General features: G+C 45.2%; 2 protein-coding genes across 2 annotated transcripts; both read right to left on the bottom strand.

Annotated features, from left to right (window-relative positions):
• Positions 1-111099: 111099 nt before the first annotated feature.
• bcl2l10 (BCL2 like 10) lies at positions 111100-116114 on the bottom strand. The gene is made up of 2 exons (XM_080214188.1): positions 115435-116114; positions 111100-113556 (listed from the first exon to the last, which is right to left on the bottom strand). Exons 1-2 carry the CDS (start codon positions 115969-115971, stop codon positions 113434-113436), a joined length of 660 nt encoding a protein of 219 aa, XP_080070314.1. The 5' UTR covers positions 115972-116114; the 3' UTR covers positions 111100-113433.
• A 27166-nt stretch (positions 116115-143280) lies between these two features.
• On the bottom strand, positions 143281-259550 carry gnb5b (guanine nucleotide binding protein (G protein), beta 5b). Its single transcript, XM_080214307.1, has 13 exons — positions 259443-259550; positions 257560-257702; positions 253009-253120; positions 247832-247968; positions 214881-214922; positions 212084-212160; positions 206738-206870; positions 188228-188371; positions 175533-175624; positions 174128-174176; positions 162685-162781; positions 151792-151958; positions 143281-144466 (listed from the first exon to the last, which is right to left on the bottom strand). The coding sequence occupies exons 2-13, from the start codon at positions 257683-257685 to the stop codon at positions 144455-144457; spliced, it is 1188 nt and encodes a 395-aa protein (XP_080070433.1). The 5' UTR covers positions 257686-257702; positions 259443-259550; the 3' UTR covers positions 143281-144454.
• Between the last annotated feature and the right edge of the window lie 7658 nt (positions 259551-267208).

The raw sequence follows: 267208 nt of genomic DNA, 5'->3' as shown, positions 1-267208 counted from the left end.
CCCTGATGACCAAATAGACTGCTCTCCCTTTAGATTTGATTTGATTTATTGTCACATGTATTGATATACAGTGAAAAGTATTGTTTCTTGTGCTATGTAGACAAAGCATACCTTTCATGAAATACATAGGGAAGAAGGAAAGACGAGGGTGCAGTATATAGTGTCCAGTCATGGCTGGGATTTAAGTTTTTTTTATCATTGTCGCTAGTAAGCTTACATTAACACTGCAAAGAAGTTACTGTGAAAATCTCCCAGTCGTCACACTCTGGTGCATGTTTGGTATACGGAGGGAGAGTTTAGCATGGCCAATGCACACTAACCAGCACGTCTTTCGGACTGTGGGAGGAAACTGCAACACCCAGAGGAAACTCATGGGGAGAATGTGCAGACTCCACACAGACAGTGACTGGGAATCAAACCTGGGTCCCTGGCACTATGAGGCATAGAGGAAGTTCAACTTAATGTAAGGTAGGTCCATTACACAGTCTGATGGCAGTGGGGAAGAAGCTGTTCTTGAGTTGGTTGGTACGTGATCTCAGACTTTTCTATCATTTTCCCGATGGAAGAGAGTATGCCCAGGGTCCTAGGGATCCTTCTCTGAGGGGGTGAGCTGACTGGTGAATCATTCAACCTGAGAAGGTGGGATTTTCATGAATAACCTCATTGAGATTGAACCCACGCTGTTGGTGCCAACCTGCATCATGAGCCAGCCGTCCAGCCAAATGAGCTTGTCGAGGATAGTATAGCACAGGAGGAGGCCACTTAGCCCATCGAATCTGCACCAATCCAGTTAGCCCCACTCTCCCACACTTGTCTCATCTTCCTGCATATCTTCTCCTTCAGGTGTTTACTCAAATCTCTTTTGAAGGCTCCTTCTGAAACTGTATCCACCACGCTATCAGACAGTGCATTCCAACTCCTATCGCCTGTCACCCTTGCTTCATTGACCAATCACCTTAAATCTGCCTTGGGTTATCGACCCTTTAACTGGTCAAAGCTCTAAAAACCTTTACAAAATCTCCTCTCTAATCGAAGGAGCTTCAAAGTATCCATGGTAACGGTATATCTTCATTCCTAGAGCCATCCTGTCTGTACCCTCTTCCAAGCCTTAACATCCTTCCTAAAGTGTGATGCCCAGAATTGGACACAATATTCCTGCCAGGGCTAAGTTAGTGTTTGATATTGATCAACCATAACTTCCTGCCTCTGTGCTTCTATTTATAGTACCCAGGATCAGTCAGCTATGCTTTGTTAACCTGTCTTGTCACCTTCAGAGATTTGTACACATCCTCTCCGTTTGTGCACCCAGATAATAAGATTCATCTGTGCAAACACTGTAGTCACAGTGGCCCCTCTTCTTGCACCTCCCCATTCCCCAAACACCTTCCTAAACCCCTTCCAACCTTTCCCAGCCAAATGCTAGCAATCAACATAAAGGCCAATTTACCTATTTACAGGTGAACAGATTTGTACTAATGCACTCCACATGTGTGTGGGTTCAGTTTATTGGCCATGCTAAATTGCCTTTTAGTGTCAGGGGGATTGTTGGGGGGTAATGGGGATAGGGTCTAGGTAGGATTGTTGTCGGTGCAGGCTCGATGCCTCCTTCTGCACTGTAGGGACTCTATGATTCTATTCTAATCTATGAAAAGTGCACATGTGTAACCATCACTCTCACGGACACCCATTCATGTGTAGCTCATATGTACAGCTGGCAAAGTATATAGACGAGGTTTTGCATTTTTGGATTGAGGTTCCAATGTTAGGGTCAACAGGATTTCCTGCCCCACGTCAGGTACAATCACCTGACAGAGATTTTGCTTTTGGTTGGCAAGTTAATGATCTGAGGATGTGAACCACCTGGACCAGGGAGGAGTCCATCGTCCAGATGACCATAGACTACCCTTCACTCTGACAGGGAGAGCTAACTGATGGTGATTTAGCTTGAGGACCACCATACCTCAGGTGAGGGGCAAGGATGAGAATGCGGGGTCTTCCTGAATAACCTCAGCCAGTTTGGGATTGAACCCGTGTTGTTGGTCTCACTCAGCATCATAACTGAGCCATCCAGCCAACTGAGCTAAACCCCATTGACTCTGTCTACACTTCCCACTGCCTTGGAAAAGCAGCCGGCATAATTAAGGACCCCACATACCAACTGACTCAAAAACAACTCCTTCCCTGCTGCCATCAGACTTCTGAATGGACCTACCTTATATCACACCTGAGCTGTGACTGTAACACTACATTCTGCACCCTCCCCTTTCCTTGTCTATGAACGGTATGTTTTGTTTGTGTAGCAAGAAATAATACTTTCCACTATATACTAATACATGTGACAATAATAAATCAAATCAAATCACAGTTCTTATGAACAAGATGAACAAGATATAACTTTCATTGAATTTTTTTTTGGGTTTAGTGAAAATGTTTTACGTTATTTTGTCTGAGTGTGTTTCAGGAGACTACATGCTGACCAGGAGACATAGAGATGGGTAGATTCATGTGAAGCAGTGCTCCATATGAATCAGGCAGATTGCAGGTGCAGTTAGCTCGCTGACTCTAGGGAGAGACAGAAGCAAACAGAAGCAAAATGTCTCCTTTGTTAGTTTGCTTAGTGAATACAGAGGGCCCCGCACGGGACAGTCTCAGTCTCTGGGCTGGCCTGAGTTGTTTGACCTCAGTCTCACTGATTCTGGCATCCATGGACACAGGGAAAGTGTGGACATTGGACGGACTGACCCCGTCTCGTCTGTAATCACCTCAGTCAAACAAACAGAAAGAAAGACTTGTAATTAGAACATAGAACACTACAGCACAAACAGGCCCTTCGGCCCACAAGTTGCGCCGATCATATCCATACCCACCAGGCCTGTCTATAACTCAATCCCATTAAATCCCATATACTCATCCAGAAGTCTCTTAAAAGACCCCAGCAAGTTCGCCTCTACCACCACCGACGGCAGCCGATTCCACTCACTCACCACCCTCTGAGTGAAAAACTTACCCCTGACATCTCCTCTGTACCTACTCCCCAGCACCTTAAACCTGTGTCCTCTCGTAGCAACCATTTCAGCCCTGGGGAAATAGCCTCCGAGAATCCACCCTATCTATTCCTCTCAACAGCTTATAAACCTCTATCAGGTCGCCTCTCAACCTTTGTCTCTCCAGGGAGACGAGACCTAGCTCCCTCAACCTATCTTCATAAGGCATGCCTCCCAATCCAGGCAACATCCTTGTAAATCTCCTCTGTACCCTCTCAATAGCTTCCACATCCTTCCTGTAGTGAGGCGACCAGAACTGCGCACAGTACTCCAAGTGGGGTCTGACAAGGGTCTTATAAAGTTGCAGCGTTACCTCCCGACTCCTAAACTCAATCCCTCGATTAATGAAGGCCAGTACACCATACGCCTTCTTGACCACATCCTCCACCTGCGAGGCCGATTTAAGAGTCCTGTGGACTCGGACCCCAAGATCCCTCTGCTCTTCAACACAGCTAAGACTCCTACCCTTGATGTTGTACTCCTTCATCCCATTGGTCCTGCCAAAATGGACCACTACACATTTATCTGCGTTGAAGTCCATCTGCCACTTCTCCGCCCAGTCTTGCATCCTATCTATGTCCCACTGCAACTTCTGACATCCCTCCAGACTATCCACAACACCACCAACCTTCGTATCGTCGGCGAACTTACTAACCCATCCCTCCACTTCCTCATCCAGGTCATTTATGAAAATGACAAACAGCAAGGGTCCTAGAACAGATCCCTGGGGCACTCCACTGGTGACCGGCCTCCATGCAGAAAAAGACCCATCCACAACCACTCTCTGCCTTCTGCAGGCAAGCCAGTTCTGGATCCACAAGGCAACAGCCCCTTGGATCCCATGCCCTCACTTTTCATGAAATCTTGCATGGGGGACCTTATCAAATGCCTTGCTGAAGTCCATGTAAACCACAACCACCGCTCTTCCTTTGTCAATGTGTTCAGTCACATTTTCAAAGAACTCAACTAGGCTCGTAAGGCTCGACCTGCCCTTAACAAAACCGTGCTGACTATTCCTGATCATTCTAAACTTCTCCAAATGCTCATAAATCTTGTCCCTCATAACTTCGCTAGGTGTTTTCTATAGGCCGCCCAATAGTGACAGGGAAGTTGAGGTGCAGATAGGGAAACAGATCCTAGAGAGATGTAGAAATAACAGAGTTGTCGTGATGGGAGACTTTAATTTCCCAAACATCGACTGGAATATCCCAAGGGTAAGGGGTTTGGATGGGGAGGAGTTTGTTAGGTGTGTTCAGGAGGGTTTCCTGACACAGTACGTGGATAAACCTACGAGAGGAGAGGCTGTACTTGACCTGGTGCTGGCTAATGAACCAGGACAGGTGTTGGATCTCTCGGTAGGAGAGCATCTTGGGGATGGAGATCATAATTCTATCTCCTTCACGATAGCATTGGAAAGAGATAGGATCAGGCAGGCTAGGAAGGTGTTTGTCTGGAGTAAGGGGAAATATGAAGACATCAGGCAGATAATTGGAAGGAGGCGTTCTTGGGGAAAAGTACAGAAGGAAGGTGGCAGATATTCAAGGAATGTTTGACTGGAACTCTACACGATAACGTTCCGATGAGACAAGGAGGTTTTGGTAGGGCGCGGGAACCGTGGTGCACGAAGGTTGTGATGAACCTAGTCAGGAAGAAAGGAAAGGTGTATAAAAGGTTCAGAGAGCTAGGAGATGGTAAGGATCTAGAGGAGTATAAGGCTTGTAGAAAGGAGCTTAAAAAGGAAATTAGGAGAGCCAGAAGGGGTCATGAGAAGGCCTTGGTAAGATTAACGAGAACCCCAAGGATGTTATAATTATATAACACCCTCCACAACCTCTTGTCTCAAAGAACCTAACAGCCAATGAGGATTGCTGAAATGTTTAACACTATTGTAATACAGGAAATCCAGTTGTCAATTTGCACAAAGCAAGTTTCCACAAACAGCAATGTGGGAGAGTCTGTGTCAGCACAGTGGTTAGCATTGCTGTCTCACAGCTCCAGGGACTTACGTTCGATTCCTGGCTTGGGTGATTGCCTGTGAGGAGTTTGCACATTCTCTCCGTGTCTGTGTGGGTTTCCTCCAGGTGCTCCAATTTTCTCCCAAAGTCCACAGATGTGCGGGTTAGGTGTATTGGCCATACTAAATTGCCTCTTAGTGTCCCAGGATACGTAGATTGGAAGGATTAGCGGGGTGATTTGGTGGGGTTACAGGGATAAAACCTAGGTGGGATTGTTATCAGTGCAGACTCAATGGACTGAATGGCCTCCTTCTGCATTGTAAGGTTTCTATGATTCTTTCTATAAGTTAATTCAGGGGATAGATTTTGGCCAAGCTATCAGAGGGAATTTTGTACCTTCTACCTGAGTAGCCCCTAATTAAATATCTTACTTGAAAGACAGTGAGTGCCTCTACCCCTGCTCCAGCAGAATGACAGCTTAGGCTTTGTGGCCAAGCACCGATGTTGGGACTTCCTGACTCAGAGAGAGAATAGTCCATTGAACCATAACTGCATTCAATATCAGAATGCACACAAAAATAATGATCACCTAACAGGCATTAGTGGTGTGGTGATAGTATCACTGGATTAGTAATCCAGAGGCTCCAGTTTTTGTCCTAAGAAAGAGTGGCACGGTGGCTCAGTGATTAGCACTGCTGCCTCACAGCGCCAGGGACCCGGGTTCCAGCCCCGGGTCATTATCTGTGTGGAGTTTGCACGTTCTCCCCACGTCTGCGAAGGTTTCCTCTGAGTGCTCTGGTTTCCTCCCACAGTCTAAAGATGTGCAGGTTAGGTGGATTGGCCATGCTAAATCCCCCCTTAGTGTCAGGGGATGAGCAGGGTTACGGGGATATGGCCTGGTGGGATTGTTGTTGGTGCAAGCTTGATGGGCTGAATGGCCTCATTTTATGATTCTATTCTATGACATGGATTCAAATCCCACCATGCCAGGCGGTGGAATTAATAATCCAGTTAATTTTAAAGAAACCTGTAACTGAAAGCCAGTCTCAGTAATGGCGAACATGAAACTATCTTCAGATTGAAAACCCAATTGGTTCATTAATGTCCTTTAGAGAAGGAAATCTGCCATCCTCACACCACATGACTCTGAACCACAGCAACGTGGTTGACACCTAATTGTCCTCAGAGATGGCCAAGCAATCATTTGGAGAAGGGCAACAAATTCTGGTCTTAACATAAGAACACAAGAACATAAGGAATAAGAGCAGGAGTCGGCCATCTAGCCCCTCGAGCCTGCCCCGCCATTCAATAAGATCATGGCTGATCTGAAGTGGATCAGTTCCACTTTCCCGCTTTCTCCCCATAACCCTTAATCCCCTCGCTTATCAAAAACCTATCAACCCACGTCTTAAATATATTTAGCGAGGCAGCCTCCACCACTTCAACAGGCAGAGAATTCCAGAGATTGCAGCAATGCTCACATTCCTTGAAAGAATAAAGGAAAAAAACACCTAACAGCACGCAGTACCAAATCTCATAACAATACAATGACCACTTGAGTGAACAATGGAGCCCATGTGGGTGAGGAGAGGGTTGGTAAATGAATGAATCAAGTCAAAGGAACCATTCCAGGTCACAACCACTAGGTGGCAAATTGCAGCTCCGTGCATAAGGTCCAAACGCCAATTGTGAAGGGGACAAGATCTGGGTTCACACTCAATGTCAAGAGCAGACAAAACACCACCACATGAGCATTAACAGGATTAAATGCAGCACAGATATCGACAGTAATGTGGGCAGCGGGGATTTGTTGAACTGCAGAAGGAGCCCGCAGTCAATCTAGACATGTGACTCAAACCCGAGGCGAGACCATAAGGCCAATGACTCATTAGAACAGTGCAAAACCTTAAATAGAAAAGCTCATTTTTGCCCTGACAGAATCTGAATCACAGGAAAGGGAAAGTGAAAAACAAGCCCACAAAAATCAGCAGCAATGGAGCAAGATGTAGAAGGAATTCCAGACATTCGATTTTTGGCCATTTCTGGAGTAGATCAATCCCTCATTGTCTAATGCACAAATGCACGCCAGAGTGTGAAAGCAACATTGCATATACCAGCATCACATGCCGATATGAATCGAATTAGCTTTGGCATTTGGTGATTTTCAGTAGAAAAACCAGCTGTGAACTTGCATTCAAGTGCCTCCCTCTCCATCAAAGATACAGTGAGAAAAATTGATATGGAAAAATGGACATGGACAAAGAATGTTGGTGAAAGAGGGTATAAGAGCGCATGCATTCTACAGCTATTTCCACAACTGTACACAAAGGAACCAGGTACAATCTCAATCCCATCTTCTTGAGAGATTACTAAGGAGGGAGACCTGTTGTCAAAGCTTGCCCTCTTTCACTCATCAGGACAAATGCAAGAATGCCAAATTTCAAAGGATCACAATTATTTTCACAGGAGAAAAGGGTGCTGATTGGTTGGCAAGTTGAATTTGATTGGACCATAGAGAAAACAATGGGGAGCTGGTTGAAGCCTTGCACCTTTTTAAATTACCCAGGAGTTCGCAGCTTTCTCCTTGGCAACGCCAAGGTCAATCAAAGTCAACTTGCCAAACAATCGGCACATTTTTCTCCTGCAGTTTAAATTGTTGCAATGATTTGAAATTTAGCATTCTTGAATTTGTCCTGATAAGTGCAAAATGAAAAACTTTAATAACACAGCTCTCTTTTATGTGATTTCTATACTACCAGGTAATTGTTCCTTACAGTTACTTCAACCTACAGTGGCACAGTGGTTTGCACTGCTGCCTCACAACACCAGGGACCTAGGTTCGATTCACAGCTTGGGTCACTGTCTGTGCAGGATCTGCATGTTCTCCCTGTGTCTGCATGGATTTCCTGTGGGTGATCTGGTTTCCTCCCACATTTGGAAAGATGTGCTGGTTATGTGCATGGGACATACTAAATTTTCTCTCAGTGTACCTGAACATGTGCCAGAGTGTGGCAACTAGGGGATTTTCACAGTAACTTCATTGCAGTGTTAATGTAAGCCTCCTTGTGGTACTCCTGTTTCCATAGAAACCAGAAACTAGACAGGCAAGGGGCCAGACAAGGATAGGGAAGAAATCAGGGGATCTCCTTTAGAATCCTGCAGTGCAGAAGGAGGCCATTCGGCCCATCGAGACCACAATCCCACCCAGTCCCTATCCCCATAACCCCATGCATTTACCCTAGCTAGTCCCCCTGACATTAAGGCGCAACTTAGCATGGCCAATCCATCTAACCTGCACATCTTTGGATTGTAGGAGGAAACTGGGGCACCTGGTTATGTTATAACAAACATTTGTTAAAACACAACATTTTGTCCACAACAATCCAGGCAAGGCCCATTTGAAGAATGCTGTTTCTCACAGAAAGTGTATACAGGGTCAACCACATTGGGAGGTGAGGAGGGGAAATAAGACCAGTTGGCAGGGTTGGTACTAGCTCTTGCAGGAACAATTTGGGTACCCTGAGGGAGAATTTAGCATGGCCAATGCACCAACCCAGCACGTCTTTCAGACTGTGGGAGGAAACTGAAGCACCTGGAGGAAACCCACGCAGACATGGGGAGAACTTGCTGACTCTGTACAGACAGCGATTCAAACTGGGAATTAAACCTTGTTCCCTGGCGCTGTGGGGCAGCAGTGCTAACCCACTGTGCCACCGTGGCAGCAAGAAATCAGCAAGTGTTATAAAAATGCAAGTCTTCTTTATTATTGTCTGACACAGCAGTTCCAGGAGTCAATGGGCGGGATTTTACAGCTTGCTCATTCTGAACCGGTAAAATCCTCCCCAAGGTCAGGGGACATTTCTATGGTCTGGCCCCTGGCCTGCTGTGATTCCTGTGGTGGGCAGGGCAGTCAAATTCTGGGCTAAATGTGATTCTTTGCATGTAGGATAAAATGGCCACTTGGGGGAGAATTTTAGAGCTTCTCCGGCTGGTGGGATATCCCCGGACCTACAAACAGCTCATCACACTTTTGCACCCCCCACCCCACCCCACCATGATGGGCGGTCGAATTCTGCCCCGGTTTGGTTTATTTTTGCAGAAACAGTAAGCAGTTCTGAGAAGCGAGGTGGCCTGGAGTTTCCTTATGATTCCCATCCAAAGATGGATGTTTGATCTGTCATGTTCAGAGGATTATGAGTGACGCAATCGCACACTTAATCCAAAACCTTTCCAGAGAATTTGAAACAAAAGTTTCCAATTAGATGATTGGAGTTCCTTTCATGCAGGCAGTTGGAGAGCATTCCGGTGACTGGTGATCGGACATCCAAGTGCTATTGTCTGAAAGCTCTTAGCTTCAAATCAGTTCTTACTGATCCATAGACAGCAGATTGTATAGATCACAGTGGCCCAGTGGTTAGCACTGCTGCTTCACAGTGCCAGGGACCTGAGTTCAATTCCATCCTTGGGTCACTGCCTGTGTGGAGTTTGCACATGCTCCTTGTGACTGCTTGAGGCTTCCTCCAGATGCCCTGGTTTCTTCCTACACTCCAAAGATGTGCAGATTATTTTGTTTTTTATTTGTTTCCTTTTTATTAGTGTCACAAGTAGGCTTACATTAGCCGTGCAATGAAGTTACTGTAAAAATCCCCTAGTTGACACATTTGGGTGTCTGTTTGGTTACACTGAGGGAGAATTTAGCATGGCCAATGCACCTAACCAGCACATCTTTCAGACTGTGGGAGGAAACCAGAGCACCCATGTAGGTGCAGACACAGGGAGAATGTGCAGATTCTGCATGATTAGGTGTTTTTTTTCTTTATTCTTTCAAAGAATGTAAGCATTGCTGCAAGACCAGCATTTGTTACCCTTTCCTAAATGATTGCTTGGTTATCTCCGAGGGTAATTAGGTGTTAACCACATTGCTGTGGCTCTGGAGTCACATGTAAACCAGATGGTGTAAGGATGGCAGATTTCCTTCCCTGAAGGACATTAATGAACCAATTGGGTTTTCAATCTGAAGATAGTTTCATATTCGCCATTACTGAGACTGGCTTTCAGTTACAGGTTTCTTTAAAATTAACTGGATTGTTAATTCCACCACCTGGCATGGTGGGATTTGTCATAGAACAGAGTCATAGAAGGAGGCCATTCAGCCCAGACCAACAACAATCCTACCCAGGCCATAACACCTTAACCTTACGTATTTACCCTAATACTAAGGGGAATTTTAAACATGACCAATCCATCAAACCTGCACACCTTTGGACAGTGGGACGAAACCAGGGCACCTGAAGGAAACCCATGCAGACATGGGGAGAACATGCAGACTCCCCACAGACTGTGACCCAAGCCAGGAATTGAACCTGGGTCCCTAGTACTGTGAGGCAGCAGTGCTAACCATTGTGCCACTGTGCCGATTAGGTGGATTAGTCATGCTAAATTGCTCCTCAGTATTCCAGGCTGTGCAGGTTAGGGGGATTAACCCTGGGAAATACACAGGATAACAGAGATAGGGAGGAGGGGAGAGCCTGGGTGGCATGGACTTTCAGACGGTCAGTGCACTCTTTCTGTACTGTAGAGATTCTACGGTTCTGTACTACAGTTCTATGTTCAAAGCAGATCATTGTGATCTGGAATAGAGTCAATTATCACACACTAGAATTTAATGACGGCACTATAACAGAATATGGAGTGATGAAGGAGACGAATACCAAGCCGCAGCTTCTTTGAAACACTTTGATCCTTTGCATGAAGAAAACTTGAAAGCATTTGGCCACCAGCAGTTGGGAGTATTGACAGGAGGTGGTGTGAACTGCAACTTGTCAAACACAAGACTATTGTCAAATGATAATATTGCGGAGCAGCTGTGACTCAACAAAGAGACAATACAACTTGTGATGGGTGTTGTTGAGAATCAGATGTTTTCCCGGGATTAGTTATATGCTGATCGCAGAAGATGAACTGACTTTAAAGGGGAAGTATACAGCCTGCATGAGCAAATATTTCAGAGCTAGTGAGGCTGGTATGGTCATGCTCACTGGTTCTTTTACTTGAGAAGGTACTTAGAGGACATGAGTTCAAGTCCCCCCACACAATGACCACATGATCATTTGAATTCAGTTGTTTAAAAAATCTGAAAATTAAAAGCTTCTGCATTAGAAAAGTAATAACAGAGTGTCAGGTTGTTGCAAAATGCAAACTGGTTCACTAATGCACTTGGGGGGAGAATCTGACTTATCTAAGCCTCCAGATCCTCACTTGGATAACTCCCAATATCCCTCTGAAGCAGCCACTATTAAGCCACTTAGTTATATGAACAGAGGCACAGTGGTTAGCATTGATGCCTCGCAGCGACAGGGTCCCGGGTTCGATTCCCAGCAGCATGGTGACACAGTGGTTAGCATTGATGCCTCACAGCGACAGGGTCCCGGGTTCGATTCCCAGCAGCACGGTGACACAGTGGTTAGCGTTGATGCCTCACAGCGACAGGGTCCCGGGTTCGATTCCCAGCAGCATGGTGACACAGTGGTTAGCATTGATGCCTCACAGCGACAGGGTCCCGGGTTCGATTCCCAGCAGCACGGTGACACAGTGGTTAGCATTGATGCCTCACAGCGACAGGGTCCCGGGTTCGATTCCCAGCAGCACGGTGACACAGTGGTTAGCGTTGATGCCTCACAGTGACAGGGTCCCGGGTTCGATTCCCAGCTTGTGTCACTGTGCGGAGTCTGCATGGTCTCCCCGTGTTTGTGTGAGTTTCCTTCAGGTGCTCCAGTTTCCTCCAATAGTCTGAAAGACGTGCTGGTTAGGTGCATTAGCCATACCAAATTCCCCCTCAGTGTTACCTGAACGGACGCCTGAGTGTGGCAACTTGGGGATTTTCACAGTAACTTCATTGCAGTGTTAATGCTTCTGACACTAATAAATAAATAATCTTTAAATATAAGATATCCTGCCACCATTTTCTCTGCATAAGTGGCAGATACATAGCTATGGTCCACAAAGTGCCAATGGTTAGGGATGGCTGATATATCCAGTGACATCTACATTCTCAACAAATGCCTTTTAAAAATGTGTGTGCCTGTGTGAAAAGGCAAGTTAAAAATGTTTCACAATGTGACTGCACAAATGTTATGTTAGTCACAATGTGAACTAATGTCACAACAACTCATGTTCCTGTTGCACTGTGAGTACACTGTCACAGTAAAAAGTCTGACAACACCAGGTTTTAGTCCAACCTATTTATTTGATAATATTCTCATCATGAGTACACTGTCAGACAGACATGTGGCACATCCGATAATGTTGTGATTTGTTGAAGATGCCCCATAATTTTATAAAGAAGTATTTTAAAACTTGCAAAATCTTGAGCTTTCTGAATAAAATTGTGACAAAAGTTCCATTCAATACTTCAGAGTAAGGAAATGTATGTTTCTTTCATGCTGAATCACAGGTACAGACATATCCTGCAATCCCCTATTAAACAAATCCTCTGCTCCTGCAGTTACTTATATTTAACATACCTTTATATAGTCTTTAAAAAAATAACATAACCCTCTGCCCCTCAGAGACACATCTACTCTCTTCGGAGCTCTGCAAGGAACAGGGCCCATATCTTGTGAGTTAGGGTGGCCACCTGCCCCCAAGAGCTGCCAGCCCATCGAAGGGAGCAACGGCTACTGCAGGGACTGCACCTGAAGGAACAGGATGAAACAATGGACGTGCGCGCTCACAACTAGGTAAGTAAGGTCTGGGAGAGGGGGGCCAGGCAGGCACCAGAGGGGATGGGAGCAGTCTGTTGGCGAGAGCAGGTAGCAACTCCATGGTACAAAGATTGCCTGAATAGGAGCCCCCCTCAAGCCCATCCCAGAGCACTGATAAATTTCAACCCTAAGGAGTAAGTGGCCCTTTTTGTAAACAGACATGTTTACATTTCCATGTACAGGATAGAATCCCGATAGTGCAGAAGAAGGCCGTCTGCATCGATCACAATCCCACCTTGGCCCTATCCCCATAACCCCATACATTTACCCTAGCCAGCCCACCTGACACTAAGGAGCAATTTCAGCGCGGTCAATCCACCTAACCCGCATATTTTTGGGAGTACCCGGAGGAAATTAGTCTTCCCTCAATCTTCCCCAATAGGTGTAGACAAATAGGGTAGAGGAGGGCACTCATAACGTTAAAATGGCGGCGTGGGCTCACTGGGCCAAAGGGCCTGTTTCCCGTGCTGTGTTGTTCTTTGTTCTTTGAAATCCATGCAGGCACAGGGAGAACGTGCAAATTCCACACTGACAGTGACCCAGGCTGGGAATCAAATCCAGGTCCCTGGAGCTATGAGCCAGCAGCGCTAACCACTGTGCCACTATGCCCATGCCACCTTCACTCACCTGTGGCCTTAGTCCTTTGGCAATCCAAGGTCTCTCTTGGGGTATGTAACCATAGTTGGCACTGCCTACGATGGACAAATTGCTGGTGTCTAATTGGCTAGCAACTATCAGAGAATGGGATTTCCAACCCCACCCCCAGGATCTTGGTCTGTCACCAGCCCCCGAAGTGCCTGTTTGACATTTAATTCAGCAGACCTCCCGAGAGGAGGCAAAGTGGCTTCTAGCCAGGTTTCCAGTTAGCCAGTGAGAACGCCACCTCTGAGGTTAAATGTCCCCACGTGAATGGAGATTGCTATCGCCAGGGGACTGTCCCCAACAGGAGGCTCTGAAGAAACTGAGCAAAAGATTAGAAGTAAACACAGCCTCAAATTGTAATATTCTCTCTCAAATGTCAGTGGATAATTTTGACATCCACTGGATATCAAACTGGGGTTTAATACTTTCTAAAATCCTCCTTTATTTGACATTTCATGTTCAAACAATTCGACCTTTAAAAGAAATGGCCATAGCAACCAAAGTAAAAACAGAAAATACTGGAAATATTCAGCAGGCCGTCAGCTTGTGTGGATTGAGAGAGAAACAGAGTTGACATTTCAGAAAAATGACCTTTCAACAACATTGGAAACTGTTAGAAACGTAACAGTTTAAAACAAAAGGGGGAGGGTGGGGAAAAGAACAAAAGAGAAGGAAGGCAGGAGAGATTAAAAGTCCAAAAATATGTAGATCAGGTAGATTGGCCATGCTAAATCGTCCCTTATTGTCAGGGGGATTAGCAGGGTAAATACATGAGGTTATGGAGATAAGGTCTGGGTGGGATTGCTGTCGGTGCAGCCTTGATGGGCTGAATGGCCTCCATCTGAACTGTAGGATTCTATGATCCTATAAAATGGCAAAATGGATGAAGGTGCAAAGCCAAAATGGTTGGTATTGGGATCATTAAAAGAACAAGATGCAGGTGGGACTTTCCAGCCACAGTCACCCCAAAACAGGAAAATCCCACCCGAGGTCAGTGGACTTTTGCATGGTCCATCCCCTCCACCTGCTACGATTCCCATAGAAAAACTTCCCTGCGATCTGTCTAGACGAGGTGTGAATGGCAGAATGATGAACAGAGAAAGCAAAAAACAGAGAGAAAGGAGTTAAAATCGAAACCTGCAAGGAAGGAATGAAAATGGGCGTAGATGTCATGGTGTGAAAATGTTGAATTCTATATTGAGTCCAGAAAGGTGTAAAGTGCCTAATCGGAAGATGAGGTAATGTTTCTTGTGTTATCATAGAGGTTTACAGCATGGAAACAGGCCCTTCGGCCCAACTTGTCCATGCTGCCCTTTTATTTTAAACCCCAAAGCTAATCCCAATTGCCTGCATTTGGCCCATATCCCTCTATACCCATCGTTACCATGTAACTTTATAAATGCTTTTTAAAAGACAAACTGGTACCCGCCTCTACTACTGCCTCTGGCAGCTTGTTCCAGACACTCACCACCCTCTGGGTGAAAAAATTGCCCCTCTAGACCCTTTTGTATCTCCCCCCTCTCACCTTAAACCTGTATCCTCTAGTTTTAGACTCCACTACATTTGGGAAAAGATATTGACTATCTCGCTGATCTGTGCGCTCATTATTTTATAGACCTCTATAAAATCACCCCTCAGCCTCCTACGCTCCAGAGAAAGAAGTCCCAGTTTATCCAGCCTCTCCTTATAACTCAACCCATCAAGTCCCCATAGCATCCTAGTAAATCTTTTCTAGTTTAATAATATTGTTGATGCTGAAATTCATCACACGGTGCCAAAGACAGAGAGGTCAGAATGAGAATAATGTGACAGATTACCGGGAGCTCCCAGACGCCAACTGAAGGCTAGCCCAACACTCAACTCAGGCAGAAATACTGGTCTGTTGACTGTCACATGATAAGTGTAACCATCCTAGCCACTGCCAAATGTCTCCAGGGACAAATTACTCTGCATTAATGTAGGAATGTAGAGTAACATGCACACCAGTGCTGTGATCCCCAGGAACAATTCAAAAGTAAGTGCATCGTGGGCACTTTTGCATTCAAGCAGCAACTCACTAATCTGGATGTTGCTAAATGACTAAAAACAAGATTTAAAGTGATAGGAAAATTCCACAGTAGTGCAATGACATAATAGCCCAAAAGGGAATAAGTGATGTAATCTCCATCACACATCAGCAAACCAAAAAGCAATGGAACATATTTTAATATTGTATCCTTTGCTGCAGACCAGTAGTTTTCCACTCCTTTGAGAGGGTGGAGGTGTATTATTCACATCAAACCTGCTTTGCAGACACAGCACACTCTCACAATAATCCCAGAGTGGAAGCATAAGCAACAGCCATGGAAACATATCATTAACCAGCATTCAAAATGGAACACAATTGTTAACCCCTCAGCCTCCGTAACTATTGCAGTGTTTTCACTATCTTTATTGTGGAGAAGAGGAAGACCAACAGATGAAGCAGTGGACCCCTTGTTTTTACTGTAAATTATCTTAAACCAGCTGTTAATTCCCACCTCCATCAGTGCTTAGAAGGTCTTTGCTCTGAGGTGGAACAGTGGGCAGTGCAGTGGCACAGTGGTTAGCACAGCTGCCTCACAGCACCAGGGACCAAGGTTCAAGTCCATCCTCGGGTCACTGTCTGTGTGGAATTTGCATGTTCTCCCCATGTCTGCATGTCTTCCCGCAGTCCAAAGATGTGCAGGTTAGGTTGACTGGCCATGCTAAATTGCCACTTAGTGTTAGGGGGGCTAGCTAGGGTAAATAGATGGGGTTAAGAGGATAGAGCCTGGGTGGGATTGTGGTCGGTGCAGACTTGATGGGCCAAATGGCCTCCTTCTGCACTTTCGGGATTCTATGATTCGTTGCTGCTCTGCCCAGATAATCATTGGACTTTAATATTTGCACATCAACTGCCCAATAAACTCACCACAGAAAGCTAACTCTACAACTGATCAATGTAGGTGTCTTTTTAATGATATGATGATTGTTAATGACTGCCCGTCAGTCTCCCAGGAAGAGAACAATTATAAGTGGAGAGTTTCAGAGGGCGGAATTTTATGGCCCCATGAAGATGGAGACGGGAATGGAAAATGCAGCCAGCCCATCAGAAATCCATTGATTTTGACGGGACCGGAAAATCCCACTGGCAGAAAGGGCTGGAAAACTCCTTCTATTCTTTCATTGTGAACTATTAAATAAGATTAAAAACAGCATATTTTAAATTCCCTTTTTCTTTTTGTTTCTCTCTAAATCTAATCTTTCATTTCCCTCCTGATAAAGCAAAATACTGAAAATTGAGATTGGCACAGTAGTTAGCACTGCTGCCTCCCAGCACCAGGGACCTCAGTTTGATTCCCAGTTTGGGTCACTGTCTGTGTGGAGTCTGCACATTCTCCCCATGTCTGCATGGGTTTCCTCCAGGTGCTGTGATTTTCTCCCACAGTGCAAAAAGATGTGTTGGTTAGGCATTGGCCATGCTAACTTCTCCCTCAGTGTACCCGAACAGGCGCCAAAGTATGGTGACTAGGGGATTTTCACAGTAATTTCATTGCAGTGTTAATGTAAGCTGACTCATGACATTAACAAATAAACTTAAACTTAGAAACAGAAAATGTTAGAAATTACCCAGGAAGTCTGGCAGCATCTGTGGAGAGAAAAACGTAAGGTTACGTTTCAGGCAATTCATCTTTTAGCAGCATCTCAGTACCACAGTGAAAGGCTGCTCACCTGGTCTGTGAAAAATCCTTACATCACGTGGACTGCAATGGTTCAAGAAACCACCACATTCTCAATTAAAGATGGACCACAAATGTTAGCCTTGCTAGCGATCTTCACAGTCCAAGAGCTAATTAAAAGATAAACTAGCTGTTTGTATCACCTATTGTCTGTGAGATCTTGCTGTGCAAAGTTGGCTGCTACATTTGCTGACATATCACTGCTGATCTTTCCTAAGACCCTGTACTTGTTAGGACACTCTGTGCTGTGTTGCGTGCATTTATTCCTCTAAAAAAATTGTTCCTCTACTGACATTAATGAATGGTGGAGAACATATTGATTTGCTGATAAGATACCAGCAGCGTGTGAGGCCTCGATGATTGCTTGAAGCCTGGGAAGATTCTGCCCACTGATTGCACCGTGTCAAAGTAACTCATCAGTTGTGAAGCACTTCGGAACACCGAGAATTGAATTAAGACACAAGACAATGCAAGTTTTTCTTTGTTCCTCTCTGGAGAAATCATCCTTTTGTGATTACAAAATTTGCAGATGTATTTGGGAGCGTACAAAATATGAAGATTCATTTGGATACAAAACTGGCTTGATGACAGAAAACAGAGGGTGGTTGTAAAGGGTTGTTTTTCAAACTGGAGGCCTGTGACCAGTGGTGTGCCTCAGGGATCAGTGCTGGGTTCACTGTTAATAGTCATTTTTATTAATGATTTGCATGAGAATTTAGGAGGCATGGTTAGTAAGTTTGCAGATAACACCCAGGTTGCTCGCATTGTGGACAGTGAAGATTGCAACGGGATCTTGATCAATTGGGCCAGTGGGCTGAAGAATGATAGAGTTTAATTTACATTACGAACCAAGGCAGGACTTACTTAGTTAATGGTAGGGTGTCGGGGAGAGTTACAGAACAAAGAGATCTGGGGGTACAGGTTCATAACTCCTTGAAAGTGGAGTCACAGGTGGACAAGGTGGTGAAGAAGACATTCGGCATGCTTGGTTTCATTGGTCAGAACATTGAATATAGGAGTTGGAATGTCTTGTTGAAGCTGTACAAGACATTGGGAAGGCCACACTTGGAATATTGTGTACAGTTCTGGTCACCCTATTATAGAAAAGGTACTACTAAACTAGAAAAAGTGCAGAGAAGAATTGCTAGGATGCCACCAGGACTTGATGTTATCAGGAGAGGCTGGATAGACTGGGACTTTTATCCTTGGAATGTAGGAGGCTTTGCGGTGATTTTACAGAGGTCTATAAAATAATGAGGGTAGATAGTCAACATATTTTCCCAAAGGTACGAGAGTCTAAAATTAGAAGGCATAGGTTTAAGGTGAGAGGGGGAGATACAAAAGGGTCCAGAAGTTTAGACAGTTACATGGGTAAGATTGGTATGGAGGGATATGGGCCAAACTTTGGGACGAGCTTAATGGTGAAATCTGTGCAGTGTGGAGAAGTTGGGCTGAAGGGCCTGTTTCCAAGGTGTAAACCTCTATGGCTCTATGACATTAATGAACCAGATGGGTTTTCCCGACGATCGACAATAGTTTCGTTACAGATTCTTAATTCCAGATTTTGTTTCATTGAATTCAAACTCCACCATCTGCCCTGACAGGATTCGAATCCGGTCCCCAGAACATCCGTTGAGTTTTTGGAATAATGGTCTAGTGATAATAGCACTGGGCCATCACCTCCCCCAACAAGATGCAATTCTTTTTTCAAAAAAATCATCAAAATTATAGTCCATATATTAAGATGAAAAACATTTGGCCTGCACTTCAACAGATTAAAAAGAATATCCTTTGAAGGTTAAAGGGACTTTGCAGTTCATTCCTGGACTTGGAAAAAGTCCAATTCAATTTTTTTTATGTCCCCTACAACTTGACATAATAAAAGCTCTTTGTAAGCAGAAAGGAAATGATCCAACTTATTCTAAGGCAATGCCAATTTATAATGGAATAGACAAACAAGGCAAATTCCAGGTGGAATCTGTTCCATGGGGAACTGGCCGACTTGCAATGAAAGTTGGGAACATGTTACATGAAATGGGCTTAGCTGGGAGGGCAAGCATTTCTCATGCGTCAATGAAGATTCAATGGGACAAAAGACCTCGTCTGCACCGAAAGATTCCATGATTCTATGAATGGGAGCTACGAGCCTGTGATGCACTAATATAATGAAGGGGGTTGAGAATGCATTTCTGTTGCGGTATCCAAAGAGTATTCCCATTTTAAATAATCTAGAAAGAAAGAAATACTTGCACTTATTACACTTTTTATGACTTCTTAGTGTCCTTTATACTCTGTTAAGTCTAAGGCTACAATAGATGTTGCTCCAAAGAAGTCACACCAAAGCCAAGTCACAGGGACAATAGAGTTTATTGAGGAACTATACTTCTCTCACTCCAGCCCTCAAGTGGCTGTAGGGGGCAGTTTCTTGGACTGGTCACCCCACACCCCTGGTCACTAGCCCCTTCCTCTTAAAGGGACTATACACTGCATACATAACACACTCAATGAAGTGTCTCTGAAGTGTAACAACTGTTATAATGAAGTGACTGGGGAAGCTAATTTATGATTAGCAAGATCCCACAGGATGAACTGTGCTACTGAGTAGATCATTTATTTTTCATTGTTGATTGAGTGGTAAATATCAGCAGGGATAATGCCCCTGCTCTTGTTCAAGATAATACCATGACATTACTTACACCCATCTTGTAAGATAGGCAGACCCTTGATTCAACATTGAATCCAAAAGTCAACATTTCCAACAGCGCAGCGTATACTCTCCTGCAGTAATGCAGGGTATGTCAGTTTAGATTTATGCACTCAGGCCTCTAAAATGGGATTTGAACCCACAACATTCTGACTCAGAAAGTGTTAATGAGTTGAGTCAAAGTTTGTTAATATCTTGTCAATTATGCTTGCTAAGATTAAGATGAAGACAAACAGGTGATGGTATTAGTTGTTTTTGAGCACATATAAATAGGGGACACCTGGGACACTGGGTTGAATGGGAACAAAGCTATCAATAAACTCTCCAAATAAAGAAAGATTTGGCACCTTGGTTTTGGCTTCACCAACTGTCTTGGATCCTATTAAGGTAAAAGCTGGAATTTGCAACAAAAACAGAAAATGCTGGAAAAACTCAGCAGGTCTGGCAACATCTGTGGAGAGAAAAACAGAGTCAAGTTTTTGAGTCAAACATAACTCTTCTAAACAAAGTTTGATTACTAAAAGTGCAAATGGATTTATTACAATGAAAATTACTTCCTATAAGTATACAAACTATTTCCTAGTTGTATGTTGCTACAGTAGGAGTTCCTTGTGGGTAGTGTCCCTGGCTCTGAGTCAGAAACTCTGTGTTCAAATCCCACAGTAAGAAATCTCACAACACCAGGTTAAAGTCCAACAGGTTTATTTGGTAGCACAAGCTTCAGCTTGTTGGGCTTTAACCTGATGTTGTGAGACTTCTTACTGTGCTTACTCCACTCCAATGCCTGCATCTCCACTTCAAGTCCTACTCCAGGGCTTGATGGTTAAGGAAGGTGAATCCATAACCTGGCCAAACAGATTAACTATCAGCCTGCAAAATCCTTTCAACAGGTCAATGACTGGCAATGAGAGCAGGAGAGACTGCTGGTTAGACATACTTGATGTGGAGTGGTGTCTCTCAAGCTATAAGCCTCTAGAAGAATCATAGAGTCCCTATAGTGCAGAGGAGGCTGTTTGGGCTGGATGAATTGATTCTGACAGAGTAATTCACCCAGGCCCTATCCCCGTGGTCCAATACATTTACCATCTATCTTCCCTATACATCTTGAGCTATGGGAGGAAACCGGAGCACCTGGAAGAATCCCATGCAGACACAGGGAGAACATGCAAATTCCACACGGACTGTCACCAAAGACTGGAGTTGAACCCAGATCCTTGGCGCTGTGAAGCGACAGTGCTAACAACCGTATCAGCTCTCTGGTGAATGGCTAGTGATCTGTTCCAGGAAATACCTTGCTATGGGGACAGACGAAAGTCCGTCATATGTGCACCATTGTGTGCAGGAAGAGAAACAATAACAATGGGGATACAGTGATCCATTTCTTAGTGTGAAAACAAAATTATATTCAAAACAGCATCACAGTCTCCAAAGGTTAAGCTTGAAGGGAATAAACATGGTTTCATTATTTCGACAACTTACTGCTTCAGGAAGACAAAGTCCAGAAGGGTGAAAGGTCTCTTAAAAACATGTGGGAGAGTGTTTTTATCTGAAACTGATAGCCCCCGAATGACACTGTGTTCAAAAACCACATGATCCAATGGTTTCATCACTGGATCATTAATTACAGAAAGAATTTTCACAAGCTGTTTCTTTGTTTAAAAAAGAATTGTAGCGCACAGTGACGTTTTGCTGCAGTCACATTCTTCAGCTGTTCAGTAATCCTGGTTTTGAGTCTTAGCCGACAGACAAAAGGAATATTCTCCCTAATTAGAGGAATATCTATATATTGTATCAGCATTTATTGCTAATGGGATAGAATATAAAAGTAAGGAAATACTGTTACAACTGTATACAGCATTGATGAAACCGCACCTGGAGTATTACGCACAGTTTTGGTTCCCTTACTTGAGGAAGGATGTAAATTGAGGCGGTTCAGAGAAGGTTCACTAGATTGATTCCAGGAATCAAGGACTTGTCTTATGAAGAGAGATTGAAGAGCTTAGTCCTTTTCTCATTAGAGTTAAGGAGAACAAAAGGAGATGTAATTGAGGTCTATAAGATGCTAAAGGGGATTGACAGGTTAGACGTAGAAAGGGTGTTTCCCCTTGTTGGACATTCTAAAATGAGGAGGTCATAGTTTTAGGTGAAGATGGCGGATTTGAAATGGAAATGAGGAGGAATTATTTCATTCAAAGGGTGGTGAATCTATGGAATTCTCTACCCTAGATTGCAGAGGGCCTTAAACACTAAACAAATTTGAGGAAATAGAGTGGATTTTAATTTTCTTTGAAAATGTAACTGAGCACATTGACGAAGGAAGAGCGGTGGACGTGGTTTACATGGACTTCAGCAAGGTGTTTGATAAGGTCCCCCATGCAAGACTTCTTGAGAAGGTGAGAGGGCATGGGATCCAAGGGGCTTTGGCCTTGTGGATCCAGAACTGGCTTGCCTGCAGAAGGCAGAGAGTGGTTGTGGATGGGTCTTTTTCTGCATGGAGGTCAGTCACCAGTGGAGTGCCCCAGGGATCTGTTCTAGGACCCTTGCTGTTTGTCATTTTCATAAATGACCTGAATGAGGAAGTGGAGGGATGGGTAAGTAAGTTTGCCGACGATATGAAGGTTGGTGGTGTTGTGGATGGTCTGGAGGGATGTCAGAAGTTGCAGCGAGACATAGATAGGATGCAAGACTGGGCGGAGAAGTGGCAGATGGACTTCAACGCAGATAAATGTGTAGTGGTCCATTTTGGCAGGACCAATGGGATGAAGGAGTACAATATCAAGGGTAGGAGTCTTAGCTGTGTTGAAGAGCAGAGGGATCTTGGGGTCCGAGTCCATAGGACTCTTAAATTGGCCTCGCAGGTGGAGGATGTGGTCAAGAAGGCGTATGGTGTACTGGCCTTCATTAATCGAGGGATTGAGTTTAGGAGTCGGGAGGTAACGCTGCAACTTTATACAGACCCTTGTCAGACCCCACTTGGAGTACTGTGCGCAGTTCTGGTCGCCTCAGTACAGGAAGGATGTGGAAGCTATTGAGAGGGTGCAGAGGAGATTTACAAGGATGTTGCCTGGATTGGGAGGCATGCCTTATGAAGATAGGTTGAGGGAGCTGGGACTCTTCTCCCTGGAGAGATGAAGGTTGAGAGGTGACCTGATAGAGGTTTATAAGATGTTGAGAGGAATAGATAGGGTGGATTCTCAGAGGCTATTTCCCAGGGCCGAAATGGTCACTATGAGAGGACACAGGTTTAAGGTGCTGGGGAGCAAATACAGAGGAGATGTTAGGGGTAAAATTTTCACTCAGAGGGTGGTGAGTGAGTGGAATCGGCTGCCATTGGTGGTGGTAGAGGCGAACTCGCTGGGGTCTTTTAAAAGACTTCTGGATGAGTACATGGGATTTAATGGGATTGGGGGTTATAGATAGGTCTATGGCTTGGTAGGTATAGATGTGATCGGTGCAACTTGTGGGCCGAAGGGCCTGTTTGTGCTGTAGTGTTCTATGTTCTGTGTTCTAGTCGTGGGGAGCAGGCAGAAAGGTGGAGATGAGGCCAAAGATGAGGCCATGAGTGGCAGATCAGTCTCGAGGGGCTGAATTGCTCCTGCTCCTAATTCTGATGTAACTTTGAGGATACCTTAAAATTAGTCTCTATATACAGGTGGATTGATGTTTGTCAATGTATAAACCACTCTAAATCACAACGCAGCCCTCCAACCAATAATATCCGGAACTTGGCTCCGAGGTGCTACTATCTGGGAGGGACTGAGAGAGGCTGCCTGCATTCTAATGGTCTACGATGGATTCACTCAGATTGTGGGAGTATCACCAACAGATTTACATTTCTGTTTCCTTCCCCCTGCTCACCTTCAAACACCCTTTTGTTCAGTTTTGCATAAGTTATGTTTAAACAATCAAAATTCAGGAGGAATCCAGACAGTGTGACACAAACTCACACAGTTATTTTTAATGTGTAAATTGAAGGTGATCAATTTGCAAAACAACCTTCTAGGGACTTCCGCACATTGTGGAGGAACTGACAGGGAGCTGCAAAATCAAGTACAAAGGGCCATGGGTTATTCTGTCATCTCATGAAGGCTATCGTTTAACAGTTTAGACATGTTAAAAAAAGTTAGAAATATGCAACTAATTTTATTTATTTTTATTCAATTGTGGGACAGGGGTGTCACTAGTTGTGATGTGGAGATGCCAGCATTGGACTGGGGTAAAACAGAAAGAAATCCCACAACACCAGTTTAAAGTCCTTTAAGACTTTAGTAAGACTTTGAACTGGTGTGGCATTTCTTTCGGTCACTAGCTGGCCATCATTTATTGCCCATCCCAGTGATTAACACTGCTGCCTCACAGTGCCAGGCACCCAGGTTCGATTCCCAGTTTGAGTCACCATCTGTACAGAGTCTGCATGTTCTCCCCATATCTGCATGAGCTTCCTCTGAGTGCTCCAGTTTCCTCTGAATGTCGCACTGGTTAGGCGCATTGGCCATGCTGATTTCTCCCTCTGTGTGCCTGAGCAGGCACCGGAGTGTGGCTACTAGGGGATTTTCACAGTAACATCATTGCAGTAAGCCGACTTGTGATACTAAGAAATAAACTAAACTAAACATCCCTCCCTAGTGGCCCTTGGAGGGCAGTCAACCACATTACTGTGTCTCTGGAGTCACATATAGGCCAGACCACAATAGAGGGCTGATTTCCTTCCCGAAAGGACATTATGAATCGGATGGGTTTTTCCAACATTTAGCAATGGCTTCAAGGTCATCAGTAGATTCTTAATTCTAGGTTTTTTCCCTTATTGAACTCAAATTCCACCATCTGCCGTGATTTGAACCGAGGTCTCCAGAACATTAGCTGAGTTTCTGGATTAATAGCCTAGCAATAATACCACTAGTGATCTAGATATTTAAAAAGCACTTTGATTATTTTTGGTATGATATTCACATATCAAGAATTGTTGAGCTAGTCAAATAGAACATAGAACACTACAGCACAAACAGGCCCTTCAGCCCACAAGTTGCACCGATCATATCCATACCTACCAGGCCATAGAACTATCTGTAACTCTCAATCCCATTAAATCCCATATACTCATCCAAAGTCTTTTAAAAGACCCCAGCGCGTTCGCCTCTACCACCACCGACGACAGCCGATTCCACTCACCACCCTCTGAGTGAAAAACTTACCCCTAACATCTCCTCTGTACCTGCTCCCCAGCACCTTAAACCTGTGTCCTCTCGTAGCGACCATTTCAGCCCTGGGAAATAGGCTTCGTGAATCCACCCTATCTATACCTCTCAACATTTTATAAACCTCTATCAGGTCACCTCTCAACCTTTGTCTCTCCAGGGAGAAGAGTCCCAGCTCCCTCAATCTATCTTCATAAGGCATGCCTCCCAATCCAGGCAACATCCTTGTAAATCTCCTCTGCACCCTCTCAATAGCTTCCACATCCTTCCTGTAGTGAGGCGACCAGAACTGCGCAAAGTATTCCAAGTGGGGTCTGACAAGGGTCTTGTAAAGTTGCAGCATTACCTCCCGACTCCTAAACTCAATCCCTCGATTAATGAAGGCCAGAACACCATACACCTTCCTGACCACATCCTTCACCTGCGAGGCCGACTTAAGAGTCCTGTGGACCCGGACCCCAAGATCCCTCTGCTCCTCAACTTGCTAAGAGTACTACCCTTGATATTGTATTCCTTCATCCCATTGGACCTGCCAAAATGGACCACTACACATTTATCCGCGTTGAAGTCCATCTGCCACTTCTCCGCCCAGTCTTGCATCCTATCTATGTCACGCTGCAACTTCTGACATCCCTCCAGACTATCCACAACACCACCAACCTTCGTATCGTCGGCAAACTTACTTACCCATCCCTCCACTTCCTCATCCAGGTCATTTATGAAAATGACAAACAGCAAGGGTCCTAGAACAGATCCCTGGGGCACTCCACTGGTGACTGACCTCCATGCAGAAAAAGACCCATCTACAACCACTCTCTGCCTTCTGCAGGCAAGCCAGTTCTGGATCCACAAGGCCAAAGCCCCCTGGATCCCATGCCCTCTCACCTTCTCAAGAAGTCTTGCATGGGGGACCTTATCAAACGCCTTGCTGAAGTCCATGTAAACCACGTCCACCGCTCTTCCTTCGTCAATGTGTTCAGTCACATTTTCAAAGAACTCAACTAGGCTCGTAAGGCTCGACCTGCCCTTGACAAAACCAAATCGTAGAATAGAATTCCTTCTGTGCAGAAGGAGCCATTCAGCTCATCGAGCTGCACCGACAACAATCCCTCCCAGTTCCTATCCCTCTATATTTATCTGCTGACACTAATTGACAATTTATCATGGCAAATCAAGCTAACTCTCAATCTTCGAACTGTGGGAAGAAACTGGAGCACCCGGAGGAAACCCACGCAGACACGGGGAGAACGTGCAAACTCCACGCAGACAGTGACCCAAGGCCAGAATTGAACCCAGGTCCCTGACGCTGTGAAGCAGCCATGCTAACCACTGTGCCACTGTGCCACCCATCGAATGGCAACTAAAAATGCTGCTGCCACTTACAAAGTAGATGTTGGGAGCAAAGGGAGAAAAGAAAATTCTAAAAAGGAAATATTAGAAAAAGAATAAAAATAAAGTTTAGCAAAATGCAAGATACAGAAGAGCAAAAAGAAAAGTAAAATGGAAATATTTTGCATTAATTTTTAGTGTGTGCAGTAATCACCAAGCCAGACAATAGTTTCTGTTGTGATTAAATGAAGCTCTCTAAGGCCTCTGCTGAATGTTGTCAGTAGGCAGCCTTCAGTGATGTAAGTTAATGAATGGGGTGCGCCACAGCAGCAGTCTGAGTTCCTTGCAAGGTTCTGTGTAATGATGTCCTTTCAGAGACTTCATTAGTGAACAAAATTTAGTGATCTTCAAGAGCAGCAACTGTTTGTCCTCGCTGTGTCTAGGAGAGGCTGGCCTGATTCCCCACTATGAATTCCGATTGCTGACCCAGGCCAGGTGACCCTTACTCTGCTGCTTTTAAAATCATAGAATCTCTACAGTGCAAAAAGAGGCTATTCGGCCCATTGAGTCTGTACCGACTCTTCAACAGAGCATTCCACCTAGGCCTCATCCCTGTAACCCCACTTATTTGTCATGGCTAATCCCCCTAACATACTCATCTTGGGACATTAAGGGGAAATTTAGCATGGCCAATCCACCTAACTGCACAGCTTTGGACAAAAGGACATCATTGTCCCTTAAAGGGACAATCACCACACGCCACATGTGCCAACTTGCTGCACAAAGATTTTGGCCAGTTTGAAAATGTTTGTGGAGTGCTAAATGTTGGCATGGCAGGTGGGCAGACTGTGGGATCTGTGATGAGGGAGTGTTTTTTAATGGTGGTGTGGTGGTTCCAATTCCTGCTGTCACAGGACGTCTGCTCCTATTCCTTAGAGAATTTCTCTGCAAGACTGATACACATTAACTGTTTTCTCTTTCCACAGAGCTGCCAGATGTGCTAAGTTTATTCAGCATTTTCTGCTTTTATTTCCGATCTCCAGGTTCTGCAGTATTTTGCTTTTATTAGGGATTGGAAAGGATTGAGGCAAGGCCAACCTCCCCAGAAAGGTCATGAATGTAGCCCAATCCATCATGCAAACCAGCCTCCCATCCATTTGACTCTGTCCACACTCCCTGCGGCAAAGCAGCCAGCATAATTAATGACCCCACACACCCTGGGCATTCTCTCCTCCACCTTCTTTTGTCAGGAAAAAGATACAAAAATCATGTACCAACCAATTCAAGGAAGCTTCTTCCCTGCTGCCATCAGACTTTTGAATGGACTTTCCTCACATTGAGTTGATCTTTTTCTACACCATAGCTATGACTGCAATACTACATTCTGCACTCTCTCCTTTCCTTCTCTATGAATGGTATGTTTTGTCTGCCTAGTGCGGTAGAAACAATACTTTTCACTATATGTTAATACATATGACAATAATAAATCAAATCAAATCAAATCAAAGCCCGTTGAACAGTTTCCTCCAGCTGCGTATCTCATCGTTCATGTGCACCCTGAACCATATATCGTGAGGTAACAGTTTGATGACATCAGTAACCCACAGAGGCAGGACTTTTGATTTCATTGTTACAATCATAATAATAATGTCCACAAACAGGTCCTGGAATGTTCTAATCCCATATTTGACCGATATGCTGAAGGCACCATCCAAAACAGACAGAGGAACAAAGTGGTTCTCTGATACAAGGGAGATCAGTGACCAGGCCTGAAACCCAAAGTGGCGTCTAAATTGTGTCCAAATTCTAAGAGTTGACTTGACAAGTGCACTCCTAATTTACTGAGAGGAGGGAAAATTTACTGGGTGTAGCCAAACAGGCCGTCTAAAATGGCGTTTTGTAAAGCACTCTGGGACAACTGGGCAAGAAACTAAACCGACAGGCGGCAGTTTAAAGACAGACAAACAGGCTGCAACCCTGATGAGTGAATACACAGGATATGGGCCATCTCCAGGATGAAAGAGACTTTCTGATCACACTGGGTTGTGTGCCAGACGTAAAGGCACCGTGAATCCTTATTTAGGAGGAAGGTATGTGACCTCTGTGCCTACAACACCTACAGACACGGCCCCCGGGGACACACCCAGAGATCGGTGTGGGAGCACCCGATTGGACTCTTATCGATCAGGGTGATCAAGTCCTGATCGATTGATTGGCAATGGCCAAAAAAAGGGCGTGAAGCCAAATGGGGTATAAAGGATGCTGCACAACCAGGAATCTCTCTCTCTCTCTGATCCCACAAACGAGCTACAACAATGGTGAACATCGCCAGCAAGAGGAGAGCCACCACACCCGAGAAGGAAGAAAGAGAGACTACAGCCAGAATGCCAGACCAGAGCAAAGGACCAAACTACACAGACAACTACCAAGACCAGCACACAGATAAAGGCCAGTATCTGTTTGGGTATTTGTCAGTCACACACAGTTAAGTCAAGGTCTTGTATTGTACTTGAATTCTAGTATTTTCTGTAAGATAACTTATTGTTGGTCAGGTGGGTGATTATTGATTGTGTGGGTTTAAATAAATATTGTTTGTACTAATAAGACGTCTACTCAAAGTTATTTGTCCACCGTATAAGGGTTAAAACAGGCTGATTTTTTTTACAACATGGGGAATATATCAAGGCAGTCAGGGAAGACGGAGCGCAGGAGGAGGATTCTAACTGCAGCCAACCTCCTATTGCCTTTCTCTCTGCACCCGACACACTACTGCCCTCATATTGGTTGCCCAATAATAAAACAGAAAATTGAGCAATCCCATACACACCTCCCCCCTCCCATTTAGGGCTTTGCAAGACTATCCTTCGCATTCTTAGGTTTTTCCTATTCCAGAAAAAGCTTGAAATGAACCAACCAAGTATGTGAAAAAGAGATTTAGGGATGAATACCGGGATGCACAGAAAGAAATATAAAAACGTAGGTAGCGTCTCCACCTTCACTGCATTGATGTGGCCCGCTAACCATAACAGGAGGATGGTCCAATGTTTGAGGTCCTGTTCTGTCCACCCCATGAGTGGAGCAAAGTTAGCTCCAAAGAGCCGACTAGATTTGCTGGTCACTTGCAATCCCAAGTAAGTAAATGGCCTAATAACAATCTTGAAAGGTAGGATGTGGAGGGATGGGCTACGAGCCGCTACATTCAAAGGAAGGAGCTCACACTTATAGAACATAGAACATAGAACACTACAGCATAAACAGGCCCTTCGGCCCACAAGTTGCGCTGATCATATCCATACCTACCAGGCCATAGAACTATCTGTAACTCCCAATCCCATTAAATCCCATATACTCATCCAGAAGTCTTTTAAAAGACCCCAGCGAGTTCGCCTCCACCACCACTGACGGCAGCCGATTCCAATCACTCACCACCCTCTGAGTGAAAAACTTACCCCTAACATCACTTCTGTACTTTCCTCCCCGCACCTTCAATCTGTGTCCTCTCGTAGCGACCATTTCAGCCCTGGGGAAATAGCCTCTGAGAATCCACCCTATCTATTCCTCTCAACATTTTATAAACCTCTATCAGGTCGCCTCTCAACCTTTGTCTCTCCAGGGAGAAGAGTTCCAGCTCCCTCAACCTACCTTCATAAGGCATGCCTCCCAATCCAGGCAACATCCTTGTAAATCTCCTCTGCACCCTCTCAATAGCTTCCACATCCTTCCTGTAGTGAGGCGACCAGAACTGCGCACAGTACTCCAAGTGGGGTCTGACAAGGGTCTTATAAAGTTGCAGCATTACCTCCTGACTCCTAAACTCAATCCCTCGATTAATGAAGGCCAGTACACCATACGCCTTCTTGACCACATCCTCCACCTGCGAGGCCGATTTAAGAGTCCTATGGACCCAGACCCCAAGGTCCTTCTGATCCTCTACACAGCTAAGACTCCTACCCTTGATATTGTATTCCTTCATCCCATTTGTCCTGCCAAAATAGACCACTACACATTTATCTGCGTTGAAGTCCATCTGCCACTTCTCCGCCCAGTTTGCATCCTATCTATGTCCCACTGCAACTTCTGACATCCCTCCAGACTATCCACAACACCACCAACCTTTGTATCGTCAGCGAACTTACTAACCCATCCCTCCACTTCCTCATCCAGGTCATTTATGAAAATGACAAACAGCAAAGGGTCCTAGAACAGATCCCTGGGGCACTCCACTGGTGACCGACCTCCATGCAGAAAAAGACCCATCCACAACCACTCTCTGCCTTCTGCAGGCAAGCCAGTTCTGGATCCACTAAGGCCAAAGCCCCTTGGATCCCATGCCCTCTCACCTTCTCAAGAAGTCTTGCATGGGGGACCTTATCAAACGCCTTGCTGAAGTCCATGTAAGCCACGTCTATCACTCTTCCTTCGTCAATGTGTTCAGTCACATTTTCAAAGAACTCAACTAGGCTCATAAGGCACGACCTGCCCTTGACAAAGCCGTGCTGACTATTCCTGATCATTCTAAACTTCTCCAAATGCTCATAAATCTTGTCCCTCAGAAGCCTCTCCATCAACTTACCAACCACTGAGGTCAGACTCACTGGTTGGTAATTTCCCGGGCTATCCCTGTTCCCTTTCTTGAAAATAGGAACCACATCCGCAATCCTCCAACCCTCCGGAATCTCTCCTGTCTCCATCGACGACACAAAGATCATCACCGGGGCTCTGCAATCACTTCCCTCACCTCCCACAGTAACCTGGGATAATCCCATCCGGTCCTGGTAACTTGTCTATCTTGACAGAATTTAAAAGTTCCAGTTATTCAAGTTAAGCTCGTACCCTGAAACATGACCAAACTCTCTAGTATAAAAAGGACCGAGTTGGACAGATCACTGACATAATGTTAAACAGCTGTCAAATATTCGAGTACATATGTCTATTTTTAACAAACCCAGTCTGACCAGGTGAGGTGATAGAAAGCAGAATGTCCTCCAAGCAAATGGCCAGAATCTTAGAGGTCAGTTTGAAATCCACATTCAGCAATGAGATCAGTCGATAGGAGCTGCAGATTTGTGGGTCCTTACTCTTTTTAAGGATAAGTGAAATTGTCGCTTGCCTCAAAGTCTGCAGGAGAGAGTGGTTCTCTTATGATTCATTGATCATGTGCAGTAGCAGGGGAGCCAACCTATCCATAAATGTTTTGTAGAATTCAATGGGGTACCCATCTGGTACTGGACATTTCCCACTTGACATAATTTTGGCCACCCTAACAATTTCTTCAACATCAATTAGCTTTTCCAGTGTTGCGGCCTCTCCCCTTATCCACCACAGGGAGATTCACTGCCCCAAAGAACTCCTGAAAGTCCACCTCATTGGTTCGGAGCTATAGAGGGTTGAGTAAAAGTCCCTAAACAGTTCACTTATTCGTTGTGGCCCAATTGAGACCTCATTTGGAGTCTGCATTTGTAGTATTAGACTTTTGGTTGAGAATTGGTGCATCTGATGAGCTAGTAGCTTTCTTGCCTTGTCCCCATGCTTATAGTGTGTATACTTAGATTTGAACAGTATCTTTCTGCTTGATGTGAGTTCTCAAATTCCTCCTGGAGTAGTAAATGTTCCTTATGTATCCCTGAGGACAGGCCCGGAGCGTATGCAGCATCAACTTAGGCAATACCTCCCACCTCTCTGCTTTGCCTCGTGGGCTGAATAAAATAGGATCTGGCCCTTTAAATAAGCCTTCAATTTCTCCCATATGGCAGCTGCTAAGGCTCCCGGAGCATCATTAAACTCAAAGAAACCATCGATCTGGGTTAACATATATCTAACAAATTCATCATCAGAGAGGAGACAAGTGTTAAATTGCCAAGGCGTACGGGGACCCACCCTCCTCCCCGTTACCAAGTCCATTGTAAAGGGAGAATGGTCAGAGATTACAGAGGTGTTGCAGGAGCATAAGCTCACAGCCAGGAGCAACTTATTACTGATGCACAATAGAAAACATTCTTTCTGGTTGTATCACAGCTTGGTACGGTTTCTGCTCTGCCCAAGACTGCAAGGCACTATGAAAGGTTGTGAATGTAGCCCAATCCATCACGTAAACCAGCCTCCCACCCATTGACTCTGTCTACACTTCCCGCTGCCTCGGCAAAGCAGCCAGAATAATTAAGGACCCCACGCACCCCGGACATTCTCTCTTCCACCTTCTTCTGTCGGGAAAAAGACACAAAAGTCTGAGTCACGTACCGACCGACTCAAGAACAGCTTCTTCGCTGTTCTTCCCTCATTGTTCGTCGGAGCAAGCTGAGAGGAGGATTGATTTGTGGTGGGAGTGTGAAGGTAAGCGATTGATTATTTTTTAGTTTTTCACGGGGTTTGTCTTTTTTACAAGTTACTTTAACAGTAAATCGGAAGTGGGCCAAGGGGTGACCTGGTAAGGGTTTTTTAGCACTCGAGGTTTGAAAAGCCGGCAGCACTATACAGCGGGCAGCGTCAGTAGTGGGCAGCGGAGTGAGCAGGTAGCAGAATGAGAGCTAAAGGGCTTTGGCTCAATGGGCTTAGGCAGAAACAGGCGAGGCAGGGTAGGGTTAGTTTTTAGTTTATAAAAGCTTAAACTAAGTAAATAAGGATGGAGGGTCATGTGATGTGCTGTTTCTGCATGATGTGGGAGCTGGTGGACCCCAATGTGATTCCCAGTGAGCATGTCTGCAGTAAGTGTTGGTTACTCGAGGAACTCCAGCTCAAGGTTGAGGAGCTGGATTCTGAGCTTCAGACACTGAGACCTATCAGGGAGGGGGGAAGTTACCTGGACACTGTGTTTTGGGAGACAGTCACACCCCTTAGACTAATTCAGCCGGTGGTCAGGGACAAGAGGGTGTGGCTGTGAGTGAGGCGGGAAGTGGGATCCAGGAGGTAGAGTTCCAGGACCTCAGTCCATGAACCTGTCCAACAGGTTTGACATTCTTGCTCCCAGTGTTGGCAGGAATGGCGACTGCACGGAGGACAAGCAAACTGACCACAGCACTGTGGTACAGGGAGCCGTTTAAGTGGAGGGAGAAAAAATAAATGTAGTGGTAATTGGGGATAGTGTAGTCAGGGGCATTGACACTGTTCTCTGTGACTAGGATGGAGAATCCTGAAAATTGTATTGTCTGCCTGGTGCTCGGGTCCAGGATATCTCATCTGGGCTGCAGAGGAATTTGGAGCGGGAGGTTAAGAATCCAGTTGTTGTGGTCCATGTAGGTACCAATGACATAGGCAGAACAGGAACAGAGGTTCTGCTAAGGGAATATGAAAAGCTAGGAGCTAAATTAAAAAGCAGAACCAACAAGGTAATAATCTCTGGATTACTGCCTGAGCCATGAGTGAATTGGCACAGGGTCAATAAGATTAAGGGGGTAAATGTGTGGCTCAAAGATTGGTGTGGGAGGAATGGGTTTGAATTTATGGGGCATTGGTACCAGTATTGGGGAAGATGGGACCTGTTCCAATGGGATGGTCTTTGTCTGAATCGTGCTGGGACCAGAGTCCTGGCGAATCATATAACTAGGGCTGCAGATAGGGCTTTAAACTAAATAGTTGGGGAGGAGGGTTCAGGGGTATGGGGAATTACAAAATCAAAGGTAAAGAAGAGGGTACGAGTGCAGGTTAACAATGAGTACTTTCAACTAGTTAAAGGAGCCGAGGGCTCAGGAGAGGTTAGTAACGTTTCCAGACCATGCAATAGGACAGAGAGTATAGAAGGTGGCAGAAATCTAACCTCAACCAGAGTAAAAAAGGTGACAAGCACGAGAAGGGAGGTGGTCAATGCAGTGCAGGGAGATGGTGTGGGGAAGAATAACCAGTCTGTGACAGGAAGGGACAGAGTGTGCAATCAAAAGAATGCACTAACAAATCAGGTCCAGATAAGAAAGGCTAACATAAAGACACTTTACCTGAATTCATGTAGCATTCGAAACAAAGTGAATGAGTTGACGGCACAAATCAGTACAAATGGGTAAGATCTAGTGGCCATTACAGAAACGTGGTTGCAGGGTGACCGGGACTGGGAACTGAATATCCAGGGGTATCAGACAATGCAGAAGGATAGACAGGAAGGAAAAGGAGGTGGGGTAGCTTAGTTAATTAGGGATAATATCAGGGCAGTAATGAGAGACGATATAGGCTCTAAAGAGCAAAATGTGGAATCAATGTGGGTGGAGATAAGGAATAGGAAGGAGAAAAAGTCACAGGTGGGTGTAGTCTATAGACCCCCAAATAATAACTTTGAGGTGGGGCAGGCTATTACCTAACTTAAGTTAGGGTAACAAATAACAGGTGCGTGTAAAAACAGAACAGCAATAATCAAGGGGGATTTGAACCTCCATATTGATTGGTCAACTCAAGTTGGACGCAGTGAACTTGAGGAAGAGTACTGAGAATGCTGTCGAGATAGTTTCCTTGAACAGTATGTTACAGAACCTACAAGGCAGCTAGCTATCTTAGATCTGGGGGATAAAAACTGATAGTAAAATTTTTACTACTTATTTTTAAGAAGGGGGATTTAATAATGGGAAATGAGGAAATGGCTGAGGCCTTAAACAAGCTTTTTGTGTTGGTCTTCACAGTAGAGGACACAAATAGCTTACCAAAAATTGACGGTCGTGGGACTGTAGGGGGTGAGGACCTTAAAACAGTCACTATTACTAAAGAGGGCGTGCTGGGTAGGCTAATGGGACTAAAGGTAGACAAGTCCCTGGGCCCGGATGGAATACATCCCAGGGTACTAAAAGAAATGGCAGAAGTAATAGCAGATGCATTAGTGATAATTTATCAAAATTCACTGGATTCTGGGGAGGTGCCAACTGATTGGAAAACAGCTAATGTAACACCACTGTTTAAAAAAGGAGGTAGATAAAAGGAGAGTAACTACAGGCCGGTTAGCTTAATATCCATATTTGGGAAAATGCTGGAATCTATCATTAAGGAAGAAATAGCAGGACACCTGGAAAAGAATGGTTCAATCCAGCAGACTCAACATGGATTCATGAAGGGAAAGTCATGTTTGACTAACTTACTGGATTTTTATGAAGATGTAACGAGTGCGGTTGACAGAGGGGAACCGGTGGATGTGGTGTTTTTAGATTTCCAGAAGGCGTTCGATAAGGTGCCTCACAAAAGGTTGCTGTGGAAGATACATGGAGTCGGGTGTAAAGTGTTAGCATGGATTGAGGATTGGCTATCGAACAGGAAGCAGAGAGTCGGAATAAACAAGTGTTTTTCCGGTTGGCAGTTGGTTACAGGGATCAGTGCTGGGACCTCAACTATTTACCATATACATAGACGATCTGGAGAATGGGACCGAGTGCAGGGTAACAAAGTTTGCGGATGACACAAAGGTGAGTGGGAAAGCGAATTGCGTGGAGGACGCAGAGAGTCTGCAGAGAGATTTGGATAGGCTGAGTAAGTGGGCAAAGACCTGGCAGATGGAGTGTAACGTTGGCAAGTGTGAGACTATCCACTTTGGAAGTAATAATAGTAAAATGGACTATTATTTGAATGGTGAAAAATTACAACATGCTACTGTGCAGAGGGACCTGGGGGTCCTTGTGCATGAATCACAAAAACTCAGTCTGCAGGTGCAGCAGGTGATCAAGAAGGTAAATGGAATGTTGGCCTTTATCGCGAGGGGGATGGAGTATAACAGCAGGGAGGTCTTGCTGCAGTTGTACAAGGTACTGATGAGGCCGCAGCTAGAGCACTGTGTACAATTTTGGTCCCCTTATTTAAGAAAGGGCCTTGGAGGGAGTACAGAGAAGGTTCACCAGGTTGATTCTGGAGTTGAGGGGGTTAGCTTATGAGGAGAGATTGAGTAGACTGGGCCTGTACTCACTGGAGTTTAGAAGGCTGAGGGGAGATCTTCTAGAGACATAAATGAAGGGGATGGACAGGGTAGAAGCAGAGAGATTATTTCCACTTAGAATGGAAACAAGAACTAGAGGGCACAGTCTCAAAATACAGGGGAGTCAATTTAGAACAGAGTTGAGGAGGAACTTCTTTTCCCAGAGGGTAGTGAATCTTTGGAATTCTCTGCCCATTGAAGCAGTGGAAGCTACCTCGTTAAATGTGTTTAAGTCACGGGTATATAGATTTCTGATCGATAAGGGAATTAAGGGTTATGGGGAGAAGGCGGGAAAGTGGAACTGAACCACTATAAGAACATAAGAACATAAGAACATAAGAAATAGGAGCAGGAGTAGGCCATCTAGCCCTTCGAGCCTGCCCCGCCATTCAATAAGATCATGGCTGATCTGTCGTGGCTCAGTTCCACTTTCCCGCCCTCTCCCCATAACCCTTAATCCCCTCTCTTATCAAAAACCCATCAACCCACGCCTTAAAAATATTTAGCGAGGCAGCCTCCACCACTTCAACAGGCAGAGAATTCCAGAGATTCACCACCCTTTGAGTGAAGAAGTTCCTCCTCAACTCCGTTCTAAACCGCCCCCCCTTTATCTTGAGGCTGTGCCCTCTAGTCCTACTGTCCTTCCTGAGCAGAAAGAGACTCTCCACCTCTATCCTATCCATCCCATTCATCATCTTATACGTCTCAATGAGATCTCCCCTCATTTTTCTAAACTCTAACGAGTACAAGCCTAGTTTATTCAGCCTCTCCTCATAGCTCAACCCCCTGAACTCCGGAATCAGCCTAGTAAACCTCCTCTGCATTCCCTCCAAGGCCAAAATATCCTTGCGTAAGTGCGGCGACCAAAACTGCACACAGTACTCCAGCTGCGGCCTCACCAATGCCCTATACAGCTGCAGCAAGACCTCCCTACTTTTATATTCAATCCCCCTCGCTATGAAGGCCAGCATCCCATTTGCCTTCCTGACCACCTGCTGCACCTGCAGGCTGGGTTTTTGCGACTCATGCACAAGGACCCCGAGGTCCCTCTGCACCGTTGCTTGCTGCAGTTTTTCGCCACGTAAGTAATAGTCCTTCCTACCATTATTCCTACCAAAGTGGACCACCTCACACTTGCCAACATTAAATTCCATTTGCCATTTCCTGGCCCATTCGCCCAGCCTATCTAGATCCTTCTGCAGACTCTCCACACCCTCCGTGCAATTTGCCGTTCCACCAATCTTGGTGTCATCAGCAAATTTCGACACCCTACACTCGGTTCCCTCCTCCAGATCATCTATATAAATGGTAAATAGCTGAGGCCCCAGCACCGACCCCTGGGGCACTCCACTAGTCACCATCTGCCAATCCGAATAGCACCCATTCACCCCCACTCTCTGCCTCCTATTTGACAACCAATCCTCTATCCACGCTAACACCCTACCCCCAACTCCATGCCCCCTTACCTTCTGCAATAACCTCTTGTGAGGTACCTTGTCAAACGCCTTCTGAAAATCAAGAATGCCGCCCCCCCTTTATCTTGAGGCTGTGCCCCCTAGTCCTACTGTCCTTTCTGAGCAGGAAGAGTCTCTCCACCTCTATCCTATCCATCCCATTCATCATCTTATACGTCTCAATGAGATCTCCCCTCATTCTTCTAAACTCTAACGAGTACAAGCCTAGTTTATTCAGCCTCTCCTCATCGCTCAACCCCCTCAACTCCGGTATCAGCCTAGTAAACCTTCTCTGCACTCCCTCCAAGGCCAAAATATCCTTGCGTAAGTACGGTGACTAAAATAGCTGATCTAATAGATCATGGCTGACCTATTAGATCAGCCATGATCTTATTGAATGGTGAGGCAGACGAGAGGGGCTCGATGGCCTACTCCTGCTCCTATTTCTTACGTTCTTATGTTTTATCGCTGTCAAACTTTTGAATGGACTTAATTTGCACTCAGTTGATATTTCTCTGCACCCTAACAATGATTGTAACACTACATTCTCCACTCTCTTGTTTCCTTCTCTATGAACGGTACGCTTTATCAGTATAGCACGCAAGAAACAATACTTTTCACTATGTTAATACATGGGATCATAATAGATCAAATCAAAAACAAAATATTATTGACCAATAAGTAATCTATATGTGAATATGTTTGGTGGACAGGTGCAAGAAGACATTTCCCTACTAGTGGGGTTAAGCAACCTTCATGAGTCTGACACCATGTAGGAGCGGCCCCGGGGGGAGGAGCGGCCCCGGGGGGAGGAGGAGCGGCCCCGGGGGGAGGAGGAGCGGCCCCGGGGGGAGGAGCGGTCCCGGGGGGAGGAGCGGCCCCGGGGGGAGGAGCGGCCCCCGGGGGGAGGTTCGGTCCCGGGGGGAGGAGCGGTCCCGGGGGGAGGAGCGGCCCCGGGGGGAGGAGCGGCCCCGGGGGAGGAGCGGTCCCGGGGGGAGGAGCGGTCCCGGGGGGAGGAGCGGTCCCGGGGGGAGGAGCGGTCCCGGGGGGAGGAGGAGCGGCCCCGGGGGGAGGAGCGGCCCCGGGGGGAGGAGCGGCCCCCGGGGGGAGGTTCGGTCCCGGGGGGAGGAGCGGTCCCGGGGGGAGGAGCGGCCCTGGGGGGAGGTTCGGTCCCGGGGGGAGGAGCGGTCCCGGGGGGAGGAGCGGCCCCGGGGGGAGGAGCGGCCCCCGGGGGGAGGTTCGGTCCCGGGGGGAGGAGCGGTCCCGGGGGGAGGAGCGGTCCCGGGGGGAGGTTCGGTCCCGGGGGGAGGAGCGGCCCCGGGGGGAGGAGCGGTCCCGGGGGGAGGAGCGGTCCCGGGGGGAGGAGCGGTCCCGGGGGGAGGAGCGGCCCCGGGGGGAGGAGGAGCGGCCCCGGGGGGAGGAGCGGTCCCGGGGGGAGGAGCGGTCCCGGGGGGAGGAGCGGCCCCGGGGGGAGGAGGAGCGGCCCCGGGGGGAGGAGGAGCGGCCCCGGGGGGAGGAGGAGCGGCCCCGGGGGGAGGAGGAGCGGCCCCGGGGGGAGGAGCGGCCCCGGGGGGAGGAGCGGCCCCGGGGGGAGGAGGAGCGGCCCCGGGGGGAGGAGCGGCCCCGGGGGGAGGAGCGGCCCCGGGGGGAGGAGCGGTCCCGGGGGGAGGAGCGGCCCCGGGGGGAGGAGCGGTCCCGGGGGGAGGAGCGGCCCCGGGGGGAGGAGCGGTCCCGGGGGGAGGAGCGGTCCCGGGGGGAGGAGCGGCCCTGGGGGGAGGTTCGGTCCCGGGGGGAGGAGCGGCCCCGGGGGGAGGAGCGGCCCCCGGGGGGAGGTTCGGTCCCGGGGGGAGGAGCGGTCCCGGGGGGAGGAGCGGCCCCGGGGGGAGGAGCGGCCCCGGGGGGAGGAGCGGTCCCGGGGGGAGGTTCGGTCCCGGGGGGAGGTTCGGTCCCGGGGGGAGGAGCGGCCCCGGGGGGAGGTTCGGTCCCGGGGGGAGGAGGAGCGGTCCCGGGGGGAGGAGGAGCGGCCCCGGGGGGAGGAGCGGTCCCGGGGGGAGGAGCGGTCCCGGGGGGAGGAGCGGCCCCGGGGGGAGGAGCGGTCCCGGGGGGAGGTTCGGTCCCGGGGGGAGGTGCGGTCCCGGGGGGAGGAGCGGCCCCGGGGGGAGGTTCGGCCCCGGGGGGAGGTTCGGTCCCGGGGGGAGGTTCGGTCCCGGGGGGAGGTTCGGCCCCAGGGGGAGGTTCGGTCCCGGGGGGAGGAGCGGTCCCGGGGGGAGGTTCGGTCCCGGGGGGAGGAGCGGTCCCGGGGGGAGGAGCGGCCCCGGGGGGAGGAGCGGCCCCGGGGGGAGGTTCGGTCCCGGGGGGAGGAGCGGCCCCGGGGGGAGGAGCGGCCCCGGGGGGAGGTTCGGTCCCGGGGGGAGGAGCGGTCCCGGGGGGAGGAGCGGCCCCGGGGGGAGGTTCGGTCCCGGGGGGAGGAGCGGTCCCGGGGGGAGGTTCGGTCCCGGGGGGAGGAGCGGTCCCGGGGGGAGGAGCGGCCCCGGGGGGAGGAGCGGCCCCGGGGGGAGGAGCGGCCCCGGGGGGAGGAGCGGCCCCGGGGGGAGGAGCGGCCCCGGGGGGAGGTTCGGTCCCGGGGGGAGGAGCGGTCCCGGGGGGAGGAGCGGCCCCGGGGGGAGGTTCGGTCCCGGGGGGAGGAGCGGTCCCGGGGGGAGGAGCGGTCCCGGGGGGAGGAGCGGCCCTGGGGGGAGGAGCGGCCCCGGGGGGAGGTTCGGTCCCGGGGGGAGGAGTGGCCCTGGGGGGAGGAGTGGTCCTGGGGGGAGGAGGTTCGGTCCCGGGGGGAGGAGCGGTCCCGGGGGGAGGAGCGGCCCCCGGGGGGAGGAGCGGCCCCCAGGGGGAGGTTCGGTCCCGGGGGGAGGTTCGGTCCCGGGGGGAGGTTCGGTCCCGGGGGGAGGAGGTTCGGTCCCGGGGGGAGGAGCGGCCCCGGGGGGAGGAGCGGTCCCGGGGGGAGGAGTGGTCCCGGGGGGAGGAGGTTCGGTCCCGGGGGGAGGAGCGGTCCCGGGGGGAGGAGCGGCCCCCGGGGGGAGGAGCGGCCCCCAGGGGGAGGTTCGGTCCCGGGGGGAGGTTCGGTCCCGGGGGGAGGAGGTTCGGTCCCGGGGGGAGGAGCGGCCCCGGGGGGAGGAGCGGTCCCGGGGGGAGGAGTGGTCCCGGGGGGAGGAGGTTCGGTCCTGGGGGGAGGAGCGGCCCCGGGGGGAGGAGCGGTCCCGGGGGGAGGAGCGGCCCTGGGGGGAGGTTCGGTCCCGGGGGGAGGTTTGGTCCCGGGGGGAGGAGCGGCCCCGGGGGGAGGAGCGGTCCCGGGGGGAGGAGTGGTCCCGGGGGGAGGAGTGGTCCCGGGGGGAGGAGTGGCCCTGGGGGGAGGAGTGGTCCTGGGGGGAGGAGGTTCGGTCCCGGGGGGAGGAGCGGTCCCGGGGGGAGGAGCGGCCCCCGGGGGGAGGAGCGGCCCCCAGGGGGAGGTTCGGTCCCGGGGGGAGGTTCGGTCCCGGGGGGAGGTTCGGTCCCGGGGGGAGGAGGTTCGGTCCTGGGGGGAGGAGCGGCCCTGGGGGAGGTTCGGTCCCGGGGGGAGGAGCGGCCCCGGGGGGAGGAGCGGTCCCGGGGGGAGGAGTGGTCCCGGGGGGAGGAGTGGTCCCGGGGGGAGGAGTGGTCCCGGGGGGAGGAGTGGTCCTGGGGGGAGGAGTGGTCCCGGGGGGAGGAGTGGCCCTGGGGGGAGGAGTGGTCCCGGGGGGAGGAGTGGTCCCGGGGGGAGGAGTGGCCCTGGGGGGAGGAGTGGCCCTGGGGGGAGGTTCAGTCCCAGGGGGAGGAGTGGTCCTGGGGGGAGGAGTGGCCCTGGGGGGAGGAGTGGCCCTGGGGGGAGGAGCGGTCCCGGGGGGAGGAGTGGCCCTGGGGGGAGGAGTGGTCCCGGGGGGAGGAGTGGTCCCGGGGGGAGGAGTGGCCCTGGGGGGAGGAGTGGCCCTGGGGGGAGGTTCAGTCCCAGGGGGAGGAGTGGTCCTGGGGGGAGGAGTGGTCCTGGGGGGAGGAGTGGTCCCGGGGGGGGGGGAATGCTCCAAAATAGGATTCAACCAACAGTTGAAATCTCCACCCTGTATCAAGTCCCAGTTTGGTGCGTAGACATTGGCTAACACCAGGGGCATCCCACATAATTTACCTGTGACAATGACGTATTGGCCATTGGAGTCAGAAAGGACATTGGCTACTCCCAATGGTAAGGACTTGTGGAGGAGAATTGCCTTCCCCTGCAGCTTGGTGTGAAAAGTTGAGCTCCCCCCGCGCCCCCCACCTCCCCCCCCCCCAATCCTCTATGGAGCTAAAAATAGTCCACTGCTCTGAGTTGAGTCTCTTAGGGGAATGCAATTGGGTGTCCAATTGTCAATGTTGTTGAAAAATCTTACCGTGATGAATCGGATGATTTCATTCCCTGAAATTCCAGCTGGTGAACTTGATCAATGCGAGGTCAGAGTGAAGGGGCCACTTAGCCAACATCCCACATTCCTAACAGTAACCTGGTATCCCTCCTCCCCAACTGCTGACATCGGCAGACGCTGCACCCCAGGGTCCTGTCCCCCATCCTCTCCACTGGCTGCGGGGAACCAACAATGAGAAAGGGAGGGTGGCTAGAAAGAGGCAAAACCACACTCACAGAGACAAAATACCCAGCAAAGACACAAAGTACCCACACAGACCAAACCCACAAACACAGCATTCTTCCCTCCCCCCACCCCAAATTGCCTGCCTGTGCCTCCAACACCTCCTTATTGTGACGTCCTTCACAGCATTCTGCATAGGACACGATCTCCACCTCCATTCCCATTGCAGTCACAGGTGTTATAACCTAAAAATGTCTGTAGAAATACCTAACACTTAACCCAATAGTCGCAAAACCCATTACCCTTTCCTGGGCAACAACTTGATCTAGTATAGCACGCAAGTTCATAAAAAACAAATGTCAGTTTATATCCACTGTGCGGTCACCCGATTCAAAAGTCTGCTTCACAAATTTCATTGCTGCCACTGGATCCGTGACCTTGCGCTCAGTTCCATTGTTGAGAGTAATTCTCAAGCAGGCTGGGAAGCAAAGCCCAAACCTGACCCCAGGACAGTCACGCAGAAGCTGTTTGACATCAGTGAAGGCCGCCCTTAGCACCATGGTAAAATCCAGAAATATCAACAGCTTATTTCCCCTCAGAGTGGTGACTGCGCTGCTTGCTGCGGGATTCTGTCTCGTGCTGAGGTGTAATGCACTCATGCAATAATGGGCCGAGGAGCTTCTCCTGGTCTGGTCTTTGCCTGTAACACACTGTGTGCACAATCCAGAAGCAGCTCATCCTCAAGTTCCAGCACATTCTTCAATAGTCAGGCAGCAAAATCTGTGATATTTGAACCCTCAGTTCCCTCCGGAAGGCCTATCGGGTGGATGTTATTTCATCTTTAGCTTCCTTCCATCTCATCACACTTACCCCTGAGGGACTAACCTCCAATTTCAAATGAGTAATTTGGCTCTTCACCTCGGAGATAATGTTTCCACTAAATGCTCTCGGGCTCCTTCAAACGGTTCTCATGGGCAATGGTGACACTTGAAGAGGTTTAACAGACAATCCGAGCTCCTTTCTCAGCTTGTCTATCTTGCTCTGCAACCCAGTGGCTCCAACTTACTGTCCAATCTTTGCATGGCCTCCACCTGCTGCACCTGCAGGCCTCCCAGTCTACAGGTGCAGCAGGTGGTCAGGAAGGCGAATGGGATGCTGGCCTTCATAGCGAGGGGGATTGAATATAAAAGTAGGGAGGTCTTGCTGCAGCTGTATAGGGCATTGGTGAGGCCGCAGCTGGAGTACTGTGTGCAGTTTTGGGTGCCGCACTTACGCAAGGATATTTTGGCCTTGGAGGGAGTGCAGAGGAGGTTTACTAGGCTGATTCCGGAGTTGAGGGGATTGAGCTATGAGGAGAGGCTGAATAAACTAGGCTTGTACTCGTTAGAGTTTAGAAGGATGAGGGGAGATCTCATTGAGACGTATAAGATGATGAATGGGTTGGATAGGATAGAGGTGGAGAGACTCTTCCCGCTCAGAAAGGACAGTAGGACTAGGGGGCACAGCCTCAAGATAAAGGGGGGGCGGTTTAGAACGGAGTTGAGGAGGAACTTCTTCACTCAAAGGGTGGTGAATCTCTGGAATTCTCTGCCCGTTGAAGTGGTGGAGGCTGCCTCACTAAATATTTTTAAGACGCGGGTTGATAGGTTTTCGATAGGCAAGGGGATTAAGGGTTATGGGGAGAAGGCGCGAAAGCGGGGAAGTGGAACTGATCCACTTCAGATCAGCCATGATCTTATTGAATGGAGGAGCAGGCTCGAGTGGCGAGATGGCCTACTCCTGCTCCTATTTTTTATGTTCTTATGTTCTTAATAGTTCTCCTGTCCTTTCACTCAGCGTGCTCTGTTCAGGGATCTCTCCAGGAGAAGGTGGTGGGGAACCCCCGCTCCACCACCTCCCTTCTACCTCTGTGGTCCTAATTTTTGATTCTGGTTTGTCTCCTGCCGTTTTGCCAGTGCCAGCGCCTGTTGGGCTCACCCATTTCCTCCAGTCTAGAGGCTATTTCTCGGTCCATGTACCAAACTGTCCTGTTGTTCGATCTAACAGAGTTCTTCCTCTTACCTCACACTTAATTGGGTGAACAGAAGCAGCAAAGGGTCCCCAGCCAAGCTGCAAGTTGCAACTCTTCTCCTTCACTTTAATTCACTCTTGGTTGGGTGAAAAAAGGAACAGCAGAGTGTTCCCAGGTTGATCTGACAGTTGCAGAATTCTTCCCTGGGCTGCCCCTTATCCCAAACCAATTCACATTTGACTGAATGAAAAACTACAAGATGGTTCCAGGCTGAACTGCAAGTCCCAACATGATCCTCATAGAGCTCCAGCTGTAAAACCAGCAATCCAAAACATAGAACATAGAACATAGAACACTACAGCACAAACAGGCCCTTCGGCCCACGAGTTGTGCCAATCACATCAACACCTACCAACCTACAGACCTATCTATAACCCTCAATCTCATTAAACCCCATATACTCATCCAGAAGTCTTTTAAAAGACCCCAGCGAGTTCGCCTCCACCACCACTGACGGCAGCCGATTCCATTCACTCACCACCCTCTGAGTGAAAAACTTACCCCTAACATCACTTCTGAACCTCCCTCCCCGCACCTTAAATCTGTGTCCTCTCGTAGCGACCATTTCAAACCGGGGAAATAGCCTCTGAGAGTCCACCCTATCTATTCCTCTCAACATTTTGTAAACTTCTATCAGGTCGCCTCTCAACCTTCGTCTCTCCAGGGAAAAGAGTCCCAGCTCCCTCAACCTAACTTCATAAGGCATGCCTCCCAGTCCAGGCAACATCCTTGTAAATCTCCTCTGTACCCTCTCAATAGCTTCTACATCTTTCCTATAGTGAGGCGACCAGAACTGCGCACAATACTCTAAATGAGGCCTGACAAGGGTCTTATAAAGTTGCAGCATTACCTCCCGACTCCTAAACTCAATCCCTCGATTAATGAAGGCCAGTACACCATACACCTTCTTGACCACATCCTCCACCTGCGAGGCCGATTTAAGAGTCCTGTGGACCCGGACCCCAAGATCCTTCTGCTCTTCAACACTACTCAGACTTCTGCCCTTGATAGTGTACTCGTTCATCCTGTTGGTTCTGCCAAAATGGACGACTACACATTTATCTGCGTTGAAGTCCATCTGCCACTTCTCCGCCCAGTCCTGCATCCTATCTATGTCCTGCTGCAACTTTTGCCATCCTTCCAGACCATCCACAACACGACCAACCTTCGTGTCATCAGCGAACTTACTTACCCATCCCTCCACTTCCTCATCCAGGTCATTTATGAAAATGACAAACAACAAGGGTCCCAGAACAGATCCTTGAGGCACTCCGCTGGTGACTGACCTCCATTCAGAAAAAGCCCCATCCACAACCACTCTTTGCCTTCTGCAGGCAAGCCAGTTCTGGATCCACAAGGCCAAAGGCCCTTGGATCCCATGGCCTCTCACCTTCTCAAGAAGTCTTGCATGGGGGACCTTATCAAACGCCTTGCTGAAGTCCATGTACACTACGTCCACGGCACTTCCTTCGTCAATGTGTTCAGTCACATTATCGAAGAACTCAACTAGGCTCGTAAGGCACGACCAGCCCTTGACAAATCCATGCTGACTATTCCTGATCATGTCAAACCTCTCCAAATGTTCGTAAATCTTGTCCCTCAGAAGCCTCTCCATCAGCTTACCAACCACTGAGGTTAGACTCACCGGTCGGTAATTTCCCGGGCTATCTCTGTTCCCTTTCTTGAAAATAGGAACTACATCCGCAATCCTCCAATCCTCCGGAACCTCTCCTGTCTCCATTGACGACGCAAAGATCATCGCCAGGGGCTCTGCAATCTCTTCCCTCGCCTCCCACAGTATCCTGGGGTACATCCCATCTGGTCCCGGCGACTTATCTACCTTGATGGAATTCAAAAGTTCCAACACATCCTCCTCCTTAATATTCACGTACTCAATCCTTTCCGTCTGCTGGAAATCCATAACAAAATCTCCCAGATCGGCTTCCACTGTGAATACTGAGGCGAAGTACTCGTTAAGCACCTCTGCCATTTCTTCTGGTTCCACACAAACCTTTCCCCCCTCACCTTTTATAGGTCCTATCCCTTCTCTTCTTATCCTTTTACCTTTCACATATTTATAGAAGGCCTTGGGATTCTCCTTAATCTTACCCGCCAAGGTCTTCTCATGACCCCTTCTGGCTCTCCTAATTTCCCTTTCAAGCTCCTTTCTACAGTCCTTATACTCCTCAAGATCTTTAGCCTCTCCTAATTCCCTGAACCTCTTGTACACCTTCCTTTTCCTCTTGACTAGGTTCAACACAGCCTTTGTGCACCACGGTTCCCTCGACCTACCAAAACCCCCTTGTCTCATCGGAACGTTGTCATTCAGAGCTCCAGACACACATTCCTTGAATATCTGCCACCTTCCTTCGGTACTTTTCCCTAAGAACGCCTCCTTCCAGTTTATTTGTCCAAGTAACTTCCTGACTTCTTCGTATCTCCCCTTACCCCAGACAATCACCTTCCTAGCCTGCCTGATCCTATCTCGTTCCAACGCAATTGTGAAGGAGATAGAATTATGGTCACCATTCTCAAGATGCTCCCCTACCGAGAGATCCATCATCTGCCCTGGTTCATTTGCCAGTACCAGGTCAAGTACAGTCTCTCCCCTCGTAGGCTTATCCACATACTGTGTCAGGAAACCTTCCTGAACACACCTAACAAACTCCTCCCCATCCAAACCCCTTACCCTAGGGATATTCCAGTCGATGTTTGGGAAATTGAAGTCTCCCATCACGACAACTCTGTTGTTAAAACATCTCTCCAGAATCTGTTTTCCTATTTGCACTTCAACTTCCCTGTCACTATTGGGCGGCCTATAGAATACACCCAGCAAAGTTTTCGACCCTTTGCTGTTTGTAACTTCCACCCACAGAGACTCTGTAGATAGTCCCTCCATGGCATCCTCCTTCTCTGCAGCCATGACACTGTCCCTGATCAACAGTGCCACTCCACCACCCCTTCTGCCATCCTCCCTGTCCTTCCTGAAGCATCTGAATCCTGGCACCTGAAGTACCCAGTCCTGTCCCTGAGACATCCAAGTCTCCATAATGGCCACCACATCACATTCCCAAGCAGCAATCCACGCCCTAAGCTCATCTACCTTATTCACTACACCCCTTGCGTTAAATATATACACTTCAGCCCCTCAGTCTGGGCATTTCCCTTCTCCACCCCCTGTCTAACCTCCCCCTCATACTGCCTGCAGTCCTCCCCTACCTGGGAGCTAACCTCCTCCGTCCCAGTTTCCCCATCACAATTCCCTCCCCCCATCCTTTCTAGTTTAAAGTCCCCCCCGGTAGCCTTAGCCAGTCTTCCCGCCAAGATATTAGTCCCCCTGGGATTTAAGTGCCACCCGTCCTTACTATACAGGTCCCACCTACCCCTAAAGAGGTCCCAGTGATCTAGGAACCGAAATCCCTGCCCTCTGCACCAGTCCCTCAGCCACGCATTCACCCTCCACCTCATTTCATTTCTCCCCTCGTTCTCCCGTGGCACAGGCAGCAATCCTGAGATTACTACCTTCGCTTTTCTCTTCCTCAGCTGCCTACCCAGTTCCCTATAGTCCCTTTTCACGATTGCCTCCCTCTTCTTGCCTACGTCAGTAGTACCTATATGCAGTACAACCTCTGGTTCCTCACCCTCCCCTTTCAGGATGTCTGGGACCCGCCCAGAGACATCCCGGATCCCAGCCCCAGGGAGACAAACCACCATCCGCGACTCCCTTCTACGTCCACAAAAACGCCTGTCCGCCCCCCTCACTGTGGAGTCCCCTATTAACACCACCTTTCTGCTTCCCCTTTTGATTTTTTGGCTCACTGGCTCAGCTCCAGAGACCTGGCCACTGTTTCCTCCCTCAGATGAGCTGTCCCCCCCAGCAGTACTCAGGCCAGAGTACTTATTTTGAAGGGGGACATCCACCGGTGTGCTCTCCATCACCCGTGTTTTCCCCTTCCTAGTAGTTACCCAAGTGCCCTCATCCCGTTGCCCTGGTGTGCCCTGGTGTAGAAATAGCAGCTTGCAATTTGCAGCAGGACCTCAGTGCCTCGTGCTTCCCACTTTAATTCATCCTTTCTTGGGTGAAAAAAGTACAGAGTTTGCAGACTGAGCTGCAATCCGCAGCCCTTTCCCCAATAAGCGCACACAATAAATCCCAACTGGCAAGAAGGAAACTAAAAAAACCTCTTTCCAGCTAGATTATCAAAGTTCTCTCTTTGCAACTGCATCCTGGGTACTTTTAAAGCTTGCTTGATGTGCATTAACCTCTCTCCAGATCTCAACAAACAGCTGGATTTCAAGAAGGGTCCTGGCACTGTGGATCGGTAAGAAGTCTCACAACACCTGGTTAAAGTCCAACAGGTTTATTTGGTAGCACCTGTTGGACTTTAACCTGGTGTTGTGAGACTTCTTATTGTCCCTACCTCAGTCCAATGCTGGCATCTCCACATCATCGTCTGTCGATCATGCTTCCTCTCATACCTTTGACACAGAGCTATTTTCATTGAGGGTGGTTAGGACCCTTCACTTGCTTCACCCTTCTTGATACCAGGCTTGTCCAGCTCTCAATATTTTCTTCCGCTCTGACTCTATCCACTTTGAAATTGTGGGTGGAACTTTTCTGCCCTGCTTACCACAAGAATCACTACGGGCGAGACAGGACCATACAAAGATCCGTTGACTTTGGCAGGATTTGCCAGTCTTGGGTGGTGAATGCAGCTGGAAAATCCTGTCCTGTGTTTCAGGCAGCGTTTCAGATCTTATGGCTAAGCATTACAAATACCAGTCATAGCATATTTTAGTGTTTGATATTAGTGCCCATCATCAGACTGCATGAACTGAATATGTAGAGAACTTGCAAACTCAGAGACAAGAGATAGAATCTAATAGCAGCGCAAGGTTTCATCCCAAGATGTTGTGATGGGAAAATCTGCATTTTTGCAATCTCAGGTTACCATCATGTAAATATTCAGAAGCAAGGCAGAATAGTTGCTATCAACACTGTCAACATAGCAGCGCAGCATTGAATAATTACTTACAAACGTTACCATAGTAAACACTGCAGTAAAATTGCCGCTTTGAATCTCGTCAAAAGTTATCTTTGATCATGGGTGTCTGAGCAACTGCAAACTCTTCAACAACAAGAATTGGTAAATTAGCCTTTGGCAGCTTGCAAAGTTTTGTTTTTATTCATTCAAAGGGATGTGGGCATCACAGGCCAGGCCAGGATTTATTGCCCATTCCTGGGCAATACCATTCCTGGAACCAGTGGATGTGGTGTTTTTAGATTTCCAAAAGGCGTTTGATAAGGTGCCTCACAAAAGGTTGCTTCAGAAGGTTAGGGTGCACGGAGTTGGGGGTAAGGTGTTAGCGTGGATAGAGGATTGGCTGTCTAATAGGAGGCAGAGAGTTGGTATCAATGGGTGCTATTCTGGTTGGCGGTTGGTGACTAGTGGAGTGCCGCAGGGATCGGTGCTGGGGCCTCAACTATTTACCATTTATATAGATGATCTGGAGGAGGGGGCTGAGTGGAGGGTGATGAAATTTGCTGATGACATGAAGATGAGTGGAAAAGCAAATTGTGCGGAGGGTGTGGAAAGTCTGCAGAGGGATCTAGATAGGCTGAGCGAGTGGGCAAGGACCTGGCAGATGGAGTACAATGTTAGCAAGTGTGAGGTTATCCACTTTGGCAGAAATAATAATAGGAGGGATTATTATTTAAAAGGCGAAAAGCTGCAGCATGCTACGGTGCAGAGGGACCTGGGGGTCCTTGTGCATGAGTCACAAAAACCCAGTCTGCAGGTGCAGCAGGTGATCAAGGAGGCGAATGGGATGTTGGCCTTTATAGCGAGGGGGATAGAATATAAAAGCAGGGAGGTCTTGCTGCAACTGCACAGGGCACTGGTGAGGCCGCAGCTGGAGTACTGTGTGCAGTTTTGGTCGCCGCACTTGCATAAGGATATTTTGGCCTTGGAGGGAGTGCAGAGGAGGTTCACTAGGCTGATACCGGAGGTGAGGGGGTTGGACTATGAAGAGAGACTAAATAGACTGGGTCTGTACTCGTTAGAGTTTAGAAGGACGAGGGGGGATCTTATAGAGACGTATAAGATAATGAAGGGGATGGATAGGGTAGAGGTAGAGAGATTCTTCATGCTTAGAAAGGATAGCAGGACTAGAGGGCACAGCCTCAAGATAAGAGGGGGTGCAGTTTAGATCAGAGTTGAGGAGGAACTTCTTCACTCAAAGGGTGGTGAGTCTCTGGAATTCTCTGCCCGTTGAAGTGGTGGAGGCTACCTCGCTGAATATATTTAAGACGTGGATAGATAGGTTTTTGATAGGGGAATTAAGGGTTATGGGGAGAAAGCAGGAAAGTGGAACTGATCCACTTCAGATCAGCCATGATCTTATTGAATGGAGGAGCAGGCTCGAAGGGCTAGATGGCCTATTCAAAGAATAAAGAACAAAGAACAAAACCAGCCCAGGAAACAGGCCCTTCGGCCCAACGAGCCCACGCCGCCATTTTAACATTACCAGTTCCCCCCTCCACCCATGACCCTTATCTATGCTTATGGCATTCCACATTGAGGGAAACTAATTTAGGGACAATTTATTACCTCCAATCAGCCTAATAGCACATCTTTGGGGTGTGGGAGGAAACCGGAGCACCCGGAGAAAACCCACGCAAGCACGGGGAGAATGCGCAAACTCCCACAGACACCGGCCCAAATCCATGTGTCTGCACAGCAAACAGTGATAGTCACTGAGCTGTCGTCTTGCCCAGTATCTGGTCCAGTTTAAATGCACATTAATGACATGAAGCACCAGGCTATTCTCAAAACATCCAAGAGCAGCCCTAGTTCGCCCCATCGCGTGTATGCCCCTCGTTGGACAACAAGGCAGACCGACTTAAAACCTGTGAATTAAAAGAGAAAAACATTAGTATGATTCCACATCCTTATACATGACCAGGGACGCCCCAATGCTAATGAACCTTATTTAAAACAATCTCCTATATCCTCCCATCTCCAACCCACTCATGTGCCTGTCTAAGTTACTCTTAAACAACTCCAGCGTGTTTGCCTCCACCACCTTACTTGGCAGAGCATTCCATACCCCCACTACCCTCTTTGTGAAAAACCTCCCTCTAATATCCATGTTATACCTCTCCCCCCTCACCTTAAGCCCGTGGCCCCTCGTACTGTGTATCTCTAACATAGGAAATAGCTTACTTCTGTTTACTCTATCTATACCCTTCATAATCTTATATACCTCTATTAGATCTCCCCTCAGTCTCTGTCTTTCAAGGGAAAACAGCTCCAATTTGCTCAATCTTTCCTCATAACCCAGTCCTCCCATACCAGGCAACATCCTGGCAAACCTCCTCTGCACTCTCTCCAGAGTCTCCACATCCTTCCGGTAGTAAGGCGACCAGAACTGGACGCAGTACTCTAAATGCGGCCTAACCAACGTTCTGTACAACTGCAACATTAGACTCCAGCTCTTATACTCTATACCCCTTCCTATAAAGGCTAACATACCATAGGCTTTCTTCACAACCTTCTCCACTTGCACTGCCACCTTCAAAGACTTGTGCACTTGCACCCCCAGGTCTCGCTGCGTTTCTATTCTCTTTATAGGTTTACCCTTTATCACATAACTCCCCCCTACATTATTCCTGCCAAAATGCATCACCTCACATTTATCCGGATTAAACTCCATTTGCCATATATCTGCCCAATATACCAGCCTATCAATATCCCGTTGTATTGCCAGACACTGCTCCTCACTGCCCGCCAATCCAGCCATCTTAGTGTCATCAGCAAATTTGCTGATCACACCACTTACTCCCTCTTCCAAGTCATTTATATACACTACAAAAAGAAGAGGTCCCAGTACTGAGCCCTGCGGCACACCACTAGTGACAGACCTCCAGCTAGAAAAGGACCCTTCCACTACTACTCTCTGTCTCCTCTTTGCAAGCCAGTTCTCTACCCATCTAGATACCTGGCCTTGTATCCCACGAACCTTAATCTTTTCTACCAACCTACCATGAGGGACTTTGTCAAATGCCTTACTGAAATCCATATAGACGACATCATCGGCTCGTCCTCCGTCGACCATTTTCGTCACCTCCTCAAAAAATTCTACCAGATTCATAAGGCAAGACTTCCCCTTTACAAAGCCATGCTACGTATCCTTAATCAGATCGCAACGCTCTAAGTGCGCATACATCCTATCCCTAAGAATCCTCTCCATCAACTTGCCTACCACTGACGTTAAACTCACCAGCCTATAGTTACCCGGGTTATCCCTCCTACCCTTTTTAAACAACGGTACCACGTTCGCTATCCTCCAGTCCTCTGGGACCTCACCTGTGTCCAAAGAAGAGACAAAGATTTGCGTCAGAGGCCCAGCAATTTCATCTCGCCTCCCTAAGCAGCCTGGGATAAATGCCATCGGGCCCTGGAGATTTATCAGTTTTAATGCCACCTAAAAACCCTAACACTTCTTCCCTTGTAATGCATAGTTCCTTCAACTGGTCTAAAGCTCCCTCAAAGACTGTACCAGACATCAAGCCCCTCTCCTTCGTGAATACCGACGCAAAGTATTCATTCAGGATCTCCCCCATTCCCTCGGAATCTAAGCACAATTCCCGTCCTCTGTCCCTGAGGGGACCGATTTTTCCCCTAGCCACCCTTTTATTCCTAACATAGGAGTAAAACACCTTTGGATTTTCCTTAACCCTACCTGCCAAAGCCATTTCATGCCCCCTTTTTGCTCTCCTAACTCCCCTTTTGAGATCCCTCCTTCTCTCTCTGTATTCCTCCACCGCTCTCTCCGTTCCCAGCTGCTTAGACCTAACATACACCTCTCGTTTCTTCCTGACCAAGTCCTCAATATCTCTAGTAATCCATAGTTCCCCAATCCTACCTTTCCCATCCTTTCTCCTAACCGGCACATGCCTTTCCTGCACCCTTTGCAGTTTTCCCTTGAAAGACTCCCACATGCCGAACGTGGTCTTGCCTTCCAACAGCCTATCCCAGTCTGTATCCCTAAACTCCTGCCTAATCTGGCTGTATCTAGCCTTCCCCCAATTTAGTACCCTCCCCTTAGGACAGCTCTCATTCTTTTCCATTCGTATCCTAAAGTAGACGGAGTTGTGGTCACTATTAGCCACATGTTCACCTACCGCAACCTCAACCACCTGACCCGGCTCATTACCCAGAACTAAATCCAGTATAGCCCCCTCTCTAGTCGGGCTATCTACATACTGCTCCAAGGACCCTTCCAATACACATCTTACGAATTCCTCCCCGTCTGAACCCCCAGCTCTTGGCACCTTCCAATCCACCCCAGGGAGATTAAAATCTCCCACTACAACAACCCTGTTCTTCCTTCACTTATCCAAAATGTCTCTACGTATACTCCTGCTCCTATTTCCTATGTTCTTATGTTCTAATTGCCCTTGAACTGAATGGCTTTCTCGGCCATTTTAGACAGACATTTAAAAGTCAACCCCATTGCTGTGCATCTAGTGTCATGTATAGACCAGACTGGGGTAAGTGTGGCAGGTCTTATAGAGGTGGAGAAGATCATGAGGAACACGGATAGGGTGCATGCACTCTGTCTTTTTCCCAGGGTTGGGGAATTGAGAACGAGGGCATAGGTTTAAGTTAAGGGAGGAAAGAATTAATGGGAACCTGGGGAGCAAATTTTTTTTTACACAGAGTGGGTTACGTATGTGGAATGAGCTGCTGGAGGAAGTGGTTGAGGCAGGGTTCTGAGGAATGTGGAGGAACAGAGAGATCTTGGGGTTCATATCCACAGATCTCTGAAGGTTGCCACTCAAGTGGATAGAGCCATGAAGAAGGCTTATAGTGTGTTAACGTTTATTAACAGGGGTTTGAGTTTAAGAGCCGTGGGGTTATGCTGCAACTATACAGGACGTTGGTGAGGCCACATTTGGAATATTGTGTTCAGTTCTGGTCACCTCACTATAAGAAGGATATGGAAGCATTGGAGAGAGTGCAGAGGAGATTTACCAGGATGCTGCCTGGTTTGGAGGGTAGGTCTTATGAGGAAAGGTTGAGGGAGCTGGGGCTTTTCTCTTTAAAGTGGAGGAGGATGAGAAGCGACTTACTAGAGGTTTATAAGATGATGAGGGGGATTGATAGAGTGGACGTTCAGAGACTATTTCCTCAGGTGGATGCAGCTGTTACTAGGGGGCATAACTATAACGTTCATAGTGGGAGATATAGGAGGGATGTTCGAGGTATCCCTGCTGTGATAGTGGAGTCGGACACTTTAGGAACTTTCAAGCGGTTATTGGATAGGCACATGGGGCACACCAGAATGATAGGGAGTGGGATAGCTTGATCTTGGTTTCGGGCAAAACTGGGCCCAACATTGAGGGCCGAAGGGCCTGTGCTGTGCTGTTCTATGGCCAAGAATGCATTGGAATGGTCAAATCTGGAGATTACACTCCATCAACTTTAACCACAGTTACCTTAATCTGAAAAATTCATTCACAATTGCTCCAATGTACAACTTCCTTTTCTCACACCGGCCAGCCACGTGATCTCTCTGAGGGAGAATGTCAAATAGAACTTCAATTTTCGCTTTGCTGCTCACATTTCAACATACAATCAATTAAATCATTGTGGAACATAATAGTTCCAGTGCACTTGGGAATCACAGAAAGGCCATGTGTAGGAGGTAAATGTCACATTTAATATCGGAAGTTGAACTATGGTAACATATATGGTTCTGTTTACATTATATTAAGATCAGGCTGTTCTTACAGTATTGGCATTTTATGAATTGCTTCCAATATGTTACCAAGGCTGTGTGTTGTGAACATAGGATTTAGGAGCAAAAGTAGACAAATTCAGCCCTTAGAACTATCTCTCCCTGGTCTCAAATCCACCTCCCCATCCGTTCCCTATATCTCTCTTTCACTTTTTTAAAATTAGAAATATGTCTATCTCCATCTTGAAACCATTCAACGATTCAGACTCCACCACGGTATGGGACAGTGAGTTCCACAATTCCAACACCCTCTGCGAGAAGTAGTTCCTCCTCATCACAGTTTAAATGATCTCTTGCTTGAGATTGACCCATTAGAGGAAACATTTGGTCTACATTCATTTTATCAATCCCTTTTAAAATTTCATATACTTCGATCAGATCCCCACTCAGCCTTCTAAACTCCAGTGATTACAAGCCCCAAACTGTTTAATCTCTCCTCATACATCAACTGCTTCCTCCCTGGAATCAATCTGGTGAACCTCCTCTGAACTGCCTCCAATGCCACCATATCCTTTCTCAAATATGGAGACCAAAACTGGACACAGTACTCCAGATATGATCTTACCAACACCCTGTACAATTGCAACAATACTTCTCTACTTTCATACTCCAGTCCTTTTGCATCTCATTTGCCTTTTTTATTACCTGGTGCACCTGCGTACAGTGGACAGCATTACATAGAATCATAGAATTCCTACAGTACAGAAAAAGGCCATTCGGCCCATCGAGTCTGCACCGACCACAATCCCACCCAGACCCTACCCCCATGTCCCTATATATTTACCTGCTAATCCCTCTAACTCCACATCTCAGGACACTAAGGGCAATTTTTAGCATGGCCAATCGACCTAACCTGCACATCTTTGGACTGTGGAAGGAAACTGGTGCATCTGAAGAAAACCCACGCAGGTACGAGGAGAATGTGCAAACTCCATACAGACAGTTACCCGAGCCGGGAATCGAATCCAGGTCTCTGGAACTGTGAAGCACCAGTGCTAACCACTGTGCCACCGTGCCACCCCATGACCAGGGTATATTATTAGCCATGACTTGGTGGAGAGGGTAGATGGGCCTTCTGGGCAGCATCACCCATTCTCCCCCTCACTATGGAGTTTAGGTGCCCCTGCTACCCTTGCCATGCCAATTGGCCTCTCTATGTCGAGAACATTGATGCCACTATTGACAATGTAATCAAACCAGTTTCCAGATAAACTGGCATTTTTCTGAACTGCAAAATTATAAAATAGTCTTCACTGAGCATACTGCTGTCTACAAGCCCGGCTATTAAAATCTTTAATTAGAAGAATCTATTAAATGTCGCATTCAGAATACACCAGCAAATACAACCTCATGCATAAAGTGTGACTTTTGTTTGCAATTTGATTGGTTAATGCATATCGGATGTTGTAGGTGACAGGAATGACAGGATGGTCAGTCACTTCAACAACTGGTTTCTCGGGTGGTGATTGGCTGACAACCGGATGGACTGGAAGAACTGTTAAAGGTTTAATGCAAAAAGCTACTAAAGATTTCAGCATTTAGCTCAGGTTGTTTGCCCAGTAGAATGCTCTGACTACAAAGAACATATCCTCCATAATTTAGTTACCAGTTTCACATCCTTCAATGTTTTTGGGCAAACACACATTACTGGAGTGAATTCATTCACTGTCCTGTTTATGGATTTTCCCACTTCTAATGATAGGGCAAACAATATTCAGACTAATTAGGTCCATTTCAGTGTCTTATTAGCAATGACATTTTGCAAATGAAAATAATATATCATTTAGTGCCTCTGGAATGATGACATCCTATTTCACATATTGAGGGCAGCAGTGGCACAGTGGTATTGTCACTTGACTAGTAATCCAGAGACCCAGGGTAATGCTCTGGGGACCCGGGTTCAAATCTCACCATGGTAGATGGGAGCATTTAAACTCAACAAAAAATTAAATGAAAAATGCAGGTGGGAGAATTTAAGCTCAACAAAGAAATGAAATGAAAAATCTAATGGTGAGCATGAATCAATTAAAAACCCCCATAGGGAAGAAAACTTGCCGTCCTTACCTGGTCTGACCTACATGTGATTCTGGACCCACAGCAATGTGGTTGACACCTAAATAGCCTCTGAAATGGCAAAGCAGTTGGTGGCATGGTGGCATTTTTATCATTGCTGCCTCAAAGTGCCAGGGACCTGGGTTCGATTCTGGCCTTGGGTCATTGTTTGTGCGGAGTCTGCAAATTCTCCCTGACATGCATGCGTTTCCTCCGGGCGTTCCAGTTTCCTCCCACAGTCCAAAGATATGCAAGTTAGGTGGATTGCCAAATTGCCCCTTAGTGTCTCAAGATGTGTACGTTATGGGGAATTAACAGGGTAAATACATGGGGTTCCATGGATAGGGCCTGGGTGGGATGCTCTGTTGGAGAGTCTGGCAGACTCAATGGGTCGAATGGCCTCCTTCTGCACTGTAGGGATTCTATGCAAGTCAATAAAAAGGAATGAAACTGGACCAACACCTCAGGGGCTGCAGTGATTGAAGAAGACAGCTCACCACCGCCTCCCAAGGGCAATAAATGCTGGTGTGACTAATAATGTCCACATCCTGTAAAATGAATTTTAAAAAACATGCTGACTACACCTGAACGCCACCAAAAGAAAACATAGGATAACTGCAAACATGGAACAGGTGATGCAAAACCCTTTATGTCATCTAACCTCGGTGCACCTCGTGTCCAACGAGGGGCATACACGCGATGGGTCGTACTGGGGCTGCTCTTGGTTGTTCGAGATTGGCCTAGTGCTTCATGTTGTTAGTGTGTGCCTAAACTGGACCAGATACTGGGCAAGACGACAGCTCAGTGACTATCACTGATGGCTGTGCAGATACATGGATTTGGGCCGGTGTCTGTGGGAGTTTGCGCATTCTCCCCGTGCTTGCGTGGGTTTTCTCCGGGTGCTCTGGTTTCCTCCCACACCTCAAAGATGTGCTGTTAGGCTGATTGGCAGGAATAAATTGTCCCTAAATCAGTTTCCCTCAATCTGGATGGCCATAAAACATTAGACAGGGGTCGTGGGGGGAGAGGTGGACTGGTGGTGAGATGGCAGCGCGGGCTCGTTGGGCCGAAGGGCCTGTTTCCCGGGCTGATTTTGTTCTTTGTAACCTGAGCAGACTATCTAGGCGGACACTCTTGGGCAGTATTGAGGGACTGCTGCATTGTCAGAGATGCTGCCTTTTAGATGAGATGTCAATCTATTCTGTCAGGTCAAAGTAAATGATCCTTTGACATTACTGTGAGATCGAGAGGCTGAATTATCTCCAGTGTCCTGTGCAGAATTTATCCAAAGGCCATCTTGCAAAAACAGGTTGTCTTGTCATCTGCACTATGGGATCTTGCTCTGTATTGACAGATGGGCTGCCACAATTCAAAGCACATTGGGATGCCCTGAGTTTGTGAAAATTGTCACATTAATGCATATCTTTCTTTAACCAATCATTATCCTGACCAAAAAATAAAACAGCACCGCTGAATTTCCTGACATTGCTGTCTTTTAATAAATCATCACGACAGTGGAATTTTGTGCAGCTTACCAGAGATACGGAACTCCGGGATCTGATGTAAAATAAAATTAATTTGGAAACATTATCTAATATATGATGTGCATGAATTCCAATGAATGGATTTATGGCCCAACCATCATTGTAACTTGGCAAAAACCTTGGCACACTACATTAAAGCAAGGAAGCATACATTAGTGGTCTCTTTGAAGTCAACAAGTACTAACAAGCCTGTAGCAGTTAGCCTGTTATCATTGTTCTTCCAGGCCTTCTGGGCTGATTAGATAAGTCACTGTGACAGTTTCAATACTGCTACAATTGTTTGGCAATAGTTAATCATATTCATTGTTCTGATCCCACCAACTTTTATTCTTGGTCTTATATATGGACTTTATTTTGCAACTATTTAGGTCCTATCCATAAATCCATTCTTGGCCAGAGTCCATTTCTCTTCTGCATTGATACCATAGTGATTGCCAAAGTCGCTTCCAGTTGCTACAAGGCCTGCATTGTCTGCTGAGTAGCTCAGTCCCAGTAACAGACCTGCCCTCAGTTTTCTGCTTCTTGCTAGCAATGTTTCATTCCATATTGAGCTAACTATTGTCGGTTTCTGCTGGTTCCCATTCTGCTCTAGATTCTCGTCACCTGCTGCAGAATGACATTTGAACCTTGCCTGCCAGTCATTATCATTTACATTTCTCTGCTGGTACGCTAGATCCTCGTCAGGCTGATTGATCACTGAGACAAAGTTTTACAGCACAGAAAGAGGCCCTTCAGCCCATTGTGTCTGCACCAGCCATCAAACACCTATCTATTCTAATCCCATTTCCCAGCACTTTGTCCATAGCCTTGAAGGCATTTCAAATGCTCATCTAAATGCTTTTTAAAGGTTGAGGGTCCCCATTCCTACCATCCTTTCAGGCAGTGAGGTGCAGATCCCCAGCATCCCCTGGGTAAAAATGTTTTTCCTCAAATCCTTCGAAATCTCTTGCCCCTTAACTAAATCTTTGCCCCCTGGTTATTCATCCTTCTACCAAAGAGAAAAGCATCTTCCCGTCTCTATGTCCCTCATAATGTTGTACACCTCGATCAGCCCTCCCCCCATCTAGGAACACAACCCCATTCTAACCAGCCTCTGCATAGCTGAAATGCTTCAGCCCAGGGAACTACCTGGTGAATCGCCTCTGCTTCCTTTCCAGTGCAATCACATCCTTCCTATAGTGTGGTGGCTAGAACTCCAGTAGGAATCACCATGGCCATGGACTATGAAGAGAGACTAAGTAGACTGGGTCTGTACTCATTGGAGTTTTGAAGGACGAGGGGGGATCTTATAGAGACGTATAAGATAATGAAAGGGATAGATAGGGTAGAGGTAGAGAGATTCTTCCTGCTCAGAAAGGACAGCAGGACTAGAGGGCACAGCCTCAAGATAAGGGGTGGGGGGAGCAGTTTAGAACAGAGTTGAGGAGGAACTTCTTCACTCAAAGGGTGGTGAATCTCTGGAATTCTCTGCCCATTGAAGTGGTGGAGGCTACCTCGCTAAACATATTTAAGACACGGGTAGATAGGTTTTTGGTAGGCAAGGGAATTAAGGGTTATGGGGAGAAAGCGGGAAAGTGGAACTGAGCCATTTCAGATCAGCCATGATCTTATTGAATGGCGGGGCAGGCTCGAAGGGCTAGATGGCCTACTCCTGCTCCTACTTCTTATGTTCTTATGTTCCCACCCTCGGTACCTCCAGATCAACCTGCACTAGCTCAGGGTTGATTCTACAAACATTCCCACCTTTCCAATTTCCACTGAGAAAGCTCTAAATGGTGCGTCTATTGATACTCTACCCCTCAAATAGCTCCCAGACTTACTCACTCGCTATTCCTATCTCTGAACCTAAACTACACATTTATCTATGCCTCAAGTAGACTACACCTTATGTACATGTCATTGTCATTCTATGATGAGTTCTCTGACTCAAACTTCTGACATTCTCTTATTGTCTCCTCCCTATTACAAACAGAACACACAGAATCTTTACAGTGCAGGATGAGGCTATTCAGCCTATCAAGTCTGCACTTGGTCTCTGAAAGGGCATTCTACCTGGTCCCATTCCCTGTCTTATCTCCATAACCAAGCACATTAATTCTTCCCAGAAAGCAATCCAATTACCTTTTGAATAACTCAATCGAAACTGCCTCTACCAGCCTGCCAGGTAGCTCATTCCAGACCCCAACCATCCTCTGGGTCAACATTTCCTCGAATCCAATTTATTCTTTTTATTTTGTATCTGTGCCTTCAGTTCTTGATGTATTCACCCCATTCTATGCAATGCCTAAGTAACCTGAATCCCTCTTCCCATTTGTGTTCCATCTGTTGCTGTGACTTCAGCCCATTCCATCTATCCCCCTTTCTCTTCTCTTTACATTCCTGGGCGTTCTTTCTCATCCACAACTTCATTTTCATTGCTAATACCTCACTTTATTTCTCCCGTCTCAGATACTCTCTGCCCCCAAATCCCTACCCCAACTCTTCAATATTCCTCCACCACCATTTTCTGCCAGTGTCCCAAGCTTGACTCCTCCTCAATAATGTCAACGTTTCCCTTGTGTCTCCTCGACCTTGCCATCTCACATGGCCCGTCCATTCACAAGGACATCTCTGATTGCTTCCTTACAGTCCCTCACCACTCAAACCCATCTTCTTCCTTCCAACCCAACCTCCTAACACCTCACCCTCCCTGAAAAATCTCTGCCCAAATTCACCCAAACGGACGATTGGACTCCCAGCTGTCTTACCTCTGACACATTTTTCCCCATAATTCTTTTGCAGCTTCCAAATTGTAAATTCACATCTTCACCTCTATCTTTGTTGCCCTTCTGCCTGGTAAAACCCTCCTCTCTCTCACAACTTGGTCATTTCCCTGGGAAAGCCCCCTCACCCCCAACCCTTAAGTCCAAGGGAAACAGGCATTAGTGACACATTCCATTCATCATCACATCCAACTGGACAACTTTTAGACTCTGCTGTCCTCTGCTCAAAATTCTCATTAATACAGGATCATTGTAGAATACAAAGGTACATCCTGGCTATTTTTGTTCATCACCAACTATCTCCTCACATCATTTCTATTCAAAAAATCCATCATTAACTGGTCTATTCTTGCAAACCCTGAACCACCTCCAGCCTCTGTTTTTTCACCTCTGGCCATATTGTTGCAGTCGCCCATAACCCCAAGTCTGGACCTCTCCAATCAGATTCCTGCCCCTGCCTCAGCACAGTCTAAGCCAAAGTGATGTGACTGTGACTATGATGAATTACTCCATCATCCTTTGTAATCTGTCTGCTGCCTTTGACATGTTTGCTCACACCGAGCTTCATCAACGCCTCTTCCCTGTGGTTTGACTCAACCTGGTTCCACCCTTATCTATCCAACCAAGCCTGAGAATCTCCTACATTGGTTTCTCCTCCCTTCCCAAAGGATTCATTCCTGACTTCCTTCTATTTCTCACCCAGATGACACAGGCTGCCCTTGAACTACATCATCGATGGCACCCAGTTCGACCTTAGCCTTGTCTCATTCAACAACATCTGGGAATCTATGCATGAAGTAGATCGAGTGGTCAGGCAAGAATATGACGAAGCAGCTAAAAATAAAGTGGTCACATGGCAGGAGTTATCCCCAGGATCTCAAGCAAAACACATGAGTGTTGTGTAGACTGTTGAGCTCAAGAATAAACTACCTTTGTTGGATGTCCTTGATACCAGTGGGTTAAGGAACCCACAATATTCTCGAAATAATTTAACAGTCATGTTAGTTATGAGTTTGAGACAGGGCCTTGTTATTAAAGGCAAAGTAATTAAATCCCAATCAAATGAGGACAGAAAAGATTTACTGGGAAGCTACGGTACTTGATGGTTTGAGTTATAAGGCGAGGCTGGATAGAATGGGACGTTTTTCTTTGGAGTGTAGGAGGTTTAGGAGTGACCTTTTAGAGGTGTATAAAAAAAATGAGGGGCATAGATCAGCTAGATAGTCATTTCTTTTCCCAAATGTAGGGGAGTCTAAAACTAGAGGGCATAGGTTTAAGGTGAGAGGGGAGAGATACAAAAGTGTCCAGAGGGGCAACTTTTTCACACAGAGGGTGGAGTGTCTGGAATGAGCTGCCAGAGATAAGAGTGGAGGCGGGGACTATTTTGTCTTTTAAAAAGCAGTCAGACAGTTACTTGGGTACGATAGAGGCATTAGGTCCAAATGCAGGCAACTGGGACTAGCTTAGTGGTTAAATAGCAGAGGTGCTTAATGAATACTTTACCTCAGTATTCACAGTGGAAAAAGATCTGGGTGGTTGTACTGTAGGCTCGTGGTGGACTGAAAAGATTGAGCGTGTGGACATTAAGAAAGAGGATGTGTTGGAAATTTTGAATAGCATCAAGACAGGTAAGTCGCCAGGACCGGATGGGATGTACCCCAGGTTACTGTGGGAGGTGAGGGAAGAGATTGCAGACCCTCTGGTGATGATCTTTGTGTCATCGATGGAGACGGGAGAGAACATAAGAACATAAGAACATAAGAAATAGGAGCAGGAGTAGGCCATCTAGCCCTTCGAGCCTGCCCTGCCATTCAATAAGATCATGGCTGATCTGTTGTGGCTCAGTTCCACTTTCCCGCCCTCTCCCCATAACCCTTAATCCCCTCTCTTATCAAAAACCCATCAACCCGCGTCTTAAAAATATTTAGCGAGGCAGCCTCCACCACTTCAACGGGCAGAGAATTCCAGAGATTCACCACCCTTTGAGTGAAGAAGTTCCTCCTCAACTCCGTTCTAAACCGCCCCCCTTTTATCCTGAGGCTGTGTCCCCTAGTCCTACTGTCTTTTTTGAGCGGGAAGAGTCTCTCCACCTCTATCCTATCCATCCCATTCATCATCTTATACGTCTCAATGAGATCTCCCCTCATTCTTCTAAACTCCAACGAGTACAAGCCTAGTTTATTCAGCCTCTCCTCATAGCTCAACCCCCTCAACTCCGGTATCAGCCTAGTAAACCTCCTCTGCACTCCCTCCAAGGCCAAAATATCTTTGCGCAGGTGCGGCGCCCAAAACTGCACACAGTACTCCAGCTGCGGCCTCACCAATGCCCTATACAGCTGCAGCAAGACCTCCCTACTTTTATATTCAATCCCCCTCGCTATGAAGGCCAGCATCCCATTCGCCTTCCTGACCACCTGCTGCACCTGCGAGCTGGGTTTTTGCGACTCATGCACAAGGACCCCGAGGTCCCTCTGCACCGTCGCCTGCTGCAGTTTTTCGCCACGTAAGTAATAGTCCTTCCTACCATTCTTCCTACCAAAGTGGGGTTTCGGAGGATCGGAGGATCGCGGATGTGGTTCCTATTTTCAAGAAAGGGAACAGGGATAGCCCGGGAAATTACCGACTGGTGAGTCTCACCTCAACGGTTGGTAAGTTAATGGAGGAGATCCTGAGGGACAAGATTTATGAACATTTAGAGAAGTTTGGAATGATCAGAAAAAGTCAGCACGGCTTTGTCACAGGCAGATTGTGCCTTACGAGCCTGGTTGAGTTATTTGAAAATGTGACGAAACACATTGACGAAGGAAGAGCAGTGGATGTGGTTTACATGGACTTCAGCAAGGCGTTCGATAAGGTCCCCCATGCAAGACTTCTTGAGAAAGTGAGAGGGCATGGGATCCAAGGGGCTTTGGCCTTGTGGATCCAGAACGGGCTTGCCCACAGAAAGCAAAGAGTGGTTGTAGATGGGTCTTTTTCTGCATGGAGGTCAGTCACCAGTGGAGTGCCCCAGGGATCTGTTCTGGGGCCTTTGCTGTTTGTCATTTTCATAAATGACCTGGATGAGGAAGTGGAGGGATGGGTTGGTAAGTTTGCTGATGACACAAAGGTTGTTGGTGGTGTGGATAGTCTGGAGGGATGTCAGAAGTTGCAGCGAGACATAGATAGGATGCAAGACTGGGCGGAGAAGTGGCAGATGGACTTCAACCCGGATAAATGTGTAGTGGTCCATTTTGGCAGGACCAATGGGATGAAGGAATACAATATCAAGGGTAAGACTCTTAGCAGTGTAGAAGATCAGAAGGACCTTGGGGTCCGGGTCCATAGGACTCTTAAGTCGGGCTCGCAGGTAGAGGATGTGGTTAAGAAGGCGTATGGTGTACTGGCCTTCATTAATCGAGGGATTGAGTTTAGGAGTCAGGAGGTAATGCTGCAACTTTATAAGACCCTTGTCAGACCCCACTTGGAGTACTGTGCGCAGTTCTGGTCGCCTCACTACAGGAAGGATGTGGAAGCTATTGAGAGGGTGCAGAGGAGATTTACAAGGATGTTGCCTGGATTGGGAGGCATGCCTTATGAAGATAGGTTGAGGGAGCTGGGACTCTTCTCCCTGGAGAGATGAAAGTTGAGAGGCGACCTGATAGAGGTTTATAAGATGTTGAGAGGAATAGATAGGGTGGATTCTCAGAGGCTATTTCCCAGGGCTGAAATGGTCGCTACGAGAGGACACAGGTTTAAGGTGCTGGGGAGTAGGTACAGATGAGATGTCAGGGGTAAGTTTTTCACTCAGAGGGTGGTGAGTGAGTGGAATCGGCTGCCGTCGGTGGTGGCGGAGGCAAATTCGATAGGGTCTTTTAAGAGACTTCTGGATAAGAACATAGGACTTAATAGGATTGGGGGTTATAGGTAAGTCTAGTAGATAGGGATACGATCGGTGCAACTTGTGGGCTGAAGGGCCTGTTTATGCTGTAGTTTTTCTATGTCCTATATTCTAAATATAAGGGGCGGCGTGGACAAGTTGGGCCAAAGGGCCTGTTTCCATGGTGTAAATATCTCTGACTCTATGACATGTCTAGTTAATTGTCTAATGGGGTTTATATTTGCTGATAGTACATATCCAAACATAGTAAACACAATCTCTCAATACCCTGCTGATTGTAGGACACTGGTGTCTGCAAATTGGCTGCTGCATTTGCAACAGTGGCCACATTTTATTAAAAAAAATTATTTCCTTGGCTGTAAAGAGCTCTGGGAATGCTGAGGTCATGAAAGGTGCTTTATTTCCCACCAGCTGTCCGCAGGAACTCCTTACAGTGGAGAGCAACAGCCCAACAATATTGTGCATTTGTTCCAATTATCACTGAGGGTGCTCTTAGGAAGAACAATGTACCATTCAAATAAATTCTCTTTTATAGAGACACTCATTTGAGAAGAATCGTCCCTTTGTACTTTGTAACATCCGAGATACATCATGGCTCTCATACCCGCCCCCCCATCAACTTTTCACCTTATAAATGCTGATGAACCCAAGTCCAATTCAATAGATGTAAACTGGTAGTGCTGCAATTTTTTTACTGTGAAGTCCCCCTGGTCCCCACACTTTGCACCTGTTCAGGTACACTGAGGGAGAATTTAGCATGGTCAATACACCTTTCAGACTGTGGGAGGAAACCGGAATACCCGGAATAAACGAGGGGTCACGAGCTAAGGGTGAGGGGGGGAGAAATATAATTTCGATACTAGAGGGAGGTTTTTCACACAGAGGGTTGTGGGGGTATGGAATGCGCTACCAAGTAAGGTGGTGGAGGCAGGCACTTTGGACTTGTTTAATGTTTACTTAGATAGGCACACGAGTGAAACAGGGATGGAGGGTTATAGGAGACTGTTTTAAAAAGGGTCAGAGCCTCGGGATGATACTGGAAATGTAATAGTATATGTTAATGTTTTGTCTCTTTAATCCACAGGTGTCGGTCCACCTTGTCGTCAAACAAGGGGCATGCACACGGTGGGTCGTGCGTGGGCTGCTCTTGGATGTTTCGAGAGTGGCCTAGTACTTCGTGTCGCTTTGTGTGCTTAATCCTGGACCAGCAGACGGGCACCACAACAGCTCAGTGACTATCACTGTTTGCTGTGCAGATACATGGATTTGGGCCTGTGTCTGTGGGAGTTTGCGCATTCTCCCTGTGGTTGCGTGGGTTTCCTCCGGGTGCTCCGGTTTCCTCCCACACCCCAAAGATGTGCTCTTAGGCTGACTGGTGCACCAAGTTGACCCTACACTATTCTCCCCTGAATCTGGTTACATTAGGGGTACCATTCACATACGCACAGGGCAGGGTAGGTGTAGGAAAATGCTTTGTTAAGATGGCAGCGTGGGCTCGTTGGGCCGAAGGGCCTGTTTCCCGTGCTGGGTTGTTCTTTGTTCTTTGTTCTGCATAGACAGTGACCCAAGCTGGGAAATGAACCTGGGCCCCTCATCGCTGTGAGGCAGCAGCAGTAACCACTGTGCCACCTTTGCCAACTGTGCCCTCCACCAAGGTAAAAGATAACTACGCATTCTTTATGACAAAATTCAGAAGGACGAGTCGCTCAATGAGCAAGTTCATATAAACGAAACATGTTTGTCACTTGTACAGGTGAGATCAGAACTCATAATACAAATGCAAGAGTTTAAAGCTGAGAAACAGGTCTGTTACCTGTGGTCAGGATATATCCCTCTATGTTTAGTCATGCAACTGTGCAAGTAACAGCGAAAGTGTTTGTTCAGTCTGTGTTGTAATTTTTTTAAGTTAATAATAACGTGCCCTGAACTCCTGCTGTGAACTTGTATGTTTGGAAAGCTTTCTTCACTCACATACAATGGTGCCTCTGTGCTTTGCTGACCAAACTCCCTTTACCTTGTCAGGATCCAACATCAAAACTGCTTTGATACAGCAAGAGAAAAATACAAAAGGCGCATTATTCATTTTCCAAAAGCAAATTAAGAGAAAAAAGTAGATAAATTTGCGTTTCATCAGACTCGCGATCACACTGGCAAATGTACGACCAAGCTGAGGTTTCTATTTTAAAGAGAAGTCCATTGTGGACAGCACAGGTGTTACCACTTTGAAGTCCAATTTGATTCTGCCAGCTGTTTCTAATAACGTTTTTGTTTAAAAAAGAAAAGAAAGATGCAATTTGAATGTTACAATAAAAACCAATGGGATATTTAGTGTTCCAGGGCAGCATGGTTTCAGAATAAGCAATCTATCATTTAAGATGGAGGTGAGGAGAAATTTCTTCACTCAGAAGATCATTAGTCTTTGGCATTCCCTCCCCCAGGAGTAGAAGCTCAATTATTGAGTAGATTGAAGGCTGAGTAAGACAGATGTTTTGATCTGCAAAGGAGTCAGGTTATTTATGGAGAGCAATCGGGAAACACAGAAGCTAGAAGCAGGAGTAAGTCACAAGGCCCTTCGAGCCTGCGCCACCATTCATTTTGATCATTGAGTTCAATATCCTGATCCCACATTTTCCCCATATCCTTTAGTCCCAAAAGCTATATCTAATTTCTTCAGGAAATCACACAACATTTCAGCCTCAACTATTTTCTGTGGTAGTGAATTCCATAGGTTCACCACACTTTGGGTGAAGAAATTTCTCCTCACCTCAGTTCTAACAGGTTTTTCCCTTATCCTCAAACTTTGCTGCCAATTCTGGCCACCCCCACCATTGAGAACATTCTTTCTGAATCTACCCTATCTAATCCTGTTAGAATTTTATAAGTTTCTATGAGATTCCCCCCCCCACTCTTCTAAACTGCAGTGAATATAATCTAATCAACTTAATCTCTCCTCATATGATAGACGTGCCACCCCAGGAATCAGCCTGGTAAACCCTCACCCTCGATAGCAAGAACATCCTTCCTCCGATAATGACACCAAAACTGCTCACAATAATCTAGGTGCGGCCTCACCAATGCCCTTTACAATTGCAGCAAAACAATCTTATTCCATTACTCGAGTCGAGTTGAGGCCACGATCAAGTCAGCCATGGTTTTATTGAAACGTGGAGCAGGTTCAAGGGGCTGAACGGTCTACCTCTGTGTTTCCCGGTTTAGAGTACGTGCAAGACAAAAATAAATTGGAAGACTATTTGCTGCTAAAAATAGATGTTTATTCCAAGGAACAAAAATACACTCAGGGCTTAATAATTGGATTTTATAAATTAAGAACGTTCTTGTTGGATTAATTACTCATACAGCTTTTAAGGGGACTGTCCACATTTATTAAAGTCATGCATGATTAGAAACTGAACTGCCTTCTGCACTACTGACTCTGGGTTCTTTGAAAAGTTCAAGAAATCACTTATTGCCACACTAGGGTAGATACACAGATTGTTATTCAGCAAGAAATTGCAGCTCTTTGATCTTTTTACTGTTGTTAGAACTTGCAAAAGCAATAATCATGCAATTTTGGACAGATTTGAGCTGATGCAAGAAATGTCATCTGAGACCTTGTGATAATGAGTCAGTCTGTTGCAAAAGACCATGCCCCAAGACTGTCACAGAGATTTACAGCATGGAAACAGACCCTTTAGCCCAACTTGTCCATGCTGTCTCTTTTATTAACCCCAAAGCTAGTCCCAATTGCCCACGTTTGGCTCATATCCCTCTATACCCATCTTCTAAATGCTTTTTAAAGGACAGAATTATACCCGCTTCTACTATTCCCTTGGGCAGCTTGTTCCAGACACTGTGTGTGAAATAATTACCCCTTTTGTATCTCTCCCCTCTCACCTTAAACCTATCCCTCTAGTTTTAGACTCCCTGACCTTTGGTAAAAGATACTGACTATCTAGTTGATCTATGCCCCTCATTATTTTGTAGACCTCTATAAGATCAACTGGAAGGGAGGGTATTAATCAGTGAAGCAGGGTCTTCTTAAAGGGAGTTAATTACACATTCGTGGACTCCTCTGGAAAGGAACAATGTAGGTATTTTGCATTGGAAAGACTGAGGGCTGCAGTCATGGTTAGATGTTGTATTGGGAGTTAATTACCTGTACCTAGGAGGCAGGCAGGTGGAGTACACAGGACCTACATTTCCAGTGAGCGGTTCTCTCGCTCAGTAGATGCCTCAGTGTCGGCCCAATAACTGACCGAGCTTTGTGCCTGAAACAGCGTCTGAAGGAACAGAGAATTAAGAACAGAAAATGCTGGAAATGCTCAGCAGTTTTGACAGCATCTATGAAGGGGGAAAACAGAGTCGAGGGGAGGCAATGGCCTAGTGGTATAATCACTAGACTATTAATCTCAGCTAATGTTCTGGGGACCTGGGTTCAAATCCTGCTCAGGGCAGATGGTCAAATTTGAATTCAATTAATAAAAATATCTGGAATTAAGAATCTGCTGCTGACCATGAAACTATTGCTGTTTGTCGGAAAAACCCATCTGGTTCACTAATGTCCTTTAGGGAAGGAGATCTGCTGTCCTTACCTGGTCTGGTCTGGATGTGACTCCAGAGCCACCACAATGTGATTAACTCTGAACTGCCTTAGGCAACTAGGGATGGACAATAAATGCTGGCCAGCCAGTGACGCCCCTGCCCCAGGAGTGAATGAAAAAAGGTTGCTGACACTATCTCAGAGTTGCTTTTTGCTCCACAGATGCTGCCTAATCTGCTGAGTATTTCCAACATTCTTAGCTTTTATTTCAGATTTCCAGCATCCTCCCAGCCTTCTGTTTTTATAGCTACTGTGGTAGGTTCAGGACACCCTGATTTGGGTCTATTGAACCTAAAACAAACCGGGGGCGATCTTTCCAAAAACAATCTAAGTTCCAAATGAACATGAAAACAGGAGAGAATCACACCTTTTTTTGGACATGTTAAAATTGGAATCTCTGTTAAAAAAAAGCCAAATCTGTTTGCCGTCAGAGTATAGAATCCATGCAGTATAGAACGAGGCCATTTGGCCAATCGACCACAATCCCACCCAGGCCCTATTCCCATAACCCCACACAATTACCCTGCCAATCCCTCTGACGCTAGGGTCAATTTAGCATGGCCAATCATCCTAACCCGCACATCTTTGAGCTGTGGGAGGAAACCGGAGCACCCGGAGGGAACCCATGTAGACACTGAGAGAAAGTGCAAACTCTGCACAGACTGTGACCCGAGCCAGGAATCGAACTTGGGTCCTTGCTGCTGTGAGGCAGCAGTGCTAACAACTGTGCCAGAATCAAAACATTAGCTTTGCTCTCTCTCCACAGATGCTGCTAGACCTGCTGAGATTTTCCAGCATTTTCTATTTTTGTTTCAGATTTCAGCATCAGCAGTATTTTGCTTTTATTTAACCTCCAGCAGTTGCACTGACAAGGAAGAAAACATCTATTGCGTTTCGATGGTTACTGTTTTTGGGGAGGCGGTCAGTAATATTATGAACTAATTTCTGCAAAATTCATCACAGATTTTGCAGTATATTAGTGAGGGAATTTCACCGCAGTAAACTCATTATATATCTGCAACATCTTTGTGAAAGCATGTGGGTAACTAATACAATTCTCTGCAGGCCTCCAAACCCTGTGGTTATGGTCAAGCAGCTGTCAACACTCTGTGGGGAACTGTGAATTTCCCAGAATGAACCAATTACTGGCTGGAGGATAAGCTCGCTGTCCAGCCGAGGATGGGGCTCTTGAAGCTGGAGGGGGAACAGGATGTTTCTCCAGCCCTGAAGAAGCAGCAGCCCTTCCTTTCAGATAGACCAGAAGATAACACATTGACGAAGGAAGTGCCGTGGACGTGGTTTACATGGACTTCAGCAAGGCGTTTGATAAGGTCCCCCATGCAAGACTTCTTGCAAAGGTGAGAAGGCATGGGATCCAAGGGCCTTTGGCCTTGTGGATCCAGAACTGGCTTGCCTGCAGAAGGCAGAGAGTGGTTGTGGATGGGTCTTTTTCTGAATGGAGGTCAGTCACCAGCGGAGTGCCTCAAGGATCTGTTCTGGGACCCTTGCTGTTTGTCATTTTCATAAATGACCTGGATGAGGAAGTGGAGGGATGGGTCAGTAAATTCGCTGATGACACGAAGGTCGGTGGTGTTGTGGATAGTCTGGAAGGATGTCAAAAGTTGCAGCAGGACATAAATAGGATGCAGGACTGGGCGGAGAAGTGGCAGATGGACTTCAACGCGGATAAATGCGTAGTCGTCCATTTTGGCAGAACCAACGGGATGAACGAGTACACTATCAAGGGCAGGAGTCTTAGTAGTGTTGAAGAGCAGAAGGATCTTGGGGTCCGGGTCCACAGGACTCTTAAATCGGCCTCGCACGTGGAGGATGTGGTCAAGAAGGCGTATGGTGTACTGGCCTTCATTAATCGAGGGATTGAGTTTAGGAGTCGGGAGGTAATGCTGCAACTTTATAAGACCCTTGTCAGGCCTCATTTGGAGTACTGCGCGCAGTTCTGGTCGCCTCACTATAGGAAAGACGTAGAAGCTATTGAAAGGGTACAGAGGAGATTTACAAGGATGTTGCCTGGACTGGGAGGCATGCCTTATGAAGTTAGGTTGAGGGAGCTGGGACTCTTTTCCCTGGAGAGACGAAGGTTGAGAGGCGAAATGATAGAAGTTTACAGAATGTTGAGAGGAATAGATAGGGTGTACTCTCAGAGGCTATTTCCCCGGGTTGAAATGGTCGCTACGAGAGGACACAGATTTAAGGTGCAAGGAGGGAAGTACAGAAGTGATGTTAGGGGTAAGTTTTTCACTCAGAGGGTGGTGAGTGAATGGAATCGGCTGCCGTCAGTGGTGGTGGAGGCGAACTCGCTGGGGTCTTTTAAAAGACTTCTGGATGAGTATATGGGATTTAATGGGATTGGGGGTTATAGATAGGTCTATAGATTGGTAGGTGTTGATGTGATTGGCGCAACTCGTGGGCCGAAGGGCCTGTTTGTGCTGTAGTGTTCTATGTTCTATGTTCTATGTTCTATAAAGTAGCAGAATGAGGCCATTTGGCCTATTGAGTCTGCTCCTCTATTGGATCATGGCTGATACGTTACTCAACCCTATTCCCCTGCTTTTTCCCCATAATTTTTGATCCCCTTACCAAACAAGAACCTATCTATCCCTGTCTTAGATACATTCTGTGACTTGGCTTCCACAGCCTTCTGTGGCAATGAATTCCACAGATTCAGGTAGGTAAGAGGGAGGACGTCTCAAATAGAGGTGCCCTGTCTGCAGTTGTTGTCATTTTAAACCAATAAATGATCTTAGCTGAGGGGCCACTTGGTGGGGAGAAGAAATCCAAATGAAAAGAAGCCGGCGGGGGGCCTCTAAGCCTGCCTGGTATGCTGATCATGCCCCCAACCCCTCGGTCTACTTTTCAGAGGCTGCCTCCACACAACACCATTGTTCCTGGATGCCTCTAGGGATCCGGAGGCCACCTGGAAAATTGCAGTCAGCCTCTGACGTTAAACAGTCTTAATGGATGTTTAACTTGTTGAATTAGTCACCCACTGAACTTACCTGTGGGAAACTGCCCCTTGCCCGGGGCAGATGGAGTCCTGGGTCTGGCACACTAGCAGAATTTACAAACTTGCCCACCTCTGTGTCTACTCCATCTGAGCCAAAAAACCCAGCCCAAGGTCTCCAAGTTTGCTGAGGCAGAACGGTACACTCCATTTGTTCGATTATTCCACTTGCTCTCCAGCTGCAGCTGTTTACGATGGTGTAAATTGTTGCAAATATAAGCTGATAACAGTGGGATCCGAAACCTGATAGAACAAACCCACAGCCTATCTCGATGATCAATGAGATTTAAGCATCAAGAAAACAGCAGAATGATGGCAGAGAAGGAAATGTGGTGAATTAGATAAGAAGAATAAAATTAATTTTAAAGATCTCCAACAACAATTTATTACCTGCAGCAACACTTTTCAGTTTCAATTTTTCCCTTTCTGGGCCTGAGAGGTTGAGTGACAGGATCATAGGCACTTCCCACTGAGGGCAGTACAGTAGCTAGCAGTGATACCTCAGAGTGCCAGGAACCCGGTTCAATTCCAGCCTTGCATGACTGTCTGTGAAGTTTGCACTTTCTCCCAATATCAATGTGGGGTTTCCTTCAGGTGCTCCAGTTTCCTCCACATTCCAAAGATGCGCAGGTTAGGAGGATTGACTATCCTAAATTGCCCCTCAGTGTTCCAAGATAAGTAGATTAGATGAATTGGTGAATGTGTGGGGCTACAAGGATAAGGCGGGGGCGGTGGGGGGGTGGGGTGGGGGGAGGGGGGTGGGGCAGGGTGGGGAGGGCGGTGGGGGGTGGGGGGAGGGGGGTGGGGCAGGGTGGGGCAGGGTGGGGGGAGGGGGTCGGGGGGTGGGTGAGGGGGGTGGGTGGGGTGGGGGGAGGGTGTGGGGGGGTGGGTGAGGGGGGAGGGTGTGGGGGGGGTGTGGTGGGGTGGGGGTGGGTGGGGGGAGGGTGGGCGGTTGGGGGTGGGTGGGGGGCTGGGGGTGGGTGGGCAGGTTGGGGGGGGTGGGGAGGTTGGGGGGGTGGGGGGGGTGGAAGTGCTTGGGCAAGGTACTGTATCAGGGACATGCAGAGTAACATAAATGATTCAAACATGTGGTGGTTTGCAGCTATGATTTATACAATAAAAACAGTGAGTGCCATTAAACTCAATGCTATTGTGTAAACAAATCCTGGCCAGGTAGTATTTAATGAGTTCAGATAAGCAATGTAACCTTGGTATAAAATATTAAATACTTGACCATGTTTCACTGATGTGTCACTTTTTAAAAGGCTGGTTTAATGGTTTACTGGACTTTAAAAAAAATTGTGCAAAACTAAACACTTACGTAGATATTGCAAGATTGTACTTGCCCTGACATTACCTAATGCAGGATAAGGTATGAAATCAGCATTGGGCAAATGAAAACACAAGATGTTGTTTCATCCAGTCATATGTTGCAGATTGTCGTCCTGATGGAACAGATACAAAGCCAGCATCATTATTTACAGACACAACTCAAGTAGAACATCAAATGACATGTTAAGAGCAACATCTCGTTTCTGCAGGGCATTGAGCCCAACGTCAGACATGATGGTATTGAATAGCAGAGTAGGCTTGACAGACCGAGTGGTCTATTCCTCCTTCTTTTTCTTGTGTTCTTGAGAATTGTGTGGGGGGGAAATGGGACGGGGAATCTGAACAAAGTCTGCATTAAATTGCAGAATTGCAGTTGGGGATGAACTTCCCATTCTTGGATTGCTCTGATGATGATGATGTCATTCACCCTTTGAATGATGAGTCTTAACTAAGGAGTCATAGAATCCTATGATGCAGAAGGAGAACATTCTGCCAATCAAGTCTGCACCGAACACAATCCCACCCAAGCACTATCCCCATAACCCCATGCATTTACCCTAGCTATTCACCCCTGATACTAAGGGGTAATTTTGTTTGGCGAATCCACCTAACCGGCACATCTTTGGACTGTGGGAGGAAACCGGAGCACCTGAAGGAAACACATGCAAACATGGAGAGAATGTGCAAACTCCACGCAGACAATGACCCAGGGCCGGAATTGAACCCGGATCCCTGTGGGAGGAAACCGGAGCACGGGGAGACAGTTGCGCTAGCCACCATGCCCTCAAAACTAACGAGCCTCAACTAATGAATCTTTTACAATTTCAGCCTGTTCCAGATACTCATGGTCAATATAAAAGTTCCTCTCCCTAGGGAAGCCCTTTCTCCTTTTAAACTGAAACAGGGCTTTTTGTATGAAATTGGCTAACGGGTGAACAATCAATCCTCTTTTGGTAACAGTTCCCAAAGTGGTTCACAGGGACATAGAAACAACCATTGGATCTCCCTGTTCAATGTAGTGATGATGGTGACTATGGGGAGGCTGCTCTGGTCAGACAGCATCTAAGCCCACTGCATCCATGTAACCAAACTGCAAAGGGGTTAATGGTGAGTCCAGTGCGAGCTCTTTAACCTGAGGAAGAACCAGAGTGTCTGTGGGCTGATATATGAAGGCAGAGATCAGTAAGCAGGGTGCGGGTAAAACAGAGTCATACTGCTGAGCCAGGAAAGAGAGTGGGCACCAGTAACTAGGCCACTGAAGGGAGTGGGGTTGATTTGGGGGGGAGGTGGTGGGGAACTAGGGAGATGGTGGCGACAGAAGGGGGCTTGATGAATGTGTGTTTTGTTACGGGGGCGGGCAGAAAAGCTGATTGTTGTGTGTGTTGGGGAGTTGGTGAAAGAGTGGCTGGTTAATTTGAGTGTGAGTGGGTGGGCGGGGGAGGCTGATTCGGTGACTGTGGGGGAAGGGTAGAGACTGCATGACCATAGTGTGGGCGGGGGAGGGGGAGGGGGTTCACTGAACCTTCTGTCACTGCTTGACTGAAACCTAAATGAGTACATATAATAACCTTACCATCAAAATTGTTTCACGAAACACTGACAACACAGACTTTCATATTTATATATCGTGGGTCCGAATTTCTGTAGAGTGGGAATCAGAGTCAGTCGCCCCTCCACTCCTATACTCTGACCTGGAATTCCAGCAGCTCCTTTCTCACTCAACCTTCTGTCTCACAAATGAATAAAAAGAAAACAATATCCGGAAGCTCAGAGGTTATAGATATTATCTGTTGATCTACAACTTAGAAACTTAATAATTAGACACTGAATGTTACTAAGCTACTTTATTGCTGTTCTGATCTTGCTGGGTCTGGAGTTCCATTGGGTAAGTGCTAGGAATGCACTGTACGAAGGTAATAGTGTGGTATCACAAGCTGATCTCTCTGACTGAGGGCAAAGCCTACACTGACAGGGCACAAGACTTGGGCAGAAAAGTAAAATTACCTGAAGAAAGAACATGAGCTAAATTAGAATATTTTGCAAAACACAGTGTCCCTTTCCAAACAATAAAACTTGTAGAAATTTTAGAACTTGCCTGCAATGCTTTGAACAAAGTGGGCCTCATGTCTTCAATTCAAAAGTTTGCAGCCAAGAAATTAACTAATCATTTGCAAGCCTTTGGCTGTTGAGTCCCACATCAAGAAAGAAAGTAAGGAACATAAAGCAAGAAAAAGAATGACGTCATCAGTCAACTATGGCCATTTGGTTCTGGTGTTTGAGGCATCTCATGGGAACAGTGAGCAGTCCCATTTGTGGAGGGATCTGGATCTGCTATGGCAGTAATTGCAAAGTCTTAGAGACTGGGTTGGCAGCAAAGGAAGGTGGCGGGGGGAGTGTGGGAGGAGAGGTATTGGATAGTCGCATGGGGCAGGTTTCTGGAAGTAAGGGTATGTGTGGCCTTGCAAAGAGGGAATCAAATCAACAAAGGGCACGGAGGAGTCATCTATAGTGAAGGAAATGGAACAAGGGGGAGGGAGGAAAAGACAGGAATATCTACATGAACAATGATGTAGTCAAGGGTATTGGGGGAGGGGGCTGCGGAGAGCTTGTTGGTAACAGGAGGGATTGGAATTAGGAGGTGATTATTGTAGAGGATGGGAGGTGCTTGGTGAGTGGTGGGTGGGAACGGAATGTATTTGTTGCACCACCTTTGTCTTCACCGGCTAATTATGCAGTTGGGAAAACAAGCTTGAAAAATATATATGTAATATGAACAATATATAATACATATTTAAGCATGTGAAAGGAGTTCAGGATTACCCTTCTGGGCCAAGCAAAGGGGAAGCCTATTAACTATTTTCTCAAGCTTCAAGTTTCAAGTGGCCATTGAACAAGCATTGCTCCTTGACGAATGGTGTGTATTCATGTGAGAATCCGTGACGTCCTTGGGATTACATTTCAGTTAGTGTGATTGGTCATCTGTTCATGATAGAGTGTGAAAAGAGATGAACGATCAAAAAGTCAAGGGTCACAGCTAGAGAACAGAAGCAAATACATACTCCAAACCCCAGTATTCCCAGCTTCAATGCTCACACAATCCCTAAAGTCATGTCATAAAGGCTTTGGTATTTATATTGAAAATCCCGCCTCATGGAGTCAAGCCGCCAATTGCCTAGTGAAGGCTTCTTGCATAAGGCTTTATCTACCCTGATCCAGGCTCTCTTCGTTATGTCTGAATGGGAGGATCAGCCACCTGTGGGTCCCCCAGGGTGTACTTCACCTGCAAGGGGCGATCTGCGGATGTCACGTCTGGACAGAGGCCGTTCACACCTGACTAAGGATCATTCTCAACCTGAAACATTAACTCTTTCTCACTCCACAGGTACTGCCTGACCTGCTGAGTATTATCAGCATTTTGTGTTTTTATTTAATGCTTCGTGGAGTAAAATGAACAGTAATGAGATGGATACGAAATTGGATGATGAAAAAGGAAACAGAGACGTCAATGCTTATCTTTTGATGTCAGTGGATTTTATTTGGGCTGATAAATCTGTCTGGTACATTGTGACGCAATATCTTTCACCAGAAGAGGCATTGCTTAAACAATTGCTTAAGGGGAGAAAGCTGGTCTCTGATGGAAGGTCATTGACCTCAGTCACAAAATAGTTACAAAAGAAGGCCATTGGCCCATCAAGTCTGCACTAACTCTCCAAATGAGTATGATGACTTAGTGCTAGTCTCTTGTCTTTTCCCTGCACTTCTGCAGTGCAGAGGAGTTCCCCAGGAGTTAGTATTGGCACCCTTGCTGTCCCTGATGTATATTAATGATCTATATCTTGGTGTGGAGGGCATAATTTCAAAGTCTGCAGATGATATGAAACATGGTGACATTATAGTCTGTGAGGGGGCAAGCGTAGAACTTCAAAAGGACATAGTCAAGTTGGTGGAGTGGGTAGATAGGTGGCAAATGAAGTTTGAAGCAGAGAAGGGAGAGGTGTTGCATTTTGGTAGGAAGAAAACTGAGAGAATATAAAGTAAGGCATAAAATTCATAAGGGAGTGCAAGAGCAGAGGGACCTGGGTGTATATGAACATCGGTCATTTAAGGTAGCAGGGCAGGTGGATAGAACATTTAATAAAGCGCATTGTGTTCTGGGATTTATTAATCGAGACAAGGAGTACAAGAGCAAGGAGATTATGCTGAACTTATACAAGACACTAGCTAGGCCTCAGCTGGAATACTGTGTACAATTCTGTGTGCCACGCTATAGGAAGGATGTGAACACACTGGAGAGAGTACAGAAGAGGTTGTCAAGAATGGTTCCAGGGATGAGAAACTTCAGTTATGAGGATGATTGGGATTGTTGTCCTTGGAACGGAAGGCGGCTAAGAGGAGATTTGATAAAGGTGTTCAAAATCATGAGGGGCTGGAAAGAGTCAATGGAGAGAAACTGTTCCTACTCAAATGGGTCAAGAACAGAGGGCACAAATTTAAAATGATTTGTAAAAGAAGCAAAGGTGATATGAGAAAAAACTTTTTTACAAAGTGAGTGGTTGGGGTCTGGAATGCACTGCCTGGAAGTGTGGTGGAGGGAGGTTCAATTGAGACATTCAAGAGGGTTTAGATGATTATTTGAGCTGAAACAATGTGCAGGGACACAGTAGAATGGCACTAAGTCATAATGCTCATTGGAAGAGCCAGTGCAGACACAATGGGCCGAATGGCCTCCTCGTGTGTTGTAACAATTTTGTAGTTCAGAAGCCAGTTTTCTCCCCTTCAATCCAGTCAGTATAAAAAGATAACGACATTGTTTAAGCATTGGTTCAAGTGAAAGACATTGCGTTACAAAGTACCGGAGAGGTTTGTCAGAAATCAGACAAGCAATCTGTACAACAGCTGAGCCAAACATCAGGAGTTTTACTTGCTGGGCTCCTGAAACAATTGGAAAGGCCACAATAGGAAAAGCAGAGGTGATTAATCACTTGTTGTTCCAGTCAGTTTGAACACCAATATTTCTTCCAATGTTGATGAGAGAAATTAGACAATTAGAAATTACTCAAATATACATATTGCTGGTGGGGGAGGGGTGGATTTACTCAGCACTAACCTGGCATGCAGAGCTACAGAACCATGGGCTCTCTCCAAGGAAGCTCTTGAATGTCTCAATTGAACCTCCCTTCACCACACTTCCAGGCAGTGCATTCCAGACCCCAACCACTCACTTTGTAAAAAAGTTTTTTTTCGTTTCACCTTTGCTTCTTTTACAAATCATAGCTGCAGGTTCAGGTGCAAAAGATTTATTGAAGGATATTCAATTCAGAGATTATTTATATCTCAAACAAAACAATTCCCTGATCAGTTGCAGCAACTACCAGTTTATTAAAACAATGTGAATTGGTAGCTGAGATGACTTCTTCTATTCCTCAAAAGGAAAATTGAATATAATAAAGTATTTTTGCTGAGTGTGATTCACCTACTTTTGTTTAAAAAACAAGTAAATAGTTTCATCGTTAGAATGAAGAGTGTCAGAATTTTAAGATTTCTTTGGTTGAAATGTTCATGTTTCATCATTATATGAAAAATATAGTTTAAGTCATAATTGAGGCAGGTTACTCAGGTAATGCATGTCTTCTTGCTTCTGAACATTTGTAACAAGACACTCCTTCACATGAACTAATGTTCCATCCATGAGTGAACGATGTTTTCAAACGTGCTGTCATAAGCAGTGCTGGCATGATAAATGATCACAGTTGTGAAGTTTTCTTTTGAACTTAATTTTTATCAGGATAATTGTCAAACTTATGTTAGACTTTTTAATTTGTATTAACATATCACCCAGTGGCACAGTGGTTAGCACTACTGCCTCAAAGTACTGGGACCCGGGATTTGGGTGATTGTGTGGAAGTTGTAGGTTGTCCCTGTGTCTGCATTGATTTCTTCCGAGTGCTCTGGTTTCCTCCAACACCCTAAAGATTTGCAGGTTAGGTTAATTGACCAAGGTAAATATCCCCTTTGGTGTCCAAAGATGTGTAGGTTAGGTGGATTGCCCCTTTGTTCCAAAGATGTGTAAATTAGGGGCATTTGCGGGGTAAATACGTGGGGTTACAGGGATCAGATCTGGATGGGATGATCTGTCGGAGAGTTGGCACAGACTCAATGGGCCAAATGGCTGCTTCTTCACTATAAGGGATTCTATAAAGCAAACATCACACAGACACAATGACATAGGTAGATAGAGGTATCATAGCCATGGAAATCTCTGCAGATTTCTGTATGATGTGGAGATGCCGGTGTAGGACCAGGGTAAACACAGTAAGAGCTCACACAACACCAGGTTAAAGTCCAACAGGTTTATTTGGTAACAAACACCACTAGCTTTCAGAGGGCTGCTCCTTTGTCACGTGAGTGTTGACAGATATAGCTGGTAGGATTGAGCTATTTGTCTAATTTAACCCTATTCTGAATCCATCAAAATGCACAAAGCAACTGGAGGATGGAGACACCTTTGAAGATCACAGATTAGATCTCTCAGTTAATATAGTTCAAGCCGACCAAAAACTTTTAGGCCTTGAATACAATAAAACTCTTTTCGCCAAGTGCGATTCATTCACAGGCTCATTTTGAAAATCGGTTGTGCAATCTGCTTTGATCACACAAAGGATGCCACGTACATGTGTCTTCAGTAATTTTGGCCCAGGTGGGTGTGCCAGTGACATCATTTAACACCAACCACAGCTGACAAAAGGGGACAATGCAGACAAAGCCCTCTGAATACACAAGGGCTCCATACCAGGACACCACAAACTTGATCCAACCTGCCCCAAGCTAATCACATTCAACATCAAACATCAAACAGGGACAAATGATTGTTGATCACCTGAATCAAAGAATGTCTGGAAAAGAATCATATGGTATGGTTACTACAGACGGTCGGTGTATGCAAAGCGCACCAAGTTGGTGCATTGGTAGCCATGCTGCTATTTAGTCTGTTCTAGTTCACCAGTCAAAATATAACAAGCAACATTTCAATCATCTCAGACAACCAAAAAGTCTAAACAACTCCCACAGATTACACCATAAGCACATACCTAAATTCTAGTGTTAGATAGCAATAGCATGTGATAGATTGAAGTTTACGAGCCAGGTTATATGCATAATGGCGTCTTGGGACACAAGGCAAAGGTAGCTAAATGGAGTTTGAACTACTGATCAGCCATGATCCAATTAAATTGCAGAGCAAGCTTGGGGGAGGTGGGTCTGTTACCAGTCTGTTTTGAGATTCGTACATGAAGCTTCACTACCATTAATGAATTAAATTAATGCTTTTTAAAATAGATTAACTTATCCACCATGACATTGCCACTGAAGATTTAAAACACATATTTATTTTATAAATTGCCACAGATCTACATAATGAAAAATCCCACTTATGGTGCAATTTAAATATCCAATTCTTTTTAAATATATTTCAAGCATGAAAAAAATATCCAGCATCTTTTTTTCTGTTCTCCCATTATTGCAGTTGACTACTAATGTTCAAATCTCAGCAAACAGGAAGAGTTATTTACCATCAGGAACCAACAACTGCTGATAGCAAATTACGTTTGCAACACATAAAAACTTTAACATACAAACAATATTTTAGCCATTCAAAATTATCCAATATTCCCAAGGAAGTCTGATGGCAGCAATGTTCCCAGGTGCACCATAGAAAGCATTCTTTCTGGTTGTATCACAGCTTGGTCTGGGCTCCTGCTCTGCCCAAGACTTCAAGGAACTACAAAAGGTTGTGAATATAGCCCAATCCATCACGCAAAACATGCCTCCCATCCATTGACTCTGTCTACACTTCCCGCTGCCTTAGCAAAGCAGTCAGCATGATTAAGGACCCCACGCACCCCCGGCATTCTGTCCTCCACCTTCTTTGTTTGGGAAAAAAGTTACAAAAGTATGAGGTCACATACCAAACGAATCAAGAACAGCTTCTTCCCTGCTGCTGTCAGACTTTTGAATGGACTTACCTTGCGTTAGTTGATCTTTTCTACACCCTAGCTATGACTGTATCACTACATTTTGCATTCTCTTGTTTCCTTTTCTATGAATGGTATGTTTTGACTGTATAGCACGCAAGAAACAATATTTTTCACTATATGTTAATACATGTGAAATAATAAATCAAATCAAATGAAAAAAGTTCAGTCCCACAGCATCTCTAGCTGTCTTATTGAATAAGGGGGACTGGTGTTTCTGGCAAGGGGAATGTTTGTGAGGTGTGTTAGTGTGGGGCTAAAGGATTTGTCGTTCACTTTGATTCAGGCCTCACTGTTCAACCTGACTATTACTGGAGACCTGACTATAATGTAACTTTCAACATCCAATCCAACATGGATCGCAAAACTCACTATGTGGATTTCATTATGCCTCTACTTTCTCAGGAGGATAAGGAAATTTCGCATGACCGCTATAGCTCTCACCAATTTTTACAGATGCACCATAGAAAGCATCCTTTCCAGTTGTATCACAGTTTGGCATGGCTCCTGCTCTGACCAAGACCATAAAAAAACTACAAAGGATCATGAGCGAAGCCCAATCCATCACACAAACCAGCCTCCCATACGTTGACTCTGTCTATACTCCCTGTTGCCTCGGAAAAGCAGCCAGCGTAATCAAGGATTCCTCTCTCGCCGGAGATGCTCTCTTCCATCTTTAGCCATCAGGAAAAAGGTATAAAAGTCAGAGATCAGGTACCAACCGACTCAAGAACAGCTTCTTCCCTGCTGCCATCAGACTTTTGAATGGACCTTCCTTATGTTAAGTTAACCCTTCTTTACACAGTAGCTACGACTGTAGCACTATATTCTGCACCCTCTCCTTTTCTTCACCACATGTACTCTTTGAACACAATGCTTTGTCTGTATAGCGCATAAGAAACACTACTTTTCACTGTGACAATAATACTTCAAATCAAATGTGAAGGAAGTAGGATTTTAAAGAAAAATAAATGGTCAAGGAGGAGGGAAATACAAATACATTAAATCTTCAAGGGAAAAGAAATCAACCACAATTCCCAAATTAATGTAAATAAGTGAATGAATGGGCTCTTGAGATGAAAGAATGCTTATTTGTACCTTATACAAATCCTGCAAAGTGACAGACAACCGGCAATTCGAAATATTAGTAAATTCCCCCCATGTCACCGACATACAATGAATGTTTTATTTTATACACATATTTAGAGCTAGAAATTTCAGAAATTCACTCTTAGCGGTTACATAGTAGCCAGAGCCTGCAATAACACCATGATAGTTGACATAGCAAAATTGTAAATGTTAACATGCAAATGTAACAAAAAGGTTTAATCAACTAAACAGGAGTTAATTTTTGAGGATATATGATATGCGTCCTACTGCTTTTGAATTTAAAATGCTGAGGTTTCCAGAATCCAGATTACTGATCACATTTATAATGCCATTTGGTCATTACTGTTGCAATAAGTTGCTCCTGGACAGCTTGGTGGCACAGTGGTTAGCACTGCTAACTCACAGTGCCAGGGACCCGAGTTCGATTCCTGGCTTGGATCATTGTCTGTGCGGTGTCTACACATTCTCCCAGGTGGTGGGTTTTCATTGTGTGCTCTGGTTTCCTCCCATAGTCAGAAAGACATGGTGGTTGGGTGCATTGACCCTGCTAAAGTCTTCCTCAGTGTACCCGAACAGACGCTGGAGTGTGGGACTACAGTTGATGTAAGCCTACTTGTGGCATTAATAAATTAATAAAGTTAGGTTACTGTGAAAACTCCCTAGTCGCTGCCACACTCCAGCGCCTGTTCAGGTACACTGAGAATTTAGCATGGCTGATGCTCCTTACACCCAATCCCTGCCCTAATATCTTGCTATGTGGCTCAGTGTCAAATTTTGTTTCCCAATACCACAGTGAAGGACCTTGGGATGTTTTACTATGTTACTGCAGTATTTAAATTTAACTCAAGAGTTCCTGTTGTCATGGTTATAAGAGACCAGTAAGTTTTTAAAAAAAACTGTCCCATAATCAGAGCATTCCTATTATAATGAAAAGTGGCTAAAGATTCATCAAGGAGTAAACAGAACCCTCCTCAAATCCCTTACTCTATTTAACTTCCTCCAACAGTAAAGGCCCATAATCGGGTACAAGGGCATTTGCCATGTAATTAACTGTAACAATGAGATTGCTAATCTGTGACAAATAGGTACCATGATCAAAATTAGTCAAAGATATCACTCTGAAGCATCACAAAGAATACAAAGTTAATATCAGCACTGTTGGCCAATAATATTGCTCAAAAGAAACAGACAGTAATTATCTGATTGTCTAATTTGATCACAGGCATCATTGTATTTGGCTAAACAGCCAACTCACTGAGGTTTATTAGATTAGCACTTAACGTAATTTTGTCTTCATTTAACAGCAGTGTTTTTGATCCAATTTGGATCAAGTCCAAATCGTTTTAGTAAGCAAGATCTTACCTTGCTTAACTGGAGTCAAGAAAATATTCCAACTTTGCTCCTGTTTTTCCAGAAATGTTACCATAAACCTCCTGCCACTAGAATGGATGCTGGAGCCAGAGTACTGTATGAGGGAATGGAAAGCAGTGTCCTTGCATGGGGTGGGCGGGAGTGGGGGGTGGTGGGGTGCAGGGGTCAGGAGAAGGAGTTAACAATATCACAAACCGCAGGCAGAGCAAGAGGAGACTTGTGTGGAGTGTAAACACCGAAACACTTTTAGTCAGATGGCTGAGCGTTCATAGCCCCACAAGGGACATGAACACCAACTCACAGCCAAAACTCCAGTGCAGTACTGAGAAACATTGCTTCTGTTGGAGCCGGAATCATACAACACTTGCAGCACACATAGCTCTGCGATTCTTCTCTCTTCAGCTGCTTGTCCAATCCCTTTCTGAAAGCAACAATTGCTGCTATTGTCATCCTTTCAGGCAGTGCAGTCCAGATCATAACCACTTACTTCATGGCAATTTCCTTCCTTAAATTATGTTCAGCTCTATTGCCACTTTTCTCTGGTTCTCGACTCTTCTGCCAATAAGGACAGTTTCTCCCCATCTACTGTCATGATTTTGAATACCTCTTATCAAATCTCCTCTTCTCGAAGGAGAACAATGCTAACTTCTTTTGAAATGCTAAATGGAGGGTCTATCTGCCCTTTCAGATGGCTTTCAAAGATTTCATTTCACAGAGGAGCTGGGAGGTTGTCCTGGTAGTTTCAAAATCTACACTTTTAGTGTGACTATCATGTTGTAGTTTGAATTACAGACCAAGACACCACGCACCCTGGATATACTCTCTTCCATCTTCTTCTGTCAGGTAAAAGATACAAAATTCTGAGGTCATGTACCAACCGACTCAAAAACAGCTTCTTCCCTGCTGCCATCAGACTTTTGAACGGACCTACCTCACACTAAGCTGATCTTTCTCTGCAACCTAGCTATGACAGTAACACGATATTCTTCACCCTTTCCTTTCCTTCTCAGTAAACAGTATGCTTTATCTGCAGAGCATGCAACAAACAATACTTTACACTGCATATTAATATATGTGACAATAATAAATCAAATCAAAATGTGGCCCTGGCGTTAGAACAGACTGTTTAAAAAAAAACCCACACAGAAACCTGATTCAAATACATTTCTTAAAGGCACAGTATTGTCACAACAAATTACAGACTAACTGGTTATTGGCCACCAATTGACAAAGATAGGCTTTTAATATGTCTATGATGACATTTCTGGAAAAACAGAAATGATGTTGGAACATTTTCTTGACTCTGGTTAATTGAGGTGAGATTTTGCTTACTAAAGTGATTTAGACATGATCCAAACATACTGTTGTTAAACAAAGACAAAATTACATTAAGTGCTAATCTTCATAGGAGCAGCACCGTGTCACAATGGTTAGCACCGCTGCCTCACAGTGCCAGGGATCTGGGCTCAATTCCTGGCTTGGGTCACAGTCTGTGTGGAGTTTGCACATTCTCCCTGTGTCTGCCTGGGTTTCTTCCGAGTGCTCCGGTTTTCTCCCACAGTCCAAAGATGTGTGGGTTAGATTGATTAGCCATGCTAAATTGACCCTAGTGTCAGGGGATTAGCAGGGTAAATATGTGGGTGACGAGAATAGGGCCTGGGAGGGATTGTGGTTGATGTAGAACATAGAACATAGAACACTACAGCACAAACAGGCCCTTCGGCCCACAAGTTGCGCCGATCACTTCTATACCTACTAAGCCATAGATCTATCTATAACCCCCAATCCCATTAGATCCCATATACTCATCCAGAAGTCTTTTAAAAGACCCCAGCGAGTTCGCCTCCACCACCACCGACGGCAGCCGATTCCATTCACTCACCACCCTCTGAGTGAAAAACTTACCCCTAACATCTCCTCTGTACTTGCTTCCCTACACCTTAAACCTGTGTCCTCTCGTAGCGACCATTTCAGCCCTGGGAAATAGCCTCCGAGAATCCACCCTATCTATTCCTTTTAACATTTTATAAACCTCTATCAGGTCACCTCTCAACTTTCATCTCTCCAGGGAGAAGAGTCCCAGCTCCCTCAACCTATCTTCATAAGGCATGCCTCCCAATCCAGGCAACATCCTTGTAAATCTCCTCTGCACCCTCTCAATAGCTTCCACATCCTTCCTGTACTGAGGCGACCAGAACTGCGCACAGTACTCCAAGTAATGTAGACTCAATGGGCCGAATGGCTGCCTTCTGCACTGTAGGGATTTTATGGATTCCAAGAAATCTTCAAGATTTGAAAAAAATGTCTCAAAAAGCTGTGTTGAGAGGTGTTTGTTTCACATGTTTTCAGAAGCCTCACTTCACATCCTTGTCTGAAAAGGGTGGTGAGAAGTCTGTTCAATTGTTACAGTTAAGCTGTCTCCCCTTACTGCTAATCACTGTTCATTCAGTTTGCTTTTAACCTTTCAGGCATGTTACCTTTTTAATAGTTATTAAACTTTCTGAATTCACCATTTAAAAAGTGTTCTTTTTTGCCATGTAGTTAAGTCTGTGGAACCTTTGTGATTTTCAACTGGGGAATAATTACAAACGAGTGAACCCCACAAATCTTAGTTGAAATAAATCTTAGTTGTAACATTAGTTGCCTCAGATTTCTGCTCAAATATTTCTACTTTGGTCAAGATTACAAAGCAAGTTATCTGGTTGTTATTTGATGGATTTGTTGTCACATTTCCTACAACAATTACTACACTTCAGCAAAATATTAATGAAGCACTTTGGGATGTCCTGAAGCTGTGGTAGATTGCTACATAATTGCATGGCACAGTGGCAGAGTGGTTAGCATTGTTACCTCACAGTGCCAGGGACCAGGGTTAAATTCCAGCCTCGGGTGACTGTGTGGAGTTTGCACGTTCTCCCCATGTCTGCATGGGTTCCCTTCGGGTGCTCTGGTTTTCTCCCACGCTCTGAAAGATGTGCTTGTTGGGTGCATTGACCTGAACAGGCACCAGATGGTGGCGACTAGGGGAATTTCATGGTAACTTCATTGCAGTGTTAATGTAAGTCTTACTTGTGACTAATAAAACATTACTTCGATTGGCCATGCTAAATTGGCCGTTAGTCTCAGGGGAATTAGCATGGTAAATATACAGGGTTATGGGGATAGGGCCTGGGTGGGATTGTTTCTGGTGTAGGCTTGATGCACTGTTGAGATTCTCTGAGCTTTCTTTCTTCTATAATATCATTACTTTCCATATTTACTTTCTTATTAATGGTCCAGAGGAAACTGTGGATTCTGTTCTGGGAACAACACCTGATGAGTGGCTGATTTTATGTGGTCTTGGCAACGAGATGAGATTGGAGAAAAGAGATTCGTTTTTCATGTTTTTGGAGCCCTCACTTCATATTCTGGTCTAAGAAGGGAAGTGATATGTCTGTTCAATTGTCACAGTTAAGCTCTCTCTTCCTAAACGTTCACCAGGATGTTACCTGGTCTTGAGAGTATTGGCTGTCAGGAGAGAACAAAGAACAAAGAACAAAAACAGCCCAGGAATCAGGCCCTTTGGCCCAACAAGCCCGTGCCGCCATTTTAACACTACCAGGCCCCCCTCCACCCATGACCCCCATCTATTGTTTTATGGCCATCCACATTGAGGGAAATTATTTTAAGAACATAAGAACATAAGAAATAGGAGCAGGAGTAGGCCATCTAGCCCTTCGAGCCTGCCCCGCCATTCAATAAGATCATGGCTGATCTGTCGTGGCTCAGTTCCACATTCCCGCCCTCTCCCCATAACCCTCAATCCCCTCGCCTATCAAAAACCTATCTACCCGCGTCTTAAATATATTTAGCGAGGCAGCCTCCACCTGTAATTTAGGGACAGTTTATTACTGCCAATCAGCCTAATAGCACATCTTTGGGGTGTGGGAGGAAACCGGAGCACCCGGAGAAAACCCACGCAAGCACGGGGAGAATGCGCAAACTCCCACAGACACCGACCCAAATCCATGTATCTGCACAGCAAACAGTGATAGTCACTGAGCTGTCGTCTTGCCCAGTATCTTGTCCAGTTTAGGCACACACTAACCACATGAAGCACTAGGCCAATCTCGAACAACCAAGAGCAGCCCCAGTACGACCCATCGCGTGTATGACCCTTGTTGGACACAAGGCGGACCGACTTAAAACCTGTGAATGAAAAGAGAAAAAACATTATTATCATACCATATCCATTTACCTTACCAGGGACGTCCCAATGCTAATGAACCTTATTTAAAACAATCTCTTATATCCACCCATCTCCAACCCACTCATGTGCCTGTCTAAGTTACTCTTAAACAACTCCAGCATGCCTGCCTCCACCACCTTACTTGGCAGAGCATTCCATACCCCCACTACCCTCTTTGTGAAAAACCTCCCTCTAATATCCATGTTATACCTCTCCCCCCTCACCTTAAGCCCGTGGCCCCTCGTACTGTGTATCTCTAACATAGGAAATAGCTTACCTCTGTTTACTCTATCTATACCCTTCATAATCTTATATACCTCTATTAGATCTCCCCTCAGTCTCCGTCTTTCAAGGGAAAACAGCCCCAATTTCTTCAATCTTTCCTCATACCCCAGTCTTCCACAACAGGCAACATCCTGGTAAACCTCCTCTGCACTCTCTCCAGAGTCTCCACGTCCTTCCAGTAGTAAGGTGACCAGAACTGGACGCAGTACTCTAAATGTGGCCTAACCAACGTTCTGTACAACTGCAACATTAGACTCCAGCTCTTGTATTCTATACCCCTTCCTATAAAGGCTAACATACCATAGGCTTTCTTCACAACCTTCTCCACTTGCACTGCCACCTTCAAAGACTTGTGCACTTGCACCCCCAGGTCTCGCTGCGATTCTATACTCCTTATGGGCTTACCCTTTATCATATAACTCCTCCCTACATTATTCCTGCCAAAATGCATCACCTCACATTTATCCGGATTAAACTCCATTTGCCATATATCTGCCCAATCAACCAGCCTATCAATATCCCGCTGTATTGCCAGACACTGCTCCTCACTGCCCACCAATCCAGCCATCTTGGTGTCATTGAATAAACTAGAATTGCTTTCGCTGGAAAGAAAGAGGCTGAGGGGAGACCTGATAGAGGTCTACAAAATGATAAGAGGCACAGACAGGGTGGATAGTCAGAGGCTTTTTTCCAGGGTGGAAGTGCCAAACACAAGAGGGTACAGATACAAGGTAGGGGATTGGGGGGGGTGGGGGGGGGGGGGTGGAGAAGAAGGGGGGGTGGTTTAAACAAGTTGAGGGAGGGTTGTTTAAGGGAGATGTGCAGGGTTGTTTTCACGTAGAGAGTCATGGGTGTCTGGAATGTGCTGCCAGAGGAGGTGGTGGAAGCAGGCACATTAGCAACACTTAAGAGACATCTGGATGGGTACATGAACAGGAAGGGAATAGAGGGATATGGACCGAGTAAGGGCGGAAGGTTTTTTTTAAGTTAGTTAGGGCATCATGATCAGCAAAGGCTTAGAGGGCCGGAGAGTCTGCTCCTGTGCTGAACTTTCCTTTGTTCTTTGCTTGTAAACAAAACCTTCATCTTAAAAAAAACGACAAATGCTATCATTCTGAACAAAAATATGAGAGAGAATGTGTGGAGATACACAGCAGACCCACCAGTTAGGGAGAAAGGGGGAGGATAAATGATGGTGTTGGGATAGACGGCTGATGAAAGGCTTTGGCTTTCCAAAATGTCAAAACAAGGAAGGTCAAATATTTACTTTTAACAATTGATTCAGTGCACAACCAGGATCAAACAAAATCTGCCCGTGACACAAAAAACCTACAAGCCACCTGGTTACTAGGTGAGTCCGCCAGCCTTGTGTTGCCAAAAACATCATTTAAAAATGATTGTGCTAAAAGGCTATAGGCAAAAATGAGATGAAAGTATACTTATCCATTTACACTTGAAAACATGCCCATATAAACCACGTGGACTTATCGCCCTCAAAACCAAAACCAACCTTGGAGCAGCACCCATACAGTTATTTAACTTCATTCCTGATGGTGGCCAGCAAATCTTAAACAGTCTGCCAGCCTGCAGATGGAAAACACCAGGCACTTTGAAAACCTCGCCCTATAAGAAAAGGAACTTTGAAATCCAACATTCCTGATTAATTGCAATCATTAGCATAATGGCTGTGGAATTTGCTGGCGGGGAGGGGAGGAAGAGAAAGAATTTTAAAGTAAACATAGTCAACTTCAACGTATGCAAGGTTATTCAAACCCGTGATTCACACATGATGTAGAATTGCTGGGATAGGCACAGGAAGTAGTCTCACAACACAGAACACAGAACACTACAGCACAAACAGGCCCTTCGGCCCACGAGTTGCGCCGATCACCAGGTTAAAGTCCAACAGTTTGCTCAGAAAGTTCGTGCTACCAAATAAACCTACTGGACTTTAACCTGGTGTTGTGAGAGTATTTACCATGATTCACACAGGCTGCAAGATCCGAATCAGAATGCGGCACTCTTGCATACTGTGAAATTCAGAAAACTGCACAGAGACAGATATTGAGAAAGAACTTTTTTTAAAAAAGAACAGTTTTCTAAATTAATAATGCGTTTGAAAAAAATGAAGTGAACTAGATTTTCAAAATTTGTTGAATGTTCAATTATCTGTGTCAATGTGCATGATATTTTGCTCAAGTCTATTTCTTCAGGCATGTTTCTGTTAGGTTGATTGAAGAACCTGGAGTTCCCTGTGCAGTCTGCTTCTTTTAAGTAAGATCAAGGTGAGGCAATGGCCCAGTAGTATTATTGCTAGAGTAATCCAGAAACTCAGCTCATGTTCTGGGGATCCAGATTCAATTCCCACTACAGCAGATGGTGAAATTTGAATTCAATAAAAAAGTGTCTGGAATTAAGAATCTATCGATGACCATGAAGCCATTGTCGATTGTCAGAAAATACCATCTGGTTCACTAATGTCCTATAAGGAAGGAAATCCACTGTCCTTACCTGCTCTGGCTGACTCCAGAATCACAGCAAGGTGGTTGACTCTCAACTGCCTTCCAAGGGCAACTAGGAATGGGCAATAAATCCTGACCAGCCAGCGAAGCCCATGTTCCACAAACGAATAAAAACAAGGAGCAGAATTAGGCAATTTAGCCCATTGAATGATTACATTCAAACTATCTCCTGAATCAAATTCTTTTAATATTAATTTCCCACTTTGTTGCATTATTAACTACATGAGAGAATAACACAATCTTTCGGACAGAAAACAACTTTGAATTAACGTGGAGAGAATACTTATTATATAGAATATATAGCATACAAACAGGCCATTCAGCCCAACCAGAACATGCTGACATTTAAGCTCCATTTGGGCTTCTTCTCTCACTTATTTATCTAACTCTATCCACATACCTCTTTATTCTGTTCTTCTAACACGTTCAGTCCCGTCCACAAGCAGGACCCAGATCTTCCTTTCATTTGCTATTTCAACGCACCATCCTGCTCTCCTGTCCCTATGTCCATCCTTAACCCTTTGCAATTTCCAGTGAAGACCAACACAAATTGGGGGAACAGCACCCAATCTTCCAATTAAGCACTTTATAGCCTTCCAGACTTAAGATTGAGTTCAGCCACTTAGAAACATAGAAACCCTACAGTGTAGAAGGAGGCCATTCAGTCCATCGAGTCTGCACCAACCACAATCCCACCCAGGCCTTATTCCCATAACCCCACATATTTACCCCACTAATCCCGCTAACCTACTCATAATTTAGCATGGCCAATTCACCTAATCCACACATCTTTGGACTATGGGAGGAAACTGGAGCACCCAGAGGAAACCCACGTAGTCACGGGGAGTATGTGCAAACTCCACACAGACAGTGATCCAAGCTGGAATCAAACTCAGGTCCTTAGAACTATGAGGGAGCAGTGCTAACCACTGTGCCACTGTGCTGTCTTCAGAGCATGAACTCCCTCCTCTACCTTCACCCCATTTCCATTTATTTTTCTTAATTTCTTCTATTGATTTTTATCTTTTCAAAAATTTTGCTTTCCATCCTTTTTCCTCCCACCATGACCCCCCTTAACCTTGCCCACTAGGACTGTCTGTTATTTTTCCCAGGTTATCCTTTAGCACTCTGCTTACCTTTGTTTTGCCATTTACACATTCTGCTTTTTTAATGGCTGCTGTTAGCACCCTTCTTAGCCAGGATTTACATTCCCTTTTTAACCATAGAATCCCTACAATGCAGAAGGAGGCCATTTGGTCCATTGAGCCTACACTGACCACAATCCCATCCAAGCTTTGTCCCTGTAACCCCATATATTTATCCTTTCTACCCTGACACTAAGAGGCATTTTAGCATGGACAATCCACCTAAGCTGCACATCTTTGCAGATCAACATAAATCTCATCCTATTTTCTATTGTCTTCAACTCTAACGAAGGGTCATCCAGACTTGAAATAGTGGCTCTATTCTCTCTCCACAGATGCTGTCAGACCTGTTGAGATTTTTCAGCGTTTTCTGCTATTGTTTTAGCTACCCACAATTTGTCTGAAAATTATTTTATGCAGTTCTCAATAAAGTAAATATAAATTCGATGGGCATATTCTAAGGGAACATCAATTTAACCATAAAAGATACTTGCCTTTTTCTTGAGATAGCATTGTAGTTATTCCCTGGAAGTTAATCATTAAAGAATGAATTAAGATATTAAGGGAAACAGATAGGGCAATAATTGGGCGACAGATGGTACAGTGGTTAGCACTGTAGCCTCATACAGCACCAGGGACCCGGGTTCAATTCCAGCCTAGGGGACTGCCTGCATGGAGTTTGCACATCCCTCCAGTGTCTGTGTGGGGTTTCCTCCAGGTGCTCCGGTTTCCTCCCACAGTTCAAAGATGCAGGTTAGCTGGATTGACCATGCTAACTTGTACCTTAGTGTCAGGGATTTGCAGGGTAAATATGTGGAGGTACAGGATAGGGTCCGGATGGGATTTTGTTGTTGCAAGCTCAATGGGCTGAATGGTCTCCTTTTGCACTGTAAGGATTCTATGGTAGAGAGAAACTATTTCTGCTGGTAGATCTCAGAGAAGAGTGGTCTAAAAATTTGAGCCACGCCTTTTGTGAGTGAAATTAGGGAACATTTCTACAGACAAAGGGTTGTGGATGTTTTAGAAACTTTCGTCTGCAAATAATAAATGGTACAAGATCAACTGCAAATCTTAAATCTGCGACTGAAAAGGTTGTTTTTACTCAAAAGTATTTAAGTGGCGTTATGGACAAAGATCCATGGGGAATTATGTGGATCTGCCATGATCTGATTTGTGGAATGTGTTGGAGTGGCAAAAGTGGCCTCCTCCTGATTCTATGTTCCTGGCGTTGAGATTTCCATACTGGACTAGAAATTGAATGGAATTCAGTCAATCTGATCATCTGTGACTTGGAACAAGAGGACAAAGAATGACTCTTAAGGTTGCTGGGTTATCTCATGTACAAATGTACACACACATGCACACAACGTGTCATAGCCACATTTGGTCTCACTATCTAGTCTTCCAGAAACCTTTCTGCATATTAGTCACAGGGCTCACTGACCCATCTAAGCACAGTAACATTACTTCTATTACCATTGAAAGCATTAAAGGGAGTCATCTCATAAGTGGTGTTGACAGACACAAGATTATGATTTCACATCTCTTAGCTTCAGATCAAAATAAATTGAAACCAAATTTCAAAATTAGTCGTAGCTGCAAACTTGGAAGTACAACTTTCATGCAATAGTTTCACATCTACCCAGGCATCAATTATGACTGCTGAACATTTGTGTAAAGATATGCAAAGTGTAGTGTGCAGAGCACAGCAGTACCACAGGATGTTAATCAGCTGTTTTGGTGAAATTGGTGTTAATTCTGAGAAATCAGCTGTAGTGGGGAAACCGTGGAAGTAGCACGTCTAAACATGCTTCACCACAGCTTCAGCTACAGCATTCACAAGTAGGCACCAAGCAACTATTCCAGGGCTCCAGGATATGCTTGCACAGAATCTTGCAACAACGCCACAGCACAACAACTGCAAACACTTTTAAAAGGCTTCAAACAGTCACAGTCTCAATCTGAGACTGTGAAATAGAATCATAGCATCCTTACATTGTAGAAGGAGTCCCATTAAATCTACTCCGACAACAATCCTACCCATGCCCTATCCCCATAACCCTCGTGTATTTACCTGCTAATCCTCCTGACACTAAGGGGCAATTTAGCATGGCCAATCAACCTAACTTGCACATCTTTGGTTTAGTTTGAGTTTCTTCAGTGTCTCTTGTCTCTACATTGCTAAGATAATCCTCCACATTCAAATTATTTTCAAACTGGAGCACAATTCTAAATTCAGACTATATTTTCCAGGTTCAACGTTTCTTCAAATGAAGGAGTTGGACTGAGACTGGTTCAAGCATCTTCTCGATGATGTGACTAGTTCACAAATGATTAATTTAATGTCACCAACTGTGCAGACATATACGGAACTGTTTAAAGAGCACTGTTTTCAAGACAAGAAAATACACTAACTAAAGATAAAAACAAAATACTGCGAATGCTGCAATCTGAAACAAAAACAGAAAATGCTGGAAAATCTCAGCAGGTCCGATAACATCTGTGGGGAGAGAATGGAGCCAATGTTTCGAATCCAGATAATACAGCTCTGACGAAGGATCATCTAGACTTAAAACATTGGCTCTACTCTCTTCCCACAGATGCTGACAGATTCATTGAGATTTTCCAGCATTTTGTGTTCTTGGCACTGACTAAAGATGGACACCACAGTAACCTGAGTCTCCAGTTAACCAGTCCCATAGAATCATAGATTCATACAGTGCTGAAGGAGACCATTCGGCCCATTGACCGACTTCGACCACATTCCCACCCAGGCCGTATCTCCTTAACCTCATGCATTTATTCTAGCTAGACCCCCTGCACTAAGGGGCAATTTGGCATGGCCAATCCACCTAACGCACATGCCTTTGGGAGAAAACTGGAGCACTGGAGGAAACCCATGCAGATATGGGGAAAATGTGCAAACTCCGCAGAGACAGTGACCCAGGTCGGGAATCGAACCCACCAAAACCTCTTGGAAACATGCAATGAGTTAAGTAAAACAGGCTAGGTTGCAGTCACTAGGGAAGATTGCAAGTGACACAGGAAGTGTCAAAAAAGTTTTCAGCAGAACCAACAAACTGAAAATCTGCGCTCTCTCCCTATTTTGAAACAAGTTTATTAACAGGTTTTAGAAGTCAACTATCAGAAACCCACCAGTGAACTGAGATCTCATAATAATTACAACGTCTTACACATCTGACCACAAATCCAGCAGATCCAATTCAGCCTCAACATTTAACAATCTACAAAAACAAAGGACAAGCAAAGGATACCTAACCATATATTCTTCTAACCTTTTTAATTGTACGTTACCTTTCCTCATCACGGTGTGTGTGTGTGTGTGTGTGTGTAGTATGGATATGTGCAAGCGTGTGTGTGGAGCCAAATGATTGCATGAGAGTAGAATGCTTGACATTGCGTTTTTATGAGCTTTCCCTGGCTTGGTGGTTAATAAGTTTGCTCCTGCTTTAACTCAAGAAAACATTGTTTGATTCATTCCCCACTGTCCTCTGAATAAATAATTTATTACATTCTGATTTGAACACTCCCTCAGTGTACCGAACAGACGCCGAAGTGTGGCGACTAGGGGATTTTCACGGTTGTGATCTGGAGCGATCCTGCCTGAGAGGATGTTGGTACCAAATTCAGTCGTAACTCAAAAGGAATTTGGATAAATACTTGATGTGAAAAAAAACTTGCAAGATTATGGGAAATAACACGTGGAATGGGAGTAATTAAGAATTCTTCCACAGGCATGATGGGTCCAATGGCCTCCTGTACTGTATAATTTGATCTCTCAATTTCCCAGTTCTATCACTTCTAATGAAAAATGAATGGTAGAGAGGTGGGGGGGTGAGGCTGATGGGATTTTCAGGTCATTGGCAGATAAGACACTATCCACGCTCCCCCACCACCCCCACGCTCCCCCACCACCCCCCCACCCCCTCACCCAGCCAAACACTACATATTTCCTGGTAGTGGGGGATGGGTGAATTCGAAGGGATGTCCCATTGACAGTGGTGGGACCAGAAGGGAGAAATGCCATGGAGGACCTGAAAATCCCACAGACAATCTCCCAGCACCAACATTTTGGAGCAGTGCCAAAGTTTGATCTCTTGAGGCATTTGACAAGGCAAAGTTATTGATATAGATTGTCAAGTCCTGTGGCTAGCAGTTGCACATTATAAAATGATTCCTAACCATAAGGCAATGTCATTAAAACGTAATTTGTATTGCCTCGATTTATGGTACACTTTTAAAACCAGTGATTCACAATAAATTGTTGACCAGCTCTCAGGTTATTAGTTGTTTCATTTGGTGTCTCAGTTATATTTGGTCTTTGGCAAACTTTGAATGCAGCATTTATTACCTCTTGCCCAAGAGACACATCAGATGCCAAATAAAATGCTTTTTCTTCACTTGTTGTCAAAATTGTTCTAGAATAATTATATTTTTAATGTTGACTGATACAGATTCTGCTTATCTGAACTCGTCCTCCATCCCATGGCAATGTTCAAAGGCGAGTGTCAGCGAAAAGAAATGCACGCAGCTGCGATTTACAAAGCTTACTTTTATGTTTTGATGATCAGCAGAAATATATTCCGATGGTAAAGAAGGAATGTAGGAGAAGGGATAACCAGCCGTGGTTATCGAAGGAAATAAAGGAGAGTATTAAATTAAAAGCTGATGCGTTCAGATTGGCTAAAAGTAGTGGGTGATTAGAAGATTGGGAAAGGTTTAAAAATCAACAAAGAATGACTAAAAAGTTGATAAAGAAAGGAAGGATAGACTATGAAGCTAAACTAGTACTAAATATAAAAAAGGACAGTAAGAGGTTTTACAAATATATAAAAAAGAGGAGGCTGGCTAGAGTGAATGTTGGACCCTTAGAGGATGAGAGGGGGGATTTAGTGGTGGGAGATGAGGAAATGGCTGAGGCTTTAAATAAGTTTTATTGCCTCAGTCTTCACGGAGGAGGACGCGAATAGTTTGCCGGATATTAAAGATAGAAGGATGGTAGGAGTTGAGGGCCTGAATGCAATTACTGTCACTAGAGAGGTGGTGCTTGATATGCTAATGGGACTGATGGTGGACAAGTCCCCAGGACCGGATGGAATGTATCCCAGGGTTCTGAAGGAAATGGCAGAGGTGATAGTAGATGCCTTAGTGATTATTTACCAATCTTCGCTGGATTCCGGGGAAATACTGGAAGATTGGAAAACGGCTAATGTTACGCCGCTGTTTAAAAAAGGAAGCAGACAAAAGGCAGGGAATTATAGGCCGGTTAGTTTAACGTCTGTAGTTGGAAAAATGCTAGAATCCATCATCAAAGAAGAAATAGCGAGGCACCTAGAAAAGAACGGTTTGATAGAGCAGACGCAGCACGGATTCATCAAGGGTAAGTCGTGTTTGACGAATTTATTGGAATTCTATGAGGATGTGACTAGTGCGGTAGACAGAGGGGAACCGGTGGATGTGGTGTTTCTAGATTTTCAAAAGGTGTTTGATAAGGTGCCACACAAAAGATTGCTTCAGAAGGTTAGGGTGCACGGAGTTGGGGGTAAGGTGTTAGCGTGGATAGAGGATTGGCTGTCTAATAGGAAGCAGAGAGTTGGTATCAATGGGTGCTATTCTGATTGGCGGTTGGTGACTAGTGGAGTGCCGCAGGGATCGGTGCTGGGGCCTCAACTATTCACCATTTATGTAAATGATCTGGAGGAGGGGGCTGAGTGTAGGGTGACGAAATTTGCTGATGACATGAAGATGAGTGGAAAAGCAAATTGTGCAGATGGTGTGGAAAGTCTGCAGAGGGATCTGGATAGGCTGAGCGAGTGGGCGAGGACCTGGCAGATGGAGTATAATGATTCCAAGTGTGAGGTTATCCACTTTGGCAGAAATAATAGTAGGAGGGACTACTATTTAAAGGGCGAAAAGCTGCAGCATGCTACGGTGCAGAGGGACCTGGGGGTCCTTGTGCATGAGTCGCAAAAACCCAGTCTACAGGTGCAGCAGGTGATCAAGAAGGCGAATGGGATGCTGGCCTTTATAGCGAGGGGGATAGAATATAAAAGTAGGGAGGTCTTGCTGCAACTGTACAGGGCACTGGTGAGGCCGCAGCTGGAGTACTGTGTGCAGCTTTGGTCACTGCACTTGCTCAAGGATATTTTGGCCTGGGGGGGAGTGCAGAGGAGGTTCACTAGGCTGATACCGGAGATGAGGGGGTTGGACTATGAAGAGAGACTAAATAGACTGGGTTTGTACTCGCTGGAGTTTAGAAGGATGAGGGGGGATCTTATAGAGACGTATAAGATAATGATAGGGTAGAGGTAGAGAGATTCTTCCCGCTTAGAAAGGATAGCAGGACTAGAGGGCACAGCCTCAAGATAAGGGGAGGCGGTTTAGAACGGAGTTGAGGAGGAACTTCTTCACTCAAAGGGTGGTGAATCTCTGGAATTCTCTGCCCGTTGAAGTGGTGGAGGCTACCTCGCTGAATATATTTAAGTCACGGGTAGATAGGTTTCTGATAGACAAGGGAATTAAGGGTTATGGGGAGAAAGCGGGAAAGTGGAACTGATCCACTTCAGATCAGCCATGATCTTATTGAATGGCGGCGCAGGCTCGAAGGGCTAGCTGGCCGACTCCTGCTCCTATTTCTTATGTTCTTATGTTTGTCTATTGCTATTTACCATGTGGTAGCAAATGTTCCACATTCCAATCACTTTGGCTAAAGAGATTTCTCCTTTATTTTCTTATTGGTGACTTATTGTATACTTATGAATCCCAAGTTTTTGACTCTCCATCTTCTCTGTTTGCTCTGTCAACCCTCCTTATCACTTTAAAAAACATTTATCAGGTTATCCCCTCAACATTTTTTCTGGCAATAAGCGGCCAGGCACGTTCGGTCTTTCCTCGTATTTAAAACCTCTCATCCCTGGTATTATCCTTGGGGAATATTATTATTAGGGAAGGAAATCTGCTCTCCTTGCCTGGTTTGGCCTACACATGATTCCAGAGCCACAGCAATGTGGTTAACTCTCAACTGCCCTTGGGCAACTAGGGATGGACAATAAATGCTGGCCCAGCCAGCAATGCCTGTGTCTCAAGAATGAATTAAACAAGCCTCTATCATTGAATGCCTATTCGATGGTATTACATCAGAACTTTCAAAAGTTGATTGGGGGGAGTCTGTTGGCAGGCAAATGGTCGGCTGGTAAGTGGGAGGCTTTCAAAAGTGTGTTAACCAAGGTTCAGGGTAAGCATATTCCTTTGTTTGGTGGTTTTAAAAAAAAAGGTGGCATGGAAATTTGGGCTGAAGGGCATGTTTCCATGCTGTAAATCTCTGAATCTATGTCTTCATCTGATCCACTTTCGAAATCTTCACCTCCAAACTTGACTGTGATGAGGTTCCCTTGGCTAACCTCCCATTTCCCACTCCACAATTAATAGAATGTTATCATTTATGGTGAGGGGAATATGCTTCAGTGAGACCCCCAACTACAGCACTGTGTATAGTATTGGTCTCCTTATTTGAGGAAAGGTGTAAATACATTAGAAGCAGTTCAGAGAATGTTTATTAGACTGATGACAGAAATGGGCAATTGTTTTAGGTTGGATAGGTTAGATTTGTATCCACCAGATTTTAGATTAGAAAGGCAACTTGATTGAAACCTTTAAGATCCAGAGAGATATTGACAGGGTGGATATGGAGAGGATGTTTCCTCTTGCCAGAGAGTCTAAAACTTGGAGTCACTGTTTAAAAATAAGGGGTCAATCATTTAAGACAGATAAGGACAATTTTTTTCTCTTAAGGTTTAAGTCTCTGGAATTCTTCTTCCAAAGGCAATGGAAGCAGAGTCTTTGAATATTTTTAAGGCTGAGAAAGGTTGATTCTTCACTGACAAAAGTAAAAGGTTATTGGGGGTAGGCAGGAGCGTGGGGTTGCAGTTACAATTAGCCTTTTCCATCCCTATCTTTATAACCTCCTTTAGCCCTACATTCCACCTCTTTCCCTCAATAATCCACTCTCTTCTTCGTTCCCCCCCAACTTTGCCTTCCCATTGGTAGCTAGGTCTTCATCCATAAGGCCTTATGCCCTAGAATCCTCTCCATAACTCCTCCATCTCCTTGTATGCTTTAAGACATACCCACTTTGCCTAAATTATTGGTCACTCCTCCTAATGTTTTCTTCTTGGCATTGGTATTGGTTTTCTTCTTGTGAATGCACCCCTGCTGGGGAGCAGCTTGCAATGATTTCTTTTACATTAAATACACTTGTCTGGGTGGTTTCGATGAACTAGCTGGGATAATGGGCAAATTTCCATTGGAGCTGAGAAAGCTCAGGGGAGATTTCATTAAGGTTTTGAAAATGGTGAGGAGTTTTGATTCTAGTGTTGGGGGATTTTTTTCTGGTTGGGGAATTAGTGATAAAGTACCATTAATTTAAAACGATTAAAAAGTTAGGAAAGAGGTCAGAAGTAATTACTTTATAAGAGTTGTTGATAGTGGATTGCTTTATTGTAACATACACCATTATACATTTTAGAAAAGGAATGGATAAAATTCTAAAGCAACATTTGATAGGGCTCTATGGGAGGGGAGGTGAATAGTGAGAGTCGTTTTGGACCAAGTAATGAGCTGGCAGGGAAAAGATGAGCTGAATAGTCTCTTTATATTCTGAAAACCTCTACGGTTCTATTAAAAGCAAGATCCCAGGTGGTAGTGAAAAGTCAATAACAAAATATACCAGAAGACAGACTTGGATTGATTTAATGTTTGTGTTTTTTTGAGTGTCACAAGTAGGCTTAAATTAACATCCTCTCAGACAGGAGCACTCCAGATCACAACTTTGTGTAACATTTTGATTTCTCATGAAGCTTCTGGTTCTTTTGCCCATGATCTTAAATGTGTTCTCTGGTGACCAACTCTTGGGTTACTGGAAATAGCTATTGGTGGACAACACTTTACATTTGCCTCCAGACTGAAAAAAAATACAACCTCTTACTACCACTCTCTTATCCAGAAACAAGAACAGAGGATACTGGAAAAAAGCAGCATCTATTAACAAGGAGAGTTAACTTTTTAAGTTCTTTGACTCTTTGTCAGAACTGTGGTAGGGGATGGGGATATGGCTAAGGTCTTGAATAACTTTTTTGTTTCTGTCTTCACGGAGGAGGACGTGAATAATTTGCCGGGTGTTAGCGATGGAAAGGTGGTAGGACTGGAGGGTCTTAATGACATTACTGTTACTAGAGAGGCGGTGCTCGACAGACTGGAGGGGCTGATTGTGGACAAGTCCCCAGGACCGGATGGAATGCATCCGAGGGTTCTGAAAGAAATGGCGGAGGTGATAGTGGATGCCTTGGTGGTTATTTTCCAGGCGTCGCTGGATTCCGGGGAAGTGCCGGAAGATTGGAAAACGGCTAATGTTACGCCGTTGTTTAAGAAGGGTGCCAGGCAAAAGGTGGGGAATTATAGGCCGGTTAGTTTAACGTCTGTGGTAGGTAAAATTAAGGAGGAAATTGCGAGGCATCTTGAAGGGAATTGCTTGATAGGGCAGACGCAGCATGGTTTCATTAAAGGGAAGTCGTGTCTGACAAATTTACTGGAGTTCTATGAGGATGTGTCTAGGGCAGTGGATAGAGGAGAGCCGGTGGATGTGGTCTTTCTAGATTTTCAGAAGGCGTTTGACAAAGTACCTCACAAGAGGTTATTGCAGAAGGTCGAGGGACATGGAGTTGGGGGTAGGGTGTTAGCGTGGATAGAGGATTGGTTGTCAAATAGGAGGCAGAGAGTGGGGGTCAACGGGTGCTATTCAGATTGGCGGATGGTGACTAGTGGAGTGCCCCAGGGGTCGGTGCTGGGGCCTCAGCTTTTTACCATTTATATAGATGATCTGGAGGAGGGAACCGAGTGTATTGTGTCGAAATTTGCTGATGACACCAAGATTGGTGGAAAGGCAAATTGCAGGGAGGGTGTGGAGAGTCTGCAGAAGGATCTAGATAGGCTGGGCGAATGGGCCAGTAAATGGCAAATGGAATTTAATGTTGGCAAGTGCGAGGTGGTCCACTTTGGTAGGAATAATGGTAGGAAGGATTATTACTTACGTGGCGAAAAACTGCAGCAGGCGACGGTGCAGAGGGACCTCGGGGTCCTTGTGCATGAGTCGCAAAAACCCAGCTCGCAGGTGCAGCAGGTGGTCAGAAAGGCGAATGGGATGCTGGCCTTCATAGCGAGGGGGATTGAATATAAAAGTAGGGAGGTCTTGCTGCAGCTGTATAGGGCATTGGTGAGGCCGCAGCTGGAGTACTGTGTGCAGTTTTGGGCGCCGCACCTGCGCAAAGATATTTTGGCCTTGGAGGTAGTGCAGAGGAGGTTTACCAGGCTGATACCGGACTTGAGGGGGTTGAGCTATGAGGAGAGGCTGAATAAACTAGGCTTGTACTCGTTAGAGTTTAGAAGAATGAGGGGAGATCTCATTGAGACGTATAAGATGATGAATGGGATGGATAGGATAGAGGTGGAGAGACTCTTCCCGCTCAAAAAAGACAGTAGGACTAGGGGGCACAGCCTCAAGATAAAGGGGGGGCGGTTTAGAACAGAGTTGAGGAGGAACTTCTTCACTCAAAGGGTGGTGAATCTCTGAAATTCTCTGCCCGTTGAAGTGGTGGAGGCTGCCTCGCTAAATATTTTTAAGACGCGGGTTGATGGGTTTTTGATAAGAGAGGGGATTAAGGGTTATGGGGAGAGGGCGGGAAAGTGGAACTGAGCAGCGACAGATCAGCCATGATCTTATTGAATGGCGGGGCAGGCTCGAAGGGCTAGATGGCCTACTCCTGCTCCGATTTCTTATGTTCTTATGAAGGGAGGAAGAATGTGAGAGAGCGGTGAGAGACTGCAACAAAAGATAGCAACTTTAAGAACAAAAAGACAGATGGCCCAGGTTCGATTCCTAGCTTGGGTTGTTGTCTGTATGGAGTTTGCAGATTCTTCCTGTGTCTGCGTGGGTTTCCTCCAGTTTCCTCCCACAGTCTGAAAGACATGCTGGTCAGGTGCATCAACCCAAACGGGTGGTGGACTGTGGCAACTAGAAGGTTTTTACAGTAACTTCATTGCAGCTTTAATGTAAGCCTTACTTGTGCCTAAAATAAACTTTACAATTTAAAGCTACCAAACTCAACACTGAGTCCCAAGGCTACAACATACCCAAATCGGAAGAGGTGCTGCTCCTCTCACTTTCGCCAGGCTTCACTGGAACATCACAGCGGGTCAAGGACGGGCATGTGGGCATGAGAGCAAGGTGTGTTGAATGAGTTTTGACGTTGTTCAATTTAGGATTTTGTTGAAGAACACAGGCCCCAGGTTAACAATACTAATGCAATGCTTTTCAGGTGTCAGCAGAAATGAGAGAAATCCACAGTCATTTTTGGAGTACACTTGGGATTTCCCCAATTAGCCACAACAAACATATGTGGGTCACATCTCATCTGCTCTGCGTTAATCAGTTCAAGGGAGTTTCCCCCTCACCCCCAGTTTTTATCTATAAATAGGTTTCAAGATCAGTAACTTTAAACTCAAGATTCTGTTGGTGCCAGCCACAAAGATACTCCTCTCCCATGTTTATTTGGTGGAGAGTAAATTTACATCTAACTAGATAGATGGACAAAACAGGCAATGAACCACTCAAAATGCTACTAGTATTAAAATAAATTTACTCAGAACAAACTTCCACCCTATCTCTCCAGAAGGTATGAATCTACATTACAGCTTGGCTCCAGAGCTAGCAGCTGGCCTCTTGTTGCTTAAGTGGCTTTTCTTGCATCTGTGCACTGAAAGAATAATGTGTCAAAAATCAGATAACTTCAGAGCACTTTCAAAACTGAATCTTCAAGTCTGCAACTCCCACTAGGGTGCAAAATGCAGGGAGTCAGTTCGTGCTTTAAGTAAAAGGGAACAACAAGTGGTGATTTTTACTGAAAATGAAATTACGCTGCCACTTGTAGAGTGTAGACATCTTTGCCTTGTGAACCTGCAACACAGAATTACCTGCATGCTAATTACCAACAGCAAGAAGTCTCAACACCAGGTTAAAGTCCAACAGGTTTATCTGATAGCAAAAGCCACTAGCTTTCGGAGCAGTGCTCCTTCGTCAGGTAAGTGGGAGTTCTGTTCACAAACAAGGCATATAAAGACACAAACTCAACTTGAGAAACAACAGTTGGATTTTTAATCACGGGTTAAATTCACACACAAGAGCCGAATAGCAGAGGAGAATATCTGCCTTCAGTATTAAGCAGCATTTGACAGAGTATGATACTAAGGGGATCGAGCCAATTGACAGTCAAATGGGAGTCAGTGAGAAAGCTTAATAGCTGGAGTTTTATCTGACAAAAAAGGAAGCCAGATGAGGTGTCATCGTTCAATCACCACAGCATCAGAACATGCTGAAAGCATCTTCAGCTGCTTTAAACACCTTCCATTTATAGGAAGATCAGGAATAATGATTCCACAGTGCTCTGCTCCATTCACAAGCGTTTATTGCACATCAATTGGGAGCTCTTTATATTCTATTGGTGAACATTAACTAGCGGTATTATTTTGAGTGGAGCAAGCTGAATGGATGGTTGTTGGTTGAGAATGCATAACATACTGGATTTCTGTCTATACTTGTATATGATTTAAAACTAAGCTCCAGTGGTTTTTCTTTCACCACCTGGTTTAAGTTTCTGTTAATAAATGGAATGTCAACATTTGCACTGCATTTGAGATTGATAATAACCATTTCCAACAGATGAAGAGGCCCTGGCATTGCTACCTGACATTCAATGGTCAAGTCTCAACTATCATTAGAATCACTGTTCAGAAATTTAACTGGATCAATGATATCAGTAATGTGGCAGACGTTGGGTACTGTATGAATGGCCCATCTCCTAACCTTACAAAACCTCTCTATCATCACACCAGCACTGCAGTGGAATACTGATCATTCACCTGGATCAGTGCAGTTCCAACCTTCCTTCAAAAAAAAACTAAACACCAAGAGACAGAGCATTTAGAATCACAGAATCCCTACAGTGCAGGAGGTTGCATTCGGCCCATTGAGTCAGCACCGACTACAATGCCACTCCAGGCCTCATTCCCATAACCTGACATATTTACCCTGCTAAAATCCCCCTGACACTAGGGCCAATTTGGCATGGTCAATCAACCTAACATGCATATCTTTGGACTGTGGAAGGAAATCAGAGCAGACACAGGGAGAATGTGTAAACTCCACATAGACAGCGACTCGAGGCTGGAATTGAACCCAGGTTCCTGGCACTGTGAGGCAGCAGTGCTAACCACTCTGCCAGCATGTCATTCTCTTGATATGACGTGGAGATGCCAGCATTGGACTGGGGTAAACTCAGGTGCCAGGTGACAAAGGGGCAAAGCCCTGAAAGCTAGTAGTGTTTGCTACCAAATAAACCTGTTGGGACTTTAACCTGGTGTTGTGAGGCTTCTTACTGTATTCTATTGATATACATAGTGCACTATGTACAATTTGACCCATCAGGTTTGCACCGATTCTCCAAAAGAGCATCCCCATCCAGGCCCACGCTCTACCCCTGTACCCCATGCACTTACTATGGCTAATCCACCCAACCTACACATCTTGGGTCACTAAAGGGCAATTTGGCATGGCCAATCCACCCAACTGGCACGGCCAATCCACCCAACTGGCACAGCTTTAGACTGTGGGAGGAAACTGGAGCACCTGGAGGAAACCACCACAGACAACGTACACAGACCACACAGTCATCCAAAGGCCAGAACTGAACCCGGATCTGTGGTGTGAGAGGTAGCAGTGCTAACCACTGTGCCACCAGTTTACTCAGAGGGTAGTAAGGGCGTGAATGCCCTGCCTGCAGCAGTTGTGGACTCGCCAACTTTAAAGGGCATTCAGATGGTCAGCAGATAGGCATATGGATAACATTGGAATAGTTTAGGTTAGAGGGTCAGTAGATTGGTTCCACAGGTCAATGCAACAGAGGTCTGAAGGACCTGTACTGCACTGTAATGTTACATTCTACCACGTATCACAGCAATGTGATAGGATTTTACTGCCCTGTGACCCTGTCATAGAAGACAGAGCAGTAATACTGTGGAAACACCATAATCTCAACATCCCCCATTATATTAGTGGGTCACTATTTTATACTTCCCCAAGTCAAACATGGAAGAGTCATCATCATAAGATTATAGCAGCACTGTAGGCCCACTACCATATTCAGAGCTGCTAGAGATGCGTGCTATGTGGCTCAGTTGATAGCACTCTTGTCAGATTAAAGGTTCAAGTTCCACTCCAGGATGAGTGCACAAATCCAGGCTAACACCAGTATAATTGTGCTCCAAGATCATTGCAAGTGCTGTCCTTGATCAAGACTATAAGATGATGAATGGGATGGATAGGATAGAGGTGGAGAGACTCTTCCCGCTCAAAAAAGACAGCAGGACTAGGGGGCACAGCCTCAAGATAAAAGGGGGGCGGTTTAGAACGGAGTTGAGGAGGAACTTCTTCACTCAAAGGGTGGTGAATCTCTGGAATTCTCTGCCCGTTGAAGTGGTGGAGGCTGCCTCGCTAAATATTTTTAAGACGCGGGTTGATGGGTTTTTGATAAGAGAGGGGATTAAGGGTTATGGGGAGAGGGCGGGAAAGTGGAACTGAGCAGCGACAGATCAGCCATGATCTTATTGAATGGCGGGGCAGGCTCGAAGGGCTAGATGGCCTACTCCTGCTCCTATTTCTTATGTTCTTAAGACTTTGAATTGAGGTCAAGTCTACCCTCTCAGATGGATATGAAATATCCCATGGCACCATTTTGAAGCAATGGGGAAGTATCCTTAATGTCCAGGCCAATATTTAACCCTCAATTAAAAAAAAAATTGGTCATTGCACATTTGTTTATAGGAGCCTGTTATGTGCAAATTGGCTGCTGTTATTTCCTACATAAAAGTGACTACATTTTGAAAGTACTTCATTGACCATAAAGCATTTAGTCATGAAAGGTGCTATACGAATGCAATCTTTATTTCATAAAATGTGGCTTTACTCCCATCTGAAGAACCAGTTAAAAATATACATCATCTCCCTCCCTCCTCCACCACCCCCCACCCACCAAAGTCAGCTGTGCCAAAAATAAAACATTTTTTGCTCATTCTTATACATTTTCTGGTTACGTGACACCGGTAGTGCTCACTGATGCCACAGGTAGTAGAAAATATACATCCCAGATACCAAGGCCTTGTTTTGATGAACATGTATGTGCCCATTGATTGGATAGAGGCTGATCAGTGGATCAAAATCCATTCTGCTTGGAGTTCAGCAGTTTGTTTTTGTGATGCTGATGAGGGATCTCTGGGGTTAATCCCCTTACTCTGAAGCATGCCTTGGGGTATTTTATATAATGAGTGCATACATGGCCTCAGTTTAATGGCTCATCTGAATGATGGAACTCAAATAGCATAGCACAATATTGCACTGGAGGGTCTGTCTAGATTGTAGTAATCAGGTCTGATAAGTTAGAGGCAGTAGAAAGGTACAAGAGGTGGGGTGATGCCAAGTTCACAATGCACATCTTACCCCAGAAGGAACATAATGTTATTACATTTGTATTTTAAAGAAATATATACAAAGTAGATAACAATTGCTTTCTGCTGTTGACAATAAAAGCTGCAAAACACAGTGAGGAATAATATTGCATGTGTACATCTTTCTTTAAAAGGAAAGTTAATATCTTGGGCAGGGTTCATTATTGGGAGTCTATGACAATGGTTTAGATGCCAATGTTGTTTTTGCTGTGATGTTTCCTTCCAGTGTTTACTGGAATTTGTGGATTAAAGGAATGTGTTTGATCAAAATTCTCCTGCACTTCAAACCATAATTGCCCAAAAATCATGCATGTCCTTAAGAGTTGGTTTGGTTATAGATCTTGAAACATTCTTGTATGACTATGAGATCTGAATGAGCTCTATGCGCAAGCTTCCTCTTCATTTTTTTTATACGCTGACACTGAAAATTCCCCTTGCTGCTCAGTTCCCCATGTACAACAATTAAGGGGAGTAAGGAGGAGAAAGAAAAACAAAATAGCATAAGGGAAGCCTCTTCCATATGTTTTAATATATATGCAACTATGCAGCTGAGAAAATTTTTTCCTGGTTAGGAATATAGCTTCAAGTCTTGTCTTCTGGGAGGTGACCAGTTGCCATTTAGTATTTCTGATTGTCTGGCAGTGATTGGAATTTGAATGCTACCACATTGCCTTAATCAAATGTGGCAAAGAATCCCTCTCATTTATTTGCGATCAACTGAAACAGGCTTTTTAACCAGTTTCTTTTAGGGACATACATTTGGTTTACGTTCCTATAATGGCAAACAAAATACCACTTAAAAACCCCACTGGTTATATTCAAAATTTGATTGAAACTGTTGCATGGAGATAAAGTCTAAAGTATGCATTCCATTCCAAATGAATTGGAGGGTACACTGTTAATGGGTGCTATAAACAAAGCATGACCAGACTAGACAGGGCAGTTAAGAGGGGGCAAGAAGCACATGGGACAATGGACCTTGGTTCATTTTTAACTTGTCCTCTCGCTTTTCATTAAAATCTCTCTCCCTGTCTTTCTTGCACCCTGAGTTTTTGCTTTTTGTGCAGATGCATGGACTTGTCTTCAGCTCCAAGTCCCATTGACCAATTGCAACAACTGTTTAGTTATTTTTTTAGTAGCACAACCTAGTTCAGCTATTGTTGCATTCCACACAGGAAGTCAGCTGGACTGGGGTATCATGCTGAGAGGCAAACAGATGTGGATGCAATCCATTATTTTTATATTTCCATTAGATTGCTGTGTCCACATTCATAATAAACTTCTCAGCAATAAAATTTTCCACTTCCAAATAAACCCAAGAGATTTTACACAGAATATGCAAGCTCGTCTTCAACTGTCACAATTTACATTTATGACTGGAAAGATTCAGTACATGGATGGAAGTGGACATGGAGCTTTACCCTAAAGGATAGAATGCTATTCAAGCAGACTGTGAGATGTGTTATTGATGTGGAAGTCAGCAATGGTAAAACCAGGCTTAGTGTCCAATTTTTGCTCTATGTGGGTACAGGCAATCATTACCAAATATTCCTACTTTGACCTTTTAAGTGTCTCTGGAAGCAAGGTCCTTATCTTTCTTTGGATTAGGTATTCCTTCAGTCATTGTTTGAACCACAGCTGCAATGAGGTCTACAACCAAGTAGTCCTAGCAGCAATTAAGCCTTAAAAAGGTTCATGGGGCAGTTATTGCATTTATCCAAATTTCTGGGATGATACTGTGCCTGTTAAAGAAAGAAAGATGAAACATATTTCTTAGAGGTAGTATTTTGTTGCAAGAAGTTGATTTGTCTGAAAGAACATATAGCTGCATGCTGAGAGTGGAGGGTAATGACTCACTTTAGCTAATGGTGTGTTTGTCTAAAGAAAGTTAATGTTCTTGGATTCAGAGTTGATTTTGATTCAGTTCATTGACAGGGAGTGAGGCATATGCTAATGGAAGGAGCTAAGCTTGCAGGAAAGATACCTGGTTTCTCTTTCAGTTTGCTGCTTGGTTCTGAAAGAAGCAAGATGTGCCTGTCTGTCTCTCTCCCCTCTTCCTCCAAGGTTCAAAGACAGTAAGAAAGCACCATCACTGGTATGGTGGAAATTTGAAATAAAAAAGTGAAAAGGCTCAAAAAAAAGGGCAAGGGGGGGGGGGGGGGGGGGAAGAAGAGCATGTGCAAGGTCAATTCAAACTCACTGAATCCAATGCTTTCCTGAGTTTTATGACATTAACCTAGAGGAATGGCACACAAATGGGCTATTAAACCATATGGGCTATTTTAGTACAAGACTACTGCCATTACTCCCACATTATCCAAGGATTCCTGCAAGCAGGTTTGCATGGTTTCATGCATTCAACACATTCAATTCTGCCAAGATTTCAGTAATCACAAAATGCAGCCTTTAATGCAACCATACACTTGATCAGTGGGTTTCAGCAATGAACAGGAAAAGTGTTGAACTGGAGTGGCAAAATACAGATTGGCATTCATGCCTCCTATAATTCATGCCCAAAAACTACAAAAGCAAATATACTGCAGCAGCGTGGGGAGGAGAGCAAAAAAGACATACAAGGGGAAAGGTTAGGGGCCAGAAAAAATACCACTCATTAAGTATGAGGGAGACCAAAGCCATTGATTTACATTACACATCCCCACTCCAAACGTCATTCCTAGTTACCAATCCCATCCTTCTCTTGGAAAACTATCAAGTAAGTCTGTTCATAACCTTGGTATTACATTTGTTCAAGATAAGCTGTAAACCTCATTCCAGCCATTACAACAGTTTATTTCCAGATCCATTAAAGCACCTAACTTTGTCCATCTCAGCTCAGCAGCTGCAACGTTTTCCATGCCTTTGTTACTTGTGACCATTTAGCATTCAACCCTCTGTGCACTCTTATGTTATTCGTACCTCTACAGTCCATGTTCTGGTCACACAAGTCCTGTCCCCTCTTCACCTTGCACGCATCTTCATTTTCCAATCACTCCATGGCCTCACCCCTCATCTGGGCTCTTGAGCATCAGTGAATTTCATCACTTCACTCTTGGTGGCCCCTGCCTTGACCCCATTCACTCCTTATATTTTTCCATGGCTTTCCTCCTCTTACAAGGCTTTAATCATCAGAACCAGTAGCTTCAGCTAGTACCCACAGAATCATACAAAACCAAGGAAAAATGTGTTCTAATATAAACTTTGGAATATACAAATAAAACCAAGTAATCAAACATTAGCACATTGGGCCTCAGAATTTCAGTTTCATTGGTGTCATTTCAACATTACAGCTTGCTCAGTCACAACCAACTATTCAGCAGACGAGCACACCATATTTGGGGAACTTCCCCATTAAGACTTTCAAGCTGAAAGATATTTTGACAAGGCACGTTATTAATATTTAACAATACAAAATTTGTTCTCAACTATAGAATATTCAAACATTATACCCTAAAGTATTTAACAGCTCAAAATAAAAGCTACATATAGCTGGAGGTGAAAAATAGCAAAAACAATGTTATATACAGGAAGCTGAAGAAGTAATGCTTCCTCCTTTACCACTATTCTTTCAAAGAGGGCACGACAGATTTTTGTTGATTGCCATTAAGCCAAAAAACGATTTCAACATCCCATGTCTGAGAATATCCCAAAGAATACAATAAACGAATATCAATATATTAATAGTTTCATGCACAAGATAAATGCTCACCCCACCATAGGTAAAAATGAGCTCTTCAAAAAGCTGCTCAAGTCCACAGCATTGTAAATGCTTTTCTATACTTAAAATTAAATACTATTATAGGATTTAACATATGATGGGGCATTTAAATTGTAACCTTGCCAATGGCATCACGTTTAGGTTATTTTCTTTCTTGACCACAATTGAGCTGTGTTCAAAATTCTGACCTGCATGTACGATGTATTTTTAGAATACACCTTTGATACAGTACAGAATTAGTAACACTTGTTCTTACAAATAAAGTCAAATTACTATTTGCAATATTTTGGCTTTTTCAATGTTTACACTGTACATAAATATGGAAATGCTATATTTGTGACATGGTTTATAAAATTACAATGATTATGTCTGAAAGGCCAACATTAATGAGGTCAGAGTCGCCATACTGAACAAATTAGTTATGAACATTATTTAGCAACCATAAGGCCAAACCAAGGTAATAGATTCAATTAGTCAGGGCACACAAAAACCTTTCAAACTATAAGACTCAGGCACATGGTGTGTATATATTTACAATCACACATCTGTATGCATGAGTTTCTTGCACTGAAACAGGAAAACATCCAATGGATGGTGGATATACTTTGCCCAAATCTGGATTACTAAACAAGTTAGTGCAATTCTTTGTGACTCTCAGATTTGGGTGTAGAAAAGATTCTAATGTCCACAGCTCACCCACAACCAAAACCATAACAAGGGCTTTTATGCCCATTCTTCACACAACACCTATTAAAAACATTAAATGATACTTCATATTGTGTTGTAGGCAGTATATTAAAAGAAATTTAAAAGTGTACAAAATGTAACACTAGCAGAACTGCAGACAAAAGTTTTGAGAATCTCCATATTTCTTCCTGTTCTGTCCCACAGGATGGTGACCTTTAAAAATACCTTGGAAATGGAGATATAAAAATGAAAAAAGTGGTGCATGAGAAAGGTCTCTCTTCTCGGATGTTAACTGTTCCAATTGGTATGATGCATCAGTCTATCGGACAGCAAGAAGGCAAGCTAACCCAGCTATGCCAAACCCAGCAACTGTTATCAGCATATTGCGTATTGTTGACTCTTGCCAATGGTCATCACTGCCAAAGAATCTGAGAAATCCCTCCTGTTAAAACAAAGGAAGAACAGGTTTACCACATTTATTTAGCAAGGTAGCTTTATACATTCATTGCCAATGGAAAATTGGAATCAATCTCAAGAACATATTTTATAGAGGCAGAGATTTAAGAACAACAGAAGAGTAACTATTATAGGATTTAACATATGATGGGACTTGTTCTCAGTGAAATATAAAGACAAAAACTACATGACAAAAAGAACAAATGACCTTGTCTTTCAGAACTGTGCTAATTATGCATTTTAAACTTGTAGTTTCCCCCTTCTGCAGATACCCAGAAAAACAGTGATGCTACAGCTTTTTCAAAGACTTACAATGCTCAGGTGGATTTTTAAAAAGAACCATTGTCCACGGTGCAATCAAGCTAATTAAACTATAATACCTTCAAACATTCACTATTATCTCCACTCTATATATTGGATACACATTTCAATAAGGTACCTCACCAAAACAGAATGTATTAATCATCAGAATCAATTAAGGGTGAATTATAAGTGGGAACATTTTCAAGAGTACTTGTTTGGAAAATGTTTGAGCTCTATTTAGCTTTTCAGATTGTCGCAAAAAGGTGCGCAAATTTCATAAAATTAGAAGAGACGTGCGCTCTCACAGGTTTTAAAGGCCAAGCATAGCACAGTTCCATTCAGAAAACAGGGACGACGACAAGCAGCTGTGTTTGCTACAAGATCCACATTCAATATCATGCATTGTGTATGCATAAGCCCAGCTGGTGTATTTATGTATCGCCTGCCAGATGTCTATGTAAATTTGCCTGGCCCATACTACTTGAAGCAGTTTTCTTCATCAACATGCTTATGTAGTTCACTTAACGCACAGAAGCAATTTTTATGTAAAGAGCTGAATTCTCAAATTGTCAACCAGATTAAAGTCCAGCATGTGACAACAGTTTAAAAAATTGCCTCAAATCTACTCATCATTTTAGGATCTTTATCCTCTCATGTACTGGATCAGTATCAACTTGGCATTTTCAGTACAAATCCCTAAATCTAGATCATTTTTCTATAACATTCCTGTTTTATGCTGTAGTAGCACATATTGAAAGATGTATGGGATAAGTAAAGTTAGAGCAAAAGCCAAGGAATAGCCTAGTGACATTTTAAAAAGAAGGGATTTGGAATATGCAGCGCACCTTTCTTGGGTAAAATAATTTCAAAATGAAAACCATAACTGTAGGATAGGAATGGGCAGAAATGCAATACCAACTGCTTTAGTTCAGGCTAAATTTGTCCAGCACAATTTGTCCATCCTCAGACCCTCAAAAGGCTGGGTGAAAACCCGAATGGTTTAAAATGTTGAACTAATAGGGGGTGGAGCAGGTTCATAAAGGAAAGGAGAACGAGATGCAGTTACCCCAATCTTTTGTCTGGTTTGCCTTGTGAAAAGCTAGAGGATTATGTTATTCCCAGGACATCAGCATCTGCCACCTTACTGTCAACAACAAGGGACGAGGGAGCACATATGTGATCAACCTTTTAGTTCGCCTTCAATGTGAGAGGCATCTCAGCCATTGTTCAAGTCAGCCGCCACTTGCCACGACGCAGATCAGAAACCTAAGTGTTAATGTAAACCTATACTGGTGACACTAATAAATAAACTTTAAGCAAGTCCTCAAAAATTACATCTATAAAAACCCCTTCAAGCTCCCAATTCCCAACATTTAACTGGTCTGCAGGGTGGGGCTCTCAATATCACATCCCTATTTCACTAGATTGTGTGGCCAATGTCCCCAGCTCTTGGCAGCAATAGGAGAGAAGGGGGAGAATCCATTCTATAAAGAGACACATGTAGTTTCGTAGCCAAGGCCAGGCCCTGGGGAGCCGCCCGGGCCCCCGGCACTCAACTCACCCAGCCCCCGTTCTGTTCAATCCACTCCCGCCGCTCCTTGCCCAGGTAGTTGGCCACACTCTCCGCCAGCGAGTCCACAGGGTTGGGGCCGGCCTCCGGGCTCATGACGATGCCCGAGTCCCTCAGGTGGCGGCCCAGCACCCCGGCGAAAGCGAAGATGCTCACCACCCGGCCCCAGTTCATCTTCTCGTCGGCCGACATCTCCTCCACCACCCGGCGCAGGAAGTCGGCCGCGGCCGCCGCCGTGGCGATGTTGGTCTCCTCCCGGGCCGGGCCCGACGAGACCACTGCTGCTGCTGCTTCTCCTTCGGGCCCGGCCGCCGCCTTCCGCGGCCTGGCCGCCATCTGGAGGCCGTTGTCGAAGCGGCTCTTCATGTTGCTGAAGGCGGCCTGGTGCTCCTCCACCATCTGGTCGGCCACCTTGCGGAGGGTGAAGGCCGTCCTGCTGGGCGGCCGGGGCTCCCGTGCCGGGCTCAGGCAGTGCTGCAGGTAGTCGCGGGCCAACAGCAGCGCTTCCTCCCTCACGCCCGGCCGCATCCTCCACCCACTCAAGCTGCGGCCGCGCTCCAGCCGCGACTGCCCGCCGCCTCGCTCCGCCGTTGCCAGGGGTGATGCTGCCGGCCTCCGCTCGCTCACTCGATCGTGCCCCGCCCCCGCAGTGCCAGGTTGCCCCAGTAACGCTCGCGCGCTCTCCTGCCCCTCGCCCCCGTTGCCCGGTAACGCGCTCACTTCCTGTCGCGCGGACACAGACTGCAGCACCACCACTCACAGGCCGCCCTTTAAACCGCGCCACACCCCCTTGTGACGTAGACTTTATAGGGCCAGCCGGCCCCACCCCCTTTGCCGACCGTCACCATTGCCCATCTCCGCATCATGACCCTCCCCCACCGCAGCTGCCCCTCCCCCTCCACCTGTGCCAGCCTCTGCCAACGGTTCCCCTCCCCTCATACCATCCCCTGTTCAGCAGCCCCCTCCCCTCTTCCCCCCCACTAACTGCCCTCTTCTCCCGACTGCCGCTTCCTCCTTCAGCAACTGCCCCCTCCCATCCATCAACTGCCACCCTCCCTTCTGTGCCCAATATGATGTGAAGGTACCGGCGTTGGACTGGGGTGAACACTATAAGAAGTCTCACAACACCAGGTTAAAGTCCAACAGATTTATTTGGTAGCAAAATCCACTAGCTTTCAGAGGACTGCCCCTTTATCAGGTGAGTGGGAGTTCTATTCACAACAGGGCATATAAAGACACTAACTCAATTTACAAATTAATGATTGGCATGCGGGTCTTTATGTATTGTCTCCAGACAGGACGGTAAGTGAGATTTTGCAAGTCCGGGTAAGTCGTGGGGATTACAGATAGTGCGACATGAACCCAAAATCCCGGTTGAGACCGTCCTCGTGTGCGGAACTTGGCTATCGGTCTCTGCTCAGCGACTCTGCGTTGTCGTGTGTCGTGAAGGCCACCTTGGAGAACGCTTACCTGAAGATCAGAGGTCGAATGCCCGCGACCGCTGAAGCATCCCCTACAGGAAGAGAACACTGTTGTCTGGTGATTATTGAGTGGTGTTCATTCATCCGTAGTCATAGTGTCTGCATGTGACGTTATCCACTTTGGAAGAAATAATAGTAGGATAGAATATTACTTAAATGGTGAAAAGTTGCAGCATGCTACAGTCAGAGGGACCTGGGGGTCCTTGTGCATGAATCACAGAAACCCGGTCTGCAGGTGCAGCAGGTGATCAAGAAGGCGAATGCAATGTTGGCCTTTATCGCGAGGGGGATAAGATATAAAAGCAGGGAGGTCTTGCTGCAACTGTACAGGGCACTGGTGAGGCCGCAGCTGGAGTACTGTGTGCAGTTTTGGTCCCCTTATTTGCGAAAGGATATATTGGCCTTGGAGAGAGTACAGAGAAGGTTCACCAGGTTGACACTGGAGACGAGGGGGTTAGTTTATGAGGAGAGATTAAATAGACTGGGCCTGTGCTCATTGGAGTTTAGAAGGCTGAGGGGGAATCTTACAGAAACTTACAAGATAATGAAAGGGCGAGATAGGGTAGAGGTAGAGAGATTCTTTCCACTTAGAAAGGAAACCAGAACCAGAGGGCACAGCCTCAAAATAAGGGGTGGAGGCAGTTTAGAACAGAGTTGAAGAGGAACTTCTTCACTCAGAGAGTGGTGAATCTCTGGAATTCTCTGCCCATTGAAGAGGTGGAGGCTACCTCATTGAATATGTTTAAGTCATGGGTAGGTAGATTTCTGATAGATAAGGGAATTAGGGGTTATGGGGAGCAGGTGGGTAAGTGGAACTGATCCACTTCATATCAGCCGACATCTTCACGCATAGGTTTGAACAAGACCTCTTCACTGCACAGGACCTTCAACCGATGCTATACACTAGATACATCGATGACGACGTGTCATTGGGTGTGCATGGGGTATCAGGGAGGGATAGTACCTTTGGTGGGGGAACATGTCGCGTCCTTTCAGGGTGGTTTATCCATCTTTTGTCCCCACCTGGCACTCAGCTCTCACCTCTGGCTCCCCGTAGCTGTTTGCATATGACAGTGGCTACACCCCGGGCAACGGCTTCGCCAGCTAAAGCAGGTGAGGGTAGCCGACGGGTCTCAACCCTCGGTGAGCTAGGGAGTTGAATATCCCAGCATGTGAAGACAGAGTCCGGCGGATTGAGCGGACGAGACCAATGGAAGGTCCAACGGTCAAGAAGGCGGTCTCTGCAAGCGTCGTGGAACGCGAAGAGCAGGACAAGACACAGAAGACATCCTGGTCATCCACTGTGCCTAGTCCCACTTCCAGCCGTCTTGACCCTTATCTTATCACTGGATCTAGATGGGAATTGGGAAGAGAGAGTGAGGATGACGCTGCACAACTCTGCCTCACTTTAATCCAAATCAAGTGCTAGTTTCAACACTATCGTCATCATCGTCAGTGTCCTGTTCAACCTTTGAAGCTCTGTGGTGATGGGCGAGCGACGAAGCAGCAGGTGTGGATGCACTGGGAGCTGTAGTCATGGACCTGCATGCAGGCGGCTCAGGTCTCGTGGTCATTTTCCGCTGACCGAAGCAGCAGTGGAACTCGTCGTCTACCTGGGCGACTGAGCAGTCCTCTTCACGAACACACTGCTCACCGCTGTAGAATGAGGAAGGGGCTAGAAGAGGTGCCCCAAACATTGCCTGCTTCACTACACCCTGGCCAGTTTACCGCAGCTGGCGGGGATCCCATCTTGCGGTTGAATACACAAAATAAAACACAAGGTGACACCACTCACCATTGGCACTTGGAACATGCGCACGCTTTTGGACAACCCTACAGACAGACCAGAGAGAAGAACAGCCTTAGTTGCCAGAGAACTTGCAAGATACAACACTGACATTGCAGCCCTGAGCGAACCCCATCTTGCCAACGTAGGTCAATTGACTGAAACTGGAGGTGGATAAACTTTTTCCTGGAGCGGTTGCAGCAGCGATGAGCGTCGTGATGCTGGAGTTGGATTGGCCATCAGGAGTCACCTTGTTTGGAAACTTGATAGTCTACCCAAGGGTGTGAATGACTGGCTTATGACATTACAGCTTCCGCTACAGAACAGAAGTCAAGCCACCCTGATCAGTGCCACAATGAACAACCTGGACGAGATGAAAGACAAGTTATACGAAGAACTAGACACCCTACTGTCAGCAGTGAGCAGTACCGACAAGCTGATCTTGGCGATTTCAATGCAAGAGTAGGGTGTGACTCTGCAATCTGGCAGGGAGTCATTGGGAGGCATGGAGTGGGCAAGTGTAACAGTAACAGCCTACTCTTAATGAAGACCTGTGCAGCACACGACCTCGTCATCACCAACACAACCTTCCGTCTGCCTACCCGTAACAAGACCTCCTGGATGCACCCCCGCTCTAAGCATTGGCATCTTATCGACTATGTCATTGTCAGGAGAAAAGACAGGCAGGATGTCAGAGAGACCAAGGCCATGTGTAGTGCTGACTGCTGGACCGATCACAGGCTCATTGTCTCCAAAATGAGGCTCCGCTTCAGACCCAAGAGGTGACCACGAGGAAGCGAGGTTATGAAAAGAATCAATGCTGCCAAGCTAAAGAACGCCAGCATAGCTTCAACACTGGCTGAAGACTTAGAAATCAAGCTTGCTGACCTACACCTCTCGCAGGCAGCGCCGAGGTCGACTGGGAACGCTTCAGGGATGCTATCCATACATCTGTGCTGAAGACGCTGGGGCCCTCCACCCGCAAGCAGCATGATTGGTTTGATGAGAATGATGAGGAGATACTTGTTGAAAAGAACTGTCTTTATCTGGCCTGTCAGAACGACCCATCTTCAGCTGCCAAGAAAAATGCTTTTACCAGTGCTCGCAGGACAGTCCAGAATAAACTGTGTAAAATGCAGGATGCCTGGCTGAGCGCCAAGGCAGATGAAATACAGGGACACGCTGACAGAAATGACTTAAAATAGTTCTATGAAGCCCTCAACACTCTCCATGGACCTCAATCTCTCGGGAGTTCCCCCCTCCTGAGTACAGATGGTACAACTCTCATTACAGAGAGGGCTCAGATCCTGCAGAGATGGGCTGAACACTTTGAAGCCGTCCTCAACCGACCGTCATCTATTAACGATGAGGCAATAGACAGGACTCCCCAGGTTGATATCAACAGCGCCATGGATGATGTACCGGTAGTAGCAGAAGTCACGAAAGCTGTCAGCCAGCTATCCAGTGGCAAAGCCCCAGGGGCAGATGCCGTACCCGCAGAGTACCGCGGCACCGTAGACCTTCAGTTTTGTTGCTGGGCTGACTCCTCGACGTTCCCATATGGTGGAGCGCTTTATAGATTATATAAAGCTGCTGGCCCTGCACTTATCGAGAAGCTCACTGAGTTGTTCCAGTCCTTTTGGGAGCAAGGATCCATTCCTCAGGAACTTAAAAGATGCTTCCATCTACAAGAGGAAGGGCAATCGGCAAGTATGCGACAACCACCGAGGAATCTCGCTGCTCTCCGTCACAGGAAAAACCCTTGCAAGAGTCCTGCTAAATCGTCTGGTTGCTCATCTGGAGCTGAGTCTGCTTCCAAAGTCAGTGTGGCTTCCGCAAAGATCGTGGGACTACTGACATGATTTTTGCTGCGCGCCAAGTTCAGGAGAAGTGTCAGGAGCAGAATCGCAAGCTCTACACAACCTTTGTTGACTTTGCAAAGGCCTTCGATACTGTAAGCTGACAAGGCCTGTGGCGGATCATAACAAAGTTCGGCTGCCCTCCCAAATTCATTCAGATGGTACCCAGTTCCATGGTGGCCAGAGTACTGGATGGTGGAGAATCCTCTGAGGCATTCCCGGTCACCAGTGGCGTCAAACAGGGCTGTGTGCTTGCACCCACACTGTTCAGCATGATGTTTATTGCCATGCTGAATGATGCTTTCCAGGACAAGTGTTGCTGGAATCAGCCTCAAGTACAGAGTGGATGGGAAACTCTTCAACCTGAAGGGCTTCAAGCTATTACCAAAGTGAAAGAGATTGTTCTGAGAGATTTCCTCTTTGCTGATGACTGCGCCCTGTATGCTGCTTCAGAGCATACAAGAAATACAATCATACAGAGATGCAAGTCAGTATGGACAAATTTTCCACGGCTTGTGACAACTTTGGACTCACCATCAACATTAAAAAGACCAAAGTCGTGCACCAGCCCGCTTCTCATGCACCGTACACAGAACCCATAATCACAATCAAAGGGCAGAAACTACAGGCAGTGGACCAGTTCACTTATCTTGGCAGCATCCTCTACCAAGCAGTGACTATTGACACTGAAGTTAACTGCAGAATAGCAAAGGCGAGCTCTGCTTTCGGTAGACTGCGATCCACTGTATGGGAACGTCAAGGAATCAGCCTAGTAACAAAACTGAAGGTCTATAGTGCCATGGTCCTCACTATCCTCCTACATTCCTGTGAAACGTGAACTGTGTATCGAAGGTGTGCGAGACAGCTCAATCATTTCCACATGACTTGTCGTTGCAGAATATTACGCATCTGTTGGCAAGACAAAGTACCAGATACTGAAGTTCTCTCTAGAGCAAATCTACCGTCAGTCCACGCACTGCTGATGAGAGCGCAGACCCGGTGGGCAGGTCATGTCATCTGTATGTCAGATGAGCGCATACTGAAGCAGCTCCTTTTTGGGGAACTCTCTGCTGGAAGACGCTCACATGGAGGGCAGAAGAAATATTTCAGAGACACACTCAAGGCCTCCCTGAAGTCGCTTGACATTGATACGACCACCTGGGAAACACTGGCACAAAACCACCCTAGCTCGCACTGCCTCATCCACAAAGGCTGTCAAGCTCACGAAGCAAGGTGTATTGTTGAAGCTCAACTTAAGCGTGAGTTGCACAAGTCCAGAGCAACCAGCGCAACAACTACAGTGTCTACACAAGTCTGTCCAATATATGCCAGGACATTCCATGCCCGAATTGGCCTGATCAGTCATCTTCGGACACACCATAACCAGCCTCAAAATGACTAATGGTGTTGAGGTCCTCATTGATGACAATGGACGATCAACAACATCATTTTCTTCCTTTGGACCCATGGTGAACAATCACTGAAACAACTATATGATGACATCAACAAGTTCCATCCCATCATCAGACTCACCCTGGACCACTCTCTGGAATATGTTGCATTCTTGGACACATGCATCTCCATTAAGGACAGTCACCTCAGCATTTCACTGTACTGCAAGCCTACAGATAACTGCACGATGCTCCACTTCTCCAGCTTCCACCCGAAACACATTAAACAAGCCCTCCGTATACACAGGATCTGCTCAGATGAGGAGCATCGCAACAGACACCTCCAGACTCTGAAAGATGCCCTCATGAGAATAGGATATACCGCTCGACTCATCGATCAACAGTTCCCATGTGCCACAGCGAAAAAACGCACCAATCTCCTCAGAAGACAAACACGGGACACGGTGGACAGAGTACCCTTCATTATCTAGTACTTCCCCAGAGCGGAGAAGCTACAACATCTTCTCTGGAGCCTTCAACATGCCATTGATGAAGACGAACATTTTGCCAAGGCCATCCCCACACCCCCACTTCTTGCCTTCAGACAACTGCACAACCTCAAACAGACCCATTGTCCGCAGCAAACTTCCCAGCCTTCAGGAGAACAGGACCACAACACCACTCAACCCTGCCACAGCAACCTCTGCAAGACGTGCCTGATCATCGACACGGATGCCATCATTTCATGTGAGAACACCTTCCACCAGGTACACTGTACATACTCTTGCAACTCGGCCAACGTCGTCTACCTGATACGCTGCAGGAAAGGATGTCCCGAAGCATGGTACATTGGGGAGACCATGCAGATGCTACGACAACGGATGAATGAACACTGCTTGATAATCACCAGGCAAGAGTGTTCTCTTCCTGTTGGGGAACACTTCAGCGGTCACGGGCATTTGGCCTCTGATCTTCGATAAATGTTCTCCAAGGCGGCCTTCATGACATACGACAGCAGAGTTGCTGAGCAGAGACTCATAGCCAAGTTCCACACACATGAGGATGGCCTCAACTGGGATCTTGGGTACATGTCACACGATGTGTAACCCCCACAACTTGCCTGGACTTGCAAAATCTCACTAACTGTCCTGTCTGGAGACAATACACATCTTTTTAACCTGTGCTTAACGCTGTCTCCGTTCACATTGTCTATACCTTTAAGACTTGATTACCTGTATAGACTCGCATTCCAATCATTAGTTTGTAAATTGAGTTAGTGTCTTTATGTGCCCTGTTTGTGAGTGGAACTCCCACTTACCTGATGAAGGGTCAGCACTCCGAAAGCTAGTGGATTTTGCTACCAAATAAACCTGTTGAACTTTAACCTGGTGTTGTGAGACTTCTTACACTGTCCCCATCCCCATACTACCTCCTGTGCAGCAACCTCCCCTTCCCCCAACTGCCCTCCCCTCCTCCTCCCACAGTGCAGCAACTGCTCGCCCCTTCCCCCTCCACCAACTGCCCCCTCCCCTCTGCCAACTGCCCCACCTCTTCACTGCCCTCTGTGCAGCAGCCCCTTTTGCTCCTCCCCCTCCACCAACTGCCCTCCCCTCTCCCTCCCACAGTGTAGCAACTGCTTCCTGTCCACCAACTGCCTCCTCTCCCCTCCACTGTCCCTCCCCAACATCCCCCCCCCCCAAGAGCAGCAGCCACCTCCTCCCCCACCCTTCATGAGAAAGGCACCACAGAATGCCCTGCGTGACTGATGGGCTAGTTGCAGTCAGTGGGCAGTTATCTGCTCCTCTTTCCTGCTCCTACATCTGCTTGCCAGGTATCCACTGGCACCATCAAGGCCTTCCATGATAACTGTTTTATTGTAGGTGTGATACCATGGCACAGTAGTTTGCACTGCTGCATCACAGCGTCAGGGATCTGGGTCAATTTGGCTAGTATTATAACTAGACCCTTATTCTATTTCAACTGTAGCACTGTTGCCTCACAGTGCCAGGGACCCAGGTTTGATTCCAGCCTCGAGTGACTGTGGAGTTTGCACTGTCTCCCCATCTCCACATGGGTTTCCTCTGGGTACTCCTGTTTCCTCCCACAGTCCAAAGATGCGCAGGTTAGGTGGATGGGTTTTGAGAAATTGCCCTTCGTGTCCCAAGATATAGAGCTTAGGGGCATTAAGGGAGAAAATATAGGGGGTTATGAAGTAAGCCTGGATAAGAGTCAATGTAGACTGGATGGGCCGAATTGCCTCCGTCTGCACTGGAGGGATTCTGTGATTCTATGACCCCTTTAATCATATTTTGTTTTGATGTTTTAAGTCCTGTTTGAGATTCTCATTATTCTGAAGCTGTATTCCTTCCAGGAGCTGCCTTTTAATTCATCCCTCAATCTATTGATTTAATTTATTTGGTTACTCTCAAAAGAAGCATTAACTGGTGGGAAGTGAACACTGATGGCCGCATTATTCCTCCTCCTCCTCTTTCAGAGGAAGAAGTCTCACAACACCAGGTTAAAGTCCAACAGGTTTATTTGGTAGCAAAAAACACTAGCTTTTGAAGCACTGCTCCTTCATCACCTCTTTCAGAGGCCCAGAGCTTCTTGTCTAGGGAAAGGGATGTTATCACTTTGCCACAAAATCTTCTCAGTAATATTATTACTTGCATCAAAATAGATTAGAGCGAAAGAAAGAGCGTTAGAAATAACCTTAAGAGCTGATAAGACAGCAGGCAGGAGTGTTCCCTTCCTGTCAGGGAACACTTGATGTGGAGATGCTGGCATTGGACTAGGTTTAAGCACAGTAAGAAGTCTCACAACACCAAGTTAAAGTCCAACAGGTTTATTTGGCAGCACAAGTTTAAGGGGAACACATCAGCAGTCAAGGGCATTCAGCCTCTGATCTTTGGGTAAGGGTTCTCCAAGGCAACCTTTAGGATACACGACAATGCAGAGTCGCTGAGCAGAAACTTATAGCCAAGTTCCACACACACGAGGACAGTGTCAACCAGCATCTTGGGTTCATGTCACACTATCTGTAATCCCCACGACTTGCCTGGGCTTGCAAAATCTCACTAACTGTCCTGGCTTGAGACAATTCACATCTCTTTAACCTGTGCTTAACCCTCTCTCCCCTCGCATTGTCTGCACCTGTAAAGACTTGATTACCTGTTAAGACTCACATTCTAACCGTTATCTTGTAATTGAGTTTGAGTCTATATATATTTGAGTCTGTATAGAATCATAGAACTCTACAGTGTAGAAAGAGGCCCTTCGGCCCATTGAGTCTGCACCGACCACAATCCCACCCAAGCCCTACCCCCATATCCCTACATATTATTACCCACTAACCCCTCTAATCAAAGCATCTTAGGACACTAAGGGCAATTTTAGCATGGCCAATCCACCTAACTGGCACATCTTTGGACTGTGGGAGGAAATCGACGCAGACACGAGGAGAATGTACAAACTCCACACAGACAGTGACCTGAGGCGGGAATCGAACCCAGGTCCCTGAAGCTGTGAAGCAGCAGTGCTAACTGCTGTGCCACCGTGCCAGATGGTACGGCATCTGTCTGTGAACCTAACACCCACTCACCTGATGAAGGAGTGGCGCTCTGAAATCTCATGCTCATGTTGGACTTTAATCTGGTGTTGTGAGACTACTTACTGAGACATACTAAGACATAGGTACAGTAATAGACAATGCAGTCCCTCAAATCTGCAGTTCAATAAATCATTGATGATCTTGTTCCTTTTTATTTTTCTAAAGATGTGAGCTTCAATGTCGAAGGCAGCATTTATTGCCCATCTCTAGTTGCCCTTGAGCAGGTGGTGCATTGCCCATAACTGAGAGACCATGTCAGAGAGCAGTTGAGAGATATGGTCAATTTAGGTCTGGAATCATGTGTAGGACAGACCAGGGAAGGAAGGCAGATTTCTTTCCCTGAACCTGATTAGTGAAGCAGTTGGGTTTTTATGTGCCTTAACTGCATTTTCCTGCCCTGTCCCCCATGACATTTGTTAACTGAGCACTCCATGTCTCTCTGCAGCAGTCAACTGAGTGAATGAATTCTTCACCTCAGTCCTAAATAGTACACTCCATATCCTGAGCCTGTGACTCCAGCTCTAGGCTCTCCAGAAAGGGGAAACAGGCCCTCAGCATTTACCCTGTCAAACCTTCGAACCACTTTTTGCTGGATTTGAAGTTAAAAACAGAATGTGCTAGAAATACTCAGCATGTCAGGCTACATCTGTAGAAAGAGAAACAGTTAACATTTCAGATCAATTACCTTGCTAATTTTGTAGGTTTCCTTATTTTGTGGTTTATTTCTCTGTAACTTGTGCCTCTCTAAAAGGGCCCGGTGTGGTTAGACCAGCATTTATTGCCCATCCTTAAGAAGGTGGTGGCGGGCTATCTTCTTGTACTGCTGCAGTCCATATGGTGTAGATAAACTCTGACCGTTAGAGAGGGGGTTCCAGGATTTTGACCCAGCCACAGTGAAGACATGGCAATGAAGTTCCAAGTCAGGATGGTGAGTGGCTTGGAGAGGAACTTGCAAGTGTTGATGTTCCCATACATCTTGTCTTTCTAGATGGTAAAGGTCTTAGGTTTGGAAGATGTTGTCGACACATTCATTCATTTGATGGGGCTGCAGCAACCCAATAAGAACATAAGAACATAAGAAATAGGAGCAGGAGTCGGCCATCTAGCCCTTCGAGCCTGCCCCGCCATTCAATAAGATCATGGCTGATATGAAGTGGATCAGTTCCACTTTCTGTCTTTCTCCCCATAACCCTTAATTCCCTTGTCTATCAGAAATCTATCTACCCATGACTTAAATATATTCAACGAGGTAGCCTCCACCACTTCAATGGGCAGAGAATTCCAGAGATTCACCACCCTTTGAGTGAAGAAGTTCCCCCTCAACTCCGTTCTAAACTGCCTCCCCCTTATTTTGAGGCTGTGCCCTCGAGTTCTGTTTTCCTTTCTAAGTAGGAAGAATCTCTCTACCTCTACCCGATCTAGCCCTTTTATTATCTTGTAAGTCTCTATAAGATCCCCCCTCAGCCTTCTAAACTCTAACGGGTACAGGCCCAGTCTATTCAATCTCTCTTCATACGCTAACCCCGTCATCTCCAATATCAGCCTGGTGAACCTTCTCTGTACGCCCTCCAAGGCCAATATATTCTTTCGCAAATAAAGGGATCAAAACTGCACACAGTACTCTAGTTGCGGCCTCACCAGTGCCTTGTACAGTTGCTGCAAGACCTCCCTGCCCTCGCGATAAAGGCCAACATTCCATTCGCCTCTTGATCACCTGCTGCACCTGCAGACTGAGTTTTTGCGATTTGTGCACAAGGACCCCCAGGTCCCTCTGCACTGTAGCTTGCTGCAGCTTTTCACCCTTTAAATAATAATCCCTCCTACTATTGTTTCTACCAAAGTGGATAACCTCACATTTGCTAACATTATACTCCATCTGCCAGGTCCTCGCCCACTCACTCAGCCTATCCAGATCCCTCTGCAGACTTTCTGCGCCCTCCACGCAATTCACTTTTCCACTCATCTTCGTGTCATCAGCAAATTTTGTTACCCTATGCTCAGCCCCCTCCTCCAGATCAGCTATGTAAACGGTAAGCAGTTGAGGCCCCAGCACCGATCCCTGCAGCACTCCACTAGTCACCAACCGCCAACCAGAAAAGCACCCAATGATTCCAACTCTCTGCTTCCTGTTAGATAACCAATCCTCAATCCACGCTAACACTTTACCCCCAACTCCGTGTACCCTAACCTTCTGCAGCAACATTTTGTGAGGCACCTTATTGAACGCCTTCTGGAAATTGCTTCCCCTTGGTTTTATTAAGACAAGGTAAACACATTCACTAACCAATACAGGTTTGCGCTGAGATTCTGTGGCTTTCCAATGGCACTTTTCTTGGTGGGGAGAGGTAGTGTGCCATTGACCAGTAGTGGGATCTTTTGGTCCCGCCACTGTCATTGGGATTTCCCATTGATTCCACCCTACACACTGGGAAACACAAGGCGGGGTGTGCCTTTGGTGGGACTAGAAAATCCCAGTGGAAGGTCATGCCCATGATCTCAGTGGTTGCTTCTTTTCCAATTTTGACTGTGCGTGAGTGACTATGAAGAAGGAGCACAGGGCATTTGTCAGCATTCTTGCGGCCTTCCGGGATCATTAGGGACCACAAGGATTGGAGGACCCAGTGGATAATGTAAGTCATACTATTATTTAAGTTCATTGGTTTTGTTTGTTGTAGCTTACTTTCTTTATTAACTCTTCCTCTCTAAAATGAGGCATTTTTGTTTGGTTATTTGTTACAGTTTAATTAAAGTTTATTTATTAATCACAAATACATTACAATTACCTTACATAAAATTGCATTGAAGTTACTGTGAAAGTTCCTTAGTCACCACACTCTGGCCCCTGTTTGGGTATAATGAGGGAAAATTTAGCATTGCCAACACACCTAACCAGGACATCTTTGGACTGTGGGAGGAAACTGGAGCACCCTGAGGAAACCTACGCAGACATGGGGAGAACATGCAGACTCCTCACAGACAGTGAACCTAACCGGGAATCAAACACGGATCCTTGTGAGGCATTAGTGCTAAACACTGTGCCACCATGAAGAAAAGGTATGCGCACATGTCACTTATCCTCCTCCCGATGCATCTGTTTATGTAGCATTTTAACTGTATAATAATAATTAGAACAAAGAAAATTACAGCACAAGAACAATTGGAACATAATAAGTATCAAACAACATTTGGGGCTTTTTCTCTAGAAAGGAGAAGGCTGACCATATAGAGGTTTTTAAGATCATGAAAACGTTTTGAAAAGTAAACATAGAGAAGGTGTGGTTGTGAACAAAACTTGTCATCACAAATGTAAGATTGTCACTCTAATAACTAACTCAGGAGTAGCCTCTTCACTGGAGAGTGGTTAGAATGTAGATCATACTACTACAAGATGCAGTTGAGGTGAATAACATATATTAGGGGAAATTAGATAAGCACATGAGGGAGAAAGGAATAGAAGGTATGTAGGGTTGGATGAAGAGGGATCTGAGGCAGTTCAAGTGGAACGTAAATGCTAATGTGGAGCTGCGGAGCAGAAAGATTTATTTCAGTGGTAGAAATCCAGTATAAAAGCAATGTGACCCACTACATGCTGAGTATGTCAGCTATGGCTGAACATAACCTTCTTACCTGTAAAGTTATTGGTCCAAGCCCACTCTAAAGTCTTTATCACATTGTATATACAGATTTTTGTGCAGCACTAAGGCTGTGCTGCATTGTCAGAGTGATGTCATTCAGACATTAAACAGAAGAGCCTATCTGTCATTTCAAGGGGATGTGAAAGATCCCATCATACTCTTTTGCAGAAGACCAGGGGAGTACTCTCAGTGCCTTAGTGAATATCTACTTGTCAACCAACATCTAATATATTATAGATTCCCAGTTTAGGTCACTGGCTGTGTGGAGTTTGCACGTTCTCCTCGTGTCTGCGTGGGTTTCCTCCGGGTGCTGTGGTTTCCTCCCACAGTCCGAAGATGTGTGGGTCAGGTTGATTGGCTATGCTAAATTACCCCTTAGTATCAGGGGGATTAGTAAGGCAAATACATTGGTTTGCATGGATAGGGCCTGGGTGGGATTGTCTTTGGTAGAGACAGGGCCGAATGGCTTCCTGCACTGTAGAAATTCTACGATAATTTATTTAATTGCCGTTTGTGGGATCTTGCTGTGTACAATTTGGCTGCTGTGTTTCTTAAGTTTTCATAGTGACTGCAGTTCAGAAGTAATTAAATGACTGGAAAGCATTTTGGGATGTCCAAAGGTCATGAAAGTCACAATGAAAATGCAAATTTTCCCTCCAGTACTATCTTCTGACCAGCAATAGATGTGCATTTTAGTCTCATATGCTCCTAGATTTGTTACCATGGAGCATTTGTTACCATGGAGCCATTGTACATCACAATATTGCAACCCTGCCATGCACATAAGCAGACAGGCTAGCTGCCTCTTTATGATACTCATCCCCATATATGTGCATAAATTGGCTACAATAACATACAAAGCACACCAGACGATCGATATGCACATATATTTTTTGAGAAAACAAAGTGAAAGGCCAAGTACCAAAGCACAGAGCACCAACAGGGTTAAAAAAATAAATGATTGAATCAGGGAGCAGTGGATGGCTGGTATCAGATTTAGGTCTTTGAAGCAGCACTGAAGCCAAGAGTTTCTACACTTCTGAAGCCCGGAAAAGAATGAGTTAAGGCAGGGGTTTGCATGCTGATTTCAGCACAGCGAGGAAAAGAACAACATGTAGGGAACATATTCAGAGATTGTAAGAGCCGAGCAAAAACTGTTCTGAGATGCACTGATTGGGAGGTATCGCTAACACATATAGACTGTCTTGATGTACAAATCAATGAATGTATTGTTGAAATAGAAAAATGCAAGAAATATTGGTAGGCAAGGGAATTAAGGGTTATGGGGAGAGGGTGGGAAAGTGGAACTGAGCCATTTCAGATCAACCATGATCTTATTGAATGGCGGGGCAGGCTCGAAGGGCTAGATGGCCTACTCCTGCTCCTATTTCTTATGTTCTTATGTTCTTATTACAATGGCAAGGTTTTTAAAGTTTATTAGTCACAAGTAGGCTTACATTAACACTGCAATGAAGTTACCATGAAATTCCCCCAGTCACCACACTCTGGCGCCGGTTTGGGACAATGCACCAAACCAGCGTGGCTTTCAGATTGTGGGAGAAAACTGGAGCACCTGGAGGAAAATTCTCCCATGCACATTCTCCCACGCAAACACAAGGAGAATGTGCAAATTCCACAAAGACAGTGACCCAAGTCAGGAATCAAACCCAGGCCCCCAGCGCTGTTAGGCAGCAGTGCTAACCACTGTGCCAGCCAAAGTGAGAAAGGAATCATTTATTAAATAAGTCCTGCTCAGGCTTTTGTCCAGAAGTGTGACAGCTGTTGGATGAACCTCACCATGAGCATGTAGACATTAAGAAAGAGGATGTGTTGGAGCTTTTGAAAAGCATCAAGTTAGATAAGTTGCCGGGACTGGTTGGGATGTACCCCAGGTTACTGTGGGAGGTGAGGGAAGAGATTGCCGAGCCTCTGGCGATGACCTTTGCATTGTCAATGGAGATGGGAGAGATTCTGGAGGATTGGAGGATTGCGGATGTGGTTCCTTTATTCAAGAAAGAGAGAAGAGGTAGCCCAGGAAATTATAGACTAGTGAGTCTAACCTCAGTGGTTGGTAAGTTGATGGAGATCCTGAGAGGCAGGATTTATGAACATTTGGTGAGGCATAGTATGATCAGAAATAGTCAGCATGGCTTTGTCAAAGGCAGATCATGCCTTATGAGACTGATTGAATTTTTTTGAGAATATGTCTAAACACATTGAAGAAGGAAAAGCAGTAGATGTGGTTTATATGGACTTCAGCAAGGCGTTTGATAAGGTGCCCCATTCAAGGCTTATTGAGAAAGTGAGGGGGCATGGGATCCAAGGGGACATTGGTTTGTGGATTCAGAACTGCCTTGCCTGCAGAAGATAAAGAGTGATTGTAGATGGGACTTTTTTTGCATACAGGTCGGTCACCAGTGGAGTGCCCCAGGGATTTGTGCTGGGACCCTTACTCTTTATGATTTTTATAAATAACCAGGATGAGGAAGTGGAGGTACGGGTTGGTAAATTTGCTGATGACACAAAGGTTGGAGGTGTTGTGGATAGTGTGGAGGGATGTCAGAAATTGCAGTGAGACATAGATAGGATGCAAGTCTGGATGGAGAAGTGGCAGATGGGCTTCAACCCAGTCAAGTGTGTGGTGGTTCATTTTGGCAGGTCAAATGGGATGACGGAATATAATATTAAGGGTAAGACTCTTAGTAGTGTGGAAGATCAGAAAGATCTTGGGATCTGGGTTCATAGGATTCTCAAAGCAGCTTCGCATGTAGAGGCTATGGTTAAGAAGGCGTATGGTGTACTGGCACTCATCAATCAAGGAATTGAGTTTAGGAGTCGGGAGATAATGCTGCAGCTGTATAAGACCCTGGTCAGACCCCACTTGGAGTACTGTGCTCAGTTCAGGTCACCTCATTACAGAAAGGAAGTGGAAGCCATAGGAAGGGTGCAGAGGAGATTTACAAGGATGTTGCCTGGATTGGGTGGCATGCCTTATGATGATAGGTTGAGTGAGGCTAAGTGAGTGGGCAAGGATCTGGCAGATGGAGTATAACGTTGGCAAGTGTGAGGCTATCCACTTTGGAAGGAATAATAGTAAAATGGACTATTATTTAAATGGTGAAAAATTACATGCTACTGTGCAGAGGGACCTGGGAGTCCTTGTGAATGAATCACAAAAACTCAGTCTGCAGGTGCAGCAGGTGATCAAGAAGGTAAATGGAATGTTGGCCTTTATCGCGAGGGGGATGGAGTATAACAGCAGGGAGGTCATGCTGCAATTGTACAAGGTACTGGTGAGGCTGCACCTAGAGTACTGTGTACAATTTTTGTCCCCTTATTTAAGAAAGGATGTATTAGCTTTGGAGGGAGTACAGAGAAGGTTCACCAGGTTGATTCCGGAGATGAGGGGGTTAGCTTATGAGGAGAAATTGAGTAGACTGGGCCTGTACTCACTGGAGTTTAGAAGGCTGAGGGGAGATCTTATAGAGACATATAAGATAATGAAGGGGCTTGACAGGGAAGAAGCAGAGAGATTATTTCCAGTTAGAATGGAAACAAGCACTAGAGGGCTCAGCCTCAATTTAGAACAGAGTTGAGGAGGAACTTCTCCCAGAGGGTAGTGAATCTTTGGAATTCTCTGCCCATTGAAGCAGTGGAGGCTACCTCGTTAAATGTGTTTAAGTCAAGATAGATAGATTTTTGACCAATAAGGGAATTAAGAGTTATGGGGAGCAGGCGGGTAAGTGGAACTGAACCACTATCAGATCAGCCATGATCTTACTGAATGGCGGGGCAGACTCGAGGGGTTAGATGGCCTACTCCTGCTCTTATGTCTTATGTTCTTTGCTGCACTCTCTCCAAAGCCTCCACGTCCTGCTGGTAGTGTGGCAACCAGAACTGCATGCAATGTTACAAATGTGGCCTAACCAACGTTCTATATAAGTGCAACATCATATGCCAACTGTTATACTCTATGCCCTGTCCAATAAAGGCAAGCATGCTATATGCCTTCTTCACCACCTTTTCCATCTGTGTTGCCACCTTTAAGGATCTGTGGACTTGCACACCCAGATCCCTCTGTGTGTCTATACTCCTGTTGTTCTGCCATTTATTGTATAGCTCCCCACTGCATTAGATCTACCAAAATGCATCACATCACATTTATCTGGATTAAATTCCATCTGCCATTTCTAGGCACAATTTTCCAGCTTATCTATACCCTGCTGTATTCTCTGATAATGTTCATCACTATCCGCAACTCCAGCAATCTTTGTGTCGTCCGCAAACTTGCTAATCAGACTAGCTACATCTTCTTCTAAATCATTTATATATATCACAAACAGCAGAGGTCCCTAGTATAGAGCCCTGTGGAACATCACTAGTCACAGATCTCCAATCAGAAAAAGACCCGTCCACTGCTATCCTCTGTCTTCTCGGATTTTCTTCTACCTTGGGGTCCGCAATGTTCTTCCTAGATGTTGACATTCGAAAGAATGGAATTTTCACTTCCACTTGTTTCACAATTTCAGTCAAATATTTTTTGTTTTCCAATCCTTTTGCAAACATATGAATCTTTTCATTCAGGTCAGCAACTACACTGGTGAGTTCAGTTGTTTTCAGTTGTTTCAGAGTTATCTGCTTTCAAAGTCTGGATTTGCTTTTCCATACTGTGCATCTCATCTTTCATGTTCTTCAGGTTAGATCAAAGTTCAGGAATTTCATTGTTCTTTTCATTACGTTCCCGCAGTTCACCAAACTTATCTACTGTACATGAGAGTTGGTTCACTACAATGATGGGGACACAGAACCAGGAGTAGAGCAATTAGCTCCTCAAGCCTGTTTCACTATTCATAGTTGATCTCTGTTGGAATAGAATTTGATCAATGATGTTGGCTGAGCTAACAACATAATTAAAGAGTGAACTCATTTTGATGTACATTGATAGTAATGAAGTGTACTTTCTTATTTTGTGTACATGTTATACACACACACATACAATGAACAGTTTTTCCTTAGCAGAGCCTAATTCCTGTGTTATCCTTTAAGCTCACATTCTGCATTTTTACTTCTTCTAATTGTATCTGAAACTCTTAAAGGTCCCTTGTGAGAACTTCTTCTTTCTCGTGCAATTGTTCAACTTTTTCTTTATATTCTTAAGTTCTTGATTTTTATTTCAGCCATTTCATTTTGCAACAGCCCAATAGCTGGCAGCACATTTGAGACATTCAGTGCTTTAGTGCCTGGAGCTTCAGCATCGGATTCACATTTTCTGGTCTTATTTCTGTTCTTTCTTTCTCTAACTGCAGCAGAGCTTTGTCCCTGTCTTTCACTTTTGTTTCTCTGTTGGTCGGTTTGGTCTCTGGCAAAGTCTTAACTTGTTTCAGTTCTGTAATGATGTTACTCATGACTTTATTATCCACTTGCAGCTGGTGAAGATCTATGGCTTTTCATTTATTTTCCATTCAGCTGGCCTTCAACTCTTTGGTCTCTTTCTGGTTTGCTCCTGGAATATTGAACACGTGCTGATTTTTCTCTGTCAACTGATTTTTCAGTTAATTCAAAATGATGTTAAATTTCATTTTCCTTCTCTATGTAATTTTCCAGAGAAACAAACTTAGACTTGAGGGATCCTTGTAGAGTGTGATGGTTTTCCTTTCCTTTGTGAAGTTCAATTGCTTTGTCTTGAGCTTTCTTGTAATTCAACAGAGTCTCCCTAAGTCCCTTCACCGTTCTTGCATTCAGTTCAGTCATCATTTTTTTCAGGCTGCTGAAGGGTTACATATTCCTTTTTGCATTCAACCTTAAAGCACTGATTGCTTACTATTTTAAGATTTTTTTAAACTGTATTTTGCTCACCCTTTTTGTGATGTGACTAGATCACTGGCCTGTTGTGTCCAATCAGGTCTTGCTTTTCATCTGCACAGTGGATTCTTTTGCCTTTCAGCCTTTTTTTCCATTTTAAAAATATTTTGCTCAGCAATTTTGTGATCCAGGTAGTTCTCTTGACTCTGCATTCAATGTGGTCTGGCTTTAGATCTTCACATGCCCTGGTGGAATCCTTCAACGGAGCTTTGTTTCAGGTGATCTCCAATTTAGATGCACTTCATTCAGATCAGACTTCAGATTCAGGATTCCTTCTCCAGCTTCTCTGGGACTTTGGGGTCCATCCGTCACTGCCACCCATGTTATAAGGATTATTTGGTGTTTCAGTAAAATGTCTGGAGATTTGTACGGTTAAAATTAAATCATATTTACTGGGAACTCATAACTATATCTGTATCCAAGGAACTGGCATGCATGGGTGCTGTCTCCATGCTGCCTCCTTCTAGACTCTACTCTCGTCTACCATCATATGACTGTCCACATCATTTTGTGGATGGTACTGTTCGCCCATCCAATGTTAACCCTTGCTCTGCCAAACACCCTTATGCAAGTAACATTTGCACCACACAAATGCCAGGCAATGGCTATCTCCAACAAGAGAGAATCTAACTGCATTTGACATTCAGTGGCACTACCATCGCTGAATCCTACAATATCAACATTTTGGGAGTTACCATTGATCAAGAACTGAACTGGACCAGCCACATAAGTACTGTGGCTACAAGAGCAGGTCAGAGGCTAGGAATTCTGCATCAAGTAACTCAAGAAGCTCAACATTATCCAGGACAAGATAGTCGGCTTGATTGGAACAAACATTCACTCCCTCCACCATTGATGGACAGCAGCATCAGTGCATCATCCACACGACACATGGCAGCAGCAACTTAAAAATACTTCTTCGACAGCACCTTCCAAACCTGCAAATTCATCATCTAGAACAGGGTTCCCAAACTTTTCCAGCCATGGAATCCTTTTTCCTAAGAGTATTGAAGGAGCCTTTAGAAACATTCTTATTGTGATGAAAATTTCAACTACAAAAAATGATTATTTTCATCCTGTCGGTACAAACATGGAAAAAACTAACTTATAGAGGACGTTTCAATCTCTTATGTTTATATAAGTAAAAAGTTTTCTTATCAAAAAAGTATTTGAGTCTTGCCATTTATCATTTTTAATGAGAGGAGGAAGGTTGGAAAACTGATTCTCATATCAGACACACGCACCTCTCTCTCTCACACACACATGCATATGCACACACACCTCCCGAACAGACTTATTCACATCTCTTTCCCACCCATACTCACTTCTTTCTCTCACATATGCATCTGGAGTGCACCTGCTTCAATGCAAGGAGACGAACTTAAGGCCTTAATGCTTTCACGGAATTTGGATGTGGTTGCGGTGATGGAGACTTGGTTAAAAAAAGGACAGGACTGACAGCTGAATATTCTGAGGTATAAGTGTTTTAGGCAAGACAGAGGAGGGGCTAAAAGAGGTGGGGGAATAGCAATACTGGTTAGGGATCATATTACAGGAATATAGAGGGTGGACAATTTAGAGGGGTCATGTAACAAGTCACTGTGGGTGGAGCTCAGAAATAGGAAGGGCGCAGTCACTCTGCTGGGGTTATACTACAGGCCTCCCAACAGCCCATGGGAAGTTGAGGAACGGATATGTAAGGAGATTCTGGATAGGTGCAGAAAAAATAGGGTTGTTGTAGTGGGAGACTTTAATTTCCCTTTTATAGACTGGAAAATGCTTAGGGCTGGGGGTCTGGATGGGGAGGAATTTGTAAAATGCGTACAGGAAGGTTCTTTGGAACAATATGCCTCATGGCAGGTTGGCCCAACTAGAGAGGGGGCTATACTGGACCTAGTACTGGGGAATGAGCCTGGTCAGGTCGTCAAAATTTCAGTAGGGGAACATGAGGCAAATAGTGACCACAATTCTGTTAACTTTAAGATAGTAATGGAAAAGGATGAGTGTTGTCCTACGGGTAGGGTGCTGAATTGGGGGAAGGCTAACTGCAGCTGGATTAGGCAGGAATTGGTGGCCGTTGATTGGGAGAGGCTGTTCGAGGGTAAATCCACATCTGGCATGTGGGAGTCTTTTAAGGAGCAGTTGATGGGGCTGCAGGACAGGCATGTGGCTATAAAAAGGAAGGATAGGAAAGGTAGGATTCGAGAGCCGTGGATACCAGGGAAATTGAGGGTCTGATCAAAAAGAAGAGACATACGTTAGGTCCAGGCAGCTAAAAACAGATGGAGCACTGGAGGAATACAGAGAGAGTAGAAAAGAACTCAAACAGAGAGTTAGGAGGGCAAAAAGGGGTCATAAAATGTTCTTGGCAGACAGAATTAAGGAGAATCCTAAGGCATTTTATACATACGTTAGGAACAAGAGGGTTGTCAGGGAAAAAATTGGACCTTTCAGGGACAAAGGAGGGGAATTATGCTTACAGCCCAAGGAGGTAGAGGAGATCCTAAATGAATACTTTGCATCAGTATTCACAAAGGAGAGGGACGTGTTGACTGGGAGTGTCTCAGAGGGAAGTGTTGACCTGTTAGAGAAAATCTCCATTACAAGGGAGAAAGTGTTAGGTTTTTTTAGGGAACATTAAAACTGACAAATCCCCAGGGCCTGATGGCATCTATCCTAGACTGCTCAGGGAGACAAGAGATGAAATTGCTGGGCCTCTGACAGAGATCTTTGTCTCTTCATTGGACACAGGTGAGGTCCCAGAGGATTGGAGGATAGCGATTGCGGTACCGTTATTTAAGAAGGGTAGCAAGGATAACCTGGGTAACTATAGGCCGGTGAACTTGACGTCCGTAGTAGGGAAATTGTTGGAGAAGATTCTTAGAGACAGGATGGATGCACATTTAGAATGGAATAATCTCATTAGTGAGAGACAGCATGGTTTTGTAAGAGGGAGGTCACGCCTCACAAATTTGGTTGAGTTTTTTGAGGAGGTGAGAAAAACGATTGACGAGGGAAGGGCTGTGGATGTCATCTATATGGCATTTAGTAAAGCGTTTGACAAGGTCCCTCATGGCAGTCTGGTGCAAAAGGTTAAATCCCACTGGATAAAAGGTGAGCTAGCGAGGTGGGTGGAGAACTGGCTTGGCCATAGAAGACGGACGGTAGCAGTGGAGGGGCCTTTTTCCAGTTGGAGGTCTGTGACTAGTGGTGTTCCACAGAGCTCTGTACTGTGACCTCTGCTATTTGTGATATATATAAATGATTTGGAAGAGGATGTAACTGGTGTGATCAGTAAGTTTGCGGATGACACAAAGATCGCTGGAGTTGCGGATAGTGATAAACATTGTCAGAGAATTCAGCAGGATATAGATAGGCTGGAAAATTGGGAGGAGAAATGGCAGATGGAATTTAATCCAGATAAATGCAAAGTGATGCATTTTGATAGATCTAATGTAGGGGAGAGCTATTCCATAAATGGCAGAACCATCAGGAGTATAGACACACAGAGGGACCTGGATGTGCAAGTCCACAGATCCTTAAAGGTGGCAGCACAGGTGGAGAGGGTGGTGAAGAAGGCATATGGCATGCTTGCCTTTTTTGGACGGGGCATAGAGTATAAAAGTTGGCATGTGATGTTGCAGCTATACAGAAGGTTAGTTAGGCCACATTTGGAATACTGCGTCCAGTTCTGGTTGCCACACTACCAGAAGGATGTGGAGGCTTTGGAGAGAGTACAGAAAAGGTTTACCAGGATGTTGCCTGGTTTGGAGGGTCTTAGCTATGAGGAGAGATTGGGTAAACTGGAGTTGTTCTCCCTGGAAAGACAGAGAATGAGGGGAGACCTAATAGAGGTGTATAAAATTATGAAGGGCATAGATAGGGTGAACAGTGGGAAGCTTTTTCCTAGGTCGGAGGTGACGAATATGAGGCGGTCACAGGTTCAAGGTGAGGAGGGCAAGGTTTAACTCAGATATCAGAGGGACATATTTTACACAGAGGGTGGTGGGGGCCTGGAATGCACTGCCAAGCAAGGTGGTGGAGGCGGACACGCTGGGATAATTTAAGACTTATCTGGATAGTCACATGAGCAGGGAACGGAGGGATACGAACGAATGGTCTAGTTGGACCAATGAGCGGCTCATGCTTGGAGGGCTGAAGGACCCGTTTCCTGTGCTGTTTTGTTCTTTATATATTCACCTCTCTCTCTCATATACGTATTCATAGAAATATAGAAACTAGAAGCTACCCCGCACCGTGCAACTCAGAAACCCATCCCCTGACCACCCAGCACCATGCAACCCAGAAACCAGTCACCCTCATCTCTCTCACACACGCACACTCACCCCTCTCTTATACACACTGTCATCACTCTCTCCACACATCCATCCCCTCTCTTCTCACACTCACCTCTGTCAACACATGCCTTTGTTACACACTCACTCATCTCTCTCCACACATGCACTCATCTCTTTCTCACACTCACCTCTCTGACACGCACACACACCCCTCTCTCCACATGCTCATACATCACTCACACACAGAGTCCATTCTGAGGCCTGCTCTGAGTTCTGCTTCAAGGTTCACTCTGATGCCTGCTCTCCCCATCACTCTGCGATCCACACTCACCCTGATATGGAGATTTGAATTTTGTGCTGTTCCCAGTTTATCCAATCAGAAGCTGGCTTGTCCAGAAACCAAGTTCTGGTTGGACAAGCATTTGAACCCTGCTGCATTTTTCACATTATACAAATGAGTCTGGCCAGCCATGAACCCCCCCACGAGGCTCTCCTGAACCCCCACGAGGCTCTCCTGAACCCCCACGAGGCTCTCCTGAACCCCCACGAGGCTCTCCTGAACCCCCCACGAGGCTCTCCTGAACCCCCACGAGGCTCTCCTGAACCCCCCACGAGGCTCTCCTGAACCCCCCAGGAGGCTCTCCTGAACCCCCCACGAGGCTCTCCTGAACCCCCCACGAGGCTCTCCTGAACCCCCCACGAGGCTCTCCTGAACCCCCCACGAGGCTCTCCTGAACCCCCAGGAGGCTCTCCTGAACCCCCCAGGAGGCTCTCCTGAACCCCCCCACGAGGCTCTCCTGAAACCCCCCACGAGGCTCTCCTGAACCCCCAGGAGGCTCTCCTGAACCCCCCACGAGGCTCTCCTGAACCCCCCACGAGGCTCTCCTGAACCCCCAGGAGGCTCTCCTGAACCCCCCAGGAGGCTCTCCTGAACCCCCCACGAGGCTCTCCTGAACCCCCCACGAGGCTCTCCTGAACCCCCAGGAGGCTCTCCTGAACCCCCCCACGAGGCTCTCCTGAACCCCCCCAGGAGGCTCTCCTGAACCCCCCAGGAGGCTCTCCTGAACCCCCCAGGAGGCTCTCCTGAACCCCCCAGGAGGCTCTCCTGAACCCCCCCACGAGGCTCTTGAGGAATCCCAGGTAGGTACCCTTGGCAGCAATAGGGATCTTGCAGAATCCGGTGTGGGAACCCCCCGATCTAGAAGAACAAGAGCAACAGATAGAAGGAAACACCACAACCTTCAAATTGCCTCTAAGCCTCACACCATCGTGACTTGGAACTATATCACTTATCCTTCACTGTCACTGCGTCACAAACTTAGAACTCCCTTCCTAACAACACCAGGAGTGTTGGTCCATACACCTTATGGACTGTAGCGGTTCAAAGCAGCAACTCCCTGAAGGATGGCAATAAGCATGGGCAAAAAATGCTGGCCCCGTTAGCAAAGCCCACATCCCATGAACATATAAAATTAAAATATAAAACTAAATCACAAAGTTTCAAAGTAAATAATATCACCCTAAATCCAATCCAGTGTGTGGTTCCCACTTGCCACAGAAAATGTCAAACTGACTGACAGATACTGAGTGCTCCTTGAAAAATGTATCTTTTAAACAGAATTCTAAGTTTAAAAATATCTCTGAAATCAAAGATTTTTCCCATTTCATTTACATAATAAGTGCAGAGAAAGAAAACAACTATCATTCAGCTTCAAATATTTCTAATTGGCTGGTCCATTTTTTAAAATTCATTCGTGCAATGTGGGTATCACTGGCTGGCCAGCATTTATTGCCTATCCCTGGCTGCCTTTCAGAAGGTGGTGTTGAGCCGCCTTCTTGTGAGTCTAATCCTACCCCCAACTCCATGTCCCCTGACCTTCTGCAATAACATCTTGTAAGGTACCGTGTCAAATGCCTTCTGAAAATCAAGAAAGACCACATCCACCGGCTCTCCTCTATCCACCGCCCTAGACACATCCTCATAGAACTCCAGTAAATTCGTCAGACACGACTTCCCTTTAACGAAACCGTGCTGCGTCTGCTCTATCAAGCAATTCCCCTCAAGATGCCTCGCTATTTCCTCCTTGATGACGGATTCTAACATTTTATCTACAACAGACGTTAAACTAACCGGCCTATAATTCCCTGCCTTTTGTTAGCGTGGATAGAGGATTGGTTGTCAAATAGGAGGCAGAGAGTGGGGGTCAATGGGTGCTATTCGGATTGGCGGATGGTGACTAGTGGAGTGCCCCAGGGGTCGGTGCTGGGGCCTCAGCTATTTACCATTTATATAGATGATCTGGAGGAGGGAACCGAGTGTATTGTGTCGAAATTTGCTGATGACACCAAGATTGGTCGAAAGGCAAATTGTGCGGAGGGTGTAGAGAGTCTGCAGAAGGATCTAGATAGGCTGGGCGAATGGGCCAGGAACTGGCAAATGGAATTTAATGTTGGCAAGTGCGAGGTGGTCCACTTTGGTAGGAATAATGGTAGGAAGGATTATTACTTATGTGGAGAAAAACTGCAGCAGGCGACGGTGCAGAGGGACCTCGGGGTCCTTGTGCATGAGTCGCACAAACCCAGCCTGCAGGTGCAGCAGGTGGTCAGGAAGGCGAATGGGATGCTGGCCTTCATAGCGAGGGGGATTGAATATAAAAGTAGGGAGGTCTTGCTGAGGCTGTATAGGGCATTGGTGAGGCTGCAGCTGGAGTACTGTGTGCAGTTTTGGGCGCCGTACTTACGCAAGGATATTTTGGCCTTGGAGGGAGTGCAGAGGAGGTTTACTAGGCTGATGCCGGAGTTGAGGGGGTTGAGCTATGAGGAGAGGCTGAATAAACTAGGCTTGTACTCGTTAGAGTTTAGAAGAATGAGGGGAGATCTCATTGAGACGTATAAGATGATGAATGGGATGGATAGGATAGAGGTGGAGAGACTCTTCCCGCTCAGAAAGGACAGTAGGACTAGGGGGCACAGCCTCAAAATAAAGGTGGGGGGCGGTTTAGAACGGAGTTGAGGAAGAACTTCTTCACTCAAAGGGTGGTGAATCTCTGGAATTCTCTGCCCGTTGATGTGGTGGAGGCTGCCTCGCTAAATATTTTTAAGACGCGGGTTGATGGGTTTTTGATAAGCGAGGGGATTAAGGGTTATGGGGAGAAGGCGGGAATGTGGAACTGAGCCACGACAGATCAGCCATGATCTTATTGACTGGCGGGGCAGGCTCGAAGGGCCAGATGGCCTACTCCTGCTCCTATTTCTTATGTTCTTATACAACTGAGTGGCTTGCTAGATCATTTCAGATGACAGTACGAAGTCAACCACATTGTCCTGGCGAGGACAGCAAATTCCCTTCCCTAAAGGACATTCGTGAACCAGATGGGTTTTTGTGATAATTGACAATGGTTTCATGGTCGTTAGTAGATTCTCAATTCCAGATATTTTTTACTGAATTTGAATTCCACCATCTGCGGGATTCGAACTCGGGTCTCCAGAACCTTGGCTGAGTTTGAGGATTAATAGTCCAGCAATAATGCCTCTAAGCCATTGCCTCCCCTTAATTTTTGTATCATAGTTCATATTACAGTAGCTATCAGCTGCAGGAGCCCACCAGGATAACTGGCCTCTGCTAATATAACTCTTTTTTTGTTTGAGGTCGAATCTTCTTCTGAGCAATATCCTGGGCCTCGGCTCAGTACTGCGTGTGCTCTGGTAAGGCACTAAGATGGAAAAATTCCTGTGTCTACTCTTTTGAAATAAACAAATTAAAGGACCGACGTGGAATTTCTGGGAGTTTTGATAAAGTCATCACTCTTTTTATTTTAAATGGGTTAAAAATCACACACTGCATCAGTGTCCGTGATCCTTATCTTTAATAGCCAATTGGGACTTGAGCTGTAAAAGTCAAAACTTCAGTCATGGTTTAAAATATTATATGTGCCATTTATTAATTTTTGGTACATTTCAAAAGATTTACACAAGTGTTCACCAAAAGAACTGTTGAATTATACACAAAACAAGTACAGAAAACAAAACCAAAATTGTACAGCTGACCCTACAGAAAACAGGTGCTTTAACAAAGACTCTACATCGAGTCAGAAAGCCTTACTTTTTTGCCAAGATCTCAGTAATGTTGTAATATAATATTGCACTTCTTACCAAGTGAATTCAAATCTTCAAAAGTTCACAGTGCATTTAAATCTACTGCATTGGATTACATTAATCAAATTTTATAATTTACCACTTTAAACAACAATTTTTGATTAGATTTTTCTCCCACTGCAATATGTGAAGTTCTCAAACAGTCATTGTCTATAGACCTACTCCAGGTTTGTCATCTACTATTGAACATTATCTTACAATTCTGTGTATCAAAAACAAAAGTATGTTGACAAATTGGGCGTGCTGAGCTTTAACCAAAGGAGAACATTGCCACCCAGAAGTTGTGTACCATTTGAGCCCAATTCAAATTGCAGAATATAAAGATTGACTAGCTTAAATCAATTCTCTACGCTTTTCATTACTAGCTTATTTACTGTCACACCATAGATTTTCAATTGTGATAATTTTTCAAACATAGAACGTCTATGCTGCTTTGTAATAATCTTTCAGTCTCTCCCTTTTGTGACTGCCATTCACAGAAGAAAGCATTACGAACAAACACAATTACTAATTCTGGATTGGAGGTTTTGTTTAAACATTTTTTTCTCAAACAGAACGGGGAATCAAATGCTTTGAAACATGAAAGTTTTAATGTCAATGTGCATAAAAAATATACAAATGGGAATGTTATTAGAAAGTGGGGGAACCATATTACTGATTGCATTTGGACACAGCAGCATCTATTTCTAAACATTTTGTTTTGCAATAAGTTCGACTGAATTATGATACCAAAATTATAATTGCCTAATCTCCTTTTAGGATTCGTAAATAATTATATAGTCACTACAGACTTGGTTATATGTCACAATCCCAAATTATTTGCACATTTCCTAAAACAGACACAAGATTAGGAGTTGAGCCATCACACTGCAAATGCCAGGAAATCCCAAGATGGAATCTTCGATCAGAATTGGACGATCAAGTTCAAGAAACTTTAAGCCCAAATCTGCAAAACAGAGTAATAAAGGCACATTCAGTTTTATTAATTAATTCTGCTAATGATCTCAGGAGTACCGGTGAAGATATTTTGGATCACTCGTGCATTTTTGGGATTTTTCACGGCGGAGGTTTCCTTCATGAGCTTATTCCACAGTAAATAGCCTCACAACAGCAGGTTAAAGTCCAACAGGTTTATTTGAAAACACGAGCTGTTGGAGGGTTGCCCACTCGCCTGATGAAGGGGCAATGCTCAGAAAGCTTGTGATTCCAAATAAACCTGTTGGACTTTAACCTGGTGTTGTGAGATTTCTTACTGTGCCCACCCCAGTCCAACACCGGCAACTCCACATCAGAACTTATTCCAGCAAAACCAGAGACCCTGGTTATACAAAATGGGTTTATAATTTCACCAGTCCAGCATGGGATGGGAGCAGAAATCATGCGGCTTGGGATATATAGTGTGTGGGATGTTGCACTACCACTTCTTCACCTTCCCCCAGCAGTAATGGAAGCACCGTCCCCCCCGCATTTGTTGTTGGCGGAATCTCCTGGCCCTGCCGTTGTCAACAGTTTTTCCCATAGTTCGCACCCTGCACCACCAGGGAACTTGTGGTAAAGCGTCTTGTCAGCAGGACTGGAAGATCTTGCTGGTGACAACGGCTGGAAAATTTTGGCCAGTAATTCTGTATTACTGGCCAAACCACAGAGAATAATGTATGCTTGGAAACAATTACAAGGTGGCAGTTTAACTAAATGCTCCTGTGTATTACTAACTATGGGTAGTTGAGCTTACAATCTGTTCTAAGGTTTTGAAAAAAAACGTAATAATAGTTATGTGGTAATTGAGTCATCAGTAAAAACAACAATTATTAGTTGGCTCCAAGTCATCAAATTGTGATCATAGACATACTACATTTTCATGATTGAAAATAAATTAAGTTAATTTGCAGTAAATTATAGCAAAATGTTATTACCAATAGCATATGACAAGCAAAAATACCAGTAAGCTTTGTGCCTCAATGTCTGTAATATTGAAAAAGCATTATACCATTGCAACTCTCTAATGTTCTTGGTTCCTGCAAATCACATTGTGCTACAGACCAATCAGGCTGATCCATGCTAACCAGGTGATGTCACCAACTAATCATCACATCAAAGCAATGACCAGCCCTCGGCTCGTCTCCTTCATCTCAGTGGCCGCAAGATTGAAATCATGCATGTTCACTAACTATGACCCTGGAATAAGATTGAATACATTTAATACATGCCAAAATCCTAAATCTTTCTATAGGTATGTCAGGAATAAAAGAATGACTAGGGTAAGATTAGGGCCAGTCAAGGACAGTAGTGGGAAGTTGTGCGTGGATTCTGAAGAGATAGGAGAGGTGCTAAATGAATATTTTTCATCAGTATTCACATAGAAAAAGGACAATGTTGTTGAGAAGAATACTGAGATACAGGCTATTAGACTAGACGGGATTGAGGTTCATAAGGAGGAGGTGTTAGCAATTCTGGAAAGTACGAAAATAGATAAGTCCCCTGAGCCGGATGGGATTTATCCTAGGATTCTCTGGGAGGCTAGGGAGGAGATTGCAGAGCCTTTGGCTTTGATCTTTTATGTTGTCATTGTCTACAGAAATAGTGCCAGAAGACTGGAGGATAGCAAATGTTGTCCCCTTGTTCAAGAAGGGGAATAGAGACAACCCTAGTAATTATAGAAGTTTTGGAAAGGATTATAAGAGATAGAATTTATCATCATCTAGAAAGGAATAATTTGATTAGGGATAGTCAACATGGTTTTTTGAAGAGTAGGTTGTGCCTCACAAACCTTGTTGAGTTCTTTGAGAAGGTGACCAAAGAGGTGGATGAGGATAAAGCAGTTTAAGTGGTGTATGTGGATTTCAGTAAAGCGTTTGATAAGGTTCACCACGGTAAGCTATTGGAGAAGATACGGAGGCATGGATTGAGGGTGATTTAGTGGCTTAGAACATAAGAACATAAGAAATAGGAGCAGGAGTAGGCCATCTATCCCTTCGAGCCTGCTCCGCCATTCAATAAGATCATTGCTGATTTGAAGTGGATCAGTTCCACTTTCCCGCTTTCTCCCCATAACCCTTAATTCCCTTGTCTGTCAAAAACCTGTCTACCTGTGACTTAAATATATTTAGCGAGGTAGCCTTCAACGGGCAGAGAATTCCAGAGATTCACCACCCTTTGAGTGAAGAAGTTCCTCCTCAACTCCGATCTCAACTGCACCCCCCTTATCTTGAGGCTGTGCCCTCTAGACCTGCTATCCTTTCTAAGCGGGAAGAATCTCTCTACCTCTACCCTATCCATCCCCTTCATTATCTTATACGTCTCTATAAGATCCCCCCTCATCCTTCTAAACTCCAACGAGTACAGACCCAGTCTATTTAGTCTCTCTTCATAGTCCAACCCCCTCATCTCAGGTATCAGCCTAGTGAACCTCCTCTGCACTCCCTCCAAGGCCAAAATATCCTTGTGCTAGTGCGGCGACCAAAACTGCACACAGTACTCCAGCTGCGGCCTCATGAGTACCCTGTACAGTTGCAGCAAGACCCCCCTGCTTTTACATTCTATCCCCCTCGCTATAAAGGCCAGCATCCCACTCGCCTTCTTGATCACCTGCTGCACCTGCAGACTGGGTTTTTGCGACTCATGCACAAGGACCCCCAGGTCCCTCTGCACCGTAGCATGCTGCAGCTTTTCGCCCTTTAAATAGTGATCCCTCCTACTATTATTTCTGCCAAAGTGGATAACCTCACACTTGGAATCATTATACTCCATCTGCCAGGTCCTCGCCCACTCGCTCAGCCTATCCAGATCCCTCTGCAGACCTTCCACACCCTCCGCACAATTTACTTTTCCACTCATCTTCATATCATCAGCAAATTTCGTCACCCTACACTCAGCCCCCTCCTCCAGATCATCTATATAAATGGTAAATAGTTGAGGCCTCAGCACCAATCCCTGTGGCACTCCACTAGTCACCAACCGCCAACCAGAATAGCACCCATTGATACCAACTTTCTGCTTCCTATTAGACAGCCAATCCTCTATCCACGCTAACACCTTACCCCCAACTCCATGCCCCCGAACCTTCCGTAGCAACCTTTTGTGAGGCATCTTATCAAACGCCTTTTGAAAATCTAGAAACACCACATCCACTGGTTCCCCTCTGTCTATCACACTAGTCACATCCTCATAGAAATCCAATAAATTCATCAAACACGACTTCGCCTTAACGAATCCATGCTGTGTCTGCTCTATGAAACCATTCCGTTCCAGGTGCCTCACTATTTCTTCTTTGATGACAGATTCAAGCATTTTTCCAACTACAAACATTAAACTAACCGGCCTATAATTCCCTGTCTTTTGTCTGCTACCTTTCTTAAACAGCGGCGTAACATTAGTCATTTTCCAATCTTCCGGCACTTCCCCAGAATCCAGCGAATTTTGGTAAATAATCACTAAGGCATCCACTATCACCTCTGCCATTTCCTTCAGAACCCTGGGAAGCATTCCATCCGGTCCTGGGGACTTGTCCGCCTTCAGTCCCATTAGTCTATCAAGCACTACCTCTCTAGTGACAGTAATCGCATTCAGGCCCTCAACTCCTACCATCCTTCTATCTTTAATATCTGGCAAACTATTTGTGTCCTCCTCCGTGAAGACCGAGGCAAAAAACTTATTTAAAGCCTCAGCCATTTCCTCATCTCCCACCGCTAAATCCCCCCTCTCATCCTCTAAGGGTCCAACATTCACTCTAGCCAGCCTCCTCTTTTTTATATATTTGTAAAAACTCTTACTGTCCTTTTTTATGTTTAGTGCTAGTTTAGCTTCATAGTCAATCCTTCCTTTCTTTATCAACCTCTTAGTCATTCTTGGCTGATTTTTAAACCTTTCCCAATCTTCTAATTGCCCACTACTTTTAGCCACTCTGAACGCATCAGCTTTTAATTTAATATTCTCCTTTATTTCCTTCGATAACCATGCCTGGTTATCCCTTCTCCTACATTCCTTCTTTACCATCGGAATATATTTCTGCTGAATACCGAAAAAGATCTCCTTAAAAATCCTCCACTGTTCCTCAGCCGTCCTACCGACCAATCTGTTTGGATCAGGAATTGGCTAGCTGATAGAAGACAGAAGGTGGTGGTTGATAGGAAATGTTCATCCTGAAGTTCAGTTACTAGTGGTGTACCGCAAGGACCTGTTTTGAGGCCACTGCTGTTTGTCATTTTTATAAATGACCTGGATGAGAGCGTAGAAGGATGGGTTAGTAAATTTGCAGATGACACTAAAATCGGTGGAGTTGTGGACAGTGTGGAAGGATGTTGCAAGTTACAGAGGGACATCGATAAGCTGCAGAGCTGGGCTGAGAGGTGGCGAATGGAGTTTAATGCGGAAAAGTGTGAGGTGATTCACTTTGGAAGGAGTAACAGGAATACAGAGTACTGGGCTATTGGTAAGATACTTGGTAGCGTGAATGAACAGAGAGATCTCGGTGTCCATGTGCATAGATCCCTGAAAGTTGGTACACATGTTGATAGGGTTGTTAAGAAGGCGTACGGTGTGTTAGCTTTTATTGGTAGAGGGATTGAATTTTGGAGCCATGAGGTCATGTTGCAGCTGCACAAAACTCTGGTGTGGCCGCACTTAGAGTATTGCGTACAGTTCTGGTCGCCACATTATTGGAATGAATTGGAAGCACTGTAAAGGGTGTGGAGGAGGTTTACCAGGATGTTGCCTGGTATGGTGGGAAGGTCTTGTGAGGAAAGGCTGAGGGACTTGAGGCTGTTTTCATTAGAGAGAAGAAGGTTAAGAGGTGACTTAATAGAGACATGTAAGATGATGAGAGGATTAGGTAGGGGTGGACAGTGAGAGCTTTTTCCTCGGATGGCAATGGCTAGCATGAGGGGACATAGCTTTAAATTGATGGGTGATAGATTTGGACAGATGTCAGAGGTAGGTTCTTTATTCAGAGTGTAGCAAGGACCTGGAATGCCCTGCCTGCAGCAGTAATGGACTCGCCAACCTTAAAGACAATTAAATGGTCATTGGATAAACATATGGATAATATTGGAATAGTGTAGGTTAGATGGGCCTGTACTGTGCTGTAATGTTTTATGCTTTATATTTAAATATTTCATAACAAGAAATAAAAAATGCTTAATCATTGACATATTAACAGAACGGTCATCAACTTCAACAAAAGAAATATTTGAACTTGATTGGACGCAGGGGGAGCGCACGGCTCTCACAGTCAATCAGCATGCACTTCACTTCACAGGGGGAGTTTTCCCATTCTGCCCGCCATGGGAATTGTAGTGGGTTGTGGGGGGTGGGGGGGTGGAGGTGAAGGTGGATCATGCAAAGGTCCATTGATCTCAGGTAGATTTTCTGATTTTGAGGCGAGTGTGGCCAGAAAATCCCGCCCCACGTGTATCACTTCAGTTAGACCAACAGGAAATATAGCTACGTGGATGAAAACCAGTGGAATTTGGCAATGCTGCGCAAGGGCAACAGCCAATAAAATGTCTCGTGGGCCGCACTCAGGACATTGATGGATGGCATGTAACCCCAACCTGAACCCCCACCTCAGACACGGGTTACATTAGGGTTTACCATGAATGCATTAGAAATTCTTTTGGCGTCATGATAGTTTTTTTTAATATCATTGATCCCTTATTAATATTCCACTTCTATCTTTCTACCCACTCTGCCCATCCTCTGCTCCCTTTCAAGAGCCTGCAACAGTTCCCCGCCCTTGCGTCTCTGCTCCGGGTCTGGCCATGGCTGGCGCTCCGTACTTTTCCTGGCTGAGCACAACCGTTCTCAACTCACTCCAGAAACTCAAGTGCTGATTTTTTCCTCATTTAATATTGGTGGATATACACTAAAGTAATAAACATTTCCTGTGATAGAGCTTGCATTTTGACATTTTCACCAGTGCAACAATGTCCTTCTAATGTGTAGAATCGAATGATTAGTTTTTGGGCAATTAATAGTCAGTACCCTTAGTCGGATATTTTTATGTTCATTTTAGCATCACAGTGAGCAAACCAAACAAACCTTTGGTTAAAAATAAAGTAGTCAGGCCTTGAAGTTGGAATTATCCAAGGCCTTCTTAGTTATTTGAGAGTTACATTTTTAGAAGCTACAAATCAACAAAACCATCCTCCCCAACTGCCTCTAATGAGCAGCAACCTACCTTCCCAACTCAATTGTACGAGGGAAGAAAGCTATGAAGTCTATGGGCAATTTTATTCTATTATATAGCAATCTCCAACAAAAGATTGAACACTATCCACATTCTGCTAGGCAGAATCAGCTTTGTTGATGTAATGGTGGAGATTTGATAACATTGGAATAAGTGCGCTTGGAAAATCACATCTTTCAAATGTCAAGAACACAACCTTGAAGCAATTGCACATGCACAGCATACTCCTGAGATTATCTGAAAATTTATCAACCTGACTCCTGACCTCATGTCAGTGTTGAGAAAAGAAGTGTACAAGTCAGCAATCATAGAATCCTACAGTGCAGGAGGAGGCCATTCGGTCCATCAAGTCTGCACTGACCACAATCGCCCCCAGGCCCTATTGCTAATAACCCAATGTATTTACCCTAGCTAGTCCTCCTGACGCTAAGGGACAATTTAGCATGGCCAATCCACTTAGCCTGCACATCTTTGGACTATGGGAGGAAACCGGAGCACTCGGAGGAAACCCATGCAGACATGGGGAGAATGTGCAGACTCCACCAAGACAGTGACCAAGCCGGGAATCGAACCCAGGTTTCTGGTGCTGGGAGACAGCAGTGTTAACCACTGTGCCACTGTGCTGCACCTGTGCAGATCACAATTAAGGCCTGCATGTGTGGGTTAGTTGAACTCTCAACCACCCCATTACCCAGATAGAAATGGCTGACTCAATGATAAATACTGGCATCAGCAGCCACTTTGACTTGCTGCTGTGACAATGTCACTGGTACCAATCTCCCAACTATCTCTTGTGCCCCTTAAACAGTTCCTCATTATATACTATGGGCAGTTCTTGGAGGGGGTGTTTTAATTTAAGTGGGGCACTTGTGGAAGGGGAAGATGACTTTGTGCTGGGTGTCTCCCTCGAGTGCAAAGTAGCAAAATGTTTCTTGCATTAGTCTTGATGTTTGGTGAGAAAATGTGCACACTGTGAAATATGTATGAGTCTGAGTAGGTCACTTAGCCCCTCAAGTCTATTCTGCCGCTCAATAATAAATAGTGTACATAATCCACATTATGCAGTGAACAATAAAAAAAACACCAACCCTCAGAGTATGATCCCATGATCCTGAGCAGAAAGCAGTGCCATCCGGGGAAACTCGCAAAGTGCTGACTCGATTCTCATGTCCAAACAGAATTGACACTCGTGTTCCCTTCAATACATCCCACACGTTGATGGTGTAGTCGTTATAACCAGCAAATAAGAGGCGACCTAGAGAATAGTCCAAGCAGATGGTTTTAGTAATCATTTTAACCTTTATAATAGTGACTCAACCCCTAGTCTTTCCAAGATTCTGGGCTGTGGGTATCCTGACTGCAATACCATACTGGCAGAATGACAAGTGTCTTCTGTCTGATGGGGCATTCTATACTGAAACACCTTAACCCACTGGTGATACATTGGGAATAGCAGGTTTAAAGGTAGATTATTCATTCACCGTGCCTGGAAAATCACCATTCCCCAGATGTAGATGTAAGAGGTCTAAGACTTCACACTTTATTTAAATAGATATCCTCATTTCTAAAATTTTAAAAACTGGACAAAGACCTTTTAAAATGGTTGAGTCTATGACAGTCTGTGACCCTTGAATAAAAGGAAATATCTAGCAGTATCAAAGAAACTTGCACTCATTATCTCTGAACAGCCACACATTATGACAGCACAGACCAAATTCAAAAAGAGCTTTGCAAAGGCCATCTGCATTTCATAAGAACATAAGAAATAGGAGCAGGAGTAGGCCATCTCACCCCTCGAGTCTGCCCCGCCATTCAATAAGATCATGGCTGATCTGAAGTGGATCAGTTCCACTTTCCTGCTTTCTCCCCATAACCCTTAATCCCCTTGCCTACCAAAAACCGACTGACCAGTGACTTAAATATATTCAACGAGGTAGCCTCCACCACTTTAATGGGCAGAATTCCAGAGACTCACCACCCTTTGAGTGAAGAAGTTCCCCCTCAACTCCAATCTAAACTGCCCCCCCCCCCCCTTATTTTGAGGCTGTGCCCTCTAGTTCTGTTTTCCTTTCTAAGCGGGAAGAATCTCTCTACCTCTATCCTATCTAGCCCCTTCATTATCTTATACGTCTCTATAAGATCCCCCCTCATCTTTCTAAACTCTAATGAGTACAGACCCAGTCTATTCAATCTCTCTTCATAAGCTAACCCCCTCATCTCCAATATCAGCCTGGTGAACCTTCTCTATACGCCCTCTAAGGCCAATATATCCTTTCGCAAATAAGGGGACCAAAATTGCACACAGTACTCCAGTTGCAGCCTCACCAGTGCCCTGTACAGTTGCAGCAAGACCTCCCTACTTTTACATTCAATCCCCCTCACTATAAAGGCCAACATTCCATTCACCTTCTTGATCACCTGCTGTACCTGCAGACTGGGTTTTTGCGATTTGTGCACAAGGACCCCCAGGTCCCTCTGCACCGTAGCATGCTGCAGCTTTTCGCCCTTTAAATAATATTCCCTCCTACTATTATTTCTGCCAAAGTGGATAACCTCACATTTGCTAACGTTATTCTCCATCTGCCAGGTCTTCGCCCACTCACAGCCTATCCAGATCCCTCTGCAGACTTTTCGCACCCTCCACGCAGTTCGCTTTTCCACTCATCTTTGTGTCATCAGCAAATTTTGTTACCCTACACTCAGCCCCCTCCTCCAGATTGTCTGTGTAAATGGTAAATAGTTGAGGCCCCAGCACCAATCCCTGGGGCATGCCACTAGTCACCAACCGCCAACCAGAAAAGCACCCATTGATTCCAACTCTCATAACCCAGGACTCAAGAACAGCTTCTTCCCTGCTGTCGTCAGACTTTTGAATGGGCTTATCTTGCACTGCATTTTCCCAGGGCTATGATCGCTATGAGAGGAAATAGGTTTAAGGTGCTGGGGACTAGGTACAGAGGAGATGGCAGGGGTAAGTTTTTCACTCAGAGGGTGGTGGGTGAGTGGAATCCGCTGCTGTTGGTGGTGGTGGAGGCAAATTCATTAGGGTCTTTTAGGAGATTTCTGGATGAGCACATGAGACTTAATAGGATTGAGGGTTATAGGTAAACCTAGTAGGTAGTGAAATGATCGGCGCAACTTGCGGGCTGAAGGACCTGTTTGTGCTGTAGTTTTTCTATGTTCTATTAAGTTGATCTTTCTCTACACCCTAACTATGACTAACACTACATTCTGCAGTCTCTCATTTCCTTCTCTGTGAATGGTATCTTTTGTCTATATAGCGTGCCAATAACAACACTTTTCACTGTATGTTAATACATGTAACAATAATAAATCAAATCAAATCAAAAAACATAACCTTTGTCCATTAGGACAAAGGGCCCTGAAACTTTTCTTTCAAGTCTTAATGGTTCAGACATTTAAGCACCTCCGGAACCAGAGAAGGGTCTCATATCTCTTGTCAAGGACAATGTGGAGGGGTGGGAGTCATGTCACATGGATCTCTAGCTCGTATAACATGGTAACACTGTCTGCTACAAAATCTCTCTCTGCTATTTATCATCCTACAAGCAGCCTCACTGGAAAGCAGCTTTGCCCAGTTTGAATATCTGGCCAAATCTAAACTGCTTTTGCTGGAACTTCTGCACCACCGCTGATACAAGACTGATTCATCTTTGCCTGTTTGTCTCATTGTGTGATGTCAATGCCATCAGAAAAATGAATTATACAGCATCAGTTTTCAGCCTGTAGACCTCCATGAAGGAATCTCTCGTTGGACTTTGATTCTGAACTCTCGAACCTATGTAAAACAATATTTCCTTTCTCTGCTGTTCTATCCTGTAAATCTTCCTACTCTCTATCCCACTTCTACTGTATGAGTACAAAGGATGCAACAGTGCAACCCCTGCCCTGCACTTGAGTGTTTCCAAATAAACTAACCCTTTGAGTTCATCCCATCCTGAGTTTGCTATCGGGTTATTAATAGAAATTGGATCACAACAAAAGTGAAGGGTTGCAGAATACACCACCGCTTATAAAGGGGAAAGTAAATGCTGTTTACAGATAGATGGTGAGAGGAGAGATTGGTGCTGTTTAAATTAATCTCCGCTCCTGTTCCCCCACAGAAAAGACAAACAAATTTTGTTAGGTCAGGTGTATAAACCTTACAGCACTTCCCAGGCCTTCCTTGAGAATGGTCTCAAGCCCATTGCTCCAATTGGTGCAAGCCCATATTTAATAGCGTGTATGGGGTAGGAGGTACTTTCCAAGCCTCCTGCCCCCTCAGCCTTCTCAGCCTGTGCCTCTGTGGAGAGATGCCTGTAAAACCTGGTGGAAGGCTCATGCCGCCACCCACAATATGGGGTATTCCAAAAATGAGTGGTGCACGTGTTTTTTTTAATGTTGAAGCCCTCCTCCCCAAACAATGATGTATAAATTTGGGGCTTTATTATTACTACCGCATTCAGGTTTCCTCTCACCTCCGCCCATAATAGACCTTTAAGGGATAGCTGTATGGCATCTCTTTAAGGGAAATGTGTCACATGATCCAGCCTCAGTTTTACTTCGGCCTGGAGCAGAACACATATAGCTCTAATGTCTTCAAGTTTCCTATTCATGTATATACATTCACATGTGCCTAGAATTAATGGAAGAACACACAATGTGTTTGCACAATCCTTCATGTGTGATTGGTACCTTTATATCATTATTAATACGCACAATGTCACACTATCCAACCCCCCACCCCCCATCCTCCAATCTTGTCATAAGTCAGATGGGTGTGCAGCAGAGAGCAGAGAACGTGCAACTTGCTTGGGGCAGGAGTGTGATGTGTCCCCATTCTTCAAAAGTCTCAGTGCCTCCTCATGTGTAACCAATGAATGCTTAGCAACAATCCATTAAAAAGAGTGGCTAAAAAGAGAGATACTGTTCAAGGCTTCCAAGTCAACACAGCAATCCTCTTCTTAGTACTTAGAGGCACAGGAGCAGAGTTACTGGACAAGTAATCCAGTCTCCTGCTGACATGAGTTCAAATCTCACCACAGTAGCTGGCAAATTCAAATGTAATACTTGGCACATCATAACATTCAGGGCTATCAGCCAAGTTCTGGCAGGTGGGATTGGGTGGGAGTTCAGATGTTTCAAATGTGTCATTGTGGACTCGATGGGTCTGTTCTGCGCTGTATAGTTGTACGATTCTATGATTCTGTGATTCAATTCACTAAAGAAATCTGGAATAAGAAACAGTAATGAAGACCATGAAACTACATGATTGTCATAAAAACCCATCTGATTCACCAGTGTCCTTTCGGGAAGGAAACCTGCCATTCTTAGCCAGTCTGGCCTATATGTGCCTCTAGAGTCACAGCAATGTGGTGAAGTATCCTATGAAATATAATCAAGAAGACAGCCTAACATTACCTTCTCAAGGGCAATTAGGAAAGGGTAATCAATGCCAGCCTTATCGGCAGTGCCCACATCCCACACACACATAAAAAATGGATGGATTGAACATCTCTTCTACATTTTCTCTGGGATTCTGCTGAACTGTTCATCTCTCTGAATAAATGATATTTCCTTTTCACTGCTGTCATCAACATGTTTTTATTCTGAGCCACGGTTAAACTGAACAAAAATATTTTGCTTGGAAACTCCCCATAATGTGAAAATTCCTGACAGCAACCAACAATATTTTTCTATTGGATTGGTCTTTGAACATATTCTGAGAGGCCTTTTGACAGCAAGTTTTTGTTTATAGCTGTATTGGGGGACAGGGGCATAGTGCCTCATACATTTCTTTGACAGTTTCAAAGCTCTTCTACATAGCTGGATTCCTGAACATCACAATAGTTGAACACAAGAGATCTGCTTGCATTGTAAATTTCACAGTGCCTTTATTGCAGTATTAATGTAAGACTACCTGTGACACTAATAAATAAACATTAAACTTTACAATCACAAACTTTTTCATAGAATCCCTAAAGTGCAGAAGGAGGCCATTTAGCCCATTGAGCACACACTGACAACAATTCCATCCCGTCCCTATCCCCACAACCCCATGGCATTTACCCTGCCAATCCCCCTGATATTAATGGGCAATTAAGCATGGCCAATCGACCTAACCTACACATCTTTGGACTGTGGGAGGAAACTGGAGCACCTGGAAGAAACCTGTGCAGCACAGGGAGAATGTGCAAACTCCACACAGTCACCCGAGGCTGGAATTGAACCTGGGTCCCTGGGCCTGAGGCAACAATGCTAACCACTGCACCACCACACCGCCCAGTTACTGGTTATTGTCGGTGACTTATAATTTCCTCAAAAGTGAGTTGTGCCATTGTTGCACCTTTACAAAAATATGCACTTGCTAATGCCCCAGGGTTTCCTGGGTTAGTCCATGCTCCTCTCATTGCGGCAGTTACTGGCGCTAGCCCCACACAAATTGGCTGACCTACAGGGCAAGTGTTGTGCAACCTTGAAAACGACAGGTCAGCCATCATGCTTTAGCAGCAGACTACAAGAGGATTAGTGCTTGGTTCTTTCAATGCACTCTCTAATAACCTCACTGCTTGTCACAGCAATAGTCTTATTATGCCTGTAGCGATTAATAAGCACCATCTGTGCCCAGATGGCTCTAGGACAAGGCCTCATCCAGGTGAACACAAAATATTATTGATGCTATCCCCTTCTGAACGAGAGTGATGACAAGGTGCTGGGTGTGGATACCATCAAAGATCTGTATTAAAGTTAATTATGCCTTCTGGAGGGAGGTGGCACTGTCTCTGGGCGTGAACTCCCTTAGTCCCAAGACTTCAGGCCAAGCTTCGAAACAAGTTCAACAATCTCAGTAGGGTTGGTAATGTAACACAGAAGCTAGTTTCTCCTTTACTTCCTTGTCCACTTCAGGCACCAGCACAAAACTCTTCTTAAGGCAACACTAGGCAAATGGATCACTTTGATTAGTGGTGGCTCTTGCACCACAGACAGATAGCTCCCACCAATAACTGGCATTCACAGCACGAAAGAATCATCCTCTCCTTCACATGCTGGCGTTATACTGGGGTGGGCACAGTAAGAAGTTTCACAACACCAGGTTAAAGTCCAACAGATCATTTGGAATCACACCAAACTTTTGGAGCGCTGCTCCTCCATTCACCTGATGAAGGAACAGTGCTCCGAAAGCTCATGATTCCAAGTAACATGTTGGACTTTAACCTGGTGTTGTGAAACTCCTTACTGTCCTCAATTTGAGGAGTAATGTTGACACACCCTTTATTTTCAATCTTCTTTCCCGCAGGTCCACCACAGTATCAGGGTGGGGACAGTATGCTGATGATGATAATGAGGAAAAGGACAGCAGTTGGTAGATCTTCCTCCTGCCTGCTGCTGCTTTTTCCTGCCCCTATCTTCCCCTGTCCCAATCCTCTCCAATTTATCATTCATTGACTTCTTCATTCCCAAGCCCGACCTCAGATTCTTCTACCCAGCAGAAATGAGACTGTCACGATGAGGGTGTGGCAGTGGGTGTTTCATTGAGGTTGAGAAAGACCCAAGGTATAGGCAAAGATACGTCACTGGCCCAGTGTAGGCAGTAAGAGCTGCCAATGACTCTGAAGTCATTGGACCCAAAACCCTTGGGTTTGAGGAAGATTATAAAGAACAAAGAACAAAACCAGCCCGGGAAACAGGCCCTTCGGCCCAACGAGCCCACGCCCGCTATTTTAACATTACCAGTTCCCCCCTCCACCCATGACCCTTATCTATGCTTATGGCATTCCACATTGAGGGAAACTAATTTAGGGACAATTTATTACCTCCAATCAGCCTAATAGCACATCTTTGGGGTGTAGGAGGAAACCGGAGCACCCGGAGAAAACCCACGCAAGCACGGGGAGAATGCGCAAACTCCCACAGACACCGGCCCAAATCCATGTGTCTGCACAGCAAACAGTGATAGTCACTGAGCTGTCATGTTGCCCAGTATCTGGTCCAGTTTAAGCACACTAACGACATGAAGCACTAGGCTATTCTCGAAACAACCAAGAGCAGCCCTCGTACGACCCATCGCGTGTATGCCCCTCGTTGGACAACAAGGCGGACCGACTTAAAACCTGTGAATTAAAAGAGAAAAACATTAGTATCATTCCACATCCTTATACCTTACCAGGGACATCCCAAGGCTACTGAACCTTATTTAAAACAATCTCCTATATCCTTCCATCTCGAACCCACTCATGTGCCTGTCTAAGTAACTCTTAAACAACTCCAGCGTGCCTGCCTCCACCACCTTGCTTGGCAGAGCATTCCATACCCCCACTACCCTCTGTGTGACAAACCTCCCTCTAACATACAAATTACAGCTCGCCCCCCCTCATCCTAAGCCCGTGGCCCCTCATAATGTACGTTTCCAACCTAGGAAATAGCTTACCTCTGTTTACTCTATCTATACCCTTCATAATCTTATATACCTCTATTAGATCTCCCCTCAGTCTCCGTCTTTCAAGGGAAAATAGCCCCAATTTGCCCAATCTTTCCTCATAACCCAGTCCTCCCATAGCAGGCAGCATCCTGGCAAACCTCCTCTGCACTCTCTCCAGGGTCTCCACGTCCTTCCGGTATTAAGGCTACCAGAGCTGGACGCAGTACTCCAAATGCGGCCTAACCAACGTTCTATACAACTGCAACATTAGACTCCAGCTCTTATATTCTATACCCCTTCCTATAAAGGCTAACATACCATAAGCTTTCTTCACAGCTGTGAGCAACAGGTAAAGATGCTGTTAACACATATATCTGTACACCATCTGAACTGGACATGTAACAGTGTTGGATAAGATGGATGAGTTTACTAATGCACTCTTGTGATAACAGGAGACATTGTTAGATGGGGAGTAGAGGGGATGGAAACTTGGGGCACCTCGAGCCAATAGGGGAATGACAACACATAGATGGGACAGGGACCACCAATTAGGGGAGAACAACACATTGCAAAGCCATTACAATGCTTGTAAAAAAGTATAAAAATGTGCTGCAAATCGATGTAAGGTGTGCCTATTTTATTGGACACCCGGTCTTGCAAGAACGTTAAGTAAAATATCTTGCTCCTTCGGAACTTGACTTGACTAAATTGTTTGACTGTGAGCTGTGTTTCTCACAACAGCCTTCTCCACTTATACTGCCACCTTCAAAGACTTGTGCACTTGCACCCCCAGGTCCCGCTGCGTTTCTATTCTCTTTATAGGTCTACCCTTTATCATATAACTCCCCCCTACATTATTTCGGCCAAAATGCATCACCTCACATTTATCCGGATTAAACTCCATTTGCCATATATCTGCCCAATATACCAGCCTATCAATATCCCGTTGTATTGCCAGACATTACTCCTCACTGCCCACCAATCCAGCCATCTTAGTGTCATCTGCAAATTTGCTGATCACACCACTTACTCCCTCTTCCAAGTCATTTGTATACACTACAAAAAGAGGTCCCAGTACTGTGCCCTGCGGCACACCACTAGTGACAGACCTCCAGCTAGAAAAGGACCCCTCCACTACTACTCTCTGTCTCCTCTTAGCAAGATATCCAAATGCAGTCAGTCTCCAAGGATTTGTGACAACTGATAGTTTCATTGTGCTACTGTGTTATCATCACAGAAGCTTTTTACTTCTTGGAGTCAAGTGACATTGGCAATAGATTACCATTGGTGACACAGCTAGGGAAGGATAGGTTGCATCTCTAGAAGTAGTTAGGGAGTGGAACACAACATGAATCACAGTTTCCAGAGTACGGCAATGCGTGGGTCTATGATGTCAGATAATGTTGCCATTAGACCAGTCATGTTGCTGATCACTGGGGCCATGGATACAGGAAAGCACTGGAGTCCACTTTCGGTACTGATGACACTTGGGACAGCAGCACATCCCAGCCAGGCCTCTAGACTTCTCTCTCTGGGCACCACAACAATGGACTGGTGGGGGACAGGACCGGGCTGCTAAGCCACACTCATCAGCTAGCAGCTCTACAACAGATGCCATGATGGAAACCACCTCAGTCCCATGGCCTTTCTGCGTACTCTGATAAGTCAACCACCACCTACAAACAACCTTCAGGGAGCATTTGAATAGCTGGCAGAAAGCCCCATGTAGACAGAGGAAGGTGTTATAAAGGACTAGGATGATTGTTTGCAAGTTTTCATTAGTGTATTCAATGGGACTGTGTTCTGACATGTCACTTTGTTATTCATGAAGGTTACAGGTATCCAGGAAAGCATGTACTCATCGGTGCTGATGTATTCACACAGATGGTAATTATTGACAATCATGCTAGGGCAGAGAGGGCTGAAGTTATTATGTTATTGTTATAAGTAATGCATTAAGGAATGTCTATTTCAGAGTGGAGAAGGGATCAGGCCCCAGTGTGAAAGAGATGGTGAGATAGAGAAGATTTTTGCCAGGGTCTACTCTCTGAGTGCCTGTTATCTTGAAAGCTTACTTGTTTCATATGGTTCTGATCCCACTGTAGACAAAAACCTTTCCATAGCCTGTCCAAGACCAGTCCTTCTTAAATACACAAAAGTCCTGTTCTGTCCCCACTTGCTTCAACCATACGCCTGAGCAGTAAAGAGGAACACAATAGTGGGAGGGATTACTATTTAAAGGGTGAAAAGCTGCAGCATGCTACGGTGCAGAGGGACCTGGGGGTCCTTGTGCATGAGTTGCAAAAACCCAGTCTGCAGGTGCAGCAGGTGATCAAGAAGGCGAATGGGATGTTGGCCTTTATAGCGAGGGGGATAGAATATAAAAGCAGGGAGGTCTTGCTGCAACTGTACAGGGCACTGATGAGGCCGCAGCTGGAGTACTGTGAGCAGTTTTGGTCACCGCACTAGCGCAAGGATATTTTGGTCTTGGAGGGAGTGCAGAGGAGGTTCACTAGCCTGATACCGGAGATGAGGGGGTTGGACTATGAAGAGAGACTAAATAGACTGGGTCTGTACTCGTTGGAGTTTAGAAGGATGAGGGGGGATCTTATAGAGACGTATAAGATAATGAAAGGGATGGATAGGGTAGAGGTAGAGAGATTCTTCCCGCTTAGAAAGGATAGCAGGTCTAGAGGGCACAGCCTCAAGATAAAGGGGGGGCAGTTTAGATCGGAGTTGAGGAGGAATTTCTTCACTCAAAGGGTGGTGAATCTCTGGAATTCTCTGCCCGTCGAAGTGGTGGAGGCTGCCTCGCTAAATATAATTAAGTCACAGGTAGATAGGTTTTTGACAGACAAGGGAATTAAGGGTTATGGGGAGAAAGCGGGAAAGTGGAACTGATCCACTTCAGATCAGCCATGATCTTATTGAATGGCGGGGCAGGCTTGAAGGGCTAGATGACCTACTCCTGCTCCTATTTCTTATGTTCTTATTTTCTAACATACACCCCCATCCCTAGTGTTTGCATGCTAACCAATTACTTATTAATTTGGTCTCAATCTATTTGTTACTAAACTACCATCTTAAGATAGGAAACTTATAAATAAGCTGTTAAATTTAAATAGACTATCCTGTTAAAATGCAGAAGTGTTAACTGACTCATTCTTCAAAACTGCAAACTACATATAGAATATTCAGTACAAAAAGCTTGAAGTGATCATTATATGATTTTCTTTCTATCCATTCCTCCCATTCATTATGCATTTAATTCCTTACCCTCAAACTGGAAGTATTGTACTAGTATTACACTCATAGGTCAAGTATCTAAGAACAACTTGAGGCCATTTAATGACAAAACCAAGTTCTACTGCCAAGTGGCAACAAAAGTATTAACCACTGCCATTAACCACGTATCTTTCCTGATTATTCAACTGGATAAGAAGTGAATGTGCAGCACAAAGGATTGGAAACAAGAAGGAGTTTAGATTCCATGTCATTTTTTTTCAAACTCCAGAAGGTATTTCCCATTTCCTGGAATTAGCATCTTAAGCAATTGACTCACCACTGAGGGAAAAGTCCACACTGGAGGCTCCAAAGATGATACTGTCCTTCGAGTAGATGGCCACTTCTCTGTCAGCACGGAGATCATACAAGCGACACTAAAAAAAAGGCAAAAGTCCCAACTGATTAGGATTTTGAGAATACTTTGGAGAACGATAGAAATTCTGCTGCTTTCAAATTGGTCAAGGCAGAATGGGTCTCTTTTTCATATTCATTCATGTGATATGGACATTTGTTACCCATTTCTAATTACCTCTGAACTAGGCTACTTCAGAGGACATTTAAGAGTCAAACACATTGCTGTGGATCTACAGCCATATGTAGGCCAGACCAGGAAAGGATGGCAAATTTCCTTCCCTGAAGGACATCAGTGAACCAGTTGGATTTTTATGACAATAGTTTTGATCTGGTTTGATTTATTATTGTCACATGTACTAGCATCCAGTGAAAAGTATTGTTTCTTGTGTGCACTATAAGACAAAGCATTACATTCATAGAAAAGGAAAGGAGAGGGTGTAGAATATAGTCAAAGCCAGGGTGTAGAGAAAGATAACTTAATATAAGGTAGGTCCATTCAAAAGTCTGATGGCAGCAGGGATAAATAACATATATTTAAAATGTCGGCATCCATGGGTGAGATGCTGGATGATTGGAGGATAGATGATGTTGTCCTGTTGTTAAAAAAAGGCTCAAAAAGTAATCTGGGAAATTATAGGCTGGTAAGTTCGACATCAGTGGTAGGTAAATTATTGGAAGGAGTACGAAGGGATAGGATCTACAAATATTTGGATAAACAGAGACTTATTAGGGAGAGTCAACATGGCTTTGTGCGTGGTGGGTCATGTTTAACCAATCTATTAGAGTTTTTTGAGGAGGTAACCAGGAAAGTGGATGAAAGGAAGGCGGTGGATGTTGTCTACATGGACTTCAGTAAGGCGTTTGACAAGGTCCTGCATGGGAGGTTAGTTAGGAAGGTTCAGTCGCTAGGCATACATGGAGGGATAGTAAATTGGATTAGACACTGGCTCAATGGAAGGGATCGGTGCTGGGGCCTCAACTGTTTACCATTTACATAGACGATCTGGAGGACGGGGCTGAGTGTAGGTTGACAAAATTTGCTGATGACATGAAGATGAGTGGAAAAGCAAATTGCGTGGAGGGTGTGGAAAGTCTGCACAGAGATCTGGATAGGCTGAGCACGTGGGCGAAGGCCTAGCAGATGGAGTATAACATTAGCAAATGTGAGGTTATCCACTTTGGCAGAAATAATAGTAGGAGGGATTATTATTTAAAGGGTGAAAAGCTGCAGCATGCTACGGTGCAGAGGGACCTGGGGGTCCTTGTGCACGAATCGCAAAAACCCAGTCTACAGGTGATCAAGAAGGCGAATGGAATGTTGGCCTTTATCGCGAGGGGGATTGAATGTAAAAGCAGGGAGGCCTTGCTGCAACTGTACAGGGCACTGGTGAGGCCGCAACTGGAATGCTGTGTGCAGTTTTGGTCCCTGTATTTGCGAAAGGATATTTTGGCCTTGGAGGGCGTACAGAGAAGGTTCACTAGGCTGATACTGGAGAGAGGGAGTTACCTTATGAGGGGAGATTGAATAGACTGGGTCTGTACTTGTTGGAGTTAAGAAGGCTGAGGGGGGATCTTATAGAGACATATAAGATAATGAAGGGGATGGATAGGGTAGAGGTAGAGAGATTCTTCCCACTTAGAAAGGAAACCAGAACTAGAGGGCACAGCCTCAAAATAAGAACATAAGAAATAGGAGCAGGAGTAGGCCATCTAGCCCCTCGAGCCTGCCCCGCCATTCAATAAGATCATGGCTGATCTGTCGTGGCTCAGTTCCACATTCCCACCCTCTCCCCATAACCCTTAATCCCCTTGCTTATCAAAAATCCATCAACCCGCATCTTAAAAATATTTAGCGAGGCAGCCTCCACCACTTCAACGGGCAGAGAATTCCAGAGATTCACCACCCTTTGAGTGAAGAAGTTCCTCCTCAACTCCGTTCTAAACCGCCCCCCCTTTATCTTGAGGCTGTGCCCTCTAGTCCTACTGTCCTTTCTAAGCGGGATGAGTCTCTCCACCTCTATCCTATCCATCCCATTCATCATCTTATATGTCTCAATGAGATCTCCCCTCATTCTTCTAAACTCTAATGAGTACAAGCCTAGTTTATTCAGCCTCTCCTCATAGCTCAACCCCCTCAACTCTGGTATCAGCCTAGTAAACCTCCTCTGCACTCCCTCCAAGGCCAAAATATCCTTGCATAAGTGCGGCGACCAAAACTGCACACAGTACTCCAGCTGCGGCCTCACCAATGCCCTATACAGCTGCAGCAAGACCTCCCTACTTTTATATTCAATCCCCCTCGCTATGAAGGCCAGCATCCCATTCGCCTTCCTGACCACCTGCTGCACCTGCAGGCTGGGTTTTTTGCGACTCATGCACAAGGACCCCGAGGTCCCTCTGCACCGTCGCATGCTACAGTTTTTCGCCACGTAAGTAATAGTCCTTCCTACCATTATTCCTACCAAAGTGGACCACCTCGCACTTGCCAACATTAAATTCCATTTGCCAATTCCTGGCCCATTCGCCCAGCCTATCTAGATCCTTCTGCAGACTCTCCACACCCTCCGTGCAATTTGCCGTTTCATCAATCTTGGTGCCATCAGCAAATTTCGACACCATACACTCGGTTCCCTCCTCCAGATCATCTATATAAATGGTAAATAGCTGAGGCCCCAGCACCGACCCCTGGGGCACTCCACTAGTCACCAACCGCCAATCCGAATAGCACCCATTCACCCCCACTCTCTGCCTCCTATTTGACAACCAATCCTCTATCCACGCTAACACCCTACCCCCAACTCCATGCCCCCTTACCTTCTGCAATAACCTCTTGTGAGGCACCTTGTCAAACGCCTTCTGAAAATCAAGAAATAAGGGAGGGCGCAGTTTAGAACGGAGTTGAGGGGGAACTTCTTCACTCAAAGGGTGGTGAATCTCTGGAAGTCTCTGCCCATTGAAGTGGTGGAGGCTACCTCGCTGAATATATTTGAATCACAGGTAGATAGGTTTCTGATAGACAAGGGAATTAAGGGTTATGGGGAGAGAGCGGGAAAGTGGAACTGATCCACTTCAGATCAGCCATGATCTTGTTGAATGGCGGGGCAGGCTCGAAAGGTTAGATGGCCTACTCCTGCTCATATTTCTTATGTTCTTGTGTTCTTATGGAAGAAGCCAGCGAGTGGTAGTGAAGGATTGCTTCTGTGAGTGGAGGCCTGTTACTAGTGGAGTGCCGCAGTGATTGGTGCTGGGTCCATTGTTGTTTGTCATCTATATCAATGATCTGGATGATAATGTGGTAAATTGGATCAGGAAATTTGCTGATGATACAAAGATTGGAGGTATATCAACCTTCCTAACTGCTTTCAAAGCTTGCAGAGGGATTTGGACCAGCTAAAAAAATGGGCTGAAAAATGGCAGATGGAATTTAATGCAGACAATTGTGAGGTATTGCACTTTGGAAGGACAAACTAAGGTAGAATATAAAAGATAAATGGTAGGACACTGAAGAGTGGTAGAACAGAGGGATCTGGGAATACAGATACATAATTCCCTAAAAGTGGCATCACAGGTAGATAGGATCATAAAGAGTGCTTTTGGTACATTGGCCTTTATAAATCAAAGTATTGAGTATAAGAGTTGGAATGTTATGGTGAAGTTTTATAAGACATTGGTGAGGCCAAATTTAGAGTATTGTGTGCAGTTTTGATCACCTAATTACAGGGAGGATATTAATAAGGTTGAAAGAGTACAGAGGAGGTTTACAAGGATGCTGCCGGGACTTGAGAAACTGAGTTACAGAGAACAAAGAACAATACAGCACAGGAAACAGGCCCTTCGGCCCTCCAAGCCTGTGCCGCTCATTGGTCCAAGTAGACCTTTCCTTTGTATCCCTTCATTCCCAGTATGCTCATGTGACTATCCAGATAAGTCTTAAATGATCCCAGTGTGTTTAGCTCCGCCACCCTACTTGGCAGCGCAAAGGTTGAATAGATTAGGACTTTATTTGCTGCAGCGTAGAAGAATGAGGGGAGATTTGAGAGAGGTGTATAAAATTATGATGGGTATAGATAGAGTGAATGCAAGCAGGCTTTTTCCACTGAGGCTAGGGGAGAGAAAAACTAGAGGACATGGGTTAAGGGTGAAGGGGGAAAAGTTTAAAGGGAATATTAGAGGGGGGGGGTTCTTCACACAGAGAGTGGTGGGAGTGTGGAATGAGCTGCCAGATGAAGTGGTTAATGCAGGCTCACTTTTAACATTTAAGAAAAACTTGGACAGGTACATGGATGAGAGGGGTGTGGAGGGATATGGTCCAGGTGCAGGTCAGTGGGACTAGGCAGAAAAATGGTTCAGCACAGCCGAGAAGTGCCAAAAGGTCCATTTCTGTGCTGTAATATTCTATGGAAGAAGCTGTTCTTGAGTCGGTTGGTACATATTTTCAGTGTTTGTATCTTTTTCCCAATGGAAGAGGGTGGAAGACAGTATGTCCAGGATGCGTGGGGTCCTTGAACAAAGAACAACTCAGGACGGGAAACAGGCCCTTCGGCCCAACGAGCCCGCGCCACCATTTCAACAAAGCATTTTCCTACACCTACCCCTGTGTATGAGTATGCTGGTCAATTTTCCAAGACAGGAGGAAATGTAGACAGAGTCCATGGATGGGGTGCTGGTTTGTGTGATGGACTGGGCTTCATTTTGTGATCTTCATTAGACTTTTAATACCATATTTTGGTTGAATACAACTTTCATCATCTGCTGTGGTGGGATTTGAACTGAGATCTCCAGACATTGCCCTGGTTCTCTGGATTACTCATCCAGTGACAATATCATTATGTCACCACCTCCCAGTTTATAAGAACATAAGAAATAGGAGCAGGAGTCGGCCATCTAGCCCTTCGAGCCTGCCCCGCCATTCAATAAGATCATGGCTGATCTGAAGTGGATCAGTTCCACTTTCCCGCCTTCTCCCCATAACCCTTAATTCCCCTGTCTGTCAAAAACCTATCTACCCGTGACTTAAATTTATTCAGCGAGGTAGCCTCCACCACTTTAACGGGCAGAGAATTCCAGACACTCATCACCCTTTGAGTGAAGAAGTTCCTCCTCAACTCTGATCTAAACTGCACCCCCTTATTTTGAGGCTGTGCCCTCTAGTCCTGCTATCCTTTCTAGGCAGGAAGAATCTCTCTACCTCTACCCTATCCAACCCCTTCATTATCTTATACGTCTCTATAAGATCCCCCCTCATCCTTCTAAACTCCAACGAGTACAGACCCAGTCTATTTAGTCTCTCTTCATAGTCCAACCCCCTCACCTCCGGTATCAGCCTAGTGAACCTCCTCTGCACTCCTTCCAAGGCTAATATATCCTTCCGCAAGTGCGGCGACCAAAACTGCACACAGTACTCCAGCTGCGGCCTCACCAGTACCCTGTACAGTTGCAGCAAGACCTCCCTACTTTTATATTCTGTCCCCCTCGCTATAAAGGCCGCATCCCATTCGCCTTCTTGATCACCTGCTGCACCTGCAGACTGGGTTTTTGCCACTCATGCACAAGGACCCCCAGGTCCCTCTGCACCGTAGCATGCTGCAGCTTTTCGCCCTTTAAATAGTAATCCCTCCTACTATTATTTCTGCCAAAGTGGATAACCTCACACTTGCTAACATTGTACTCCATCTGCCAGGTCCTCACTCACTCACTCAGCCTATCCAGATCCCTCTGCAGACCTTCCACACCCTCCGCACAATTTACTTTTCCACTCATCTTCATGTCATCAGCAAATTTCGTCACACTACACTCAGCCCCCTCCTCCAGATCATCTATATAAATGGTAAACAGTTGACGCCCCAGCACCGATCCCTGCGACACTCCACTAGTCACCAACCGCCAACCAGAATAACACCCATTGATTCCTACTCTCTGCTTCCTATTAGACAACCAATCTTTTATCCACGCTAACACCTTACCCCCAACTCCGTGCACCCTAACCTTCTGTAGCAACCTTTTGTGAGGCATCTTATCAAACGCCTTTTGGAAATCTAAAAACACCCCATCCACTGGTTCCCCTCTGTCTACCGCACTAGCCACTCATAGAAATCCAATAAATTAGTCAAACATGACTTCCCCTTAACGAATCTGTGCTGCATCTGCTCGATCAAACCATTCCTTTCCAGGTGCCTCGCGATTTCTTCTTTGATGATGGATTCCAACTACAGACGTTAAACTAACCAGCCTATAATCCCCTGCCTTTTGTCTGCTACCTTTTTTAAACAGCAGGGTAACATTAGCCGTTTTCCAATCTTCCAGCACTTCCCTGGAATCCAGCGAATTTTGATAAATAATTACTAATGCATCCTCTATCACCTCTGCCATTTCTTTCAGAACCCTGGGATGCATTCCATCCGGTCCTGGGGACTTGTCCACCTTCAGTCCCATTAGTCTATCAAGCACTACCTCTCTAGTGACAGTAATCGCATTTAGTGACAGTAATCGCATTTAGTGATAGTAATCACAGTGCCAGGGACCTGGTTCAATTATGGCCCTGGGTGACTGTCTGTGTGGAGTTTGCACATTCTCCTTGTGTCTGCGTGGGTTTCCTCTGGGTGCTCCGCTTTCCTCTCATAGTCCAAAGAGGTGCGGTTAGAGGGATTGGTCGTGCTAAATTGCCCCTTAGTGTGCCAGGATCTGTCGGCTAGGGGTATTAGCGAAGTAAATACATGGGGTTACAGGGATAGTGCCTTGGTAGGATGCTCTGTTGAAGAGTCGGTGCAGATTTGAAGGGCCAAATGACCTCCTTTTGTACTGTAGCGGTTCTATGAACTATAAGTGGTGTAGATAGGAGGCTATAATCACAAAGCTAGCCATGATGTGGAGATGTCAGCATTGGACTGGGGTGCTCACAGTAAGAAGTCTGATAACATAGGTCAAAGTGCAACAGGTTTATTGGGAATCACAAGCTATCGGAGCACTGCTCCTTCATCAAACGAGTGGCTACTTCATCTGATGAAGGAGCAGCGCTTCGAAAGCTCGTGATTTCAAATAAACCTGTATGACCTTAACCTAGTGTTGTGAGACTTTTTACTGTAATCAAAAAGAGATGAATAGGTTAAATGAAGAGTCAAAACTGTGGTAAATGGATTTCAATGAAGGCAAACGTGAGGTCATCCTTTGGATCTGAAAAGAACAGGGTAGTTTGAAAATGGTGAAAAGTTAGAAAAAGTTGATAGTCCAAAGACACCTGGGTTCTATATACACAGATCATTAAAATGTCATGAACAAGTGCAGAAAATAATTAAAATGGTTAATTAGGGGTCTAGAATACAAAGGGATAGAATAATGCTTCAGCTATGCAAAGCCCAGGTAAGATCACATTTGTAATTCTGTGAACAATCTAGGTTTCCATGCAGCCTTTATTCTGCTGCAGATAATGTTCCCTATTTTTGTATGACATATCCTGTCCCTCAATGCAGTGGATTTGATTGAAAATCCTGTCCTCTCCTTTAAATCCCAATGCAGCCTCATTCCAGCTTCATTTTACATGCACCTTCTGCCTAACATTGCCCCCTGCGCTCTCCAGTTTCCTGACTCTGGTCTTGTGTGGAATTCCCCCATCTGTTTGTCCCACCACAGGTAGTAAAAAGCTCAGCTGCTTCCCTGCTAGTTCCTCCCTATGACCTTCTTCTCCTCCTATTTCTCTCTTCCCTTTTACAATAGCTCAAAAAAAAAATCCTGTATTTTCAACTCAATATTCAGCCATTTCCAAAACTCTGGCTTGGCACCTCTTCCTTACTCTTCACCTCCCCCCTAAGTCTTTGAACAATACTCCAAAGGCTTTAAATAAATGCACACTGATGTTATTGTTGGCAAAGATTCACAGACGTTGAGTGACTTCCGGCTCACCCACAATTCTCAGAATGGATACCTTTGTTTATATCAATCATTAATAGAACAAATAATCCTTGGAGCTCCTGAGCCTTTCATCACGTTGGCAGAAAGCCTTGGTGGACTTTCCCCAAGTGTTTCCAAAATTGAGAGCGAGTGGATTCTAGCTCGAGCGAGAAAGATTTAAAAAATCTGAATGTTTACATCATACCTTTCTTATAGTACAAGAATGACTCCACTTCATACAGTACTATAGAAATGCAAGTCCTCTTTTTAATATAAATTCATTGTCGGTGCACACAATGTTCTTGTATTCTCAGACATCAGAAAATGATATTGGGGAATTACACTGGGCAAGAAAATACAAAGGATTGTGAACGTAGCCCAGTCCACCATGCAATCCAGCCTCCCATCCATTGACTCTGTCTACACTTCCTGTCGCCTCAGGAAAAGCAGCCAGTATAATCTAGGATCCCACGCTCCCCAGACATACACTCGTTCACCTTCTTCCATCAGGAAAAAGATACAAAAATCTGAGGTCACGTAACAACTGACTCAAAAGTAGCTTCTTCCCTGCTGCCATCAGACTTTTGAATGGACCTACCTTATATTAAGCAGATCTTTCTCTACACTCCAGCCATGACTGTAACACTACATTCTGCATCCTCTCCTTTCCTTCTCCCTCATGTACTCTATGAACAATATGCTTTGTCTGTATAGCATGCAAGAAACAATACTTTTCACTTTATACTAATACATGTGACAATAATAAGTCAAAAATCAAACTATTTTTCTAATATATTGGAGCAGCACAGAAGCACAGTGGTTAGCACTGCTGCTTCACAGCTCCAGGGACCTGGGTTCAATTCCCAGCTTGGGTCACTGTCTGTGTGGAGTTTGCACATCCCTATGTCTGCGTGGGTTTTCTCCGGGTGCTCTGGTTTCCTCCCACAGTCCAAAGATGTGCAGGTTAGGTTGATTGGCCATGCTAAAATTGCCCCTAGTGTCCTGAGATGCATAGGTTAGAGGAATTAGTGGGTAAATACGTAGGGATTTGGGGACAGGGCCTGGATGGGATTGTGGTCAGTGCAGACTCGATGGGCCGAATGGCCTCTTTCTGTATTGTAGGGATTCTATGATTCTATATTGTTAATTCTTTCTGCGTTCCTTGTTTGTAAACTGCATTTTCCTATCCCAGATGACAATGGATGACAAGGACAAGCAAATGACAAGCAAACATGAACAAAAAAGGTGCATTTCAATGTTTCTCTTCAGCAAATTAATGTTTCAAACATTGAATTCTGGATTTCCATGCTGGGGACTAACCCATGAAATCATAGGGAAATTCTGACCTCTGCATCCAATGTCAAAACACACCCACATAGGTCTGTAAATTTCCATCTCAAAGATTAATAGCACAGCAACACGGTTCAACTTTGATGAATCATTCTCTCATCTTCAGTAAATTCTGTTTCTGACTGCACTTCTCACAGAGACACTTACTGTGGAGACGAGCGTTGTTGGACAGTTTGAGCGAAATGCCCCCATTTCTGATCATTTCAGAACACTGCGGGTCCTTGTCATTGGTTTATTCAATTAAATAACCCAATATGTGAGTCAACCTCAGTTAGGGTTGGAGAGCGGCAAAAATAACTCACAGCCGCAGCCTCCCATCCACTGACACCTCCTACACTTTCCACTGCCTCGGAAAAACAGCCAGCATAATCAAGGACCCCACATACCCCGGATATTCTCTTCACCTTCTTCCATCGGGGGAAAAAGGTACAAAAGTCTGAGATCATGTCCCAACCGACTCAAGAACAGCTTCTTCCCTGCTGTCATCAGACTTTTGAACGGATCTCTCGTATATTAAGCTGATCTTTCTCCTAACACTATATTCTGCACCCTCTCCTTTCCTTCTCCTCTATGTACTCCATGAATGGTATGCTTTGTCTGTATAATGTGCAAGAAACAAAACTTTTCACTATATTCCAATGCATATGACAATAATAAACCAAATCAAATCAAACCATTGGGACTGACAACTTCTTGGGAACACTGCTGATCTCCAGTTTCATTGTGCAACAGATACCACAAGCAATGTGGCAAACAGCAGTCCCTATTTGATCATGCTTTCTACCTCAGAAGGGTTAAAGATTAAGAGCGGGATTTTCTGGCTGCGCTCACTACAAAACCAGCAAATCCCACCCTAGATCAAAGACCTTTGCTTGGTCCAACCTCTGCCCGCAACGATTCCCATGGCGGGCATGGCGGCACAATTTCCCCCTTCAGAGAACCTTGCCTCAGTCAAACCCAATTGTTCCAAGTCTGCTACACAACCCAGTGAGTTACCCCATCTTACAACCGCAGCTGGGTAGCTTAATCAGATCAATGCGTTCAAAGCAACTCTAAGTGAAAAGAATGATGGTGTTGCATTGATATAAGAACTTTTTTTAACAACTTCAGGATGAGTTAAATCACTTTACAGCCAATTAAGTGCTTTTGAAGCACAGTTAGTGATGTAATGTGTCAGCTGATTTGTGCACAGCAAGCTTCCACAAACAGCTTTGATGATGTTGACTGAGGAACAAATATTGGCCCAGAGACCAGTATGGGTGGCACGGTGGCACAGTGGTTAGTGCTGCTGCCTCACAGCGCCAGAGACCTGGGTTCGATTCCCGGCTTGGGTCACTGTCTGTATGGGGTTTGCATGTTCTTTCCATGTCTGCGTGAGTTTCCTCTGAGTGCTCTGGTTTCCTCCCACAGCGCGAAAGATGTGCTGGTTAGGTGCACTGATCCGAACAGACGCCAGAGTGTGGCGACTAGGGGAACTTCATAATAACTTTATTGTAATGTTAATGTAAGCCTTACTTGTGACCAATAATTAATAAACGTTAAACCTCCCTTGTTCTTTGAAATTGTGGTGTGGGATTTTTCATGATCACCTGAGATAACAGATCACTCATTACCTGTCCTTTAAGGCATAGCCTCCATTAGAGCAGCGCTCTCTCAGTTCTACACTGCATCGGTCTGGATGATGCTAGTAAGTCCCTGGAATGGGACTTGAACCCATAACCTTCTTATTCAGAGGAGTGAGTGTTAGCACAGAGATACGGTTGACACCATGTATGGAAATAACAGTTTCTCCCAAGGAACCACAAAACTCTGTTTAATTATTTATATATTGAAAAAAAAAGCTGCCTCTAAAGGATTTACTTAAATTCACTGAAATGGAAGACTGCTTGAGAAAAAGAAGCTCAAACTTTCCATCTGTTATTGTTCAATTGTTGGGGGGGGGGGCAAAAAAGTGCAACATCAGCATTATATTGTGTCTAAAAATTACTGAAATTTATCAGAAACAATCACAGAAAATGCTGCCAGTTTGTTGATCATATCATGTTGGTCAGGAACTTTCTTGACAAAACAAAGTTCTTCTATCTATCACACAAAGCAAACATTATATGGACATGTAATTAAATTTGACTTACTGTGGCATCATCTGAACCAGAGGCAAACGCATCACCACTAGGGAAATACCTGTTGTAGGAGAGGGTACTTCAGTATCATTTTCAAAACAGACCAGCAGAACACATTGGAAATCTTAATGCTGAATATTTTAGCCATGTGACTATAGCTTCAACATGGAACCATAAGCAGTACAGAACCATTGGCTGCAACTTTCCTGTTGGGTCATGGTGGGAGATGCACATCGCCAGCCTTGAACAGAGGTTTGCGCACCTCCCAGAGCCAGCAAACAGTCGCCAGTCAGATCACGCTGGAAGGCAGGTAAGTAATTTAAATCCATTTTTAATATGTTTTAAATATGTTTATTAGTTCATTATCAGGACCTTTCAGGTCCCGATTGAATCTCCCAACCCGCCAGGAGTACTTCATTCCGGCCAGGTTCAGACTAGCTCACCATGTTCGGGGATCTAGGGTGAGACCCTGCCAGAAGGAAGGGGGAGGGACAATCAGGGCCCCCCAGGAGGTTGGGCGGTGAGGGGTAGTGACATTGGGCATGGGCACCCTAGCAGTGCCAGCTGTTGCCCCCAGCACTGCCCAAGGGGCAAAGTGCCCATGTCTGGGGGCACTTTGGCATTGCCCATTGGGTATTGCCAAGGGGGCAGGGCCTATTGTGGGCAGGACTCGGGGCGATGGGTGGGGGGTGAGGGGATCCTGCTGCCACTCTGCAGACAGGATCAGTCTGCGCTGGAGGGAGGGCAGTGATTGGGGCAGGCTGTGGGGGGGCCTGCCTCCTTGGAGGGGTGGGGGGGTCAGCAGTGGTGGGGGTCTGCGGAGTGAAGGGGGTGGGGGGGATTGTCACTGATGGGGACGGTGGGCTGTGCATCGGGGTGGGGGCAGAGGTTGGTCTGGTTGGCCCTGGAATTGTTGTGGGGGCTGCGACTGGGCTGTGGAGTGCTGGAGGGGGAGCACTGTGAGGGTCCCGGGCTGGCCAGCAAATGGGGAGTCTGACAGATTAGGACCCCTGTGCATGCGCAGAGCTCCAAAACTTTCAGACTCTGGCGTGAATAGGCCCCGTACCCCCTCCCCCAAACACCCCCTCTCCCTGGGTTTTTAATGAGATTCCCAACTGGGACCTCTGCTGGCACAGAGTGCGGAGATTCAGGTGAGAAGCTGAACTGACAAAACAGTCGGGATTTAGAACAGCTCTCCCAACAATTCAGCATTTTTGGGAGCATCACCCCCCATTATTTCATGTACGGCATGCACACACTGAGATTTCCTCAGGAGAATGGGACATACTTGTGGCTGTTCGCAAGTGATTCAGGTTGTTCAACAATAAGAAAATCAAGAAAGTTAGTTCATCAATAGTTCCTGCAGTTTCAAGCCTGAAATAAGAAGTTTATTGAAGAAATCATTAAATCCACTCACCTAACACTGTTTATGTCAGAATCGTGAGTCTCGAAGGACTGGATACACTGGCCAGAGCGCATGTCCCAAACCATTGCCTTTTTATCACAACCCTGTGAGTAAATAAGAAGAACATATAAGAGAAGAGGTTGAATTAAACTGAACAGTATTTAATTGACTTTAATGACTATTAACCATAACAAAAGCCAAAATAAATTATAGAAGATAAACGACAATATGAGTGGACATATACCCCCAATCTACTCTCCCTTACTCAAAGTCACCTATTGGAATTATCCACCTTTTCAACTTTTTGGGAGACAAAAACAGGACAAGACCGTTAAAAATTAAGTTCAAACTATTTAATTTCTTGGTGCAAAAATGGCTGAACGAATAAACTGTAATGCGAAATGTTTTAAAGGGAGTGAATTCCATACGCACCATTAACTCCTGGGCATCCCTCACTTTTAAATATATGAAGTCATATCCCTGCTGACTTGCATAGTCATCAACTTGTGTTGGGGAGAAGGGGTGCTTGACTTGCTTCGGAAAATTGTTCACCACCTCCCCCATCTCTGGGCAAGCAATTCACCCACTCACTCCGCAGGATTCCACCAAACTCACCCAGGCGTTTAGACAAGTAGATACAGGAAAAAAAAATGAACAATCATGAGATATTCACTGTTTTAGAAAACAGCCAGTGGAAAGAGCAAAAATAATGGCTTCTTTCTCCCACCGAATTTTGTTGCCGTCTTAAAATATTTTGGGCTGATTTTTAACTCATTCAAATTCACAGTGAGTGGCATAGTGGCACAGTGGTTAGCAGTGCTGCCAGGCAGCACCAGAGACTCAGGTTCAATTTCTAGCTTGGGTCACTGTGTGCGCGGAGCCTGCACGTTCTCTCTGTGTCTGCACAGGCTTCCTCCGGGTGCTCCAGTTTCCTCCCACAGTCCGAAAGATGTGCTGGTTAGATGTACTGGCCATGCTAAATTCAGATGCCAGAGTGTGGCAACTAGGGGGTTATCACAGTAACTTCATTGCAGCGTTCATGTAAGCCTACTTGCGACACTAATAAATAAACTTTAAATCAGGCCTGCTGTGCCCAAAGCACATATGTATCATGATTGTACAATATTTCTCCCCCTTGCCCTTCATTGTATTTTAAAAAATATTTAGCTTTTAATTCTGATCCTCCCACTGAATTAAATTGAGTGCCATGATACATATGATATGGAGCTGGTTCAGTTAGGGTGGGTGCACTAAATAAAAAAGGATGCAATATTTGAATGTTGGGATATTTTTTATTTAGTTCTGGTTGGGAGGATTCATCCTCTCCATCGACTAGGCAGGTTTTGGGGTTTTTTTTTGCAAAAGTCCAGGTGATTAAATACCTGCTGCTGTGTTGGGTTTCTACTCCAGTGACGTGATGAAGCTAAGCACCAATCGCTGTGTTACTGAGAAGGTCTCTTTGGACTCTCAACTGGGTCAAGGGAGTCCAGTGCAAGAGCTTGTTCTTCCTCAGAATATGTTCGCCATGCACAATGGACTAGCCAAAACAAGGACATGCTCCAGACAAAAACGAACAAATATGAGGGGAATAACCTCCGCTTTCTAATTCCATGACACTGCAGTTATGAGGAGTGGTTGGGTAGGCGAGGGTTGTTTTCCTTAGAACAGAGGTGATCTAATTGAACTGTACAATAGGGACCCAGACAGGGCAGACAGGAGTCACTTCATAGAATCCTTACAGTGCAGAAGGAAGCCATTTGGTCCATTGAGTCTGCACCGACAACTATCCCAAACAGGCCCTATTCCCATAATCCCACATATTACCCTACTGACACTAAGGGGTAATTTATCATGGCCAATCCGCTAAAACAGCACATCTTTGGACCGTGGGAGGAAACTGGAGCACCCGGAGGAAACCCATGCAAACACAGGGAGAATATGCAAACTCCACACTGACAGTAACCCAAGCTGGGAATCGAAGCTGAATCCCTGGCGCTGTGAGGCAGCAGTGCTAACCACTGTGCCATCCACAGATGTGCTTCCCTTTTGCTAAGGGGTCAATTACTAGGGGGCATAGATTTAAGATGATTGGTTGAAAGATTAAAGGGGACATGAGGAAAAGCTTATTCACCCAGAGGGTGACGGGCATCTGGAATTCGATAAGTTAACTCATTTAAAAGGTTAAATTACTGCAGATGCTGGAATCTGAAGCCAGAAGATAAAATGCTGGAAAATCTCAGCAGGCCTGGCAGCATCTGTAAGGAGAGAAAAGAGCTGACGTTTTGAGTCCAGATGTTAAAGTTTTGACCAAGGGTCATCTGGATTTGAAACATCAGCTCTTTTCTCTCCTTACAGATGCTGCCAGACCTGCTGAGATTTTCCAGCATTTCCTTTTTTGGTTTCATTTAAAAAGGATCTGCATCTGACATGCTGGAACCTGTGAAGCTACGGACCAGGTGCTGAAAAGTGGGATTAAAATTTATTTTTTCTCTTCTTTGGTCGGCACAGACACGATGGGCTGGATGGCCCCTTTCTGCACTGTAACGTTTCTATGGTTGTATGGTTCCTCAGAGAATTGTGCTGCTTTAACATAGGAGATGACTATTTGAATCCTGTGGCCTATGGTAACATTAGCAGTCTTGTCCTTTAATGCTGTTTCCTGCTGCATTTCAAAATGTTTCATCCATCAACTATTTATCAAATTCTCTTTTCAGTTTAAGTTTATTTATTAGAGTCACAAGTACATTAACACTTCTGACAATGAAAATCCCCTAGTCGCTACACTCCGGTGCCTGCTCCAGTAAAGCTAAAGTAAAAGTTTATTTATTAGTTCGCAAGTAGGCTTACATTAACACTGCAATGAAGTTACTGTGAAAATACCCTAGTCGCCACACTCCAGCACCTATTCAGGTACACTGAGGGAGAATTTAGCATGACCAATGCACCCAACCAGCACGTCTTTCAGACTGTGGGAAGAAACCGGAGCACCCGGAGGAAACTCGCATAGACACAGTGGAGAAGGTGCAGCCTCCACACAGACAGTCACCCAAATCAGGAATTGAACCCAGATCCCTGTCGCTATGAGGCAGCACGCTAACCATTGTGCTACTTTTCAATATCCTGATTGAAGTGGCTTCAATCGCCACTTGTAGTAATGTAATCCGTATTCAAATAATGCTTTGTACAGAATAAATCCTTCTAACCTTTGCATTCCACTTCTGGCAGTAATCCAAAATCTATGCCCCTCTTTTTTATTTTCACAGTTTGAATAAACAATATTTGTCTGGTTCAGGACAGGGAAGGAAATGTTCCACTTTTTATTTAAATGCTTCAATCCTCTTCCTCCAGAAATTCTCACTCAGAGATGAGGTCATTCCAATAATAAAAGCAGCAAAACCAGCCCGCAATATTTCAGCGAATATACTTGACGTTACCAGTAATTTTTGAGGTATGAATAATGAAAAAATGGAAAGTACCTGAACCAATCGACTGGGGGTGGGGAGAATCTGATTGCTCTTTCTCAAAGCAAAAAAAAAGGACTGGAATTTTAAAAATTGAAAAGCTTGCCAGAACAAGGGAAAATCCCCGTAGAATTCTTTAGGACTTTTTGATAATACATTATCAGTTGACGTATCAAATGAGTGCAGATCAGAATTGAATGACATTGATGGAGAGCAGGGGACAGGCTGGGATATTGAGGTAAAGTCCAAATAGCTCTTCCTGCGGGATACCTGCATTGTTATTTCTTTTCTCAGGAGAACCCCAAAGAATCCTTAGCCCCTTTGGGTTGGCTGGTCTGCCCCTTGTCGCAAGCCAGCTATCGCGGCTTCTACGGTGACAGGGTTCCACAAAGCCATCAATTGTGTTGATTCCGGATGAGGACGAAAGGCAAAAGTGAAAAAAGATCAAGACTTTTTGCACAGGGTTACACTCTAACATCAATGAGTTACACTGGCTACCCTGCCATGTTGCTGCAGACTTGCTCAGTCTCACAGATGTATGTCTATAAATGGAACCAATTATCTACCCAAAATAAAATTTGAAGTTAATTACAGATGGCAGGTCACAACAGAAAATGGCTTTTTCTTTTGCTGCTGTTCTTATTAGGGACAATTAAACTGATGAGAAAAGCTGGAGATAAATGTGGAACAGATGAATTTAAACTTCAATATTACTTTTTGCCCTCAGCTTATGCAGTGATGAAATTGCTCCAGCATTCTAATTGCAACCATGTCAATGGTTAAGCAATAAGCCAGCAATTAAAGGAAGATGATTTAGAACCATAGGGTTGGATGTTACATTCCTTGCTGGAGTACTTGAAAGCCAGGGAGGTGGGGCTCATAAAATTAAACATGTGCCCTTCCCACCCACCCCAACGTTCTCCCATATTACCGTAAGCAGGGAAAGTGCCAGACAATGCCCACCCTTGGGTACATTGGAGCACTTAAGTAGGTAATTAAAAGCCATATAAGGGCTTTATTCTGCTTGTAGCCTCAGCATTAGCCATACTGAAAACAGGCACTGCTTGGGTGACAGAGTTGCTGTAGTTCCCTAAGGTGGGACTTCTCCCATGGTGTGGGGCAGAGGGGCTGCTTTTGGGTGGGCAGGCTGACAATCGACTTTTCAATAGGTGAGGGGAATATTCCTCCCCATAAAATCCAATCCATAGAATCTTACAGCATCACAGAGGGAGACCTTCTGTCTATCATGCCGTGTAAAAGATTAACCAGTTAAGCCTATGCCACCACCTATTTTCCCTATAACTCTGCGAAAGTGTCTTTATCAAGTATCAATCCAATTCCACTGTGTTCCGCCACTTTTACTTGTTAAAGGGATGGTGCCACAGTCACTCGTTCCTTTTCCTGTCCCTCCACCTCAGTAATTTACCACACATTGAAATGGGTGGTTGGAAAATCCTAGACTTTGAGCCCACAATTTCCTGGGCCGTGCTTCCTGCAAAACACCATCTCCCATTGGCTGGATGGAACTGGTCTTTACATTTACACACACACTCACGCTGAGAACCGCAGAGTGAAATAAAGCAATTCAGTTGAAACCACGATGGAATCGGAAAACTGCTTTCAATGGAATGCCTGATAAAACATTTGCAAAGGCGGTGCTAAATATATAGCAAACAGTTTAGTTTTTAATGTGGAGTAAAGTTTTGCTATTGAAATAATAATCCAGTCCAGAAGAACCACTTTGGTTGTCACGTGTACTGCACTTATAAATAGGCAATGTAGATCAAGTTCACTTATTTCCACTGCCTTTGGCAACCAGAGCAAATCCTCTCCCGTTCAACACTGGAATTTATGCCCAGATATGAGAGGGACGATCAAATACGCAGCTGGAAAGATTGTGAAATTTTCAGCACAAGTTCAGTAATGCCCAAATCACTTCCACGTTTTCCGAGTGTCTTCAATACCCAAGCACATCCCTGTCCACAATCATGACCCAGTTCCCAAGTGACAATTTAATACCTGCAACACTCAAAGGCATTCTTCAAATCTGACCGTATTTTCAGTCGCAGCTGGATAAAGATTCGTCTTCTTGGTATTTCATATGAAGAAATTAGGTTCCCTCAGAGGATGTTTCACTTAATGCATTTTAATGGCATCACTATTAATCACATTTAAAATTGAAAAGCTTTCTTAATTGCAAGCTTTAGATACGCTAATTTGCGTAATCATTAAATGAGATGAAATTTCAATTTTCAGAATGAAATTCATGGTCACTTCCCTTCGGCTCCAGTTGATTTACCCCCCCATTTTAAGTTCTAATGGGGTCTACAGGGGATTTGAGTACAAGTTGGCTGATAGGATGGGTGAATTTCTGGGTCCAACTTGTAGGTTGTGCCCATGGACGAACAGCACAAAGTTGGAATCCTAGTGCCCGTTTGGACATCAAGGGTGTAGTGCGTAGTGCTGGATGCAGGTTGGTGAGAGCTTTTGAGGGTGTGCAGTGAATGGCCACATCTTGACATCAAACAGTGTGAAACACTCATTTCACACCAGCTGTGCCACCTCAGACTGAACACTCGAGCGAATACTTTATCTTAACCTCGCTCAGCTGAGCAGGTGTTTGCAGAGAAAGGGTTCCGTTGCCACCCCATCAGTTATTTAAAGGGACCATCAATTACTTACAGATGATTTGCTAGTTGATTTCTTCTGGCTGTTATTTTTATTCTGCAAGTTTGTTGCCTGTTGTAAACAGTTGCCACTTTAAATGGCAACAACAAAGAGAGATGTGGCAAGTGCTAAAAGACTTACTACTGACTTCAAGGTCTCCCCACAACCCAATTGTTCCCAGACATGGATGCAGTTGTAGGTATTCCCCTATGAATACAGTAGTAACTTGGAGGCCACATAAAGCAGGGCAAGCTGCCGAGAGAGAGAGAAGGAAGGCACAGTGTACAATGTATTCAAAAAGCAATCAACTACCAGTGAGGAACAATGGGTGAAACGTTTGCACTTCTGTTGGGACATCCTTATTGAAATCTGCCACCTGCTGCAAGCATAACGACAATCCCAGAGCAGAGAAGGATCACGTTCCAATGGCTTCAACGGTGACAATGCTGGTGAACTTTCATGCTTCTGGTCCCTTCCAGCCTGGGGCCAGAGATATTTGTGTCATCTTACAGTTTACTGTTCACTGTTGCATGAGGGAGGTCATTGACATCTTGTATTCATTCAGAGCTAGCTACAATTCACTCTCTCTTGTCAGGGAAAAGTAGGCAGAGGAAAAGTGTCATCAGGATTACAGGCTCCCCCATGGTGCTGGATGTCACTACCCACGCACGCAAAGCTTTCCAAGTGTCGTGTGTCAACTCTGCCCCATTTTGGGAACAAAAGGGAACTCACTCGCTCCACATCCATTTGTTGTGTGACTGTAGGCAGAGAATCATGTAGGTCAGTGGCCTGGTATCTTGCCAACAGTCAGTATGCCTTCATTCTGTGGCAGTCTGCTGTTCCAGCTGTGTTTGAGCCAATGCAATAACTTTAAGGATGACTACTAGGTGACAAGAGCTAATCATTGACCATTGGATATCAACAAGAGCACAATCCACACACATGCAAACACACACACAGGCACATGTACACCATGTGCACACACATGCACACACACAGGCACATGTACACCATGTACACACACATGCACACACACAGGTGCATGTCCACCATGCACACAATGAAAGCTGTACTATCATATAAAATGTAATAGAATAGACCAATGGTATGCTGAAATAATGCTTCCACTGCCTGGACTGTTCTGGGGGAGACCTGCTGTGTTCAGCAGAGAATGTGTCAAGATCCATGCTGGCCTGTCATGTGCTGCATCATCATCACCATCATCATCATGAGCGTACAGCTCTTGTAACCGGCTAAATGGTCCGTTCAGGAACCAGAGAAGGAGCACAAGGAGCAAGAGGATGCGAGGAGATAGCCTTAGATAGCCCCTCTCTGGTCAGGGTGTCCATCAAAGCCTCATCCATGTGTGATACCACTAACTGTAAGCACAATTCCCCATTCACCAAAACCATTAATTCCCCATTCATCAATATCATTAACGGTAACCGCAGTTCCCCATTCACCAACAGTCCCACACCTTCCCTTCCGCAAAAACGGAACGGTGGTAATTATGGGGGATTTCAACCTGCATATTGATTGGTTGACTCAAGTCGGATGCAGTGGGCTTGAGGAAGAGTTCTTGGAATGCTGTCGGGATAGTTTCCTTCAGCAGTATGTAACAGAACCTACAAGGGAGCGTGCTATCTTAGATCTGATACCGTGTAATAAGGCAGGTAGAATTAGGGATCTTCTTGTGAGGGATCCTCTTGGGATGAGTGATCATAGTATGGTTGAATTTCTGATGCAGATGGAGGGTAAGAAAGTAGGGTCCCGAACCAGTGTCCTCTGAAAAGAGGGGAGTATGATAAGATGAGGGAGGAATTGGCGAATGTAGATTGGGGGTGCAGATTGGTTGGTAGGACAGCTGAGGAACAGTGGAGGATTTTTAAGGAGATCTTTTTCGGTATTCAGCAGAAATATATTCCGATGGTAAAGAAGGACTGTAAGAAAAGGGATAACTAGCCATGGTTATCGAAGGAAATAAAGGAGCGTATTAAATTAAAAACCGACGTGTACAGAGCGGCTAAATTAATGGGGAATTAGAAGACTGGGAAAGATTTAAAAAACAACAAAGAATGACTAAGAAAGTGATGAAGAAAGGAAAAATAGAGTATGAAACTAAACTAGCACTAAATATAAAATATGATAGTAAAGTTTTTACAAATATATAAAGAAGAGACTGGCTAGAGTGAATGTTGGACCCTTGGAGGACGAGAGGGGGGACTTAGCGGTGGGTATCGAGGAAATGGCTGAGACTTTAAATAAGTCTTATGTGTCGGTCTTCACGGAGGAGGACACTAATAGCTCACCAAATATTAAAGATAGAGGGATGGTAGGAGATGAGGTCCTTAATACTATTACTGTTAAAAGAGAGGTAGTGCTTGATAGACTAACGGGACTGAAGGTAGACCAGTCCCCGGGACCAGATGGAATGCAACCCAAGATTCTGAAAGAAATGGCAGAAGTAATAGCAGATGCCTTAGTAATTATTTATCAAAATTTGCTGGACTCTGGGGAAGTGCCGGCGGATTGGAAAGAGCAACTGTTACGCCGCTGTTTAAAAAAGGTAGCAGACAAAAGGCAGGCAACTACAGGCCGGTTAGCTTAATGTCCGTAGTTGGAAAAATGCTAGAATCCATCATCAGAGAAGAAATAGCAAGACACCTAGAAAAGAACGGTTTGATCAAACAGACACAGCACGGATTCATGAAGGGGAAGTCGTGTTTAACGAATTTATTGGATTTCTATGAGGATGTGACTAGTGCGGTAGACAGAGGGGAACCGGTGGATGTGGTGTTTTTAGATTTCCAGAAGACGTTCGATAAGGTGCCTCACAAAAGGTTGCGGCAAAAGGTTAGGGTACACGGAGTTGGGGGTAAAGTGTTAGCGTGGATTGAGGATTGGCTATCTAACAGGAAGCAGAGAGTTGGAATCATTGGGTGCTTTTCTGGTTGGCGGTTGGTGACTAGTGGAGTGCTGCAGGGATCGGTGCTGGGGCCTCAACTGCTTACCGTTTACATAGCCGATCTGGAGGAGGGGCCTTAGTGTAGGGTAACAAAATTTGCTGATGACACGAAGATGAGTGGAAAGGCAAATTGTATGGAGGGCGCGGAAAATCTGCAGAGAGATCTGGATAGGCTGTGAGTGGGCGAGGAGCTGGCAGATGGAGAATAACGTTAGCAAATGTGAGGTTATCCACTTTGGTTGAAATAATAGTAGGAAGGAATATTATGTAAATGGAGAAAAGTTGCAGCATGCTACAGTGCATGTCCTTGGGATCCTTGTTCACAAATCGCAAAAACCCTGTCTGCAGGTGCAGCAGGTGGTCAGGAAGGCGAATGGGATGTTGGCCTTTATAGCGAGGGGGATAGAATATAAAAGCAGGGAGGTCTTGCTGCAACTGTACAGGGCACTGGTGAGGCCGCAGCTGGAGTACTGTGTGCAGTTTTGGTCCCCTTATTTGCGAAAGGATATATTGGCCTTGGAGGGAGTACAGAGAAGGTTCACCAGGCTGATACCGGAGATGAGGGGGTTAGTTTATGAAGAGAGATTGAATAGGCTGGGCCCGTACTCGTTGAGAGTTTAGAAGGCTGAGGGGGGATCTTATAGAGACTTACAAGATAATGCAGGGGCTAGATAGGGTAGAGGTAGAGAGATTCTTGCCGCTTAGAAAGGAAACCAGAACTAGAGGGCACAGCCTCAAAATAAGGTGGGGGGGCAGTTTAGAATGGAGTTAAGGAGGAACTTCTTCACTCAAAGGGTGGTGAATCTCTGGAATTCTCTGCCCATTGAAGTGGTGGAGGCTACCTCGTTGAATATATTTAAGTCACGGGTAGATAGATTTCTGATAGACAAGGGAATTAAGGGTTATGGGGAGAAAGAGGGAAAGTGGAACTGATCCACTTCAGATCAGCCATGATCTTATTGAATGGCGGGGCAGGCTCCAAGGGCTAGATGGCCTACTCCTGCTCCTATTTCTTATGTTCTTCTGCTATGTTCTTTCCTCTGTCACTCACCATCAGCAGAGGCCATGCAGAGCAGGACAAGACACTGGATGGGGGAGGAAGAAGCATGTCTCTGTCCAGAGTCTTCAGGAACTAACAGCCTATCTGATCATTTTGCCACAGTGAAATCAAAGCCAACACAAATTCATCATTCTGAACCAAATTTGTAAAACATATTCTGTATTCTGTACAAAGATTAACTAATCACTTTGTGCAATCTCTTAGTACCTGCCTTCCTTGTGTCTCTCTCAGTCCTGGTGCTCTTAAACAGAGCTACACCAATGGTTAGTGGAAGTCTGCTGAGTTTCAGGGGTAGTGCCTCAGCAATCCTAGTAACCTACTGAGGACAGGTTGCTGGACTGCTATCACAGTCTGCAGCATCTGTGCTCCATGGCGACCACAGTTTCAGCTTGCAAGGCAGCAGTCTGAACTTCCACTGCCACATTTAGACTCCTGGTGCAAGCATCGTATGCTGCACTGGAAGCTAAGACATTGGCCATCAGATGTTGCATCACGACTGGGTCCAGAAATGTCTAGGCAGTGATGACCGCCCCATCTCAGGATGGGCTCCAACCTCCGCAGAAAGTCCTGGGCTAAGTCAGTGCTGGGACTCTTCTTGCTCCTTAACTTTAACGTTCTGGAGGCCCTCTCAATGCACCAAGCACTTCATTGTGCTTACGCATCAGCCTTCTTATGGAAGATTTCTCTATTGGAGTTCTCAATCAAATCTTCTGCCATGCAAGCTCACCAGGTGAGGTGGCACCCTGTGCTCACCCCTAACAAAACTACATGGCCAGCACCTCCTGTTCTACCCTTGCCTCCTGCCATGGCTGCACGCCACTTGTGTCCGGTGTCTCACGTCAATCCTGCCTCTATGCTGCCCCGTGAATTGCACACTGCAGTATCTGAGGTTGAAATTTAGTGACAAGGCATCTTCAGCATCACAGTCTTCATATTCCTCCACTGCCAGTCTGGGGTGCTCTTCCTGAGCATCTAAAAGAAGAAAAGCGCTGGGGTCAGTTACGGTTCAGGGAATGGAAAATTAATTGGTGCATAGTTAGAACATCTGCAGCTTGTAAATTCGAAGAGAATGAAAGAGGAATGGGAAGTGGAATGTGAGGAAGACGATGAGTCATGAAGATACCATCATCTTCAACGGCCAGCCCACTCGTCATGGTCTCAACAATGGGCACCCCATTCTATCATGGGGGTAGGGCAGGCACATGTGTCTCCTTGGATTAGCTCCTGCTTCCTCCAGCTGTGAACCACCTTGTTCTGTAAGAGAGAGGGATGTGAGTCACTGATTATCATGCAATCTGAGTGATGAGGCTGTCGTGATCAGCTCACTGATGTGTGTGAAAGCGTGTGGGTGTGAGATGTGCAGTACTGCCCAGTATTTGAGGCAATGATGTAACGTATGAATGTCACTTATGAATCTTGACTCATAGAAATTGCTGGTTGGTGAGTGATTGGCCTGTCAGGAATGAGCAGAGTGTGAAGTTCGTGGTAAAGCTGATCTGATATGACATTCACTGACCTTGATCATTAAAGTTAGGTCATTCAACTTGTTGCTGCATGGCACCCACAAACTCGGGGCACAGACCTTCACTAGCTGCTCCCACTATCTTCTGAACACGTATCTGGAGGATCTCGTGGCCCTATCTGGATACAGGATGTACCTCCTTTCCATTTCCTCCACCTAAGCCTCCAGTCCAGCTCCCAAAAAAGTCCAGCATCCTTGAAACCTGCACTCTCCCATTTTATTCAGCATTACCAAAGGCAATTCCACTTCCTGCATGGCTGCCAGCCACAACCTTTAACAGTTTGCACATCCATTTTAACTGGAGCTAGCCACGTATGATATTAATTCCTTGCACAGATGCTAGCCAATGAATAGTGCATTCACAGAGCCAGATGCTGAACCATAGAATGTCTGGAGTGCAAAAAGAGACCATTTGGCCCATCAAGTCTCCCTGAAAGAGCATCCCACCCTGGCCCTCACCCTCACCCTATCCCCGTAATCCCACCCATTGATCATAACCAATCCACCTAACCTGCTCATCTTTGGACTGTGTGAGGAAACCCATGCAAATACAGGGAGAATGTACAAACTCCACACAGTTAGACAAGGCTGGAATTGAACCCAGGTCCCTGGTGCTGTGAGGCAGCAGTGCTAACCACTGTGCCACTGTGCCATGCCAAAATAATTAAAAATAGCAGACAGCTTGAAGTTGGCACACCGCGGGCATTTCAATCATATATCACTATCTCCCTGCCTGTTTTTAGATTCCATCATTTTCAGCTGCCCTGGTGTTTTAGAATATAATGTAATTACAGGCAGAATGAAATGACTCACTGTGGTGCTGTCAGAATGAAAGGAAATGGTTGCTGGATGTAGAGTATAAACACAGTGATCCAACAGAAACATGCAATTACTCCCCATTATTATCCAGAATCAACTCCACATACACAACTCACTAAGTTACCATTCTGCACCATGTTCGCTACACTGCACTGTAACATCTTCAAACCATCTCAGGTAGGTTCATCTACTAGTCCCAAAGAAAATACTCACCCCCGACACAAACGTATGGCCAGTTTCAGATGGGGCTAAGTCAAGGCAAAGGACATCAGCACCATGCCCATGAAAGCTCTGAAGCAGCTGTCCGCTCTCAACGTCCCAGAGCGCACAGGTTCCATCACCGCTCGAAGTCAGAATCTATGGAGATAAAGGAAAAAGGTGACAAAAAGGTCATCAAGATGGCAGCTCTGAGCTATTTTGCAAGCAGGCAGTAAAGGGTTAACAGCAAGCGTCCTAGGTCAGGTGTAACATAGGCAGGTGCAGAATTAAGCTACTTTCAACACTTCCCCAGTAACACTCCTCACCCTCAACACAGCACCTGTTACTGTAATAGCGTAACGTTTGTTTTACAGGTTTTCCACATCAGCCATCTTGTGGTCTTTATGAGTCATGCTTCCAATTAGCACCGAATTAAAAAGACTTACATTTACGTATCACAAGCCTCCACGATCGTTTCACAGCCAATGAAGTGCTTCTGAAGCGTAGTCAAAGTTGCAATGTAAGAAATGCGACAGTCAATTTGCGCACAGCTAGCTCTCACAATTGACCATGTGATAATGACCTGGTGATCTGTTTCAGTGATGTTGATTGGTTGATAAATATTAGCCCAGACAGCAAGGAGTGCCTCCATTGCTAGTGTACAAAAAAATGCCCTGGGATCATTTACATCCTTTTGAGCAGGCAGATGAAGCCCAATTTTAATTCATCATTTGAAATACTTCACCTCCGACAGTGCAGCACTCCTTCAGTGTAATAAATAAAGTGGGGACTTGGACCCAGAACCTCCTGACTGAGAGTGTTACCCATTGAAACTCGGTGACTCATAGAGACAGTTCTTGCAGCCATACCCATTACAAGCTGGAATAAGACTGTCCAAAGCCATTTCACAAAGGCCCCATCTCTCCAAGAAGCATCCATTGGCATGGGCTGCACTTGATCTTAGTCGCCAGAGGGGAAAGGTCAGGGGCTGGTGATAGTACATTGGTTAACAGAATAGATACGCTAATATATGGATAATATGTCACTGACATCAGGCAGTCACATGCTTGAGACTGTGGACAGCAAACAGACAATGATTGGACGAAATGAAGTCACCATGTTTGAGGAATGTGCTAGACCTGCTCTCTCACGAAGGAGAATTATAGCCAGACTAGGCATTGACTTAGGACTCGTACAAGGTGGGTCACTAAGAAACTCATCTCCTTCAAGGGCTGCCAGAGTGCTTGCAAAGTGTCTAGCAGATGACCAAATAATGTCAGTGATACATCTTCATCCACATCATTTATTAGCATATCCAATCTGTTACACCCAGTATACTGCACCTTCCCCCAATATCCTGCACCTTCCCCCAATATCCTGCACCTTCCCCCAATATCCTGCACCTTCCCCCAATATCCTGCACCTCCCCCCAATATCCTGCACCTCCCCCCAATATCCTGCACCTTCCCCCAATATCCTTCACCTTCCCCCAGTATACTGCACCTTCCCCCAGTATACTGCACCTTCCCCCAGTATACTGCACCTTCCCCCAATATCCTGCACCTTCCCCCAATATCCTGCACCTTCCCCCAATATACTGCACCTTCCCCCAATATCCTGCACCTTCCCCCAATATACTGCACCTTCCCCCAATATCCTGCACCTTCCCCCAATATCCTGCACCTTCTCCCAATATACTGCACCTTCCCCCAATATACTGCACCTTCCCCCAATATCCTGCACCTTCCCCCAATATACTGCACCTTCCCCCAATATCCTGCACCTTCCCCCAGTATACTGCACCTTCCCCCAATATCCTGCACCTTCCCCCAATATCCTGCACCTTCTCCCAATATACTGCACCTTCCCCCAATATACTGCACCTTCCCCCAATATCCTGCACCTTCCCCCAATATCCTGCACCTTCCCCCAATATCCTGCACCTTCCCCCAATATACTGCACCTTCCCCCAATATACTGCACCTCCCTCCCAATATACTGCACCTTCCCCCAATATACTGCGCCTTCCCCCAATATACTGCACCTTCCCCCAATATACTGCGCCTTCCCCCAATATACTGCACCTTCCCCCCAATATACTGCACCTTCCCCCAATATACTGCACCTCCCCCCCAATATACTGCACCTTCCCCCAATATACTGCGCCTTCCCCCAATATACTGCACCTTCCCCCCAATATACTGCACCTTCCCCCAATATACTGCACCTTCCCCCAATATACTGCACCTCCCCCCCAATATACTGCACCTTCCCCCAATATACTGCACCTTCCCCCAATATACTGCACCTCTCCCCAGTATACTGCACCTCCCCCAATAATGCTGCACTTCCCCCAATAATACTGCACTTCCCCCAATAATACTGCACTTCCCCCAATAATGCTGCACTTCCCCAGTACACTGCACCTCCCCCAATACACTGCACCTCCCCCCCAATATACTGCACCTTCCCCCAATATACTGCGCCTTCCCCCAATATACTGCACCTCCCCCCCAATATACTGCACCTTCCCCCAATATACTGCGCCTTCCCCCAATATACTGCACCTCCCCCCCAATATACTGCCCCTCCCCCCAGTATACTGCACCTCCCCCCAGTATACTGCACCTCCCCCCAGTACACTGCACCTCCCCCAATATACTGCACCTCCCCCCAGTATACTGCACCTTCCCCCAATATCCTTCACCTTCCCCCAGTATACTGCACCTTCCCCCAGTATACTGCACCTTCCCCCAGTATACTGCACCTTCCCCCAATATACTGCACCTTCCCCCAATATACTGCACCTCCCTCCCAATATACTGCACCTTCCCCCAATATACTGCGCCTTCCCCCAATATACTGCACCTTCCCCCCAATATACTGCACCTTCCCCCCAATATACTGCACCTTCCCCCCAATATACTGCACCTTCCCCCAATATACTGCGCCTTCCCCCAATATACTGCACCTTCCCCCCAATATACTGCACCTTCCCCCAATATACTGCACCTCCCCCCCAATATACTGCACCTTCCCCCAATATACTGCGCCTTCCCCCAATATACTGCACCTTCCCCCCAATATACTGCACCTTCCCCCAATATACTGCACCTTCCCCCAATATACTGCACCTCCCCCCCAATATACTGCACCTTCCCCCAATATACTGCACCTTCCCCCAATATACTGCACCTCTCCCCAGTATACTGCACCTCCCCCAATAATGCTGCACTTCCCCCAATAATACTGCACTTCCCCCAATAATACTGCACTTCCCCCAATAATGCTGCACTTCCCCAGTACACTGCACCTCCCCCAATACACTGCACCTCCCCCCCAATATACTGCACCTTCCCCCAATATACTGCGCCTTCCCCCAATATACTGCACCTCCCCCCCAATATACTGCACCTTCCCCCAATATACTGCGCCTTCCCCCAATATACTGCACCTCCCCCCCAATATACTGCCCCTCCCCCCAGTATACTGCACCTCCCCCCAGTATACTGCACCTCCCCCCAGTACACTGCACCTCCCCCAATATACTGCACCTCCCCCCAGTATACTGCACCTCCCCCCAGTACACTGCACCTCCCCCAATATACTGCACCTCCCCCCAGTATACTGCACCTCCCCCCAGTACACTGCACCTTCCCCCAATATACTGCACCTCTCCCCAGTATACTGCACCTCCCCCAATAATGCTGCACTTCCCCCAATAATACTGCACTTCCCCCAATAATACTGCACTTCCCCCAATAATGCTGCACTTCCCCAGTACACTGCACCTCCCCCAATACACTGCACCTCCCCCAATACACTGCACCTCCCCCAATATACTGCCCCTCCCCCCAGTATACTGCCCCTCCCCCCAGTATACTGCACCTCCCCCCAGTATACTGCACCTCCCCCCAGTACACTGCACCTCCCCCAATATACTGCACCTCCCCCCAGTATACTGCACCTCCCCCAATATACTGCACCTCCCCCCAGTATACTGCACCTCCCCCCAGTACACTGCACCTTCCCCCAATATACTGCACCTCTCCCCAGTATACTGCACCTCCCCCAATAATGCTGCACTTCCCCCAATAATACTGCACTTCCCCCAATAATACTGCACTTCCCCCAATAATGCTGCACTTCCCCAGTACACTGCACCTCCCCCAATACACTGCACCTCCCCCAATACACTGCACCTCCCCCAATATACTGCACCTCCCCCAATATACTGCACCTCTCCCAAGTATACCGCACCTCCCCCAATAATACTGCACCTCCCCCAATATACTGCACCTCTCCCAAGTATACCGCACTTCCCCCAATAATACTGCACTTCTCCCAGTATACTGCACCTCCCCCAATATACTGCACTTCCCCCAATAATACTGCACTTCCCCCAATAATACTGCACTTCTCCCAGTACACTGCACCTCCCCCAATACACTGCACCTCCCCCAATATACTGCCCCTCCCCCCAGTATACTGCACCTCCCCCCAGTACACTGCACCTCCCCCAATATACTGCACCTCCCCCAATATACTGCACCTCTCCCAAGTATACCGCACCTCCCCCAATAATACTGCACCTCCCCCAATATACTGCACCTCCCCCAATATACTGCACCTCTCCCAAGTATACCGCACTTCCCCCAATAATACTGCACTTCTCCCAGTATACTGCACCTCCCCCAATATACTGCACTTCCCCCAATAATACTGCACTTCCCCCAATAATACTGCACTTCTCCCAGTACACTGCACCTCCCCCAATACACTGCACCTCCCCCAATATACTGCCCCTCCCCCCAGTATACTGCACCTCCCCCCAGTACACTGCACCTCCCCCAATATACTGCACCTCCCCCAATATACTGCACCTCCCCCCAGTATACTGCACCTCCCCCAATATACTGCACCTCTCCCAAGTATACCGCACCTCCCCCAATAATACTGCACCTCCCCCAATATACTGCACCTCTCCCAAGTATACCGCACTTCCCCCAATAATACTGCACTTCTCCCAGTATACTGCACCTCCCCCAGTATACTGCACCTCCCCCAATAATACTGCACTTTCCCCAGTATACTGCACCTCCTCCAATAGACTGCACCTCCCCCAAGTATACTGCACCTCCCCCAAGTACACTGCACCACCCCGAATAATACTGCACTTTCCCCAGTATACTGCACCTCCCTCCCAATATACTACCTCGCCCGTATTACTACATCTCCCCCAGTATACTGCACCTCCCCGCACTGTGCTACACCTCCCCCCAGTATACTGCACCCCCCAATATATGGCACCTCCCTCAATATACTACACCTCCTCCCAGTATACGGCACCTCCCTCAATATACTACACCTCCTCCCAGTATACGGCACCTCCCCCCAGTACACGGCACCTCCCCCCAGTACACGGCACCTCCTCCCAGTATACTGCATCTCCCACAATATATTACAGCTTCCCCCAATATACTGCACCTCCCTAGTACACCACACCTTCCCCCAGTACACTACACCTCCCCCAATATACTCCCCTCTCCTTGTATACTGCACCTACTCTCAATTTACTACATCTCCCCCCAGTATATTGCAGCTCTCCCCAATATACTACACCTCCCTCCCAATATGAGCTGAATGTCCAGGGGTATCAAGTGTTTAGGAAGGATAGACGGGAGGAAAAAGGGGGTGGGGTAACTCTGTTAATTAAGGATAATATCAGGGCGGTAGTAAGGGAAGATATAGGCTCCAAAGAGCAAAACATGGAATCGTTGAGGGTGGAGATAAGGAATAGTAAGGGGAGGAAGACGCTGGTGGGTGTGGTCTATAGGCCCCCAAATAATAACTTAGAGGTGGGGCGGGCTATAAACAAGCAAATAAATGATGCGTGCAGAAACGGAACGGAGATAATTATGGAGGATTTTAACCTGCATGTTGATTGGATGACCCAAGTCGGACACGGTGGGCTTGAGGAAGAGTTCTTGGAATGCTGTTGGGATCGTTTCCTTGAACAGTATGTGACGGAACCTACGAGGGAGCGAGCTATCTTAGATCTGGTGTTGTGTAACGAGGCAAGTAGAATTAGGGATCCTCTTGGGATGAGTGATCATAGTATGGTTGAATTTCTGATGCAGATGGAGGATGAGAAAGTAGGGTCCCCAACCTGTGTCCTCTGTTTGAACAGAGGGGAGTACGATAGGATGAGAGCGGAATTGGCGAATGTAGATTGGGGGTGCAGATTGGTCGGTAGGACGGCTGGGGAACAGTGGAGGATTTTTAAGGAGATCTTTTTCGGTACTCAGCAGAAATATATTCTGATGGTAAAGAAGGAATGTAGGAGAAGGGATAACCAGCCATGGTTATCTAAGGAAATAATGGAGAATATTAAATTAAAAGCTGACGCGTTTAGAGTGGCTAAAAATAGTGGGTGATTAGAAGATTGGGAAAAATTTAAAAATCAACAAAGAATGACTAAGCAGGTGATAAAGAAAGGAAGGATAGACTATGAAGCTAAACTAGTACTAAATATAAAAAACGACAGTAAGAGTTTTTACAAATATGTAAAGAAGAGGAGGTTGGCTAGAGTGAATGTTGGACCCTTAGAGGATGAGAGGGGGGATTTAGTGGTGGGAGATGAGGAAATGGCTGAGGCTTTAAATAAGTTTTTTGCCTCGGTCTTCACGGAGGAGGACACAAATAGTTTGCCGGATATCAAAGATAGAAGGATGGTAGGAGTTGAGGGCCTGAATGCGATTACTGTCACTAGAGAGGTAGTGCTTGATAGACTAATGGGACTGAAGGTGGACAAGTCCCCAGGACCGGATGGAATGCATCCCAGGGTTCTGAAGGAAATGGCAGAGGTGATAGTGGATGCCTTAGTGATTATTTACCAAAATTCGCTGGATTCCGGGAAGTGTCGGAAGATTGGAAAACAGCTAATGTTACGCTGCTGTTTAAAAAAGGTAGCAGACAAAAGGCAGGGAATTATAGGCCGGTTAGCTTAACGTCTGTAGTTGGAAAAATGCTTGAATCCGTCATCAAAGAAGAAATAGCGAGGCACCTAGAAAAGAATGGTTTGATAGAGCAGACACAGCACGGATTCGTTAACGGGAAGTCATGTTTGACGAATTTATTGGATTTCTATGAGGATGTGACTAGTGCGGTAGACAGAGGGGAACCGGTGGATGTGGTGTTTTTAGATTTCCAAAAAGGCGTTTGATAAGGTGTCTCATAAAAGGTTGCTTCAGAAGGTTAGGGTGCATGGAGTTGGGGGTAAGGTGTTAGCGTGGATAGAGGATTGGTTGTCTAATAGGAAGCAGAGAGTTGGTATCAATGGGTGCTATTCTGGTTGGTAGTTGGTGACTAGTGGAGTGCCACAGGGATCGGTGCTGGGGCCTCAGCTATTTACCATTTATACTGATGATCTGGAGGAGGGGGCTGAGTGTAGGGTGATGAAATTTGTTGATGACACGAAGATGAGTGGAAAAGCAAATTGCATGGAGGGTGTGGAAAGTCCGCAGAGGGATCTGGGTAGGCTGAGTGAGTGGGCGAGGACCTTGCAGATGGAGTATAATGTTAGCAAGTGTGAGGTTATCCACTTTGGCAGAAATAATAGTAGGAGGGATTATTCTTTAAAAGGTGAAAACTTGCAGCATGCTACGGTGCAGAGGGACCTGGGGGTCCTTGTGCATGAGTCGCAAAAACCCAGCCTGCAGGTGCAGCAGGTGGTCAGGAAGGTGAATGGGATGCTGGCCTTTATAGCGAGGGGGATAGAATATAAAAGCAGGGAGGTCTTGCTGCAACTGTACAGGGTACTGGTGAGGCCGCAGCTGGAGTACTGTGTGCAGTTTTGGTTGCCGCACTTGCAGAAGGATATATTGGCCTTGGAGGGAGTGCAGAGGAGGTTCACTAGGCTGATACTGGAGATGAGGGGGTTGGACTATGAAGAGAGACTAAATAGACTGGGTCTGTACTCGTTGGAGTTTAGAAGGTTGAGGGGGGATCTTATAGAGACATATAAGATAATGAAGGGGATGGATAGGGTAGAGGTAGAAAGATTCTTCCTGCTTAGAAAGGATAGCAGGACGAGAGGGCACAGCCTCAAGATAAGGGGGGGGGTGCAGTTTAGATCAGAGTTGAGGGGGAACTTCTTCACTCAAAGGGTGGTGAATCTCTGGAATTCTCTGCCTGTTGAAGTGGTGGAGGCTACCTCACTAAATATATTTAAGTCACGGGTAGATAGGTTTTTGACAGACAGGGGAATTAAGGGTTATGGGGAGAAAGCGGGAAAGTGGAACTGATCCACTTCAGATCAGCCATGATCTTATTGAATGGCGGGGCAGGCTCGAAGGGCTGGATGACCTACTCCTGCTCCTATTTCTTATGTTCTTAATATACTACACCTCCCCCGGTATGTTACCCCTTCTCCCAATATACTGCACCTCCCCTATATACCTCCCCACAATGACACCTCCCCCCAAGTATATAACGCCTCTCCAGTAAATACTGTCCCTGTATATTACATCTTCCCCAGAATACAATACCTTACTCCAGTATGCTACACCTCCCCCCTGTATATTACATCTCTCCCCATACAACACCTCCCCCCAAGTATACGACACCTCCCTCAGTATACACCTCCGTTGTACACTACACCTTCCCCAATATACTATACCACCCCCCCCCCCCCCGAGTATGCTACACTTCCTTCCCAGTACACTACTCCTCCCCCAGTATACTACACCTTCCCGCCAGTACATTACCTACTTTTTAACAATAACATTAACTTGTTCAACTATTTACATAACATTTGTTTTCAAGTTTTAAAAATTGTTAATGGAATGTGAGCATTGCTGGCTGGACCAGCATTTATTGCCCATCCCTGAGGGCAGTTAAGAGTCGACCTCATTAGATGTAGAGTCACATGTAGGTAAAGACGACAGGTTTTCTTCCCGAAAGGACAGTAGTGAAGCAGATGGGTTTTTACGACAATCGACAATGGTTTCATAGTCATCATTAGACTGTTAATTTATTTTGTTATTGAATTCAAATTTCACCATCTGCCCTGGTGGGATTTGAATCAGGGTCCCCAGAGCATTTCCCTGGGGCTCTGCATTACTAGTCCAGTGACAATACCACTAATGCCACTGTCTCCCCTGTTTAAATGACATTGGTTTTTTAAATGATTTACATTATTTTGGATCTGGTACATCCTTCCCCAGCAGCAATGGTAATTTTGGTCAAATTCCCAGAAAAATGGCCTTTAAACCATTTCCCTTATGGGTTCTGCCAATCTCTCACTGTACAATTCCCACCATACAATTCCTATAATTTCAGACAAACTTGACAATGTCTCTCCCGCACCAATTGCGAATCTGTGAAGGAAAAGAGTTACAGGGCTAGGGGGAAAGAGTAAGTGAGAAAGATTAATTAGAAAGCTCTTTCCAAGAACCAAAACAGGTATGAAGGACAGAATAATCTCCTTGTACTGTGCGGTTCTGTGCCATCAATGTCACATAAATGGTGGAGGCAGTGGTGTAGTGTCATTGTCATTGGACTAGTCATGGAGAGACCCAGGGTAATGCGCTGGGGACTGAGGTTCGAATTCCACCAGGGCAGGTGGTGAAATTTGAATTCAGTAAAAATCAGGAATTAAGAATCTACTGATGAATATGAAATCATTGTTGATTGTTATAAAAACCATCTGTTTTACTAAAGTCATTAAAGTTTATTTATTATTCACAAGTAAGGCTTACATTAACACGCAATGAAGTTACTGTGAAATTCCCCTTGTCGCCACAATCCAGAGCTTGTTCAGGACAATGCACCTAACCAGCACGTCTTTCAGACTGTGGGAGGAAACCAGAGCAGCCAGAGGAAACCCATGCAGATACAGGGAGAATGTGCAAACTCCACACAGACAGTGACCCAAGCCAGGAATTGAACCCAGGTCCCTGGCACTGTGAAACAGCGGTGCTAACCACTGTGCCACCATGGAGTTCATGTGTGCAGTAACTTGTCTTAAAATTCATGCTGGTGGACAGTGCAGCAGTGTGTATTACCTACAAGATGCACTGCAGAAATTCACCAAAGATCCTTAGGCAGCACCTTCCAAACCCACGGCCACGTCCATCTTGAAGGACAAGAGCAGCAGATACATGGGGAACACCACCCCCTGCATGTTTCCCTCTAAGACAATCTCTGTTGTTCCTTCGCAGTCGCTGGATCAAAATCCTAGAATTCCCTCCCTAATGGCATTGTGTGTCAACCCACAGCCAGTGGACTGCAGGGATTCAGGAAGGCAGCTCAGCTCACCACTACCTTCTCAAGGACAACTAGGGATGAGCAATAAATGCTGGCCTAGCCAGCGATGTCCATGTCCCTGGCGGCTATCTTCCATCCGTTAGTCTTGACAGTGAGTGTCGGGAGTCTGTTTTAAGTGAGAGCCATCACAACTAAGGCCAACCCTGTCCCTCGGTTGACATCCTCGGACATGGAACCCGACTGAGACCAATTGGTTTAGCACAATCCAGGGATTGTACATGGGAACTTCCACAGCCTGGGAAGTTCCACTCTGGACTGACTGAAGTCACTGAATCATTAGGAGAGTCTATGACAAATGTTTTCAAGATTTTCTTTTCCCCCTGACTAGCTTCAGGATTACCAGAAAATGTGCCTGTGCAATTATCTGGGAGAGGCATAAAAAAACCCAGATAAAACCTTGAAACCAATTTAGAAAAACTCTGAAACATTTTGCTCTGACACCCTGAAGGCCATTATTGAAGCTGAATGTTTCAATAAATGACTGAATACATTGTGAAGATTTTCTCCTCATGCAGACATGATGAAAGGTCACAGCAGTAAGAAAAGACATCGGTCCTTGTGGAATCAACCCCCAGAAACCTCAACAAAGGGAGGTTTAAAATAGAAATATTTTGAAAACCTTAAGCAGCATGACCTTGCAGACATGACAGAGTGATAAAAGGATATTTTATGACCATCACACATGTCTTCTTTTAAAATTATTCCAGCCATGAGTTTCACGCAAGTTTGTGTAACCTCAAATGCATGGAGCAATTTGTTACACTCATACATTACCTGTGCAGACAGCAACACAGCGGTTAGCCCTGCTACCTCACAGTGCCAAGGACTCCGGTTCGATTCCAGCCTCAGGTCACTGTGTGTGTGGACTTTGCACGTTCTCCCCGTGTCTGTGTGAATTTCCTCCAGGTGCTCCGGTTTCTTCCCACAGTGCAAGATGTGCAGGTAATGTGGATTTGCCATGCTAAATTGCCCCTTTTTATCTAGGGGTTGGCAGGGGAAAATACGTGGGGTTATGGAATAGGGCCTGGGTGGGATTGTTGTCAGTCCAACTTGATGGGCCAAATGGCCTCCTATACTGTAGGGATTCTATGATTGCCCAGTACTACTGATTGTTACTAAAGTGGGTACAACATTAACAGGTAATCAATATGTCCAACAATACTGCAAGGATGGGACTTTCCTCTGTACAGAAGTAATAATTGAACATTGATGAAGCCACAGTGCGCAGCTTGCCAGCTGTGCTCATGTCATGACCTTGACTGCACTTTAACGTGCTGCATTACCAGGTGCTGAATAAACACAAGATTTTCCGAACTGCTTCATATTACAGTGTACATGTGCCATCTAGTGAGACAAACTAATTTCTTGATCTTGCAGAATATCATTTGGACCACAACGTTCATTTGTGCTTTTGATTTGAAATCAGAAACTGGCAGTTCACTTTCATGCTGAGGGGCTGGACTAATGGTCCAAACTTGTTTGATATCGGGCCTGGATTAGGAAGCAGTGACCACTCGGGCTTGAATTTGAGTCCCAGAGGAAAAGAGCAATGTACATCCCACACTGAGGGACTCAGCCCCCCCACTGCAAGACTCACAACCCCCCAACGCAGGACTCATCTGCCCCCAAACCCCAGCCCCACTGCAGGACTCACACCCACCTCCCTACAGGTTTCACTACCCCCGCCCTCCGCCATTGCAGAACTCACTCCGCACCACCCCCCAACCACTGCAGGATTCAACCCGTGTCCCACACCCACCCCCAATGCAGGACACACACACACACACACACACACACACACACACACACACACAGACCACCACACCACGGCAGGTAGTGGAATTTGAATTCAAGAAAAAATATCTGGAATTAAGAATTTACTGATGAATGTGAAACCATTGTCGATTTTTGTCCAACAAATCCATCTGGTTCACTAATGGCCTTTTAGGGTAGGTGTCCTTACCCGGTCTGGCCTAAATGTGACTCCAGATCCACAGCAATGTGATTGATTCTCAACTGCTCTCTGAAATGGCTTACCAAGCCACTCAGTTCAAGAGCAATTAGGGATGGGCAATAAATGCTGGCCCAGCCAGTGACGCCCATATCTCATGAATGAATAAAACAATGTGGAGAGGAGGACCTTTAAACAGATGTAAATGTGGTAAAAATCAATTTAAAGGAGGCTCCAGTCCAGATCTGACAGCACCAGGGGATGGAGCCAATCAGAAAACGCAATCTCGCCAGTGAGAATCACGTTTCTCAATTTTTGTGAGATTTTCCACCTGCGTCACTATTGTTACAGGTGGCGAATGTGGGTGCAAACTCGTCCCTATAGCAAAGAGATTTTCATGAGTTATAAGTTCTGTTTTAAAAATGGAGTAACCCCACCACATTCTCTTGCAGCATGCTTTCTTTCACTGTAACTGTGCAACATTAGCTTTCTAAATTAACTCAACAGAGACAAGTCTATTGTAGTAAATCACTAACTTTTATTTTCACTCTTCTCTATGGTTTATCATAGACCAAAATCCATCTGCAGGACACACAGAGTTCAGTTCTGCAGTAAGTATGAACATTTTTGACATGCCTTTAGCTTTAACATGTCTTTATTTTAGTTAGTTTCTTTAGTGTAGGCACATCTTTAGATGAAAGCCTTTTACTTCAGGCCATTTTTCAACAAGGCATTTATGTAACAGCTCAGCAAAATTGTTTCTCTAAATCCGTAGGATTGATTAAATTAAACTCCTGACTGTGCCACAGTTGATCACAGCAGAGGCCTCGAGGTACATCCTGCACTTTTAACCGCTGTCACGGCAACTGGTTTTAGAGCCACTAACATATAACCGGAACCACAAGACAAGGCCAGTAATGATTCCTAAGGAAAGTCGGACCATATCAAAAGGAAATGTTAAACTGAGTGAGTGAGCTTGCAGTAGCAATGATCGTGTCCCACAGTAATGGGCGTACAAGTATAAATATTTTATAGTGCATTCAGTTAATATATTCGGAGGAGAGATATGTAGCATGCTCAGTGGGGAACTAAAACATACGGGGAGGCAGGATGATGATTCATGAGCGATTAAGTCCCCAAACTTATTAAGAGGTTTTTTTTTAAACAAATGGATAGTTCACTGTACGGATCCCCACTGACTATTCGAAAAGCGGTCACATCTCACCTCGAATACTTTATTTTCTCAATCATCAATATTCAGGCCTTAGTAAATAAACAGAATGTACTGAACTGTTCCAGGCTGTAAAATTGATGAGGTGAAATTCTTGCTCTTAATTGTGACTGGCCTGATATACAATCAGAGAAATTCACAGTAAAATAAAAGCAAGTCCATTTGGCCCATTATGTCAGTGCTGCTGCTAGCTCCCAATGGAAGGCGTCCACTCAAATTCAATTTTTTTGCAGTTTCCTGTACTTTTTAAAATTTTCCTCTTTAAATCTTTATATGATTGGCCATTAAATTCTGCAATCAATTCAATACCCAATTGTGGTTACATATAGTTAAGAAGGCCCTCCAACGCCTCTACTTTCTCAGGAGACTAAAGAAAGGGTGGTGAATCTCTGGAATTCTCTACCCGTTGAAGTGGTGGAGGCTGCCTCGCTAAATATTTTTAAGACGCGGGTTGATGGGTTTTTGATAAGAGAGGGGATTAAGGGTTATGGGGAGAGGGCAGGAATGTGGAACTGAGACACGACAGATCAGCCATGATCTTATTGAATGGCGGGGCAGGCTCGAAGGGCTGGATGGCCTACTCCTGCTCCTATTTCTTATGTTCTTATGTAAATTCAGCATGTCCGTTACGACTTTCACAAACTTTTACAGATGCACCATAGAAAGCATCCTTTTTGGTTGTTCCACTGCTTGGTGTGGCTCCTGCTCTGCCCAAGACCTCAAGAATGACAAAGGATTGCGAACGTAGCCCAGCCCATCATGCAAATCAGTCTCCCATCCATTGAATCCAGCTATACTTCCTTCTGCTTCAGATAAGTAGCCAGCATAATCAAGGACCCCATGCACCCCGGACATTCTCTCTTCCACCTTCTTCCATCAGGAAAAAGATACAAACGTCTGAGATTATGTGCCAACCGACTCAAGAAGAGCTTCTTCTCTGCTGCTATCAGACTTTTGAATGGATCTACCTTACATGAAGTTGATCCTTCCTTACACACTAGCTATGACTGTAACACTACATTCTGTACTCTCTGCTTTCCTTCTTCCCATGTACTCTATGAATGGTATGCTTTGACTGTATAACACACAAGAAACAACACTTTTCACTGTGTACCAATACATGTGACAATAATAAGTAATAAATCAAATCAAAATATTCTAAATTCTAATTCTAATAATCCATTGTACAACTATCATTAGTACAGGTATTCAAGCCCCATACTTACACGACATTCATCTGCCTCTGATTTTCACTTCTGATCAAAGGCCACAGTCCTGAAATATTAATTCTTGCTTCTCTTCCCATAGACATTGTCCGACCTGCCGAGTATTTCCAGCATTTTCTGTTTTTCCTCGTGGGAGAGACTGGAACAAGGGGGAAGCAGTTGGGTCTCCCATTTAGGATGGAGATGAAGAGAATTTTGTTCTCTCAGAGGGAATGCTTTTTTTTCAAGCAGCAGTGGAGGCTGGCTCACTGGATAACTTAGGATGCGTTAGATAAGATTCTTGATGAGGAATTAAGGAGTATCGGGGCAGTAAAGTCAAGTTGAGTTGACAATCAGATCAGGCATGCTCTTAGTACAAAGCAGAGCCGGGTCAGGGGACTGAATAGAAACATAGAAGCTAGAAGCAGGAGTAGGCCATTTGGCCCTTCGAGTCTGCTCTGCCATTCATTTTGATCATAGCTAACCATCAAATTCAATATCTTGATTCCCCCCTTTCCCCCGTATCCCTTGATCCCTTTATAGCTCCAAGAGCTAGATCTAATTTCTTCTTGAAATCAGACAATATTTTGGCCTCAACTACTTTCTATGGAAGTGAATTCCACACATTCACCACTTTCTGGGTGAAGAAATTTCTCCTCACCTCAGTTCTAAAAGGTTTACCCCTTTTCCTCAAACTGTGACCCCTAGTTCTGCACTCCCCACCATTGGGAACATATTTCTGAATCTACCCTGTCTAACCCTGTTAGGATTTTATAAGTTTCTATGGGATCCCCTCTCACTCTTCTAAACTCCAGTGAATATAATCCTAACTGATTTAGTCTCTCCTCATATGACAGATAGCCTATTTATGCTCCTAATTCGAATCTGCTCCAATATTTGATAAGATCAAGATTGATCTTGTTGTGGTCTCAAGTCCATTTTCCTGTCTGTTCCCACATAACCCTTGATCCCCTTAATTGCCCAGCCTCCACTGCTCTCTGGAGTAAGAGAATTCCACAGAGTAACATCCCTCTGGGAGAAATAAAATGCCTCATCTCCTCCTTAAAAGGGAGATCTCTTATTCTTAAACTGTGTCCCCAGCACTTGTTTCTGTCATGAGTGAAAACAAGGGGGCTAAGAAAATTTGGCCTGTCCGCTACAACTCTTGCCAATTTTCACAGATGCACCATAGAAAGCATCCCTTCCGGATGTATCACAGCTTGGTATGGCTCCTGCTCTGACCAAAACTGCAAGACACTATAAAGGATTGCGAATGTCACTCAGTCCTTCATGCAAACCAGCCTCCCATCCATTGTCTCTGCTACATTTCCCTTTGCCTCAGAAAAACAGCCAGCATGATCAAGGACACCTCACAGCCTGGACATTCTCCCATCTTCTTCCGGCAGGAAAATGATATAAAAATCTGAGATCCTACACCAACCGACTCAAAAACAGCTTCCTCCCTGCTGCCATCAGGCTTTTGAATGGACCTAGCATATATTAAGCTGAGCTTTCTCCACACCCTAGCTATGATTGTAACATTACATTCTGCACCCTCTCCTTTCCGTCTCCCTTATGTACTCTATGTACGGTATGTTTTGTCCGTATAGCGCGCAAGAAACAATACTTTTTACTGTATCTCAATACATGTGCCAATAATAAATCAAATCAAATCATACCAATATGTACCCAATCAAATCCAGTGAGGAACTTATATATTTCATCAGGATCACTCCTCATTCTTCTAAATTCGAATGGGTATTGGCCCAACGCTATTCAACCTTTCCTCATAAGATAAAGCCTTTCAACACAGAAATGAGTAAAAGGGATCTTCTCTTTGCTGCTTCTCACACAATTGTGTCCTTTTTTAAAATCAAGTAAGGAGACCTAAACTATGCAGTATTCCAGATGTTGTCTCACCAAGGTCTCATACAGCAGCAGTAAAACTTCCTGACTTTAATATTAAATTCACCTGTCAATAAATGGTAACATTCCATTTTCCTTCCTCATCACTTGCTGGATTCACGTACCAGGACGTCCAGATCCCTCTGTAGCCCAGAGTTCAGAAATTGTATATTGCTTTTCTATTCCTCCTGCCACTTTGGATGATGTTTATTGTTTACAGTGAAACTGTCAGGGTGTATATGTGTGTGTAGCGTGTGGGTGTGTGTTTGCGAGCGTGCATGCGTGTGTATGTCTTCACACTTTTTTCCCTTGGAGAATGGGCATGGAATGTCTGCAGGCTAATTAATAAAACAGCCTACTTTGAGCTGAGTTAACATGCTTCCTGCACTTAACAAGTCCTGCAGTGGGATTTGGACCCAGGCCCTCCTGACTCAGGAGCATTGCTGGTTGTAAATTGATCTCTGCAACAGCTTAAATTCTTCATTTTTTTCTTACTTTTCCTTTCTACCTCTTTTATTTCTCTATTTTCATCCATTCTCTTTTCCCACTCTTTGTTTTTCTTTCTGTACCTCATTCACGCTACTTGCTTCTATATTCTTCGGTTTCTATCTCAATCCTGATATCTCATTAGTTAAGGAGATAGACCGACTTCACCAATGTGTTGTTAGTAGTTTGCACTTCCAGCAACTTGTAGGGCAAAATCTTTGAGCTGAACAGTGAGGATCAAATTCTGACTAATTGGGCATGGTGCCCCATTCCCGCAAATTCTGCGTCAATAAATGGATCAAACCGACAAGAGGGAATTTGAAATGAGGTTTGAAAACAGTGGGTGACCCTTCACTTCCCAGGTTTGTACAATGGTGAGAAGCTATTACAAAAACAAAGACATTGGGGTGTATAGTCAGAAGAGTGAAGTATCATCCGCTCCGGATAGTTCAGTCATTTTTTTACACTAAGGTTTCCAATGAATTAATTGGCGCGAAAATTGCGATGGAGGCTTTAGCAGTGCAACTCAAGTTTGAATTGTTCAATAATTCAGATGAAGTAACTTTGAAATATCAGGAATATGTTGGGACCGAACAATGCTTTGCACAAATCCATTTCTGCGCACTGTATTTACTTCTGGTCGGTACAAGGGCTGCAGGACAGAGCAAGGCCAACGCCAGGTGTACTGTAGAGAGGGTGAGCTCAGAGCATGAAGTATGGTCTACAGTGAGTTACACAAGCTATTCAGTTAGATGGTGCAAATAAGATAAACCTTGAATAATACTCCAAAACAAAGCCTAACTTAAACTAAATAAAAAATACTTCTAAAACCACAGAGAACAATGAAGGGCTTCTTCAATCAGAGTGCTCACAGTTTGAAATAAACAAACATAAACACTAAAACACACACATACGCATGTACACACACACACACACACACACACACACACACACACACACACACACACACACACACACACACACACAGTGTTAAAACATCCTAAAGTGTTTCCCAGGCGTGTCACCAGATAAAATGTAAACTGCAAAAGGGGGCATTTAGGGCTACAGAGTGGCAGAAGTATGAACCTGTTTGAAAAGAGCGTTTATTCCATCGTTAATTTTTTTCATAAAGAGTGGGGCATTGCTGCCAAGTCCAGGGTGTGTTGCCTGTCCCTAATTGCCCCTGAAAAGGTGTTGGGAAGCTGCATTTTCTGCTACTCCAGTCCACCTGATGCAGGGGTGTGTTTAATAATGGCAAAACCACAACACTAATCTCAATCTTTTCTTGACATTGGCTTTAATGTCCTGACAACTTCCCCCTCTGGTTGGAGGTGGGGGGCCAGTAAACCACATCACGGTATTCTGCATGCACCAGGATCATTGTTGAAGAAGGAGAATGCCAGATACACAAGCCTTACCTGCATATCCGAATTGGTAAAGCTGCAAGCAGATAAATAGTTTGTGTGCATCGCAACGGACTTCTTCTTGGCTGCCATGCTCTCATTTTTATCAAAGGTCAGAGGGTACACGGAGCACTTGTTGTCCAGGCCACTAGGAAAAAGTTAAAGAATTGCCCGGGGTTACCGATTACGATATTGCAAAGACTTTTTAATGTTTTCTCAGATAACGACACTGACTGAGACCAGTGACTTAGATCCTTGGCATGCTAGCTCTTTAACTGAAGCTTGATTCTCTAATCCCATTTACTCCTCTCCACCCCTAGGAGCAATAAGCTACAGTGTTTGCTTTCTGGGTTTTTGCACATGGTTGGTGGCAAGGTGGCAAAGCACCAGAGGCCCAGGTTCAATTGCGGCCTCGGGTCACTGTGTGTGTGGAATTTGCACGTTCTCCCCGTGTCTGCGTGGGTTTCCTCTGGGTGCTTCGGTAATCCACAATCTAAAGATTTGTGGATTAGGTTGATAGGTCTTGTGATTGATCCTAGTGTCAGGGGGATTAGCAGGGTAAATGGGGTTATTGGAATAGGGCCTGAGTGTGGTTGTGGTTGGTGCAGACTCAATGGGCTGAGTGGCCTCCTTCTGCATTGTAGAGATTCTATGATTTTGGAGACTGCCCATTCACCCTAGTGGAATACCAGTATCTGAGACATGAGGCTGTAAAGTAGGTATTAATTACCGACTTAAGGGCTTTGATTTGTGGTGGGGCAGGAAGGCCGGGCAGGGACAGGGAGGCAGGAGGGGCAGATGTAGTAGCACCAGGTCCCACCCATTGCCCTCCCCCATGATTAAATGTCCTCCCACCTCCAAACTCTTTTCAGGGGTAGAATTCCACCCAAAGTTTGGAAAATCAGAATCCCATCACCAGACTGACTGAGATATGTCCCAGCAATCAGTGATTGGAACCAGGGTCAAAGCTGCCCAGCCTTATTAGCCGAGGCATAGATTCTAAGAGCAGGGAGGTTATGATGGGGGCTGTATAAAACGCTCATTAGGCCACAGCTAGAGTACTCTGTACAGTTCTGGTCGACACACTATAGGAAGGATGTGATTACACTAGAAAAGGTGTAAAGGAGATTCACCAGGATGGTGCCTAAGCTGCAGCATTTCAGCTATGAAGAGAGGTTGGTTAGGCTGGGGTTGTTTTCCTTTGAACAGAAAAGGCTGAGAGGGACCTAATAGGGATATACAAGATTATGTGGGACAACGATAGGATTGATAGGAAGAAACTTTTACCCTTAGTAAAAGGGTCAATCGCCAGGGGGCATAGATTTAAGATAAAACAGCAGGAGATTTAGAGGGGATTTGAGGAAAACATTTTCAGCTCGAGGGTGATGGGAATCTGGAACTCATTGCCCGAAAGGGTGGTAGGGGTGGGAACCCTCACAATATTTAAGAAACATTTAGGTGTGCACTTGAAATACTATGGCATAAAAGGCTATAGCCCAAGTGCTGGAAAATGGGATTAGAATAGATAGGTACTCGATGAGCAATGCAGACACAATGGGCCAAAGGGCTTCTTTCTGTGCTGTAAAACTTTATGACTCTTTGATACCTAGCTTTTCATGGTGGATAGCCATGGAGACGTGATTAAGGCAGACAGACAAGCAGAAAATGCCGGAAAATCTCAGCGGGTCTGACAGCATCTGTGGAGACAAGACAGAGCTGAAGTTTCAAATATGGATGACCCTTTGTCAAAGCTTTCTGCAGCTTTGATGAAGGGTCATCCAGACTCGAAACGTTGGCTCTATTTTCTCTCCACAGGTGCTGTCAGACCTGCTGAGATTTTCCAGCATTTTCTGTTTTTGTTCCCGATTTCAGCATCTGCGGTACTTTGCTTTTAAGGCAGCGAGAAGGTAAGTCAAAGGAAAAGGATAGATTTTTCCAATCAGGTGAATGGGATTCTGGAATTGGAAACTGAGAGAGGAGGACTCAGACATATTCTTCTCCTGAAATCTACTCCCACTGATTTTCTGGTTGACTGCATGTTGTTTGCCAGTGTTGTCACACACCCACATTGAAGTTTCAGGATGCGTGCAAAAGGTATTTAAATGAATGCAAGAAGTATATAATAAAGTAAGGCACGCAGGGGAAAATCAGCAAGTACACAGACCATGATGGCTAGAGCTGCAATCTGGACACCATGAATATATCCAGGCCTTGCTACATCTCTGGAGGCCGCATGCAATACCCACCCCTGGTTATATAGTGATCACTGATCTTTATTATTTCATTTGATTTCTCGCTCTCTCACCACTTTCTGTACCTTTATCAACACATTATAAATGTCTGACAGTTTGACTGAAGTTGTATTCCTGCTGTCACTGGACAGAAACACAGATTAGGGTGCTGGGGCTAATTTCAGGTGAATGGGGGTGGGGGGGGCAGCACAAAACTTAAATTCACAGATTGGTGATTAGGAAACTTACTGTGCCCACCCTAGTCCAACGCCAGCATCTCCACATCATAGGAAACTTGGGCGGAGTGTAAATCTGGCTGCTGATTTGCTACCTCTCATTTGCCCTACATCCACCTGCCTCCTTTCCAGTCATGTCACCACCAACTCCCCACCCCTATCCCTAAGGCAGACTGCACCCCCCTTACTGTAACCTTCCTTTACCTCCAACCTGTGCTCCTGTGCTGTCTTCTCAGGCTGCACAGCCTGCCCATGGGTCCCTCTCTACGCAACAAGCTTTCGAACAGAAAATATTTATTTTTCACATTTCAGTTGTGTGCATCCTGCATCCAAATGTTCTCCTTTTATTGGCCTTTGTCAAAGTAGCTTTCTTGTAAGATCTAGATGAGATCTAAATGGAAACTGACGGCAGGGAAAACCCGGGTGCAGAAATGTCCACACTTCCCGCTGCCTCAGAAAAGTAGTTAGCTTAATCAAGGACCCCATACACCCGGACATTCTCTCTTCCATCTTCTTCCATCAGGAAGAAGATGCAAAAATCTGAGTTCATGTGCCAACCGACTCAAGAACAGCTTCTTCCCTGCTGCCATCAGACTTTTGAATGGACTTACCTTTTATTAAGTTGATCTTTCCCTACACCCTAGCTATGACTGTAACACTACATTCTGTACTCTTTTCTTTCCTTCTCTATGAACAGTACACTTTGTCTGTATAGCACAGAAGAAACAATACTTTTCATTGTGCACTAATACATGTGAAATTTTTTAAAAAATCATACATTAAGCTGATCTTTCTCTGCACCCTAGCTATGACTGTAACACTACATTCTGCATCCTCTCCCTGCCTTCTTCCTTGTGTACTCTATGAACAGTATGCTTTGTGTGTATAGTGCGCAAGAAACAATACTTTTCACTTACAAAGAACAAAGAAAATTTCAGCACAGCATCAGGCCTTTCAGCCCTCCAAGCCTGTTCCGACCATGCTGCCCGACATAACTAAAATCCCCTACCCCTCCAGGGACCGTATCCCTCCATTCCCATCCTATTCAAGCACAGTGAAACGCCGATTTAATGCGCCTCAATTTAGTGCAAATTCGGATATAACGCAATGAATCATTGGACCTTTTTTACGCAGTTTATGCCGACATTTATAATACAAATGTGTCAGATGTGTGCAGTCTGTTCTAAGATCTTTAAATAAAGGAAAATGAACCCAAACAAATTGATTTTCATCAGTTTGCAGCATTAAAATTACAAAGAAAGATAAAACTATATGTGATAAAATTGTAATGTGGGAGATTGGATCATTTGTGATTCCATCATCTCTTGGACCTGGGCTAAAATCAAGCCTGAATCTTGTCAGCCAGTTCAAAGATTTCTCTTGCTTGACTGTCTCAACGCAATAACTGCTCCTCAAAAGACATAAACTGGCAGCATCACTTACCGCCACAAAAATGCTAATGTGGGGAGTGGAAGTGCCCAATGGTGGGTGTTCTTCTGAGGCTGTTACCAAGATATATAGTCGGAGCCAAGAGGAGAATTGCTTTACTCGGCGTATGGTTGTATGTCATACCTAATCCAGCAACTACCTAAATGATGCTGAGAATCTGAACATAGAATGAGGTTTCATTCCTAAAGGCTAGCATTACTGCTTGTGATAAACACACACCTGGAGTGGTCGGGGTAGTGAAGTGCGGCAGATATAATATTTGGGTGAACATGGAAAATCAAGAAGGATACAAGACTATGACATAATGCTTCCCCTTTTCCTCCCCAGTTTGGCTGCTTGGGACACCATGTAATAAGGCAAACTTCTCAACTAGTATCAAAAGATTATCTTTAATTCACCAGTTTTATACAGGAGGTAAGGTTCTAGGCAGATGTTATGCATGTCTTTTTCTATGTCAATTATAATTGGGAACATTTAGTTTTCACAAAGAATGTGTGGAAAATCAGTTTGAACACTGATTTTCTTGAACCCCAATTTAGTGTGACCCCGCTTTTATCACGATAATGTTTTATGGATCCCAACCTTCTCGTTATAACAGGGCCGCGCTGTATTTGTCAATACACCCCCTAAAAGTCATTATCATCTCTGCTTCTACTACCTCTCCCGGCTGCGAGTTCCAGGCACCCATCACCCTCTATGTAAAAAATCTGCCTTGTACATCTCCTTTAAATCTTGCCCCTCGCACCTTAAACCTGTGTCCCCGAGTAATTGACTCTTCCGCCTTGGGAAAAAGCTTCTGACTATCCACTCTGTCCGTGCCCCTCATAATCTTGTAGACTTCTATCAGGTCTCCCCTCAATCTCCATCGCTCCAGTGAGAACAAACCAAGTTTCTCTGACATCTCCTCTGCTGTACACTAATACATGTGACAATAAGAAATCAAATCAAATCAATCAATTCAGTGAAGGACAAATAGTTGCAGCACCATTGGCTGAACATAAACACCAAGAGGGACAAATCTCTTCTTTAGGTCGTTGATCTTATCAATGGAATTGACTGAGCAAAAAGGAAGGGCCTTTTGGCTAAGATCAAGAGTCAGATCAAGCCCAAGATGGGGTGCGATGTCTTTTCATGTCAGTTTGGATCTTGTTTGTCTCTCTTGTGGAGATCATGAATTGAATTCATTTGGAATTTGAGTTTGATTTTTGAGCAAGCAAGGAATGGTTTTGAGTCTGCTCAGTCCATTCTGATCACTAGCTTTGTAACTTCAAGGATGGAGTAAAAAAATTTTTTAAAAAGGGAGGATGGAAGACGTATTAGTTGCTTTCCTGGAAGATCTTTAACTGGAAGTGCTGTCAGAAAACTGAGATGTGTGTTAGCTGTCTATTGAATTAATAAAATGTAAATAAGATATGATGGGTAACAATTAATGTAAGTGTACTCACCCACATGCGATAGCGCAGCCTGATGGGGCATAAGCACATGCCATCACCCATGTGCAGGGCATGGTCACTGCATGTTCCTACAAATGCACAGATACCAGTCAACCAAGCAACACAAATTAGGATCAGTCAAAACGAACCTCAAATCTTGAAATCCACAAGTTAAAGAAAGAATCTTGTTATGTGCTGTGTGTTCAGGATTTCCGATTCACCTCAAACTTCCACTGATGCCAAGCACTGAAGCATTGCAAGGAGAAGATTATTAAAGAATAACCTGCAGTCAATGCAATGACAGAGTGATTTATTCTCCAGTCTCCTGAGCTTGCCGTCCAGTGTGAACACAGTAACTTTGTGAAACAGCAGGGCTGTGCAGGCAAGTGCTAAGCCCAAAGTGCCCTGGAATCCAGCTGTACATCTTTCAAAATGTACCCAAAATAATGCATTACTCTGTGGATGTGAGGTGTGTGAGTGAGGGCAATGTGCTTCTAATTGTGAGGGAGCAGACATCTGTAATGTGAGCAAGCACATGTGTTTGGGCAGTGTGTGTGTGTCTGTGTGTAAGACGTGTGTGTGAAGTGTGTGTGTTTGAGGCATGTGTGTGTAAGGCATGTGTGTGTGAGTGCATGTGTGTGATGTGTTTGTTTATGTGTAAGGCATGTGTGTGTGAGTCATGTGTGTATGTGAGGTGTGTGTGTGTGAGTGCATGTATGTGATGTAAGAACATAAGAACATAAGAACATAAGAAATAGGAGCAGGAGTAGGCCATCTGGCCCTTCGAGCCTGCCCCGCCATTCAATAAGATCATGGCTGATCTGTCGTGGCTCAGTTCCACTTTCCCGCCCTCTCCCCATAACCCTTAATCCCCTCTCTTATCAAAAACCCATCAACCCGCTTCTTAAAAATATTTAGCGAGGCAGCCTCCACCACTTCAACGGGCAGAGAATTCCAGAGATTCACCACCCTTTGAGTGAAGAAGTTCCTCCTCAACTCCGTTCTGAACCGCCCCCCCTTTATCTTGAGGCTGTGCCCCCTAGTCCTACTGTCTTTTTTGAGCGGGAAGAGTCTTTCCACCTCTATCCTATCCATCCCATTCATCATCTTATACGTCTCAATGAGATCTCCCCTCATTCTTCTAAACTCTAACGAGTACAAGCCTAGTTTATTCAGCCTCTCCTCATAGCTCAACCCCCTCAACTCCGGTATCAGCCTAGTAAACCTCCTCTGCACTCCCTCCAAGGCCAAAATATCCTTGCGCAGGTGCGGCGCCCAAAACTGCACACAGTACTCCAGCTGCGGCCTCACCAATGCCCTATACAGCTGCAGCAAGACCTCCCTACTTTTATATTCAATCCCCCTCGCTATGAAGGCCAGCATCCCATTCGCCTTCCTGACCACCTGCTGCACCTGCAGGCTGGGTTTTTGCGACTCATGCACAAGGACCCCGAGGTCCCTCTGCACCGTCGCCTGCTGCAGTTTTTCGCCCCGTAAGTAATAGTCCTTCCTACCATTCTTCCTACCAAAGTGGACCACCTCACACTTGCCAACATTAAATTCCATTTGCCATTTCCTGGCCCATTCGCCCAGCCTATCTAGATCCTTCTGCAGACTCTCCACACCCTCCGCACAATTTGCCTTTCCCCCAATCTTGGTGTCATCAGCAAATTTCGACACCCTACACTCGGTTCCCTCCTCCAGATCATCTATATAAATGGTAAATAGCTGAGGCCCCAGCACCGACCCCTGGGGCACCCCACTAGTCACCAACCGCCAATCCGAATAGCACCCATTGACCCCCACTCTCTGCCTCCTATTTGACAACCAATCCTCTATCCACGCTAACACCCTACCCCCAACTCCATGTCCTCTGACCTTCTGCAGTAACCTCTTGTGAGGTACCTTATCAAACGCCTTCTGAAAATCCAGAAAGACCACATCCACCGGCTCTCCTCTATCCACCGCCCTAGACACATCCTCATAGAACTCCAGTAAATTTGTCAGACACGACTTCCCTTTAATGAAACCATGTTGCGTCTGCCCTATCAAGCAATTCCCTTCAAGATGCCTCGCAATTTCCTCCTTAATGACGGATTCTAACATTTTACCTACCACAGACGTTAAACTAACCGGCCTGTAATTCCCCGCCTTTTGCCTGGCACCCTTCTTAAACAACGGCGTAACATTAGCCGTTTTCCAATCCTCCGGCACTTCCCCGGAATCCAGCGACGTCTGGAAAATAACCACCAAGGCATCCACTATCACCTCCGCCATTTCTTTCAGAACCCTCGGATGCATTCCATCCGGTCCTGGGGACTTGTCCACAATCAGCCCCTCCAGTCTGTCGCGCACCACCTCTCTAGTAACAGTAATGTCATTAAGACCCTCCAGTCCTTGTATAAGGCATGTGTGTGTATATGTTCATGTATGTGTGTGTGAGGCATGTTTTTTGTGTGTGGCAGTGTGTCTGTCTAGCAGTGTGTGTATGTATGAGGCATGTGTGTAAAGCATGTGTGAGCGTGGTGTGTGTGTGTTTGCGCGCACTGCATGTGTGTGTGCATAATGTGTGCATGGGGTATATATGCCAGTGTATATGTGCTGTGCTCCCACCCATTTTCTCCTGATACTGAACCAGCAGCGACAAACCCTGTGATCATTCCAATGAAGATCAGCCAAACCATTTGGATGCAGTGATCGAGTTAAAATCAGGACATTATCAGAGTCTGCTGACTTGATATCTTACTTGGTAACGTCGTACAATTGGAAGATTATGGAGTCAATATATTAAATGTGATTTGAAACTTACCTTGTTGGTGGTGAAAGCATCCCACACAATAACCTTTCCATCCTGAAACAAAGGAAAGATCAGTCAGCACAGGCATAGTCTCTCATCCTATTCACTCAAAGTACTGTTGATAAGGGAATGCAATTCTATTCAATGGTAGCACAGTGCGAACACTGAAACTTCCTGTCTCTGCAGGTGCGAGTGTTGCTTTGGTTATTTTTTCCTCCCGAACATTTGTATACGTGTCAGGACTGAGTCCTACCATCCTCACACTCAGACACAGAGACATGCCCATTCAACAAAGCCAAACTTCTGAGCATCGCTGGTAAATTGCCCAGTCACATGGCAAAAGGCAATTTTGCGCAAAATTTCGAATGGATAGAGCTCAAAACATGAGTTGCTTCCTGTAATGGCTTCAATTGGGCCATTGAGGTTGGCCTACTGGGAGTATGAGCTCCCTAATTAAGGATCTAATTGATGGGCCAAGCAGGGAGTCTTTACCTTGCATTTAACTGGGTGTGTCAGTTTCTCTGACACTCATGGAAATAGACTGCTGATTGCTAGCACTCTGTATACTGGTGTTCAAGTTTGTAAACGCAGGGATTGTGGTGGTGAGGCCTCTGAAGACTTACTACACCTCTTACATTTTCAAAAAATGTATCGCTCAGAATACTCCTCCAACAGACAGAAAGGATTGCAAAGCTGTGCAGAGCAACATAGTAACACTGTGCATAGTGATAGGTTGAGGGAGCTGGGACTCTTCTCCCTGGAGAGACAAAGATTGAGAGGTGACCTGATAGAGGTTTATAAGATGTTGAGAGGTATAGATAGGGTGGATTCTCAGAGGCTATTTCCCAGGGCTGAAATAGTCACTACGAGAGGACACAGGTTTAAGGTGCTGGGGAGCAGGTACAGAGGAGATGTTAGGGGTAAGTTTTTCACTCAGAGGGTGGTGAGTGAGTGGAATCAGCTGCTGTCGGTGGTGGAGGCGAACTCGCTGGGGTCTTTTAAGAGACTTCTGGATGAGTACATGGGATTTAATGGGAATGAGAGTTACAGATAGGCCTGGTAGGTATGGATATGATCGGTGCAACTTGTGGGCCGAAGGGCCTGTTCGTGCTGTAGTGTTCTATGTTCTATGTAACCTTTTCTGGCTACGGGGGAGGGGCGGTGAGAGGAACATTCTATGGGATGCTGTCCTTACTGTTCCCACTGGAGTGCAGCTAGGGGCTGTGAGAGACTCCCACCGCACTGCTGTTATTACCAATGACCTACTTCTGCTGCAATGCAGGCTTCACTGTAGCTTATCTGTCTAAATAAATCCAAGTGGGATCTTATCCAGGATTTTGGATAGTAGGGCTGTAAACAATGTGTCATGAATCTGTCACTGGATATGGATCCCACGCACGGGGGCGCAGGTGAAATAATGAAGGAAAGTATCAACCTGTTCCCCTGCACAAGAGAGGATTAATTGAGAACAGACCACACACTGTCACGGCACAAACATTTCTAACGGATGTTTTGCTTAAAAGGTGGCTTTTCCCATTTAACAAAATAACTCATAGCCCAAGGGCGACATGGTGGCACAATGGTTGGCACTGCTGCCTCACAGCGCAAGGGATCTGGGTTCAATTCTGGCCTCGGGTCTCTGTCTGTGTGGAGTTTGCACGTCCTCCCCATGTCTGCGTGGGTTTACTACAGATTCTCCGGTTTCCTCCCACGCTCCAAAGATGTGTGGTTAGGTGGATTGGCCATGCTAAATTGTCCCTTAGTGTCAGGGGAATTAGCAGAGTAAATTTGTGGGTTTACAGGGATAGGGCTTGGGTGGGATTGTTGTCGGCACAGACATGATAAGTCGAATGATCTCCTTCTGCACTGTTTTCTATGATTCTTCTCTGATTTTGAGTATACTACCAGAAAATACTGCTGTGCGTTTGTAAGAAATTCAACTCGTTCACATTCTCGTGGTGGCCATTCCAGGGTCATTAAGAACCCTTGGTATATTCTGGCCCAGAAACTGCTGACCTCCGGTATGGCATTGTACACAGAGATACCCCAGAAGATGCACCAAAGACCCTGCCCCCCACCGGAAACCATGCGATTCTCCAGTTTTAATCAGATTTCAGATGATTCTGACTTTCTTAGAATAGTTACCCAAATTAAAACCTCACTCCTGGATAATGATATTACCCTGCACTGGACCCTTCCTGACTGCTGCCTCCCACCCTAATTATCCTGCCCAGCATCCCTGACTACCCTCCCTGCCCCCCACCCACTGATTACCTTCCTACCATTCCAATTACCCTCCCCACCACCTCCTCTGAATGCCCTTCTGAACCCACAACTACCCACCTGAACTATGGCTACATCCCCACCCCCTCAGCTGCCTGTGAAAATGGCAGAAGGGAGAGGGGACCTCATATTCAGGCAGGCATGTCAATGAGCAGGAGCCTGCCTGATCACTCCTAAGGCCAAGGCTGCCTGTATTGGCAAATCATTGCCCTACCTTGTTTGAAAGTCGGATGCAAAAGTTCTCTGGATGCAGGGCCCACAAAGTTTAGAGAGAATTTGTTTTTGTGACACTGGGAGAGGAGACAAAGCCTCTCAGCTCCCCAAGGACAACACTGGCCTCTCACTGCTCCAGACTCCACTCCCCTCACACCGGGATTCTCCCATCACGCAAACCAGCCTCCCATCCATTGACTCTGTCTACATTTCCTGCTGCTTCAGAAAAACAGCCAGCATACTCAAGGACCCCACGCCTCCCAATATTCTCTCTTCCACCTTCTTCCGTCAGAAAAAAAGTACAAAAGTCTGAGGTCACGTACCAACCGACTCAAGAACAGCATCTTCCCTCTAACCACTGGTCAGGATTTGAGCTGTGGAGATGCTGGCGTTGGACTGGGGTAAACACAGTAAGAAATCTCACAACACCAGGTTAAGGTCCAACAGATTAATTTGGTAGTAAACACCACTAGCTTTTGCAGTTTGCCCCTTCGTCAGGTGAGTGGGAGTTTTGATCATAAACAGGGCATATAAAGGCACACACAGTTTACAGAATACTGATTAGAATGTGAGTCTTTACAGCTAGCCAGGTCTTAAAGGTGCAGACAATGTGAGTGGAGATAGCATTAAGCATAGGTTAAAGAGATGTGTACCGTCTCCAGACAGGACAGTAAGTGAAATGTTGCAAACCCAGGCAAGTCATGGGGGTTACAGGTGTGACATGAACCCAAGATCCTGGTTGCAGCCATCCTCATGTGTGCAGAACTTGGCTATCAGTCTCTGCTCTGTGACTCTGCGGTGTCATATGTCTTGAAGGCTGCCTTGGAGAACGTTTACAATTGGACTCCTCTGCTGCCCTTGACTTGACTTGTATGCCCAAGCCATCAGGAGGTGCGTCAACACCAGATTCATCAACTGCACTCACAAGACAGCCCCGAACATCATCCAAACACAACACAACGCCATCCACGCTCTCAAGACCAACTGCAACATTGTCATCAAACCAGCAGATAAAGGAGGGGCCATCGTCATACTGAACAGAACAGATTACTTTAAAGAAGTGCACTGACAACTGAACAACGAGGAACACTACAGACAGTTACCTGCAGATCTGACCAAAGAACACACCTGTCAACTCAACACTCTGATCAAGGCCTTTGATCTGGACCTTCAGAGTGCCCTCTGTGCTTTCATTCCACATACTCCCCGCGTTGGAGATCTTTACTGCCTCCCAAAGATATACAAGGCAAACACACCCGGCCATCCCATCGTATTGGGCAATGGGACCCTGTGCGAGAACCTCTCCGGCTACGTCGAGGGCATCCTGAAACCTATCGTACAAAGAACCCCCAGCTTTTATCGCGACACTACAGACTTCCTACAGAAACTCAGCACACACGGAGCAGTTGAACCAGAGGCACTCCTTGTTACAATGGATGTCTCAGTGCTCTACACCAGCATCCCCCATGACAACGGCATTGCTGCAACTGCCTCAGTTACTCAACGTCGACAAACTGCCAGTCTCCAGATGCAATTTTACAATTCATCCGCTTCATCCTGGACCACAATGTCTTCACCTTCAACAACCAGTTCTTCATCCAGACACACAGAACAGCCATGGAGATCAAATTTGCACCTCAATTTCACAACATCTTCATGCGCAGGCTCAAATAAGACTTCTTACTGCACAGGACCTTCAACCAATGCTATACACTAGATACATCAATGACATTTTTCTTCCTTTAGACTCATGGTGAACAATCACTGAAACTATATGATGACATCAACAAGTTCCATCCCACCATCAGACTCACCATGGACTATTCTCCGGAATTGGTTGCATTCTTGGACACACGCATCTCTATTAAGAATGGTCACCTCAGCGCCTCACTGTACCGCAGGCCCACAGGTAACCTCACGATGTTTCACTTCTCCAGCTTCCACCCTAAAAATGTTAAAGAAGCCATCCCCTACGGACAAGCCCTCTGTATACACAGGACCTGCTCAGATGAGGAAGATCGCAACAGACACGTCCAGATGCTGAAAGATGCCCTCGTAAGAACAGGATATGGTGCTCGACTCATTGATCGACAGTTCCGACGCACCACAGCGAAAAATTGCACCAATTGCCTCAGAAGACAAACATGGGACACGGCGGATAGAGTACCCTTCGTTATCCAGTACTTCCCTGGAGTGGAGAAGCTACAACATCTTCTCTGGCGCCTTCAACATGCCATTGATGAAGACGAACATTTTGCCAAGGCCATCCCCACACCCCCACTTCTTGCCTTCAGACAACTGCACAACCTCAAACAGACCCATTGTCCGCAGCAAACTTCCCAGCCTTCAGGAGAACAGGACCACAACACCACTCAACCCTGCCACAGCAACCTCTGCAAGACGTGCCTGATCATCGACACGGATGCCATCATTTCATGTGAGAACACCTTCCACCAGGTACACTGTACATACTCTTGCAACTCGGCCAACGTTGTCTACCTGATACGTTGCAGGAAAGGATGTCCCGAAGCATGGTACATTGCGGAGACCATGCAGACACTACGACAACGGAAGAATGAACATCGCTCAACAATCACCAGGCAAGACTGTTCCCTTCCTGTTGGTGAACACTTCAGCGGTCACGGGCATTCGGCCTCTGATCTTCTGGTAAACATTCTCCAAGGCGGCCTTCACAACACATGAAAGCGCAGAGTTGCTGAGCAGAGACTGATAGCCAAGTTCCACACACGAGGACGGCCTCAACCGGGATCTTGGGTTCATGTCACACTATCTGTAACCCCCATGACTTGCCTGAACTTGCAACATCTCACTTCACATCCTGTCTGGAGACAATACACATCTCTTTAATCTATGCTTAATGCTATCTCCACGCACATTGTCTGCACCTTTAAGACTTGATTAGCTGTAAAGACTCGCATTCTAATCAGTATTCTGGAAACTGTGTGTGTCTTTACATGCCCTGTTTGTGATCAGAAGTCCCAATCACCTGACGAAGGGGTAAACCCCAAAAACTACCAAATAAACCTGTTGGACTTTAATGTGATGTTGTGAGACTTCTTACAGGATTCTAGCTTACAGATACAACACAGCACTCCTGTGTTTTCTTTCCATTCTCTGAATGTAGGCATTGCTGGCACACATGGCATTCTTTACCCATCTTTAATTACTCTGAGGTAACGGTGATAGGCGTATTCCTAAACCGCTGCAAACCTTGTCTTTTAATCTCTCAGGGAATCTAGAGGATTGGGGAGAGGGTGGGAAAGTGCAGTTGAGGCTGGCGATCAGCTGCGATCGTATTGCACCGTGGAGTAGGCTTCATTGACCCTGAGGCCTGCTCATACTCATATTGTTGACTTTCCTGTGCCAGGTCAAAATCCCAGAACTCTCGACCCAATCGCATTGTGGTCCATGAGTCAATCCCTTGACTCATGGACTGCACTATCATCTTCATGCATTTTAGCAGATGGCACAGTGCCATGTTGCCAGAGGTCCGGGTTCAATTCCCAGCTTGAGTCACTGTCTTTGTGGAGTCTGTACGTTCTCCCCGTGTCTGCATGGGTTTCCTCCGGGTGCTCTGGTTTCCTTCGGGTGCTCTGGTTTCCTTCCACAGTCTGAAAGATGTGCTGGTTAGGTGCGTTAACCATGATAAATTCTCCTTCAGTGTACCCAAACAGGCACTGGAGAGTGGTGATGAGGGGATTTTCACAGTAATGTCATTGCAGTGTTAAACCTACTTGTAACAATAATAAATAAACTTAAAACTAAACTTAGTCCACGGGCAAGTAAGGATGGGTCTTGTCAACGATGCCCATATCCCATGAAAGAATTTTTAAAAAGTCATCAGCATCGTATGTAACAGGATGCAGCATTGCCACTTTTAATGAACAGAGCCCCTGAGTCTACAGCATGGCACGCAATCACCACCCTTGGGATTCTGCCTCTTCTCAAGCACGAGGTACAAGCTGGAGCAAGTCACCTCCCTGCAATCCCTCTGCACCATCGCAGAGCCACACAGTGCCAGAAAGATGTGAATCTGCATCCTGTACCCTGCCACACACGCTGCAAAACACACATCATCATCACAAGCACCACTTCACCCTTCAAACACTCTAAAATTAGCTGACACTAGACCCAGAAGCCGTTACTGATTCAATATAATTGTATCTTCTCCAGTCACACAGTGGGAACTCAATATAGTTCTATGTTCACATTGCACAATGGTAATACTGTGGATTATTGCTTGGTTACAGTTGCACAGCAATTCTCATCTTAAATCACTCGCTTTACACTTCCTGTGACATTAATTAATAGTCACAGATTTCTGGCAACGCGGCAGTGCTTCCATTTAATTAGTTATAGAAACATCAGACCTGGGAAACAAGGCTGTGGTTGACAATCAAGAACCATCCAAATCGGGAGGGATAGATGCTGCTCACTTTCTGATTGGCATGGGGAGGAGGTGTGGCACGAGGATTGACATGTCAGCTGACCAATTGCAGGTGAGCAAGGGAGAGATTATTGGTGGAGAGCGATCCCATGATGCGACCTCCGGAAATCCTGCTAACCAGAGTTGGCAACCTTATACAACAGATACAAAAGAGGTCACGTACCAACCCACTTAAGGACAGCTTCTTCCTGCTGCCATCAAGACTTTTGAATGGACGTATCTCATATTAAGCTGATCTTTTTCTACACCCTAGCCATGACTATAACCCTACATTCTGCACTCTCTCCTTTCCTTTTCTCCCATGTACTCTTATAGTATGCTTTGTCTGTATTGCACGCAAGAAACAATTCTTTTCTCTGGACCCCAATACAGGTGACAATAATAAATCAAATCAAATTATTAGGAGAATTCCAGGGCATTCTCACCATAGGCTTCCATTGTGAATAACATGTTCTGGTGGCCACGAGCAAGATTTGCCTTTTCCTAGGTGGAATTTAATGTCCTCCCATGAGGTGAGTTGGTGATAGGGCCGCATTTAATCAGTTTGGAGGATGGAGGTTGGGGGAACCCACTGCTTTCCCATCCCTGCCACAGTTAAATCCAGGGCAGGGATGCTCATGGATGGCCATCTTGCCTTGGTGCCAACTGAGGTCCTTAAGTGGGCAATTAATGACAAAGGGCAGAAGTCCCTTGTCCAAAGGCTCACGGCCTCTGAATTAGGGATCCAGCATTAGGAAGAGGGAGGGGTCTGCTGAGAGCCAGGCCCTGTCTCCAATTGGCTGAGAGCTCTGGCGCATGGCAGGATTTCTACCCCAGGATTCTTGATTTCCACTGTAGGGCTCTCAACTGGTTAAGTGCCTGACTGACACAATTTGATGGGCCTTCCTGAAAGGAGAGGATGTGGCGGGCTCTGCAGCTGAAGATGGGAGGGGGCAGACCCCTCCTCCCACACCTCCTCCCCCTTTCATCACCATTATCCTCCACCCTTGTGAATGAGGTCCCACAGCAGACATTTGGAAAATTATCCTGGTGCAGCAACCTTACCGATTATCCTTTAACGGGCAGTACCATGAGAAACTTTTCATTTCTTTCCAAGTTTCTTCCTTCCACACCGGAAGGTTTGAGCTGGGCCCGTTTGGCTCCCTCTAGCTGATAGCACTCAGGTATTGGACACAAGTGGCCATCTTTGTGTGTCAGCACAGACAGGATCAGAGTAGTGTTTTTTGAGTGTGAGGTGAGAAACAACAGCCAGGGGAAGATCTCCACCCTGAAACATTTCAAAAACCTACTGGGTTCAGACAAAATGACTGGCTACTGATCTCACAGCCCCACTACCTCCAATGTCCAGCTTCTATGGGTGGTTTGTCTGGTACCGGATGTGGGTGACATCAGTCCCTCATCCTCTACATAACTAAAGGGCATAGGTTAAAGGTCAGAGGGTAAAGACTTAAAAGTGACTTGAGGGGTAAATTTCACACAGACGGTGGTGCAGATATGGAATGAGCTGCCAGAGGAGGTGGTAGAGGCAGGTGCAATTACAACATTTAAAGACATTTGGACAGGTACATGGATGGGAAAGTTTAGACAGATATGGGGCAAAGACAGGCAAATAGGAGTAGTCCAGTTTAGGAAACCTGGTCAGCGTGGAGGGCTGTATATCTCTATGACTCCAACATATTCACATGCTTGGGGCTAATGCCTCCTATCTCCAAATGCCTCAGGAAATACAGGTCAAGAATCAATGGGACAGGCTTTTATGGGCCTTTTGCTTCTTATTCCTCACATTAGCACCTGGCAACTGGAGCACGCTGGCCACAGGAAATTGCCTCCATGGACTTTTACATGAAAGGTGGCTCAGTAGAGTTCAGGACTAAGAACACCAACAAAGGGAGAACAGAACTGCCCCAGCTTGTACCAATGTTATCCCAAAGATTTGGAATGAGAATCACTACAAGAAAGGAGGGAAAGAAATAGATCGACCATGTTCTGTAAAGAATGGAATGGATTGGTATCTGGTGCCTCTGGTAATAACAAAGCACAAGGTAGTCATTCACGCAAACAATGTTTCAACAAGCTTTCTTCCCAAAGACAATCCCACAATGGAACAAGCTGCCAGAGGGAATAGACACAGTCCCATCACTTGGAGTCTTCAAGATCCATCTTCAGATTAATTCCATGTAAAAGTTTCCACAATCAGGATTACTTCCTCAGCTGCTGACTCCTGGTTTAACTTGTGCTGTAGGTGGAATAGCTCGCAATACCTAAACAACTAAAGCAGAAGCAAACTCCACAAGCATTGGCAAAATTCACGGGGTCAAGGGACGGCTTTTGGAGGGTCCTGCTCTAAAAGGAAATACCAGCTGAACATTTGCCAGTGTGGAAGGTGCGGTAGGCAGGCAGTGCCAGTCCTGTTCTAGAAAGGGGATGAGGCTGTCCTCAAATTCCAGTGGGATCCACAGGTTTCCATTCCCAACAGTCAATCTAGCCAAGCAGAGCTTGTAGTCATGAGCAAGGGCTAGAAAATAATCTTCTTCATGTTTCCCGCCACTGATCCCTGCAGTGCTGGGTCCAATCACAGCAATGGCTGCCAGCTTCAACCATTTCCAATTTTCAGCAGAAAATAGTTAATTATCGGCAGATTTTCCTAGACAGCAACTCTCAGCTGGACTGACTGGACTGTCAGTACACCACCAGCTACAATCTAATGCGTCCCTACTGCTGTGCAAGTGTACCACGGAACTATAGAAGGCCCATAATGCAGATAGGCCATCTGGCCCAGCAAATCTGCACTGACTCTCCAAAACAGCAACCAACACATTCCCTCCCCTCTGTCCTATCCCTGTAACCAACCTTCGCTAATCCCCCTAACCTGCACATCTTTGGACACCAAGGGACAATTTAACATGGCCAATCAACCTAACCCTCACATCATTGGTCTGCAGTGGCAACTGGAGCATCCGGAGCAAACTCACACAGACATGGGGAGAACATGTAAACTCCACACAGACAGTCATCGAACCCAGTTCCCTGGTGCAGCAATGCTAACCACTGCACCACCATGCCACCCATTACACTTCCCCATCCCTGCGCAAGTGTACAAGTAAGGGTTAGCAATACGAGAGTTTCCTAGAATGTGGATGGACTGGATGTAGGGTATGGCCTCCACTATGTTTCCTGAAGTTGATGACAATCTCCTTTGTTTTACTGATATTGAGGGAGAGATTAATGTTATTGCACCATTTCACCAGATTCTCTATCGCTTTCCTGTACGCTGTCACGTTATTGTTTGAGATGCGATGTACCACGGTGGTGTCATTAGCAAACGTGAAAATGGAATTGGAGGGGAATTTGGCCACAAAGCCATAAGTGTATTAGGAATATAGTAAGGGGCTGGAAACAGCCTTGCGGGACACCAGTGTTGAGGATAATCGTGGAGGATGTGCCTGTACTTACCGATTGCAGTGTGTAACTTGTGCAGAGGTGGAGAAGTGCTAAATTACAGCTGGTGATGTTATGATGTTGCGATCAGTCCAGCTGAGAAGCTTACAGCTTCTGCCAGACCATTTGCACAGGGGTTGGGGATTTCTTAAGCTTGGGAGATTCTGCATTTTAACCCAAGTCAAGACCTGGCCTGGAATCGTCACAAGATGTACTTGCGCTACCAGGCACAACTCACCAAACAAGTGGGAAACTAGTGTCCATCTGTGGCTCGAGGATAGAGTCAGGGCTGAGACTACCGCAGGTGAGCTGTTAAAATGTTACAAGTAGCCCCCGACACAGGAATGTTTTATGTTTGCCTTTTGTCGAGCAAAGGGTTTGCTCCCAGCTGAAACATGACACTTCTACTGGGTACTAAAATTCACAAATATTTATGGAAACAATGCGTTTGCAGAACTTATCCAGCAACCAATCCAAGGAGATCAATAAACTGTAACAAAGACCAGAGAGGAGTGCTTAAGCTGCTATTGTATCACTCTTTAACCATTTGACTCCTGCAGAAGTGTTCTCAAGCAGTCACATCAGCATAACCCGTTGGCTCTAGGTTGCTCATTCAGTATAACGCTCCATAGCTATATACCGCACATTCTCTATATATCTGATACTATCGCATGCGAGTGCGCATGCAAACACACACACACAATTCTTTCACAGACCAGATATAATTGGCTGATTGGCCTCCTTCTGTGCTACGTCATTTTATGATTCCATGGGATTGGCACAAGGCTGGCAATTGGACTTACCCTCATCTGAATGCAGCTAGTAAGGTGTGGGGACCAAATAGGTGCCCTGCTGCTGGTTGCTGGGTTCTGGAGAGCAGGCTATCAACTGCCTCCCTCCCCCTACCCTCCCTCCATCATACAGAGCTCACCCCCTGATTGGTATGGGTTGGGGGACAAAATGCCAGGTGTTGGGATCCCTACCGGTCTAACGAGATTTCTCCCCCAGAATATCCTAGGCCTTCTCTGGAGTGCTTCCTTTAAGCAGACCTGGTTAAAATGCCTGATACAAATGAATGTGGTAGATGTTCTGCGCCTTTAAGAACATAAGAACTAGCAGCAGGAGTAGGCATCTGGCCCCTCGAGCTACCCCGCTATTCAATAAGATCATGGCTGAAATTTTCAAGGATTCAGCTCTACTTACCTGCCCATTCACCATCAGCCTTTATTCCTTTACTGTTCAAAAATCTGTCTTTACCTTAAAAACATTCAATGAGATGACCGCAACTGTTTCACTGGGCAGGGAATTCCACAGATTCACAATCCTTTGGGTGAAGAAGTTCCTCCTCAACTCAGTCCTAAATCTGCTTCCCCTTATTTTGAGGCCATGCCCCCCAGTTCTACTTTTACCCGCCAGTAGAAACGACCTTCCTGTTTCTATCTTACCTATTCCCTTTATAACCTTATATGTTTCTACAAGATCCCACCTCATTCTTCTACATTTCAATGAGTATAATCCTAGTCTATTCAGTCTCTTCTCATAAGTTAACCATCTCAACTCTGGAATCAACCTAGTGAATCTCCTCTGCACCCTCTCCAGTGCCAGTATATTCTTTCTCACGTAAGGGAATGAAAACTGTACACAGTAACTCCAGGTGTGGCCTCACCAGCACTTTATACAGCTGGAACATAACCTCGCTGTTTTTAAACTCCATCCCCCTCGCAATGAAGGGCAGAGTTCCATTTGCTTTCTTAATTACCTGCTGGACCTGCAAACCAACTTTTTGCAATTCCTGCACAAGGACACCCAGGTCCCTCTGCACAGCAACATTCTGCAATGTTTCACCATTTACATAATAGTCCACTTTGCTGTTATTCCTACCAAAATGGATGACCTCCCATTGACCAACATTGTACTCCATCTGCCAGATTCACTTAAACTATCTGTATCCTTTGCAGATGTTCAGTGTCCTCTGCACACTTTGTTCTACCATTCATCTTAGCATCATCTGCAAACTTCGGGACATTACACTCGGTCCCCAACTCCAAATCATCAAGTAAATTATAAACAATTGCGGTCCCAGCACTGATCCTTGAGGCACACCACTAATCACTGATCACCAACCAGAACAACATCCATTTACCCCCACTCTGCTTGCAGCTAGTTAACCAATCCTCTATCCATGCTAATATTTTACTCTCAGTGCCATGCATCTTTATTTAATGCCTTTCATACAGTACCTTGTTGAATGCCTTCTGGAAATCCAGATACACCACATCCATCAGTTCCCCACTGTCTACCACATTCGCAATGTCCTCAAAAAATTCTGATAAATTAGTTAAACATGACCTTCCCTTCACAAATTCATGCTGTGCCTTCCTGATAGGACAATTTCTATCCAAATATCTCGCTATTTCTTCCTTGATGATAGATTCAAACATTTTCCCTACTACAGAAGTTAAGCTAATTGGCCTATAGTTACCTGCCTTTTGTCTACCTCCTTTTTTTAGTGGTATCACATTTGCTGTTTTTCAATCTGCGGGAACCACTCCAGAATCTGGCAAATTTTGGTAAATTACCACTAGTGCACTTGCTATTTCCCTGCCATTTCTTTTAATTCCCTGGGATGTATTTCATCAGGGCCAGGAGACTTGTCTACCTTTAACCCCTTTGAGTTGCCCAACACTACCTCTTTCGTGATAATGATTGTTTTTAGGTCCTCACCTGTCATAGCCTTTGTGTCATCAATTGTGTCATCCAAGTTGTGATACAACCAGAAAGGATGCTTTCTCTGGTGCATTGGTAGAAGTTGATGAGAGTTGTGGAGGACATGCTGAATTTCCTCAGCCTTCTGAGAAAGTAGAGGCATTGGTGGGCTTTCTTAATTATAGCGTCAGCATGGAGAGACCAGGGTACAATTATAACATTTAAAAGACACTTGGACAGATACATGGGTGGGAAAGGTTTAGAGGGTTATAGACAAAACGCAGACAAATGGGACCAATTCGGTTTAGGAAACCTGATTGGCATGGAGAAATTAGGCCAAAGGGCCTGTGTCCGCGCTGTATATTCTATGACCCTATGGCTGGAATTTTACCATCCCACCAGCCACGGGAATCGGAGCGGGTGAGGCGGACCATGGAAAGGTCCATTGACCTCGGGTGGGAATTTATGGTTGCGGGATGAGCGAGGCCGTAAAATCCTGACCAATGACTCTAATGGTTGGATGGAACCTTACTGGAGGAGTTGGAGGGGCTAGATTAATGAGTGAATACCTCCATTTAAATTGCTTACACTTTTTTCAAAAAAAAACAGGATTCGGGAAAAATAACCATAGCGCACAAATGATAATGGGAATTTAACCCTCCTCTCTTCCGAAAGTGGCTACTTCATCTGTGTGTTATTAATAAAACAAATGAGCTTCCGCCTGTTCTGCAGGGAGGCATCACGTTTGCTTCTCCTGATACAAGTCACACCCCTCTTGGGGCAGGGGAACAGCTGCAAAAACAGTGAATGGAATTTCTTGACTCCTGCAGCAGAGCCAGAGCCCCAGCAGATTTCCTCAGGGAATGCCGTCACCCCTAACTACAATCAGTGAAGCTGCTCTTCCCGTGCCTTCACCAATTTTGAGTCAGAGACAAATGTTCTGCTCACAGCCTGGTCACAGTCGCTCTCGTTTGGAAAAGCAGAAATTACATAACCCAAATCTTGCGGGAACAACATCAAATTAATTGCAAATTAATTACTTACTGGGGGAGTGCGGGGGGGGCAGTGGTGAGGATGCTGGGTGAGAAAGAGCGCCGGGTGAGACAATAGGTTGCTTTGAGAATGGCACTCCATTTAAAGGGAAACTGGAGCACCATATGGGCTTCAGACAGATGGGTTGATGCACTCAGCTGTAACAGACAGGCTGTTACAATGCACAGGCTGGTTTTGAAAGGATAAGACTGTAGATGGGGACCATGTACATGGGCTAGCATTGCTGCCTCACAGCTCCAGGGACCCGGGTTCAATATTTTTCTTCCAGGTGCTCTGGTTTCCTCCCATATTCAAAGAGGATAGGTGGATTGGTCATACTAAATTGCCTCTTCGTGTCACAAGGTTAAGTAAGTAAGTTTCATAGAAATCATAGAAACCCTACAGTGCAGAAAGAGGCCATTCGGCCCATCGAGTCTACACCGATCACATAGAACACAGACATAGAATCCTACAGTGCAGAAAGAGGCCCTTCGGCTCATCAAGTCTGCACTGAACACAATCCCACCCAGGTCCCATTCCCTTATCCCTACATATTTACCGACTAATCCCTCTAACCTATGCATCTCAGGACACTAAGGGGCAATTTTTTAGAATGGCCAATCAACCTAACCCGCACATCTTTGGGCTGTGGGAGGAAAGCGGAGCACCTGTAAGAAACCCACGCAGACATGAGGAGAATGTGCAGACTCCACACAGACACTGACCCGAGCCAGGAATCGAACCCAGGACCCTGGAGCTGTGAAGCAGCAGTGCTAAACACTGTGCTACTGTGCCGCCCCAGGTAAGTTTATCACTCATAAATACGGCTTACGTTAACAAAGTAATGAAATTCTCCTAGTCGCCACGCTCCGGCACTTGTTCGGGTCAATGCACAAACCAGCCCATGTTTCAGACTGAGAGGAAACTGCAGCATCCAGAGAAAACCCATGCAGACACTGGGAGAATGTGCAAACTCCACATAGACAGTGACCCAAGCCGGGAATTGAACGTGGATCCCTGGCGCTGTGAGGCGGCAGTGCTAATCACCATGCTACCATGTTGGTCAAGTTAAATTGCCCCTTAGTGTTCCAAGATATCTAGGTTAGAGGGATTGGCCATGCTAAATTACCCCTTAGTGTCCCAAGTTGTGTAGGTTAGGGGGATTGGCCATGCTAAATTGCCCCAAGATGTGCATGTTAGGTAGATTAGCCATGTGAAATGAGGGGAAGCCAGAGAATCTTGCTCTCTAAATGTGTGCGGTTATAAGGATAGAATGGGAAAGAGGATCTGGGAAAGATAGTCAGTGCAGAACCAATGGGCTGAATGGGGATCTTGTAATTCTATGACTGTCCTCAAATATGAGCTATGGCACAATTACAAAGGTTATCAAGTGTACATTTAATATATCCTTCTCAATAATGTAAAATGGTTGCCTGAAGTACAAAATTACCTAAAAGGCTGCAGGGAGTTTACACCCATTGCTGACCTTGGAAGTTTATGTGAAGTGACAGATGCAACTCAGTGAGTAGCACGCTCAACTCTGAGTCAGCATATTTTGGATTCAAGCCCCACCACGGAGACAAGAGCACACAATCCAGACTGAAGGAGTGCCCACTGTCAGAGCAGCCATCTTTCACTTAAAACTTCAAACCAAGGCAATGTCTGCTGCCAGTTGTAGGTAAAAGATCCCATGGCACTGTTTTGAAGAAGACCAGAGGAATTGTCCTCAGCGTCAAGGGTAATTATTGGTCCTCAAGCATCATCACCAAAACCGATTTTTTCACCATTATCCAATTGCTTTATGCAAATTGGCAGCCATTTTCCTACATTATAACAGTGACTACATTTCATCTTGAAGTTGGGAAAGATGTGATATGAAGTGCACATCTTTCCTTTAGTGGGCAACTCTGCAGTTTGAACATGACATCCTCCAAGTGATTTTCTACAGTTTTGGCTACATTGCAGAGAGAGAGAGACCGAGAGAGAAAGAGACAGAGAGAGAGATATTGTTGCTGTTACGGAGATTTTAGGAGTTAAATCTATAAAGCTCAATATCTCTTTCAATTTCACGGTAAACAATTTCACCAGATTATATGCATGCTCCCCATCTCTCTTCCTATGTGCATCCCTTGTTTATGCTAAGTTCCACCTGGAATCTTTCTGCCAAGTGCCCAATTCATTTCACAGTGCTCAAGCAACCACCTCCTCACAATCCAATGTACCTTCCAGTTTGGCATCGTTTGCAATTTTTAACCAACTAGTATTAATTTCAAGCCATTGATGCAAATTAATTTTAATTTATTCTCCCATGGGTTGTGGGTGTCGCAGGTAAGACCGGAATTTGTTGTCCATCTCTAATTGCCTGTCAACTGGGTGGCTTGCTGGGCTGTTTCAGAGGGTAACTACATTACTGTGGATCTGCAGTTAGATGTAGGTGAGACCAGATAGGGCTGGCAAAAAGGGGGATGGTGAAATAGTTTGGCATGAAACTGAAAGAGATGTCAGGCTTTACAGATTTCCTTAAAGGGCATTAATGAATGAGTTGGGTTTTTATAACAATTGATGATAGCTTCACAGTTACAGTCATCGAGGCAAACTTCCAGCTCCAGAATTTATGAATGAAATGTTTAAATTCCGCTAACTGCCATGGTGGGATTTGTTACCTGGTTCCCAGAGCATTAGCTTCCAGCCTCCTTGTCCAGTGAAATGACCCCTACGTTACTGGGATCAGGGTATTGAATTTGATGAATAGCCATGATCATAATGAATGGCAAAGCAGGCTCGACAGGCCGAATGGCCTACTCCTGCTTCTAGTTTCTATGTTTCTATCTGTCATTACTACTCGTACATGGTGGCACAGTGGTTAACACTGTTGTCTTACAGCACCAGGAACCCAGGTTTGATTCTGGCCTTGTGAGACTGTGTGGAGTTTGCATGTTCTCCTCGTCTCTGGATGGGTTTCCTCCAGGTGCTCTGGTTTCCTCCAACAGTCCAAAGATGTGCAAGTTAAGTTGATTGACCATGGTAAATTGCCCCTTGGTGTCAGGAGAATTAGCAGGGTAAATACGTGGAGTTACAGGGATAGGGCCAGGGTGGGATTGTTGTCTGTGCAGGCTCAATGGGCTGAATGGCCTTCTTCTGCCCTGTAGGAATTCTATAATTATAATTCTAATCCACTGAATTGCCCTTGTGCTACTATCTATCATTACCACTATTCCAGTGACATCGCCCCCGCTTAGAATGGCACTAATCTCAATATTAATTCCTGGAACACTCATTACTTTCCTAGATAAACATAGCTCCTTTAAGTCCAGGTAGATTTCCAAGATTTAACTTTATTCCCTCAGTTTGGACACTTACATGCATTTTGGAAGTCTAAATATATCACATTGTAGGACATTCCACAATGTGTCTGGTGTCCCGTGCTTAACTACAAACACCATTCACAAATCCAGGATGCATCGGTTTAAAAGAATATAATAAACTTTAACCATAACTTTGACTTAGATTTTGCAGTCAGTGGCAAGTGACCAGCACTCACTCACTATTCATTATATTTCCACCCACCCACAAATTCTATGTGTAGTTGGGCTTATGGTCTGGAACTTACAGTTATACAAGAGCACAGACAGTGGTGAGCCTTCAACTGGGGATCTGAAAAGAGTGAATAACTGTGTGTTTCCCTTCACTTTTAAGAACAAAGAACAATACAGCACAGAAACAGGTCCTTCGGCCTATCAAACCTGAGCCGATACACAGTTCTTATCCCTCTGTTCACCTCCCATTCATGTATCTATCAAGATACACCTTGCATGTTGCTAATGAGCCTGCTTCCACTACCTCCACTGGCAGTGCGTTCCAGGCTCCCACCATGCTCTGAGATTAAGACTGAAGGCTACTCACTGAGACGCCTTGCGTTTAAACTCAGAATCATAGAATCCTACAGGGCAGAAGAGGGCTGTCGGCCCATCAGGACTGCAATGACATTCTGACACCACGTATATACCCTGTCAAACCCCTACACCTATTGGGACACTAAGGGGCAATTTAACGTGGCCAATCAACCTAACCTGCACATGACAAATTCAAGTATCTAACTCAATGCAAAGAGAGTAAAATAAAGAGGGAAAGAAAGTGAAGATTAAGTGGGATGAAAGAAACAGAAAGAAAATGTTCATTTTTCTCTTGTATATCCAACAATAATTAAAATCTGAATGAATGAGACCCCACACTTACAAAAGTAATTTTTTAGCGAGGGAAGGCTAAATTAAGACTTATTATAGCGTAAGAATTTATATGCACTTAAATGGACAGCTTTAGAGGGTAACTTATGGGTAAATATAGCAACTTACACCCTTCATATATTTGAATGCTGTGTCTCTTAGTGAGATGATAGTGTAGTGAAACGCCTGATGGAGCTGTGCAACTTGTGCAAAGATTTCCACGTTCAACTACACATAGAATCATAGAACCCCTGCAGTGCAGAAGGAGGCTATTTCGCCCACCCACAACTCCACTTATTTACCCTGCTAGTCCCCCTGACACCAAGGGGCATTTTAGCATGCCCAATCAACCCGCATATCTTTGCCTGTGGGAGGAAACTGGAGCACTGGAGGAAACCCACGCAGTCATGGGGAGAATGTGTAAACTCCACAAAGACAGTGATCCGGGATGGGAATGGAACCCAGGTCCCTAGCACTGTGAGGCAGCAGTGCTAACCACTGTGTCACTGTGCCTGATTTTGTCACCCAATTTGTTCCTTAATAAAGGTGAACGCTGACAGCTTGACCATCATTATCACAAAATATGGACCGGTGCTACATTTGAGGCTGAACTGTGTCACATGTGATGCACATAGGACAACTGGTAGAGTTTTCCTTTCACTTAGTCATTCAGTTAGACAACTCAAACAATGCTACATTTTGCCACTTATCCAAACCTAATCATTAACGGTTCCTTTTTCTGACAATTGTTTTTCTTTGTTTCGGGGGCTTTGCACATTGTTGCGTAATGCCACACAGCTGAAGCATGTCATTGTTTTAGCAAAGTGAAAATTGAAGGTGGCAGCACAAATATAATCTTAGTGAATGCCATCTGGAGTGCAGCTCATTCAAAGATAGCTAGTGGGATTATGCTACTTCTGCATTCATACACAATGTCAATGACCTTTGGTAAAGCAGTGCTTTACTGCTGCGTTACATTTCTCAAAGTAGTTATGAAAAGATAATGTAAAAAAAAATTCTGCAAATTATAATATCTCAATAACAGACAGAATATTGCTTCTGTGTACATGATTGCTGCAAATTAGCCTATGGAATATTGTCCAACCAGGAACCCATGGTTGGGATTGGGAGCAGATTTCATTGAGGCTCAAACACACAACAAAACACAGACAACAGGGCCACACATCGGCTACTAACTCCCATAAATGCCTCACATGACACAGAGCATGTGGCTTTCAGTCAATGGGTGGCATGGTGGCACTGTGATTAGCACTGCTGCATCACCGCACCAAGGACCCAGGTTTGATTCCAGTCTTGGGTGTCTGTGTGGAGTTTGCACATTCTCCCCATGTCTGCATGGGTTTCCTCCGGGTGCTCCGGTTACCTCCCACAGTCCAAAGATGTGCAGGTTAGGTGGATCGGCCATGCTAAATTGCCCATTACTGTCCCAAGATATGTAGGTTAGATGGATTAGATAAATAAGTGGAGTTCCAGGCAAAGGGCCTGGATAAGATGCTCTGTTGGACAATCGGTGCAGACTTGAGGGGCTGAATATCTTCCTTCTGAGCTGTAGGGATTCTGTGATTCTAATTGTCCCATTTTCTCTCCCATAATTTTTAAGGTGGAATTGGAATCACGAGCAGATCAGCCATGAACTTCTTGAATGGCAGAGCAAGTATAAGGGGCTGGATGGCGTATTCCCTAAGTTCTATGTACCTCTGATTTGCCAAATGATGCACAGTCTTAGAATCGTAGAATCCCTGCAGTGCAGTAGGGCACAATCCCACCCAGGCCCTATCCCCATAATCCCACGTATTTACCCAGCTAATCCCCCTGACACTAAGGGGCAATTTAGCATGGCCAATCCACCTAAACCCGCACATCTTTGGACTGTGGAAGGAAACCGGAGCACCTGGAGGAAACCCTCACAGACACCTTCACCATGTTTCTCAAAATACGTGGAACAATCCTCTTCATTTGTTTATCATACAATGACGCAGTGCATGATATTCAGAAATCACCATCCCAGCACTAAATGGATGACATCATTAGGACAAATAAACAAGAGATTCTTCTCCTTTCTCAGTCATTAAGACAATGGGCGGGATTTTACAGCCTCACTCAGGCGAAACCGGAAATTCCCACCCAAAGTCAATGGAGTTTTCCGTTGTCTTACCCTCGCCTGCGCTGATTCCATGGTGAGTACAGCTCCAGCAAATGGTTCTTCAGCAATCTTTGATTTGATTTGATTTATTTTTTGAGAAGGTGACCAAAGAGGTGGATGGGGGTAAGGCAGTTGACGTGGTATACATGGATTTTAGTAAGGCGTTCGATAAGGTTCACCATGGTAGGCTTCTGCAGAAAATGCAGATGTATGGGATTGTGGGTAATCTAGGAAGTTGGATCAGGAATTGGCTATCAGATAGGAGACAGAGGGTGGTGGTGGATGGTAAATATTCATCATGGAGTGCAGTTACGAGTGGTGTGCCTCAGGGATCTGTTTTGGGGCCACTGTTGTTTGTAATTTTTATTAATGATCTGGATGAGGGTATAGTTGGGTGGATTAGTAAATTTGCTGATGACACCAAAGTTGGAGGTGTGGTAGATTGTGAGGAAGGGTGTCATAGTCTGCAGGGAGACTTAGATAGGTTGCAGAGCTGGGCCGAGAGGTGGCGGATGGAATTTAATGCGGAGAAGTGTGAGGTAATTCACTTTGGTAGGAGCAACAGATGTGTCGAGTATAGGGCTAACGGGAGGACTTTGAATAGTGTGGATGAACAGAGGGATCTAGGTGTGTGTGTACATAGATCCCTGAAAGTTGGGAATCAAGTAGATAAGGTTGTCAAGAAGGCGTACGGTGTCTTGGCGTTTATTGGTAGGGGGATTGAATTTAGGAGTCGCAGTGTAATGTTGCAACTGTACACTACTCTAGTGCGGCCGCACTTGGAGTACTGTGTGCAGTTCTGGTCCCCGCATTACAAGAAGGATGTGGAGGCGTTGGAGAGGGTGCAGAGGAGGTTTACTAGGATGTTGCCTGGTATGGTGGGGAGGTCCTATGAGGAGAGACTGAGGGATCTAGGGTTGTTTTCGTTGGGAAGAAGGCGGCTAAGAGGGGATCTTATTGAAACATATAAGATGATTAGAGGTTTAGATAGGGTGGATAGTGATAGCCTTTTTCCTCGGATGGAGAAAGCTAGCACGAGGGGGCATGACTTTAAATTAAGGGGGGGTAGCTACAGGACGGATGTCAGGGGTAGGTTCTTTACCCAGCGGGTGGTGAGGGATTGGAATGCCCTGCCTGCTGCAGTTGTAGATGCGTCTAGTTTGGGGGCGTTTAAGAGATCTCTGGATAGGTTTATGGACGAAAAGGGATTGGTATAGGCTAGTGGGTCATTGTTTTTGTAACTGGTCGGCGCAACATCGTGGGCCGAAGGGCCTGTTCTGCGCTGTAATGTTCTATGTTCTATGTTCTATTATTGTCACATCTATTAGTATACAGTGAAAAGCATCGTTTCCTGTGTGCTATCCAGACAGAGCATACCATTTATAGAGAAGGGAACGAGAGTGTGCAAAACGAGTGTAAAAGATAGAATTTGAAGGTATGCTGAGCACAGCTTGCAAGAAATTGTCTCGCTCTGGGGCCATCTAGGCACAATGTCCTGTTTGTGATCCAGGTACCATTTTAAAATTGCAAAAATGCATACAGCTCAACATGGCAAGCCATTCAAAAGATCTCTATGCACAACAGAATGTCCTCTACTTTCCTACTCCTCACTGTCTCCGAATAATCAAGGACCCCATCCACTACTCTCTTCTAACTTCTTCCGTCAGGAAAAGATACAAAAGTCTGAGATTTGGTACCAACCAACTCAAAGCTTCTTCCCTGTTGCAATCAGACTTTTGATTGGACCTACCATATGTTAATCTGATCTTCCTTAATACCCTAGCTATGACTGTAACACTACATTCTGCACCCCCTCCTATCCTTCTCCCCATGTACTCTATGGTTTATCTGTATAGGAAACAGTATTTTTCACAGTTTCTCAATAAATATGACAATAATAAATCAAATTAATTAACATTAGAAGTGGTCAAAGTCACAGCCAAAGCCAATTCACTTCTAAATCTGAAGAGATGCCAGAAGATGAAATAAAACAATGCCCTCACAAAGTGAATGGATTAAGTGGAAGGAACTCTTTCCAATTGGACCCAACTGTGGTATCATGATTCTCATATCTCTTTCTGTTCACACATCAATACTTGCATCACCTCCTTCCCCCATCCCTCAAGACTGACATTAATTTCCACTGGGACAGTATCAGTTCTATTGAGCCTGGACCAGACGGCTGTGAGTGCTACCAATTATTCAACCAGTTCAATAAAAGGTGTCAATGCTACTGGGGCAAAGTAAGTTCCACTAATTGGCCCGGAACATGTTTCAGCATTCTTCTTTACAATCTTACAGACAAAGTCTGATTATCTGTGGAGATGAAGCAGTAATCCATCAATTACAGTAAAACATCTTAACTTCACAGATTTAAATAACATTACTGCCCCTTTGAAGATAAAGTGTCCTCCATCCCACATTCATGGCACTGTGGTTAGCACTACTGTCTCACAGCGCCAGGGACCTGGGTTCGATTCCTGGTTTGGGCCACTGTCTGTATGGAGTCTGCATGTTCTACCCATCTCTGCGTGGGTTTCCTCTGGATGGTCCGGTTTCCTCACACAGTCCGAAAGACTGTTGGTTAGGTGCATTGGCCATGCTAAATTCTCCCTCAGTGTACCCGGACAGGTGCCGGAGTGTGGTGACTAGAGGATTTGCACAATAACTTCACTGCAGTGTTAATGCAAGCCTTTTTGTGACACTAATAAATAAACTGAAAAACGATACTTTATGTGAAGGTGGATTATTATCTCCTTACCTGTCAATCAAGCAGCATGGGAAGGTTTTAAAACACATTTTTGCAGAGAATTCAGGGAAAATATCATAAAGTTCACTCTTTGGAAAACTTGGATTAAAGATTGAATTGCTGGTGCAATAATATTTCAAAGAGATAATAATGTGTAAATTAAGGCTTTCTCTAAATGTAAAGTCTAAAGTTAAAGTTTATTCATTTGTCACAAATACTCTTATATTAACGCTGCAAGGAAGTTACTGTGAAAATCCCCTCGTCGCTACATTCTGGCGCCTGTTTGGTTACACTGAAGGAAAATTTAGTGTGGCCAATGCACCTAACCGTATTAGGACATTCTAGGTCTTTCATAAAGGGGAACTAAAGTTGGGGGAGAATGTCCTGGTACAGGTGAAGGGTCAGCTGTGTTAAGATTCTTGAAGGTGATGAAAGGTGCAAATATTTCGGGAAATGGGGGAATGGGAGAATGGTGGTTAAATTACTGGGCTAGTTATTGAGTAGCCTGGACATATGATCAGGGGACAGGGCTTCAAATCCAACCACATTAGTTATGGGTAGGATTTAAATGCAGTTTTTTAAATTTATTCAAGGAACATTGGTGTCATTGGCTAGGTCGGCATTTATTGCCCATCCCCACATTTCAGAGAGCAGTCGCGAGTCAACCACTTTGCGGTGGCTCTGGAGTCACATATATGCCAGACTAGGTAAGGACGACAGATTTCAGTCTCTAAAGGACATTATTGAACCAGAGGGGTTTTGCAACAATAGATAATGGTTTCACAGTCATCGTTAGACTCTTAATTCCAGATTTTTATTGAATTTGAATTTCACCATCTGCCATGCTGGGATTCAAACCCAGATCATAGAATTATTGAATCCCTACAGTGCAGAAGAAGGCCAATTGGCCCATCAAGCTCCCCCTGACAACAACTCCGCCCAGGCCTTGTCACTGCAACCCCATGTATTTACCCTGTTGATGCCCTGGACACCAGGGGCAATTTACCATGTCCTATGAACTTAACCCACACATCTTTGGGCTATGGGAGGAAACCGGAGTATCCGGAGGAAACCCACGCAGACATGGAGAAAACATGCAAACTCCACACAGACAGTGATCCGAAGCCAGAATTGAACTGGGGTCCATGACACTGTGAGGCAGCAGTACTAACCTCTGGGACCCCAGAGGATTACCCAGAGTCTCTGGATTACAAGTCCAGATAATACCAGTACGTCATCACCTCCCCATTAATTAAATAAATCCGGAATAAAAAGCTAGTTTCAGTAATGGTGACCGTAAAACTACTAAGTTACCCTAAAATCCATTAGAAGCATGGATTTTCCTTCAGGGAATGAAATTTGCAGTTCTTAACACAGCAGTGGGGTTGATTCATATTGACTCTCTGAAACGATCGAGCAAGGCACTCAGCTGTACAGCAATTAAAAAGATGCACAAGAATGAAACCAAACAAATCAATTGGCTTTGATGTAGGCATCGATCAGGACACAACAAAGGCACGGCCCAGCCTCTTCGACCTTGAAAAGTCCTTCTCATTAACATTTGCAGATGTGTGCCATTATTGAGAGAACAGTCAAGCAACAGCCTAACATAGTCACACACACAGATGTCCCAGACTCCTCCACTGCCATCCTTGGCAAGGACACCACCCCGAGAGGTGGAGACACAGTAGTTTGCAGTCAGGAGAGAGTGGCCCTGGGAGTCATAGAATCCTACAGTGCAGAAGAAGGCCATTCGGCCCATTGGGTCTGCAGTGACCACAATCCCACCCAGGCCCTATCCCCATAACCCCATGCATTTACCATACTAGTCCCCCTCACGTTGAGGAGCAATTTAGCATGGCCAATCCACCTCACCTGTATGTCTTCAAAACGTGGGAGGAAACCGGAGCACCTGGAGGAAACCCACATAGACTTGGGGAGAACGTGCAAGCTCCACATAGACAGTGACCCAAACCGGGAATCAAACCCAGATCCCTGGCTCTGTGAAGTAGCAGTGCTAACCACTGTGCTATCCATGAATTGGCTTTGGCTGTGACTTTGACCACTTCTAATGTTAATTAATTTGATTTATTATTGTCATATTTATTGAGAAACTGTGAAAAATACTGTTTCCTATACAGATAAACCATAGAGTACATGGGGAGAAGGATAGGAGGGGGTGCAGAATGTAGTGTTACAGTCATAGCTAGGGTATTAAGGAAGATCAGATTAACATATGGTAGGTCCAATCAAAAGTCTGATTGCAACAGGGAAGAAGCTTTGAGTTGGTTGGTACCAAATCTCAGACTTTTGTATCTTTTCCTGACGGAAGAAGTTAGAAGAGAGTAGTGGATGGGGTCCTTGATTATTCGGAGACAGTGAGGAGTAGGAAACATTGACTCCAGACCTCATGAAGTCTTATTGCGCTAGTTTAAATACTGGCGAGGAAACTTGCTGCTAATTATCAATTCCTGCCCTCCTTTGGCTGAAGTATTAGTACTCCTCCATCAGTACTTCTCCAGTGAGAAGAAGTGAGCCAGCAGCATCACTACTGATCGGTTTGGCCGGGTTCTGAAGGATATATCTGTCAGACCAGGCCTGTAACAAGGTGGTGAGAGCACCAACCTGAGGGAAAATCCTACACATCCTCATAGAAGAGCAAAATACAGCACAGGAACAGGCCCTTTGGCCTTCCAAGCCTGTGTTGACAGTGACGCCTTAACTAAACTTAAAAAAACCTTCTGCCCTTACTTGGTCCGTATCCCTCTATTCCCTCCTTATTCATGTACCATCTAAATACCACTTAAATATTGCTAATGTGCTTGTTTCTACAACTTTCTCTGGCAGTGCGTTCCAAGCACCCACCACTTTGCGTGAAAAATCTCCCCCGCACATCTCCCTTAAACTTTCGCTCTCTCACCTTGAACCTGTGCCCCCTTGTAAGTGACACTTTAATCTGGGAAAAAGCCTCTGACTATCCATCCTGTCTGTGCCTCTCATCATTTTGTAGACCTTTATCAGGTCTCTCCTCAGCCTCTGACTTTCCAGTGAAAACAATCCTAGTTTAGTCAATCTCTCCTCACAGTCAACACCCTCGAGACCAGACACGTCACAGCTGCATCTGTCCGTGACAGTTTTTGTAGGAATGATCACAGTGCAGTTTTGTTAAGAGTCCTGTCTTCACACCAAATATACCCTCCACCAAATGGTTCGGTGGTAAAACTGGGCATCCTCGAGGTGCTGTAGACCTTCTGCAGTTGTACAGTCTGCAAACTCACGGCCCAACCCATTCCTCACTCTACCATTACTATCAAGGCAAGGGCCCCACTCTACTTCAATGAGACGTGAAGAACATGCCGGGAGCAGTACAATCCCTAAAACTGAAGAGCCAATGTGGTGAAATGACAGCCCAGCTAAACAATGGAAGCAGCATGTTAGTAACTGAATTAAGCAGTGCCACAAACATGTGTAGTCATGCCACATCCGGTTGTGAATGCTGGTGGCCAGTTGAACAATGAATGGGTAGAAGAATCAACATGAAATTTTCTACCTAGAACTGCCAAGTGAATGACACATCTCAGGCCTTTCCTCAAGCCCTTGACACAATTCAATTTACTCCACGTGCTATCAAGAAGTAGATAACCTGGATACAACTAAGGCTATGATTCCTCACAACATCCTGGCTGATGTATTAAAAACCTGTGCTCCAGAACAAGCCTCATCCATAGCACCCAGTCTCCTTTCCTTCTCTATTAACAGTATACTTTGTCTGTATAGAGCACAAGAAACAATACTTTTCACTGTATGTCAATACATGGAACAGTAATAAATCAAATCAAATCAAACCAGTTGAAAAATTGGCCTAGGTGTATCCTGTCCACAAAAAGCAGAACAAATTTTATCTGACCAATTATTTGTCCATCAGCCTACTCTCAATCACCAGTAAATTGATGCGATTGATAAGCACTTTACTTGGCCTGCTTATTTTGGGTTCGGTCAAGACCACTCTCCTCCAGACCTCATTTCAGCCTTGCTCCTAACACAGACAAACAATGCTGATTTTCAGAGGTCAGATGGGAGCAATTGCCTCTGACATCAAGGCAGCGTGCGATTGAGTGGCTATCAGATTCCGAGTGAAATTGAAGAAAATGGGAACTGGGAGGAAACATTCCACTGCTTGGCAAGTCATACCTAGCACAAAGCCAAATGGTTGGAGACCAATCATCTCATCCTGGGGTGGGGAGGGGACATCACCACAGAAGTTCCTCACTGCAGTGAACTGGGTCCAAACATCTTCAGCTGTTTCATCAATGACATTAGATCAAACATGAGGGTGGGGGATGTTCACTGATGATTCCACAATGGTCAATTCCATTTCCTCAGATATCCAATCAGTGCATGGTGCCAAATGAGTGGGCTGAAATGTAACATTAACAATACAATGCCACTGAATCCCCCATCATCAATACTGTGGCAAACTTAACTGGACCAGCCAGATAAAGTTTATTTATTAGTCACAAGCAGCTTACATTCACACTGTAATGAAATTACTGTGAAAATCCCCTAGTTGCCACACTCCAGCGCCTGTTCGGGTACACTGAGGGGCAATTTAGCATGAGCAATGAATCTAAACTGCATATCTTTGGACTGTGGGAGGAAACCCACGCAGACACGGGGAGACAGTGCAAACTCAACACAGACTGTGACCCAAGCCGGGAATCGAACGCAGGTCTCTGGCGCTGTGAGGCAGCAGTGCTAACCACTGTGCCACTGTGATGAACACTTCAGCTGTAAGGCCAGATGAAAGGCTGGATATTCTGCAGCAAGTGATGAACTGCTTGACTCCCTAACACCGCTGCAAAGCACAAGTCAGGAATGTGATGGAATACTCCGCATTTCCTTGGATGAATACAGCTCCAACACACAAGAAGCTTAATATCATCCAGGTCAAAGCAGCCTGTTTCATTTGCATTCTGCCCATCATCTTATACACTCACTTCCTCCACCATAGTAACACCAGTGGTGAACCAGCTACAAAGTGTGCTGCAGCATCTTGCCAAGGCTCCTTGGACAACAAACCTACAATTTCTACCACCTAGAAGGATAAGGGCAGCAGTTGTTTTGAAACACCGCTACCCACAAGCTTCCTTCACCATCCTAAATTCAAAGTATATCACAATTTCTTCACCATCATTGAGTCATGATTGTGGACCCCTCCCCCACTCCCCACTAATAGCACTGTGGAAATATCTTCACTCTATGGATTGCAGGTGATTCTACACTGTCTTCTCAAGGGCAATTAGGCTATGACAAGGCCAATACTACCTGGAATTTAGAAGAATAGATGGATAAAGTAGACATGGAGTGGATGCTTCCTCTTTTGGAGCATTCTAGGATGACAGGTCATAGTCTTAGGATAAGGGGTAGCAAATTTAAAACAAACAGAGTTGAGGAGAAACTATTTCTCCCAAAGGGTTGCGAGTCAGTGGAATTAGCGACCCCAAAGTGCAGTGGATGCTGGGGGGAGAATTTAAGGAGGAGTTAGACAGATTTTTATTTGGTAATGGGTTGATGGTTTATGGGGAGAAGACAGGAAAATGGGGATGAGGAGCATATCAGCCATTATCATATGGCAGAGCAGACTCGATGGGCTGAATAGCCAAATTCTGCACCTGTATTTTATGAACTTATGAACTAAAGATTTTCACAGGAAGTTTTAATGATCATAGAGTCATAGAATCCTACAGTGCAGAAGAAGGCCATTCAGCCCATTGAGTCTGCACTGACCACAGTTCCACCCAAGCCCTATCCTCATAACCCCATACAAGAGTGGCCAATCCACCTGACCCACACATCTTTGGACTGTGGGAGGAAACCGGAGCACCTGGAGGAAACCCACGCAGACACAGGAAGAATGTGCAAACTCCACACAGCCAGTGACCCAAGGCAAGAATCAAACACAGGCCCCTGGCACTGTGAGGCAGCATTGCTAACCACTGTCCCACCCGTGCCGCCCCTGATGGAGCCTTTATGGTCCTGCTATCAGTGGTGGAGTGGAGGGAGAAGCAGGAGGAGTATAGAACAGTCCATGGTCAAAGCTGCGAATCATGGTGATGGGAGGTTGCAAAAAGGTGGAGCCAAGACTATTAAAGGATTTGTAAATGGAAACGAGAATTATGACACAAATGTGAGGTCAGGAAGGCAGCAGAGGAAATGGTGATACCTCAGCAAGACTTAGCAGAGGAAAACATCCAAGTGGTAGAATTCTACATGAGTTTGGCTTACTCTACAGATCCGAAAGCTGGGTGAGAGGGAGGAGCTAAACATGTCTGAGGGCAGATATAGAATCAATAAATAAATCATAGAATAGAATCACAGAATACCTACAGTGCAGAAGGAGGCCATTTGGCCCACAAAACTCACATCAACAACAATCCCAACCAGGTCATATCATCGTAACCCTATGTATTTACCCTGCTAATCCCTCTGACATTACGGGGAATTTAACATAGCAAATCAGCCTGACCTGCACATCTTTGGACCGTGGGAGGAAACCAGAGCACCCGGAGGAAACCCACGCAGGCACAAGGAGAATTGCAGCTCCACAGGCAGTCACCCAAGGCCGGAATTGAACCTGGGTCCCTGGCACTGTGAGGCAGCAATGCTAACCACTGGGCCACCCTCGTGCTGTGAACAAATAGGCATCTGTTTTTCCCCTACGTCACAAAATGTAATGGCTAGAATTCAAATCTTACAGGCAGTTAGGATAACGTTGAATCAAATCTACAATTCACCTGAAGGGGTATAACCACAGTTTACTTTCAATGATGTATCCAAAAACATTGAAACTTAAAAACTAGAAGCAGGAGGAGGCCACTTAGCCCTTCGAGCCTGCTCCGCATTCATTTTGACCATGGCTGATCACCAAATTCAATATCCTGATCCCCACCCTTCCCCCCTATCCCTCGATCTCTTTAGCCCCAAAAGCTATATATAACTTCTTGAAAGGACACAAACTTTTGGCCTCAACTACTTTCTGTGGGAGTGAATTCCATACATTCACCACCCTCTGGGTGAAGAAATTTCTCCTCACCTCAGCTCAAAAACATTTATCCCTTATTTTCTAACAATGACCCCTAGCTCTGGACTTCCCTACCATTGGGAACGTTCTTTCTGAATCTACCCTGTCTAACCCTGTTAGAATTTTATACGTTTCTAAGGGAGCCCCTCTCACTCTTCTAAACTCCAGTGAATATAATCCTAACCAAATTAGTCTCTCCTCATATGACAGATCTGCCATCCCAGTAATCAGCCTGTAAACCTTCGCTGTGCTCCCTCTATAGTAAAGACATCCTTCCTCAGATAAGGATACCAAAACTGCATACAGTACATCAAGTGTGGCCTCACCAACGCCCCATACAATTGCAGCAAAACATCCTGATCCCTATAATCCTCTTGCTATGAAGGCCAACATTCTATTTGGCTTTACTGTCTGCTGTACCTGTGTGTTTACTTTTGGCGATTGATGTCCAAGGACGCCAAGATCTCACTGAGTATCTACCCCTCTCAACTTACAGCCATTCAAGTAATAATCTGTCTTTCTATTATTGCTACCAAAGTTGATGAGCTCACATTTATCCACATTATACTGCATTCCCATAATATGCCCACACGCTCGATCTGTCTAAATTACACTGAAGCATTTCTGCATCCTCCTCACAGTCCACCCTCTCACCGAACTTTGTATCATCTGCATATTTGGAGATAATACATTTAGTTCCCCCGTCCAAATCATTAATATATAATGTGAACAGTTTGGTCCTAGCACAGATCCCTGTGGAACCCTACTAGTCACTGACTGACAATCAGAAAAAGATCCATTTATGCCAACTCTTCGCTTCCTGTTTGCTAACCAGCTTTCTATCCATCAAGACATTACCTGCAATCCTATGTGCTTTAACTTTACATGGTAGTCTGTTATGTGAGACCTTGTCAGAAGCCTTCTGAAAGTCTAAATAAACCACATCTACTGGTTCGTCTCGGTCAACTCTACCAGTTAAATCTTCAATGATTTCCTGTAGATTTGTCAAGCATGATTTCCCTTTTGTAAGTCCATGCTGACTTTGTCTGATTATAACACTGCCTTCCAAATGCTGAGTTATGAATTCCAAGACACTCTGGAACATTTTGAGAAAAGCCTTCCTTACATTGTGCAATAAAGAGTCTCCATAACATTCATTGAAGCGGAAAAAGACAGAGTTTTCCTTTAACCAAAAGTCTGAGCACCCTCCATTCAATCCCAAAGTTGTGTTCAAATGATTCAAATATTCCAATCACAAATTTAAAATGGGACTATTTTCTTCAATAGCAAACATACAAAATTAAACAACTGAAAATTAGAAAGAACTTAACTTAGGCTGCTGGACAACTTGATAATTGTGATGTTAACGTACCTGCGAGAGCTTTTTTCAAATTAATGCTCGCAGCCTTAGGTGATGTCATTGTTGGGAGGGGGAAAAAAACCTGTGGGCAGGTCAGGTGACAGGGATTTCATTTTCAGTTTCAGTTTGGAATTGCAGTTTGGAGTTGAGTTTTAGAAGGGACAGCAAGTTATAAAGAAGTGTCTTCCAAAATTATGTTGGTTTCTTGACAGCTGGAAGTCTCTTGTTGTTGAGGGCTAGGCCAGAGTCTCACTGGTGCTTTTGGGAAGCTGCCTTGTCTTCAAACTGTTTGGGGTGAATCTAGAGAACTGCTGACTTCAACCAAGGGACTCAAATTTCCATTATCACGTGAGCAGTTGTCTGTGCTGTGTTAAATCTGTGAAAAGGGCTTTTGTTGTCTGTGGGTTTTGGTTTAATTGGAACACATCAGAGATATTGATTTGGAGTGGTTATTATAGTGGTTGTTTTGCTTCTTGTTTGTAATTGATCAGAGTTTTTGCTAATTTCCTTACTGTACATGTTAACTATATTCTTAAACTTTATTTGATAAAAGCTTGCTAGTTCTTTTTAAGGCGAGGATAGATAAATTTTTGACCAGTGAAGGAATTAAGGGTTATGGTGAGTGGGCGGGTAAATGGAGCTGAGTCCATGAAAAGATCAGCTATGATATTATTGAATGGCGGAGCAGGCTCAAGGGGCCAGACGGCCTACTCCTGCTCCTAGTTTTTATGTTCTTGTGGATCATTTGAATCATACCAGAAGTGAAACATCTTGTACTTACCCTGGCCAAATTCAATATGCAAAACTTATGATTCAGGCGGGCTTCAGGAAGTTTCTAACCTGAACCATAACAATAATAGCGTGGAGATTCCGACATTGGACTGAGGTTGCCACAGTAACTCACCCGATGAAGGAGCAGTACTCTAAAAGCTTGTGATACCAAATAAACCTATTGGACTTTAACCTGGTGTTGTGAGACTTCTTACAATAATGCAGAGGTATATGTATATTTTCTTGAATCTCCAAATTAGGACTAAGATCATTTCCTTCCCAATAGATATACAGGGTATTTTTTAAAACCACATTTGAAACTTCCCTAAACAGAAGAAGACTTAATGCTTGGAATGTTGTTATGAGGTGGATGGAGGATGCTCTCAATTTAAAACACACCTTTACTTGTTACCAGTGAAGCCTCTTTCATAATGCACAGGCAATCAGATAGCGAATGGATGTACTTGAAACTAACCTGGGAGGAACTGACAATTCTTCTCTTGTCTCGGCACCAGTCCATGCATAACACTTTATTTCCGTGGCCTTTTAGAGTCCGTCTTGTCTTCATCACAAACTGCCCGAGAGCCTCTGTTCGCTCAGCTACCTGGTGAACTGGCAAGGACAGCAAAGAAAGAAAGACTTCATTTGTAAAAATTAGACATGGAGTGGGAGATTACAAAATGGTTTATACCATGCTTGTTGAAGTGGACGTTTCATATAGTGAAAGCTTATCACCTCACCAAGGCAAATATAAACAGCAATCCCTTGACAATGGCTGCCCACACATCAAACTCTCAATGTTGGATGGTACCAATTTAATCTTCTTTTGCTATACACAGTTTAACCCTAAGTGGAAATGGATATTGTGCCTTCCAACATGGAGGATCATTTAGGGAGACATCACGATAAATTCAACTCAATGGTGAATTACTCAGACAGCCTCAGGCTTGCCTTCAGCTGAAGAGGGATGTCCTGCCCCTACCTGAGGTCTCCACACAAGTGTCAAGAACTGAATGTAGATAATTGTTATGGTCACATTCAGAATAATAAACTCAGTTTGTACACATAATATTCATTCCTTTTACTACTCCAGATTAATACTCAGCGCTGCTACTCCGGATTAATACTCAGCATCATTATTCTAGATTAATACTCAGTGCTGCTACTCCAGATTACTCAGAAGCACTGCTCCAGATTAATACTCAGTGCTGCTACTCCAGATTAATATTCCGTGTTGCTACTCCAGATTAATACTCATCAGGACGATTTCAGATAAATACTTGGCAATATCACGCCATTGTAAATAGATGGTTCAAACAATGGAATGTATCCTATCATATTGATTTTCACCATCACCATGTCAAATACAGCAGCGTAGCTTCACACTGATTGCCCACATATTAAACACATTAGAATGTCTGGTATCAATGTAGTCTGCTTTCAAATTTACTTTGTAACCCCAGATGAGAAGTGAAAAGATGAAATACTGTAGAACGCAAAAACAAGGGAATACAGGAAATAGAAGTTTCTGGAAATACCTGGTGGTATCAGAACAAAGGACCACTATGTTGATTGTTACAAAAACCCAACCCAATGGCAAAGTGGCACAGTGATTAGCACTACTGTCCTACAATGCCAAGGACCCGAGGTCTTGGGCCACTGTCTGTCTGGAGAGTGCACTTTCTCCCCATGTCTGCATGGGTTTTTCTGGACACTCCTGTTTCCTTCCACACTCCAAAGATATGCAATTGGCCGTACTAAATTGCCTCTTAGTGTCAGGGGTCTAGCAGGGTAAATATGGGGGTTACAGGGTTAGATCCTGGACGGTATTGTTGTCGGTATAGGTTCGATGAGCCAAATGACCTCCTTCTGCACTGTAGGGGATGTATGTATGGACTGTTTCATTAATGTCCTCTAGGGAAGGAAAGATGCTGTTACATACTGAGTTTACATGTGACCACCACAAAGAATTGCAGGGCATCACTTTCTCGGGGTAACTAAGGATGGACAGGGAATGGCAAACTAACTAGCTATGGTCACACATGAAAATGAGTGAACAGAAATGTTCTCCTGCATTGTACCCTGTATACCAGGAAATTAAGTCTTGTGCTATTCTGGAATGTAGTTCATACTTCAAAGAAAATGTAGCACATTAGATACAGGTGTGGGCCAATTCTTCTTGGAGGCCCAAACAATGTCAGATATTCTCCTGAAAGCATTGGGATTGGGGTTGTAGTTCTATTCAGTGATCTCTTATAAATCATGAGCAATTGGAGCTTGCTTTGACCATTGAAGTTTCATACCCACTTGGTTGCAACAACTAAACCACAATATCAGGTCACAAAAAGAGGAAATGCTGGAAAATCTCAACAGGTCTGATAACATCAGGGGGGTGCACGGTAGCACAGTGGTTAGCACTGCTGTCTCATAGCGCTAAGGACCTGGGTTCTATTCCCGGCTTGGGTCATTGTCTGTGGAGTTTGCACGTTCTCCCTGTGTCTGCATGAATTTCCTCTGGGTGCTCTAATTTCCTTCCACATTCTGAAAGACGGGCTGATTAGGTGCATTGACCTGAACAGGCGTCGGCGTGTGGTGATTAGTGGAATTGCAACGTTAATGTAAGTCTTACTTGTGACTAATAAATAAACTTTATCTATGGAGAGAGATAGAGTCAACATCTCAAGACATTAGCTCTGTTCTCTCTTCAAAGATAAAGTCAGATAAAGTTCTCTCTCCACAGATGCTGTCAAACTTGCTGAGATTTTCAAGCATTTTCTGTTTTTGTTTCAGATTCAAGCATCCGCAGTACTTTGCTTTAACCACGGTAGCAGATACCTGGTTCCCGTTCAAGTAGGCCAAAATGAAGACATTTCATACAGCCCAGTTCATGTTTTGGATTTTTTCCCCCATCTTTGCAGTCTAGACTTTCCACCTTCGCTACAGCAACAAGCCATTAATCTTCCATCACTATTGCAGGACAGAGAGCACAGAGACCACCTGAGCATGGCCCAGGTCACAGGTTACCTTCTCAAAGGTTACATTGAGAAAATAATTCATTCTTTGTTGTTAGGCTGCACAAACATGCTGTTCTGCTATCATCACGATCAAGCAGCACAACAATAAAGGGCTATTGCTTTCATTGTTAAAAGTTATTTTAATCTACGTTCCATTATTCACCTGACATATAACTGGACATTCGGATGGAATCAATAAAGAGTCTTTGAGAAAAGCCAAGAATTTTCCCTGTTCCAAAAGAGCAAAGACTTGTTTCCAATCAAATATTAACCGCTTCCCACCCCACCCCCGGAGCAGAGAGACCTGAATTAAACCAAAAACTGTAATGGGTTTTAGCTGGCACATTGGTTAGCACTGCTGCCTCACAGGGCCAGGGACCCAGGTTCGGTTCCCGGCTTGAGTCACTGTCTGAGCGGAGTCCGCAATGATGTTACACCAACACTGTAATGAAGTTACTGTGAAATTCCCTAGTCGCCACACTCCGGCTCCTATTTGGGTTCACTAGGGGAGAATTTAGCATGGCCAAAGCACCTAACCAGCACGCCTTGCAGATTGTGAGAGGAAACCGGAGCACTCAGAAGAAACCAACACGCACACAAGGGAACAAGCAGACTCCACACAGCCGGGAATTGACTCCAAGTCCCTGGAAATGTGAGGAGCAATGCTAACCACTGTGCCACCATGCCGGCCAATTGCATCTCTTGCAAAAAATCTCCAGAGATAATTACAGTGACAGACATGGAAATGCAGGGATGGTGTAACTATGGCATAGTGCAGGGGGGCTCAAAACCTTTTGGCTTCTTGTGTTTTATAAATTCCACCAGCACCCCTGCAACATAAGTATGTTTTTCTCTATAAAAGTAAGTTAAACAATTAAATATATTTAATATTATTTTTGTTCTGCTTATAACATGACAGCTATTTTGCCGTTTTTCCCCTCTTTGGGGTGAGCTTGTCTCTTTCTGCCACTTTCCAGCTGACCAGGGACATCTTGAGTAGAACCAAAGCACAAAGAGACATTTGACTCATCATATCTGCATTAGCTGAAAACAAGACACTCAGTCTAATCTGGCAATTGGTCCATAGACCTGCAGCTTCCACTACCTGAGGTGTCATCCAGATACGTTTGAAACAAGCTGAGTGTTTCTGCCTGTATTGCCCTTTCAGCAAAATGTATAAGCTCTTTTAAGCTTAAGTAAATACCTTTATTTGCTTAAGACACACTGTCTATACTTCTCATGGCCTCAGAAAAGCAGCCAGTATTATCAAGGACCCCATGCACCCCAGACATTCCCTCTTCCACCTTCTTCTGTTGGGAAAAAGATACAAAATCTGAGGTCACGTACCAGACGACTCAAGAACAGCTTCTTCCCTGCTGCCATCAGATCTTTGAACGGACCTACCTCATATTAAGCTGAACTTTCTCTGCACCCTAGCATGATTGTAACACTATATTCTGCACCCTCTCCTTTCTTTCTCCCCTCTATGATCTATGAACGGTATGCTATATAGAGCACAAAAACAAAACTTTTCACTGTCTCCCAATACATGTAACAATAATAAATCAAATCAAATTGAACTTCCCAATGGAAGAGCAAACTGTAGCTCAGTGAAGGTTAAAAGAGTGAAATCTCATATATGAGGGGTGGGGTGGGAAACTAAGGTGAAATTAGAAGGCTGAAGAAAACATGGGACACTTTGGGAGAATTTTGCCATTTGATTTAATGCAGTAATCTTGTCGCTGGGCAGCCTTGAGATGAAGAAGTCACGGCAACGCATCTTCAATGCTGTTTAGCCATAGTGCGTTGACTTCTTGCTGTCCTACCCCACTCCTCCATCCTGTTCAATGTCCAAACACTACCAAGCTTGCTCTTTCCCTTTTACACTTCAACCAAGACCTACGTAAATACCAAGACCCACCCCAACACTCTGACTTATTCTCATTGGGTGGAATGCCATCATTGACAGAGCACCTCCAGGCTGACTCTAGCGCTGATAGGTCTATTACCATGTCAGTGTTTCTTTTCCCCACACATACTGTGGCTATTTTAGTCAGACCCCCTTGATGCTTTGCAATTCCCTGGCACAGAGGATAGTCACCGGTGTACATAACACGTTTAACACATGGCATAAAATTAGGTGTGTGATGTTCTTTGCAGCAGGGCATTCCGATACTACTTCTGCCATCCTTTTAAAGCCAAAGTTGCATTTTAAAACCAGGTGCCGGCTTGCACTCAGGCAGGAGAGAATTTGGACAGCGTGGCACCTCGCAAAAAGGTTCTTTCACACCTGTAGGACCAATGATCCTAAAAATGGGTCTGCTAACTCCCTTTGAGTGAGAGAACTTTACTGACAACAGGAGATGGAACCAAAGATGCCAATATTTAAATAAATATATACACACCTGAAAATGTTGCATGCGAGTGGCACAGAGCATCACTAAAAGCTGATGAAAGCACCCACACTAGTGCAAGGTTGTTGTATGGGCTCATTGAAAAAAAATCTGCATCTACTTCACCGCCCGTGTTAAATGCTGCAAAGGGGATTGTGCCTTTAAGGGGAGTGCAAGGCCACAGCCATGTTCAGACAGTGGAGCCCAGGCACAGTCCCTGGGCCCGGCTTGCTGCTGATACTTACGCTCCACATCATGAAGCTTTGCCCTCTCCTCCTCCAGTTTACCCTTGAGCGTCTCTGCCTCGTCTCTCAAGGATGACACGGTCTCATTCTCCTGCAGCCCCTCAGTCGCCATCTTTTTGACCAAGAGAGAAAGATAACACACAAAAAAGAAAGGTTTGCGGTGAATCTAAAGGTGTTGTTTTGTTGACAGGCGGGAAGATGCCAGCAGCTTCAGCTGATACAGTTAGATGGAGGCTGCTTGACGTCAGTGGGAGGGTACTGAAATTCACCAGCCTCCAATTAAGGAAACATTTCTGAAATGACCAAGCAGAGAGAGAGAGAGAGGAGGGTTCATAAAAAACAAACCCAGAAATCACTTCTTCCCCAGTGGCTGCGGGAGATGTATTCAATCAGACAGCCTTGTTACCTCTGCACTGTGAATGTTATTGTCTCGGTCCTTCCTCCACAGGGGACCATGAGAAAGCGTCAATTTCAAAAGTAACCACCTCCTCACCCACACTTAAAGAAAGTGCTGATTTACAGATCCATCCCTGCCCCCACCTTCCCGGGACAAACATGCTATACAAAGAAAAACATACCGTTGGTAGAGAAGAAAAGAGCGCAGAATGGAGAGTTACAGTCATAGCTAGAGTGGCGAGAAAGATAAGTTTAGTTATTAATCACAAGTAAGGCTTACATTAACACTGCAATGAAGTTACTGTGAAAATCCCCTAGTTGCCACACTCCTGCACCTGTTTGAGTACACTGAGGGAGAATTTAGCATGGGCAATGCCTCTAACCAGCACATCCTTTGGACTGTGGAAGGAGACTGGAGCACCTGGAGGAAACCCACACAGACACAGGGAGAATGTGCAAACTCCACATAGACAGTGACCCAGGAATAGAACCTGGGTCCCTGGTGCTGTGAAGCAGCAGTGCTAACCATTTTTAAAAAGATCTTTTTAAAAAACTTATTTTGAGTCGATCTGTCCCCAAAATAGTTGCAACTGCCCCCCCCAACTCTCACTGCTTTGTAACTTACCATGCTCACAGACCTGAACCCGCACCCCCTATTTATCCCAACACTCCTGACTTGTTCAGGCATCTGCAAACTGCACCAGAAGCGACCAAGTCAGAGCGGATTTTATTTATATAACATAAAGGCAATATACTGCTGGAATCTGAAACAAATGTTCCAGATTTCCAGCCTTTGCGTTATTTGTTTATGTTGTTTATTTCTATTCGTTGGTTTGTGGGCATCACTTGCAAAGCCAGCATTTATTGCCCATTCCTAATTGCCTAGAGAATGTGGGAGTCAACAATGGTCATGAGCTGTTACAGTCCATGTTGTGCAGGTACACCCACAGTGCTGTTAGGGAGGGAGTTCCAGGATTTTAACCCAACAGCAATTAAAAAAAAACGGTGATATAGTTCCAAGTCAGGATGGTTTGTGACTTGGAGGGGAATTTGCAGATCATGGCATTCCCATGGAATTGTTGCCATTGCCCTTCTACATGTTGGGGATCACAGATTTTGAAGGCGTTATTGAAGGAGTGCATAGCGAGTTGCTGCAGTACATCATATAGCTGGTACGCACTGCTGTCACTGTATGCCAGAGGAGGAAGGGATGAATGTTTAAAATGGTCGATGGAATGCCAATCAAGCAGGCTGCTTTGTCCTAATAGTGTCAAGTTCTTGAGTGTTGTTGGGGCTGCACTCATCCAGATGAGTGAGGAATATTCATACAATGCCTGTCCATCATTAAAGTGATGGGCAGACATTGGGGAATCAGGAAGTGAATTGCAGAATTTCCAACTTCTGACCCACGTTCATAGCCACACTACTTTTATAGCTGCTCTGGTAAGATTCAGAATGTCAATAGTGAGGTCATTTAGGGTTAGTCGAGGGGGAAATGGTAAGTTTCTCTCATGTTAGTGAAGGTCATAGCCTGGCAGTTGTGTAGTGTGAATGCTGCCACTAGCAGCCTGGAATGTTGTCCAGGTCTTGTTGCATGTGGGCATAAGAATATAAGAACTAGGAGCAGGAGTCGGCCATCTGGCTCCTCGAGCCTGCTCCACCATTCAGTAAGATCATGGCTAATCTTTTTGTGGACTCAGCTGCATTTACCCACCCGCTCACCATAACCTTTAATTCCTTTACTGTACAAAAAATTACCTATCCTTGCCTTAAAACATCCAATGAGGTAGCCTCAACTGCTTCACTGGGCAGGGAATTCCACAGATTCACAATTCTTTGTGTGAAGAAGTTCCTCCTCAACTCAATCCTAAATCTCCTTCCTCTTATTTTGGGGTTATTCCCCCTAGTTCTGGTTTCACCCACCTGTGGAAACAACTTCCCTGCTTCTATTTTATCTATTTCCTTCATAATCTTACATGTTTCTATAAGATCTCCCCTCATTCTTCTGAATTCCAACGAGTATAGCCCCAGTCTATGAACTATGAGGAGAAGCTGAATAAACTAGGCTTGTACTCGTTAGAGTTTAGAAGAATGAGGGGAGATCTCATTGAGACGTATAAGATGATGAATGGGATGGATAGGATAGAGGTGGAGAGGCTCTTCCTGCTCAGAAAGGACAGTAGGACTAGGGGGCACAGCCTCAAGATAAAGGAGGGGCGGTTGAGAACGGAGTTGAGGAGGAACTTCTTCACTCAAAGGGTGGTGAATCTCTGGAATTCTCTGCCCATTGAAGTGGTGGAGGCTGCCTCGCTAAATATTTTTAAGACGCGGTTGATGGGTTTTTGATAAGAGAGGGGATTAAGGGTTATGGGGAGAGGGCGGGAATGTGGAACTGAGACACGACAGATCAGCCATGATCTTATTGAATGGTGGGGCAGGCTCGAGGGGCTAGATGGCCTACTCCTGCTCCTATTTCTTATGTTCTTATGTTCTTAAGTTCTTATGTTCAGTCTACTCAGTCCCTCCTCATAAGCCAACCCTCTCAACTTGGAACCAACCTAGTGAATCTCCTCTGCACCCCCTCCAGTGCCAGTATATCCTTTCTCAAGTAAGGCATGGATCGCTTCTGTATCTGAGGAGCTACAAATGGTATTGAACACTAATAAATAATCAGTGAACATCTCCATTTCCAACTCTATGATGGAGGAAAAGTCATTGATGAAGCAGATAAAGGAAGGTTGGGCCTAACTCACCAGCCAGTTTAGAGGAAAGTGCTAAATGTTTACCTTGTCATCAGCAATTCCTAATCTTATGAAAGAAATGTGGTGGCATGGTGGCATAACTGCTGTCTCACAGTACCAGCGACCTGGATTTGATTCCCAGCTTGGGTTACTGTCTGTGTGGAGTTGCATGTTCTCCTGTGTCTGTGTGGGTTTCCTTTGAGTGCTCTGGTTTCCTCTCACAATGCAAAGATGTTCAGATTAGGTGGATTGGTCATACTAACTTGTCCCTTAGTGTCAGGGGGACTAGCTAGGGTTAATGCATGGGGTTGCTAGGATGGGATTGTGATCAGTGCAGACTTGATGGGCCGAATGACTCCCTTCTGCACTGTCGGGATTTTATGATAGAATTGTGGAGGTTATAAAGCAGAAGAAGTTTTAGCCAATTGTATTAGCTCTCACTGTAGAACTAACAAAATCAAATTAATTTTCCAACACTTTCCCCATGGCCTTTGATATTTCCCTTCAAGTGTTTACCTAGCTCTCACCTAAGGCTTAATTATAATGTGAAGAAATTTCCACCTTGCATTGATGCTAAACTATCAGTGTAAATGTGACATCACAGTGAAGTGAAGTGACAATTTGGGTTTGGAGCGTAATGCCTGATTTACCAAATATTTAGAGATGCTTTGGACCCTCGGCATTTGTAAATCTACCTGTCATAGAGTTCAATACTTTGAAAATAGGAATTCTGCTCTCTCTTATTGCACTTCTAAAGTTCCAGCCAGCCAAGCAATATGAACCAGGTTCTGTGACCTAAACTGGTCAGTTGCACCCTTCAAAGCAGAGAATCACTCAGCTTCCATTGATACTTATGGTTTTGCATTCCAAATTCCAATAATTCCATATGAATTAAAGCTTCTTAGAGCACATTTAGTCTGTACTGTGATGTCTGTGAGAACTGTTTTCACTGGAATGTATTAGCTGATGGATGATGGAAGCAGAGTCAGCAGCAACTTTCAAAAGGGAATTGGATAAATATTTGAATTGGAAACACTTGCAGGGTTATGGCGGATGAGCAGTGGAGTGGGATTTGTTGATAGCCCTTTTCAAAGAGCTGGTACAGGCATGGTGGGCCAAATGGTCTTCTGTGCTGTATGATTCTATAATGGTGAAAGGAGTTTGAATCCTGTATCAAGATCTGACCAAGCACCAGAATAAAGTTCAGTAACAGCTTCTGGAAAAGGAGGCCTCACTGAGCTTTTTTGTGTTATTAATATTCCAATATTAGCAACCTATTGAAGGTGTTTGGGGTCCAGGCCTGTAGTAAGCTGGTTAAGTTTAATAAAATTCACATTCCCTCTGTTAATCTGTTAAAAACACATTTGGAGTCTGAATCATGTTGGTGAATTCAGTAAATCACATGGTGCCGTACCATTTCCACGCACAGGGAACAGTAGTTGATCTGTTCCTCGTTGATATAAAGGTTCCGCAATGGTCCCACCTCCTGGCATTTTTCACAGGGACCAAAGGTCGCTGCAGCAAACGTCTGGTCACACATCTTTCAGGAAGCCTGGTCTGGAATTGTAGACAGAAGAAGGAAAATTAGGGAAGAGATAACAGTTTTAATCAGTGTTGTCAAATCCACACAGCCTAATCCAATTAGATACAACTGTACACATGCAGACGCACAAACAGTCACGTACGAGCATGGGCAGCACTGCACAGTGGTTAGCACTAGTGCCTCACAGAGCCAGGGACCTGGGTTCAATTCCAGCCTGGGGTCACTGTGTGGAGCCTGCACATTCTCCCTGTGGATTTCCTCTGGGTGCTCTGGTTTCCTCTCACAGTGCAAAAATGTGCAAGTTGGATGGATTGGTCATGCTAAATTGCCCCCTAGTGTCCCAAGATGTTTAGGTTCGGGGATTAGTGGGGGTAAATAAATGGGGTTACAGATATAGATCTTTAGTAAGATGCCCTGTTGGTGCAGACTTGGTGGGCCGAATGGCCTCCTCCTGCTCTGTAGGGATTCTATGAACACAAACACACACAGACAAACATAGATAAACACAGGCAGTAAAGATAAACGCACACATTCGCCAAATTCTACCACCCCACCAGCCACAAAATCAGAGCAGGTGAGGGGCGGACAATGGAAGTGTCTATTAACCTTGGGTGGGATTTTCCGGTCTCGGGTTGAGTGAGACCGTAAAATCCCACTCATTGCCTTCTCTTTGGCCTCATTAACAAAGATGTGACGATGCTGGCGTTGGATTGGGGTAAACACAGTAAGAAGTTTACCTGATGAAGGTGCAGCGCTCCGAAAGCTAGTGGCTTGTGCTACCAAATAAACCTGTTGGACTTTAACCTGGTGTTGTGAGACTCCTCATCAACAAAGCCAAGCAATCCATTCAAAAGCTCAATTGCCTTTTGCTATATTTTTGATAGTGACATGCAATAAAAATAAACTTAATAATATCCTTAGCAAAAGAACATCAGCCCGGGTCAGATCTTCTCCTCACTCCAAGATTCTTTACTTTGAAGGTCAATTTGCCCACCAATCCTGAAGATTTTACAAAAGTATAAAACCACAGATTCTGGAAATCAGAAATAAAATCAGGAAATGCTCAGCAGGTCAGGCAGCAATGGCAGAGAGAGAAATGAATTTCGCATTTTGGATTAATGACATCCCATCAGAACTGTTCGGTTTCTCTTAGCAGAGATCCTGCCAGACTTGCTGATAACTTTTAGCATTCCTGATTTTCCCAACTACAAAACAATCTGTACTGGACATAGTCAGTCTTTTCAATTTTATTTCTTAGTGTCACAAGTTGGCTTACATTAACACTGCAATAAAGTTACTGTGAAATCCCCTAGTCGCCACACTCCGGCACCTGTTTGGGTACACTGAGGGAGAATTTAGCACAGCCAATGCACCTAACCAGCACGTCTTTTGGACTGTGGGAAGAAACCGGAGCACCCGGAGGAAACCCACGCAGACACGGGGAGAATGTGCAGACTCCGCACAGACAGTGACCCAAGCCAGGAATTGAGCCCAGAACCCTAGTGCTGTGAGGCAACAGTGCTCACCGCTGTGACATGTCAGATAAAGGAACACGTAAAATATCCATAGGGTTTAGCAATTGGAATTATCATTCAGGTTCCATGAAGGTCTTCCTCACTGACGATTATTTCCTTGCTTTTAAATGCCGAAAATCAAATAACTCTTAAACATTTGCTGGAATGGGAGAAGCAAAGACATTTCTTTACAGGTTTAGCTGCCAATGTTTGAGCATTGAATGTCAAAGTCAGACATACCTGCTTGCTGTAGGAAGAATACAGGTGAGAGGCTGAGGTCGGGCTCTGAAAGACTGAGAATTTGAGAGCTTGATCCACTTAAAGACCCATCAATTAATCTTCTTAAATGGTTACAGGTCATATAGAATATTTTTCACAGACACCTTCCCTCTGGACTTTATATTCACTTTAACTTTCCACTTTATTCTTGCAAACATGAAGACTCCAAAAGAAAATTGTATTAAATATTTCACAGCTCTCTAGATATTGGGAACTATTGTGTTGAGGCAATATAAGGTTCAAGGGCATCCTTAAACGGATCAAAGTATTGATCACGTGACTTAATCCCTACAGTACAGAAGGAGACCATTTGGCATATCATGTCTGCGCTGCCGCTTTGAAAGAGCAACTTACACAGGCCCACCCCACCCCCACTCACACCCCCACACTCACCCTATCCCAGTAACCGCATTCAGAAGGAGACCATTTGGCCCATTGCATCTGCACTGACTCTCTGAAAGAGCAACTTACACAGGCCCAACCCATCCTCACGCCAACCCACCCCACCTCATCTCGTGCAAAAGGAGGCTATTTGGCCTGTCATTCTGAACTAACTTTCCGACAAAGCATTTTATCCAGGACCATCCCCATAACCCCATGTATTTACCCCGCTAATCCTCCTAATCTATGCATCTTGGGATACTAAGGGACAACTTAGCATGGCCAATCCACCTAACCTGCATATATCTTCGGACTGTGGGAGGAAGTCAGAGCATCCGAAGGAAAATTACTCAGAACATGCAAACTTCACGCTGACAGTCACCCAAAACCATAATTGAGCATAGGTCCCTAGTGCTATGAGGCAGCAGTGCTCACCAATATTCCGCCCTTAATACAAAACTGTTCGAAAGCTGTTAAACATCCCTGAAGTTTATTTAAAATTGAACATCTGTGGTTTAAAAAGAATGGATTTTAATTGAAATGTACAAGTTTAGGCAGATCAGTGAGCAGGAATTGTGGTTGGAAGTTTGGCGGAATATTTGTATAACACAACAATCACATTGAAAGTGTGTTCATTAAATGTTTTATCAAGCTGCTGAACACTCTCAATGTGGGGACAACAGAGAAAAATAAGAGGAAGATATTATGGACCCTGGAAACCTGAAAAGTGAAAATGCTCCAAGTGCAAGGTAGATCAGTCAACATCGGGGGATAGGGCCTTGTTGGATTATTGTTGGTGCAGACCCGATGGGCTGAATGGCCTCCTTCTGCACTGTAGGGATTCTACGATTCTATGGGCTGAAAAGGCTACAATGGGTTGAGATTCATATTAGGGACATTGAGAATGAACTAAAGGATGCTGTTTGCATCCCTTTTTGATGTTATATCTATTCAGCCAACTTCATAGGCAAAAGGAACATTGTAGATGCTTTATGGTTTCTACTGGGAAAGAAAACAAAAAGTTTCACCCAGCCTCTACACTTGTTGTTGATTAAAAAAACCTTTCTGGGATTGTGTTTGCTGGTGTGGGAATCATGGATATTCTATGCATGATCATCTTCTTCCTGTCTGTACACATTCATTTGACACAGGGCTGCATTAAGAGCCCTAGAGATAATATTGCATAAGACCGGTAATTGTGTGCAGGGATCCTGATGCGCGATGAATTCGCAATCGTTTGTTGCGATGCAGGTTGCACATGAACTTCATTTAAATGATAGCTATGCTCTCTGCTGAACAGCAGGTGAGCTGCACATCTTACCCAAGATCCCAAGTTCATGTGAAGGTATCTTAAAGCCAAGGTGCACTTGTTAAAGACAAGGTGCAGTCTGACTGCAGTAGGTGCTGGAAGTGGTTGGTGAGGGGTTGATGAGTAGAAAGAATGGAAATGGCTGAATATGGTTGCACACCCATTGCAAATTTAGCGAGTTTTGATTTGACTTATTATTGTCACATGTATTGGAATGCATGTGATAATCGTACCCGTCACGGGAATCGGAGTCGGTGAGGGGTGGACCACGCAAAGATCAGTTGACCTCAGGTGGAATTTTCTGGTTTTGGGGTGAGCGCAACTGGAAAATCCTGCCCAATGGCCTGAATCTGACTGTCCCGTCCACCACAGGAATCGAAGAGGGCGGAAGGTGGGGGGGTGGTGTTGACGGGCAAGGGATGGGCGGAGGGAGTGTGGGCTGTGGGAAGGTCCGTTGACCTCGGGTGTGATTTTACAGTTTTGGGACGAGCAAGGCTGCAAATTTCTGCCCAGTGAATCAGGGCTGTGGTGGAGACTCAGCTTTCCTACGCAGCACTGGGGAATTCCTCTCCTGTTTGCCTTTGTTCCTGTCCCCATATTGCGCACAAAGTCCCATGCTTACAGAGTCTAGAACTAAGAGTTTAGCCTTATGAAGGTTACCACAGTCTAAACTCAGTGTTGAGAGGTCCAATATTATCAGGAAATACGAGTTCTTGGACCATCAATCACTGCATGATTCACCTGTAATATTATACCGCCGTCACAAACCCACTAATCGGGCAGATTCCCTCCTCTTGACTTTTTAGATTTGAAGTGGCCACCCTGGCAATAATTACCAACTCTAGGGAGGCCAATCCTCTATATTGTTCAAGTCAACAACTGATCATTAAATTAAAACTGTAAATAATTACCCATTGAGAAGGTAACTGGTTCACTTAATAAATGCTTCCTCCTATTCCAGTCAATGGTAAGTTTGCACACTCTGCGACTGCAATAATTTGTTGGGTTGAATTAAAGGGTAAAGAACCAGTCAGTGTAGGAGGGCAGGAGAGAAGTGGCCAAAAGTGGGCCACACTTTTGTTGAAAACCAATTAAACCAAATTAAACATATCGAGGGACAAAGTAAAAGGACAGGCTCTTGAAGGGATACAGCCTTTAACAGAAATAAAGCACAATGGAACTTAAATCATCAAAGTAAAATGTGATTAATGGCACCTCATTCTCTGTGGTGACCGATGGACACAGGATGCCAGTGAAGGGGCCAGTCCATGGAGCTTGAAACTAGATACTATCATAGAATCATGGAATCCCTACAGTGCAGAAGAAGGCCATTCGGCTCATTGAGTCTGCACCAACAACAATTCCACCCAAGCCTTATACCCGTAATCCCACATATTACCTCGCTAATCCCCCTGGCACTAAAGGGCAATTTAGCTTGGCCAATCCACGTAGGCCACACATCTTTGGAGTGTGAGAGGAAATCAGCACCCGGAGGAAACCCATGCAAAAATGGGGGAAAACATGCAAACTCCACGCAGATAGTCATCCAAGGTTGGAATTGAACCTGAGTCTCTAGTGCTGGGAGGGAGCAGTACTAACCACTGTGCCACCGTGCTGCCCTATCAAACTGCTTTCTAAAAGATGTGGCTAGTTTCACACCCTAATTACTTGTCTTGTTTGACTTGTGTTGGCAATTTCCAGGAGCATTTACTCTTTGTTTCATGAAGTGGTCAATCATCGTGGCATTTTATATCTTAGACAGGGACTGATCTAATTCTCCTGCACTATGCCTTTATTAAAACATTATTCCTATATAGGGTGTAGGTGTTGATGACAAGGGCAACATTTGTTGCCCATCCCTAATTGCCCTTGAACTGAGTGGCTTGATAGACCATTTTAAAAGGCTAACAGTCAACCATAATACATAGAAACATAGAAAGTAGAAGCAGGAGTAGGCCACTCAGCCCTTCAAACCTGTTCCTCCATTTGTTTTGACCTTGGCTGATCATCGAATTCAATATCCTGATCCCCATCCTTCTCCGCATATCCCTTGACACCTTTAGCCCCAAGCGCTACATGTAATTTCTTCTTGAAATCAGACATTTTGGCCTCAGCTGCGTTCTGTGCTGTGAGTTCCACTCATTCACCAACCCCTGGGCGAAGAAATCTTTCCTCATCTTTGTTTGCCCTTATCCTCAAACTATGACCCCCTGGTTCTGGACTCCTCCACCATTGGGAACATTCTTTCTGAATTACCCTGTCTAAGCCTGTTAGAATTTTATGAGTTTTTTATGAGATCCTCTCGTACTCTTCTAAATTCCAGTGAATATAACGCTAACTGACTTAGTCTCTCCTCATATGACAGACCTGCCATCCCGGGAATCAGCCCAGTAAACCTTCGCTGTAGTCCCTCCTTAGCAAGGACATCGTTCCTCAGATAAGGACACCAAAACTGCACATAATACTCTAGGTGTGGGCTCACCAACGTCCTGCACAATTACAGCAAAACATTCCGAACGCTATACTCAAATCCTCTCACTACGAAGGCTTCTTTACTGCCTGCTTACTTTCAGTGACTGATGCATGAGAACACCAAGGTAATGAAAGCATAGTGCAGGAGAATTAAATCAGTCCCTATCTAAGATATAGAATGACATGATGAGTGACCACTTTATGAAATAAAGATAAAATGCTCCTGGAAAATGCCAACACAAGTTGAGCAAGACAATTGATTGGGGTATGAAACTAGCCACATCTTTTGGAAAGGGTATCCACCTCTCTCAATTTATACCCATTCAAGTAGTAATCTATCATAGAACATAGAACATAGAACATTACAGCACAGAACAAGCCCTTCGGCCCACGATGTTGCGCTGACCAATTAAAAAAGCAATGACCCTCTAGCCTAAACCAATCCCTTTCCATCCATAAACCTATCCATGGATCTCTTAAACGCCCCCAAACTAGGCGCATCTACAACTGCAGCAGGCAGGGCATTCCATTCCCCCACCACCCTCTGGGTAAAGAACCTACCTCTGACATCCGTCCTATATCTACCACCCCTTAATTTAAAGCTATGCCACCTCATGCTAGCCTTCTCCATCCGAGGAAAAAGGCTATCACTGTCCACCCTATCTAAACCTCTAATCATCTTATATGTTTCAATAAGGTCCCCTCGCAGCCGCCTTCTTTCTAATGAAAACAACCCCAAATCCCTCAGCCTCTCCTCTTAGGACCTCCCCTCCATACCAGGCAACATCCTGGTAAACCTCCTCTGCACCCTCTCCAATGCCTCCACATCCTTCCTATAATGTGGGGACCAGAACTGCACACAATACTCCAAGTGCCGACGCACCAGAGTTTTGTACAGTTGCAACATGATGTTGCGGCTCCTAAATTCAATCCCCTTACCAATAAACGCCAAGACACCGTATGCCTTCCTAACAACCTTATCTACTTGATTCCCAACTTTCAGGGATCTATGTACACATACACCTAGATCCCTCTGTTCATCCACACTATTCAGAGTCCTACCATTAGCCCTATACTCTACACATCTGTTATTCCTGCCAGAGTGAATTACCTCACACTTTTCCGCATTAAGCTCCATCTGCCACCTCTCGGCCCAGCTCTGCAACTTGTCCAAGTCTCTCTGTAAACTATGACACCCCACTTCACTATCTACCACTCCTCCGACTTTGGTGTCATCAGCAAATTTACTGATCCACCCAACTATACCCTCATCCAGATCATTTATAAAAATTACAAACAGCAGTGGCCCCAAAACAGATCCCTGAGGCACACCACTTGTAACCGAACTCCATGACGAATACTTTCCATCAACCGCCACCCTCTGTCTCCTATTCGCCAGCCAATTCCTGATCCAATTAACTAAATCACCCCCAATCCCATATATCTGCATTTTCTGCAGAAGCCTTCCATGGTGAACCTTATCAAACGCCTTACTAAGGTCCATATATACCACATCAGCTGCCTTACCCCCATCCACCTCTTTGGTCACTTTCTCAAAAAACTCAATAAGGTTAGTAAGGCATGACCTACCCTTCACAAAACCATATCTTCCTATTATTGCTACCAAAGTGGATAACCTCACATTTATCCACATTTAGCTATATCTGCCATGCAGATGCCGACATGCTCAGCCTGTCCAAATCTCACTGAAGCATCTCTGCAAGCTCCTCACTGATTTCAGGAAGAACACTGTGGACCTAGAATTTCATTTAGGCCAGACCAGATAAAGATGACAAATTCCCTTCCCTAAAGGACATTAGTGATCCAGGTGGGTTTTTATGATAGTTTCATGGTCACCATTACTCAGGCCAGCTTTTAATTCCAGATTTATTTAATAGAATTTAAATGCCACTGGCAGCTGTGGTGAGATCTTGAACCCCCAAAGTCTTCGCCTCTGGATTGCTAATCCAGTGATGTCACTGCTGTGCCATGGTCTCCCCCTTCTACAAACACAGTTTTTTTTACAGAATATGCTTCCCATTGGATCCATTCAAGCATGTTAGAGGGGTCAGTTTTTGTCCAATGTGTGCAGGAAAGTTTCCTGACACAGTATGTAGATAGGCCAACAAGAGGTGAGGCCACATTGGATTTTGTACTGGGTAATGAACCAGACCAGGTGTTAGACTTGGAGATAGGTGAGCACTTTGGTGATAGTGACCACAACTCGGTCACGTTTACCTTAGTGATAGAAAGGGATAGGTATATACAGAAGGGCAGAAGTTATAGCTGGGGGAAAGGTAATTATGAAGCTATTAGGCAAGATTTAGGATACATAGGTTGGAGTAGGAAATTGCAAGGGCTGGGAACATCTGAAATGTGGAGCTTGTTCAAGGAGCAGCTACTGCGAGTCCTTGATAAATATGTACCTGTCAGGCAGGGAGGAAGTGATCGAGCGAGGGAACCGTGGTGTACTAAGGAAGTTGAATCTCTGGTGAAGAGGAAGAAGGAGGCTTATGTAAAGATGAGACGTGAAGGCTCAGTTAGGGCACTGGAGAGTTATAAATTAGCCAGGAAGGAGCTAACGAGAGAGTTAAGAAGAGCTAGAAGACTTTGGCGGATAGGATCAAGGAAAATCCTAAAGCTTTCTACAGGTATGTCAAGAATAAAAGATTGGTTAAGGCAAGATTAGGGCCAGTCAGGGACAGTAGTGGGAAGTTGTGCGTGGAGCCTGAGGAGATAGGAGAGGCACTAAATGAATCTTTTCCGTCAGTATTCACGTAGGAAAAAGTCAATAAAGCTGAGGAGAATAGTGAGATACAGGCTTTTAGACTAGATGGGATTGAAGTACATAAGGAGGAGGTGTTAGCAATTCTTGAGAGCATGAAAATGGATAAGTCCCCTGGGCCGGATGGGACTTATCCTAGGATTCTCTGGGAGGCTAGGGAGGAGATTGCAGAGCCTTTGGCTTTGACCTTTGTGTCGTCATTGGCTACAGGTATAGTGCCAGAAGACTGGAGGATAGCGAATGATGTCCCCTTGTTCAAGAAGGGGAGTAGAGACCATCCTGGGAATTATAGACCGGTGAGCCTTACTTCTGTTGGGGGCAAAGTTTTGGCAAGAATTATAAGGGTTAAGATTTATAATCATCTAGGGGGAAATAATTTGATTAGGGATAGTCAACACGGTTTTGTGAAGGGTAGGTCGTGCCTCACAAACCTTATCGAGTTCTTTGAGAAGGTGACCAAAGAGGTGGATAAGGGTAAGACAGTTGACGTGGTGTATATAGATTTTAGCAAAGCGTTTGATAAGGTGCCCCATGGTAGGCTACTGCAGAAAATGCAGATGCATGGGATTGAGGGTGATTTAGCAGTTTGGATCAGGAATTGGCTCGCTGATAGAAGACAGAGGGTGGTGGTTGATAGGAAATATTCAACCTGGAGTTCAGTTACACGTGGTGTACCTCAAGGATCTGTTTTGGGACCACTGCTGTTTGTCATTTTTATAAATGACCTAGATGAGGGTGTAGAAGGATGGATTAGTAAATTTGCTGACGACACCAAAGTTG

This window comes from Carcharhinus amblyrhynchos, chromosome 28 (genome assembly GCF_965287045.1).
Source record: "Carcharhinus amblyrhynchos chromosome 28, sCarAmb.v2.hapA, whole genome shotgun sequence".
In the NCBI taxonomy this organism is placed as follows: domain Eukaryota; kingdom Metazoa; phylum Chordata; class Chondrichthyes; order Carcharhiniformes; family Carcharhinidae; genus Carcharhinus; species Carcharhinus amblyrhynchos.
The sequence above is the reverse complement of the archived record's forward strand: the minus strand, read 5'-3'. Positions and strand labels throughout refer to the sequence as shown.

Excerpts from the sequence above, each read along its gene's own strand:
- gnb5b (XM_080214307.1), bottom strand. The coding sequence starts at position 257,685 with ATGTGTGACCAGACGTTTGCTGCAGCGACCTTTGGTCCCTGTGAAAAA. Across the intron at positions 212,161-214,880 it reads ATGCTTTCACCACCAACAAG|GAACATGCAGTGACCATGCC; the intron begins GTAAGTTTCAAA and ends GTGCATTTGTAG. Across the intron at positions 162,782-174,127 it reads CTGGTTCAGATGATGCCACA|TGTCGCTTGTATGATCTCCG; the intron begins GTAAGTCAAATT and ends CCTTTTTTTTAG.
- bcl2l10 (XM_080214188.1), bottom strand. The coding sequence starts at position 115,971 with ATGCGGCCGGGCGTGAGGGAGGAAGCGCTGCTGTTGGCCCGCGACTAC. Across the intron at positions 113,557-115,434 it reads TTGAACAGAACGGGGGCTGG|GAGGGATTTCTCAGATTCTT; the intron begins GTGAGTTGAGTG and ends TTGTTTTAACAG.